Genomic DNA, 287,568 nt, shown 5'->3' with positions numbered 1-287,568 from the left:
CCCACACCTGAGTCATTCTTTTTAGGAGACAAATCTGAAGAGCTATCCCAGATGGAGGTGTCATTAGAGGAAGTTTGGAACAAACTGATAAATTAAACAGTAATAAGTCACCAGGACTAGATGGGATTCACTTAAGAATATTGAAGGAACTCAAATGAAAATTGCAGAACTACTAACTGTGTTATGTAACCTATCACTTAAATCAGCTTCTGCACCAGATGACTGGAGGATAGCTAATGTGACACCAATTTTTTAAAAAAGCTCCAGAGGCGATCCTGGCAATTACAGGCCGGTAAGCATAACTTCAGTGCCAGGCAAATAGGTTGAAACTATAGTAAAGAACAGAATTATCAGACACATAAATGAATATGATTTGTTTGGGAAGAGTCACCATAGCTTTTGTAAAAATTAAATCATGCCTCACCAATCTATTACAATTCTTTGAGGGGGTCAACAAACGTGAACAAGGGTGATCCAATGGATACAATGTACTTGAACTTTCAGAAAGCCTTTGACTAGGTCCCTCTCCAAAGGCTCTTAAGCGAAGTAAGGAGTCATGGGATAAGAGGGAAGGTCCTCTCCTGGATCAGTAGCTTGTTAAAGATAGGAAACAAAGGGTAGGAATAAATGGTCAGTTTTCAGAATGGGGAGAGGTAAACACCAGGGATCTGTCCTGGGCAGTGCTGTTCAACATATTCAGAAATGATCTGGAAAAAGGGGCAAATGGTGAAGTGGCAAAATTTGCAGACAATACAATTACTCAAGATGGTTAAATCCAAAGCAGACTGCAAAGAGTTACAAAGGAATCTCACAAAACTGGGTGACTGGGCAACAAAATGGCAGATGAAACTCTCTGTTCATATATGCAAAGTACTGCACGTTGGAAAACATAATCTCAACTATACACAGAAAATGATGGGGTCTAAATTAGCTGTTACTGCTCAAGAAAGAGATTTTGGAGTCATTGTGGATAGTTCTCTGAAAGTATCTGCTCAGTGTGCAGCAGCAGTCAAAACAGCTAAGAGAGTGTTAGGAACCATAAAGAAAGGGACAGAAAATATCATAATGCCACTGTATAAAGCTATGGTACATGTGAACTTTGAATAGTGTGTGCAATTCTGGTCACTCCATCTCAAAAAAGATATATTAGAATTGGAAAAGGTACAGAGAAGAATAACGAAAATGATTAGGGGTCTGGAACAGCTTCCATATGAGGAGAGTTAAAAAGAGTGGTACTTTTCAGCTTGGAAAAGAGATGACTAAGGATGTGATAGAAGTCAATAAAATCATGAATGGTGTGAAAGTGAATAAGAACGTGTTATTTACTCCTTCACATAACACACGAACCACTGGTCACCCAATGAAATTAACTGGCAGCAGGTTTAAAACAACCAAAAGGAAGTAGTACTACACACAATGCACAGTCAACCTGTGTAACTCCTTTCCAGGGGATGTTGTGCAGGCCAAAAGTATAACTGGGTTCAAAAAAGAATTGGACAAGTTCATGGAGGATAGGCCTATCAATGGCTATTAGTCACGATGATCAGGGATGCAAAGCCATGCTTTGGGTGTCCTAAGTTTCTAACTGCTAGAAACTGGAATTTGATGACACGGGATGGCTCACTCAATAACTGTTTTGTTCCCTCAGAGGCACCTGGCACTGGCCACCGTCGGAAGACAGGATGCTGGGCTGGATGGACCATTGGTCTGACCCAATATGGCCGTTCTTCGTTCTTATCAGTGGGGAACAGAAAGGGTTAAATTCTGCTCTCTCACCATGACAAATGGGCCTTCACTGAACTCCATAGTTGCAGTGGAGAATGTGACCCAGTTGTTGTTGTTGTTGTTGTTGATTTGTATTATGGTACAAATAATACTTGAGGGCCCCACTTGGGGACCAGGCCCCACTACACTGAGTGGTCTACAGATACATAGTAAAAACATAGCCCCTGCCCCCGTAAGAGCCTGCAGTCTTAGTTTGAGAGAAGATATGATAGATGAAACAAGTGATGATGAGGGCAGGATGGGTAGCCATATTACATACTTACAGGCCACATTTACTGGCTGGGGGACTCTATCCTGGGAAGCAGTGACTCTGAAAAAGATTTGGGGGTCGTGGTGGACAATCAACTGAACATGAGCTCCCAGTGCAACGCTCTGGCCAAAACGGCTAATGTGATCCTGGGATGCATATGTGACCCGTTCGTGCCCAGGGCAGCCACCTGAGAATGCCGAGATCAGGGCAGGCTGCAAAAGGAGAGCAGGTTCTCCCAGCGCTGGGGGTGACACTAAAGCCTGGCTTCCCAACCAGCCATGAACTGCTTCTGATTCCCCCCACTGGTTATCAAGAAGCCAGTTCACAAATGCCCACAGCCCCCTTTACTGCATTCCAGTTCCTGGCTCCCAAATCAGCACTAGGTCCAGTAAAGAGACCAGTTGTTTAAACTCAAAGCTCTTTACTATAAAGGTTCCCTCTGACCCCAAGGGGGTCAGCCACAGCACCAGATCAATATAAGTTTGGATCTTACCTAAAATACCATGCTGCCAGCCAATCCTTCAGTAACTAAAACTAAAGGTTTATTGTAAAAAGAAAGAAATAAACCATGAGAGAAATGTTAAAGGATTAGAGCAATCACATACATACAAGTGATTGAAAGTCCATATACATCAGGTTTCTGGAAGAAATGTGAAGTTGCAGGCTTGTACAGTTCCTCTGATTCACATCCAGTACCTGGATAGGTCTAAGTCCTTCGGTTCAGTTGCAAAATGGATTGATCCAGAGGTAGGTGTGTGTCTGCAGCTGGACAGGAACATAGACAAAATGGATTCTGTGGTTTGATCTTATATACACTTTGTCCTGGGCCATGTGGCCTGTGGAAAGTCACAAGAATTAAAATGGAGTCCAGAGTCACATGGGCCAATCCTGGTAACTCTTCAGGTATGCCTGGGGTTTCTTCCTGGGCCCCTTGCCTCTGTGAGTGTCTTAATGGGCCATTAAGCAGGCTATTGTCTTGCCACCTCTCTGTCTGAGATGCCACTCAGACAGCACACTTTGAAATACAGATATATCAAATATATCTATAACTTCTATTTCACACCTCACACATGAACAGAAGTATTATCATCTTAGCACATTATAACCTTCCTGGCAGTACCTGACATGGCATATCTCACATGAATTAATATGATTTTGACACACTGATGTCAAACAATCTCACATATATCTCACATATCTCACATATCACATGAATTAATATGATTTTGACACATTGAAACAATATAACCGATGCTCTCCCCCCCTCTACCCAGCATGACAGCATACATGGGAATCTCGAGTAGGAACAGAGAGGTGATTTTACCTCTGTGCGTGGCACTGGTGCGACTGCGGCGGGAATGCTGGGTCCAGTTCTGGTGGCCACAGTTCAAGAAGTATACTGATAAACTGGAGAGTGTATGGGAACAGCCCCAAGCATGATGAAAGGATGCGAAAACCCACCTTAGAGTGATAGACTCGAGGAACTCCATCTATTTAGCTTAGCAAAGGGAAGGTTAAGGCTTGACTTGATCACAGGCTGTGAGTACCTACATGGCGAACACATATTTGCTAATGGGCTCTTCAGTCTAGCAGAGAAGGTCTAAGACCATCCAATGGCTAGACGCTGAAGCGAGACAAATTCAGACTGTGCAAGCCAGGCATCCCTGTTTAACTGGGAGGGTAACTACGCACTGGACCAACTGACCAAGGGTCCTGGCGGAGTCTCCATCACTGACAATTTGTCAATCAAGATTCGATGTTTTTCTAAAAGAGCTGTTCTAGGAATATGTTGGGGCAGGTCTCTGGCCTGCGTTCTATAGGAAGTCAGACGAGAGGATGACAATGCTCCCGTTGGACCTTGCAGCCTATGAATGATGAGCGTGTTATTCCATCGACGGGCTCAGTTTGCCCCTTGCTGGGCGTTACTAGCTGGCAGAGCTATGCAGGTGGCCTGGCAGAGGCAGGGATTTGAAGAACAGGTTTTGTGGATCTGTTGGGAGAGGCCATTCTATGCGTTAGGTGAGGTATGGAAGAAACTTGGAAGGTGCCAGAGGCCTCCTCCTAAATCTGTCTCCCCTGCAAATGGCATCAGGTTTAACTGTGGGGATTTTGTTTGTGTTATGAAGAAGATAATAATGATACAACACATTATTCCAGTTCAGGCTCAGCTTGCTGAATCCTTGTCTTCTTCCTGGCCGCCAGACATGCCTCTTCCCATTAGAGTTGCTGGGTGGTAAATGAGAACGGACAACATTTCTTGGTCAACATCATCTTTAAAACGATCCCTTTGCTGGAAGCCAGTTTTCACTGCTAACCCTAAGGCTACAATTGTGGCATGGGAATTTTTAGTAAATTTCAGGGCTGGGGTGGGGAGGGGGACGACAAATGCGATAAGTCAGGGAAAGGGGGAGGGATGAGAGAGCACGCCCACCCTGTGGCAGTGGCTCCGCTTCTCCGGGGCTGGGCCCAGCTCCCTGCTCTGGGTGTTGCAACCTGGTACACAGGTCGCAGCGCCGCTCAGGTGTGGTCTGTCCATCCCTGTATCGATGCAGACAGAGCGGCAGACAGGCCAAACCTGAGTGGTGTTGACACGGGCGATACGTCAAAATGCCACTAGGTTCGGGGGCCTAGTCACGTGTGTTTTTTGCAGCCATTGCAAAGTTTTTACAGACTTTATTCAAGTTCATGATTTTTGTGACTTCTGTGACAAAATCTTAGCCTCAACCCTAACCAAAAATAGCTGCCAGGTCCTAAAGCTCTGTCCTTCTGCTCTGGATAGCCTACCCTGTGTAGTGAGGCAGAGATTCATGGAGCTTAAAGCCAGATGGGACCACAGTGATGATCTGGTTTGACCTCCTCCATAGCACAGGCAGGAGAACGTCACCCAGCGAGTCCTGCACTGAGCCCAGTAACCTATGACTGAGCGAGGGTGCAGCTCCAGAAAGGTATCCCACCCAGTGCTAGCTACCTGCACTCTGCACCTCAGCCCTATAGCTGGCCACGTTCCTGTCCCATGGGCATGGCCATAGCGACGATTAGCCCCATGTGTGCCACCCTCCCATCATAATCAGCTGTATCCCACCGCACAGCCAAGCACAGCTTCTGTTCCCAGGCTGGTGGGTCTGAAGGAGCCCCCCCACTGCACACACCAGGTCACTGCACAGCCTGCCAGCAGACAGGCTATTCACCCCTTGCACACCATGGTGGTAATCTTTCTACCGGGTGTGATACCTTGCGAGGTATCATTTGAAAACTCGTCGGTTGCTGGTCATTGTTGTCCTGGTAAAATATGTGTGGTAAGACTGCGGATCAAGTGATCAGATTCCACCTTCTGAAACATGTTCCAAGTCTGTGGAGTGACCAAACCATTTCCTCAGAGACAAAGGGCAACGTGATGCCTCAGCCAGGTGTAAATAAGGTCAACGGGCCATTTCCTGCTCAGTGGCCATTCTTTGGCAGGAAAAGAGGCATGGGCAAAAAACCAGCATGGGGTTCCCACCCACACAGTCTGCCTGTCACCTCACTCCCAGCTGGAAATGCTTCTCAAAGGGAGGCCAGGACTATAAAAAGAAGTGTACCCCTCTCCTCCCTCCGCCCTCGCTCTCTGTCCATCGATTCACTGCCTGAGAAGGAACAAAGGAAGAAGCTTTACACAGAAGAAGGGGTCCTGACCTAAGCAGTTTGGCCAGTAAGACTGTTGAAAGCATGTGGTGAGAAAAACTTGACTTTGAGTTTAACTTGGTTTGCTAAGTTAGGCACTAGTTGTGTTTTAGCTTTATTTTTCTTGAAACCATTTCTGTCTTTTATGCCTTCCCACGTAGGCTGTAAGTGAATGCGTCTCGCCGTAGTCACTTCTACTAAATTCAACGATGGATGGTTGTATCTGAGCTCCTGTTGTCCAGGCGAGGGCTGGGCAGTGCAAGACGTACATCGCTGGGGAAAAACTGGGCTGGGTGTGTGTTGGGTCACCTGGCTGGATCGTTCAGGCTGGCAGGAGCTAAGGGGCGGCTGGCTGGCTGCAGCACACACACAGTCACAGCTGGGCCTGATCTACGTGCTGGAGATGGTTTGTGAGACAGCAGAAGGGCGGGGTAAAGGGCACCCCAGGTCAGAGGGCCGGGGTGACACAGCTAGTCACTAGTCTGGATCGTGCCCTGGGCATGTCACAGCCATCCTCACTCCTTGGAGTGCAGCGAGTGTGCTACGGGGGACCATAGCTGTGGCACAAGCATGCTACCTAAGCCTGTTAAGTCAAAGCCAGGCGAGCTTACGTATGCGCAGCAGGCCTGCCGTTCTCGTCCTGAAGGAGCATTTTATTCCTCCCCATCCTCAGACATCGTATGAAGAAAACAAACTGTCACCATGCAGCATCTGCAGCCGCCCCACTAAAATCCCGCACTCAATGGAGTCATTAATCAGGGGAGGCCTGAAGGGTCGCTGCTCCTCCGTGTGTGTATGTGGCAAAGGGACTGCAATAGGCCGGCAGATTTCCATTCCATCACGGGCAGGAAAGGCGAGCTGCTGCCTCTGCCAAGTGGCAGGGCTGCCTTCGCAGGGGAAAGCGATAATTCATAAAGCTCTGGAAAGAACAGTGCTAGCCCATAACCGTGTGTTCCAGCCAAGGGCTACAGGCTCATCAGCGCGCGCCATTAACACAGCTCCCCTCTCAGGCACTTGTGCCCGTGCAGGTTGCTTCAAGCTTTAACAGAAAATGAGAAGGTTAGAACATCTTCCAGAAGGAGAAGGAAATTTACTGGTGCCCTGGCCCTGCAGCAAAGCAGAGCTCAAATAACCCAGGTGCTCGGAGAGCGATAAATCCCCCCCTAGCAATCAAGCCGGAAAGAGGACAACACTCACAACTGCAAACTTGGGCCAGTTACTATTTCTCACATCTTGGTGAGAAAGGAACAACATTAAAAATGAAAATGCTGCTGAACAATGCAGCAAAACAAGGCTGACCAGGGGTTTCACACACTCAACACGGCATCTTGAATATTGTGCTTCCCAGCACGGGTAGACAGACATGCCCGATCTCTGCGTGAACTGGCAGGGGAGCTGGGAGTAGCAGCGGAGTACAAACCTGCCTGCACCTCCTGCGTACACACACTCAGAGACACTCGCTCCATCGCTTCGATTAATTCTCTGCCACAAAAGAAGAGAGACCGTACGGAGATCGCCCCAGATTCCCTTCCGGGTCATCAAAGCCTGCCAGTGGTCACCACTCGGGGTCCCTTGGGGTTCCCTGACATTACACATCTCTTGTGACAGGGGATTGTCATAGCCCTGCATGGCATGGAGGGAAGGGGGGTATCTGCAGCGTAGCCTCGGGGCTCTAGTCCCTCAGACCCGTCTCTTTTCCTTCCTTTAAAGACAATTTAAGTAGGGAAGATTTTTTTTAAAGTTTTATTTCTTTTGCCCCCTTTTGACATCATCAAAGATCCTTCGTGGATGCTTGACAACCATCCCATTAGGAGCCGTATAGGTAGTGTACACATTGCCAGGATGGATCCTCCTTCATTCTGTGACTTCGGTAAAAATTCATCGCTTTCCGCCATCTACTGGCCACTGGAAGTGCTTGAGCTCTGGGAGGGACATGCTGCAGCTGACTTCGATCGCAGAATGGGCTGTAACGTCGGATGAAGAATCCCAGGCCATTTAAATATGAGCGGTTAAAAAGATGACATTCCAGGGGCAGAAAACAAGCCGCTGAGGATATGCAAGGAAAGGGAGTTGGGCTCTTTCTGAGCTGACATCTAAAATAACTAACTGTTAACCTTAGAAATGATGGCAGGTCAGGGTGTCAAAGATGGCTCACGGGGCCCTACTACCCTTGGCATCGCTGCCCATCCTTCTGATCAAAGGAGAATTCAGAGAGCGCTATAGACCGCTGTGTCATTAGCCAGCTATCCGATACGCCTGTCCAATCTAATGCCATGATAAAGATTTATGGTCATATGGACCAATTTCATTATCCCAGGGGGAAAATCAAGACCTTGCCACAGAATAATCTGACCATAAATAAAATGGCCATTACTATTACCGTTTTACCACTCCGTGGCACTCAGACAAATGCTATTAATGTCATCGTCATCCTGTCCAGGGCTAGTGGTTCATGGAAATCAAATATACTCAGAGCCCAGAGAAACCATTCACAATAGCAGGGTGTAGCCCACTGAAGCAACTGCCGGATAAATGAATGGACTTTTGAAAAAGAGTTCAAAGTGCGTTAATCAAACCCATTTTGCACTGGTAATGGCTCCCAGTGCACTGAGCTCCCAGTCCATGGCCTGCGCCAGCATGTGGAATTGTTTGTTCGAGACACAGGAAGTCCCACACCTGAAATATTGCCACAGAGCTGGATTTTTCACCAGCTTTGTGCCAGGACAGCCCCGCTGATCCCAACACTAGGGTAAAACGGGTGTAGCAGCGCTAAGAATCCGTTCTGCAGCAGCCAGTCGTGTGTCGCTGCAGGTGACTCTGCCTTCCAGAGCTGGACGTGAAGCAGTTTGGAGCCTGGCAATAACAGCTGCCAGGCCCGTTTTGTAGAAAGAAACGTTTTATTCTGCTTCTCCACATGAGCCTGTTTAAGAAACAGGGTCCGTTCGTGCTCTCATTCTTACAACGTGTGTTGATCTCAACAGACTGAGGCGCTAGGATTTTTCCATTTAAAATATAGATACAATTTTCTTTTCCTCTAACTCAGCCCCCTTCAAGCCAGTTGTATCAGGTATTACTGCATATTGATCAAAATCCCCATTTATCTGAAGTACAAGACGCAGTCCTACAAGCTAAGTGGGCAGTAGGAGCACAGTATGTGGGATATCTTTGGAACTTCATGCAGCAGTTAATTATCTCATAAAATCTATTTAAAACATTAGCTGATTCTAGATTCAAAGCTACCCAACAGTGCAGGAGGTGAAAGTGAAAATAAACAGCAATGTATTGACGCCATTTTATCCAGCTTTTTCATTAATGACGGGAAGGAGCCAACATCACGTGACCCAGTCAGCTCTCTGGCAACCACTGGCGAGTGCTCTGCAGGCCAGTTTGTTGACCTCTGCTGTCATGAGTCAGCAACATTCCACCTGCAAATGGCTGAGGAGACTTACAAAAGACCCAGCTGCCAGGCCCGTCAGAAGGTGTTCGTGTCCCGGAGATGCCTACTTGTCCGTTGCACAAGAACGAAAGGGTGCTGTGCCTCCTGGACGGAGCTGGGTGTGTGCGCTGGACTGCATTCCACCGAGCCAGAGCTTTTCACAAGGGAAGATGTGGAAGCCCATTGCTTGAGACGACTAGAGAAAGAACTTGCTGGGTATGAGCTGACCACGACAACAGCAAATGATTGCCCCACCATGCCTTTCCAGAGGGGAGTCTCACAGACCTATGGACTTGGCCTCTAACAGTGTGGGTGTAAAGGTTCCGAACAATGGACTGCTAAGGAAATCTGCCCAGGCACAGCGCTGTGACTGCCCTAAACGGTTGCCACTTTTTCAAAGTGCATATCCAGAAATGCATGAAGAATCAACAAGATGTTCCATTGCTGGAATTCCTCAGGGTAACCAGCCAGAGGGGTCAGTGTGAGGTGCTGAAATAGAATGAGAGCCACCGCTAAAATCCCCTGTGAATAAAATGCTTCACGCATCCCACAGGAGGGAGGAATATAGGGAAGTTATTTCAGGTTTACTGCTCCAAAAATGTCAAAACATTCAGTCAAATAGAACAGCTGGTCTGAAAAACTGGCTCAGCGGAAACAGTCAGACTTCAGGCAGTGGCTCCACTCACAGCCAGCAAAGGAACAGGACTTTGCCCAGTGGGACTACATTTGCCTGTCAGGAGAATAGGAGTTGTAGGCCAGGGTCCAAAGAGCCGCTCCTGGGACCAGAGCAAAGCTCCTGGTTAAATCGCCCTGTGACGGAGAGGGCAGGCATTCGATACGTTTGCAGAGATGCTCTCCCTTTCCTCTGACACGTCCTCTGGTGCAGCTGGGCTGGTTAGTGTCTCCTTACTGGTGTTTGCCCCCCTCCTTCAGGTCTCCTTCCCCAGTTAGTTCAAGATTAATTTAAGAGATTTCCCAGGGTGAATCTGAACTGTTTTGAACCTGGACCTCAGCAGGGATCACCTTTCGATTCCATCTCCCACCCCTTGGGGTGCAGTGCTGCGGAGCCAGGCAGCCCAACACTGAGAGAGAAAAGATCACAGCGACTGATTAACAAATTGCCCCTGTCTGGACAGCCCTTTTCTTCTGAGATTTCTTTTCACAGAGGCCAGGGAAACGTTAACCTAACCTGGCTGCTTCCTTTCCAGGTGCAAGGGTAGCTAGCGAAGCATATTTTTTAAGATGAACATTAGAGAGCAGAGATGAGACAGCACCACGCTTTCCTCTGGTTGCCTTTGCTTTGTAGACAGCCCCTGGGGATTACCGGCTTTCACACTAACAAGTAGCTCTGTTAGGAAGCAATTTGGTTTTTGATGCATTTTAATCCTTCTCACCCTGAATGAATTCATAGACTATTGCAGAATTATACAAGCGTGATTCCTGCCTCGTTAAGAGGCAAGGTGCTGGGCTGCTCCTTTTAACACAGTCCTTGGGAGCCTGGCCTCCTGAATATTCTACAGTAGTGCTGTTACCACCCAGATAATCATCACTGGAGTTGGAAGCCATGCTCCAATGCGCTCAGAGCTGAGGAACGGCTCTCCTGAGGATCACTAGCATAGGGCCGAGGCTGTGTTACAGAAATGAAAGGGAAACCAGGCCAGCTGCTAACTCTGGGAGCCTCAGGTCTGCCCAGAGTGAGCTCTGTGGTGATACACAGGAGCTGGGATGCACAACTCTCCGTCAGAACTGGGTGGCACTGGCTAGGGTCCTGGTGGGAACAGCAAAGTCACAGGCGAGAACGCCGTGCAGTAAGTATAACAGGTAAGCAGGCTGAGATAACATTGCATGTGATTACTTCCCCTTTCCTACTCTTCTGCTGAATGACAGGCCAGATGTCAGTCCCTCCAGGAGAACGATTTAGTGCTGTACAGACTTATACGTCTGAGACAGATGGAAAGAGCGTTTTTAAGAAGTTAAACAATATAACGGATAAACAATCTACAAGCGATATTGGACTTGGTTTTGACTATTTCCCATAAACTGCTATTTGGTGTTTGGGGTTCCTCACCCACCGTTCGCGTGTCGCTATTACGGAATAGCAAAGAGCTGACTGCCTTGTCTAGAGAGTATCCAGTGTCTGTCATTGGCCCAACTTCTGTTGGCGAGAGAGACAAGCTTTTGAGCCACACAGAGCTCTTCTTCAGGTCTGGGAAAGGAAGGAACTCAGAGCCTCACAGCTGACTACCAGGTCAGACAGCAAGGTTAGCATCAGTAGTCAGACGCAGGATTTATGGCTTATTACAGCAATCTGTGACCCACTAACCCCTCTTTTTGTCCTGTGACTGCAGCGGTATTAATGAGCCACTCTGTCTGGAACGGGCCCTTACAACATGTGCTAACTACTTATGCTGACCAATCTGCCACGATGCTGGGAGTACCACCTCTCCCAGCCCAGAGGAAGAGCTCTGTGTGGCTCCGGGGTTGGCTGTGTCACCAGCAGAAGTTGTCCAATACAAGAGATTCCCTCGCCCACCTTGTCTCTCTAATATCCTGTGATGACACAGCTACAACTACCCTGAACACCTTGTACCAACATGTACATCATCTCCCTCCAGTTCTCTCCTGGGATGAGTCCTCAGCCCTTCTTGTAAGGGGTGCAGTTCAAAGCAGATAGATGTCACAGCTAGAGCGATATCCTCCTAGCTCCTCTGCATTTCTTCAGCAACAACAGTCTTAAACTCTCACCACCAGCAGAAATTTCCCATCTTCTTCTCTGGCTCCAGTGAGATAGGGAATGCATCATCTGATCCACATGGAGGGACACAGTCCCTGAGTCACAGACCTCACACCCGACACCTCTTATCCCTGCGCATTCAGCTGCTGAGTTCCCTCAGGCTGTCTCCAACTTCCCTTATTTATAGCCTCCTCCGCACTGAGCTCCCGTTTGCTCAGCCTTCAGACAGTGACTATGGTGCACGCTGGCAGGTGGTTTGCCAAGAGTGAAAGCTTCCTGCCTAGCTTCTAAACGGCTGCTGGGCGTGTACAGTGATAGCCAGACCCCATAGCAATGGTTCTCAACCCACAGCCCGCGGGCTGCTTGAGGCCCAGTCAGCACACCACTGTGACCCATGTGACATCCTCAGAGCCATACAGGCAGTGTAGATGTTGTGTGGACGCGGCCCACACAACACACGGAGAGCTGCATATGCAGCCCACAGTGGTAAATGGGTTGAGAATCTGGATGTATCTGGCTCCTCCAGCAGTCACGCCACTGTGTTCCGGCTAGTCTGCAGGTACGCCAGTCCCCGAAACCAATCCTATGTAGCCTCTCTCCTGTGTCTTCCCTTATTTACACACTAAACACTGCAGGGCATGCACATGGGTTATGCAGGCCCATAGCTCATCCCTAGGTCCAGCAGCTGTTCGTTTTCCCAGTACAGATTGATAGCCACCTGCAGGGCTGGCCCGGGATCCCGGGGGATCCCAGTCAGCACTGCGGGACCGGTACAATAACTGCTGCAGTACTGGGCAGTACTGGAACTTGAAGATCACAGTGTTTTTCTGGTTATTGGTCCAGGCCGATGCTGAGCAGATTTTGCATTGGAAAGTCCCAACACAGCAGGTCATAGCAGCTGGGCCGACTACGTTATTGTTTTGAGTTCATGCCATGATGTCAATCGTCAGTGGATTTGCCAGAGTTAAAGGGAGCACTCCCCCACCCCCGGAGGTTTGCAGGTGCTTGTGTACTCTCCTGGGGTCTCAGTCTCACCTCCTTCCTCTCGTTGTGTTTTCTCTCATGTTTCCTGTTTGCATCAGTAAAACTGGTGTGAGACAAATACAGGGTAATAAACTCATTTCACCCAGAGCCTGCCATAGAAAAGCAATTTTATCTGGGAAACCGGAAAGGAGCTTTTCCACTTGGCACTCGGGGCAGACTCCTGTGATTCACGAGATTGAATCCTTAAGCCCCAATCTACAATTTAAAATGTGCTCAACCCAGGTTGCCTTTGTAAATGCACTTAGCTTGCATGCACTTGGCTTTGCAGATGGGGAATTTGCAGGGCACGATATTACACAGAGCTTTTGAAATCTTGCTGTAATTTCTGCCTGGCTACGTGAGCCAGTGTGACAAGCAGAGTGCAAGTGCTGGGAGAGTGACTCCCCCAACACCAGTGCTGGCCGTGACGGGAACTAACTCCTAGCTAAACCCAGGCCAGCGAAGCGGCAGCCTGCCGCCCACAGAAGGCAACTCCCAGGCTGGCAGAGCAGCTGCTGGCTCATCCCGGGGGACAGTGGCTCACGGCTCAGCTGGGACAGCCTGCTGGTGAAGGAGGAGGGTCAGAGCTGTCCAAAACGCTGCTGCTGGCAGCTCTGGGCCCACCAGCTTGTGAAGCTGCACGTCTGTGCGGAGCCAATGTACCCGCCAAAGTGCAGCTCAGGCTGCGTGAGAGGCAGTGAGGTCACCGGTGGGTGGCCTCAGAGGGACGGACTGAAGTGAGTTCCCATCCCGGCTCTGAGACAGACTCCTTCCGCGGCCGTGGGGCAGGCAGGGACCGTTCTGCCCTGGGTAGGACAGGCCAGGCGAGGGACCCTGCCTAGCAGCAGGCTCTGCCTACAGGGCTCAGTCCCAGAAGATGCCCGGCAGCCCTGTGCCCTGGGAACGGGCCCAGCACAAACCCACTGGGCTCAGTTCCCCTGACAGTGGAAGGGGACCCAGTGCTGGGTTAATGCCACCCAGGCCCCGTGTGGCTTTGCCAGGCCTCTGAAGCCCCTCCCTGCTGCAGAGGTCCCGCTCCTGAATTTAGCCTTGTCCCCACTCCCATCCCAGAGAGGCAGAGGCACCATCCTGGGGTCCCCTTTGCTCCCTGGAGAAGTAGCAGGGCCCCCTCCACTGCATCCTTCCCTTCTGCGGTACATGCAGCTCCCATGGGGGTGTTGGAGTTGATCCACCAGTGAGAGACTTGGGTCAGTTTCCTCTCTCAGACCTATTGTTTCTGGCTCTCTGCAGACTCAGGCAGGCATTACCACAGCAGTCACACTCAGGGTTGCATTTTCAGGCCCTTCTTTGCAACTAGAAGGCTAGAAACTTACATTTTTATCGGTGAAAGCAGAGAGTCTGACTGTGACCTTAGGCACCCTGTATTCACACCTTCCACACCACTGTAATAATCTGCACAAAATATGCCTTGGGAGGTATCCTTTGAAAATGAATAACTCACTGGACACTAACATTCTTGTGTGCTGTATGTACACGGTCTGTATGAAGAGTTGTGGATATGTGCTAGAATTAGAACGAAAGTGTGTTTAAACCAGGCACTTCGGGGGGGAGCTGGTAAACGTCTGCCTTAGACAAAGGAACGTGTGTTTGATTCTCTGACCAGCTCCACCTTCAGGCATAGACAATGAAGGTCCATTTTTACATATTAGATAAACGACGCCATTAAGCTAACGAGTGGGGCAGGAGACAACCTGATGTCTACACCCTGCTGGAGAGAGACGCTTGGTCTGGGGTTGACTTTTCAAACAAACACATTGAAAGGTTTTCTGGTCTAGATAGACTGGGGGGTGGTACTGAACCTCCAGTGATAAGCAATTGAATCGACTGACTGGATGCAGTGTTACTGCATTCTGAAAGCGTATCGAGTGAGGTCTTTTCTGAACGCTATGACACACCGGTGAGTAATAGAATTGTGAATGATCTGTATTAACACTACACAAGGAATGATGAATACTCAATATTGTGTTTAAAGTCTGTGACTCAAACAAAGGCAGAAACAGGTCTCTCCCAGACAGGAGGGAAGATCACGGCTATCTAATCTATCTATCTATCTAATCTCCAAAGAAATGAAGCTGTGGACAGAAACAATGGAAGCCCTATTCACATAGAAATCAGCAGGGGATGGAGATGCACAGGAAGGGAAGAACACATGAGGTCATTGAACTTTGGCCCTTGGACTTGGTGCTACTTAAACCTGTGACTTTTTCTTTAATAAGATTGTTTGACTTTTTATCTAAACCATTTCAGTGCTTTAATAAAATAGAGTGTGTGTGTTAGCCACAGTGAAGGTGCTACGCTGCTGGGAACTGTCTCTTTCAGTTAGCAGTGAATGTAATAACTTCTGTCAGTGCTCAGCGAGAGGGCTGAATACTCCAGGACAGGCGGTTTTGGGGGATATTCAGGACGAGGAGCGTATCGGGGTCATGCTGCAATAAGCAAGAGTGCAGTGGAAGTCAGGGTGTGAGCTGCATGCTGAGAGGTGAGCCATAGCAGCAGAGCATTGCAGGGCAGGCAGCGACACAACCCCTGCCTGATCTGGGTTGAATCCCAAAGCCTCCCAGACAGGGACAATACACAGGCCTTTTAATGGAAATTCAACTGCAGCCAGAACTGTTGAGTCACGCTGCCCCCCCATGACCACTGACCACTCACTGCAGGCCTGCCCACACCTGGTGCACACACTGCACGCCCACCCACAGCCCCTGCACACCTGCCTGCAACTGCTGCACACCCGCCCACAGCCCCTGCACACTCACTGCCTGCCCACGCACAGCCCCTGCACAGTCAGGATTTCTGAGCCCCACGGGCTGCCTTGCACACGCAGCAGCACTCCCATTGACTGCAACGGGGCAGCTGCAGAGCAGGGCCCAAGCTGTGGCAATGGTTGCTCCAGGGGACTCAGCTGTGAGTGTGAGGTGCAGACAATTCGTTCGTCCGTCCGCAAGAGAGCCGGGCCAGAATTAAAACACATAAGCCATTTGACGTGTGAATGCAAGTAGTTCCAGTCTTACTGAATTACGTGTGGCATGACTTTTACTAACCTGCTTTTTCTTTAATAAGAAGGAAGCAGGCAAGGAACTGTCCTTCATAAATGCATTTGGAGAATGAGAGAACAATATAAATCAATGCTCCAGCACATTTCAGTGTCACGTTAGTTTACGTGTTCAGTGACCGGCTGATGTTAAAGTGCATTATGCTAAGTGATTCATAACAAACACTAGTAATCTGGCTGATATACGCAAACAGGGAGATCCCTTATGTGCTAACTTATATTCCATTTTGGTTCATGAATTTTAAGAGAAAAAACTCATTTTCTAGCAGAGACTTTCACAGGGTTTTTCCTTCTCTGAAAGCACATGCCGAGTAGCCAGCCCCTCTCTGGCCTGACTGCCTACCAGGGAAATCTGTTCACAGACCTCTTAATAGATTAAATATTTTATGAAGTCCACTGCTGTGTTTGATTTCTTACCTAGCCACAGCCCAGCAGGGTTTCCTCCTGCCCAGACCCGGTGCTATAATTGCTTTAACTGAAATACACCCGACTGCGAAAGGGCTGGGCTCAGCATGGCTGGTGGCCCTATTTGGAATGGATGGAATCCCTGAGGGCCTCTGCCCACCGAGAAGTCCCCAAATGCAGGAGTCACACCAGTATCTGCCTCCGCACAGAGTGCTCTGCCCTCATCTCCTGGCCTCCAGAGGAGGAACATCCCCGTGATGGCTCCCTAAGACACATTCGGCAGGTATCTTTTATGTGGTAAACGCACCCTGGTAATTGCCCTAGAAGCACTGCTTCCTGTCAGACACATTAACAGTGGTACAGCACACAGCAGGGATTCTCATGGGAAATGTGTTGCTAATTACACATGAAGCAGAGCAATGATAGATCTGAATCACAGATTTGTGCTCACCCCAAATTGCATTCCCTGTGCTCATCCTAAACCGCTCGCTCACCCAGACCTCACAATGACAGACTGAAGGGATTCAGTCTATTTAACTCATCAAAAGAAGGTGAAGAAGTGACTTGATTCCACTCACTTGTATCTAAACAGGGAGAGGAGCTCTCAGACCAAAAGACAAAGGCACAGCAAGATCCAATGGCTCTGGAAGTTGAAGTTAGCAAAGTTCCAATTGGAAATAAGGTGCATACTTCTAACAGCGAAGGTACCCAGTGACTGGAACCACTTCCCAAGGGCTGTGGTGAATTCTCCATCACATGGGGCTTGTTCACACTTACCCGGAAATTCGGCTCAGGCGTCAGGAGTTACGCAAACCACGCAGAGTAGTTTGTGTAACTCCCGTCGACTGCTTCTGCGCGCTGTTCACATTGTGCTGAGCCGACGGGAACAGCGCTACGCTACTTGAGGGGGTGGACTTATTCCCTGTTTCCCTTGAGGTTCCACTCCCCGGATACAAAGGCCTCACAGCTGTCTCAGTTGCAGTCACCCTGCTCATTTATTTACAGTGCGCAATCCGTTCCCAGCTCCTGCCCCAGGCACTCGAGGGGCCCGGAGGCTCAGGGCTGTGCATCCCTCCGGGCCAGCCGGCAATCTTCCCGTTCCCTGCTTGGCCATGCCTCCCTCTCCTGGTTTCCTGCACTGGTCCTTATGCTCTCCCTGGCCAGGTGACCAGCTGTTCCCCCTTCGACTCCTTAGTCAGGGCTCTGGCTTAGCCGCATCAGTGCAGCCAGCTGCTACCTGCTCCCCTTGTAATTCCTGGCTCTGCTGGCCTGCCTGGCATCAGCCCAGCCCCTGGGTTAGGGGAGACACAGGCAGCTGAGGGGTTTACCACCCTCTGCTCTGCCACAGGCCCGGATCCACCAAACATGAATCGTCCCTACCTTCCCATCCCCCCCACTTTACCACAACCCACTCCAGCCCATCACCCACCTTCCCGTTTCCCCCTCACATGCGCAAGGTGAGTCCTATCTTCAGCCTTGCTGGGGATTTGCCGCCTCTCTGAGTCCCCCCCACCCACGGCTCCCAACCTCCAGGGTTACCGATCAAGGCTTCACAGCCCCTCTGCCTTTGCGAGCCTGCTCCGATAGCACTGTCTGCACGCCCAGAGGGTGCAGAGCTTTGGCCTTTTGCCGTTTCCTCCAATCATTACGTTTTACACACGTGAACTTTTAAGGCCCGTGCCTTGCGTAAGGGCTGGATGCCCAGAGTCCCACAGGAGTTGCCAGTCAGTGTCAGAGTTGTAGTAAACTGCGTTCCTTTTCGTGAAACTTTTCTTAAAAACCTGGTTCCCACAAAGCCCAGGGTGGAGATTCTCAGCCAGGGGAGCCGCTGCACCTGCCCTGGGTCTCTGCTGGGTCCTACACGCTCTGCTTTGTTTAGCAGGGAAACATTTCACTCACCCAGAGCCAGGCGAAAGGTAACTAGCTCCAAGGAGGACAGTGTGTACATTTCAGCAGGATTTCGCCAGGCCTGCTCTGCACTGAGCTGAATTCCAATGCTCCTCTGTCTGACTAGACTATGTGCCAGGGAGGCTCTTCTCTAGAATATGCTTTGTCTCCTTCATGCAAACTCTCAGTAAAGTTAATGGGGCACCAGAATCATCTCCATGGTTAATTGTGACACTAGCTTTCCTGATAAGAGAAGAAGAACAATAGGCTCAGAAGCCAGAATGCCCTGTGTGCAGAAGCAGGGCTGCACAGTCTCATTTACTTGCTTCCCGCAGCACGATCAGAATGTGCAGGCTCAGGCACCTGCTGATTGCTGTCTGGAGACATCTTTTCACAGTGGGATGTTGGCAGCTTGCAGACCTAAAGCCTCAGGCTTGCTAGCTACTGCAGCTCCTGCCAGCTCCTGTGGAAGAAGGTGGATCCAGGCGTTTCCCCCACCAGTGCACAGAGGAGGGTCCAGTTGGGTCACAGAAAAATGTGTGGTAACTGGTCAAAACTAGTTTAAAGACGTTTGTTCTGCCAGACAAGAACATTAGATACAGCTAAGGAGGCAGCAGGATGCAAGTGCTGGCAGGACGCCTGCGTGCTGCTTCCTCTACAGCACACGTGCCTGGGCTCTCCTTGGAATTCAGAACATTCGGATTGTTCCAACTGCAGTAAACCTCCTTTGTTTCCAATGTCCGAGAGAAAGTTTCAAAGCAGGACTGAATTGGAGCTATAAAGTGGTTCAGAACCTGCCTGCCAAAGAGCTGACAGAGAGCGCTGTGTAGCTCCAAAGCTGGTTTTTCTGCCCAACAGAAGTTCTTCCAATAAAGGATATTACCTCCCTGACGTGTCTCTCACAGATAAACCCTGCAAAGAGAGTGTGGAGGGCAGCAGTTCTCCAGTCACTCTGCAATCTGGTCAGGGATTCACCTCTGTGTGAGCTCTGTGCCTTTGTACAGCTATCTCTGGGGGAGTTTCACAGCATGAAACCCAGAGCTGTGTGACCAGAGGAAGTCTCTGGGAATTAGTGTTACCTCCTAACATCAATATCTGTGTTGGACTGCCCCAGACAGGGCCCAGGCCTGATTCGATGTGACTAGAATAAGCTGCACAAATACTCTATTCTCAGTTGTCACAGTTCTTTCCTTCATAGGGTAGGCTTAGGATCCTCGCGTTTCCCAAAGCTTTAAGCGCTCGGGTTGTAGAATGAAGCTCATGCCGATGTCTCAGGGGACTCCGGCAGCTGGTTAGGTCAGAGATGCAAAAGCATAAAACATGCCCTTTGAATAAGCTGCTTGAAGGGAGAAGAGAGTGTATCCTGCTGCAGCCGGTGAGCATCCCCAGCACTGCCCCTGTCTCTGTGGCTAATGAGAACACTAGGGAGGGGCGATGTGCTGCAGCACTACCTTACCCAAACAAGGAATCCCAGCTAAGGAGGCGGGGGCTGGACTCAGAAGTACCTAGGAAAAGACAGCCTTCGGGAAGGCACAGACTCTAGAGAAGGCCATTGCAGGCTCCTTTCCAAGGTGCTCTTGGACCAGGGAAGCCATCTGCATGCTTTAAAACAGCTAGCGGGCACAGCTGTGCACCTCCCTCGCCCACACACAACCCAGAGCCCCTGAGAAACAGAGCTGGGCCTACACTGAGGACAGGGAGGGGGCGCAGCCAGGCTGGGGTTGGGTGGCCTCCCCTAACGCTTCTCATTGGATACTCACAGTTGAGGGCCAGGAAACAAGAGCCTAAAAACAGATTAGGCAAGAACAGAACGGGAACTATTTCCTCTGCTCCTTCCAAGGAGTATCCAAAACCTCGCTCTTCAGTGCTGGGACAGTAGCACTTCACAAGTATGAAGGACCCTGCCCCAGAGACCCCTAGTCTTAAAAAGCCAAGGCAAGAGGCACAACAGGGCTGGTTCGTGCCTCGATCATACAGGGTTTGTAGAAGATGTGCAGGCGGAGATTGTTCAAACCTGGATGCTCAATGCAGCCACTGAACCTCCGGAGCAAATTAATTTCATAATCCTCTCTCCTAGCTGGTTAAGGCAGAGGGCTAAATCCTTCACTGGGATAAATTTCTGTAGCTCTATCTACTTCCAGATGAGGATCCTGGCCCAACAGGTGCCAGTTACAGCTATCCATGTCTAAATCAGCTCTGCCTAGATTGGGCCTGTTGCATCTGCATCATACACACATAGGAACTGCCAGACTGGATCAGAACCAAGATCCATCTCATCCAGTGGTCAGCACCAGATAGTGCAGGGGAAGTGTAAGAGTGGGATAGTCTGCCCCCGGACAATCCTAGTCTCTACTAACACTAGAAGATCCTGATCTCTATTAATTATGATCGTTCTGAATATTCTCGCAGTCCATACAAGTGTCTGATCCTTTTAGAATTTTGCTAAGTTCTAGGCTTCACTGACTTCCTGTGGCAGTGAGTTCCAGGGTCTAATCACACATTTCCTTTGACTGGCTTTTCATTTCCCACCTTTTCATTTCATTGAATGTCCCCTTTTGCTTGAGCTATGGGGGGAGGAGGGGACAGACGCTCCCTGTCAACTTTCTCTAGACCACCCGATATTTTATAGTCTTCTGTTACGTCTCCTCTTCTTCATCTCCCTTGTAAGGTAACAATCCCAACCTTTTAAATCTCTCGCCATACGAAAGTTTTTCCAGGCCCTTGATCATTCTCATTGTCCCTCTCAGAACCCCCCTGCTCCTGTGCACAGGATCAGAGCAGGTGCACTGTTGATTTACAGAAAGGGGTTATCATAGTTTCTGGGTTATTCTCCAGCCCATTGCTTGTGCATCTGAATACCTTCTGTGTTTTTGGACTGCAGCTGCATATGGAGTTGAGGTCTCCATTGAGCTGTCTACAGAGATGGCCAGGACCCTTTCCTGAGTTCACACAGTTACTTCAGAGCCCCACAAGACCCTTCCAATGCGCATCACTTTGCATTTATCGACATTGAACTTCCAGCTGCCATCATGTTGCCCATTGCCCAGCTGGGTCTGTCTCTCAAGTGCCTCACCACCCCCTGGTCTGGACTAATCTACAAAACTTTGTGTCCTCTGCAGATTTTGCTACTTCGCTGCTCCCCGGGTCACTAGTAGATACAGTCTGTTAAACACCGCGAGGGCCGCTGCGGAGCCTGGAGGTTCCTGCTGCTCACTTTGCCCATGGTAAAAATTGACTCCTTGCTTTCTTTCTCCGAGCCAGGTCCCCAGTGAACTCGCAGCAGCAAGCAGGCTCCTCTCACTGACCCTAGGTTGAGGGTGGGGCCCGCCGGGGCTGGATTGAGGTCACTGGCCATTCTCTACCTCAGAGCCACCTCAAACCTGCAGAATGAAGCACTGCACAAGCTACAGACTGACCCTGTCTCATGGCCCTCAGAGCCAGGGCCAGAGCATCTCTCTGCACCTTAACGGCACAGCTAGGGAAACAGAACGCACCTGGCCATCTCCAGGCAGGAAGGGAGCTGGGCAGCAATGCACAGGTGCTGAGACATGCGTGCAAGAGCACAGTGTGAGCACCTACCGGAGCTGGGGAGAAAGGAGGTGGGCACTGCCCTGCCAGCACAGCTTCTGCGGCAGCCATGCTCTCTAGCGGCCCTAGGAAACGGGGGGAGCTGGATGACGATGCAGAGGCCCTGGGTACCTGCATGCAGGCCCTTGCATCTGGCATCCCCAGGGCTCTCAGCAGAGGTGTGGGGCAGAGGAGATGAGCCCCTGGTCTTATCCATGGGGTGAGGGAGGGGAACAACCCCTTGGTAGTGTAAATCCTGGGAAACCCTTTGAGCTGGACCTCTGCACAAACAGCTCCTGTCGGGAATTCCCGGAGCAGGGCCCGGCCCTGTGCGTCTGTACGGAGCAATGGGCTCCCATGGCAGGGCCTGTCCTGTGTGTCTGTACAGTGCTATGGAGTCCTGGGGCAGGGCCTGGCCTGTGTGTCTGTACAGAGCAATGGGCTCCCATGGCAGGGCCTGGCCTGTGTGTCTGTACAGTGCTATGGAGTCCCGGGGCAGGGCCTGTCCTTTTACATCTGTACAGTGCTATGGGCTCCCGTGGCAGGGCCTGACCCAGTGCATCCCTACGGAGCTGGGGGATCCCAGGGCACCCTGTAAATAACCACCGTACCCTGGAGATGTGTGAGCCACACCTGAGACAAGTATCCAGGCATGCACCAAGAACTTGCAACTTGAGTCCCTGGTTCCTTCCGCCAGCTCTGCTCTCACCCCCCCCCCCCCCCCCCCGGACAGCTTGGAGCGCTTTCTGGGCCTCACAGACTCCGTGAGGCAGACCAATGTCGTCCCACTCGAGATGGGGTAAACTGAGGCATGAAGCAAATTGTGGAAAGTCAGGCAGTGCGGCAGTGCTGGGGTGGGAGCAGCTGGCAGATCTCCTGAGTCCTCACTGTGTGGTTTCATCACTCGACCCGCGTCCTTTTAGCAAAGGCTTGTCAGGCCGTGTTGTGACTAGAGGCCCAGGACTGGGCTAGCAAGGGGACTGCAGAGCTGGGCTGAGTGAGGGGCCAGGGGTGGGTGGAGGGGATGCAGGACTGGAACGGCAGGGGGAGGGTTAGCAACAGGTCAGGGTTGAAAGGCCTCAGCACCATGCTGGGGTGGCGGGGGGAGAGGGGGGAGCTGAAGCCCAGCTCTGGAAGGGCCGGGGGAGAAAACCCAGGATTGGGATTTGTTTTTTTCTTTTCTTGGCCTTTTTAATGCATCTGGAAGCCACTGATGGGGCCCAAACGACAGCCGATGAGGCATTTGTAGGCTGTTCCAGCAGGAAGGAGCTGACGCACCATGAGCAGACAGGCGCACACAACACTGGAGCCTCTAACTGACTCCCTGAATCACTAAAATACCCCCCCCACCACAGGAAAAATCTCCCAGTAAGTCCCTGAGACCCAGCTCCTGTCCCTGCCACAGCTCTGGGCACTAGCCTCGCTGGGGATGCTGCTGTGCTCCCCACCACCTCATCAGTGGGGGGGCGTTTACCTGGAAAGCCTTTCACAGCCCGGGGCATTGAGGAAGGGTTTTCTGAAGGGCTGGGGCCTTGTCTGTGCTGAGGAGGGCTCTGCTGTCCTGATTGGGAGAGGAGCGAAGCCTGCTGCTAATTAGGCTAATTGGGAACCAGCCTGGGCTCTGCAGGGTTGCTTTGTCTTGGGATCCTCAGTTTATAAAAGGGGGTGAGACAGCTGCCTGTAGGCAGACCTCAGGGGCTCTTAGGAGAGGTTGTTCTGGGCACAAGAGCTGGGCAAGTTAGGTGTGCACAGGAGCACACGGCAGGTGTGCTGTAGAGAACCAGGGGCTCCTGGATCACAGACAGAGGGTGGCTAGACAGCCATTCCCCTGCTCCAGGGATGGCATTAATCTGTAACCAAGGGCTGGGTTAAGGGCTTCTTACTGAAATCCTGACCCTGCCTTTGGAAGGACTGAGAAGGTCCCTGAAGCTTGGGGAAGGGGGCAGCAGCTCCCCAGGGGAGCAGCCCTGGAGGGGCCACTCTGGTGAAGGCCTGTCTTGGAGGGAGGAGTCGAATGTGAACAGGAGACCCAGCCCTGGGGGCTGGTGAGATGCAGGGAGGGCTGGGGCTGGGGGAGCGGAGCGGAGCTGAGCTGAGCTGGTGAGGGGCTGATCCCAGTTCTCCTTCCTGCGAGGTGGCACTTTCATCTGCAGGAAATACTCCTGAGAACAGTCCGAACCACCAAAACCCGCTGAGTGGAGCCCAGCTGCCCCCAGCCCCGCTGCATTTTCTTTCCATGACTTAGAGGCCGGATTCTCTTGTCTTCTCTCCTCTCCAAGACTGTAGCACTGGGGGTGCAGAGCTACTGTGCTGAGGATGGTCCGGCTGTGCGATCTCGCCCCGTAGCACTGCCTTCTTCCAGGCCAGGTGCACTTCGTACAGAGGCAGAGGGGCGCTGTCCCAGGCACCAGCACAATGAGGCTTGTGCTGCTCGCTTACCTCACAAGTAAAACAAAAATCAATTGCACTTGACGAGCTGCAGGCGTCACTAAGTCACGCATTCCAACCCCCAAATTCAAAATCCATCAGAGAGTAAATGGTGCTGGTGCCGCTTCTGCCCAGGGGTGATGCTGGGAGACTTCCCTTAGGCCAGCCTAGCACCTCACTCTCACGCCTCTGACAGCAGAGGGGTCCATTACCGCTTGGTGAAGCTTTTAATTGCTTTTACCGTTGCACATAAATACTGCGGCTCGGGAGGTCAGAGGCAGGGTTTTAAAATCTTATCCACATTTAGTGGGGCTATTCAATAACACGTGTGTCGCCAGAAGTTAATGGGTTACAATATTTAATAAATCTTACCCCCCCCCCCCCCAATATAGGAAATGGAACCCCAAAAGGTGCAATGACCCTTCCACAAAGGCCCAAACACGTTAGGGAATGTGTAACGCTCCCTCTGTGTTTTCTAATGCAGTTGCTAATGGCATTGGCGTTCTCTCTACACCAATTGCCCTGCAAGATCCGACAGACGCCTCTGGAAATACTGATAGTGACAGGAAAACCTGGAGTTCCCAAGAATCGGCAGCTCTGTTTTTGATGCTTCCCTGCAGCACTTTCTGCCAGACGCGCCGTGTTTAGTCTGGCTTTGCCTAGTATAAAACCCCAGCCGCTAGCGGAGCTAGTCTGGGGAAGCTCCCGCCGGCCCTCGTCGGGGATCTGAGGTGAACACATTCCGTGGTCCCGCGATAACCCTCCAGAAGCTGTGGCTCAGGAATGTGAGTCAGTGGCAGCAGGGCCTGGTTTATGGAGTTCACAATGAGCGGGAATAGCCGCTATCAGGGGCTGGCATCCCCTTCCTGTCTTCCCCTCCTCCACAGGCAGTGTGGCGTGGCGGGGGCAGCACGGGGGGAGGGAATGAAGGTGGACTTTTACCAGGGGTTGCAGAGAAAGCTCTTCATGCAGCTCTCCAAACACAGAGATGCAAACAAAGATGCAGATCCTAAATGGGATAAAGTTGTCATATTTCAGAGCCTCTTTGTGTGAGCCAGCAGCTGTTTATGGCTATGAAGCTGCTCTGGTGATTGACAGCCTGAACTAGGGGAGAAGATGTCTGATAAAGGCACCCAAGCAAACTCTTAGAATTAGCAAAGGGGACCTACATTCTGCGATTTTGTAAATTTCCCAGTGACCAGCTGAGTTGGAAAAACAGCCCTGAGCTGCAGTTTATATTCTGCCAGAGATATTAACTGCAGAAAATGTGAGGTCAAGGAAGAGTCATATAATTTCATGGTTGAAGACTCTAGGCCCTAGTGAAAACCTCGCCGATAAGGTGTTCCGTGCTGTAGGGGAAATGCCAGCAGAGGAATTCTGAATGCAGTGGGGACAAAGATGCAAAGCTCCTAAGACTCCTATTCGTGGTCCTGAGACTTGGATTGTGGAGGGGCCTGATAGCAGTTGGGGTTGAACCTCCAGATGTTCCAGAGACTAATTATGGACAAATACAAATGTGTCTCCAAACTGTCTGTCCCTGCCGGTCTGGGATCCTGGCGAGGGAAGGTTTTCATGCTAGATGCTTGGGGGGAATGTGTCAGTAAGAAAGAGGGCCCATTTTATGAACTTGCTGAGTGACAGTTAGATTTTAATGCTGAAATCCAACTAACTAGATTTGCCAGGTTGATAAGTGCTGCAGCCAATATTGTGATGGAATTTAATTAGGATATCCCCTTTTAAATGAGACCAGGGCGTGTTGCCTCAATAATTTAACACTAGGTTCTTCTGAGGTCAGCCTTTCTTTGGATGGTATTTCTGAAATTGGGACACTTGGATATTCTGAGCAATCAAAAAGTTTATTAATTGACCCAGAATGACATAAGTAAACAACCAGCAGTTCATCAGTCAAGTGGAGATACAACCAATGTTCTCAGCATGTACTGAACATAAAATACACATGCAGTCTTGTAAGCAGTTAACCATGGCCAGTGTCAGGATCCTGCAGTATACCAAGAAACAGAACAAACCACCAAGACGTTTTCTTGCTGCATTTACTGATAATCATCAAGAGTGTGGTCCCTGCGACTGGAATTATTTTGTGCAAAAAGGACAAGTTTTAAAATATCAAAAGCAATTGCTTCAAGTTAAGTCTCTCTCGGGCCGCTTTGGTTGGGCTTACAAAGAACACACACATAGCATTAGTTAAATTCCAAAATACCGTTACTTAAAGTCTCATTAGAAAGTGTAGGCGCAACAAGATGAATTTGTTGTTTTTATTAAAGAACAGAAAAAGAAATAAATCCCACCGCGTCTTAGTCCTGTAACCCTGGGGAGGGCTGTACACTGGGCCAGGCCCAGGGTCTGATAGCACTTCTGGATTCTGCAGCTTATTTGTGGGTTCAGCAACTCCTCTTCTTAGTCCTGTAACCCTGGGGAGGGGAAAGTCTGTCCTCGCTGCAGAGCGTCACAAACTCTGGTCTCCACACTGTGGCCTCAGGTTTACGGACTCTGTTTCTGGGTCCGTTGGAGGAAGGAATCCTCTTATTTTCTATGGGCACCGGCCAGTCTGGACACTCAGGTTTCAGCTGAGTTGTCTTTGCTGCTTCTGTGACTATCCAGTAGGTGGTGTGGGCGTATAACACATTTCTTCAATCCTTTTCTTATCGGAGGCTTTTTATGTTTGGTTCATTCTAAGGACTGTACTTCTGCGTTAGCCAGACTGCTCACTGGAACTGCGAGATGTTCCCGTCTAAGGGTTTAACAATCATTTGAAAGCTTCACGCATCAGAGCTTTCCTTTCCTGGGAATGGTGTAATTCAACCCTAGCTTATCTGAACCTCCCCAGACAAGATGTCCCCTGTTGATGCCCTGGGATGGGCATGTTGAGTCCCATGTACTTTAGCTCCAAGAGGAGGCTGAATGTGATGGAATGTGATGAGAGTGACAGGCGGCAGTCTTGGTTATTATGGAGAGGAGAATCATAGAATCATAGAATATTAGAGTTGGAAGGGACCTCAGGAGGTCATCTAGTCTTCCAGGATCTGCTATATCATCCCAACCAGGGCTTTGTCAAGCTGGCCTCTGCTATATCATCCCAACCAGATTTGACATCAAGAGATTCCACCACCTCCCTGATGGAATCTGATAGAACAGCCTATTCCCCATCCTCCCTAGAACCCCCTTTCAGGTAGTTAAAGGTATCATTCACTGGACTAAACAAGCCCAGTTCCCTCAGATAAGTCCTGTGCTCCAAATCATTTTTGTTGCCCTCCGTGGACACAATATTCTAAATGTGGCCTCACCAATGCCGGATAATCACTTCCCGGACCTGCTAAGCAGCAGCCCAATATGCCATTGTTCTTGCCAGGTGGCTCATATCCAGCTTTTTATCCACTGTTACCCCCAGGTCCTTTTCTGCAGAGCCTATTCCCTGCACTTTTCTTTGTTGAATATACTCTGTATCCTATCCCTACCTTCCAGGGTATCTATCCCCCCAGCTTAGTGTCGTCCGCAAACTGGGCATACCCAACATGTAGACATCAAAGCTCAGATTCTGCCACTGGCTGATCCCCTAAGACTGGTTCATAAGCTTGTGTGGAGGGGCCAGTGGAAGGACGGACACACTGTATTAAGAAATCCAAATCAATAACAAAGTGGTGTAATGGATGAGTGGCCCTGGCTACAAACTGTATTTGTTTGTAAATCCAGTGTTGCCACCTCTCAGGATTTTGTCAGGAGTCTCATGATAATTATTGTTTTCCTTAAAGCCCCAGCTCCTGGAGTCAAGTGGATATGTGATGATTTCAGCCTTAATTCTTAAAGAAAAAGTAAGATCCCAGCTCTCCTGGCTGTGGAGAAAGCTTCAAACCGTGACCCTGGTGCACCCTACAGGCTCAACAAGCAGAAGACAAATAAAAACAACTCCCCATCTATTATTTTTACATAATCTGATGATTTTAAAGCCAATTTCATGATTTTTGTGAGCCTGACTCATCATTTTTGAACATTTGGGGTTGGCACTATCCTTTAAAAGGGTAATTAACATTTGTAAGGGATTTCAGACCCTCTTCTCTCGGGCTGAAGAGGAGAGAGAGAGACATTTGTGTAGTTTGAATAGATTGATAGGTAAAGGCAGAAGGGACATTCGATTATCCAGTCCAGTGTTTCTCAATGACCAGTCCATGGAGATCTCCCTGACACAGTTTAGGAAGGCAGCAAGCTGGTCCCTGGTATCAAAAAGGTTGAGAAACACTGGTTTAGTCTGACTTCCTGCATCGCCCGGGCCATTAAATGTCACCCAGATACCCCCATGTTGAGCCCGGTAACTGCTGTTTAGCTAAAGGATCTCATCCAGAAAGGCCTCCAGTTTGGATTTGGAGATTCCCAAAGATGGAGAATCCACCGCTTTCCTTTGGAGTTCATTGCTCTGGTTAGTCACCCACACTTGAAAAATGTGGCCTAATTTGTCATTTGAATTTGTCTGACTTCAGCTTCCAGCCACTGGTGCTGCTTCTGCCTTTCTGCCTTTCTCTGCTAGATTAAAGAGACCTTTAGTGCTTGGTGTTTTCTCTCCGTGAAGGAATTTATACCCTGTAATCAAGTCACCTCTGTCTTCTTTTTGACAAACTAAACAGACTGAACCTCTCGCTGTCGGGCATTTTCTCCAGCCCTTGAATCATTTTTGTGGCTCTTCTCTGACCCCACTCCAATTTTTCAACATGCCTTTTAAAACGTGGACACCAGAATTGTAGACGGTATCCGGTATCAGCCTCACCTCTCCACTTCTACCCACGACTCCCCTGTTTATACATCCCAGGATCACATTAGCCCTTTGGCACAACATCACGCTGGGAGATCGTTTTGTTGCTTGTCCGCTGTGACCCTTAGATCCCTTTCAGAGTTGCTGCTCCCCAGGATGCAGTCCCTGGATCTGTAGGTACAGCCTGCATTCCTTGCTCCTCAGTGAGTAACATTGCATGCGGCTCTGTTGAATGCAGTAAAGCTCTGTATAACTGTTGCCCTTTGCTTCCAGAGCGCTACCGAAAACGTTGAATTGTATCAGGCCTACCACTGATCTCTGGGAAACCCCATTAAAACACCCCCAGTAGTTGATGATTTCCCGCTGAGAACGAATAGTTGATCTGTCATTTAGCCAGTTCTTCATCTGTGTAACCTATGCTCTCCTGATACTGGATAATGTTAATTGTTTAATAGAAAGTTGTGTGGTGTGGAATGTTGTAAGCCGAATGCCTCACAAAAGTCTATTCTATCTTTACAGTGAACTTTTATCAATGAGACTTGTACTCGCATCAAAGAATGAGATCACATTTATTTGACAAGATCTAGTTTTCATAAAACCATGCTGACGGGCATTAACTTGTATTCCTAACTATCAGTTCTTTATTAATTGAATCTCATATCAGCTTTTTGATCACTTTGCCTAGGATTGATGTCAGGCTAAGTGCGCTATCGTTATTTGGGTCATCCCGCATGTTCTTTTGGGATATTGGCACAACATTCGCACTCCTCCAGTCTTCTGGATTTTCCTGGTATTTCAAGATTTATTAAAAATGAAAATCAGTGGGCCAGAGATCTCCTTGGCCACCCCATTTAGCACTCAGGTGTGCAAGTCACTGGGGCCTGCTGATTTAAAAATGTTTATCCCTAGTAGAAGTTGTTTAACATCCTCCTTGGTTACTAATGGACTGGAAAATACTTCATCATCCTCATGTGAAACAGGCACATCCTCCTGCTTCTTTCCAACTACAGAATAGAAATGTTTATTGAACACTCCTTCCTTGTCTACATCGTTATTCACCATTTCCATCTAAGAATGGCCTATCCCATTGCTAGGATTTCATTTGTTTCTAGTACACTTAAAAACCCTTCCACCTTATCATCCTTAGCCCTGCCATCATGGATTCTTTCCCTGATGTCTCTTCAGAGAATCATAGAAATGTTGGGCTGGCAGGGACCTTGAGAGGTCATCTAGTACAGCGCCCTGTGCTGAGGCAAGACCAAGTATATCTAGACTATCACAGACAGCGTTTATCCAGCGATGGGATCCCACAACCTGCCCGGAAGCCTGCTCCAGAGATGAACTAGCCTTAGCGCAAGTTTTCCTAGTTTGTAACCTACACGTCCCTTGTTGCACATCACGCGAATTATTTCTTGTCCTACCTTCACTAGAGATGAGAACAACTGATCATTCTCCTCTCTGTAACAGCCCCTATCAGCTTTCCCTCCCCATCTCTGGCCTTCTTTTCTCAAGGCTAAACATGTCCAGTTTTTTTTAACCTTTCCTTTATTGGGCAGGTTTTCTAAACCTTTTGCACTGTTTTTTGTTGCTCTCCTCTGAACTGTCTCCAGATTGTCCACATCCTTCTTAAAGTGTGACACCCAGAACAGGACACAGTACTCCAGCTGAGACCTGAGAATAGCAGGACAATTACCTCCTGTGTCTAATATACAACTCTGCTGTTAATACACCCCAGAACGATATTAACCTTTTTCACAACTGCATCACCGTGCTGACTATATTCAGTTTGTGATCCACTGTAACCCCCACATCCCTTCAGCCTACCTCCTAGCCAGTTATCCTCATTTTCTAGATGTACATTTGATTTGTACCTTCCTAGGTGTAGTACTTTGCCCTTGTTTTTACTGAATTTCATCTTGTTGATTTCAGACCAATTCTCCAATTTGTCAAGGTCATCTTGAATTCTAATCCTGTCCTCCAAAGTGCTGGCAGCCCCTCCCAGGTTGGTGTCACCCACAAATTTTATAAGGCTACTCTGCACTCCATTGTCCAAGTTATTAATGAAAATACTGAATAGTGCCAGTCCCAGGACAGATATGGACCCCACTAGATATGTCCCCCAGTCTGTGTATGGTCTTTAACCAGTTATGCCTGATAGTAATTTATATACCTTGTATAGTAATTTCATCTAGACCACATTTCCCTGGTTTGCTTCTGAGAATGTCTGTCACATGGGACTGTGTCAAAAGCCTTGCTAAAATCGAGATTAACATTTCCACAGCTTCTCCCCTATGCACTAGGCTCGGAGCCCTGTCAAAGAAGGAAATCAGGTTGGTTTGGCATGCTTTGTTGTTGACAAATCCATGTTGGCTATTAACTTCTAGGTGCTTATAAAAGTGATTGTTTAATAATTTGTTCCAGTATCTTTCCAGGTACCAAAGTTACCAGGTACCAGGCCAGTCTGTAATGCCTTGTGTCCTCTCTCTTCCCCACCTTTAAAGATAGACACTGTTTGACCTTCTCCAGTCCTCTGGACTTCACGCATCCTCCATATGTTCTCAAAGATAATTGTTAATGGCTCCAAGACTGTTTCTGCTCGTTCCTATTTTTCCTTCAGTATTTTTCTTTAAGGACCAAAGAAAGGGAGTGATGGGGGAACTGCCCATCCCCTGGTCGTTTTCTCCTCCAACTAAGCCTAGTATAAGAACCTGGAGAGAGGTGCCTAGTCAGATTGCAGGGTTTGTCCTCAGGCTGAAACAGGCCAGGTCTTGAAGGCGGCAGTGGGGATCTCCGTTGGAGATCTCCCCCTCTTCTATCTAACGTGGGGCCTGTGTCTCCTCTGTGCTCTGAGCAGGGCTCCACAGAGCTTGCGCTGGAGGGTGTTCGTGGGAAATTTCCAGCACAGCTAAAATCACTGACTCATCTCTGGTTTTGATTTTGTGGTAACTTGTTTCGGTGGCTCTGTAGATAAATTTCTACTACCCCACCTCAGCGCAGCCTGAACAAACCACCGGGCCCTGGGTGGCCTGCTAGCCACGGTGTGCAGGGCTTCCTCAGCACCGACCCACTAACGCCCCACACCTAGTGGCAGCTTCCCAGGGATGGCAGGAGCCATATCCTGGGAGTGAGAGAACAGGCCCCGGCCCAAATGAAAGTGCTTTTCATTCGTCTGCACGCGTCCTTTAGTGAGAAAGGTGAGGGCCACGCCGCTGGCCTCCGTCGTGCGGGAAGTGGGCAGAGGCGGATGAGACACGGGGCAGTCTGGAGGCTGAGCTATCGGAGACTTTGGGGAACAAGGCCGCTCGTGTGTGTAGTGCATTGATGCTAAGCAATGCTCCCGGCTGGCCTGAGAAGGAATTCCTGCTCCCCACTGCGTCTGTCACTAACACTGCTCCCAGCCTGACATCCCTGCAGCACGGCAATATCTTGCCTGTTGCCAGCACCCTGGTGAGCAAGTAGCAGCCTTGCTAACCTGCTGAATGGTGTGAGCAGGCCCAGAGGAGTCTGGAAAATAAACTGATGCCACTTTCGTTTGGGGTTAATATCAAATCTTTGGCAACAGTCTTCCTCCTGCACTGTCTCCAGCATCCCATCAAATAAAGCAAAGCCCTGTTAGCCATGCTCCGGGAGGAGAAATAACCCTTCTCAGAGAGCTATAAACTACTGGCAGTTTGTCAATTGTGAGCTGCGAGGCGGCTCTCTGCTATCATTTCCCACTCCTGCGCCGGTGGGACAGAGGTGGGCAAGCCGCCAAGTGGCCGAGTCCAGGACAGGCTGCAAAGGGAAGCAGTCAGAAGTCTGGCCCTCCAGTTAATACAGAGGTCTGAGCGAGAGCGAGCAGTGGCAGTCCCAGACATGGCTGCGGGCGTGGATAAGTGTTTGCTCACCAACTGCCCTGTGAACAGCAGACCATGGTGCAAAGACACTCTCCTCCGGGGACTAGCTGACGGCAGTGCGTGAGCGTGAGAGCATTCATCTTGCGCGGCAGTACTCTGAACCCTAATGACGACCGTGTAAATGTCAACGCTGTAACTATTTCAGTGCTGGTCAATCAGCAGAAGCTTGTGGCGTCTCTGAGACTGTGGGTAGAGCCTGGGATTGTGGACGGGGCTCGGGCAAAAAAACACTGGCAGAGCGTTCACTCAAAATATTTTTTGACAAAAGTGAATATCAGATAAAATTCTAGTTTTGTTCAAATTTTCCCAGTTTTTTGACAATCTGGACATTTTTTTTTTTAAAACAAAAATGGTTTTCAAAAACGATTCCAACCCCGCCCCAGCTTTTACGGCTTAGTTTTTCATTGCACAATTTCACACACCTTGCAGGAGAGTGAAACAAACACACAAATATTTTTTAAATTTCCCAAAAAACTGAACATTTTTTTACCATCTCAACAATTTTTCTCACCCCGTGCCCGGTGATGGGATACGCGGCTGAGAGCAGGACAGGCAGGTTTGCTCCCGGCTCTCGGGATGAACTCTTCTATTTGGAGCCTGTCTATTGGCCTTAGCTCTGGCATTACTGTGCATCTGCACTTTGGGAAAGCGTTGCTGTTTCTCTGGCTTCCTGATCCGCCCTTCCCCCCCGAGCTCAGTCCGGCTGGCACCGTTCACCGGCCGGGGCTCTGAGCGTGGAAGTGCAGGACTTGAGGCTTCGATTCCTCCTTGCATCAGGATGGGGAGCCCACCCCGTCCCCAACCCACCTTGATTCCACCACTAATGGTTGGCATTTCTGATTCCATCCTATGCCAGACTCTTGCGTCTGGGGGAATGTTCAGAGACGGCTGGAGTCCATTAAGGAGTCTCCCTGTATCACGCAGGGATGGATATTTTGAAAAACAAGGGATCGATGTGAACGTTGAGTCGCTTTATTGGCTCATTCACTTATTAGCGAGCGTGGCTCCCCTCTCACTGTTTGTGCTGAGAATGGATTTTTATTGCTTAATTCTCTGTGAGCGAAGTGCTAGCGAATTGTAAAACCCTATTGCTGCACATGGAGCATTAAGTACTGAACTAGCAAAAGAATCAATTACAGGTTCAATCACTGATTAGCTTGACTTTTTATGGAATTTAAAGTAAAGTCTCATTATTGGTCTGCTTTTTGATTCACCAAGTGTGGTGTGTGGGGGAGGGTTTACCAGCTGAGCTGGGCTGCTAGCGCTTATTTCCCGTTCACTCACTTCCTCGGGCGATGCCAGGCAGACGGATGCTTGGCACTTCTCTTAGATTCGGCTTTTTAAAGACGTGACGTGCTGGTGAAAGGTGCCAGATTGACAGGGCTGGGGCTGGGGCGCTTCCGTTTGCCACGTGCACAGGACTCGCCCAGCCCTGTGGGCAGCAGTGAAAGCTGCCCCGTGTCCCTCTGCCAACGTGTCCCATCCCTGGAGGGGTGGAAGCAGAGACTTCACACGCCCACACAGGGCTTGGCTTCTGTTGGGGCCGCCAGCAAGGGAGCCGGTCAGTGACACTGGGGACTGTACACACCCACGAGGGACTGGACTGAGACCCCCACTCTGCTGCCAGCGCATCGTACGATACAACTGCTGGGTGAGCGTGAATTCCAGCTGCGGCTACCAAAGCCGGGCTGAGTTTGCACTGGTGACTCACTGAGCGATGTTCCTTTCCAGTCCACTGGGCCAGCCACCCCCAAAGCATCCATGACAACCACACTCCAGTCTGTGCTTGGCTGCAGTCACTATTTAGTGTTTGATCATAGAACCACAGACGATGAGGGTTGGCAGGGACCGCAGGAGGTATCTAGTCCAACCCCCTGCTCAAAGCAGGACCAACCCCAACTAATCATCCCAGCTACGGCTTCACCACCCTCCTAGTGAAAACGTTTTTCCTAATGTCCAACTTAGACCCCCCTCCCCCCTGCAACTTGAGACCATTGCTCCTTGTTCTGTCATCTGCCACCACTGAGAACAGCCTAGCTCCATCCTCCCTGGAACCCCCTTTCAGGTAGTTAAAGGTTGCTATCGAATCCCCCCTCACTCTTCTCTTCTGCAAACTAAACAAGCCTAGTTCCCTCAGCCTCTCCTCATAAGTCTTGTGCTCCAGCCCCCTCATCATTTTTGTTGCTCTCCGCTGGACTCTCTCCAACTTGTCCACATCCTTGTTGTAGTGGGGGGGCCAAAACTGGACACAGTACTCCAGATGTGACCTCACCAATGCCGAATAGAGGGGAATAATCACTTCCCGCGATCTGCTGGCAATGTTCCTACTAATGCAGCCCAATATGCTATTAGCCTTCTTGGCAACCAGGGCACACTGCTGACTCAGATCCAGCTTCTTGTCCACTGTTACGCCCAGGTCCTTTTCTGCAGCACTGCTGCCTAGCCTGTCGGTCCCCAGTCTGTAGCGTTATATTATAAGCGAAGGCTGGACCCAAAAGAACTTATACTTGGCTTTCGAAATGCTGGTGGGTGCTGCGAGCCTGCTGCCTTGTGGGCTGCGTGGGAGCTGATGGCTTAAAGTGGATTCTAGGCATCAGCAAAGGGCTGGGCTGGCGTCAGTTTGGCAAGAGATATCAGCTGCCGTGCGTTCACTGAAGGGTCTGTCGGGGCCTTAAACAATCTGTCTGGCGCTGGTAAGATATCCGTGCAACAATTCAGAGCAGGGGCAGTCGGAGGCGGTATCCGACGCGGAGGTAAACTCCTCGCAGACACATTTAAACCATTTGTAATCAGCGTGGGGTCCCTGCTGGAAGAGTCCAAGGAGAGAGCTCGAGGCAGGAGGTAACAAGCAGGAACGAGCAGTTGTTTCCTCCGGGGGACAGGTCTGAGCATATCCACTCAGGGGTCCCGCGCTGGGAAAGCCCCAGGCTTGGGGATCAGCTAACGCAGTCATTAGCAGACCGGCTGCAGGGATTACGCTTGCCCCAGCTGTGGCATGTCTATTGTCTTCCCTCCCACAGCTGGAACCAAGGGAGAGTGCTTCCTCTTCCCCTGGGGCTGCCAGGAGCAGCTCCAGAATCAGCAGCTGCACTTCGGCCTCATTCTCCAGCACCAGGCATTTCTTAGCCCAGCAAAAAGCATCACTCGACACTGCTGGTGTGTGTATAGAAATGCAAAGCCCCATTTGCGAGCAGCGCGGCTGGCACCAGCTTGGGACCCTGCTGGTCGTTAAAGCTTCCCTCCTTTCTCCCCCCAGTATATTGCCCAGAGCAACTGCTCTCTGGCTGGCTGACTTATGGCCATTGACTCCTCCTGTTTCCCTCTCCCTGGGGAAGACACATGGTTCCTTGTCTCAGGTGCATGGCAAAGACCGTCTCCACTGCAGGCCACAGGGCCAATTCTAGTTCATTCAAAGAAAGCCCGTTCGTCTGGCCTGAGGATGGAAATAGAGAGGGAACCACAAACAGAGCCAAGGCAAAGTGCTGTGAGTGTGGGGAGCTGGGCCCTGAGCTGCGATGCAGGGGTGATAGCTGGGCAGATGGGCCTGGCTTACAGCTGGGAGTCCTTGCCTTCGCCACTAGACTGCCCAGCACCCCAGCAAGGTGCTTGCATCCCGACCCATTTCTGCCCTTCTAACAGGGTGCAGTCCTGGAGAGGGCCGGGCCCTCTCTGCTCCTCATGAACACACAAAGGGAGCTGTGGGTCTGTGCGTCCCAGCGCTGAGTCTAAATTAGCCCCTTCTCAATTGCCCCATCCTTTGGTGCAGATGTTAATGGACAAGCACCACTGGATTTTACATTACAGCAGTTCTGGCTAGAGTCAATATTCCTTGTCTCCTGCTAGATGCTGGGGGGCGTCCATGCGTTTCAGGGGCATTTCACCCCTTCTGAGGGGCAGCGTCACACCTGTTGAAGAGTCTGCTGCTGTAAGCTGGGAACACAACCATCGTGTGCACAGACAGGCATGGAGTCCAGAAGATTTTACCTTTTTGCAGTGAGGACTCTCCTGGGGACCTAGACTGTGTCAGAATGAGTCCCCCTTCCCGAAGCATTCTCTGCTAGCTTTTGGAAACATACCACGCCCTGGCGGTTCTCTCTGCATCCTGGGTGGGTACACGTTGGGAAAAATAGTTCATAGGAAATATATTGAAATCCAATGTCCCAAAACAAGCCATTGGCTGTGACAGCCACCAAAAGGGAACGTCTGAAACCCCACTAGCGAGGGAGATAGACAGCTGCCATGCGTTGGCTCCCAAATGAAAGGTGCTGCGAAATGCATGCATTGCAGTCAAAAGGGGACGTTGGTTTGTCTTAGCACCCAAGGCATATGCTGTGCTCCATCAGAATAGAAGCTGTGCAAAGACCTCCGTCCCTTAGAAGCAAGAGAATGTTGTGCACAACAGACAATGCTTAGCAGATCACAGAACTGGCTGACGTGGCCAATGCGTAAAACTGAGAGAAACTTCACACCGAGGATTCTGGAAAATGCATCTGAGCAGCAGAGACCATGCAAATCTCAGGCGTATGTTCCATTCTCTGCCTGCAGAGCGCAGAGCACATTGCTGTGATTATGAACGCATCGTGCAATTATCCCTAAGGTTTTGCACAAGAATTTTACATCAGAATCCAACCTGGAACACTTTCCCTTTTGTCTAATTCATAAAAAAGTCCACAGAAACTATCACTTATTTTCACCAGGGCAATTCCCTAAGTATTTAAACAAAGATTGACAGGACCCATCTAAATCCAGTCTTAGGACAAAGTGTGAGACCCTGCAAACTTTCCTGCTGTGAATTTCCTAGGACTTTGCAAAATTTTAGAAATTTTTTTTATATTTGCATATTCTTCTAACAAAAAATAATTAACTGAGATAACATTCACTGCACAGGATTGTTCAGTTATCCCTCCTACCCCCCTGATCTTCCAGCTGGGTCTCCTAACAAATTTACTTCCTTTCTTCACTGGTGCTGGCTCACCTCCTGGTCTGATTTGTAGCAAAGAAGTTGAGAGCAAGCTTCTGTCTTCCTTCCTTCCTTCAAGTTTGACTTTCATATCATGGCGTTTCAACATGTTTAAATCTGTGAGGAGTTTAAAATTCAGCTACGTTTGTAGGAATTCAATTACCCCTGAAGATTACACAAAGATTATCAAAGTTGTAAACATCAGAATATGCTCAGAAATCAATGAAGCACAACAAAGACCATGTTTAACAGGAGAAATAAAAGTAAGAGCACGCTGGCAAACTCTGACAGTGGAGTATAATGTCACATCATCGTGCCAGCTGAAGGTTAGAAAGTAATTGAAATCTGTTACTGCACATTATATCCTAGCACACAGGTTTGCAGATTGGGAGCACCATTTAATAACTCAGCAATTGGTGTGGTTTAAGCAGGCACAACAACGGAGGTGTGTTCCCATTACATGTGCTGTACGGAGAGGTTCAGATTGGGGTACCCAGTGGCAACCAGTTCTGTTTTCAGTAAACAAGAATGTGATGAATTGCCCCGAAGACAAATTCACCCTCAGAGATGATACAGCTGGAAAACTGCAGCTGCCTCCATCGGTGGAATGGGCAATGGAGAAACTGGTCTGGATCCCGCCGCAAACCTTTGCCTGCGGGCAGAACCAAACCCGAACCAAACTCCATTTGCAGTTCTCTTTGGAAACCTCCTTCCACCACACCACTTTCCAGCAGGCATCTGCAGTCTGGGAAATTTTGTAATGAGCCAAGTCTCCCCAGCCCAAAGCTGTGCCTCCGGAGCCCTGGACTGCTCAGAAAAGCACCGGAATTTATTCCCAGCAACACCCGAACTCCAAGGCGTGGGAGGCTCCCGTCCCGTTACGTGTGACTGACGGGAGAGTTTGCACCCTCGCTGCACTGCCTCCAGTTATAAACAAAGGACTGAGGGGCCCACGGAGGAGTTGCAGGACTGGTGATTGGATCCCATCTTCCCACTCCAAGGAAGGGCTGCTAAAGGAAGAGCTACTCCCCATGTCTTCCAGTCCAGCCCTTCCCCCTCCCTCCCGCCCCAGGGGCCAGGAAATTCCAGGGTTCCCATCAGAATTTCCTATACACTCTTTCATGGGGGCCTGGGAGTTCTGCATGTGAGTGCTGGGTCTCATGGGGGCAAAGCCACACGATATCATCCCTGGCAGCGCTCGCTCTGCTCCCCACTGTGTGCTCCCCTCTGCTGCCAGGTGGAAGGATGAAAACGCCCAGGCTGGGGAGCCAGAGCTTTCCGGAGGAGCAAGGAGATGCAAAAGCCCGGCCTCCTTGGTCTAAGTGGCGCTTTCCTCCCACGCAGCGTGCGAGCTGCGCCTGACCCACCTGGCCACGTTTTGAATTTTGTTGTGCATGGTTGATAGTTAGACTGGGAAGAATAATGGATATAAATAACTTGGATCAAAAACTCTTGCTGAAGGCAGCGGCTGCTGCTGCTGTCTGGGTGGGACTTGGCATTGCCAGCCCAGAGGAAAAGCCAGTCCATGCTCCAAAGCACCGACAGCCTGAGATCGCAGAGAGCCGTCGCTGTGTTCCAGGCTGACGCACAAGGTGCCTCTCGCCTCCCTGCCCGGGGAGCTGTGGCTGGATGTGGCAAAGAAGCACAGCTGGGCACCCGTGACAGTGTCTGGCCACCCTTCTCCCAAAACTGCCTGCCGTGATTCCCACCAGCCCTCCGCTGGCCGTGCCCAGTTCTCCACCTCAGCAAGGAGGTGGGTAGCACCTTGGCAGATGATAACCTGCTCCAGGCTCCCGTTGGTTCTATGGCCCGTGTGGCGTTGGCTTCTTCCTGAACTGTTGGGAAAGGTGACGCAGACATATGGGTATGTCCACCCGATGGGCCTCCCCTGGCCTCCCAGCCCCCCGTGCAATGTCCTGTCATTTACAGAAGGGCTTGTATTTGATGGAGCGCTTCGACTGGCTGGTAAATACCAGGAGGAGACTAATCTGTTGGATCCAGCAAGTCGGCTGCATTAGACTGCCAGCTTTCCTCTTCCAGGGGCACTCCTCTTCTCCCCCCTCCCCCCCCACACACTGTGCAGAACAGCCCCCAGTCCGGTCTGCTGCGGGTGAGCGATTCCCCATGTGAGGGACTCCTGCCATGGGAAGAACCCCTCTTGTCTATGCCTATAACCCCTCTGGGTGAAACTTCCCCCAGCTAACCTCCCCCTGCACCGTGCTTTGTGCTCATTCTGCACGTGATTCACCAGCTGGTTTCTCTTCCCCTAATACACTGCTGCCTTACTACCACGTTCAGCAGAACAGGGAACTTCAAAGGATGGCAATGCCTACCTCCTGGTTTGCAAATTAAGCAGAATTTTTAGTTGCACTCAGATTTGTGGCTCCTGCAGCTGGTGAACCGCAGGGAGAGGGGGCTCTGCGCACGGCGAGCATGCCGTACCTCTGTCCAGGGGTCAAGGCCCAGCCAGTTGTGATCCTGCTGCTCCCCAAGTGGCATGTGGCCGCTCTGTCTCTCTCTGAGCACGTTCTCCACTCAGCATTGACATTCAAAGGAGGAGTTCCCTCTTTGTCAAAGACCACAGGGTTTTCAGCAGAAACCCTTCAAACCAGATTAATTACTGTTATCTGTAGCCACTGGGGTCCCGTCCACCTGTCTGCCTCTCACTGGCTGCAGCCAAAACAGTGTAAAATTCTCCTTCCGTTTTTGCTTTTTCTTTCTTCTTCTTTTTCTTTCTTTGCTATTTACTTCTGCTTTAATCTGCATATCATCATCAGTGTAGAGACCTCTGAAATAACATCTGACAAATGATGCCTGTTAAAAAAAACTCTGCACTCTCCTCTTTCACCGCCTTCTAATTTGGACTAGCATTATAACTATGCATCAATAGACAGGCAATATTATGCTAAGAACATGATAAAATACCAGCAGCTTCATAATGGCAGCAGCCAAATGGTAATTTCTGCTTCAGAAATTGGTCATTTATTTTGCTGGTCTGTTCTTACGTTCAAATTAGATGAAGTTTAATATACTGTAAAATTGAATGTATTCTATCCTTTTCAACAAACATGGCATGTATGAAATGATTTATGGGTCTTACAAACCTTAAAATGTTAAATAATCTCCTTTTTCCTGTGCCTTAAGTCAGTGATGCCACAGAGTTTAAGTACAGAGAAGCAAAACTTTATTAGCTCCTATCCCAATCACCACTTTATTTCACTGCTTTTATAGAGGCAGAACAGTATTTAACATATTAGACTGAGTTTTAAAAGCAGCCATATTAATTGGTACATTAATTTTCTTCTATTAACTGTAATTGGTAGGAAAGCAACTCTTCCCTGGTGAATGCTGTAATTTGTGATTTAAATTTTTAATAAAGTCATGATGAGACTGCAGATGCTGAAACCAGAGTGCTCCTGTTGACATTAACCCCCATCTACACATCGGGTCCTCTCCCATCTAGAGCCTGGCAACTCGTCACTCCAAGGAAGGAAAACCATCCCCCAAGGGAATCTTGCATCTGTAGCAGATGGCATGAATCGGCTGATGAGTCTGTTGCAAGCGAGTGAGAGTGAATGCATGTTTGCTCCCCTGAGCTGAGCTGTGGAAGAGTGTTTCCGTTATTTCTGGCCTCCCCACTCGGGCATTGCTCTGGGAGGGTGACATTCCCCTCCACGCGGAAGGCCAGCCCAAGTCTTTTGTGCCACTTAAATCCCAGGATGCATGGGCCTTGCGCTGCCTCTTGGTAACAAGCTGAATTTCCCCCAGGGCACCTAGACTATCCTGGCTAGTGGCTGTGTGGTAAACTCTCCAGCCAGGAGAACGCCCCTCTGCTCCTGGACAACAGCTTGTGTGGTTTGGTTTTGTCTTGGCCAAATCCAGCTGTGTCTGCCTTTGCACTGACCTGTCACGAGTCATGTCACTCTTTCTGGGCGACGAGCACGTGTGGGGGGGGGAAATAAACCTCCTGTGGTGCTGTCCTTTGAAGTTCCAGTTTGGCGTAAGCATAGAGGCCTGGTGGCTGCCTCCTGACAGGCATCGCTCCCGAGCAGTGGTGATGTATCTCCAGGGTTACTGGCTAAAATTCAAACACTGATCCCTAACAGGCATGGTGGGTTTCCAGCGTCTCGTCCCATCGCCATCATTCCTGTGCTGACTCTGGCTTGGGGGCGGTGTGTGCGTGCGTGTGTGTGTGTGTGTGTGTGTGTGTGTAGTAAATCGTGCATGTCCCGGGGCTAGAGCAATTGTAAACATCTGTTGCTACATTCCATTTTCCTGTGTAGTGTTTTGTATAACATCTCCGTCTCAGACCGTGTTGTGAGAGACGAACTGAGGAATGAGGTGAATGGGTCACAGCAACCTTCTAAAAGGCAGCAAAATCATCCCCATCACTTCTTAGCTGCATTGTATTTAAAGTGTAAACGGCTTCCATTGTGGCAGATGATGACGCCACAAGAAAGACACATGAAAAACGTCCTGATTAACCAGCTGCCCCTCCCTGCCCCACTGCCACCTGTGACTGCCCCCGGCTGAGCCTGACTGCTCTGCTGTGCCCTGGGCACCTCTGGACTGCAGCTGGCCCTGGGCCTGTATGGCAAAGCCAGCGCATGCTCTGCACTGTGTAAGGCAGGGCCAGCTGAGCCATGACAGCAGGGCTGGCGAGGCGCTAACGCCCTCCTGGTACAGCCGGGTGAGCTGCGTTGCACCTCTGCTGCAAAGTGAGGCTGTGCAAAGCAAACCGTTCACTGGGCATTGCTGGCGTGGTGTCAGTCTCACCTTGGTTCAAAGGTCGTGGCGTATTTCTGCTCCATTCAACGGTTTAAAATCCGTGCTGTGTTCCACATGTGTATGGCAGCAGCAATTCAAACGCTCGGTTTGGGCCCCTTCTCGCTTCTGAGTCTGTCTGGTCCGGGCCATCTGTCCAGGCGTGTGGTGCGGATGCTGAAGCCCAGCTCAGCTACAGAGCAGGGGAGACTCGCTCTTCTGGCTCGTAGCTTGCGCTGCAGGGAGCGTGGGGTTGCTGTAAAGCCCCATTGAAATCAGTCGCAGGGCTGCAGGGAGTGCTGCACCTGGCCGACAATGCAGAAGCAGCCAAGCGGTAGAATGAGCGAAGCGAGGGCCCCCTCCTGGTCTCGCCATTACCATAACCCTAGTGTCTTTGCCTTAGTTACATCTGTTCCTCCTGGCCAGGGGAGCGTTCTGGTACCCGGCTCTGTGCAGGCAATCTCACCTGCGCCTGTGCAGACAGGCCCTGCAGCAGGAGAATCGGGGAGCTCTTTATTCTGCTGATTCACGTGATATAATTGTGCCTGTTCCCTTTCTGGCCCTGCTGGGAAGCTTCCCTCCTTCAGTCTCTCTGCTGGGGGCCAGAATTGCCAAGGTGAGGCGGCATTTGCATTTCCTGCCCAAGTTCAACCAACACCATCAAGGTTAGAAGATGTTGTTGAATTGGGAAACGCTAGAAGAGAGGCACATCCCGCAGCACTCACCTGCGGAACTGGGGAGGCGCCGGAACCGGACTGTCGCTTTCCCTGGTTTTGGGAGGTCTTGACCAAAAGGCATTTTGTGCAAAGCCAGTGGGAACCCGGGCTCCTGTTCTCCTTTGTGCTCTCAGGGAACGTCTAACACAAGGATACAAAAACCTGTGGCTGGCCATGCTCAGTTGACTCAGGCTTGCAGGGCTTGGGCTCGGAGCTGAAAAACTGCTGTGTGGACTTTGGGGCTCTGGGACCCTCCCACCTGCCAGGATCCTAGAGCCTGGGCTCTAGCCAGCGCCCAAATGTCTACACATTAGCTACATGCCTGATGCACACCCACAGAAGCAAGGCAATGCAGAGCTAGCCCCTTACCAGTATGCACCGTCTATTCCTTCAGCCATGAGCCTGCAGCTGGCCATGATTCGTGTACGCACCAATCTTAACTCTGCCCCGGATTCTTCTTTGTAGCACACTCCCTACCCTCCCCTCCCACCAGTTGTGCTGGGGGAAGCTAGCTTGCTAAAGGGCTGGGTACAGCAGTGTGATTAAAGGGGGTGATGGAGAGCTGCCACCCTAGGGGCCAAGTGAAGGCTGAGTGCCAGGTTTGGTGTATGTGAAGAAACCATAACTCTTTCACAATGGCTTTTTCTTGTGCATTTCTCCCCTAGGGCTTTTAGTGCTAAACTGAAGGTAGGGACTGGATGAAGGGGACGGAAGGAGAGCACGGGGGGGTCAAAGGGCAGCAGGAGGCTACTTGCCATCAGCTGCTGCACATGGTCCCTTCTCTGCTGTAGGCGAGACACTGTCAGACCAGTGTAGCACCAGACAGGGCAGCATGTGCCCTTGCCCCCACATCAAGCAGTCAGGCTTTGCGTGCGCCCTCTCCCCTTCCCTGCATCATTCAATCAAGCTGGAACGTGCTCTCCTCTCCCCCAGGGCTTTCCCTTATAATGTGAGTCACAGCTGAAGCCAGCCCTCCCTGCTGCACCAGTTCTCCTAAGGGGACATCTCTGCCATGCTTTGTGTAGAGCGGCGCTACTTTTAAGAGCTATCAGTCGGCAATAAGAGACGGCCAGGGAAAAACGGCAGCCAGAGGCCAAATTTAAAAACTGATGAAAAGAGACCAGCGAAAAACGACATAGAAAATCCAGTGGGCATAAAAACGAGCCCTGTGCGAAATTTCACACCAACGGGCACCTGCTTTTAGGGGAAAAAACCTCGAGCGGAAGCCCCGTTTTAGAATGCAATCTGAACAATGGAGACGCCAGCCGGCACCTGTGTTCTGTGCACACGCTGCACAGAGCGGAGAGCTAGAACACTGTCTAATAATTGTGCACACCGCTCCTAATAAGGGACATTGGGAACATTACTTGTCAGTCTTCTCCTGGGGAAGTAGTTGGGTTTCTGACGTTCAGAGCCAATCCTGCTCAACCCTGAAAGCGTCTTTAGAATGAGCTCCAGACGCTGCACAATGGAGACATTGGAGAGAGACTTAATGCTGGTCACATTCTCTCTTCCCTGCCGGTAAGTCAAGGCTGTCTCTCTGCTATTGTATCTTGGTGACTCGGCTTTCATGTAATCGTCTCTGGGAAGATTTTGTGCCAAGAAGAAAAGACGCCAAGTCACAGAACGTATGTGTGGCTTTCACCTGGCACCGCCTGGGGCAGCTGTGCCCTGCTCCTGGGTGTGTATTTGAGCAGGGGTGGGGACAGGAGGACACGAGATGTTCTCACCGGAGGCCTGGTACCGTTCTGCCCTGCGCTGGCAGGGAAGGTGCATGGGGTGTGGCGGGCAGACGGCAGAGAACCACTGTCCACCCAAACAGCGCTCTGACTTCACAGCTCACCGCTGTCCTGAGCATGCAGTAGCGGCCACCAGGGGCTCTGGAGAAGGAGGTGAGGCTTCTCCCCAAGCCCCTCACCTGTGCCAAGCCTGGTGCAGCAGGAGATGAGCCCTCTGAGAGTCGTCCCACGACAGCCTGACTTGTGGCGTGGCCAGGGGGATGGAGCAGTGTGCGCTCGCCTGCCTCAGGACTGGAGTCAGGCCTGCAGCCCATCTCCTAGCAGAAACTTAAGGAAACTTCCCCCGTCAGGGAAGTAAACTATGCAGATGAGCTGAGTAATTGAAGTGCTGTCTGCTAATTAATTCCACAGCTCCACTGGTCCACAGCATAAAACCTCCACCGGGGGATGTGCCCAGATGAGCTCATGCTGGAAAACATTTCCTCTCTGCTCAGGGAAAAGTTGTACAAACCTGACCCGGCGTACAAGAGTCGAACATTTTCCTTTGGCTCACATCAGAGAACCCGTGGCTGTTGTGGGCGCCAGCGCTAGGACGAGCTACGCTCAGTGTTTCTGGGTGAGGCTCTGAAGGGGCTGGCGGCAGGCGTGTGGCTGAGGATGCTGAAATGCTGCGCTTGCAAGTTACGTGTAACCCAGAAGAAACCTACTTCCTCCCTGGTCGGGAAAACAAAACAAACAAGCCGGGTGCCAAAGGTACAAAGGCCCACCCTGGCTGGCTCTGCACACGCTGATCGTGTTCCTGCCTGAGGTGGTGGTTAGCCATGAATGTGCCCTCAGCAGGCTCAGACAAGAAAGACAGACCTGATGCCTGCACGCAGGAACACGCAGTTCAAAATCGAATGGCCAGCCGGTCCCTCGCAACCACCTGCCTGCTCCCCAGATTAGACCATCCTCTGGTGCGGTCCCGCTTCGGGCTGTTCTGGGTGAGCCCAGCCGAGGGGGCCACACACCATCTGGGTGGCTCTGTTTGGGAAGGTGACCGCAGCCAATGCAAGTGGAGTCACACCAGGCAAAGGGTGGCTCACTCCAGCCCTTCCTGCTCTGAAGCTGGCCCCACCCCTCAGGCCGGGAGCCTGGGAGCCCTGTGCAGAGAGCTCAGGCTGCACCTCAGGGGAGAAGGTGATGCCAGCAGCCAGGGCGGAGCGTGCATCCCTCCTTTCCACTCGCCGCCCAGAACGAACTGCTCCGAGCCCTGCTCTGCTTGCAGGAGTAAACTGCCCTTGGCCCCCCACCAGTCCCAGCACCTGCTGGGGGAATGCGAAGGAAATGCCACACGTCACCAGCCGGGTACACTACAGACACCAAGCAGTGCCCCGGGCTGCCTCGGGAACACATGAAAGCAAGTCGCTGCCTTGAGAGCTTCCTTCCAACCATGAGCAAAGCCTGGGCGCCGCAGAGAGCAGCTGACTGCAGGAGGCGCTGAAAGCAGCCTGCACCGGAGTGGAAGAAAGGGAGCAAGTAGGGACCCCCGCACTTACCTGCAGTGGGGACGCCGTGGGGCTCACCAGACTCAGATACACGAATGTAAATGGCTGCAGTGGGCTCAGGAGATGCAGCCGTGTTGTACAGAAAGCAAAGGGCTGAACACAAGCCTTGCTGAACAACCCAGGCTGAGAAGCAGCTCCGGAAATGCACCAGCCCGTCTCTGCAGGAAGGGCAGCCGATGTCACCAACACGTTTACCATCCTGGGCGTCAGCAGAACCCTGACATGTTTGGTCTCCTTCACCAGGCTCACACGGGGAATGTGGCTGAGGAGTAGCTTGCTGGCCTGGCAGCCTTCCTAGCCATGGACCGACGGCCGCAGGCCGAGTCCTTCCCACGTCTGGCCTGGGACGGGAGTCAGCGTGGACCACACTGTTGAGGGAGGATCCCACAGCTGAGCAGCTGACCCTGTTGCCAGATGCACCATGAGAATGGAGGGACCCTTAGCTAAGGAGAGTCCCAGGGCAGGCGTGTTGCCCAGCACTGGACCCACAGATACTGGGAACGGGCTCACAATGCTGCTGGTGCCCGGAGAGGCTCCCACCAGCCCTCTCCGCGGGGTGAAGAAGGCACTTGTAGCTGACGCCTGTTGGCTGGACGGGGAAGAGGCTGGAACTGGGGTGATCTCTGGGACAGATCCTCAGCGTGGTCCTAGCAGCGCTGTCGTGGCAAGGGCCTTTCCTGGGCCTCTTCAGCGCCCACGTGCTCAGACCTCACCACAGCTGTCAGCACAGGCCAGCACCTGGGAATTTGTGGTGTAAACGTGACTGAGCTGAGCCCCTGGCACGGAGCTCAGTTCTGGGGGCTTGGCTGGCTGTTGACAGCAGGGGGTTGAGAGAATGAAGGGACCAGGGCAGGCTGGGCCAAACCCTCCCCGCGGTAGAGGAAAAGCCTGGAAGGGGCATTTGCCTGATGTGCATGGGGCAGATATGGAGGGCGCTGGGGGGGCCGTGCATGATGAATGCAGTCGAGTTTCAGTCTGGTTTGCGGAAGGAAGAAGAATGTAGCAGAGTGCCATCTAGTGCCAGGCCTGCCCCGTGGTACCAGAGAGCTCAGCTCCGCTGTGAGGGAATGAACGTGCTCCCAAGGACTCACTCGCCAGCTAGAGCGGAGGCTCCAGATGGCAGGGACAGGATGCGTGTGGGTTTGTGAGGCCGAGAGCTGCACAAGCTGGAGCAGCGAGTTACTGAAGAAGAGATGCCCTGGGAATCCTGTAACACATGAGGTTGTGTTGGCAGCTCCCCTGGCTCCAAAGTGTAACAGGAACACCGTGTGCTCCTGCGCCACCGTCAGGAAGGGTAACGAGAGCTGGCGGCCTGACCTCAGCAGAGGAGATGGGTATGGGGCCGGGCTAGTCCCCTGCTCAGAGCTGCTGTCTGTGGCACAACAGGGAGTGCAGCAGGGACGATTGCAACCTGCCGAGAGGGGGACAAGCACACCTCAGCCCAGGCGTGTGCGGATGACCTAGGTGCGCGATGGGTCACGTGCAGTGGCCTGGAACAAGCATGGTGCCAATGCTGCCCTAGTCACACTCCCCTGTTTGACTGTTATCTGACGCGCCCCATTTCTCAGCACAGGAAATGCCAGGAGGATGAATTCCTTCTAGTGCCTAATTTACTAATTCCTCTTAGCAGCTAAACAGTTGGATCTGAGTGAATAATGCACCATTCTTCTACCCGTGTTCATCCCGTCTTTGCCATGACACTGCTTTGGCCACCAGCACCTCCCCTTCGAGCTCTCAGGCTGTGAACTCGTCAGCCATTGACTTTCGCTGGCAGGAATGTTCACACACCGTGAATTTCAGAGCCACACGCACAAGAATTCAAGAATCACATGCCCAGGAGCGTGGGAAAGAAGTGCTTGTGCACTGGTCAGGAGAGGGAGGAGATGATACTGTGACTTCTCTGGCCAATCACAACTAAGCACATGGAGCAAAATTTGAATATTCATGAACATAAAGCAAAAAAACGGAAAATATTCATCAGTGAGATTAAATAGCAGGAACTTGTAACGTGAACGGAGATTCCATGGAGAGCAAGCGCGGTTACATTTGTCAAATGAATTATTTACTCTGAATCATTTATTCTGTCGAGTGAAATTCTCCAAGGGCGAAGTGTAGTCACCCAAGGTGACCCATGTGTTCCTCATTCCTTTCATTAACTGCACTTGATTCTCTGGTTATTTCTAAGGGCAAAGTAAAAATCATTCCATTCGCTTTTTCTCATTAAACTGCGGCTGAACCCCTGCTGCATGGGGTGCCTGGGGGAGTTCATCGGGCGCCGTAAGATAAAGGGCTGAGGCCTGGTCCCTGTGAGCAGCTGGAGCAGCTGGTGCAGAGGGATGGGAGGAGCTGCCAGTCCACAGGGAAAAAAACCAGCAGCAGCAAGTGTTGGCGCCTGCAGTCTATTTATGGGTTCTGAAGTTGTGAGCCACAGCACGGCACTGCTGTGAAAAAACAGGCCCTCAGCGTCATTTCGGAGGCACTCCCGCGTGTACGTGCAGTTGTGTAACCCCCCACTTGTTACTGGCAGGTGTGGGTATGCCGACTGTCAGCTGGCTCAGTCGTTTATCGTAGGAGAGTGTGAGCACACATTATCTCCTGAACGGGAACCCAGCCTTTGCGCCGGGACAGCTCTCCGCCACGCCTGGAGAGTTACACAATTCACGGGGGACGTTTCTCCCTGTCAGTTGGGTGGCAAATTGCCAGATGGGTCAGTTGCCTTCATTACCCAGAAGTCTCAGTGCCGTGCGGGGTAGCATGGGCCGCTGGAGGAGTGATAGTGCATTTTGCTGCAGGCAGCAGAGGGCCCCGGGAAAGCTATTTTTAAATAGCAGCTTTTGCCTTAGACGGAAAGCGACAAGGCGAGAAACCGGCTTAATGCAGGAGCCTTCCGGTGGGATGAAGCACTGCACGCTGCTGCTCAGGTGTACGCGGGGACAGCAGCACCCCAGACCCGTTTCCCTGGGGCGCCTCCTCGTTAATACAAACAACTTCCTGTTCTCAGCGGCGCCAGATCCACTGGTGATGCTGATGCTCATTCAAGGCTGCGCATCTTCTTGCTCAGGTACCTGTAGGCCTAGAGCCGCCTTGTGCTAGGGGCTGGAGCAAGCACATAGCAAAGGGATCAACAGTTCCTGCCCTAAAGAACCTACGGTCTGTGAGGGAGGGGTGGCAGCTCCTCTTTGCTGGGTTGGCATGATGAGTGTGCTACAGCTCCGGGCAGTGCAGCTGAGCCATGCGGTTCCTCCATCCGATCCCCAAGCAACAGATTCCCCCCACCCACCCTAGGAGACAGCACAGAGTACAGAGCTGGGCACAGGGAGCTGGGAAAGCCTGAATTCGAATCTTGATAACTTGTGTGGCCTGGGGCAAGAACCGTCCCTTTGTGCTGCAGTGTCCCCATGGGTGTCATGGGGATAGAGAGACTTGCCCAACAAGGACAAACCGCTCAGTGCGTCCAGCACAGCTCAGAATAACCCCTGCGCTTCTGCTGCTTTCCTGGGTCGCCCATCCCACTGGCTGCTATAGGATCGTACACAACTGCCAATGGAGCAATGGGGAGCTGAGACCTGGGCGGGGGCGGGGGGGTCTGTGCAATGGTGAATGAGAGAGGAGGTGTCCGCAAGAGAACAGGGAGACTTTCAAAGGCACAAATGAAGATAGGAGCCAATGCCCGTTGCCTTCAAATGGCTAATTGCTACCAGGTGTGCCTTGGACATCCGCCCCCAGGAACGGCTAACACTCGAGTCCCCCGCACTGTAGAACACACATGAAAATAAACCTGTGAGCCACGTGCCCTGCGGGCTCAGGGGCAGACTGACCCCCCGAGTCACGTTCAGAAATTCCAGCTGCTCTGAATTTTCCTTGCACGGTTCCAAAGTGACCCCGGCTGAGCAGCCCGTTGCCCTGAGTGGCCCGTGGAGCTGCGCAGCGTGCGTGTCGTGTCACCTGCGAAGCAGTGTGTAAACAGCAACCTGTCTCCTTCTAAAGCAGTGTGTGCGCTGTATCAGGCCATGATGGGAGCATCTTCCAGAGCAGCAGACGGGAGAGCCAATGGCTGGATTACTCGTTCCCAGTGTTTCTAAACACGGTGACTACGTACTTTAAATGTGAGTGATTAGTGCTAGGACTAATTATCCTGCTTGGTGCTTTGGGAACATGGCTCTGATGATAACATTTCTACAGGCCCTTCATACCAAAGGATCCCAGAGCAGCTTGTAAATGCTACCAAGACTTGTAAGCTGCTGTGTTAGTCTGCACAAAAGCAACCCAGCACATCACCCTAGTGACAGCTCTGAAAGGAAGCCCATCTGTACAGACGTAATGCATGGTATAGTCTGTGTATTTGTCTTCTAGCAATGTACTGACTGATTAGGATAAAACCCTCTTTGCGACAGACAACCCACAGCGAGGTCACAGGCAGAGGATTATGGCTACAGGTGCAGGAGTGTCGACAAAAAGGCCCTGTTTTTGTGCAAATGTCCTAAAGAATGAGGGAGAAAGCCAGGCAGAGAATGGATTAAATAGCAGGGAATTGTCTCCAGACAGAATGTGTTCATGCTTTCCCATGAGGCATCAGAATGTCTTTACGGACAAATAGTCAGAGCAGAGTCCATTATGCTCAGCGCTTTTTGCCTTGAAACATAAATAGCTGCATATCATAGAAGTGTTTGTTATGAGGAAATGTGTACGCTGGAACAAGTTAGACATTAAATCATTATTTCATGCAGAAAGATATTGCTAAAGGGAGAGGATTACTTACTATATTAATTCTGTCCCTCAGCAACCCGCACATCTTTCTGCACATAATGACTTTAGTCACAAAATGTAGTGTTGAAACAATTTGGGTACATTTCAATTCTATTTTCTCTGAGATTGCATGTCCCGGTGCTCGCCCTGCCCTCCCTGGTCCTCGGGCTCAGGCAGAGCGGGGAGGGAGCAAGGACCAGTCGTGTCACATTTGCCGAAAAATGGCTCCATTGGCAAGTCCTCCAGAGTCCTAAATGCACGGACTAGTTTTCATCCCACCCTGCTCCCCTGTGCAGCCAACAGCTACCTTCAGGGATGGCCATTAACCATTCCCCACGTCACTGAGCCCTGAGATCTGAGATACCGCTTGTCTAGAAAGAGAGCGGGGCTCCCGCGCTCGCTCGGCGGAAGGAAAACCCGGCAGACTCAGCCTCTGGGGCAAAGAGACGGCACGCCCTGCCAGGAGCTGGGACCTGCGGTGGCAGCAGAACAGCGGCGCCCTTGGAACTGCCACGTCTGGGCACCGGGGATGGCATCCGACTTGGTTTTTTTATTCCTCCTTGCTGACTGGTTGGTGGTTCTAGCCTTTTCCCTCACCTACCGTTCCCCCCGCCCCGCCTCTCCCCATGTGCCTTCCCCCCCTCGCACTAACCAGTGTAACAATGAAAAGCAGCCAGACAGGATAACCCCCCATCCTGGCAGATCCAGACTGACCTGGCCAGCACCCATCGCTCTGCTCGTGTCCTTGCCCCCGTGTTTGCCGGCTTTCCTTCGACTGGCAGCTCTTCGGGGCAGGGCCCGTCTCTGTGTCGGCAGCACCCAGCACCACGGGGTGCTGATCCTGAGCGTGGGGTCCTCAGGCGGGCTGTAACACACACAACAACAACAGGGTCTCTGGCACCGCCGTGCTGCAACTCTTGGTAAACCCTGGATTCTCAAAGGCAGCCGCAATAGCAGGGGGGAAACTAGTGGTTAGCTGCTGCCAACCTACAGCCGGATCCAGCTCCTTCACGAGGGGTCTCCGAGCTCCTCATCGGGCTCTGTTCTCTCCTACACCATGTGCTGGCAATGCCTTGACGCGTGCCCCTGAGCCTGGCAGGGGTGTGCTCCTAACACGCAGCCCCTTGGCCTTGGTCCCAGCGGCTGGGCATGCTGCGGGCAGCGCTGCAGGGGCTGTCCCCTTTGCCAGTTCCCCATCCTGTCCCCCAGCACGGGGGTGCCAGCAGGAGACCAGTTCAGGCCTAAATAATGCTGGGTGGAAGTTCTCCCTTCCTGGAGGAAGCGGCCAGCTGTCAGAGGCACCGATTGCCACCCAGGCAGCAGCAGAACACGGGGGCCCTTCACCAGACCCAGGCCACTGAACCCTGGAACAGCCTCCCTCTACATAGCCCTGCAGGAAGGGATGGCAAAGACACGGGGCCTGGCCGGCTCTCGGCAGAGTCGGACCTGGTGTCTGGGAACGCCCCCGGCAGAACGTCAGCCCTGGAATGAGACGAAACATTTTCATCAGGGGTTCTGTGGAAAAAATGGCTTTTCGGGAGGATCCGACTTTTCTCCCCCCGTCAGAATTTTCCAGTTTTCTGTTCAGCTCGAGGGAAATTTTTCATTGTGATGAAAATGTGAAAAATGAAAATGGGACTTTCTCCCAGCAAGCCCTGGCCGTTTCCTGGCTGGGAGCAATGTGTCTGGCTTAGGAGAGCCATCTGTTCCGGGGTGGTTCTCTGCACCAGGGCTCAGCAGGCCCCCCTCCATTCATGGCCTGGACTGAGGCGTGAATGTGTCTCTGCTAGGAGATGGGAACCGGGAAAGCGCCAGCATCCCGCAGTGCTTGTGGCCGTTGCGGTGTGCATCGCTGAGGCTGAGCTCTCCTGCATCAAGCAGCGTGTCAGGCCGGTGAGGTGATGGGGGAGCTGGATGAGAGATTCCCAGGAATTAACTCCTTCGCTGCAGTCCACCCTTTGTCTGCATGCCGACTACCTGAAAGCAAGCTGCGATAGGTCTTGGCTTGGGTTGTGTCTGTGATCTGTCATCTGTGGGTAGGGACCGGCCATCGAAGGCACATGGCATTGTTTCTGCTCCCAGATTGGATGACTGAAACGTGTATGGCTAAGAGAAGGAAAATCAAAGGGCTCCCTGGATGGGTGTGTTCATCCATCCGAAGGAGCCTGCCCTGGCTGTGAGCAAAGTAATCATTGCTGCAGTGTGTGTGCAAGCCCCTGGATGGAGTGATAAATCCCCCATGAAGTGAATTTGTGGGTTTCTTTGATGGTGTAATGACAGCAACACAGAACCCTGCTTGACTGAGCCCTTTTGATTTGAGAACACGCGCCTTCCAGTTATTCAGCCAGACGTGGCCAGCAGGACGCCTTTTCAGTCCTGGCACATGGTTTCCGTCTTTGCACTGCCCTGAGAAGTTATGCCAAATGGTACCCCAATGGTGCTGCGAACAGAAAAAAATCAACTTTCCCACGGTGAAATATGGTGACCCTCAAAATCATTGCTTCTGAATGTCAGGTCTTTACACTGAAACTGCAAAAGCCTCTTAAAAGCTGCAGGAAGTTTCTAAGCAAACACATTTTTTTCCCCAGAGAATGGCTCACAGAGGGAATAATTTCTGAGGTCAGCAGAAAAGTAAGCAAAAAGCAACATACAAGCAGGACAAGTAAGAGCAACTGTTTGTTTTGACATTTTCCTCCTGAACAACATGTAAGTCTTAGCCTGTTATCGCTTTGCTTAGCAATGCATTACATTTCCTAGTTCCACTGTAGCCACAGACACCCAGCTGCCCTGCCGAGGTGGGAGCTGATTTATTCCTGCTTCTGAAGGCATTACAGGCCATGCAGAATGGACTCATTTAGCCATGATGGGTCTGCAACCTGCTCATCTTGGTAATCACCATGCGGGATTTACACCTCTGTGCGGACAAGTGTATACAGTATGTTCTCTCACAAGACGTGCACTTGGTGCTACTGGCAGGGCCTCTCACCTAACACTTGCCTGCATTTCCTGTGGTGGGTAATAGACTCCTGGATGCTGGGCACAGGGCAGGGCACAGTAAGCAACAGGCCCTTATATAATAATCTCTGCTACGTTACCCTTATTCAAAGGGCTCTGCTTGAAACCTGGCACTAGCGCATGCAGAACGTGCTGTGTCTGCTGGACCCCCTCAGTCTGGTTTGCAAAACATCCTGAAGGATGTGACCTTGGAGGGCAGGGATATCGAACCTGTGAGGGCAGCATGTTTGATCCATGTCAGTTAATGACTAATGAGAATGTCACCGATAACGGCAAGAACGTGGGAGAGGGGTAACAACCTGACAGCCAATGTCCCATTAGAGAGCACGACCCCATGCTCCACGAGACGCGGCCGGGCTAGAGCGAGCATTTGAGATGTTACCCTGGTCACTAGAGTGGGGCAGTGCATCTAGACCCATCATCCAGAGCTGCGCTTAGCTGCACAACCGTAAAGAGGAAACCAGGGCGTGGAGCCGCTGAACACGGTGCAGACATAGTCAGGGAATAATCGGTCCGATTAGCATCACAAAGATTTTTAAATAAAACGTTGAGTGGATAATTCTGTTCTTTTCCCAGGTTTTGCTCTCAGTTGCAAACGCATATTTGCCAATAAATGTTGCTCTTTCCACCCGGTTCTGTCAGGAAGCTTCTCGCTGGAGGAACTGAAAACTAGCAGGAGAAGTGCACTGTGCTTAGCCCTTAGTGAACCATCCTGCCTGACAAGTGGACGGGGCTGCAGGAACCATCCAGCCCAGGCCAAAGGATGGACTAGGTGGCTAATGGTCCTTTCCATGCCTACTCCCTAGACAGGAGAAGTTGGTAATCGCACAAGGGAAAGGAGGCCCAACAAGCCAAGGTGCTAGTGCTCAGTGAGCCCTGCAGCCTGTCCAGGCAGGTTTTGGAGCACAGCTGGGTTTGCTGTTGCCATCTGCAGGGGAGTCTGTGTAGAATCTGGTGCATTTTTTCCATTCTCCCAGAACTGGAAATTGGGTGGAATGATTTCACTCACGCTCTCCCAAACAGGCTTCCTTTTGGGAAGAAAGTCAGCCAGGAAAAACCTCAGTCCCAGCCTGCACGCACCTGCTCAGAGCAGGGGACGGAGGTCTAAGGTGCTCTCAACAGCTGCAAGGAACAACTGCTAAGCAGTGTTTTGGCAAGAATGAGCTCTGGGGCTGCTGTGTGCTTCTCCGGTGGCACAAAGGCTGGCAGCTCAAAGCCACTCTTCCACATCCTTGGGTGGCTCCCACACCACCATCTGCCTGCGGCATTCCCCGGGGACAGGACACCTCTATAACGCCCTGTGCCCAGCTGCCGGCATGGGGCCAGAGGGAGCCCCTTGTGGGAGGACGGTCCTAGCTGCCCCAACCACCAGTGATGACAAGTTATCGTTCCTTGTTTAATTAATCTAGTATTTCCCTTTCCTTCCTTCAGGCTGGTTTTCTTGTACCCAGTGCAGGAGTGGGCCCCTGCTCACGATAATACAATGACTGGGCCTGTCTGTGCTCACTCTGGGAGAGCAGGCTTGTGGCAGGAGGGGGCTGCACTGGACGGTGCGCTCTGCTCTGCTCATGGAGTGCGTGTGGCCAATAAAGCGAAACTTTACGTTTGCATATTTCCGGCTGTTTCAAAAGCTTTTAATGACACCAGGAGGTGAAATGACACGTCGTTAAAGACAGTTTGTCTGATTGTCTAACAACATGGCACTTGGTTCTTAAAGGTCATCAAGAGAAGAGCACATTTCTCCTTGGTCTTCATACTCAGATTTCTGTGCTACATCAGTGGGCTGTGGCGAGGCCCCCAGTTAACGCTTAGTGAAACAAACGTTCATTGCCGGAGGCTGGTGACATGATGTGTAATTCTAGCATTCAACTGCTAAAAATCTGACTTATGTTGTGATTTCGTTGATCTTTTGATGACTTTTTAAATGTCTGGCAAGAGAGGAGATGCTTCTCAAACAGTAGAATCTACACACCCAAATGATCTTGATTTGAATAAGTATTCAGTCCCTGTTTGGTAAATACACCCGGTGTTGATGGTGCTTAATGGTGCCTGTAATTGGTGTCTAAAGTTATTTAAAAGTAAATTTACTAGAAAATAATTAGCAATTTTATAGTTCACTACGTCCTAATTTTGTTGATAAAAATTTTCAGTGGTTTTATCAGATGACACAATAACAATGGTGTGAAATAGCTTTTTCCAAATTGCTAGGAAAGTATGCACACACACTAAAATAAAACACTTTCTCCCCTAACTTCTTCTCCTGGAAGCCAGCCCTGCTACCCCTTTTCTCAGGCAGTAAATTAGCCTTAATCAGCAGCGGGTGAAACTTCCCAAGCACAGTTCAGGGATCTGGTTTTTGTGACCCTGGGAGTTCTGAACCTTAGCTGTGGGAGTGGAGAAGGAAAACTGGTTCCTTACTAGGACTAAAGCATCTTTTCTTAATGAGCTGGTGGAAATGCTCAGAGCACGAGCCCCCTTCTCTGCCCTGCAGCTCCACAGACCGAGTGAGCACTAAGAAACTGAGAATACATGTAGCGAAAGCACTTTCCCACCAGTTTTGTTTTAAGCACCCTGTGGAGCTCAGCTGGTTCACACATCTCTTGGCTGCCTGCACAGCTGAAAAGCCAGGTAAAAAGCCTCTCGGGAGGCTTCTTGCCTGCACTGAACTCCTGATTCCCTGGGTGATTGAATCCAGAATCAATGACGGGAAGCTGGGCACAGCTGGCCCTGAGCGTGCTGCAGGCTGGGCCTGATGGTGGCTGTGGGTGGAAAGTGGTACCGTGTGACATCCCACCTGTGTCTGACTCTGGTTCCAAATGCTCCCAAACCACAATTGCCAGGGGCAAGAGGAAGCTAGAAAAAAGGGCCCAGTGAAAGATCTATGAACCACCATCGACCTGGTGCGGGAGGAGCGGGCCCACTCGTCTGGTGTGAATCCGGACCGTCCCTTTTGGAGGGGTTTGTTCCCCGTCTGGAACTGGGACAAAACCGGACGTGGATGGGGGATGCTGCTCCACCCCCTCCAGCTGTAATGATCTTGAGGGTTCAGTAAAGACCGAATTATTGAATGAGGAAGGAACCGAACTGTAATCACACAGACCGGAGCGACTCCCAGGTGTGCAGCTGGGAGCAGCCGTGTTAGATCTGATGGAGGGCACATCTCCCAACTCACACAACACTGGCCGTGCTAGGGAGCGTCTCTAAATCACAGTCTTCTACAAGCATCTCTCTACACCAGCAGCATGACCTCACAGGCACCCTCACGCCTGCAGGGGCAGGCCCCCACCATTTCTGGAGGTACCAGGATGTCCAGTATTCCAGGAATGTGTGAGTGACCCTTATCCGGGCTGTGCGTGCAGCCCAGAGTGCCCCCCCCCCCAATCAGTGAAATCCTGCCCTGGCCCCCGGGGTCCGAAGGGCCCGTCTCCTGCCGTCCGGGGGCTATGCAAAATGTGGCCTGTAGCCGTTTCCTGTCTGACCTGTGGCCACCAGCTGTAAGAGACCAGCGGGCTGAGCTCCAGCTTCACCTTGACACCACTGTGTTCAGACGGCTCAGAGCCCCCGCCTGCCCCCTCTCTTGGCTGGGCAGGGTCTGTGAGCTGGACCGCTCTCACCATGGGCCCCTCCTTCCACGGCTGTTGTGTCAGGTTCGGAGCTGGCCAAAGACCGCACCCCAGGCCCTGTGATGCCCCCACACCCCTGCGAGCTGATAGGATGGGGCAGTGGGGAGAAAAGAGCAGGCCGCTGACCTGCTCATTCCATGCTACCTGTACTGTGTCCGTGGCTAGAGTATGACAACCCCTGTCCACGCTGCTGCCGCTTGCTGGGCTCTCTCCTGCTGGCTTCACTCACTGGCTACATCTTGCCTCCAGACTGGATGTTCTGTGAGGCAAGGACAGTCTTTACCACACGGCTGTGCAGCCCTCAGGAGGCGGGACCCTGCCCTACTCGGAGCATTGAGGTGCTATTGTAAATAGGCGATGGTTTTGTGTCCAGGCTACCAAACAGAAGCTGCCGGGCTGCATTGATTCCCATGCCAGAAGGGACCATTGTGAGCATCTCGTCTGATCTGCTGGATGACACAGCTCAGAGACCTGCCCCAAAATGATTCCTAGAGCAGATCTTTTCAGCTGTGTCTACACAACAAACAGAACCCGCGGCGGAGGATCTAGGAGGTCTGACTCAGCTGGCATGGGCCAGCCAGTGGTTTTTCTTTGCTGTGTAGAAACACACTTAGAAAAACATCTGTTCTTGACTGAAAAATTCTGTGCTGGAAAATCCACCCTGACCCTTGGCAAAGTGTTCCCGTGGTTAATTACTCAGTCTTAATTACTCTCACTGTAAAAGATTTCCAGTCTGCATTTGCCTAGCTTCAACTTCCAGCCACTGGATCGTGTTAGACCTTCTCTGCTAGGTTGAAGAGCCCATCATTAAATATTTGTTCCCCAAGTAGATAGTTACAGACTGTGACCAAGTCACCCCTTCACTGTCTCTCTGTGAAGCTAAATAGCTGGAGCGCCTTGAGTCTATCACCATAAGGCATGTTTTTTAATCCTTTAATCATTCTTGTGGCTCTCTCTGAGCCATCTCCAATTTATCAACATCCGTCCTGAATTGTGGACCTCAGAACAGGATACATATCCCAGCAGCAGTCGTACCAGTCTCAAATTCAGAGGTAAAATAACCTCTCTGCTCCTACTCCAAATTCCCCCATTTATGCATCCCATGATCACATTAGCGCTTTTGGCCACAGTGTCACACTGGGAGTTCATGTTCAGCTGATTTTCCACCACAACCCCAAAATCTTTTTCAGAGTCACTGCTTCCCAGGATTGAGCCTCCCATCCGGAAGTGTGGCCTGCGTTCTTTGTTCCTCCACGTTCACATTTACATTTAGCCATATTAAAATGTTTGTTTATTTGTACTCTGCTTACCAAACAACCAGATTGCTCTGTACCGATGATCTGTTCCCTTCATTGTTTACCACTCCCCCAATTATTGTGTCATCTGCAAAATTTATCAGTGATGATTTTAAACTTTCGTCCAGATCATTGATAATATTGTTCAATAGCCTAGGGTCAAGGACACGATCCCTACGGGACCCCACTAGAAACACATCCCTTTGATGCTGATTCCCTGTTTACAATTCCATTTGATGTGGGCTGTGTTCAATTGATATTGTTCTAGCTTTTTAACCAACATGTTGTGTGGTACCAAGTCAAATTCCTTACAGCAGTCTAAGTCTGTTACATCAACACTATGACCTTTATCAACCAAACTTGTAATCTCATAAAAAAAATTAAATTATATTGACAGGATCTATTCCCATAAACCAATGTTGATCCGCATTAATTATATTACCCTCTTTTTAGTCCTTTATTATTCAAGGGCCATATCAGCTGCTCCATTATCTTGCCCAGGATTGATGTTAGACTGACATGCCTAGAACAGCCCAGATCATCCCATTTATCCTCTTGTCAAATATTGTCACATTCGCTTTCTTCCAGCCCCCTGGAACGTCTCCAGTGCGCCAAGTCCTATTGAAAATCAACATGAACATTCCAGGGAGTTCCTCAGCCAGCTCTTTTAAAACTATTGGATGCAAGTTATCGGGTCCTGCTGACTTACAAATATCTGATTTTAGTAGCTACGGTTTAACAGCCTCCTGAGATGCTAATGAACCGGAAAGAATGTGATCACCATATGATTTGACTAGATCATGTTTGTCCCCAAATGCAGAACAGAAATATTTACTGAACACGTCCGCCTTTTCCTGCATTATTACTGATAATTCTATCTAGGAATGGACCAATGCTAGTGTCAGGACTCGGTTTGTTTCTAATATACTTTAAAAAACTCCCTCGTGTTGTCGTTAACTCTGCTGGCCATAGATTTCCCCTGTGTCCCTTTCCTTCCCTTAGCAAGTTTTGACAATTTCTAGCTTCTGATTTATAGAAATGGCTGGTGTTTGCAACTCCATGCATTGTCTGCAAAGCCAGACTTTGTTGGCAGGCGTGTTCCCCAGCCCACTGGGCGTTCACACACAGCTCGACAGCTGCCTGGGATCATTCTCCCTCCTCCTGGTGCTAGAAGATTCTGTTGCCTGGTTGTGGACTGTGTGGTTTGGGGGAGCTGTCTCCCATCACTGAGCTAATCAGAGACCTGGAGGGGCGGGGGATGGTTTGCGTGTGGCCCATGGGCTGAAATGTCCTCGCAGGGCAGTTTAGAAGAAGACACACGTGCGTGACAATCCCAGGCGCTCTGTGGATAATTCACAAGCAGAGAAACAGGAATGCCAGTTGTTGGCTGATCCCCAGGCTCTAAATGGCTGGCCCAGCCTGGCTGCATGAGGCTCCCGTGGCCCTGAGAAACAGCCCCGGGTGCTAGTTCCCAGCAGGCTCATGGTGGGGCCTGCAAAGGAAAATGCGTCCCTGCATGGCTGCCTGACCATTGACAATTGGCCGGTCCAGATCTGTGAAAGACAGGCAGCGCGAGGTGACTCAGCCACCAGCCATGGACATATTTAGAGTGAGAGTAATTGTCTTAGTGCAATTAGCCAAACACCCTTTCAAAGTGCCATTAACGAGATCACACCAGGAAAGGTGTGGGCGTTGTGCAAACAAATCTGGCAGCATTCAAATGCTGCTGGTTCTGTCCTTCCGGGAGAGTGACACCCTCCTCTCAGCCTTTGCAGAGCAGCTGCATGCTAGGGCACCCAAGCAAAGCAAAGCACAGCACCCCCCACTAGTGAACTGAATTTTCTGCCCCAGTAGCTGCTGTGTGGTTTGTTCTTTTCCTGGTCCCAGGTCCTTTTGGATCTGATTTGTGCTCACAGTCATGGAAAGCTAAGGAAGGAACATCTCCCACTGTCTCTCTGCATGCCAAGTAATGGACTAGGCACGGGCTCCTGCACTGCGCTGACCTGTCTCTATTGCATGAGGTTGATTACTGGGTTCGTGCAGAGAATTCTCCTCATCCCTGACACTCCTGCTGCTTTGGAATACACCCGTGCAACTGCAGAGACCAAGGAGAAATGGCGCAGAGAAATACAGCTGCTACAATGTTTTATTGTTTAGCTGTTATGTTCAAGTTTTAAATCCAAGATTCAGATGTGCACGTCATTCAGGTACAGAATGATACACGACAGATGTGTTTGGGAGGAGATGACAAGCACAGCAGTTTGGCTTCAAAAGGACGAATTCTCCATTTTCATTTCTGAACCATTAAGTACCAGCTTTTCCATAACAATGAATCATCCAGCCTCTGTGTATAAAATTAAATATAATTTATGCTTTGCTAATGGAAATCAAATACAAAATTCAATCTCCTGTGTGTCGTAATGCTGACATTTAAATAGTAAAAAAAAAAAAAAAAAAATTATTAACCCAACTCACTCCTAGCAGGTCACTCTCTCGCTGGATAGCAAATACCTCCTCTGTCACATTAGCACAGTACGAAGGCAGACGCTCGTCACTGACCACGCGGCTGTGCAGGGATATAGTTAAAGTTACCATCTCAGAAAACAGAATAAAAAATGTACAGTCAGGTGCTCTTCCCTGCGAGGGGACCCACGCTGACAAAGCGATGTTGTCGCCTCTTGAAAGTCAGCTGGGCAGGCCTCCCCTTCCCAAGAGAATGGTGGGCATGGCGGACAGCAAACAGCTTCACATGTAGTGCTAGCGGACAGCCACCCACAGTCATTTGAGTCTTTCCTGGCTCCTTGCCTTGTTAGCAGGCCAATGATGTTCACCAGAGGCCAGCCCCGAAATAGAACTGCAGACGAGCAATAAAGTCAGAAAAGTGCAGAGCGACACATCCCCTTTGCTCGAGTCAATAAGCGCCACCGCCCGAGAGCAGGGAAGCAACCCATACAAAAATAAACCTCTTAAAATATGGCAGAAAGAAGACTGGGCAAGAACCCTCTGGGGGACAGCATCACCTGGGTGCAGATAGGTCAGGTGCTATTGTAGCAATCAAATGGGAGCCGTCTCCAGAACGTCCCACTGCAAGAACATGCAGCCTTTGTAAATGTTTCCATTGCTGTCATCTCGGTGGGCAACCTGGCCATGGTGAAGCAAGCTTCCTTCCAGAGGGCGGGAAAGGGATGCAGAGTTGAGCACATGCAGCCCGCCATGGTCATGCTCCGGTGTCTGAATCCTGGATCAGCATTTTGTTGCTGCTCTTGGAATACAGCAAAACTGTTGGGGCGATTGTGCAAAATGGAAACTACTTCTCCTGCCCAGCTGTGGGCCAAAAGATTTCACCAACTGGCGGAACCATGAGATCACCCCACACAGGCTGGGTCTTTTCTCAAGTCTCTTTTCCTTCCATGAATGGCCCTGTGAAAAGAACAGGGGTGGCTTGATGCCAGCCGACGAGCACAACCAATTCCAGGGATGCCCAAGCCACTGACTTTGTTGATCTCCCTGACGATCTCAGATGGCCGCTGCCTTGGTAGCAACGCAGCACTCTGGCTTTTCGAGGGTTTTTTAAATATGCCAAGAACATTTTTGGTCTGATATAGGGGTTTCCTAGGGGGCATCTAAGCTCAGTAGGGTCTTGTCTGGGAAAACAAAGTTCCTCCTTGATCAGGCTGTGGATATGGATTGGACACACAGCCCCAGCAGCAGCTGTGGGGCACGCGGCATTGTTCTGGTGCCTAATGAAACTATTGTCAGGAAAATGAACTTTTTAATCCTCTTGAGCAAACATTAGTTGAAAGGGCTTGATCCTGCCAGGTGCTGAGTGCCCTCAGCTCCACCATCATGCCTGGGTTGAAGGACATGCTCTCATTTCCAGGAGCGGCTCAGCTTCAAGCAGCCCAAAATGAGTCCAGGGGACTGAGACAGGAAAAGGCTTGAGGTGTCGTGTCATCAGGAGCCTAGATATTGGGAAGATTTGTACACGTACCCTCCCTCTGCAGCCATTCATCATTCTGCATTACAGTGCGTCACAGCCAGGTTTCATTCAGCAGAAGAAACGACATTTTAATAACATCCGCAACCATTGAAAGCCCCAGTTCCACCTTTTGTACAATACATGTCTGAGTTCGCAGGCTGGCAGGGAAGTGTTTTATGGCAGACGCTGGTTTACAATCTAATCAGGCTAATATGAACTGACATTTACTTTAGCAGGAACTAATGTGATGGTCCCTGAACCTGGCGCACAGTCTAAACCTGACAAATGAATTTAGCTCCTGTGATACACTCCACAGCACTAGCCCTGCTTTATTGTGTAACGAACCACATGACAGGCCATGGGACCCGAAGCAGGTGTTACCCAGCTTGTTACCAAGCTCAGCGGGGTTTCCGTGACATTTCCTGTGGTTAGCTGGACCAACAAGGATTTCTTGCCACCTTAATCAGAACCGAGCCGTGGTCTTGTTCAGGAAAACATCAACTGTGTTTTCTTGCTGCTTTCAAACAGCAGCAAATGCAAAATCTCAAAGGAGCACTGAGGCTTGATAAAAATAAAACACCCCTTCCCTCCGCAAGAGGAGGCCCCACTGCTGCTCTTTCTAAACAGTAAATGAAAGGAAAAGAAAAGAAAAGAAACCCCCGACACCAAGGTTCTGTTTGGAAGGAAATGTTCCCTCACAGGTAACGCTGTGTTTTCCTTTTGCTCCCACGGTTACTGAGTCTTTCTCAATAACAGCCATGGAACACAGTGCAGCTGTGTCAGACCGCTGCTACCTTGCTCTTTGCTGGTCCAAGCATGCAGCTCGCCTCAGGTTTGCTGGAGGTTCTAGAAGTGATATGTGCTTATCTTATATTTTCCATCAGGATTTGCAAATTTGCTTGATCGTGAACTTTTGTAGTTTCCAGCAGTAAACGAAGCTTTCCCCAGGGTAGGGAGTGCCAGCTCTGTGGAAACGACCTTTTCTTCTCATTGCAGATTTTGAAGCAAAGATGAAGAATGTTTCACGGTTTTGCAAACCCTGCTACTTACTTTAAGCAGCTGAGTCCTGATTTTCAAAGGTGCTGGGCACCCACAGTCCCAGGGACTTCAGTGGCATTTGGGGCTTCCCAGCACTTTTGAAAATCAGGCCTGTGCCTGGATTTTGCACACCACTCTAGATACTGTGATGAGGTTTTACTCAGTAGAGGATCTCCTTCTGGGCTAAGGGCTACCTAGCAAGTCCCAAAAAGCCACCTGTAATTAACCTCAACTGCTACCTGTTTCAGCACCTGTTTCGGATTCAGACAGGCCTCCTGCCAGCTGGGTGGGGAAGCAGGTTGGATTTCCAGAATTACTGAGAAATACCATTTCACAGGCAGAGCTGTGAGTGGGACACCGTACCTTCTACTAAGAAACTGGGCCGTGCATCCTGGCCGACCTCTCCGGGATGGATCCCATGAGACCACTCTCAGGTCGGCTCCCTTAGGTGCCAGTGTATGACAATGGTTTTTAGTGCACCATCATCTAAAGGAGCGTCTGAGAGCTTAGAGGGAAAGCCCTGATCCTGGTCTCACTGCAGCTCAGAGTAAATCAGAAGCAGCTCCATTCAGTCCATAGAGTTACACTTGAAAGTGAGAAAAGAAAAGAATCAGGCTCAGGATATTTGTGGCACTTGGTAAATGGCAGCCAGTGCCAGGTATAACTAGTGTGCAAGTGAAGTGTCGGTAACCGGTTCCTTTGCAGCTCTGCTGTGTGTGTGTGCGTGAGGGAGAGCTCTGCTACCTGATTGCTAGAAAGGCAAAACTAAAGCAGTGCAGAAGAAATTAAATCTGTTGGCATGGCTTGTCGCTCTTGGGAGTCTGTACGTGTCCCTCATGCTGTGTTGGCCGTGGGCAGGACTTGCGAAACCCGGACTGACTGGAGCTGATGGGAAGCACCAGGAACAAAGTGCTAAACACAGGTACCCTCCCCTGTCCCACTTGGGCCTCCCCCACCCATTCTTGCAGTACAATACAGTGGGAGAGCTTGGAACAGACCCAAATGCAACCTATACACGATGTGACATTAAGGTTCAGAGCTGGAAATGCTATTCAGCTTGACTTAACCTTGACAATGCAAGAGTCTCTTTGTTACAAGACTGAGACTTTAGCCCTGTGCGAGTTTCGTGTCTCTGACAACGATTCACCTCTAGACAGCAGATAGCTTTTCCCTGCCTTCTTGCCTTTACTTATCACTTTCTTCCTGTTCCCACTGGAAATCTTGACCTGTCATTTGGTAAAACATGACATTGAATGGTTTGTAAAACTTGCGCAGTCTGTGGATGACATCTGGGTCTATTTTGGGATGAGTTCGACCCTTGGACTTGCCCAGGCACCTGGGGGCACTGCTGTCCTCTGGCTTCTTCAAACAAGGAAACCCCTTGGTTTTATTGAAATAAAAATGCTTCTCTGTCACAATCCTTTTGAGGCCTAAGAAATCCTGGACCTTGGCCATTTCCCCAGCTGGGTCAGTAATCAACCTCTCGCCGCTGACAAAGAGGATCTGGGAAAGTGGGAAATATTGCAGCCAGTTCTCCAGGTGCAGTGCATAGATCCCGATGCGGATGGCGCTCCAGGAGGCATCGATCAGCCCTAGGGTCCGGTTCTTGAAGGCCAGCACTTCGAAGGTGGGGATCTCAGGCTTCTTGGAAAGCGTCTGCGTGTAGTCCGAGATGGCCCTGGTGACCGGGTTCCGCACCACCACGATCAGCTTGGTGTCCTTGGCCATGGAGTGGATGCGCTTCGGGGCCTCGTTGGTCACAAAATAGCTCGGTGTCTTCTCCATCGTTATTTGTCCCTCCAGAGTCTTGGGCATCACATTCCTGTAGAGAAAGGAACGGGAGGGAGGGAAGAGACGTTAGTTCTGGCTCTCAAGGACACTCAGCCACATGCCGTGAATTGGAAGCCCCCGTGGGATGGAGGGCACTCCTCATGGGGAATGGCACTAGCTCATCAGCAAAGCTCTGGAGATCTAACGCCTCTGAGTGTCCTTTGTCTTCAGAGCCCGGGGAAGGCAAACATGTCACATGTCAAAGCCGGTCTCAGTAGCATATTCTACAGTCAGTTTGCCGTAGGCATGTGTAGACAAAAGTTAATTGGCACTAAACCTGTACAGTACCTGTCTGTACAGCCAGCCATCTGCTACCATTTGCTCAATTAAGTCTATTCACTTCAGAGCCTGGTACCAAAGTGGTGCATTTAGTCTTACACACGCCCTTTTTGTTATGATGACATGCTTTTAAATGTCTCTGCTAATAAAAGTTAATACAGAATAAGATCCCTTGCTTCTAGTACAATAATTAAATTTATTTACTATCTTGCGTGTGAGGAAGAATGACTTTTCTTTTATCTCTAATTCACATGCTCTGTCAATAATTAATTGCTGCTGGGGTTTGAGCTTCCTGTGCAAGTACTTTTATTAGCCAAAAGGAATTGGCCTACTGGATAAATTAACATGTAGCAAGACTTTCCTGGATAGCATATTATCATATTGTAAAATGCAGCTGCAGGCCAGACAGCTTTTATATCTAAGAAAATGGAGAAGTAAATGCCTGGCCCATATGCTCCAAGTCAAAGATTAATGTAGCAAGCCAGCAGGTTTTAAATTATGGACCAAGTAAGTGCATTAGAGCATCTTTTAAACCTTAACTGTGGGTCCCAGGGTGGCTGAAGGACTTTGCCATAAGTCAAGCACACAGCACCTCCACTTCACACGCTCGCTGTGCGGGCAGGGCCAGCAGGACAGTCTGCTCCTAGGAACAGGAACAGGAACTCGGGCGCCTCCTCGCACTGCCTATGTGCTCTGCTGTTCTCTTGTGGCTTCAGGCTCGAGAACCATTATTTAGCAGCTGGAAAATGTAGCCCCCGCTAGAAAAAGAGCAGCCTCCTGAATGCTGAGCAACACCTGCCTCGCCCAATATGCCAGAGGCCTGCCTGCTCCTAGCCTCGTGCTTGACAGACTAGAGTTGCACCTGTGTAGCGCATGAAACACCTCCCGCCAGAACGGCGCCATTTAGCACCCACTTTGTGCAGGATTAAATGCGGTAAGTAAGGTGCAAGGCAGTAAGGAGACAGGTCCCCAGTGTCTGGCCGTAATGCCAAGCGTCAGAGCAAATGCCCATTGGGCAGTTGTTTCAGTGTTTGCAACTGGCACAAACAAATCTAAATATTATGGGCTTCACATAAAAGAAAAATGTTCATTTTATTTTCAATTCAGCGGTTTGATTTGAGCTATGCTCTTGCTCACACACACACACACACTGGTGTTTAGTTGCCCCAAATGTTTCATGACTATTGTATTGCTCGAATGGGTAATTTGCTGGGGAGGAGTCGGGCGGGGGGGGCTCTCTGCAGTGGGTTCACACTCCTAACATAGTACCGGGGCACGCATACGCAAGGTGCTGAGCTCATGCATTGCCCACATCTCCCGCAAGGTGAGAGCGCCCAACAGCTTGCAGGATCAGGCCCTTCACATGGGAAACGACATTTTCAGTGCAAGCGTAAGGTGGGAAAAGAACAGGTCTAGGCTTGAAACTGTTCTTTCACAGCACGTTGGGCACCAGCAACCACAGCCACACTGATGTGTAACCGCAGCGCACAAGCAAACAATCATTTTGTGGAATTACACCCTGATGTCTGCAAGCAGAAATGTGCATTCGACAAGGCCCAGCTACATTCACCTGCCACTGCCGTCTATCTGAGTCTATTAAATGCAGTCTGTTGCTTCACAGCACGCATGCCATGTGTGTTCACGTCTAGCAGTGACGTGCATTTTGCCACAGCCTTATGCCAGGGCGTGGAGACTGTTCTACAGCCCAGCTCTGAGCTGAACTGACAGGCGGACGCTGGCGTTCGGTTGGCTGGAGTTGTCCATATTGCCAAAAGGGCCCCTGGCTGCTTTAGCTCACTGAAAGGCAGGAGTTTCTTTTGCCTAGCAATTTGCTGAGCTACTGTGGCTCCCTTCCCCCCTGCCCATCCCGGCCTACAGTAAGTGGGATTGCTGTCAAACAATCTCTTTTGCTGAGTTGTAGGATCTGGAGTCCCAGATTTCCAGTCACTTCCAGCAGACTTCCACCATGTATCTCAGTGTGCAGTGAGAAAAGTCCCAGAACGCATTGAGCCTGTGGGAGACTGACCCAGAATGCTGCATGCCCAGGAGGCAGCAGGCCCCTGACATGTAGACACACGGATTTGCACTGAAGCAGAAAACAGCTGATCGTGTGCGTGCAGTCACTGCAGACTGCCCAATGTGCACCAGTTTTAAAGGGCATGTGCAACAATTCAATGGCCATTAAAGTTTGTCAACATGTTTACACAGATGCCCAGGGTTTGCCGGCCAGGTGCTGCCAGCTGACTTCCTCCTGTGAAGAATGCTAGCCTGTTATCTGCTCCTTGCCATCTTGGGGCACTCACCCTTCTTAGAGCCTGACTTGTTTCTATTCCCCATCCCTACCCAGCTCCCCCAGCACTGCTTTCCTGCCTGATCTTCATTCCCAGTCTCTAGACATCAGGGAGCCAGGCTGGTCCCATTCCATCCCCACACTCCATCACCGGCAGCACCTTCTTGTGCTGCTCCAAAGCCAACTCAGACTCAGCCGCCTAGTTCTTGGAGCTCTCCATGGACTCACGCCATCCAGGGCCCCATCCCCAACCTGTGTGTGTCTCCTGTCACGCTGGCTGGATGGAGGAAGGGGGGCATTTATTATATTGTTTAACATCAGCGTGAGATATGCCATGTCAGGTACGGTTAGAAAGGCTGTAATGTGCTGAGTAAGATGATGATGTTTATGTCCATGTGTGTAATAGAAGTTATGGGTACGGTTGATATCTCAGCATTTCAAATTGTGCTGTGCCTGGGTCACGCCCCAGACAGGATGGCTGCAGAACAATAGCCGGCTTAATGGCCCATTAAGACATTCACAGGTGCAATGGGCCCAGGGGGAGAAGCCAGGGATACACCTGATGGGTCACCAGGACTTGCTCATGTGGACTCTGGACTCCATTTTGGTTCCTGTGAAATTCCACAAGCAGCATGGCCAGGGCCAGAGGACATAAAAGGCAGGTGCCTGGGATCCATTTTGTCTTCAGTCCTGTTCATCTTCAGCCACCTACATACCTCTGGATCAACTCATCTATAACTGAAGCTGTGAAACAAAGGACTGAGACCCATCCAGGTACTGGATGTGCACCAGAGGGACTGTACAAGCTGCAAACTCCACAATTCTACTGGAAACCTGATCTATACGGACTTTCAAATCATTTGTATGTGTCTGATTGCTTTAATACTTTAACATTTCTCTTATAGTTTCTTTCTTTCTTTTTATAATCAACCTTTAGTTTAGTTACTGAAGGATTGGCTGGCAGCGTGGTATTTTGGGTAGGATCCAAACTTATATTGATCTGGTGCTGTGGCTGACCCTTTGGGGTCAGAGAGAGCCTTTTTAGTAAAGAGCAAAGAGTTTAAATAACTGGTCTCTTTACTGGACCTAGTGGCTGATTGGGAGCCGGAGACTGAAATGCAGTAAAGGGGGCTGTGTGTATTAGTGAACTGGCTTCTTGATAACCGGTGTGGGGAATCAGAAGCACAGTTTGTGGCTGGTTGGGAAGTCTGACTTCAGTGTCACCCACCAGTGCTGGGAGAATCTGCTCTCCTTTTGCAGCCTGCCCTGACCTTGGCATTTTCAGGTGGCTGCCCTGGGCACGGACGGGTCACATCTCCTTTGGGCAATTCCTACAACCCAGCCATCTCTGTCTGACCCTCACCACTCCCCACTCTTTCATTTATTCTCACTCAGAATAACGGGTCGGGAAGGAATTTTCCCCTAGTCAGATTGGGGTTTTTTCACCTTCCTCCGCAGCAGGCGCATAGGTCACTCGCAGGCCTAAATGAGTGTAAATGGGGGATTCTCTGTCACTTAGTCTTTAAACCATGAATTGAGGACTTCAGTTACTCAGCCAGAGGTTATGGGTCTATTACAGGAGTGGGTGGGTGCGGTTCTGTGGCCTGCAATGTGCAGGAGGTCAGACTAGATGGTCACGATGGTCTCTTCTGACCTTAAAGTCTCTGAGTCTATGAGAATCTAACCAGTCCTCTTTCCCCACCATCCTCTGAGCCGTTGACTCATTCCTTTTCTGTACTGTGCATATTGGTAGTGAATGAATAGAACCAGAGAAATCTCATTAGCTTCTGCTATAGAAAAGACCTGTAGATGTTAACAGGGATAAAACAATAGGGTTCTATACAAATTACTTCAAACATGTACAGAATGTAACAGTGATTTGTACAGCTGTGTCGATTCTCTATTAAAGTCTATCGGTCTCTCTGCAAAGAGCTCGGATTTGTAATGGTGTCTGACTGTTTCCCATGCCAGAATGGGCTCTCCATGTAAATAACTGGAGGGGTGGGGGGGCCTGAAGGAGAAAAGCAGCTCAATGCAGGAAGAAATGATGCAGGCGAGTCAAGCTACACCCCACTATGCTCAGAGCAAGACTGGCAGCGTTGGCTCTCCAGAGGGGAGTAGCTGGGGCTCTGTCAGTAAGCACTATGGTGCTTGTGTTTCTCTGATACGCTGCACATCAGCCAGCTGGGCAAAAGACACTATGAACTGCAGCAACAGCTGCTGCCAATCTACGCTGCAAATTCATCCAATCAAAGTTGTGGAGCTGCACCTGGGCACATGCAACTTTCCAATTTGTCTGAGCGGTTCAGCCTGGTGTTCACACTCCCAGGGAAATCACTTTCACTCAACACGTATCTTTGAAAATGACCAGCCAAAAATAACTCCTCATTACAATATGCGACCAGCTGCAAATACCTCCCGGGCTTAGTGTCCTCTCCTTTCGGTGCACACTGTGACACCGTGCATTGTCCCCGCCTGCACGGTCCAGACAATGCAAGCGTGGCTGGATCAATTTTCTTGTTCGATTGCTAATAACAGTGTTGAGAAAGTCTGGAACTGAGATGCTCAAATTTCGGCCTGGAAATGAGGCTGGGCTGATGCAACCAAGCAGAACAGATTAAAGTGACAGAAGAGAGCTGATGGATTTCATCAGCTGAGCGAATGATTGACAGCACTTGCCAGCTGGCATGGGGAGAATCCATGGCTGTGTGTGCTGCCCCAAATGCTAGTCCTCCTATCACAGAGAATGAGAAATGATCTGCCCCTTCAAATAAAAGGCCAGCATTTACCGAGTGCATAACCTAAGTGACTTCACCCAGCGTGCTGAGCTCAGTGGCCCTAACACGATTCACGAGGGTGGCGTCAGCGGCGCGTGTAGCCCTGCGTTTCATGCACAGCATGCAGCGAGCACGGCAATCTAAGTGGTTTGGTAAATTTGTTAAAATATGATATTGAAGATCAGGTTAGCAAGAAGTTCTGAAGAGTAATACTCCATTTTCTTGTTATCAGATCTCCCTGCAGATCAGCAGTGATGCTGTAAATGCAGTCAGCTGCAGGGGCTTAATTGCATTCCATAGTTATTGATTTTTGGAGAGCTGATTTAGTTTTATTGAATGATAACAGAAAGAAACAGCAGTTTACAAACAGTGAAAGTGATTTTGCTGGCTGTGGCTTCCCCCTCTAAATTCAGATACATCTCCAGGCTCACTGGAGGAGGCTTAAGGATACACATTATACTCAGCAATACAGAGTTACAGGCCCTCGCCCCTGGAATGGAGAAAACTCAGTATTGCTCAGCCAAACACAGATCTCTTTACCATGTATCTTACAGAAATCTTGCAACAAGCCTGTTCACCGAGGCCGCTGAAGTGACCGTTCTTTATTATGCTGCCCCTCCAAACCTTGCATCAGTCCCAGACACCAGGGATGCCCCTCACAAATGAGGATGCTTGTGAATAAGCAGAAGTATGCCAGTTGAGTAGATAATGCCATAAATGTTTACTGTACTTTCCTCCTCCTACAGAGTTCTGTTGGACTATTAGGAAAGGCACGTGTTTGCACTGGCCAGTAAAATATTGGAACAGCTAGTGCTGAAAACCCAAATGCCGAGAATTCAGGACTCTCACACGAAATGTCAGCAGGATTTAATGTTTTCTGAAGCAATCCAAGGCAATCATGCAGCCAAAACAGAAACCTTTTCATGCATTCCTCCCCCCGCGTAACCGCATTTCCCAGGAAGGGCTCAATTAGCTGTAAACATGTAACACCCTGTCATTTGCTTGAGGAAAACACTTCATTTTGCTAGCGAGAGTGGAGAACAAAGAAGCACCTTTCCCTAGCTCACTGTAGGGCATGTTTGTCCAGTGTTTTGTGTATGCTCTATGCTTAATTCACCCAGCAACAGGTCTGTGCTTTTCAACAAGTGAGCCATACATACCGGCTTGCTAGTGGTAGATGGTGGTTGAGGTTATAGGACTGGACTCATTACGAAGTGTCTCTGTTAAGGACCCTGAGCACTGTCAGAACAATGCATCAATCCAGTCTGGCCAAGCCCAAGCATACAGAAACCATGAGCCAGGCCCATCAGAATCAGGAAGCTGGCTTAAAAATCATGGGTTTAGGGAAACGAACTCCAGCCCTTCTGAGGTTCTTTTGATGCCGTCTGTATCTTGAGGCTTTAGGGGCACTTGGGTCAAATTTTCAAGTTTTTCTCCTGACCCATGAGGGCTAGAAATGTGATTTTTTTGGAAGGAAAGCTGAGATTCTTGAGTAATCCCTTGGCCCCAAGAGCTAGGGCTTTAAGGACAACACCAAATATTGTAAGCCTTGCGATAAAATAATGAAAGTAAAAGAAGCAGTTAGAGGCAAAAAGGCATCCTTAAAAAGTGGAAGTTAAATCCTATCAAGGACACTAGAAAGGAGAATAAACTCTGGCAAGTGAAATGTAAAAATATAAATAGGCAGGCCAAAAAAGAATGTGAAGAACAGCTACTCAAAGACTCAAAAAGTAACTGCAAAAATTTTTTTTAAGTACATCAGAAAAAGGAAGCTGCTAAACAACCAGTGGGGCCACTGGACGATGGAGATGCTATAGGAGCACTCAGGGAAGATGAGACCATTGTGGAGAAACTAAATGAATCCTTGCATCGGTCTTCATGGCTGAAGGAAGTGAGGGAGGGAGATTCCCAAACTGGAGCCATTCTTTTTAGGTGACAAATCTGAGGAACCGTCCCAGATTGAGGTGTCATTAGATGAGGTTTTGGAATAAATTGATAAATTAAACAGTAATAAGTTATATACCACAGTTAGTAGTTCTGCAATATCACATTTGAGTTCCTTCAGAACTCTTGGGTGGATACCATCTGGTCCTGGTGCCTTATCATTTAAATCAGCTTCTCTACCAGATGACTGGAGGACAGCTAATGTGACACCAATTTATAAAAAAGGCTCCAGAGGCGATCCTGACAGTTACAGGCCAGTAAGCCTAACCTCAGTACCAGACAAATTGGGTGAAACTATAGTAAAGATCAGAATTATCAGACACAGATGAATACGATTTGTTGGGGAAGAGTCAACATGGTTTTTGTAAAGGGAAAACATGCCTCATCAGTCTATTCGAATGTTTTGAGGGGGTCAGCAAGCATGTGGACAAGGGTGACCCAGTGGATATAGTGTACTTAGATTTTCATAAAGCCTTTGACAAGGTCCCTCACCAAAGGCTTTTAAGCAAAGTAAGCTGTCATGGGATAAGAGGGAAGATCCTCTCCTGGATCAGTAACTGGTTCAAAGATAGGAAACAAAGGGTAAGAATAAATAGTCAGTTTTCAGAATGGAGAGATATAAATAGTGGTGTGCCCCAGGGGTCAGTACTGGGACCAGTGCTGTGCAACATATTCATAAATGATCTGGTAAAAGGGCTAAACAGTGAGGTGGCAAAAATTCCAGATGACACAAAACTACTCAAGATAGTTAAGTCCAAAGCAGACTGTGAAGAGTTATAAAGGGATCTCAAAACTCGGTGGCTGGGCAACAAAATGCTAGCTGTAATTCAATGTTGTTAAATGAAAAGTACTGCATATTGGAAAACATAATCCCAACCAGACATATGAAATGATGGGGTCTAAATTAGCTGTTACCACTCAAGAAAGAGATCTTGGAGTCACTGTGGCTAGTTCTCTGCAAACAGCCACTCAATGTGCAGAGGCCGTCAAAACAGCTACCAGAGTGTTGGGAATCATTAGGAAAGGGATAGAAAATAAGACAGAAAATATCGTATTGCCTCTTTATAAATCCATGGTATGCCCACTGTGGTAATCGGTGTGTGTTGGTCGGTCACCGGTGTTTATCAGTGTAGGCTGCGTGCGTGTGTCCCTGTGTAGATGCTGTCCCAGCACTGCGCAGGAAACTGAGACGACTCTCACGATCAAATGAGTTGACACGACCATGGATTAGCTGAGCAACGAAGGCACCCAGGCCAGGTTTATTGCGTGCAGCACAATGAGAAGTGACTTACAGAGTATTTCTGGGTCAGTTTCACATTGGCAGCATTACAATGGTCTCAGCCCAACGGCGGTATTTTCCGTTATCCCCTAGACCGGACGCCGGTATTCCCTCTGACACCCTCTTTTATACACTGTTACATACACTTTCGGTCTGCCCCCTTTGACGTAGGTAGTTGCCACCCTCTTGACGTAGTCTAATACCACCTTTTTCCGTTGATTGGCTGATTTGGGCACCGCCACTCCATGTATCATTGCTATCCATCAAAGTGTCATTTCAGAGAGTTAGTATCTTGGTACCTCTTATACCTGTTACATATTTTAGTAATATTTTGGCAGTCTTACAACCTTGCAGTATCAGCACTTTCCTGCACCAGTTTCAGTTAACTTGAGTGACCCCTTATATTTCTGTTCACTTGGCTTTTTCCATTTAGGCCTTAGCCTGTTTTACAGGCCTTAAGTTCTCACTTCTTACTACACCCACATCTTGAATACTGCCTGCAGATCTGGTTGCCTCATCTCAAAAAAGATATACTGGAATTAGAAAAGGTACAGAAAAGGGCAACTAAAATGATTAAAGGCATGGAACAGCTTCCATATGAGGAGAGATTAGTAAGACTGGGACTTTTCAGCTTGGCCAAGAGATGACTAAGAGGGGACATGATAGATATCTATAAAATCATGAGTGGTGTGGAGAAAGTAAATAAGGAAGTGTTATTTACTCCTTCTCATAACACAAGAACTAGGGTCAACAAATTAAATTAATGGGCAGCAGGTTTAAAATGAACAAAAGGAAGTATTTCTTCACACAACGCACAATCTGTGGAACTCCTTGCCAGAGGATGTTGTGAAGGCCAAGACTATGACAGGGTTAAAAAAAGAACGAGATCAGTTCATGGAGGACAGGTCCATCCGTGGCTATTAGCCAGGAGAGGCAGGGATTGCTGTTTGCCAGAGGCTGGGAATGGCCGACGGGATGGATCACTTGATGATTATCTGGTCTGTTCATTCCCTCTGGAGCACCTGGCACTGGCCACTGTTGGCAGACAGGGACACTGGGCTGGATGGACCCTGGGTCTGACCCATTGTGGCCATTCTTGTGTTCTTATGAGTTGAAAGTGCACCGTCAGAGCCAGTGCAGCAGTATAATTCTCAGCCCGTTTGAAGAGCTGGTGGAGGACAAAGACAAAGGGATGCAGGCAGGCGAGGCAGGGCCAGTCCGGTCGAGCTGTTTTTCCTGAAGAACTCCTAGGACAGCTTTCTACTGACCCCTTACCTACAGCAGTCGATGCATTACCTTTCTGTTGCCCATGCCACAGAACAGTCATTTTATTGTCATTTGTAGCAGCCCATTTCTGTGCACTGCCTCTGTAACTGACTCCAGTACAAATTCCTGAGCGTGCTCCTTCTCGTGCTTCGTGTAAGGTGCAGACTGCCCCAGCTGGAGCATCCGCTAGGAAGAGAAGCCCCCGTCTTTCTCTGGTGGCCCTGCATGCACTGGTGTCCCCTCAGCCATGGAGCCGCATCAGGCAAGGCAGGAAGTGTAGGAGGCAGGGAAATGACTCTGCCAGCACGGGGGAGGGTGCTGGCACACAAGGCTTCCCTTCCACAATGTTTTGTTCCTGTTTGCATGCGACTGTGGAGGCCGTGGGCGATTGTACGGCACAGATTTGGGCTGCAGGCAGCCTGTTTACTGGAGCTGGGATATTTATTCTCTAGCATGCTGGTCTAGTGGATTAGAACCGGTTATCACTGCGCTTCATTAAGGAGGCATTGAGCATTGGCACCTGTGGATAATAACACTGTTCAGCCCTTTCTCCCCATCAGGAGAACATGAAATGCTTTTAGCACCTGGCCCTGCAGCTGTCAGGCATGCTCAGGTTGGGTCCGTACATTTCCTGCTCTCCTTTGGGGCCTGCCGGTTTCCAGCCTTTATCTCCTCAGACAACACCCTGTTCAGCACACACCTGAACACCCTCCCGTCTGCTGTTGTACAGCATCTGTAGGATGGGGCCTTCCTCATTCCTAGTTCTGCCTGTCCTGTTGTGTCACTGGTCTGACTGCAGGCAGCAGCGCACTGCCTGCCGCGGGAAGGTTTATCACAACTGGAAGAAACTCACAGTCTAACTCATGAGGTTGGTCCTGTTTTGAGCAGCGGACTGGACTCTGCCCTCCTGAGGTCCCTTCCAGCTCGAATCTTCTACGATCCTATGCTGAGAAGGCAAAAGACCCAGTGTAGCAGCACTGTGCTCCGCTTACCTATTACATCGACCCATGGGTTCCTTGGCGATCATGACAACGGAGCCACTAACCACCACCTCATCTCCACCTGGAGGCCTTTCCCGCTGGTCGTGTTCTGGCTTTCATCTGGGCTCCAGCCCACAGCTGGCGACTTTCTCTAACAGGACAAGCCAAACTAAGTTTGCTTCCTTCAGGGTCAAGTCATCATTCCCCTGTCAGACCCTACGAGCTCCGCCAGCACCTGACTTCTGCACATCCCGCCAGGCTGAATGCAAGAGCCAAGGGCAGAAATTGTGTAGGCGGCTCAAGTTGCATGAGGAAACTCACTCTGTGGGAAGCACTTCATTCATGCTGTCATTCTGGGGGAGTTCTGCACGGTGTGGTGGGGGCTGCGTACTCCTGCCAGGGTTAAGGGTTGCAATTCATAAATGGCTGTTACAGCAGTGAACTCCTTACAGCAACCCCCGCCCTTGCTGTGCGACCCCTCCGTGGCTGCGCAGAGGGTCACGGGGCGCATGTGGTGCAGGGGAGAGGTGACTCACTAATCTCTTCCACCCAGAATTGCATCTTGTCACTTTCTCACACTCAGAAGCTAATCAGATGCTGTGTGATTCTCGTGGGAAACCTGGGAATAGCAGACACACAGGATGGGGCATGATGGAAGCTTTGAGCAACTGAACAGATCCTACAGGTCAGAGAGTCAAAAACATGAACCAGATTCTGCCAGCCCTGCTCCCGTGGCCCGTGAAGCGGTGTTCAAAGGGATAAGCAGGGAGGAAAGGACTGCTCCGTGTGAACGCCTGTGCCAGAGGTGGCCCTCAGAGCTGAGCGGGCACGTCTGCTGCCGCAGGACCTCAGCCTGCTCCCGTTGCTCTGAACTGACTAGAGCAGACTGGAAGTCTGGTCATCTTTTCCTGAGAGAAACTTCAAACAAGAAAAGCTCTGTGAAAAATGTTGTTTTTCCCAGAGGATATATTTTTAAACAAAAGTGTCATTTCAAATCTTCATTCAAAGGTGGTTTCTTTTCGTTTTCATTTTCATTGGCAAAACAATTGGGGTTTTTGACAAAACTACTTCTTGATGAGGAACCTGTCTGCACAAAACCCCTGCCCGACTCCAGTCCTGGCCCTTCCCACGCCACTGCCCGGTGCCGGAGCAGACAGAGTACAGGCCTGGGAGTCAGGCATTCTGCATTTTCATCCACGACCTGGCCCAGTCTCCCCCCATGGCCTAACACAGGCCACTGAAGCCAAAATTTTAAAAAGGGGCCCCTCGTTCTGGACGTTCACCAACCCCTGATGGGCTGTTTTCTTATACAACTGTCTGAGCAATGGAAGGCGCAGGGTGGCTGAAACTGACGGACTGATGCCAATCTGAGTCAGAAACCGTGACACCCGGAGCTGGGTGATCTGGGCCAGGAGCCAGGCTGGCAAATGTCAGAATGCGGCTGCTTATGAAACGCCACAAACTTCCTTGAACCACAGTGCTCCGAGTGCGAGTGACCCTGACTGGAGGGGCCTTGCCTTGCGATGCCTGTGAACACGAAGACTGGGCACAAGGAAGGAGCTGAGCTAGGACAAGCGCAGCGGGCTGCCTTGTAACACGTGCTGTCCAGCACCTCTGAACCCGTCACTGCACCGCCCTGGAACTGGAGCCATCGTCCAGTCACCGCCAGTGGGCCGGGCACCACAGGCAGCCTGCGGGAGAGCTGCTCCCCGGCCTCTCTGAGCTGCAGTCACGGGGAGCTGTCTGAGAATGCAGCCCTGGGGGAAGGTCCTGACTGGCAGAACTGACAGACCTGCCAGCCGCAGCCTGGGTCTCCAAGCCCACTGCACCCTGCGTCTCTACGCGCTCATTTCACTCAGGCTCCCAAACTGGCTTCCAGCCACGGCCAGTCAAGGCAGGATTTGTGAGGCAGGAGGGAGACTCGAGCCCGCCAGCCCTTTCTCCATGGTGCAGCTGTCCACAGCAGCATGCACGACGAGCCATCTGCAGTCCAGGAAGGGGTGGTGAAGGGAGGTCCCAGCAGCTGATTTCCATGCATAAGTAACACGCCCATTCGACTGGCGGTCTAATTCCCAGGAGACACCGCGCAGGCTGCAGGTTCCCCAGGCAATGAGTCACTCCCAGGGCAGGCCAGGCTGTGGGGAGCCTCTGTCCTGGAGCCCGGCCGCTGTAAAAAGCTGGGACTCCCCTGGACTCCTGCTCATGGGGGACTGCCCAGGAAGGCCCTGAATCAGTACCTCTGCCGCGCACCGTGGCTGGCCATACCCCTCCTTGGCCAGCTGCGCCCACTGCTACAGATGTGCTCCTGGATGCTGACTGCTGGCGGCCCTGCACCATTTCATCCCACCAGGCCCAAAGCAGCACTCCTGCCCTCTGCACGGAGGCTCTTGGGACAGACTCTGACAGCGTATTATTCATATGTCCATGTCCGCGGTGCCCAGGAGCCCTAGCCATGGGCAAGCACACCACTACGCTAGGTGCAGAACAAAGAAAGCTGCCCCAGTCATCACCCTGATCCTGGAGCATCTGGCAGGGGCTGGGGTGAGGAACACAGGGGTGTGCTGCTGTGACTGTGGAGTGTGCGTCTGCCTCTTATTTCTTGTGATGCCCCTAAGGCTGGTGAGACGAAAAGGAACCCGAAATCAGCGGGAAATACTGCCCTTCCTGCCACGGGGCTCCGCCAGCCGCAGGGTTTGAAAAGGGCTGGATGCTGTGTCCTCTGCCCGGCTCTGTGATGACCAGGGCCCAGCGAGCACTGGCTGGATCCCTCCTGCTCCTCCTGCTCTCTGCCCCGCCGTTTCCGCAGTTGCTCAGCACGGCTCTGCCACAGCGGTGGAGATGACCCGTTGTGTGCATGACTGTCGCAGTATGAACGGGGACGTCGCTCTGAGGGCAGATACAGAACAAACAGCTGAGGGGTTGCTGGAAGAGCCACGGACGAGCTCTGGGGCTGCGACTGGCCGACGGGAGATCACTCGATAACTGCCCTGTTCTGTTCATTCCCTCCGAAGCACCTGGCGCTGGCTGTGGTCGGCAGACAGGACGCTGGGCTAGACGGACCATTGGGCTGACCCGGTGTGGCCGTTCTTACGTTCTCTTACTTACAGGAGCCTGTCCCGTGATATGATTGCAATAGATAGGAGCCAACAAATTCAGATCAAGAGCTAATCACCTGGGAGCCCCACGGCATGAAAAGGCTGTGTTTAATTCTGCGAGCCATGCAGACCAGGGCGAGGAAGATGGGCATGTAGCACTGACAACAGGGCAGAGGGGAAGGGACCTGCTAAGAGATGAGCCCTCACTTTATCGCCCAGCTCCTGAACACAGGGCTGGAAGATTTGCCCAATGTGTGGGGCCAGGCTTCCGGGCAGGATGTAAACTTTTGACTCTGAAGGGCACTGTCAGCGAGAAATGGCTCAGCCATCCCATGGGAAGGCCTGGGGCCTGTATAAGCTCCAGCAATGGAGTGGGGGATCTGCTCCAGGATTTACACCCCTCTCCAAGCCCAGGTGGGTTACTGAGCTCTGCCTAGAGATGCAGGGAAAAGAAAGTGTCATTCAGTCTAAAGCCAGGCCTGGCACAGTAATCCCCTAGGGATACTAATCCAGGGCTTAGACACAGGATGGGAGGGAGATGCTGGGAAGACAGGCAAATGAGTTTTCTGAGACAGGGCAGGGATAAAAGCAAAGAGCAGAGCGGATAGAAGCTTGCCGTGTGCTGTGAGAGCTGTGTATGCAAGCGTCCAGTCCCTGTCCAGAGCACTAACCATAGGGAAGGCAAAGTAGATGCAAGCGTAGGGCTGCACGTACAGCAGTATCACCTCCCGGACAAAGACATCTGATGTGCTGGCCTGTCGGGGCATCACTGCGCAGCACATTGCTTCTCGCTCCGTCATTAGTCTGACGGGGTGCCCCGGGGTGAGAAGCCAGGTTTAACCAGCGTTTGAGCACCTTGCGATGTAATGGCCAGCACATTCTGCTCACACCTTGCTGACATGGTCTATGTCGGGCTGTGTCCAATGGCCGTGCAGGTGCCGAGTGCACAGGAGAGAAAAACACCTGCCACTTTTCCACCTGTGGTGCTGAAAATAACCAGAGTCTGAAATGTCAAGCAGCCAGAGAGGCAGCACAAAAGGAACGCTCCTTCGAGCAGCTAAACCTGTGCGGCTCTGTCTGCCAGGCTCTCTGCTCTAAGTGCACATGCGTAACCAACGCCAGTGCTGCTGACCAGGGCAGTGACACCGAGGCTGGGTCTCGTCTGATGGCTGCTGTGCGGGTGGTTGTGACACTGGTCTCGTGCTGCACAGCAGAAAAGACAGCTTAGCAACTCACATGCGTCACGCAGGGTTTTCTTCACACCGCTCCTTTGCGTTCTCCACAGTGAGTTTGGGAAAAGGCTCCATCCATGGAGTGTTCAAGGCACACGGTGTTGTCTGCATGCTTGTTTGTAGTGGTATATCTGCGCTGCACCCTGTCAAACTGACAGCCCTGGGCTGGGACCCCGGAATTGCCTGGCCCACCGAACTAACTAATAAGCTGTGTATTAGTTGGGTCCTTCTTTGGGCTTTTGATAGTTCCCTCCCGTCATATCATTCCGCAGACAAGCAGCACTGATGCGCAAAGCAGCTCCAGACTTCTTTGCAGCCCACCCTGACCCCTCGCTTCTGCTGCTCCAGGGTCAGAAAGGGAGACTCCTTGTACTCAGTTCTCTCCTGCTGGAACATTAAACTAATCAGCTCTGCAAGTGCCACCGTCCTTCCTCTGCTGTGCAGCGAGTGGCGGCGACTGTGTCTCCCCTTCTCTCACTCCAGTTTGCAGCAAGGCCGGCTCTAAATCCTTACTGGAGAAATGTGTTTGAATAATTGTTCTTAGCTGCTGGTTTCAGACAAGCTCTTCACTTTCAAAGGGTACATTTTATAAATTTGCAAGTTTACATGTTGCCAAAACCCCCTTGTGGCTTATTTAAATCCCGATTATCCTGTTTATTGCTTCAGTCACAGCTGTCATGTATATCTGTGTAGGCAGCTTGTTCATTATGTTGTAGGGTTTCTGCAGTTCCACTCAAAAGGAGCCTTTGTTAGCTATATTTTTATGCCTCCACCGTAAAGGAAAAAGTTTGTATAGCAACTCCCACGGCTCAGTATCACAGAGAGGCAGGACCTTAATATGCACAGGACAAACGCTGCCCAAAATTCAGTGCCTTGATTGTGTCTCCTGTGAAGAGAGCCAGTCACCATGGCGCTTTCAAATGTGGCACAAACAGCTGTTTTCGGCTTTAGACCAGACAAACACAGAGTCATTTTCCTCTTTTATTATTAACACATTCTGGTATAATTGCTTGGGTTCTTGGTAATTCAGCCAGTCGTGGAATTTTCAGTGGGAATACAGCACTGCAGTTAAAGATTGCAATATGCATTTAAAACAAAATCTATTTGCTATAAGCCCCCGAGTCAAATCTCTTCTTGAATTTGTTCAAACATAAATTTATAGCTGAATTTACATAGATTTAATGTTTTATAATCTTTCTGGTCCACGAATATATATTCAAGACTGAGCGCGTTAGCTTAGAAATATTGTGCTTAATGCTCAAAATAATTTTAATCTCTCCAAAGTCCCCAATCCTTTGCACATCACTAAACCACAGAATCCAATCCGTCCTAATAAGAGACACAAACCCTGCAGACGTTGCTCCCTAATAGCTGCATATTACTCTAATTCCGATGGCTCACACATATGTTTTAAAAAACGTTAAACACAACCGATAAAGAGCTTTGGAAGGAAACTTTGCAGTTACTCATGTTTTCCCTTGAAAGGGCTGCTGTGGCTTGGATTAGGGCTAAAACCAAACATACGGCCCTCAGGGAGATTCGCTTAGAAACAGTGCATCATGTTTGGAACCACTGCGAACATTGGTCGTGCTGGTGAAAGTGGACAGGAGAAATCAGTCCCCCAGGACTCACAGCTCCACTCCCGCAGGGCTGAATCTATAGCCTGGAAGTGGCTGGCAACGTTTGCCCTCCCCCTCCTAGGAAAGCTGCTGCTAGGGATGTCAGCAGAACCCTTGCACTGTGGGCCGTGGCCAGACCCGCTGCCTGAGATAAATGGAGATCCAGGTGCTGTCTCCCACCCACAAGCTGTGTGTAGTGATCACGGCTAGCACAGGCCTGCCACTGCAGAACCAACCTTCCTCGTGTAAGTGTGGCAGCCATGAGTCATGCCTTATTTGCTGGCCTTATGCAGTCACAGACTAAGCAGCACTGCAGATGGAAGACGCAGGGAGCTAGAACGTACGAACGGCCAAGCTGGGTCAGACCAATGGTCCATCCAGCCCAGCATCCTCTCTTCCGACAGTGGCCAGTGCCAGGTGCTTCAAAAGGAATCACTAGAACAGGGCATCATCAAGTGATCCATCCCCAGCCTCTCCAAACAGCCATCCCTGCCTCTCCTGGCTAAAAGCCATGGATGGACCTACCCTCCATGAACTGATCTCCTTTTTTTAACCCCGTCATAGTCTTGGCCTTCACAACATCCTCTGGCAAGGAGTTCCAGAGGTTGACTGTGCGTTGTGTGAAGAAATACTTCCCTTCATTCATTTAAAACCTGCTGCCATTAATTTCATTTGGTGACCCCTAGCTCTTGTGTTATGACTTCCTTGTTTACTTTCTCCGCACCAGTCATGATTTTATAGACCTTTGTCATCACCCCCTTAGTCGTCTCTTTTCCAAGCTGAAAAGTCCTAGTTTTACTAATCTCTCCTCATATGGAAGGTGTCCCATACCCCGCATCATTTTTGTTCCCTTTTCTGTACCTTCTCCAACTCCAATATATCTTTTCTGAGATGGGGCGACCAGATCTGCAGGGACTGAGTCCGAGGCCATTGCAGTTCCGGTGCCACGGAACAGCTACTGCGGGAGAGGGGTCAGGGACCGAGAGGTTTCCCAGGAGACCGTGCATGTCAGGATCGTGGCCTACCACATGTGCCACTGGGACTGGAGCTGAGAGTCCCACGTGGAGCTGGCAGTAGCAGAACTCAGCTGAGGTTTGTGCAAGTTTATTCGAGGTGCAGCAATTTCTGTGGGCCCGAGTCAGAAAGCAAGGGCAGCAAAGTGTCTTGTACGCTGAATCCCTCGACCGGCGCCGTTTCCCACCCTGTCAGCATCCAGCTTTCATCCGAGTTTCCCAGGCTGCCATTGTGCCAGGCACCTCAAAGACGGGCTGCGTCTCCTGCCCATGCTGCAGGGCCGAGGACGGGAACGAGCACCGAGCAGAGCACACGCGCCATTTTGTTGGGGTAGGAATTGCTGCCCCAAGCACAGGATCCCCCAGGATGCTACCAGGAGCTGGCTGCTGCTCCCCTGAAACAGGAGAGTCTCCCAGCGTGGGGCGTCTAAGACCGCTGCAGCAGCGCTTCTAACCGGATTCATCTATTTACTCGGCCCCACAGTAGTAAGAGAGGGGCTCCGCCTGGAAGCTGTGGGTGCCCCAGCACGGTTACAAATGCAGAAATGGCGTTAGAGCTCGGCTAACCCCAGGAGTCAGCAGACCTCTCCCGGCCCTGAAAGCGTGGTGTGCAGGGCGGCACACGCCGTCCCTCCGCACGTCTTTCTGCAGAGCACACGCCGGAGCGGCCCCGCCAGAACAGTGTGTCGAGCAGGCCTAGGTGCTCAGACCCTCTTCGCTCCCCGTTAGCTGAGATCACGGGAGAAGCATCGAGTTGCTATGGCAACTGAAATGCTGCATGTGAAATGGTGTCAGTCGAGACGTTAGGAGGGAAGGAGTAAATGTAAACAGCAGTTGGGGGCAAACATTTCCTGCTGCTTTGAGCTTCTTCTGCAGCCGAGGCCGGCATTTTGTTTGCTCTAGGCAAACTTCACTTCTGTTCCACCCTCACTTGGTAGTGGATGAACCAATTCAGAGGCCTTCAGGAAACCCGTCTGCAGCACGGCTCCTGGCTGGAGCTTGTGGTGTGACACGGGCTCCCGGAGCCTTCTGCTCGGAAAGCAACATGCTGGGAGTTCCTCCACCATGTTCCAGCGCTCAGGGTCTCTCCTACCCAGCCAAAGGCCCACGCCCACCCAGACATCCTGTGCTCATCCTACACCTGCCACGCAGAGACGTGCGCTGGAGACGTTAGTTACCAGACTGAAATGGCGAGGCTCCCTCCGAGGGGTGGATCTGGAGTTTGGCCCTGCTCATGTACCTCTGGTTGTTAATTCTGGATGCTTCATTAATGGGATACAAGGGGAACTCAGGCCTGCCCCCTGCCCTGCTGGGTTACGGCCCTTGCTCTGCTCCCGCCCCCGGACTGCCCCACTGGGTGTGGGTCTCAGCTGCCCTGTGTGAAGCTGGTGGAGTCCAGTGGGGTCCACACCTCACACTCTCATAGACAGGATCTCCCCCGAGGGCTCGTTCCCACCGGCGTCTCCCCTGTGAGCGCTCAGCAGGCAGGTGATGGGATAAAATGGGGCCGAGAATGTGCAATGCTCCGCATGTTCTCAACGCTCTGACCAGCTGCTCCAGGTCAGACCAGCCACGGCCTAGGCGGAGGGTGCTGAGGGAAGGGCTCTGCTTTTGGGGCCCCGCTATAAATACCTTGATGTAGTTGGGGTTGGTCCTGCGTTGAGCAGGGCGCTGGACTAGATACCTGCTGGGGTCCCTTCCAACCCTCCTCTGCTAGGACTCTGCGATTCTACGCTCCTGGGAGAAGGCTGATGGAGAGCAGCAAGAGGGGTTTGCTGGCTGGTCTCCCCAGCACAGAGCTCAGGCTGGAGGAGCAGCACAGGGAGATGCCCGCTGGCTCACAGCTGGAGAGGGCTGCAGGCAGGGGACAAGCAGAGACTTCTCCAGGGCTGGAGAGCAGGACTGGGAGGGCCAGGGGAAGTGAGGGATGCTCCCCTGCCAGCAAGATGTTGGGTGTTCCTGCTGGGAAGTGCAGGAAGAGAGCCCCAGGGTGACTGCCCTGGCACAAGGACAGGAGAGGGCAGCACTGGAGAGCCAGGGCATGGTAATGGCCACTGGGGCTGCGCTGAAGAGCTGGAGCATGGCGAGAGATCCTGGGGCTCTACGTTGCATGAACCGTTGGGACTGTGCTGTGGGAATTCTGCCTCTGGTGCAGGGTCTTGTTTGGTTCTGATTTATGTGCATGGGACTTTTGTAGGAAACGAACCCCACAAGGGCCGTACTTATACATGAAAGATGCTTTGGATTATTTCTGGAGAGGCTGCGGGAGGGAAACTGAGGCAGGCGCAGATGTCATGCCATGGCATGCAACAGGAGGGCTCTCAAGGCAGGGCTGCCCTATGACGCACCCCTTACAGCCTCGGCAGTGCCCAGCCGTCCTCATTCACCAGGCTCTTGTGTGGCGAGCCTGGACAACGAATTGTTTCAGCGTTTACAGTTTGGGAAGATACAGACCCCGTCTCCTACATACACCAACAACCCCATCTCCTGCTTGACTGAGGCATGTAGGGAACTCAGGCTTTGCAGGCGTTGTTAAGATCTCTGTGGTGTCCAGGCCTTCCTAATGATTCTCGTGGCCAAGAAAACATTGCATAATAAACCTACTGCAGACTGGGAGCCTCTGGGTCCGTCCCAGGTGATGGGCGCGGCCTCTCTCCTTGGAAGATGGCATGGCAGTCCTCTGGACTCAGCCATATGAGGCCTCACCATGGTACAGTTTTCAATTCCTAGCCAGCTGAGAAGAAGGCAAACCTTAAACGTTCTTCGGATGTGGGTGAAGGGACAATGTGAGACAGGGACAATGGGTGAACTGTGCCCAGCAAGTTGGTCACTCTTCCTGCGAGCGCGGCAGAGAATCACTGGGCAGCTGGCTGAGTATCAGTGACCAATATAAATACACTGTGATTTCCCTGGACCATCTGGCTGATAGGGGGGTAAGAATGCTATAATCGTGGAGCAAAACATTAAGCTGCTCCATTATGGTCTTTTAGCAGACACAGCTATGGAGCCCATATTAATCCCACAGTGTTTTGTTAACAGACATCACAAGGTTAAATCCAGTCAGTTGCAATTAAAAATAGCCCTCCCTGTTCAGGCTGGTTTGAAGAGCTATTATATGAGTGCCCTCCCCAAAGACCCACTGTTGTGTAGGATGGTGAGACTAGCACAATGCAATCTGAAAGTCTGATCTTAATGTGAATCTTGCTCCTGGAGCGGATCCCCCCAGGGAAGGATTATCACACTGTACCGAAACCCCTCACCCCAGGTCTAAGAACACTCGGGAAGGCCCATGCTATGTAACACTGTCACGGTTTCACTGCCTCCCTAACGGATCATGCACAAAATCACTCGCTCCTTCAACAGCATTCATGGCTGTCAGCTGGAGAATGAAAATTCTGTGCACCACCTCGTCCTTTACCAGAAGTTACCGCAAAAATAACCCAGCGCTTCGCCTGGTGGGGAGTGGTTGGCACATTAGCACTCACACACACGCTGTGGTTTTCTCTGGTGTCTCTAGGGAATTGACTGTCAGAGACTGACTTACCTTCCGTTGTGCACCGCCCATGCCTGCACGCACAGCAATCTCGGCTCTGTTCGAGGTGGACCTTTAATGCATGTTTGGTGTAACTCCATTGATGCTGGCGATGCGCTTGGCTTGCACTGCCGGATTGTTACTGTGTAATTAACGTATCTGTTGTTTGTCAGTAGTTAGGAGCTGAGCTGCGAGGGCCAGATGAGCAGAGATGCATCTTTCCAACCTCACTAGCAAGCAGTGTCCCTCGAATCCAAATCCCATGTCCCATGTCATTCTCAGGGAGGTGAACACTGATTGCCCTGAGGCTGTTTATTGCGAGTAGCTTAATTCAGTCTAATACATTTAATGCAGTCAACAGGAAACCAGTAGCTGATATGGGATAACCTGGGGCCTAGACAGTGTGTGTATCCTAGATACGGCAACTGTTGCTGAAGGGAGCAGAGATTGTTTCTGCAGGTTTCTACTGCGAATCTCACTGTGCTCCATCAGGTCCCAGACAGTCCTCTAGGAATAAGTTCTGCACATTCTTAGTCATGGGTTCAATACAGCGGGGTCCAGACTTCCCTCCCAGTGCACAGCGTGGACGCACAGGAACGCCAAGAGCTCCTGTCACAGCTGTGGCTTTAAAAGGGAGCATGCGCTTTCTGTAAGTTCAGCGCAGTGCAGTGAGGTTATTTTCAAACTCCAGCTACAGACGCTCTGACTCCACAGTCAGCATTTCTCTCTACTCTTTTCTTCAGCCTGGCAAGCGCAGTGCAGCTGGTCTGGACGTCTGTGTATGGGGGAAGATCCCAGCTGAGTGAGGAAGGAGGGCTAGAATGAGTGGCAGGTGTGAACATGCCCTGAACCGCTCCCTGGACATTCAGCCACTGCACCTTACGCACTGCCACGCACCCTGCCCAGCGAGGGAGCAAAGTTCACAGCGACTTGTCGGTTGGCCAGGGAGATCGCACATGGCGTGAGAGATCAAAGAGAGGCAGATGGGGGGGGAGACAGGAGAGCTCTGTCAGCAGGGAAATGCATGTCTTGTCTCATGGTTTACAAGGCAGCACGGGGAGGGGCAAAGACTTGTTTCCTGCAGGGGGCAGGAAAATCAATGTGGCAAACTGCAGCAATATAACAGAGGATAAAGAAATCTGACCCTGCGCGGGCAGCACAGGGCTGAGATCCAAATGCAGATGGAGAAGGGAAAAGGGAAGGTAGGAATGCAGCATCCCCATTCCAGGGAGGCACTGGGGGGTGGAGAAGCTGCTATCATAAGCGGTGACCTCCAAGCAGTGTCCCTGGGGAGATGCAGGGATCCCCAGGACTGTCATGGCGACCCCCCTGACAACACGTGGCAGAGCAGGCCTGGACGGCAGCTGGCAGGCTAAGGCACGTCAGGAGCACAGAGTTACCAGAGGGCCCAGCACCTCCAGCAGCTTTCTCCTGCTAGATACATCGGGAACCAAGGGGGTGACGCTGTGCCGTGCATGTGCATGGCCTGGCTGGGATACGACCTAGCCACCCTGGGCCGGGGCAGGAGGACGAGCAGAAAAGGCAAGCCGGGGAAGAAGGGTGAGTAGCTGGATTCAGAGGTGGACCCAGAGGAGGGTGAATAGCCTGGGCTTGAATGCTGAGCCTGGGATCCTCATAGGGCCTGGGGTCTGGCAGCCCTAACCCCCCCCCCCCCCCCCCGTTCAGTGCAGCTGGGCAGTGACCTCCCCTGTGCATCCCAGCATCCTGAGGGCGGCCAGGGAGCTGGAGGGGAGCCGTGCTGGTGGGCGCATGAGAGGAGGTGTTTGAAGGAAACCTGCAACAGGGCCTCCTCAAGGGATGTCACAAGAGTCCTGCAGGGTCAGGCACCAGGTGGAAACAGCAGCATGCACGATCCCAGTCAGCCAGCTCCCTGCAGGGGACAGTCGGCACAGGGCAGGTACAGGGCCTTGATGGGCACAGGTGTGGCTGCAGTGCATGGGGTGGTCCTGAGTCTGCCAGAGGTGCTGAGGACACTGCGTCGAGCATCCTTTTAAATGGGAGCTCTTGGCTCCAGCTCCCAGAGCTGGTGGTGTCAAGGGAGAGGCACTTGTCATTATTTGTCAAAACTGCCCTCAAAGCCCAACCCGCCAAGAAATCCACATCTCACCCGTGTTACCTGGCTCTCCGCCACAAGCCCAGCACGCTGTTTCCAGCCCTCCCCACGCGGGCTAGTTTGCACAGCCCTGGTCGCTCACGACACAAGGGCTCGTCTCAGCATGGAAAAGGTGCACGGGCAGCAGGCAGGCCGCCTGTGCAGCAGGATGGTGGTGCAGTGATTCGAGTCGCTTAGCAGAGCTGGCTGTGAGCTCCTGGGGGAAAAGGAGATGGCTGGAGTGCGGAAAATGGAAAGCGGAAAGGCTACGAGGCTATTTGCGAAAGTGTCAGATACAAAAGCGAGGGGGAAGGCGCAGCGGCTGCCGTGCGGAAAGCACTAAGGTATGGGCTGCTCTCTGCAAAAGCAGCAGCTCACATGGGGAAGTCAGAGGCGCAGGGAGCGGAAAGGAGTCATTCATTGTATTTCAAGAGGGAAAACATAGCGGCTGGAAATTGTTCCCTCAGGAGAGAAGGGGTTCAGTGTCAATCGGATTTACTGGCCTAATGCACCTGACAGCTGGTCTCCTGGGGACAGCGTGCAGGACACAGACATTTTGTTCACACCCACAGGGAGGCTGCTGGACAAAATACGGTGAACCCCAAGAACAGAGACTCAATCACTGACCCCCTACGGGTCTGCAAGGAGCGTGTCTGGTTTGTGACCCTTGGGAGACAGGCCTGCTGCTGCATGTGTCAGTCACACCTTGTGTCCATGCACATGTGTTTTCTGTGTACACAATGTTCGTTACGTCTCAGCGTGTAAGCGGTTGGTGAGAAACGTACAGTGGTTCTCCTGGCACCAGGCGTGTGGGAACCGTGCCTTTAATGTGTCTAAACTGAAAAATGAGTACATACACTTTTGCCTCTGTGGTGGGGTGAAAACCTGCAAGTGGAGGGGAAAATGCTCTATGAATGTCCAGCCTTAGAAATGAATCATAATCTAGCATGCACTGCAGCCAGTTACCCTAAACTGGCTCTGAAATCTACTCCCATCTAGCCTCCTTGCCCCCAAACAGTACAATATTCCTTAACGAACCGGCTTGCAATCATGCTCCAGGAACGCCTCTAGCGGGAGATCCCCTGCACGGGTGTGTGCATGTGCCTCGGCATGGGCAATCGAAGACCGCCTCGCCACGCTACTGCCACACCTGTAAGCCCATTGTGGGCCACCGGGAGGGGCTAGGAACATGCCTGGGGTGCTGAGGAACTGAAATCAATGCCGGGGAGGCACATGAACAGTCAGCCTGATGCCCTGGAGCCTGCGGGAGGGAGAAGGTAAGATTTGTGCTCACAGGGTTGGGAGTTTTTAAAGCTGGTTTTCTTCTTTTGTTAAAACGGTAAGAAGCTTAGTAAACTCCCCCTCCAGCCCCCCAGCGCTTACGCATCTTGGCTGCTCAGCGATAGCTTGCATCAGCATGGCGGTTTAGCATGTTCTTCTCTTTCATTTCGGCCTTTGTGTTTATAGCCATCCTGGTAAAAGCCAGTTAAGCCGATAAATACACCCATCATTTAGCTGCTTTATGCTCTCCGGCAGCCATGGGAGTGGGAACCTTGCACCGCAGGCTGCAGTCACAGGTTTGTCCGGGCACCTCCACTGCCTGCTGCACTGGGGGCCAGGGAACCCACCATGGACGCTCCTACGTCCAGAGCCGTGTCACTGCCAAACCGTCAAACACATTGGCCAGAATGTCCCACCCAGGCAGGCTAAAATCAGGCTCTTCAATGCACACGTAAGCAAACAGGAGACAGTGCCGAAAGCGTTAACGCTGCCGGACTCAAGCGTTTGGGAAGAGCTGCATGACGGGGGTTCCATCAGGGAAGGATGTCACGTCACCTCAAACCTGGCTAGCATCCCGCAGTGCCCTCTCTTGTCTTCTGAGAGACAAGGACGTACGTACAGTGACGTGCTGAAATATTTCTGCACACCTTTTTAAGGCAGAGCCATATTCTCTGCCACTCGGGTATTTGCCTCATGGATAGCGAAGTAAAATCTGTAGGTGCTTCAAGATGAACAATATTCCCTGTTCGTGTTGCAGGTTACTGGAAACCTGGAAAAACCGGTTATTGTGTAAAATGACACTGCTGAAGAAGAGCGAGAGAGATGCCCGGTCTACACCTCTCTAACCATCGACTGGGCTCAGTTGTGCAATTCAGACTACTCCTATTTCTCCAGCGAGGAGCTAGTCCCAAGGAGGAAGGCTGTGAAAATGGAGTGTTAAAAATGTAATAATGCAGATCTACATTGCAAGGAGTTCAGTTTCATCTTCTGGGAAATTTACTCCCAGCAAAATAGATCTGAAAATAATGGCTCTCGAAATGAAACCACCCCTGCTGTATCGTGCTAAAAGCTTTTAGGAGAAAACTAGTAAATAAATCCCACTGCTCAGACGTCGCTGGATGTTACCCTAACACACAGCATGAGGAACGGGAGAGCCATCAACAGCTAAAGGGCTGGAACTGTTCTGGAAGGATGATGAGAGGAGTGTGGCTACAGAAGAGGCTGATTAACAGAAATGATGGCACACAGCCCTCCACAGAGCTGCGGTGATGATGAGGAGCCATGCTGCATGGCGAGACTCTGCTTTACAAGCACTGAGCTGCTCGGGGGGGAGCAGTTAGTGCTGCCAGTCAGAGTTTCTGGTGTTCATGTGAGGTAGCAGCACACTGACCCCGCACTCTTGAAACCACACAGGGATGGGGGGCGGGGCTGAAGATACAGGAAAGTGGAAAAGCCGGCAGCTCCGAAGCGTACCCGTGCAGTGGAAAGCCACGGGTGCCTGGTTCTCAGCATGCACCGAGAACAAGCAGTACACTGGGAACCCCCAGACTGTAGCTAGCCCCTTTGGACCCGTGCTAGGGCATTGGTTCGCTGCTAGCGCGATGAACTCACTTGTGTGTGCATATTATTGCCCTCCGCTGTTTGGAAGGGACAATAAACCAGATCATGGCTATGTGGCTTCATGTACCTGCATGGGCAACAATGGATACTGCCTCCGGCTGCCCACCCCACTCAGTCAGACAGTGCCAGGCTCAGCCACAGGCAGGCGGCTGTGCTGAGAGGTGTCTCTGGCTCTCTCCCACGTCTACTGTCCTCACCACAGGCAGGACATGGCTCGAGGACGCCCACGGGGGAGTATCTCGTGCGCTCCCATCCTCCTGACACTGGGCCATGCCAGGCAGGCCAGAGATGAGCCGTTCGCAGCTGGCAGGGGTCTGGCCGTGCAGCAGGCTTCCAAGGGAGATGAGACCAATGCAGAGTCCGAGCATCTCCAGGCAGCGCTGAGAGACCTGCCTGTTTGCTATAGTCGTCCCAGGGCAGCCAGTGAGACAGCCCCGCCACCTGATGCTTCAGTAAATGGCCTCTACTAGAGTCACACCCGTATGCCCAGTGTAGCCACACTCTGGGCCCTCATCCACATCACACCCTTATGCACAAGCGCCCCCCCACCTCCCCGCCATACACACACAGCCATGGATTCAGCACCCTACTCGCTTCTTCCATCCTCCCATCTGGACACCCAAAACTGAGTCACGATGTAACTCCAGGGACTTTGGTCACTTTGCCCCAGGGATGTATTGGGCCAGGAGCATTCCTGGGTCGCCCAGGAGCTGAGGCTCTGTGCCTGCTGCCCGGACCAGTGCTGTCAGTGGCCTGGGAATGGAAGAGGTAGACAATCCAGGGTGCAGGGCTCAGCTGGGAAGCCTCCCGTTCCAATCCTGAAAATGCGGCTGAGGCGACAGACATGCAGCAAAATGGCCACTTCACGTCCTGCCCGTCCTGGCTGAGGCATGGAGCTTGCCTGGCTTTGTTCAGAAGTGCTGCGTCTGGCCAGGCCCGTGCTTGTGACCCAGGAGAAAGCAAAGCCAGCCGGGCTGTCGCAAAGGGCACACCTAGTTATTATTTGCCTGTGCTGATTATTTTGGGGTTTAAGCTCATTCATTATGGATGCAAAAATGGTAATATGCCAACATTTGAATGTCTTTTAGGCGTACAATATTCTTATTATTCAAAATGTTGTTTTTCCTCCATAACTGAATGGTTTACCTTATTATTACTTTATGCTAATGCCCCAGCATTTCCATTTGTCTATAGGATGCTTAATTGTAAGCGAGGCGCAATCAGAACCAGAGATGTCGTCTGTAATTGACTGCATCATAATAACAGCTAACATTACGGGAACAAAGTACCAGAATAAATGGAACCAGGGAGAAAACAACCTCAGAAAATATCCAACACGCTGCTTTGTATCAGGACCGAAAGCACTGTGCTCACAGTAACCTCCCTGCCTGAGCAGTGACAGTTTGGGCATTAACATAGACAGAGTGCTATTTATATCAGTTTGTACACTTAATCAGGTTTTTTGCAGTTTTCAGCGAGATGTGAACTATATCCCTGTCCACGGCGTTTGGTTCAAATCAGCTGAGACAGAGAATAATCAAGATTTATGATGCTCATTCTGACTCGGATCACACAGTCAGTGCAATTGGTACAACTCCGCTTCCTCGTGCCCAGCCTGAGTGACATGCACGTCACTTTCGCTCGCACAAGTGATTTAATGTCCATCTTGAAAACTGCCAGAATGCTTCTGCAGCCCCAGATAACCGTGTCCCTGGGCCTTCTCCCTCCTGCAATTGCTGCCTCCGGCTGTGTACTGGAGCGCACTGGTGACAGACATGAGAGGGACATGGCAGAAAAGTTAAATAATGTTTGGAGGAAATCAGTGAGCTTGCACTTGGAAAATGAAAGAGGTTTCCTCTGGTTCCACCTCCCAGTGCAGCTCAAAGTAACCAAGAGAATGAAAAGATCTCTGCCGCTTCTGACCTTTCCTCTAAAACGTATCTTTGCTGGGGCGACAACCGCAGCAGGTTCTGCCCATGTCACTGTTCTCTATAAATACTTGCTCTGCTCCCAGGAAAAAGGTGAAAATCAGTCTGCAGCTAGCAAGGCCCCTGTGGAGAGTCCAGAAGTCAGTAGCACTGGACTGTACGTAGAGCTCCCAGCATTTCCATTAGGCAGCTCTTTCCCGAAGCCCACAGCTGGCCTACAGTGGTGGAGCTGTACGTGCAAGGGCTCAGCTGGGAAGCAAATGTATGGATGATAATTAAATGGCCCCCAAATGACGTTAAACAGTGATGGGAACAAAACGGGGTGAGAGGTCTGGTTTCCAAACCGTTTACGAACTCAGGAAGCCCCCTTGGGAACAGGGGTGCCTGGGCTGTGTTTGGAGCCCCTTAGCTCTTCTTCTAGTTCTTCTGCTCCCGTGGGCTCTGGGTCAGTTGCTTCCCCTTGACATCTGCCCGCATCAGTGTTATGCTGCTCAGAGGCGGGGGGGGAGCCCAGGCCAACAAGCTGCCTGAGTGGTAATTTCGGGGAGGAGGTTTCTGGCCCACAACAGCACACCCAGAAGCCTTGGCCTTACAGAGACCCATCAGGCCCTCCTCCACAGCTGGAACCCATCCAAAATGCGGAGCAAGAGGTGGAGCCCAGCTGGGGTCTCTCCTGTGTCTGACCGACACCATTTGGCGTGCTGGGACTCATATTGATCCCGCCCCTCATCTTTCCTCTCCTTCAGACTGAATGGGTCCCTCCTGAAGCAAGCAGCCAATGAGAGATAGGGGTGGCCAGGTTAGAGTCTCTCTCCAGAACCAGAAATGAGCCAGAGACAGTTTAAGGGCCAAAGGGAAAAGTTGCTGATTCCTCCAGCACAGGCCGTCGTGGCAAAACGCAGCTTCAAAATCCATCTAGAACATGCCCCCAAGCAAGGGCCCCTTCTTCTGCAGCGTGCAGGTCGATGAGGAGAGTCTGGTAAGCCAGCGAGGATTCGCTCAGCCTAGCCCTCCAGGTTACAGAATAATCCACAGCCAGCCTCCAGCCCAGACAGAGACAAGGGGCGTGCGACACGTGGCCCAGGCAGAGGACCGTAGGCACATTAAGGTTGGTATGGGCCTCATGATGCCCAGCTCCCAAGTGCAGACGCTCTGCCTGGGGCGAGGTCACTGCGTGGGAAGCTGCTATGATGGGGTGAGCTCTGTCTGTCACTGGTTGGGTAACAAGAAATACCTTCAATACAAAAGCAGATTGGGCCTCGCATCTTGCCTCGGCTGCCTGCGTTAGCTGCAGGGCGGTTCCAGATAATCCCCTGCTGACTCCCAGCCCACATGGCTTTAAAGAAACAGGCGTGGACCAGAATGTCCGTTGTCTTTGGCCCCGGGCCGCTCTGGCACAATGGATGAGCTGGGAAGAGTTCTTCCAGCCCATCTCCCATGTAGCCAAAGGGGCTGCAGAGCAGACCCGGTCCCCAGGTGGCATCGGTTTATGAAGCAGAGCTGTAACAGGAGAGGCACGAGGGAGATGACAGCCCATGGCATGGCATGGTGCAGAAACACTGGAGTTCTGTCCTTGGCAGGGCGTCCAAAGGCCCATCTCTTTGATTTCATCTGATAAACTCCATTCTCCATCTACAGTTCATGAAAAGAAAGCATTGTGACTCTGGCAAGAGACCTTGGCAGAATCTCTTGGATCCATCAGATAAATGACTATCTTGATTGTAATCCAGGGGACACAGAACGGGGCAAATGGGCTGGTATTTGCCCTCCATGTGTCCTCCAAAATGTGCCAACGATGAAGGGAAAAGAGATGCTGTTTGCTCACATTATTTGAAATCTTTGTGTCTGGGCTTAGTCGCTGCACGTGCCTGGCAACGCTTTCCATTCTCCTGGGCTTGTTTAGCAGCCCTCCCCGGCCGGCGCGCAGCGTGTGCGGTGCTGCTCAGCATTCGTGCTAAGCTCACAACCTCAGCATCACAGTCAAGTGTGTGAGAAACCAGAGGGATTCCACTCCAGTCAATAAAGCAAACAGGGCCTGGTTTCGATGCACAGAATTACTAGAGCTGACGCGTCCCCGGCAGCACTGCACACTCTGATTAGCGTAAATGCTAAACACAAACCAATTAACACTCGCTAAGTCTGCTTATCTCGTGTCACTTAGTGCTAAAATAAAGCCTAATACTAAATACACATATTGATTTAACCATTAAATCCAGCATCACTCAAAATAAAACTCATTATATTATTGAGCAAAAATAGTCACCGTCATTTTCAGAACTGAGCATGGTTTGAATGATCATGTAATTTCTTCACCTAATGGTCACATATCCCCACTGATATTCAGCGCTAAGAGGCTAATCCTACTAAGCCTTAACATTAAGATGAAACTGATGAGATGCACGTAGTACCTAGGCAACAGCTCCTTGTTCTGTGCAACCTGGTCTAGTACGGTGTTAATGGGCTCTGTGCCCACCCGCTGTCGTTACAGATCCTGTCACACTTCCCATGCACTGGACCAATCCCAGTGAGTCACAACCCCTGAGGGGCCAACGGGCCCATTGTCCCTGGGATCATGCTCTCAGTGTCCCGGCTAGGCTAGGAAGCAGCCTGGGCTTGGGATGGTTCCAAGCCCCCGTGGCTGTTTTAAAGTATAAGAGCGGGTAACGCCACCCTCCCAGGATATAAGTGGAAGTGTCAGGCCATGGGGGAGGCTGATCCTGGCTTTCTGAGGAACAAGAGCCAGGATTTTCTCTAACATTTGTTAGTTCACAAGACACTGGAACCTAGGAGCATAGGCGTTGCCATCAGCCCAGCGGTCCCTGTAGCCTGGTGCCCAGTCTCTGACTCTGGCTGGCTCCAACTGCACAAGAAACCCCACAGCCAGCCACAATGGGACAGCCTGCCCACAGGGGATGTGTCCTCGGGAGCCCAACATCCCCGAGCTCCAGTTGCCATCTGGCCTCCCCTCCCCTCCAGTCCTGACCCGCGTTCAGTGGCAGGCGGTCCTGCGGGTGAGAGATGGGCTGCCAACCTCAGCTAGGGACTGATGGGGAACGGAGAGAGAGAGATGGTCCTGGACCTGCCTGACTGGGAAGCTCGGGGGTCCCCTTACTGATTGCTGTTTCTGCAGTGTCTGTCCTGTCCCTGAGCGCTAGGGAGGTAAGATCTCTCAGCAGCCACGAGAAGCTGGAGCATGGTGAGATCTGTGCCTAGGCTGGCTCCCTGGCCCACAGAGCCCGGCACTCCTCTGAGCCCAGCCCTGTCGCTGATGTCACAAGCAGCTCCCACTGCCGCGTGCAGCAGGAACGCTGGCATTTGGGGGGGAGAGGTGTCTGACATTTGCTTTCCCTGACTTCAGTGAACTGCTGCACACTTCCTGAACATGGAGATGGGAACTGCCCTGACTGGCAGCAGCACGGGAGTGAAATGGCCTCTAAGATTTTCAGAGGCAGCCCAGGGCGAATCACAGACTTGGCTTTGCATTGGTGAAACGACACATTTCCTATGATTCATATTCTGTTATAAACTAGGCAGTAGGTTCAGGGAAGCTGAGGCTGCAGGGCCTCATGTTCCTGGACTTGCCTGGGGAGAAAGGACACTTTTAGTAAACGCTATGACTGCTCCCAGACACGCAAACCTGCCAAAGACTCGGCCCTTTCTCCGTGACCAACAGGGAAGAGAAATGGAGCCCTGTGTCCAGGCGCCACTCCCAGTGCCATCACCCACTGCAAGGTGCTCTACTGCACAAGACCACACACTAGTCCCTGCCCCACTGAGACGGGTCCCTGCCGGTGCTGGGAAGACAGCAGGGCATGGCTGTGAAGCATGTGATAGCGGCTGTAGCACTTTTTGACAAACATAGTGGGAACCGCCCTTTGTTTGATTCTGAATGGGTGCCTGCTCAGGGTTAACTCGGTCCTATGGGGCTCTGTGAGGCTGTAGAAAGGCAGGCTATATAGGGGGAGTCTCTGATTCTTGGCACCCAACGCAGGTGTCAGATCCCTTGCAGGTTCATCCCTGCCAAGCCCCGATCAGCGGGTGGTTCCTGACTCCAAAGGGAGGGGTGGAGAGCCCAGCTGAGAACTTTTAAACATGGGCACTTGGTAATGGATAAAAGGCAGCTGGGAACCTGAGCAGCACACACGGACCAATGGTCAGACTGCCTGAGAGGCAGCAGTTGCAGTGGGCAGCCTGTCTCACCCAGCCCCAAAGCGTGGGGGTAGAGATGGTGGGGCCTGGCTTAAGCAGAGCTGACCTAACCTGGCAAGGAGGGGCCATGTTTAGGTGACACAGTGTGTTTAGGCAACGTTCCAATGGATCGATAAATCACGCTCTGCTCGGTCCCAGCTCCTGGGGAGGCTTTCCTAGCAGGGGACAAATCTGCTCAGACCTGCTGGAGGTAAACATGGCTGGTTAAAAGGCAATGTTGTAGCCTGGTGATTCTCTCGAAAGGCGAGTTAGCCTTGGGAGGCCGCTCTGAGAAGAATGCGGATACGGACCTGTCACCTGGAAAAGGTGCCCATGGAGAGACAGGTGCAGTTCACCCTCAGCCGTAACAAGGGTCAATGTCTAGCTGCACTGGGGAAGAGGTATGTCTATCGTGACCTTCTCTGGAGCGGAGCAGCCTACTCACTGACATTGGAGCCTGGTTCCAGCCAGTCTGTTCCATCTTCTCTCCAGCTACAGTTCCCTACAAGCCCCAGTGGCATGTGTTCCTTATTACCTGCCATTACTGAATGCACAGTGTTCCTAACAGTTGGACACCAGAGACGGCTGCATTTCAGTAGTGAGTGAAGTGATCCATGGTGTATACATCAGTGGTATGTTTGGGAGGCCCATACGGTGCTTTGGGAATGGTGCTCCGTAACTATCGGTCATTATCCCAGCAGCTTCGGACTGGTTATTGACTCAGTGTAACTGAGAGACTGACATCTCCTTTGGGACCCCTCCCCTCCCCCATCAATCACAGTAATTAATGACACTGGTGTCCCTCACTGGAGACATGGGACATTTATGGGTTGACTCTATTTAAATCAGCCTCTCAATAATGATTCCTCCATATTTGCCTTTTGAAGCTGTTTTAACCACAAATGAGCCACAGATGTCAACCCAGAACTAAACTGATTGTGAGTGTTACCCATCAAATACAATGAATGGGACCAATATGCAAGTTAATGTCCCTACTGTTTCCATTTGAGTTGCTACCTTCTGCATTAATTGCAGCAAGAAGTGCTCCACTTATTTAAAACATCGACTTAGTACTCTGCTCATAAACACACCTGCAGATCAAGTTCACGGGCTTTAAATGAGTTGGTATCAATGTTATTGATGGCATTGTGGCATCAGGAGAGCATACTGATGCTTTACTGAGGCAGGGAAAGCACTGGCTCTTTGCTAACTCCAACTGTTCCTAGGTCAATGATTCATTAGGCCACAGAGAGGATGCTATCACTGCCTTTATGGCTGAAGCCTAAAGTGGCAACACATTGGCTCCATGGAGAACAGCACAGGTGCTAATCTGCAGCAGATCAGAAAGGGGACATAGATGTCAGGAAGGAATCCACAGACCTGCTGCACTCATTCTGAAGCAGGGATTCTGTCCTTTCCTTGAGATGCAACAGTGTCTGGCAATGCCATACTCATTGATAAGTCTGGACAGGAAATCATTTTCCTGTCCTGTGATAATTGTGAAGAGTTAAAAAACAATTCCCGTCTCAAACTGGGATGAGAAGTCAAAATCTTAAACATTTTTACAAACCAAAAATCCACCAAAAAAAAGAAAGAAATGGGATTGGGTCTTGTGACTTGTTTTTGAAATGTTTCATTTTAATGTTGATCATTTATGACACTGGCAGACCAGTCTTTTACACCAGTCTTTTACATCACTGCCACCAGCTGGGATTACAAACTGTGACTCGCCTGAGCACATATTTTACCTGCTTTAACCTCTCAATAACGTCACATCCGTTTCTTAGCTAATAAACCTTTAGCTCGTTTACTAGAGGGATTGGCTGCCAGCATTCTCTTTGGTGTAAAATTCAGAGCACCAATTAATCCAGGGTAAGTGACTGGGCTCTTGAGACTGGGAGGAACCTGATTTTTGCTTTAAGTGACTGAGTTCGGTTTGTCTGGGTGGCAAGATAGACTGGAGAGTGTAAGAGGGCTGTCTGTGACTCCATGGTCAGACTGGGACAGTGATCCAGGAGTTCACACTGGTTACTGGCGTGGTGAAATCTAATTAGAGATCACACCACCAGCGTGGGGTGTCTGCCCTGTTTTCTGCCCTGGGGCAGAGGTTCACAGCTGCAAGCCACTCCAGACAGCGTGACAGGTTACCTTCTTTTTTTACAGGTTTTAATCTATAAATTAACAAATTCTGAAACAAAAATCATTTCGAACCAAAACATGGAAAAAGTCTCAAATTGGGCCATTGCAACAATATGAAAATTTTCCCATATTTTTTTGAAATGGGAAATTCATGAAAACCTTCCCTTCCCCACTGATGGTTTCTGGGCCAACTAATCAACATTTCCCGGTGAAAAAAGTCTCAAAAACTTCCTGCCCCACTCCAATCACTGCCTTGCAATGGTAGGACCCTGACTGGGGCTCCCGCCTGTCTGCATGTCTCAAAGCCCGCTGGGTGTGTGGCGAGACCGTGAGGGTGGGGTGCAAAGTGCATGCATGCTAGTGAGGAGAATGTGCTGCTTACATTCCTAATTACAAGAACTAATTCTTCACCTTGGCCAGGTGTCCCTTCTCCGGCCACGGTTAATAGAATGTGAAAAGGCGCAGCTGGCGCTGCAACATGGGGGAAGGACAGTCTAGGAGCAGCAATCGTAATCAGCTCGCAGCAATGCAAAACCGGTTATCTGGAGCTGTTTGGAGGCACAGCTGAAAAATAAATCACCCTGCGCTGAATATTCTGCCAGTCAGCTCCTTTTTGTAGGCGGAATCTATGGAAAATTGTCTTTCTGATAAAACGCTAACGTATTTTTGACATTTAGCAGCCTGCTTCAAGCAAAAAAAAGTACAATAAATGCATAGGTGAGCTAATTGGCTCCAGCACACCCAACATACGGGCTTCCATGAATAAGTAATGTAGTGCCAACTTACTGATGACTCAGGCAGACCTATTAAAGCCCCTTTCTGATCATGAGTTGTATAGGCACCGATTTTTCATGTTAATGAAATGTAATTATGGAGTTCCAATCACAATCTGGCAGCACAACCAAAACCAGCTGCAAATTGAATCTCTCGGCCAGCGAGTAATAAAGAGAAAGCGAGGCACTGTTATCTCCTCTTACTGAAGTATATACTTCGAGGTACTTAGTTTGCTGTGAGATGGAGATGGAACTGCTTGGCAATGTACTCTCAATAAAAATTAATGCTTTAACAAGAAGCCAAATAGCTACAGCTAATGTACTTTTGAATGAGGTCTAAATTTTATTCATAAGCATCAGTGTCAGGTCTAAAATAACATTTTTATGGACATTGTGAGCATAAACAGCTCTGCTGACTCAAAAACAGAAAGTGCACCTCTGAGTGAATCGACTCATTCAGATGGAACAAAAGGATCGTTTTAAATACATGCCTCAAACAAAAGAGAAAGCCAGGGACAATGTTCTTGTTGTGAGGCTGCCTTTAAGAAACCACTTGTGCAGGAGAAAGGAGACTAGCAGTGGGGAGAGAGATGTAAAGGTGAATGTGTCTGGGGAGAAGGGCATAAAGCACTCAGAGGATGTCTGGGAGAGTCTCTGCCTTTGCTTTGTGAAATGGCTGTGAGGGTGTGTGTGTTATAGTGACGGTGCCATCTCATGAACAGTCGAGGTGTGAAAAAGCAGCTCAGGTGGGAATGCCACGTAATCCCAGACGGCATGTACTATTCTAATGAAATATTGCTGTCGCTCTCACATCAGGGTGGGCTGGGGTGGGGGCTGCTGACTCGGAAATGCTTTAAAGGAGCGAGTGGCAGGGCTAGATATTTTCTAGTGGAGTTCTAGGATGTTTTCTGGGCACCTCCATGCTGGATGTTGAGGAATTGGAAAGAATTGAGAGAGAAACATTGACATTCACGATGGAACGGTAGGCATCGAATTACTGGATAAGGAAAGATGCAAAGAGTTAGACATAGCCACGAATCTGTGACGTCTGACACTGCATGGGGATCCACTTAGCATGGATAGCAAATGTTAACAGTCCATCTTAAAATGCCCGGGGTGACAGCAACCAACTTCAACCTGGTCTCTGTTGGAAGCTAATACGAAAAGACTAATGAGCCTTTTCTTTATGTAGAGTCAATCAAAGATCTCAGAGTGAAGAGCGGCGCTGAGAATAGCCACTCCATTATGTTGCAGCAATCAGGAAAAGACCAAAGAAAGACCAGGTCATTTTATGCAGAAAGAAGGAAAACTAATGTTTAAAGGCTCTGGGTGAAAGTCTGGCCCCACAGAGGTCAGTGGCAAAGCTCCCACTGACTTCGGTGGAGCCAGGATTTCACCCTCAGCACCCTAGCTGCAGAGGGATCTGGTAGGTAAAACTAAACCGAAGGCTGGACTTTGCATTTCCAAAGTATCTCAGGCCTTGGAGTAAGAGGAGCTCCCTGGAGGGAGAAGGAAGTCCCCAGGCTGCGGAGGGGACTTTTACCAATTTGCATTATTTTAGGGTTGTTAAGTTTATTCAGAGGTGGGAGATGAGCTTATTAAAGCCAAGAACTGCTCACCTTTGGCTCCTCATGCTCCGCAAGGAGATGCAGCAAGCTCTGGGTGATTTACAAACCGTATCCTTGGTGCATGGGAGGCCTCTGCTGCGTTACAAGCTTTGGTTTTGTTTCTTATCACTCTGAAGCCTTCTTTTTCATTACTCCTTTCTTTCTCCTTCCTACTCTACATCTTGAGTTGCATCATGATCCCCAGCCATATTAACTTGGCCAGGTCGAGTCTGGTTTTATTTCTTTCCCATATTTCTTACCAGACTAGGTCCCTTTGCTTTGCACTATCTTTGTCTGCATTGGTGTTTACATCTCCTCTCAATTTAATACCACTTGTGAATCTAATTCATCTGTGCTTTCTCTCCTCTTCCATCTCCTTAACCAAGACGTTAGATACACGGATCCCTGCAGGACCCTACTAGACACACACCTCACCCTAATTATCATCCCCTGGGGTCACAGTTGTTCAGGTGAGATTTTGTGACTAAATGCTTTACTAACCCCTGACATATTTCAGACAACCGCATTCCCTTCATCCGTTCACTTTGCCATTCAATGAAAAAGTGATTAACTTCATGATTGGCTCTTTATAACTCCAAGCTGCATTTCCTTGCTGCCACTTACCCTTCACTGCTCTGCAGTGACTGCTGGTCACATCCCAGGGCAGAGCTGTACAGTGGCCTCAACAAGCCTAGAGAAACCTGCTCCATCTGAGCATGGTGACCAGCTCCCAGCTTGTATTCCCAGCCAAAGCAAAGGGGTGCGTCTGGCAGCTAGAACTGGACCTTTACACTTACAGCTTTCAGTGGCACTTGCCCTCGGAGATGGAATTCCCTCCCTTTGCGGACCTGCACCGCAGGCACATTTTCAGGTTTGAAATCCCCGGGTGTTAGGCTTGTCTCACCTGTAATTTCCTAGCTGCCACTTTGACTTGTCTTGCTCTGAGGCGTGTCGTGTGAAGGACTCTGTAGAAGCTTAGTTTGGATTTTGATAAGGATTTTGATAGTGCAGAGCTAGCCACTGCTATACCAACAGAGCAGCCTCAAATGCTTTGAAGAGACAAGTTAAAAATAGTCATAACATTGGAAAATGTGGAATGCTTTGCAGCTTCACGGGAAAACTGGTTGCAAATAAAATACTAACAAGTAACTGATAAAAGGTTTTCAGATAAATACATCACAGAGAGAGCACTTGCGCTAGAAAAAAACTCAGATGGATTTTGGAAAACACTCTGGAGTGGAGGGAACATGTACTGCTGTGTTCTGTGAGACAGGAAATGAAAGTGTCCTAGGCTGCTAGCAATTTTGTGCTTTAAGCCCTGACATGATGAACTGCCAACACAATCAGATAGTCAAGACTTCGGCAGGAGAGCACTTGCCCCATTAGACCCAAAAGATAGCATGGCCACTCCCATTCAGAAAGTGACAGCTAAGGCGGTTTGACAGCGTACAGGAAACAGAACAACAGTGAAAGTGGAGGAAATAAGACGTGGGACTCGCTTACAGAGCCCAAATGGTCCTTGGGACTCAAAATCGGGAAATCCGGAATCTAGTTTTCACCCTGCTTTATGCCAGTTCTAATGCATATCTTTCCAGAGATAAGGCTTCCCTGACTCCCATTAATGGTCTAATCCAGCTCGCATTCAATCCGTGGAAAGACAACCATTGACTTACATGGGATTTGGATCAAGTCCCAGATGTACTGCTCCAAATGCCTTTTGTGGCCGATGCTGAATGTATTTGCTGTCTCAGTACGCGCGGTACTCTGTACATGTACTGGGCCTTGGAATGTAAATAACCTGTTGCCTCTTTATAAATCCATCTTGAATACTATGTGCAGATCTGGTCGCCCCATCTCCAAAAAGATATATTGGAATTGGAAAAGGTACAGAAAAGGGAACCAAAATGATTAAGGATGTGGAACAGTTTCCGTATGAGGAGAGATTAATAAGACTGGGACTTTTCAGCCTGGAAAAGCGACACCACCTAGAAAGGCTCCAAAGGTGCTTGCCTGGAAACGAAGCATTTGAAAAAATGCATCGAGGGACACTCTTAGGTCCCAGCTTGAGATTCAACTGAGCCGTGTCCAGAATGGCCTGCATGGAGAAGAGTAAAAGAAGGCCCTGCTAGTGAAGACACAGCTAAGCCTTTGTCTTTTACTCATGCCAGTGTTTTAAACCAAGTCATTGCCACAAAGACACTGCCTCTTCAAAGGGGACCCTGTGAGAGATGCAGCGGTGCTGTTGGACAGGCGGCATTTTGGCTTGTTTAATTATATTTGGGGGACTCCTCCTAAACCAGGCAAAATCCTTCACTCCTTTTTAGCAAGGCTAAGCCATGGGGTCATCGATCCTCCTTCAACAGGTGGCCAGAGGGAGACTACACTAATAATCAAGGCTTCTGGGTTCTTTAACAAACAAGAACACAAAGCATGGTCTCACAGCTATGGAAAATCGCCCCAAATAGACCATCGCTGGTGCAGATACCCCTGGTGCTGGTGTGTGTCACCTGCTATCCATACATATGCAGAGTCCCAGTCCCCTGCACTGCATGATGCTGCACACTCCCAGGGACAAAGGAACGAGCCGATAGCAACCCTGCCTTTTCTGTCCGAAGGAATTCTTGGAATATTTTTAAATGTTAAAGTTTTACATTAAAAAAAGGGAGCTCCCATTGCATCCCCCTCCCTCTCCGATCAGGGGAGGAAGGAGATAGCCTGTGAACCCCCCTGCCATCCCGCTGGAAGGGCCATCATCCCAGTGAAACCACTGCGTCTGTTCATCACTCTGTAAAGACCAGCCATGAAGGACTGGATTATTTACTTAGGGCAGACCTTTGCTCTGGCTTTCCCCTCCACGACCAGAAGGACATTTACAACAACAACCCTCTCTCCCTTGCCCCCAGTAACTCCGAGCCCAAGCAGACTCTTGTCTACCCAGAATGGCTCCGTGAAGTCAGGCATCTCACTTGGGCAGTCTTACGTGGAAGGCGGTGATGGGCAGAGGCACAAGCCTTGAGACGGACACAGACGCTGGGCTACCTACGCTGATTATGACATTAACTCACCACCCACACACGCTTCCTTCCCACTCAGCGCTCTGCCTCCCACTGCGGGTCTTGTAACCATCTCAGCCAGCTGACTGCAGGAATAACCCTGAGCTCCCCACAGCCACCTCACCCCAGCCTGGCCAAGATCAGCGGTTCCCAACCGGTGTGCCCTCAGGCCCAACAGGCGTGCGGCGGAACTTCGTGAATAAGTACACGTGAGAAGAACAGGGGAGGAGGAGCCACCTTCTGATTGGCCGTCTGCCTTACTGCGGCACCGCCTCCAGGGGTGGAGCAACCAATCAGAGTTCAATCTCCCTTTCTTCCCTCCTCTGTGATCAATGGGTTGGCTCCTCTGCAGCCAAGGTCCCTGCAGCTTGAGGTGCGCCGCGGCAGAGAAAGGGTTGGGAACCACTGGCCTAGATCAACCCAACTTCTGTCACTCTCGCCTGTTCCATTTAGCTTTGCACACCCACCGTTGCACACCCACTGTTGCACGCTCTCTTTCTGCAAGCAGGATTGCCCTGGCTAGACACACGACTGCCGGCAGGTGAGAAGCGTGAGCAGTATGTTTTTAACATGTGCCTGAGAGTGTCAGAATATCCCCAGCCAGAGCGCTGTGCACAGGGCATCAGCCGGCATTGCTTCCAGAACGAAAGAGCTCCTCTATGTACACTGAGAAGACACCTTCAATGCCTCTTAATAGCCTTGGACAGGGCAGCGTGATACGCTTCCCCAGGGGGTCCCTTCGAACACCAGACACCCCTTCCCACGAAGCGTGTCACGCCTCTGGATCCCTGTGATTCACGCCGGGTAGCAGGGCACGGCTTGTACAGTTCAGGACGGAATTGATCCCTGCTGCTCAGGTTCTCTGGGCATTGGTGAGCCACGTCTATCCGAAAACACTGGGCCACCGCCTCCCGTCCTAAGCGAGCTAAATCCTCTCTACTGTTACGCAGGAACAGCCTGGCGAGCCGCTGGCCAAGCCCACCTTTCCACTGGTTGGGCTTTTACTGGAATCCCAGGCTCAGCCCCTCTCAAACCACTGCCTGATTTGTTAAATGGTGCGACCAGAACTTTCACAGACTCGGGGCAGTTCTTTACTGTATAAGGCCAATTAAAGAAGAAAGCAGCCAGATCCCCAGGCTCAGGCCCGTTCTGCACCCGCCTGTTCCCCAGAAGCTGTTGTGGGTGGAAATGGACTGAACAATCAGTTAATATTTACATTACAAGTGATTCTAATCTACTTCCAAACAGAGAGCACGTGCCGGACGTAGGAGGAGCTGGGACAGCGAGCTCTGTCTGTAGCCTGGGAATCCCAAGCCTTTTCTGACAAACTGAATTAACTTTGCGGCGGTCCAGGCGAGCACCTCCCCTGAGCGGGGTGGCTGGGAGCAGAGGCCGAGCGCTGCTCCTGGCGGTGAATTTCCTGTCACCAGGGTAATATATCTATGGCCACAAATGAAAGATCAATATTTATTTAATACACATGCTAGCCTTTACAGGGCCTTAATTGTAAATTAATCATCATTAACTGACAGTAATTGAACATGCTGGATGCTAGAGTCGCCATTTTTCTCTGAAGCAAAAATAAACAACGAATCCCCGCGTTTCCCAGGCTCTGCTGGAGGCGGGAGAGGCGTGATCCATTGCTCCAGTGCAGACAGCAAGGAAGGCTCCCACGGCCTCTCCCGCGCATCGGTCCCGTCTCGGGGGTGCAGGAGCAGCTCCTGAGAGAGCAGTGCCAGATTCAGCCTCTGCGTTCCACCAGCCGCCGCCTGATTCGACGGGCCGCGCTCCCTGTGCCGCCCTTCATCGCCTCGGCGAAGACGAGTTCAAAGCTGCAGGGCCCTTATTGGGCATTTCAACGGGAAACGTTCATATCACAAGCAAGTGCCAGGCACCAGCTTACCGAGTCAGCCCTGCTCTGCCAGAGGGCCCCCAGCCAGGCTCGGGCTTTCCTCTCAGCGCTCCTGTCATGCCTGCTCACAAAGTAACGTAGGAGTCTTGCTGCTGCAGCAGTGACATGGGCCACCTGCTGCTGCCTTTTAAATCAGCTCCTCAGGCACTCCGAGGGCTGCTTCAGAAACGTGCTCCAGTAGCTATGACTTGCATCAAGCCCTGACCCTGACACACTGCTGAGCTCAGGGATCTCACAAAGCTGGGTGACTGGACCACAGAATGGCAGAGGAAATTCAGGGTTGAGAAATGCAAAGTACTGCACACTGGGAAACATCGTCCCAGCTAGACATACAAAGTGATGGGCTCTAAACGAGCCGCTGCCACTCCGGAAAGAGATCTTGGAGTCACTGTGGCTAGTTCTCTGCAAACAGCCACTCAACGTGCAGCGGCCGTCAAAACAGCTACCAGAGTGCTGGGAATCATTAGGAAAGGGACAGATAACATACTGCCTCTCTATAAATCCATGCTACGTCCAGATCTTGAATACTGCCTGCAGATCTGGTCGCCCATCTCAAAAAAAGATAGATGGAAGCTTTCCCATACCCCTAAAAATTTTTGTTGCCCTTTTTTCTGCCTTTCCCAATTCCAATATGAGGAGAGATGAATAAGACTGGGATTTTCAGCTTGGAAAAGAGATGACTAAGGGGGGATATAATCGAGGTCTATAAAATCATGACTGGTGCAGAGAAAGTGAATAGGGAAGTGTTATTTACCCCTTCACATAACACAAGAACCAAGGGTCACCCAATGAAATGAATGGGCAGCAGGTTACATAGGAAGTACTTCACACAACGCACAGTCAACCTGTGGAACCCCTTGCCAGAGGATGCTGTGAAGGCCAAGACTATGACAGAGTTCAAAAACGAACTAGATAGCCATGGATGGACTTATCCTTCAGGAACTTATTAGCAGGAATGCAAAACCATCCTCGGAGGTGTCCCTAGCCTCTGTTTGCCAGAAGCTGGGAACGGGCGATGGGATGGGTCACTCGATAATTGCCCTGGCCTGTTAATTTGCTCTGAAGCTCCTGGCAGTGGCCACTGTCGGCAGATAGGATACTGGGCCAGATGGACCATTGGTCTGACCCAGTGTGGCCATTCCTATGTTCTTCTGTCCATGAGCCAGGGCACGGTGCTTGTCTGCACATGTCTGAGCAGGCTTTGCAGAAAACAGAAAGACACAGACCCTGCCCTGCACAGCTTCTGCTTTTAGACAAATGCAGATGGTGACAAGAAAGAGGCAGGGAAGTGAAGGGAAGCAAAGGTTGCGACAGGTGAAAAATGTGCAGAACATACACAAAGAATGCTGCTCCGCTGGGTCCTTCCTTGCCTCACTTTGTAGCTTCAGTTAAGGCCCCAGGAAGGTCGGGTACGAAAGGCCCTGCCTGTCTGTGTTGGGTCAGGCAGATGCCAGCCCTTTGGCTTGCCCTTCTGTAGAGTGAAGCTATGCAGCAGAGACCTGCCAGGAGGTGCCGACACTGTGTCTGCACACAGGGATGGTGCTTCCAGGCTGCGAAAGAGCCATTGTTAATGTCCAGTGGAGGCTACCCTAAAGGAGAGTCACAGGATGAAGGAAAAGAACTCTGTGGAGAAAAGTGACGGTTCTTTAGAATCTGGGTCAGTGTTAGATTTAAAAATAACTGCAGCGGCCTTTTCTGAGCCAGCTGCGGCAGCAGCGTCCCGGAGAAGGGCACTGGGCTGGGGGTCAGGAGAGCTGGGCTCTGTGCCCAGCTCTGCCACTGATCTGCTGTGTGACCATGGGCAGGTCACGTCCCCTCCCTGAGCCTCTGTTCCCCTCCCATGCTTTGTCTGGCTTAGCCCATGGGCGCTTTGTGCCGCGACCGTCGCTCACTGCGGGGCGGGAGGGGCTGGGCCCAGCATGCTGGGTCCTGGCCTTGGCTGACTCCTAGGTGCTCCTGTAATAAATACAAATAATTAATAGGAGAGTGAAGCCTTCCTGCAGCTCTTGGGTGCAGTACAGGTGGCACAGCACACGCTCCCCCATGCCACCCTGCCAATGTGACCCACTCGGCCCCGCAGAGACAGGCTCCAGCATGAGGGATCAGGCTTATTTGGCAGCCATCACTGAACAGCAGGCTGATAACAAAACCTACCGCTGACTCTGGCTCAGACAGACACGGGGGCTTGGCTCCAAGAGGCTTTTTGGCCCTGAGCGAATGCCCTAGCAAAGGAGTTTGCTAGCAGGACTGATCGTGTGAAGAGTGACATGTAAACAAATGTGAGCGAATACTCATGGCAAGTGTATGTCAAGCTGCAGGATACACTGGAGTCAGAGTGACATGCATCCAATCAGGGTCCAAGAATACCATGAGACCAAAACACCAACACCTCAGAGAGAACTACTGATGCAGGAGCTACTGGCCACGCCCTCGTCACAGGCAACGTGATTTCAAATAACAAACGCTACAGAAAATCACCTTCTGCTGTTCAGACACGTCTCTACCAGAGCACGAGGTGGCGTTTGCTGGCGGAATCACTTAGGACCCATCATTTACCCAGCTCTAAGAAGGGCTTTTGCTCCCCACCAGCCTGGATGCCATTCTTGATCCCCGGATCAGCCAGTCTCCTCGGTTAGATGCTTCCATTCTGCTCTTTTTTCACGGAACATTTACAACTTTGCTCAGTTAGCCCACGAAGTGCCAAAACCGAAAGCATCAAATGCCCAGGAGATAAGCCAGGACGCGAAGTGATGTACAACTCTGTACAGAAATGGAACCTCTGCAGCATGGCAGTGAATTCTGACTCCTTGTGTAACGAGGGGCCAGCGTGTCAGGGGTGTGTCCCTGTGTCTTGTTGTTGTAAGCTGAGGAGAGCTCAGTGCGTCTGCGATAACACAGGATTCCTGCTTCTCTCTGTTCACTAGGGCCTGACAATGTTATCCAGCACAGAACGGCCTCTGTTTACAGATGAGGCTTTTTCATGCCACCTTCTGTAAAGAAACATCTATTTTCTGGGGCCAAGGAAAGGTTTGGGAGCTGCAATGCAGGCTCCACACTGCAGGGGACAAAGGTGACACATTCACCCACAGCAGAAAACAGCCAGACCACAAATGGCTTCCTCCCTTCTGTAAAGACAGCAGAACAGACAGTCATTCTCCTTACATGTGCATGGAGAGCTCTCCCCCTCCTCGGAATAGCTAGGCGGCCTGGTGGTGTCATGGAAAACCTCCCAAGAGCAGACTGCTGCTGCCTGCGCAGCACTAGGGTGGGAATCTGACAGCAGCCCTATTTCTACAACAGCAGCAAGGAGGACAGCGTAGAGGGGCTGGTCAAAGAAACCTGCAGGCTCTGGTTTTAGTTTGTGGGAGAAAAAACCTGCCACATGGAGTCTCAGAGAGCAGGCCAGCTGACTCGGGGTCACGGGGCTCTGGCTGTGGGGCTATAAAACTGCACCATAGACGTTTGGGCTCAGCTGAAGCGAGCCAGCCACAGCCTTACCGTGGGTCTTTTATTGCAACATAGACACGCACTGCGCGACGGAGCCCTCAACAAGGAGCTGTCCATGGTGCTAGCACCTGCCAGGCTCCTCTCGAATGGGCCAGTTTACAACCAGGGATTCCCACTGGGGGACACGCTCAAACTGTCTGCTTTCCGAGGGCGTCTACAGCGCACGACTGTTTAGGAGCCATCATGTGCAGTAGCAGGCAATGCTTGTGATTTGTTGAAAGAGCTTGGCAAAGGGAAGTCAAGGTGCAATGCGGCCAGAGACGTAGAGTCCTGGTCGCCAGCCTCGTCTCTCCAGTTTCAAGGCAGTTCTACAGAGGGGTCCCCTGGCTTGCTGCCCAAATGCTACATACATGCCAGATAGGATGAGACCAGGCTCCATCTAACCCAGTGTCCTGTCTCTGACAGTGGCCAGCACTGGGTACTTCAGAGGAAGGTGGAACAGAATAACTTACCCGGGGTATATGGGATGAACCAGGTATTTAGAGGCCTGTCAGCCTGACATCAATCCCAGGCAAGTCAATATCGGACTCAATTAATATAGAACTAAAGAAGAGTAAAATAATTAATGCAAATCAGCATGAGTTCATGGAAAACAGATCCTTGGTAACTCTTTTGGTGAGATTACAAGTTTGGCTGATAAAGATACCAGTGTTGATGTAATAGACTTAGACTTCTGTAAAGCATCTGCCCTGGGACCACACAACCTTCGATTAAAAACCTAGACCAACATAAAGTTATCATGGGACATATTAAATGGATTAAAAGCTGCCTAACTGATAAGAACATAAGAACAGCCATACTGAGTCAGACCAATGGTTCATCTAGCCCAGTATCCTGTCTTCCAACAGTGGCCAATGCCAGGTGCTTCAGAGGGAATGAACAGAACAGGTGATCATCAAGTGATCCATCCCGTCGCCCATTCCCAGCTTCTGGCAAACAGCAATACCTGCCTCTCCTGGCTAATAGCCATGGATAGACCTATCCTCCATGAATGTAACTAGTTCTTTTTTAACCCTGTTATAGTCTTGGCCTTCACAACATCCTCTGGCAAGGAGTTCCACAGGTTGACTGCATTGTGTGAAGAAATACTTTCTTTTGTTAGTTTTAAACCTGCTGCCTATTAATTTTATTTGGTGACCCCTAGTTCTCGTGTTATGAGAAGGAGTAAATAACACTTCCTTATTTACTTTCTCCACACCAGTCATGATTTTATAGACCTCTATCATATCCCCCTTAGTCTTCTCTTTTCCAAGCTGAAAAGTCCCAGTTTTATTAATCTCTGTCATATGAAATGTCTCAGTCTTATTAATCTCTCCTCGTATGGAAGCTTTTCCATACCCCTAATCATTTTTGTTGTCCTTTTCTGTACTTTTCCCAATTCCAATATATCTTTTTAGAAATGGGGCAACCAGATCTGCACGCACTATTCAAGATGTGGGCATGTCACAGGTTTATAAAGAGGCGATATGACATTTTGTCTTATTATTTATCCCTTTCCTAATGATTCCTAACATGCAATTAGCGTTTTTGATCTGCTGCTGCACATTGAGTGGATCTTTTCAGAGAACGATCCACGATGACTCCAAGATCTCTTTCTTGAGTGGTAACAGCTAATTTAGATCTCTCATTATATATGTATTGGTGGGATTACGTTTTCCAAAGTGCATTACTTTGCATTTATCAACGTTGAATTTCATCTGCCATTTTGTTTCCCAGTCACTCACTTTTGTGAGATCCCTTTTTAATGCTTCACTGTCTGCTTTGGACTTAATGTAGTTTTGCATCATCTGCAGATTTTGCCATCTCACTGTTTACTTCTTTTTCAACATGTAGTTCATTATGTGGTGTGTGTGTTTCTAGTGGGGTCCTCTAGGGATCAATTCTTGGCACTATATTCTTTAACAGTTTTATCAATGACCTGGAATGCAACATAAAATCATCACTAATAAAGCTTGCAGATGACACAATAATTGGGGAAGCGTTAAATAATTAAGAGGACAGGTCACTGATACACCGTGATTTGTATAGTGTGGTAAACTAGACACAAGCAAAGAATAAGCATTTTAATACAGCTAAATGCAAAAGTATACATCTAGAAACAAAGAATGTAGGCCATACTTCCATGGTGAGGGAATCTATCCTGCGAAGCAGAGACTCTGAAAAACGTTTGGAGGGTGGAAGTGGACAATCAGCTGAATGTGAGCTCCCAGTGCAATGCTGTGGCGAAAAGAGCTAATGTGACCTTGGGATGCACAAGCAGCAGTATTTCGAGTAGGAGCAGAGAGGCTATTTTACCTTTGGATTTGGCACTGGTGCAAGCACAGCTGGAATACTGTGTCCAGTTCCGGTGCCCACAATTCAAGAAGGATGTTGATAAACAGGAGAGGGATCAGAGAAGAGCCACGAAAATGATTAAATGAGTAGAAAACATGCCTTATAGTGATAGACACAAGGAGCTCAATCTATTTAGCATAACAAAGAGAAGGTAAAAGGGTGAGGGTAATTAACCATTGCAACAATTTACGGAGGGGCGTAGTGGAGTGTCCTTCACTGCCAATGTTTAAATCAGGATTGGATGTTTTTCTAAAGGATCTGCTCCAGGAATTATTTTGAGGAAGTTTTTTGGCCTGTGTTATACAGGAGGTCCAACTAGATGATCACAATGGTCCCAGCTGACCTTGAAATCTATGAATCCATGAATCTACTGTTCTAACTCTGAATTTCCCACGATCCATGTAAATGCCCAATCCTTTTTAAAATCTTGCTAAACTCTTGGTCTCAGTGATATCATGTGGCAGTGAGTTCCACAGGCCAACCATGGTTGTGTCAGAAACTATTTCTGTTTTATATGTTGTATTTTCTACCTTTCAATATCATCGTACATCCCCTTGTTTTTGTGTTACAAGAAAGGGTGAAGAGCAGTCCTTGATCTACGGTCCTGGGCCATCCAGGATTTTCATGTACCATTATCACATTCCCTCTCATTCATCCCCTTTGCTAGGCAAAGTTGCAAGCAAGGAGAATATCTAGAATGAAGATACCCAGACGGCCTGACCCAGTCAGTGGACTGATGTCCATCACCATCATCGCTGTCATCAGCAGGTGACTAGGCTCCAGGGAGGTCCCTTGGACAACACCTGCACTGGGGCATGTGGCAAACATACAGCTGAAGAACTGTCACATTAGACCCCTGCTGAGTTCTTGCGCGGCCTCTGCCTGCCCTGTGGTCACACAGATGCCGTGTGTGAAGGGACTGGCTGGGTGTGTGCTGGGCACGTGTGCATGTGACTTAGCCCCAGGGGTAGGTTGGAAGCAGCGAGCAGGAGACATTCCTGTGGCTTTGCTGGGAATCCAAGGACAGCCAACCCCAAGGATCTGCAGCCTAGTTATGATGAAGTTTTAGTCGTTATTAAAAGGCAAAGAGCAGGGGCAGGGATTACGGACACATAATGCACTCTACCCGCTGGCTGCTTAAGACCTGGGCAGTGTCCCATGGCAGGGGAAGCAGATCATTGCTAAGCTGTAAGAGGTTTATTGTGTGTTCTTGTAGCGCAATGCTCCAGAGGATTACTGTCCCCTGGGGGCTGGGGTGCTGCCTGTTACAAAGACACTAGGAGCTGAAAGCCCAGCTGGCGCACAGGTGAAATGTGTAGCCATGGATGTCAGAAGGCCCTGAATGAGGGCTCTCGCTTCCATGCTGGGCTGCACTGAGCAGTGCTGCTGCTTATACATGTTCCCCAACGTCTGTGCACACACAGAGCTGCCCCGGCTCAGTTACCCCGTCCCTCTCTGATCAGCTGTCACACTCTCACCACCACAGAGCCTTGGTCATCAACACCCCGTCTGTTTCTTCCGCGGCTCAGCGACGGCTGACCCCAGGGCCATCCTGGACAAAAAGAGCTCCCAGCCACTCTCTCGCTGTCAGTTCATGCAGACTCAAAGCCATTCTAGGCTGTAGAGTGACACACGCAGAGTGACACGCTGGGAAACCTGTCATATAGATAAAGACCTACAAGAACCTTTCTGCCTCCCTTGGCTACTGATGGGGAAAGCAACCGGCAGGAGAGTGGTGGTGGGGGTGACATCCCTCAGTGTGCTGGAATAGTGCTTGAAAGACACTAGGGTGACAGTGGGATTTACTGGGGAGGAGACCCAAAATAGTGGAGGTGCCAGGAGAAGTGATGGCCGCTGGCCACATTTACCCAGCCAAGGGATATTCTGGTGCTAGTCAGATTTGCTGATTAACCTACAGAGCGGCAGTAGCTCCTCAGTGCAGTTATACAGGTGTTATTACGGTGACTTAGCAGTAAAATGTGACTGACTTCGTCATGGGGAGCAGGGAGTGCATCTGACCTTCAATCACAGCCAGGCCAGCAGAACGAGCCTGCAGAAGGAAATGCAAATTCCCCTTTTATAAGGACAACAGTGTGGTGAAAAGTGACCTTGTTGTTGTAATTCACAGTGACTCCAACTCTTGTCCAGCTCCGAGTCGGGAGGTAATGTATGCGCACGGAGGGAGCGGAGCAGGCAGTGCTGAGCTCCCCGTCCGGACGCTCTGCAGCTCTGGGGAGGATGGGTGCTCTGCAGCTTTCCTCCCCGCCCGGCTCTGCCTGTGTCCTTGGGTGAGACTGCACTGAAGAGGTTCGTTACATGCTGGGTTTTCAAATGGGCCAGTCCCTGGCAAGTGGAGGGCGTCCCGGCTCTGCACCCCTCCAGGCTTGTGTTTCCAACTCGGTGACGGGCCAGGCTGCCCCTCGCCCTGCAGTGCATAGTACAGCACCCGTTTGCGGTTAGCGCACTGACCCCCCTAGGCAGAGATGCTGCTTTTGAACGCTGGTCCATGGCATCCCCTTGCTCCAGCTCACTCTGAGCCCCATGGGGCAAATAAGCAAGGAGCAGGCCCTGCCCCTGCCTGGCCCTGAGCCAAGTGTACATGGGGTGCTCTATGGGCGGGGCAGTGAGAAGGGAGGGCAGCACCAAGCTCTGGCTAGAAAAGCCGCTGTCCGGATGGTGGAAGTTCAAGACTGGGGGGGCGTGAGAGATTCCTTTCCCTTCCTCCACCTTCTTAGCTCCTCTTTTCTTCTGTCCTGTTGGTTTGCAAATCACAGCTGCTCTGCACAGCCCCCGAGGGCAAAATCGGTGCCACTTCCAGCCATCGGACTTGACCTTGCTGTTGGATTTGGTCCATGAGCTGTGCAGGGCATTAGAGAATCCAGACCTGTGATATCGGGTAACTAACGGCTGGAGGCAAACAACGGCCCCACCAGTCTGCTGGCAGGGAGCTTTGCTGACATGAAATCCTTCCATCAGGCTCTCTGTGCTCCTGTTTTGAGGAGTTTAAAATGTGTCAAAAATCATATTAAACTAAATCCCTGACTGCCTCTGCCATCCAGAGAGTCTAATCTTGACTAATTTGCATTTTCATCTGCATATTAATGCTGGGTTTATAATCAGCAGGAGAACATTTCCGGCCCATTGTTCCAAAGATAAAAAACTTCCTCGGTGAAATGTAAGCATGGAAAAAGGTTTCCTAATTCGGTCGTGTCTCCCAACACAAGCTTCCCTGTACCCACACTTCTGGGATTTGCAGTATCCTAAGTGACACAGCATGAGGGGCTTGGCTACTTAGATCTGAGATCTTTACACTTTGGCATTCAGATGTACCGTGTTGGGGTTGTGTTTCCAGAATATTACAGTGCATCTGACACAAGGCTTAGCTTCCCCACGCTAGGTTTAGAATCAGTGCTAACACACACAGCTGCTGTGGTCCAGCAGGAGAAATCAGGCAGAGTAGAGGGCCCTGCTTCCTGCTAAGAGAGATCAGGAGAATAAATCTGGGACTTCTGCTTCTGCATTGGTGGGTTGCAGCTTTAGAGTCCTGCACTTCTAGTCACTGCACACACGCTGCTACTCAGGATCTCATTTGGAGGTAAAATGCTGCAGATGAGTGTGTGTTTGTGTGAGAGAGAGAGAGAGAGAAAGACAGAGCTGGGAACAACATAAAGACGGGAAATCAAGGTGCTGAAAACACCAATCACCCACTCCAGAGAGAGAGAGAGTTCTTAGGTGAGTATCGTGGATGGGATCCAGCTAAGCTGCCTTTTAACATTTCAATTCTTCTCCCCATTGTGGTAAGATGATAAAATCCTTTGCTTATGGTGCCGTGGGAGTGAGGACTTCCGGCCGCCACAGCATGAGGCGGACATCGAATGGCATGTTGAATTAGTGCCATCCATCAGAGCCACGAGAGAAATGTTCAGAGCGGTGCTCCTTGACAATGCTGCCTGTTACAGTCAGCACAGGAACGTTCTCCTCCGGCAGGAAAGCGGTGGGTCAGTTCTGGAGCCTGTATCACACAGCCAGGTGCTGGCTGAGCAAAGGAACCACACACTTAAGGCGGTTAAATAAATACATAGTTTGACCTTGCCTGAGACACTGAAACTTCCACAAACTCGCTGCTTTGCCGAAACCCTTTCCTCTTACTCTTTCTGCATTTCCTTTTTCCAGGGCTGCTAACTAGTAAGCTAAGCAATCAAGTTCACTTCCAGTTCCATTAGCAAACAGAGCCACCAGCGTTTGCCAGGCGGAGAAAGGCACTAGCAGGAGAGAGAATGTGCATTTCCAAGCTTCTAAAAGGGTTTCGCAGACAACACCAAATGAGCAAAACGATAAAGGAATAGAAATAGCCTTGAAGCTGGATGCAAGGAAAATTGTTCTGGCCCTTCATCCCCCCCAAAAGGGATTAGCAGAATTGAATTCTGAAAAATGAACTGGCTCCATTCAGTCTCTGACAGAGGTTCCCAGCTCGCAACGTGGCTGAACACCTGACAGTGATCACATGCCACTTACCTGGCTCCTGTCCCGAGTCCGTAGTGACAGACAAAGGCAAGAGAGGCCTGGAACCCCACCTCGGCCTGTCTCTCTCGCACTGCCATTTCGGAACAGTCCCTGAAGTGCCCCCCGATCCCAGCGTGACACCCGGCAACACTACAACATGATGTATAACAAGAGCAGGGGGGCTCTGAAACCCCCAGGGTCTCAGCTGCACCAAAATTAACACTTTGATAAAAGAAACACTTTCCTCTTTATGTTAAAAATTGGGCTTGTGATGAAATATCATCTCTGGGGATGCCTGTGGGCAGCTAGTCGAGTTAACACGTAACACGTTACAAGGAAATAAACCGTATTAGCCCAGCCCCCCTCCCACCACGGCATTAGAGCTGTGAAACCCTAACCAGGCTTGTTACATGGAGTGGGCCATCTGGGCCTCTGACACTTACGGGCAGCACAAGAAATCCCATGGGGGCCTCTCTCTTATCAGGTGGGGTGCTGACACCGCGTTGTAATGAATTACAGGTAAGAGAGATGGGCATTCTTTGCTGGCTTCAGCTGCTGAGATTGCTGAGGACCTGGCTTCTAATCACACCTCTGCCTTTCTCCTCTACATTCACTGTTTAGACACAAGAACTCCGCTTCCTTGGCAGATCTGTCACTGCTCCGCTAACGAGATCCATGGAAAATGAGGGCATCCATGGCTCACTGGCAGTGCGCAGGGGACATACGTGTTTACTGGTTTGAAATGGGTGAAAGACGTGTTTGCAGACAGTGCAACGGTCACAGACATACGGGAGAACAATTGTCTCGGAAGCTGGCAGTTCTCCTATGCGCGTCATACGGGGGTGGGCTGTCCCCATGTCGCTGGGATGTATCGTACGAGGACGCGCGTGTTGTAAACTAAAGGCAAAAGTGACCATGGGTTTTGGGTGCCCAACTGGAGACACCTCAAAGAGGCCTGAGCTACAGAAGATGCCCAGCACCAGCCCTTGCAGGATCTCTGTTCACTGCTGACAGTTTTGGCTACCTGTCCACAGGCACAGGAGTGGTGAGGAGTCAGGCGAGCAGCCAAACCTCTCCTCACTAATTCACTGCAGTAAATGAACTCCAGGTCAGCAGCCCTGAGTTGTGGTTGTGATGGCTTTTCAGTGGGTTGTATGCCCGGGGTTGGTGTTTCTGTCTGGGTCCTAGGGAGCAGGCATCCATATACAGGAATGAGAGAGCAGGTCGTGCTGGGTGGGGCATGGCACTATAGGTGAGAGGAATCATTGAGTCAAATATAGTAAAAATCTGAAATGAATCAAACTGTGCCACAGAATCACTATGAAGAGAAACTCCATGCTTGAAAAATAAAAGTACAGCAGTAGGATTTACTACCGACAGCCAGACCAGTATGGTGGTGATGACTGTGAAATGCTCAGGGAGATTCGAAAGGCTGCAAAAACCCAATAATAGTAGGGGATTTCAACTATCGCATCTTCACTGGGAACATGGCACCTCAGCACAGGATGCAGAGATCAAATGTTTAGACGTTATAACTGACTGCTACTTGGAGCAGCTAGGAAACAGGGAAAGGAAATTCTTCAATTTGTCCTAAATGGAGCACAGAATCTGGGCCAAGGAGTGAATATAGCTGAACCGCTCAGTAATAGCGACCGTAATGTAATTAAATTTAACATCACTGTAAGAAGGAAAATACCAAAGAAATCCAGCACAGGAACATTTAACTTCAAATAGGGGAACTACCCCAAACTGAAGATGATAGTTAAAGGAACAGTTATAAGAGTGAAATGGCTGCAGCCTGCACAGAAACTTTAAAAAACCACCAGAATAGAGCTGCAAATTAAATGTATTATCCCCTCCCCAAAAATAACCAGGAAGAAGACTAAACCAATGCCACCGAGGCTAAAAAACAGAATAAAAGAGGCGGTGAGAGACAAAAAAGACATCTTTTAAAAATTGGAAGTCAAATCCTACTGTAGAAAATAGAAAGAAGCATAAATTCTGGCAAGTCAAGTGTAAAAGTGTAACTAGGCAGGCCAAAAATACAATTCAAAGAGCAACTAGCAAAAGAAACAAAAATTAATAGCAAAACAATGTTTAAGTACATGAGAAGCAGAAGCCTGCCAAAAAAACACTGGAGCACTGAGCAATTGAGATACTAAAGGAGCACTCAAGGAAGACTAGGTTGTTGTGGAGAAGCTAAATGAATTCTTTGCATCGATCTTTGCTACAGAGAGTGTGAAGGAAATTCCCAAACCGGAGCCATTCTTTTTAGGAGACAAATCTGAGGAGCTGTCCCAGATTGAGGTGTCATTAGAGGAGGTTTTGGAACAAATTGATAAATTAACAGTAATAAGTCACCAGGCCCAAATGGCATTCACCCAAAAATTCTAAAGGATCTCAAATATGAAATTGCAGGACTACAAACTGTGTCTTGTAACCTACCATTCAAATCAGCCTCTGTACCAGATGACGGGAGGACAGCTGATGCGACGTCAATTTTTTAAAAAGGCTCCAGAGGTGATCCCGGCAACTACAGGCTGGTAAACCTAACCTCAGTACAGGCAAATTGGTTGAAACTATAGTAGAAAACAGAATGATCAGACACACAGATGAACATGTTGTGCTCGGGAAGAGTCAACATAAGTTTTGTAAAGGGAAATCATGCCTCACCAATCTACTACAATTCTTTGATTGAGTCAACACACATGGAAAAGGGTCATCCAGTGGATACAGTGTACTTGGACTTTAAGAATGCACAAGGTCCCTCACCAAAAACTCTTAAGTAAAGCAAGCAGATATTGGATGAAAGGGAAGGTCCTCTCCTGGACTGGTTAAAAGGTAGGAAAAGAAGAGTAGGAATAAATGGTCAGTTTTCAGAATGAAGAAAGGTAAACAGCGGTGTGCCCCAGGTACCTGTACTGAAACCGGCACTGTTCAGCATATTCATAAATGATCCAGAAAAGGTGGTAGACAGTGAGGTGGCAAAGATTGCAGCTGATACTAAATTACTCAAGATAGTTAGGTCCAAAGCAGACTGGGAAGAGTTACAAAGGGATCTCACAACATTGGGTGACTGGGCAACAAAATGGCAGATGAAATTCCATGTTGATAAATGCAAAGTACTGCACATTGGAAAACATAATCCCAACTATACTTACAAAATGATGGGGTCTATAGTAGCTGCTACTGCTCAAGAGCGAGATCTTGGAGTCATTGCAGATAGTTCCCTGCAAACATCTGCTCAGTGTACAGCAGCCGTCAAAACAGCTAATGCAATGTTAGGACCCATTGGGAAAGGGATCGATAATAAGACAGCAAATCTCAAAGTGCCACCAATCCATGGTATGTGTGCACATTGATACTGACTGCAGCTCTGGTCACCCCATCTCAACAAAGATAATTACAATTGGGAAAAAATAGAGGTCAACAAAAATTATTAGGAGTATGGAAAAGCTTCCATATGACAAGAGAGTTTTAAAAACTGTTGAGCTTGGAAAGGAGACGACTAAGGAGGGATTTGATAGATGTCTATAAAATCATGACTGCTGCAGAGAACGTGCCAAGTGCAGAGGACAGGGTCAATGGCACACAGCACAGGATCTGAAGGGAGCAAGGGCTCGGCTGGTTACCAGCAAAGAAAACCAGCTGCGTGCTCCCGGTGCAAGGGTTATTTACTAGACACGTGCCCACAGAAGGTGCAGGGTAGACTTCCCCGTTAGCATAATCTCTCTCTGCTGCACAGCGGTGCTATAGTGGGCACCTAAGTGGGGGCGCTCAAAAGTGGCCCCTGGACATGTCATGCTTGTTAACAAGGTCCTCTTTTGGTACCCCCTAATCCTGGGTTCACACGGTTCCTTCCTCTGCTCTGCACAGTGTGAATCATGCACGTTAGAGACAGACAAGCCCTGACGGGTAACATAGACTTCATGGCCTTGCACCACTCCCTGGGTCAGCGCAGGAATGTCACGCTGTCATCTAGGTTGTCCCTAGTGGTCCTGCGAACAAGGCCCTGTTTGCAGGCTCTATACATTATCAAGGAGCAAGAGCGCTCTGCTAAACCTACTCTGACTGGTTGAGGACGTTGGCCATGCAAGGCTCACATGAAGTTGGATATACGCTCTCTCTTTACTGAGCTCCGGTGTCCCACCAGCAGAACAGGGCTGTACGATTCACATCTCTTTAGTCACATCCCTAATTCATTCCCCACTGCCTCTCTCACACACGCCCCGTCTGACTGACAACCCGTTCAAGAGAAATGACATGGTGCTATCTTGTTTGTCTTCAGGGTTCTGTATAAGACTGTCAAGCTGTCTGCAGTTGCGCATGTGCATGAGCACCAGATTCAAGGCAGGCAGTTGGGAAGCAGGGCACAAACCCCACCAGTGGCTGTGAGTTTTAGACTTAAACGCCACAAACCAAGAATCAAGTACGAACTCCCCGGTCACTGTACAGCCTTACCATGGAGTCACAGACAGCCTCCTTGGGCACCTCCATCTATTTTGCTCCCTAGGTGAGCCTACCTTTGTGACAGCTGGTCCCTTACACCAAAAATCACAGCAATATTCGGGTTACTCCAGTCCCAGAGGACCACTCAGCTACTCCAGGTCAATTGCACTCTAAATCTGACACCAAAGACAACAGCCAATCCTATCATAAACTAGCTAAAGATTTATTAACTAAAAAAAAAAATGAGTTATTTACAAGGTTAAGGCAGGTGAACGTACACACCCAAATGAGTTGCTCTTCACTTCCAAAAGATGGTAGAAGCTACTATAATAAGCAAGCTCTGTATGTCCTTTAAGGCTACCCAGCCCAAGCACTGGGGATCTTTATCTTAGGCTTAATAACCCTTACCCCTCCAAGTCCAAACAGCATAAAGATCCAGTTTCTTTAGTCCCTTCCCCCAGACTTCAAACTGATGGGACCACGTGCGTCCCCTCTTCACGGGTGTGTGTGGGGAGCAATTCACAAAGTCTTTGTTCTCTGATGTTTCACAATGGTTGGTTTGGTTTCAATGGGCCTCATGGCAGGCAAGATGTAACACATTCAGTAGCAAGCCAGCACTGAACATTAATGAACGCTTCTTTCCTGTTTGGTGAGTTACACAGTGACCGAGGTTTACCACGCACACTCTCAATATAACCTTGTGACGTGGGGTACAGATATTACACGTGAGACTAATACATGCAACCACTCACAAGCATTTCGTAAAGTCTAAACACTAACCACTATTTTATCAACGCTAACCCACAGTGCGCAAGACTCGTTTTCACCTGCCGAACGGAGGAACCGGCGCGGATGAGACCTGCTCAGAGAATGTCTTAAATAATCCAGTGTTTTATTCCTGGAGCTTCAGAATGCTTTTGAATAAATTATTCTATGTATAGTTTTAAAGGATGGTAGAGCTGGGCTCCTCATTCCCAGAGGTAGCTGTGACTAAGGGGTATGATCACCCGCCTCGTAGTGACACCAGCCGCGAACAAGCGTGATGGAGGAAAACCAGCCTGCGGGTAAGGCACTGAACTGGGTCTTCAGAGCTGGACTCAGTTCCCTGGCTCTGCCACAGACTCCCACTACAGCCTTGACCTTCTCCGTGCTTCCCCTGCTCCTTTGTAAAGTAGGGGTGATACCTCCTTCCTCCCACCCGGGTTGTGTCTTGTTTCCATTCAGCCTGCCAGCTGTTTGTCTCTTCCTGTGGGTTTGTGCAGCCCTAGGCATTAGGGGCTGTCTTGGCTGGGTTCCCTCACCAGCACAGATCATTACTCAGAACAGTCAGAGGGTGGGGATCAGGCCCAGCCCAGTCAATACACATTGCAATCTGGTCTGCTTTCGTTATTTGGCAGGTATTGGTTTAGATCATTGTCACAGCCTCGGTATACGCAACACACTACTTTAGAGATCCTGAGACATATCAGGGTTGTGTCCGTTAAAGTTTAGAAATCAAGATTAGGAACAAGAAAGTGTGGCACTGAATGGCAGAGACAACCTAGTGACAGGTGATGTGGAGAAAGCTGAGGTACTCGATGCTTTTTTTTGCCTCTGTCTTTACAGTCAAGGTCAGCTCCCAGACTACTGCACTGGGCAGCACAGAATGGGGGGGAGGTGAGCAGCCCTCAGTGCTGAAGAACAGGTTCAGGACTATTCAGAAAGGCTGGACATGCACAAGTCCATGGGGCCAGACGCAATGCACCCGAGGGTGCTGAGGGAGTTGGCTGACGTGATTGCAGAGCCATTGGCTATTATCTTTGAAAGCTCGTGGCAATTGGGGGAGATCTCTGATGATTGGAAAAAGGCAAACATAGTGCCCATCTTCAAGAAAGGTAAAAAGGAGGATCCAGGGAACTACAGACCGGTCAGCCTCACCTCAGTCCCTGGAAAAATCATGGAGCAGGTCCTCAAGGAATCCATTTTGAGGCCCTTGCAAGACAAGAAGGTGATCAGGAACATTTAGTGTGGATTCACCAAGGGCAAGTCATGTCTGACCAACCTGATTGCCTTCTGTGATGTGATGATTGGCTCTGTGGATGTGGGGAAAGCGGTGGATGTGATATACCTTGACTTTAGCAAAGCTTTCGATACAGTCTCCCACAGTATTCTTATCAGCAAGTTACAGAAGTATGGGTTGGATGAATGGACTATACGGTGAATAAAGAGCTGGCTAGATCATCGGGCTCAACGCTTAGTGATCAATGGCTCCATGTCTAGTTGGCAGCGGGTATCAAGTGGAGTGCCTCAGGGGTCAGTGCTGGGGCCGGTTTTGTTTTTTTCATTAATTAATAATTAATTGATTCTTCAACATCTTCATTAATGATCTAGAGGATGGGGTAGATTGCACCCGCAGCAAGTTTGCAGATGACACTAAGCTAGGGGGAATGATAGATATGCTGGAGGGTAGATATAGGATACAGAAGGACCTAGACAAACTGGAGGATTGGGCCAAAAGAAATCTGCTGAGGTTCAACAAAGACAAGTGCAGAATCCTGCATTTAGGACGGAATAATCCCATGCACTGCTACAGACTGGGGACTGACGGGGTAGGCAGCAGTTCTGCAGAAAAGGACCTGGGGGTTACAGTGGATAAGAAGCTGGATATGAGTCAGCAGTGTGCCCTGGTTGCCAACAAGGCTAATGGTATATTGGGCTGCATTAGTAGGAGCATTGCCAGCAGATCGAGGGAAGTGATTATTCCCCTCTATTAGGCATTGGTGAGGCCGCATTTGGAGTATTGTGTCCAGTTTTGGGCCCCCCACTACAAAAAGGATGTGAACAAGTTGGAGAGAGTCCAGCGGAGGGCAACAAAAATGATGAGGGGGCTGGAGCACAAGACTTATGAGGAGAGGCTGAGGGAACTAGGCTTGTTTAGTCTGCAGAAGAGAAGAATGAGGGGGGATTTGATAGCAGCCTTCAACTAGCTGAAAGGGGGTTTCAGGGAGGATGGAGCTAGGCTGTTCTCAGTGGTGGCAGGTGACAGAACAAGGAGCAATGGTCTCAAGTTGCAGTGAGGGAGGTTTAGGTTGGATTTGAGGAAAAGCTTTTTCACTAGGAGGCTGGTGAAGCACTGGAATGGGTTACCTAGGGAGGGGTGGAATCTCCATCCTTAGAGGTTTTTAAGGCCTGGCTTGACAAAGCCCTGGCTGGGATGGTTTAGTTGGGGTTGGTCCTGCTTTGAGCAGGGGGTTGGACTAGGTGCCTCCTGAGGTCCCTTCCAACCCTCATCTTCTGTGATTCTATGATTTAAATTCTCATTTTGCAAGGCAGGAGAAATGTCCATGTGTTCGGTTTTATCCAATTCCTCTGAAGAAAAATCAAGCTTAATCAGACAATCTGCAGTTTTTGAAAGAGGTAAATGTTGACAGTGTTTGCAAAGTACATATTTAGCCCTCAGTGATGGCCTCCCTTCACCCCTCCCCTCCTCCCCCTTATTATGCTTTATCTGATATTCAGCTAGCAGGCAACTCCACTATGAACTTTGGCTTTATCCTTAAACAATGCTGGAGATGTAGCACCAAGTCCTGAATCAGCAAAGCACCTACACATATGCTCACCTTTAGTATCTGAGTACTCCCGCTGACTTCAGCGTCCATCTAGACACACAGGACATCCCCAGTGACTCCAGCGGGGTGATTTGTGTGCTTAGCGTTAAGTACACGCTTCAGTGCACTGCTGGTGTGGGTCTTAAAAGGGGTGAGGGTGACAGGCAACCAAATAACCTAAGCTCTGGCTCCGTGTGCTAGGATCCTCATCAGTCAAGTTTCCGCAACGTTTCCAAAACCACGAGGCAATGACCGGTGCATGGCAGGCAGGACCCGTGAGAAGCGAACCCTCCGTTCAGCTGAAGGACAAAGGACCCAAACTCTTTACAGCCCAATTTACCAATTATGCCGCCTGCACATCACTCGTCTATTTACTGACATAAATTCTCAGCCTTTCACAAGAAAACATCCGGCTTTGCCAATGTGATTTGTAAAGTGCTTTACAGAAGCCCACAACTTTGATATATATATGTTTTACTGTGGTGCCATTTGTGCTACTAAAGTTAAGGCTGAGTCAGCATTTCCAGTGTGAATCCCGTGTTTCAGGGCTTTATCACTCACACATAAACCCTTCCGTTGATGCTCTAGGAATAATGAAATTGATGCTGCTGCCAAGCAAGGGCACGGACTGAATGACTGACCTACCAGGTCCCATCCAGCTGCGTGGCTCTCTGCATTCGGGAACCGTTTGCCCCAAGTTTCAGAAAGCTGAGAAGGGTCCAGCCGGAGCACAGAAGCACCAGCTGAGAGGTGCCGTGTCTGACTGAGCTCGGGAGGGATATGATTTCAAAGTGACAGTGCTAGCGGGGCCTCCAGCTCGCAGCTGGCACCTTACACAAATGAAGTGACAGAGGCAGCTGCCTGGTGGGAGTTTAAAAGGCCTCTGGGAGAGCAGGCCCGGAGCTGTACGCCGACCTTTGCATGGTGGCGTGGCCGCTCCAGCCCAGACTCCTTGTTCGAATCCCTGAGCACTGCCGCACATGACGTGGATGCAGGAGGTGGACCCCAAAGGCTCCCTCCTGCTCTCTAGAGCCTCTGTCCCACCCAGGGCCCATCGGGTTGATTCTCCAGCATCGGCTTCTGCGGGACTTTGCTTGGGGGCAGGGAGCAAGCAAACTGAGCTGAGCCCCAGAGGGTGACTGGAACAAGTGGGTCCCTCAGGAGTCCAGGCGGCAGAGAGCAGGCAAGATTGAGAGTAACAATAATGAATCTAACGATCCTGCTGGTTCTCCATCCTGAACAACAGTCTGCAGACAAGAGGAGCTGCTCCTACGGTGCCCGTCTCCCTCCTGGCTTGAGACGGGCTGTCAGGGTTCTTGAGACACGCTGGATGTCTGGGGATGTTAGTGGAGGGTCAGGAAGGGGCAAAGCGTGAGGAGGCCGGAAAAGCGGCTAGCAGGAAGGAACAAGGTAAAGCAAGGCACAGACCTTACACAAAAGGGAAACGGCACTTCTGCTCCCCGCCTGGAAAGGCTTTTGCGCAGGCACACGCCTCGGACTGCAAATGCCACGTCTCCTGTCGCCCTCTGGCCTGACTCAGGATACAGCGGGGGACTCTCCTATTCCCAGCATGTGCCACTGCTGCACGCTGAGATGCGGGCGGCACAGCCATTGCTGCCTCGTTAACGCCAAGCTCGCTCATTTCACACAGGCTTGGCTGCTTCCCTTCAACACGCTGCGGTTTCAGACCCTCTAGGGTGTCTGTGTAAACCTTGTTTCTGCAGGGTGAGCCCTCGGTCTCCCCACAGAGCCGGGAGCCCAGACAATGTGTTTGCACGTTCTCCGCAGCGTCGCCGCCACGCCAGCTCACACTCTCCCATGTTCCTGGGGCCAGGCTCTGGTTTTCCTGACGCAAGCCCACCCCCCTCTGGATGTGTGCAGGATGCCGATTTACACCCATTTAAGGCTGAGCACATCCTCCCCGCATTCACTTTACCCTGCATTTAGCCCTTTGGGCCAAACCAGTTGCAGGCGTAACTCCACTCAGAACAGAGGTGTTACCTCGGGGCTGGTTCTGGACCCTGTGAGGCATGTTCTGCTCCAAAACCAGGTTCTTATCTTCCTTGGCACTAAGCTGAAGAAAGAAACCAGTATTAACCCAGACCTGGCCCTGCTGGAAAACTCGTTCGTTCAGAAAGAGGTGGGGGCAGGGTAGCTTTACTTTCTTCCTCCCACTTTTTCTATCTTCATTTAAAGGCTATTGACAGAAAACAGATGCTTTGTTCAGCTCTAAAATCAAACTGGAACAGCCCAATGCCAGCCCTGATCTCTGCCATCTACTCCAAGAGACGGTCAAGTTGGTTCAGCGGGCACAAGAACCACCGTGCTGAAGTGAGGGATCTCTCTGCAACGCGTCTGTTTAAAAAGCCCCGTTAAACTCTGGCAGCTTAATTACGCTGAAGAGAGACAATTATCCACTCGCAGCGCAGCGCTCTTCCATTCCAGCACCAGGCAAACACCCTCCTTCCTGCTATAGGACACGGACATGCCCTGTATTAAACATGCAGCCTCAGCAACACAGCTAGCACAGACTTCATTATTTCAGGCGCCCCAGAGCCCCTGGTCAGGATCCAACCCACGTGGTGCTGAGCACTGCAAAAGCACAGCTGAAGCCTCCATCCCTGCCCCACAGACTCACAAGCCAAGAAGTCACATATAACAGTGGGCCAAAAGAGCAGAAAATATAGCCCTGCTCCATTCCTTATCAGCCCACCCTGCTATGTAGCAGCTGGCTCCAAACCAGTGCGAAGTGCACGCTAGAGGGAGCCAGAAGTGCCCGAGGGGCAAAATGTCAGTGTGAGGTGGGGGCATTTGGGGAAAGGGGAATTGTAAATGGGGATGGATCTTGGGTAGGGGCCCCTCCCTCCCAAACTGGACCTGGCTATCTGGCCAGCTGTATTTTTCACCCGCCTTTCCACTGTGTAAAATGCCCGCAATCCCTCCAGAGAAAATGTGCATCCCACTTGAATGCTAAGCCTTAAACAAGGGTGACTGAAGGCAAAACCCCATGCGCTTTAGGACATCTGGGGAAATGAACATGTATCTCAGGTCACAGCTGGGTACAATGCATTTTCCTGGGGCTGGAACGTGTTGCTGCTGTTCTACAAACTCCCTTCTCCCTGGAATGACAGAGCGCCGGACCCTCTCTTTCCTGTTCACAGACACCGCTGGCACAAATGCCCAGGTCCCTGTGCTCCTTCTCTGGAACAGCACAGGTGAGCTGTGTGGGAAAGCAGGTGGGCAAAAGTGTATCACAACCATGCCAGCACAGAGACGCATCCATAAAAAAACCCCGATTCAATTGTAATCCCACTAATGCATCTCCAGGAGGGCTGGTATCTCCTGAAGAACACTTCCCATTAAAGAAATCAATTTAGCATTCGACTTCTCTTCCTGTGGTGCATATTGAAGTGGGATTTGACAATGATGGAAAACAGATTGGTGTTAAATACTGCCAATAATGCCTCGTAGCACAAGGTTACCGCGTCTCGAGTGCTGCAGCCGTTTGGTAATCCACTGCTTTGAAAACACCGTGCTCCCCGTCAATTATCTGGGGTTCGGAGGTTTTGAAATAAACTTCCCAGCCAGGCTCCCAGCAAGACGTGGACGTTTTCCTTGTGACTGCTTTGCTTTGCTCCAGGGTTCTTGGGTTTGGCTCCCATTCTTGGGTTGGTGTCTGTGAGCGTCTGTAAAGTGCAGGGCTGCTACACACCATGATAAGGCCCTTCTCCAACCAGAGATAAGCACGGTGTGTCGTTGCCCACTTTGAAAAGGCCATTCCTGTGCTTGTGCGACATGCTCTGTAGCAGATTTCCCATGCTCCATGCCCACATATTTCACATATGAACTGAACACCAGACTTCAGAGAGAATTATGGCAGACAGGTAATTCATTTATTTCTGTTCAGCTACACACAAATTGCAGGTTCTGGATTCACCAGTTTAGTCAGGAATTTCAAACAATTGTTTTTCCTCCTCTGGTTCTCAGAAGTCCACAGCAAAGCAGCTCGCTTTGTGTGCTAAACCCCAGCTTTGAAGATTGACAAAAGCTTCCTTTTCTTGAGTGAACAAGGATGAAGCTAAACATTAATGGATGCCTTTTATCCTCACTTAAGAAGGCAGGATTGGAGGGAAGGCCGGAGACCTTTCTGAGCAGCTCTTCCTTTTAAGGCTGCTGAAATACCAGCTAATCCAGCTGTTTCCACTGTGATATTCCTCTGTTGGGGAGTGCCCAGACAGATACCAAATGATACAGGTCGTGCGCTGTGAGGTGCATTATCAGGGATTCAGAAGGGAGCTGATCTGAATGATGGGGCAATGGAAAGGTGGGACTTGCTAGGTAACAGAAGAGAAACACCCCAAGCGCGGGATCCTGGCCTCTAAGTGGTGATGCATGACATTAGGGAGCTCTAAAAATCCCCCGGTGCACAGACAGACTCGAACCCGGGTCGCAGAGCTCTCAAGGGCAGACTTGCCATGGCTCCCACCGTCACTCAGCACACACACACAGATCCGCTGCTGCGGATGGGGGATGAGTAAGACTCTGTTCTCGAGCACAGACAGTGCTACTTCAGTTAAAGTGGGTGCCCTGCGCCAGATGGCTGGAACGCAATCTGCTCTTCAAGTGCTCGCACTGGGTTCAGAAACAAAGCCCGGGAGATGCAGAAGATCCAATCTGTGGATTGGGGAAGTGTTGCAAATATCAGAGAGGACCAAAAAACCATCAACAGGTGGGATCCAGACAGCTCAGACACATAGGCAGGAAACAAATGAGATTTCACGTGACAAGTGAAAACTTAATGGAAACGGGGTCAAAAAATACAAAAGACTTGTGCCCCAGGGCGAGAGAGACCCAGCAACTGGACGTGGCTGAAAGGGATCTAGGGCTGAGAGGGGATAAGGACGCAGACATGAGTTTGTACTTTGATACAACTGAAAGATACTCCAGTGTCTCTTTTGTACGGCAGATGCCAGGGCAGGCAGAGCTGGCTGCGGTTTGACCACTCTGGTGTGCTGAATTCAGACCCAGGCTCATCAGCAAAACAAAACAAAATAGCGGCAGATTGGGCTGGGCGCAGAGGAGAGCCGCAGAAACGACCGAGGGATGGCGGGGCTGATTCAAGAGCCACTTGCAATGTCAACGCACATCGAGAAGTTTCATTGGCCCTACCACACCCGGGTACACGCTCTATATTCCAGAGTGCCCCATGGCTCTTTCTCTAGTGACTAGTCACGTACACAGGGACAGCACTCCTGTCACAGTGGTGACCGTAGGCAGACTCATGCAGTGGAGTGGCACATGGCACCGCACCCAGAAGAAACGGGCTGAAATGAACACAAGGCAAATGTAGATTGCGTAGCACAGAGCGCTTCCTGGCAGCAGAATGTGTTAGACTGAGGGGAACAGTGGAAGTTCCACTGCCTGTGACTTTAAACAACACTGGGTGAAAATGTCCCGAAAGGATCAATCCTCTGCTGGCTCATGAGAGATGGATGGGGTGGGCTAATAGGGGCTTTCCCTTTCTACTGTCTGGGGTTGCCTTGTTTCTGAGGATGATGCATGTCTCTCTGCTAAAGCTGCTCCTTGCATGGCCTGAAGGGCTAGGCAATGACACACTCCTGAGACGTCACCCCTGTAGAGAGTAAACTCAAGCACAAGTAAGTGACTACTTGTGTCTTTGGCCTGGTGCAGGAATTACTCTGAGCTGGATTCATTCTCCATGCCCCCATGCTCCCCACCGGAGACACTGACAAGGGACAGTGCAGCCCATCACAGTCTGTCCTTGACTTGCCTAATTTTAACCCTGTTGTAAAGGGCCTGCAGGTCACTCTCTCTGTGAGCTGGAGAAGAGCCAGGTCTGCCCAGGCTGGGCCCTCCCCTCATGGGCCGTTTGCACGGGGAGTGCACACCAGGGAGCATATGCAGCGAAAGAACTCCAGGGCAGCTGTGTCCGTACTCTCCCCTGCCCGGGAGGCTAGTGGCTGGCAGCCGGCGGTGCTACTGCGGGTGGCCAGGCCAGAGTTTCCTTAGCTAGAACATGATGTTTCCCAGCTCTCCCCCTAAACCGTGTCCATTCCCCACCTTGATGCACTTGCAGCTACGGCTGGTTGCACTGGCAATCGCGAGCCTCCTGGGAGAGGAGCAATAAATGAGGGACCGGCAGTTACAGCTCATCTTCACTGCCCCCTGAAAACCTGCCTCGTGCTCCAGCCCCGGCCCAGCGTGCCCCAGACTGAGTGAGGGATAACAGCGCGCTTGGTGCGCGCTCGCCGGGTGGCTGGCAGCAGAAGCATGTTGTCTAGTGCTGGGCTTGTTTTGTGATTACAGAATAATTGGCCCGACGGAAGAGAAGTTGGTGCTCGCACTCCCCAGGGGACTGCCATGGAAAGACACAGCTCTGCTCAGGAGGAGCCAGGCAACACAGGCACTGAAGCAGAACGAAGCAGAGCAGCTCCCAGAACCAGCCTGTGCAGGCCAGGCGGGAGCAGACGACGTGTACGTGACGCAGCTTGCTGCGGGTCAGCGATCTGCTCCAGGAAGGCAGGCAGGCCTGGGGCAGGCAATGGAAGGGGCTGTGATGTGATCGGGCTACCTCAGGGAGCGTGGTCGCTTGGCGCAGAGCAGCAAGCACAGAGCGTTCGGGAAAAGCCACTCCAGCGGCTGTCACTGCACGAGACACACCGGGCAGGTGGATGGATATGCGGGGGTAGGGATCTGAGAAGGGGCAAGCTATTGAGATGGGATATAGAACATCCTTATCTGCCCCCCTCCCTCCACACACCCAGCACAGAGAGGACAAGAGCACCATCATTTCTGACTCTGCAGCCCCTCATTGCATGGGGGGAACCTCCTCCTCTGAGCGATCCGCGTGCCAGCACAGGACAGGCAGAGCAGCCTCCGACAGGCAGCAGAGAAGTGGGGACATGCCAAGTCTGCCCATGCCTTAAGACGTCGCTATGGATCATGTGAATTTTGGTTGTGTCTGAAGTTAACTGAACAGGGGACCCCACTGAGGAAGGAAGCTCCAGCTCCCGTGATCCTGCAGCAGCACTGACGCAGCATGGGAACGGTTCCTTGCTAAATGGATGTCATTCGGGATCTTTGCAAGCTGTTGAAACACATCCATGGTTATTGCCGGCCTCTTCTTAGTAATGTACAAAGCGAGATGCCTTCCAGTGCAGCGCTGGGGCAGAGGAAATTACCATAGGCTAGTGCATCGGGGTGCGCACTGCAGTGGTGGGATATCAGGCAGCCCCCACGACGGTGTGCCTTTCTTTACACCTGTCTCAAAGAAATGATCCAACGTGCTCGGGTTTTCTTTGGCTGCTGTTCCCTGCAGAAAGCCAGGGCTCACCCCCACTGATCGTCTAGGTCAAAAGCAGAGGAGCCAGAGTCTAGTTTTGTGGTCAACGCTCAGAGCTCTGCACAAATGACTGCCATGAAAGCAGCCTTGGAGGGCAGCCCGTGCAGGCGATTGGAATGCACGGCAAGGTTACCTCCACCGGCCAGCCCAGGCACAGGCCGCTGCGCATCGGATGCAGCGCCTGAAATGCCCAGAGATCACCTGCCCTGCACCTCCTCCCACAAACCGCTGCATTTGTTCCACGAAGGTCACCTGGTCCCACGCAGATGCTGCATTTGTTCCACGAAGGTCACCTGGTCCCAGCGCGAGCAAGGCTGGGGGGGGGAGGGGTCCGTGTGTGCCCAGCTCTGCGTGCCGTGCGCCAGCTGCGTGGCCGGGTGTCGTCTGCAGGTGGCAGTGGCTGCTCCTGCACAGCTGCAGGTGGGGATGCAGCCTCAATGGGCTGAGCCAAGAGCCACGGGGGCCGTGCCAAGGAACCGTGGGCTGTGCTCGAGTGGTGTGGAACAGCGACACCCGGTGGTGGGGAAGGCTCATTACGGACGGGAATCATAGGGTGAACATTCCCAGGGTACTCTCCCAGCGCAGTCATGGGGTCTCCATCTGAACATTAGCTCCTTGCTGGTGCAGACTGATCTATGCGCAAGAGACTCTTGTGAGACCCCCCCTCTGAGCCTGGCTCAGTGGCACAGCACACCAGCAGCTGTGGCACTGCCAGGTGCTACAGTGGGGAAGAGCCGGATTTAGGACAATCTCCAGGACTTTTGCCTTGCAAGTTGGCAGAGTCACGGAGACGGCTCCAGCGGTTCATGACGCAGTCTGAAGGGAGGGGCACAGGCAGATTTGTTCCCAAGCACTCAGGAGCATCCAGTTTGCAGAGTACTGGCACCTTCCTGGCCTGAATTTCAGATGCACTCAACACCCATGACTTCTGTTAAAGTAACTGTGAGCTGAGGCAGCTCAACGCCTTTGAAAAGCAAGTCGTGGCTGCCTTCCCCAGAAGTGCTGCCTCCTTCACAGAACCCCGCAAATCAACAGGCAAACATCAGCCTGCAAGGAGTGAGCCAGTGGGGAAAAGTCCTGGGGCTGCCTTGGAATAGGGGCCTCTGGGTCGTGGCCCAGGACCAGGCTGCCAGATGAAGTCCTGGAGTCTGTCACCACCCCAAGCTTACGGCCGTGACCAAGGAGGTCTGTCACATACTCCCCGGCGTTTCCCAGAATGCAGAGGGTTAGTTTTGTCTACGGCCACATGAAAAGCCTCGGGGAAGTTGTCTCCCTGCCTCTGCACAGAGCGGTGCGGTGTAGAGGGCGCCGCAGCAGTACAGATTCCCGGGGGCAGAGGAGAGGTGTTTCGCCAGTGAGAAGGCAGATTACTGACTGCGCGGCTGGAGTGATTTGTGCTGGGCAGTTCTCATGGTGTCAGCATCTCACAATGCAGCCACTCCTGATCAGCCTGGCAGGGATCTGTCTCTTGGCCCCAGAGGAGGTGTGGTAGGTGTGCCGTCTAGCGTAAGCCCCTGCATCAGCCATGCTGCGTGCCCTTTAGACAGACACCGTGCTCTGCACCTCCTGGGGAGCTCAGTGTTCACAGGGGCAGGTGTTGGTCGTTTATTCCTGCACTTTGTCAGCCACTGGCTGAAGTTGATGATTTACAGAAGCTTCCAAAGACCTCGCTACACACACACACGTCACTGGCCCAGGCCTGTCTCTCTAGGGTCTGCTCTGCATGCTCGCGGGATCTGGTGTATGCCAACGGCAGGAGGCACATGGTGCTGGCACAGGAGCCGCTGAGATCTGAATATTTAGTTGAAATCCAGCAGCCAGTGTATCCCTGTGAGCAGGGTGCTCAAAGCCAAGGAGCTACAGAGCCATTTCATTTGCATTTGGTAAATAGCACGCTGCTGGACTGTGTCGCTGGTGGGCACGGTGTGTCTTTCTGGGGACCGTATGGCATATTGTGCTCCCACAGTGACAGCTTGAGAAACAGGTGCTTTCCAACAGCTGTTGAAAGTTGTCTGCTGGACCCTTGCAGGATCCCCAGAGCATTTCACCTGCGTCTCTTAACTTGGAGCCAAGTCCCACTGTTCAGCCCCATCTGACTGGGCAGGCTGGTCTGCCTTTATTCTGCTCTCCAGAGCTGGAAGTGCAAGTGACACTGTTTTCCCCACAAAACATCCTGATAATGGCTGGTGTCTTGCAGAGGAGGTGTGTGTCCGAGGCAGGGCATCTGCAGCAAGCAGCCCGGCCATTATTTCTGCAGATGCCATTCTCTGAGTTCCAAAACATGCACGCTTCAGGAAAACATCAGAGGTCAAAACGAAAAACCCTCCCACCTTCCGAATGGCATTTCCATATTCACGAGTCTTATCACTCCCCTCACAAACTGCTCTGTGAATAGAAGCAATTCAAAGACGCGGCACCAAACAAAGGCAGATTTTGAAACCACCAGGGAGTCAGTAATGTAGTTTCTAAAAGGCTCAGTCACCCTGGGCACCCTCTGAAATGATTCCAACCTGCATTCCACCAGAGTGCTTGGAACACGGATAGAAGCGTGTGGTGATAGTGCAGTCAACACAATACCAGTGTGGGACCCACGCACCCCACGTGACACTGGTGTGTGGGTTCAGCACAGGAACTTCTCCTGAGGAGCATTTTGACTCTTCTTGCACAGAATAACCATAGGGGCTCAGGGAGGGCAGGAGAAGACAGGAGGCTGGCGAGGACATAGGCACCGAGGATGGCTGCCAGTGGGACCGTGATGCCATGGACTGGTGTGTGCAAGCCAGGGTCAGGGTGGAATTGCCGACTCATTCACAGACTGGTGGAGATAAAGGTGTTGACCAGCTGAAGGAGCCCTCGAGCAGCAGAGGTGCTTATGACTGGCCTTTGCCATCTGCCTGCACTTCAGCTGGGGCCATGGAGCAAACCCTCTGTGTCACGTCTGACTTTCCCCGTGTTTAGAATTTAGCATTGTATTAAAAAGACCCATTATCAATTGACAAACATCCAGCCTTCGTCTTATCCTTATCCTGGTCTGACTCCACAAAGCTGGCTCGTGCATTTATCTCCTACAGACTAGATTACTGTAATGCCATGCAGCTTGCTGGCTTGCCAGGAGGACTGATTACCAGCCCTCCGTCGTTGTAAGGTGGTGCACACCAGCACAGAGCACACAGACACGTGACTGCATTTCACCAAGCCAGGCTTTGCTGCAGGGACTGATTTCAAGGTGGTGGTCGACCTCAAAGCTCTCAAATGACATGGGTCTCACAATCATCCCACTTTTCATTTTAAAGTACATACCTTGATATTCATTTTGCACCCATCAGCATGGCATGAAGCCACCAGCCCTCTCTACTCAGCACAGGTCCTGTTCAAACCAGTGCTGGCCTCCGTGGAGGTAATTCTGCCCCATTCAATACCTCTGCTCACCATAGGTTGCTATTTGTAAAAGCTTCTTAGGTTTTATTTCGCTCCATGCTGCAGGCTTCTCTCTTGTACCATCTCTCTCCCCTGTGAAATACTGACACTATGCCACAAAAGCCAGGTTGACAAATAACACAGACGAGCTGGAAACGCTTGGGTAATAACCAGGACTTTGTGCTCAAATGCAGATATTCTAACACTCGGGATGAAGATCATGTCTGCTGATCCGAGCTGTGCAGAGAAATGAACATGCCTGCAGCACAGACCTTCTCCCGTAAGGCAGATTTCAGAAACAGGCAGTTTACTCTTTCAAATACTGGTTATAATTGGGTGCAGGTGAACCCCAGTATTTTTCTCCCCTACGCTTCCCTTCATATGTCACCTATCACCACACTGGCCCCTTTGCCCATTTCCTGACTTCTTGGAGCGCAATCTCTTTGGGCCTGACGCTGTCTCGTACTCTGTGTGCCTGATCTTGGCTGGAGACTTGGAGCACTGACACAGTATCAAAGCAATAATAAAGTCAGTCAAACTGCAGGAATGGCGGGTTTCAAATCCACGGATGCCTGTGCCCTCAGAGGCCAGAGTTCTCACAGTCCCTGCTGCCCGAGGGCTGCCCGGCTGAAAATCAGCCTTTGCCTTTTAACGAGGCTTCCGGAAGCAGCTACTCCAAGCACAGCCTTCCATGTGTTCCTTCCCTGCATGAACAACATGTTCTCCTCGCCACAGCACTTCGGGGATCCATGTGCTCAGAGGCATCAGGCTGCCCAGGCTGCCTGATTCTCTGGCACGCTGAATTAATTATTCTGAAAAAGCCGAGCTCTAAACCACAGAACCCGCCAGGGTCAGCTCATTGTAGGCGTCTGTTCCCTAGGTCAGCCATACAACAGTCAGCTGCAAACCAAGAGGCTGACAACACACAAACTTAACTCCTTAGTTGTCGGTGTCAAGTGGGTGCCCTTTTAACTTGTTACTTCTCTCACATCAGCCAGCGTGTTCTCACTCTGGACAGCCTCAGCGCTAGCACTGTGCAAGTTTTAGGTCTGCTCTTCACCTGAGCAGTGAAGGAGCCCGACGGAGCACAGCTCCGTTAACAAAGTGTACCTCCACCACTGGCGGTGGGGGGCCTGTCAAATAATCCCCTTTCCTCCAGACCCTTGCTAAAGGAAGCAGAAGGATCTCTGCTGTCTGAGGTGACAGTGCAGCTAGACAGCTGTCAATGCAGGGATCGAAGGGCCTGCAGCTTCCATGCAATGATAACAAACACTAAGCTACAGATGTGAATTTTTAGCCAGGGCTGCTTAGTGAGCAGGTGTTTCCGAACCAAACGGCAGCACAAATCTGCAGACTCCAGCCAACACTTTGCAGAGCCGGCGCTGCTTTTCAGTGACACCTGGTGAGACGTGGCCACAAACAATGTCACTGCTGGACTGGATGAAGCTGCTCAGATGAGAAGGATTTAACACTCCCCAGCCCTGGTGGATCTCAGGTTTATGAATGTGAATCCTAGTAAGCAAAGCAGAAACATTAACAGCCACTAGGTTCATCCTGGCAGATTGTCGCCAGTTTATCTAGGCTTCTCTGGCTTCCCACCACTTATCTGAACTGCTCCCAGATGGATTTTAGCTTTAAACTACTGCTCGGTGCTACAAAAAGACAACAATAATTTAAGATCCTCTGACTCCAGGCTAACACCAACCCACCTTCTTTGCCAGGGGAAGATACTTTCCCTTCTTTATACAGGCCTGTGATTTGTCAGAGTATGCAGATAATCTCATGTCCCTCATAAATGCTGCAATAAACTCTCCTCCCTCGGCGCCCCATAAAGTGTAGAAAGCAGCCGCCAAAGCGGCGACAGTCCCTGGAGACCTCAGCAGGACTGCAGCTGACACAGGCTGCTAGGAAACGTGCGGCGCACGACGGCCGGGGAGCCCCCCAGGAATGGCTAGTCATTTCCAGCCCTTCACATCGGGAATCTCCACGGGACCAGCGAGCAGGAAGGGCCTGGGCCAGGGCCAGCCTCATTTCCAGCAATGCTTAGCACCCGTGTCTCCCGGGAGGATTTGTGGAGACTCGGCACCCCTGAAAATGTCCACCCAGCCCCCTCCCCATTCAGGGCTTCCCCATGGAGCTGCAGGGGCAGCCGCAGAGTCCTGGTGGTGCAGCTGTGAACGACTGTGGTCTGTTCTGAATCCCTGGTGAATCTCTGGGCAGACACGTGACCGCGTAGCTCAGCATCCTGCTGCTGAAAACAGCCTCCCCCACCCGACCCCCGGCTCCTGGGAGGGTCCATTCCTCCGCGGCGACCTTCTCCTGTAGGACAGGATAACTGCCGTCCGAAGTTAAACCAACTGAGGAGGAGGAGATGATGCTGGATCCTGGGCCCCAGCCCCAGTGCAGGGTGATGGAAGCAGAGGGTTTTATGTGCCCTCCGGAGGTGGGGAGGATAATGATAGTTGCCCCCTCCCTCTGACTGCCCTCCTCGATGCCCACGCCCCTGGTGTTGTCGGGGAAGCGTTTCATTGGGACACGGTGTCATGCTGCACACTTTCAGCACGGCTGTCTCTATTGGTTGTGGCAGCCTTTCCAGACACCTCCGCACCAGCCAGTCACGCCCCCACCCCTCTCCATGTCAGACGCTCTGGGGGTGGGCAGCAGGCGAGCTGGCAGCCCTAGAGCACATCTCAGACATGGGGAAGAACTCAAACACGCCACTGAGTGAGAATGAAATCTCAGGAAGTGTCGGGGCACCTGGATCTGTGCAGTTAGCCCACGGCGGCACTTTCTCCAGGCTGCCTGGCTCTTTCAGAATTAATACTGCTTTTACCTCATTGACTCGACACGAACACGCAGCGCACTGAGCGAATGATAAAACGGAGACGAGTTTTAGGAACTGGAGCAATTTAAAAAAGAAACAAGGTGTCACAAATATAATGTATGCACAGAAAAGACGTATCTTGACGAGTCAAGGGCTAATAGCTTGTGTCAACAAATAACTCACTACGATCAGCCACCAGCATTCCACACGATGCACTTACAAAACTGGGATATCAGGGAAATACTCAGTTACCCCGGCAGGAAAACAGACCCATTTCTGGTCTGGATCCTCGCCATGCAAGATGTTCTCATCTCATACTTTGTCTCGGGTGTCAGATACACCTCCCACCAAACGCGAGTGTTGAGAACGCGGCTTCAGCTCTCAATGTTCAGAGACATTTCCTCCAGTGAGGGGCACAGATTTCAAGGCCATTATAGTCATCTCGCCTGACCTCCTGAATAGCACGGGACACTGAATCTCACCCACCGATTCCTGCAGTGGAAGGAATGATTGTTTCCTGTTATGCGACCCTGTTCGGTTCAGGATGGTTTCTTATTAATTAATGCCTGTGGGGTTACCACACATCCTGGATTACCTGAGCCGACTGCAGAAGGATGCACTGGGGTGCAAGGCACCACTGCCGAGGTCTCGGTTACAGGTGCACTACAGAAAATCTCATGGACTTTAGCAGGGGGTGCTCACATTGGGAGCTCACCTTCAAATTTCAAAGGGGCCTTCTCCAAAACATAGCATCCTCTCAAAAGAGAGAGCACCCCAGCAAGCTCTCAGTGCTGTCCCCCTGTTGCACCCTTCACCCCTCCTTACCACAGCTAGAGATTTGCACAGCAGAAAACGCTTCCTTGGCACCGGAATGTTTCTACCTGGAATGAAGCTCTTAAGATTTAACACAGTTTCTAAATGCAGATAAGCCAGCGCTTCCCTGCATGTTCTCACTTTCACACCACAACGGGAAAGGCTCTGGCAGCAGGATGGCACAAAGGGTAAAGTGCTACGTCTCCAGTGCAAGGAGAAAGTTTTCACAATGTATAAAACATTGCCCTGGAAAAATCACTTTGCTGTTTGATTCTGGAATCTGGCACTGACCCAGAAGAGCTCTGGGTTAGCTTAAGCTTCCTAAGTGCAGAGCGAGAGCATTACCAGGGGAACTGCCCCTAAATCCAGGGTAGGGACCCATGGCAGAAGAGGGTCGCTCTCCCATTAGCTCTGCTAGGATAAGTGCATGTAAACACACACACACTGGGGAAAATGGACTCGTTAGTCTTAAACCACAGCATTTACAGAATGCAGCATGGCAAATTGTTTGATCCAAGCTCTTAAATATATTAAAAGAATCAAAAGTGTGATTTACTTTAAAATATTAATTAGACTGATGGAGAGGAACGAATATCTTCCAACATTCCCTTTGTGCCAATGTAAAGGCCTTTCCGACTGCAAGGATCTAAGATGTTCAGAACAAAAGGCTACCCTTGATTGTTCGAGGAAGCAGAGAGACTGTGGTGTTTGACTGGGAAGGGAGAGGTGAATTAAGTGGATCTATGTCCACATTAACCAACTGCTAAATCAGTCCTACTTGGATGCCCATCCCGGGCAGTCATCGTGTCATGAGATGGTGAAGAAATGAATGGAGCAGGGAAGAGCAAAAAACCACCAGGTGGGTGGGTTGGAAATAATCATGAAGACAAGAAGCAGAGGCAGCTGCTCAAAGGTTTGTGCAGTCTTGGGAACGCAACCCTGGAGTCCCACCCAGTTTTAGGCTGAGAGAGGATGCGGCAGCACGTCACGGTGTTTAAAGAAGGCGAAGGGCAATGGAAGCAGGATGTAGAGACCAGCAGTGAGAACGCTCTGCCACAGACGTAGGGCACGGCGGGAGATTTGCCGTCTATAAATATGAGCAATGCTGAGTTAAAAGGCTAATTAGAGCAGCACAAAAACACAATGCAGCGACTTTCAGAGACTATTTCAACTAACAAAGAGGTTTTCAAATCTGTTTGCAAGAGCAAATATGAAAGAGAAAATTGGATCACTATGAAGTGATTGTGGGGAGCTGCAGAGGGAGAAGGCAATAGCAGATTTGTTAAACAGCTAGTCAAGCTCCCTGTCATCTTCTCCCTCTGCGGAGGCTGATGCAAAAGAAGACAGGAATCAGATTTCATCTGTTTTGAGAGGGAACGAGCCGGTAACAACGCATTGGCTTGTGGAAAGATGGGGCACGAAGCAACTGGGTAGAGATCCTCCATCCAGGTGAGCTAAGAGCGCAGTGCAGTGCAGTTTGTTCAGTCCTAGTCTACAAGGGTCCCAAGTGGCCAAATTTGGATACAGCTTTTACATCCCTGACGCCTCAAGGCATCCAGAGCTGGGATTCTGGGAAGGCCGGATGGGCGGGGGGGTGCATGGGTGAGTTGGTGCATTGCAAATGGGGTTCTGCAGCCTGCTGCAGCAGCCCTACTGCTGTCCCTGGGAAGAGGCGAGGCCCCCCTGGACCATGGAGAGGCATGGATCTTTGGGTCTTAAATCCCAGCAGAGATTTCCAGAGTCTAGGGTGGTGCAGCCTTGAGAGCAGTCGGGGCAGCAGAGACCCAGCTGCAGCGTTAGTGGCACAGACAAATTCTGGAGACCTAGGCCTGAAGAAGAGCTCAGTGCAAGCTCTCTCACAACAGACGCTGGTCCAATGACAGATATAATCCCCCCCGGCGTCGCTAGAGAAAGTCGATCAGACACCCCGATTTACCTTGCCAGAACTCACAAACCCGGGGACCCCAGCTGGCACGGAAAGACAACGTGCTGAGCACCGACACCACAAAATACTTCCTTTTAATAAATGGCGTAACTGAACTTTAGACCTGACGACCAGCAGGGATCACTGATGCGGCTTGGCATTCAGCAGAAGATTAGACAGCTGTACGGACCGCAAGACGTTGACACTGCATAGGACAAACCCCATCTCTAGGGCCTCTCCCCCTCCTGCTTCTGGCCTAAGCCAGCTGCTCACTGGCAGGTCGCCCTGCAGGCCAGTAAGTCTGTAACTGTCTGCTCCTTGGGCCTTCCTCCTGACGCATTTGACGCTGGCTGCTGCTGGAGTCAGGACACGGGGCTGAATGGATCTGAGCTCTGATCCCGTCTGGCAGTTCCGATGTCGTAAGCCCGGTGCCTCAGTTTCCCCATCTGTACATGGAGGGTAAGCCCAAAGGAACCAAGGGAGACAGCGACAAGTGGGTATAAAATGCTGGCGTTTGACTTCCTGGCCGGTGCTCTGACCTCGAGGCCATGGTGCCTCTCTCTGGCTGCTGTACACATTGCAAGCACCATACCTTACAGCCAGGGAGTGGAGAGTGCAGGAGCCGGGAGCTGGGTCTGGACGAGAACGTGAACAGGACAGGGGACGGGAGGGACACTTGTGTCCAAGGATATCCTCATACACCAGTGTGACGGAGTCCCCCTTGAACCCCTCGGGCGCAGCCAGTCAGGGATATAGTGCTCGGGGTCTCCACACACCCCTGCCGCCGCCTCCTGACTCTGGCCCCGCAGCGTTCAGCCCCCCTGCTCCGCCTGGAACTCCCCCTGTGGGACCCCCCAGGAATGGATCCCGGGGAGTTCCTCCCCGCCCAAAGGGCCACGCACCCGCCTGGCCACCAGACGCGACTCACAGCCAGCGTGAAAGTCAGCGGGGTTTATCAGCTCTCAGGTTCCCAGCGCAGAAAGGCTTTGCTCGCTATCACCCTCAAGTAGGAGTTACAGCAGCAACCACCTGGAGAGCCCCATTCTCGGGGCTCCATCCCCGCCGGACCCCCACAGGGGACTGGCCTCTTCCCCCCAGCCACCCCCAGACCCGTCCCCTAGACCCTCCCAGTCCTTTGTCTCTTTCCCAGGCAAGGTGGCGGCTCCTCCTGGTTTTCGCCTGCCACAACCTGTCCCAGCTGGGCTGACTCAGGAGGACAAAGGGGTCTGGCCGGCGGACGTGTGGCTGGAAAAGGCCCTTCCGCCCTCCGGTGGCTTCTGCAATGATCACACACCCAGGTCCCATCACCGAAAAACAAGAAACACATGGGGGGGGGGAAACTGAGGCACACACACACCGCACTCAGAGAAACCCCCCCAAAATACCTCCACTGCGTCCCTTCATATCGATCAGTAACACGCATCTGCGGCCCGGAGACCTGGGGACCGTGTGGCTCTGTGCAGCTGTTAGGGTCTGCACGGCTGATACTGGTGACTGTCCCACGGATCTCCCTGCACGCGACATCTATCAGACTCTCTATCCGGCTGCAGGCTCCTCTGGGCAGACAATGAGGGTAACACCCTGAAAAGCGCCTCTGCGACTAAGGCGCCAAAGTCTCAGAGACAGTCCCCAGCACTTAGGCCCTTTCAAAAAAGTCACCCAAGCCTCAGTCTGTACCTGGCGCAGAGCTGTCCTCAGCACAAACACTGCAATAACCGGGGAGCCACCGAGCATTTTCTGGGAAGAGGCTTGTGGTGGTAGCTGCTATTTTGTGCATCGCAGGTGAAGCATCAGTGGGAAACCATCTCTTCTGTTACGGTAGCCTTCCTGGAGTGTTTGGCTGCCCCACAACATGCATGTCACACTGCACCTTTCCAAAGGCCAGTACCATAAATATTTAATTCTCCTTTACCCTTTACATCTGTTCCCCGCGTCCCATCACAGAACAAGCTGCGGAAGCCACGGTGGCGGGAAGCAAAGGGAACGCCAAGCTGTGTGAACGCTGTGGAAAGCGCTTCCATCCCTCCCGCCTCCAGCGCTGACTGGTGGGAAACCCAACCACCGCTGAGAAGAGAGAGAAGAAAGGTGGGGTGGGGAAGGGAAAGAATTTGGCGAGATGCCCCGGGAGGGGAGCCCCTTCCTGTCTTTGCTTTTCATTCCAGGGCCATCTCCCCCGCTTAGCCAAGCCTATTTCTGGGGCCCTGGGTAAAGTGGTTTTGGTCCTGGGCTCAGTCCAATCACAGCAGGCAGAATACTGAATAGTTTGCTGGCCAGTCATGTCACCTGGCCTGCAGGATCCGTGTTCTCTGGCTTGCCTGCAGCTGGAGCGCAGAATGCAGGTAGCGGATTCGAACCCAGGACCAGGGAAGCAGACATTCAGGGATTTATTAGCTACAACTGCAGCATGTGTCAGAAGTTGTGCGTAGCCTCCCCAAAAGCTGGCGCAGTGGTCCTCCGGTTCCTAACCTGTTAAAAATAACACAGCCGAGAGCAACCCTAACGCCTGCAGATGTGCGTGGCTGGCTTGGGTTGCTGGAATGGCTGACGTCCCCCAGCCAGCGTAGTCTCACCACACACTCGTCTGCACAGGCTGTGACTCGGTGTCCAGGGACTACAGCTGAGCGACAAAGCTGGTCAGGTAGTGCCAGTGAGGGCACAAAGCGCCTTGCCGGCGTTGAGTGACGCTTGTGTCCCGGTGATCCCAGAGGCGCTGCGCAGAGCAGAGCGCACCTCGGCCTGCTTGCTCGCGATACGCCCTGGTCCTCCACGCCGGCTCCTGCAATGAACCACGCCTGGCCCAGGCCACAGCCAACCCACATGCAGGCTCCCCATGCCTGTGCCATGGCATGACTGTAGGAAGCAGGCGCTTACCAAAGCAAATGTTGTGTCTGAGGCTGAGCTCTCCAGGGGAAACTAATTTGCAAAGACTCCTTTAGCAGGCTCCCACGAAGCAGCAATTCTATGAATGTTTCCGTATGCCAGATTCCCTGGTGCTCCGACAAGCCAGGAATCCTGCTGCTCTCAGAGCCTGAGGGCAGGAGAGAATCATCGTCTACATCAATTAGTGACATACCCAGTGGCTGCTGAGGCTGAGATGTCACAATGACACCAGGCCATGACTGGGATCCTCACACTCCTGCCCCCACCCCCCACTTGTGGGTATCTGGGGAGCGCCTGGGTTCAGAGGAAGGGGCAGGAAGCACAGTGTCCTTGGTGAGAGCCCAGCTGTTGGCAGGGGCAAGCAAGGTCACAGCCCCCTCCCCTCCCCAAATAATCAGCAAAAGGAGTGAAAGTTACATTTCTGGATGAGCCGGCGTGTGTTTGGGGCGAGGGACTGGCCCAGCCATGGCCGTGAGATTCTGGCTCTTGTCTGGGGGCAGGGACCATGTTCTCTGTCGGGGAAACTTTCTGACATGAGATTAAATGACAGAAACATTGCTGACTGTCACACTTGGCTCTCCTCGAAGGATCTGACGTGCTTTACAAGCACTAATTAACTCATAACAAAACCCTGTGAGACAGGTATTCCTATATCCACCGAGAGGCGAAATGACTTGCCCAAGGTAACACCACGCGTCAGTGGCAGAGTCAACAGTCGAACCCGGGAGTCCTGACTCTGTGCGCTGCTCTAATGACTAGTCCCTGCTTCTTGGACAGGTGCAGTCACAGGCCTGCTGCTGCTGCTGCTTTTCAGCACAAATTTCAGGCAAAAAACAAAATAAACTCCTTTGCTAAGTGACGGCAGCCCTGGCCAGTATAACTGTCTGCACGGCTTTACCTGCCTGCAGCTTCTGGGTCCTTTCTTGGCAGCACGAACACACCCTCCCCTCTGCCCCTGCCGGGCTCATGCATCCCACGCAGAGTATTCCGGGCGCGGGACAGTCCCAGGAAGTGCTTGTCCTGAGGGCCCGGTGGACTCAGGCTGCACTCACTAAATGCGATGCCATTGCTGGGGACTGGGGTTCAGCCCTGAATGTCCTAAAACACTCTGCTCCTTACAGCCTGCCCCCCACTAACAAAAGGGAGGGAATAAACTCCTTCCACACCCGGCTCCTGTTTTCCATGCAAACATCCGCAGTGACACAGAGTGAGGGGGAGAGAAACAGGAAACCGGCCATCTCCCAGCACAGGCAGCACCTCTAAACACAATATTTTTCAGATGAGTTTTCCAGGAGGTGTCAGCAGCTCGTTAATACTGCCCTGCCTTTGCTGTCCGATCCGGCAGTAGCTCCAGCTGGCGGGGCGTGTGGCTGCCAGCTTCCTTACGGAAAGGGACGCTCAGACACGTTTCCTCTCTGCTGGCAGAGCTCCACGGGCTGCCACTCAAATGCCACTTTTGACTTTAAAGAAGAACAGCTCCTCACAAGGGGCAGCAGGATGGCAGCAAGAGGACGAGCGGCTCCTTGGTACCGCTCCAGCTCTCTGCACCGCCCCCTCCCCACCTGTACTGAGCAGGGACAAAGGGACAGGCTGCCAGGGGATTTGCTCAGAGCCGGAGAGGGGTCGGCATGCCTCGGAGGCAGAGTAAGACACCGTCTGCTGCTTTGCTCCTCGGCCCACTTCCCGCCCCTGCCAGCCGGTTCTTCTCTGCCGGCTGCTCTGTGCTCCACGCGTGGCTACCACAGCAAGAGGAGTAGCGGAGCGCAGCAGGCAGAGCAGGCCCCGGGCCAGCGTCTGCAATCCTGTGCTGGCCTCGCCGTGCAGGGTGCATGATCGCAGTGACTTAGGAAAGGTCTGGAGTACTGCAGTGCAGCATCTCTTACCCCCGCCCTCTTTCTCCTACTCTCCAGTGCTCTCTGGTGGCTTCTTTTCCCCAGCACCCCCCACCCTGGCCATTTCTTGTCCCTGCATCAACGCCCCCCGATTCCCTCTCCTGCTCCTGCCCACTTTGCCACAGGAGTCTTATGTGTCAGCAAGTTCCCTCTGGCTGCCCCTCGCCCGCTGTACGGTGGGCAGGAGCAGAACAGAGAAGACTCACATTGAGCAGATTTCCTGTTCACATCCCCCCGTGCAGGCCAGGGTGGCAGCAGATGGTGAGTGGGGGAGATGGGCTGGGCGCACGGGTCTCCTCCTCGAAGGGAAAGTCTGTGCAGCAAATGGGTACATGCTGGTGACACAGCACTTCCACAGCGCTAGCAGGGGCCCCCTCCTTGCCAAAGCCCTCCGCAGCTGGCATTGACACCTGCCCTCCTTCCAGAAAGGCTCTGCAGGGAGCCAGCAGCACGTTCCAGGCACACACAGAAAAGAGAAGATCTTTGTCTCTCTCCAATCCTGGAACCAGCGCAGCTACCAGTTCCTCTGCTGGCCGCCAGCTAAACACAGATCCCGGCTCCAGCTCGGACTAAGGGGAGCTTGCTTGCTTCACTGGGGAAAGCTGGGGAGAGCTGGCGACACACAGGGGCACTGCAGATTTCTTCGCGAGAATCCTTTAATCCTGATGATTCTGCTTCAGGGAGTCACTGGATGGAAACAACCAGATACTAGAAAACAGGTGGGAGCCTAGACAACGAAAGTGCCAGAAGCTTTGGTTTGCAGGGCCACACTCTGGGATGGGACATGGAACAATCACCATCATACGACGGTTGAAGCTGTCAGAGAAACTTCGAGGGACCCTGTTCCATCAAAACATGCACTTCTATGGAAATCAAAATGCTCTGTGAAATCTGATTTGATTTCACTGGAATGTCATTTTGGAAGAAAATGGGGGAAATAAGATGTTGAAACATTCTGTGTTGATATTTTTGGAACAAAATGTTTCCATTTTTCATTTTGAAATGACTTTTCATTTAGAATTTTTTTTATTTTGTGTAATATAATAAGGCTTGGAATATTAAGAGTTTAATTAGTATAGGTCGGTAAATGTCAATTTCACCATGCACACACAAAGGAAGAAAAATATTTCCATCCATAATAATCAAAATGTACAGAGAGGCAAAGTAAGAAAATCCTGCTTAAGAACTTGTTGGAGTTTGATTTCAGGATATTTACTTGGTACATTTTGATATGTGATGCTGACCGTTTGTGTACTAATGGTTATAAAGCTTTCACTTTCTGAATTTCAACATCTATTCTCATTAAAATCATTGTCTGACACACACACCCCTTAATATCTTGGTACTGTGAACATTTAAATCAATAAAAATAATTTTAAAATTGTTTAAACCCCATAATTTTGCACAACTGTGAATTTAAATTGATAACAATAAAAAGAAGCTTAAAAATAAACATTAATATTCTCCATTGAAATGAATTCTGCCAACCCTAAATAAAACAACAATTAAACAGTTTGGTCAACCACAACTGAAATATTTGCAGAGAATTTCATAATTATCCAGTTTTGCTCCCATTCAGAATGAAGCCAACTTTCAACGTCCATTTTAAAATGGAACTCCTCGTCTGCCACACAACGCGGTTCACTCTTACGGCTCTAGTCGCAAGCTGCAGCTTTAATGATGAGCTGAGACTCTATTGCCACATTCGCTGGTTTCTATAACAGGCTTTATACTTGCACTTAACTGGGCAATGAGCTACCGCCCTAGAGCAACGTGCAGTCACGTCGCCAACACTTTCCCACATCAAAGTCCGATCATGTGATTTGCACTGTCTCGGGGAGAGAAATAGTTATTTACTCTAATTACACGTTAAATGCCAAATAAATGCCCTACCCCTGTGTGGTAATTGAAATGTCACCAAGTGATGAATTTCTGCTTTGCAAGCAGACGACCCACACAACATTAGCAAACTGTAAAACCATGCTCCTCTGATCCGGAGGTTCTGCATGGCATTTCTGCGGCTCCCCATCTACTGGGGACTGATGAGCCCATGTTCATAGTTGTCTACAGGTTTGTCAGCGTCACATACAGAGCAAGATGTTTCAGCTTTGAGGAAGTCCGTTCCATACATGTTTTGTGGTGCTCTGAATGCCCTGGTTTGAAATTAGGCTGAAAGCTGCCCCTTTCATTCCAGTTCACTCTGTACTGGAATCTGTGCCAAACTTCTCTGGATAGCTGGTTTGGTTTGTACAATGTCTTGCCATGTGGTCCCTAAACCAACAGAAAGATACACGCGCATCTCAAGTGCTGGAATCCCTCTGCCTATAGCCTCCCAACGCCTACCCAGAAGGGTGCGCCCTGCAGCAAGAACAGCCTGTGTGGAAAGCTTCACAAGGGAGAAACTCCAGACAGAGGCTTGTGGTGTGCTCTCCTTCCTGTGAACGCTTCAAAACCACACAGAGTCAAACCACTCCAGCTCCCCAGCCCTGGCCAAGTTAGTATTCTTGGAGCGTTCAGACGCCTTGGATTCATCCCAGAACGGACGCTCTTTGAAGCTTTTTGCACTACAGGAAAGTGACCCATCACAGCTCCAATCAATACCAGGCTCAACATTAAAATTGATTCTGCAGACAATCTAACATTCTGGTAATCAGCTGCACCTTTATCCTGACAATTTCTGAAGACTTTCCGTTATTATTTGCAAACAAAAAAGTTGCACTAAGAACATGAAGGGTCAGGCTGACAACAGCAGATCCAAGGCAGCTAGTCCTGGTGGCCAGAAATCCCAGGAATCCAGGGCCTGAGTCTGGAGCCTTTGACTGCAGCTCTCGGCTGGGGCCAGCCGTTCCCAGAGAAGAAAAGGCTTGCACATTAATTGTATGTGTTTAAGAATCCCCCACTGTGACGCTCACTAATTACATTTTAGAAAATAACAGAAGGGAACTTTAAACAAAAACCCAGCATTCTCCTTTTGCTCCCAACCTCCTGCCTTTTTTTTTTTTTGGTTAAAGAAACAATCTTTTAAACATCAAAACCCACTCCAGTGCTGCTGGTACAAATATCGGATAACCTTGAGTTCTATGTAGCATGCCTGGCTTTCATTATTTATTAGCCAGATCAATTAGAATATTCTGTTTGCAGAAGAATATAATCCAAATTGTACTTCAAGCACTACCAGCTAAATATATGCTTATTTAAAAATCAATCTAAAAGTCAAGGTTTCCTTTTTAAATCCTTAATACAGATTTTTTTTAAAAGGCTTACGTGTTACCACCTGTTGAACACGATAATTTCAAGGAGTCAGTTATACATTTGAAAGCAGCTCCCATGGGAATGGATTGTAAAAGGCAAACCGTTGCTGAAACCCCACCTCACAGAAGGGCTCCCCCGGCGGGAGGTTTTTCACAAAGGCTCGGTACACACACTCCCCGCTGCCTTGCAAACATGTTAAGCACCCTGGAGCCAGGTGGAGGCGAACATCAAGCCAAGTTGCCCAGAAGACCACAGCGCTAGTGATCACATCATCGGCTGAGCCCCAGAAGGCAACATGCAATGTTCTGCTTGCTACCCAGCACACGGGGAAAGTGCCAGTCCCACTGGCTGATTCACTGCTTACCCACAAGATCCCAGCAGAGGTTTATTTTAATTTGACTTGGTTGGGTTGATATAAAGCCAATCATAAACCCTGAACACCCAACCTGGGAGATCTGCTGGGTCCTCTCCTCTATCCCCCGAATACTAAAGTTCTAAGCTTAAATTTCATGTAGTACTTATGGTCACCAGAAGCGATCACGGGCTGTACACGTCCATGGAGTTGTAGGCCCTGCCTTCAGGGAACGTTCCGTGCAATACAGGCATTCCAAGACCTGTCAGACAGAGAACACCATACCTGAACATACATCTCAGCAACCAAAGCTCAACACCTTCCTGCCTGCTTGTTCATCACTGAACTCCACTCTCCCAGTGGTCACTAACAACTCCAGAAGGGGAGCACCTCTCCATTTCTGTCCTCCCCACATTTGCTTCTCAGCCCCTCACAACCCTACAGCAGCCCTTAAAGTCTGTCAATACAATTCCTAAGTCAGCCGGTTCTCTTCAAAGGTTTCTTAAGTCGTTCTCCATAGCTAGACACTTGAGAGGACAACACAGCCTCCCTGGGGCTACGGCTGGTCCCAGGGATAAAGCACAGGACTGGGAGACTGACAAGCCCCTGTTGTACAGGCGGGGATTGCAGTCATACTAAACAACCGCCCAGAAGAGAGGCCTATAAAACAACGTCTCCGCGGTGTTGGGAGGCTAATTTCATGCACACCTGCAAAGCGGGATAAGAACCTGGGACGGAAGGTGCCAGAGAAAATGACTATAATCCAACATGCTAGTGCAATGCACCAACCTCTGGGCTGCCCAGTGTAGATTTCCAGAGTTTAATCCCGAGTGACTCTTTATGCTACTTCTCCTAAGCAAACGCCTGCCCAGATATAATTCAAAGAGGTGCCCCGCTGCGTTAGTTAACCCAGCACCAGGGAAGCCTAGTTTGATTCTGGTGCATGCTTGGGGACAGTATTCAACCCTGTGTTTTCACTGTCACGACGGCATCACAGATAATCAGGATCAAGTCACAAAGGTCTCCACTGATTCACAGAAGCATCTACCCTCCTCACAGCAGCACTGTTTCGAATACATTTGAGAGAGATTTCACATGAACTCCTTCCTAGGCATCTCATCCTGATAAAAGTCACTGCCCAGGACATTTCAATGGTGGTTTGCTCATTGCACCATTATTTCTCCAACCTTTCAGCAGTTGCGCTCATAACCTGAGAGGGAAAATGCTCAGCCACTTGTCGGTGCTGCTAGCTTCTGAGTTTTCCTTCTCTCTTCAGCTATTTCCTTTTCATCTTTCATTTTTAAACCTTATCTCCTGGTAAAGAGGATATTTGATGGATCAAAAGGTGACCTTTCAGGAGGTTATTAGAGCCTCAGATAATATCCCTGCAAGTTCATGCACACTCAACATTAAACTGTGATTCTCTGATCTCTTGTTCTTCAGTGAAAAAGTTGGTTCACACAGATCTGTACCTGGAGTCCATGTGGCAGGGTGGGAAAAAACCTTAAAACGGAAAAATTGGCACTGGCTTTACTGGAGCGTCTCAGAAAATAGTCATCAACATTAAGGTGCTACTTTCCGCCTCTGCTGGAGTTTTCTTCCCCTATTACAGGGATAAGAGATTCCTGAATATCCCACCTCATCCTCCTGTCTAAACAAAGTCATCCAAATTCATCCTAAAAGGAGCATTACTGTCCTCGAGAGGGTTCAGAGATGGACAGGAAGAGGGCTGGGAAAACTTCTCTATACTTGAGAGAGGAGACATAAAAGAGGGGGGATGATGAACGGATACAAAACAACGAGTGACACAGAAAAGGAGGATGGGGAACTGCTAATATCCGGCAATAAGTGATCATTAATATGGGGCACAAAGGGTGAAAACTGCATCGAGAGGGGGGTGGGTTACTACTTCACTCCCAGGCAAAGAGCTGTGGAAGCGAGTTCTTGGAGCAGGCAGGTTCCATCTGCTGAGCCATGAAACTGAGCTGTTTTCATCATGAAAGGAACTTCTCCCCCTTCTCTGGAGGAAGGGAAATGCAAACATTTACTGTCATCTGCTGCATGCAGCCTCCTTTAACAGCCAGTCTGCAGATAAGTTGTGACCCAGAGATGGGGGCTGCCTGGTGTAATTCTGGGCTCTGGAAGGGCCCCCAAAGCCCTTGAGAAGCAGGAGGCGCTGAGCCAGGGAGAGGAAGTGCTGTCTCAGGATGGCCAGGCAGAGGAGGTCAGGCAGGAGGTGGATTTCTAGCGGTGTCAGATTCTCCCTCCTGCCTCTGTAGCTAAGCCAGGCAGCGCCCACCCAGCTGGGCTTTGCAGAGTATTCTGCCGAGGGGCGCTAGGAAAGCGGGTTCTTCTTGCCTCATGTGTTGAGTCGTGTTCTTAACATGAGCATTTGACGGTGCGCTGCAGGCTGAGTAAGTTCACCCAGACGGCTGCAAAGAGGCCCTTGCCTCCAAGGGGAGGTGACGAAGGCTCAGGAGCTTCTGAGGCCTCACCCCCCACCCACGGTCTCAGTCAAACGGGCGCGACGGACAGAGGAGACCTTTCCCATTCAGGTGCGTCACCTGTGGTGCAGCAGGCGAGCGCAGGGGAGAAGCCGAAGGCCCAAGGAGGGGCCCACAACTGGGGGGAATGCAGATGCCAGGGGCACTGGGTGAGAACAGGGAGGCAGAGGAAGAGAGGTTTTGGAGGAGCCCAAAGCAAAACTGACTGCGATGGAACTGGGGGGCGGGGGGAGGGGAATGGATTACGTGTAGCGGGGGTGGGGCAGAGCTACAGCAAATGTGGGAGGGGGCTCTGCAGTAACCGACTGGGGGAGCAGCCCTCTCTCCTCTCCCTTTCCTCCAGTTCTATGCGGACTAGCAAACTCCTGGTTTTGGGCTGTCTGTGGAAGCGCTCCTCCTGCTCCAGGCTGCACCCCCTCTGAGAGATGGGAGGGCAGGAAAAATTCCTCAGGGGCGGGTTGTCCCATCCCTGCCTAAGGCTGGGTTCCCTGCACCTGGCCGAGGGTCACTGGCAGAGTCAGCACCCCGGACCAGAGGGACCCGGGCTCTCCCAGTCTGGTATCTGCTACATTCAGCAGCGTGTTACCAGGCCACTCCTGCAGCACCTGCCTGTCCAGTCAGTGGCTGAGCCATGGCCTGGCCTCAGGAATTCCAGCGGGCCGCAGCACCAGCAAGTGCAGCGCTGTGCTTCTCCACTGAACTCCTCAGACCACTGGAGCAAGGGCTACTCATCTCTTCTCTCCGAGCCAGCACAGAGCGACCCGCCCGGCTCAGCGCTGCAGGGGCGGTGCGGCTGGTTTGAAAGCGGCGCGCTCGCTCTTCCTTCTGAAGCGGTGTGGGACCCAGTGTCTAAGCAGGGGCATGCAGCCCACAGCTAGTGATGAGAGGCGCGTGGGCAGGTGGGTGGGGTCCTGCTTTACATCGCCAGCGTGAGTCACTGCACGGCACAGTTTGCGAGAGCGGCTCTGTGCGGCCTATCCTGTGTTGCTCACGGCGACCCCGCTGCCAAGTGTTCTAGGCAGAGCGAGGCCACCAGTGATTTTCACTGTGCAGAGCTTCATTTCGGTGAGCTGCGCTAATGCGAAGCTGCAACCAACGCCTGCACTGGCTGGGTTGTGGATTTCCTGGTGTCCAAACTCCCAGAGCTGGGGGAAGGAGATGAATGGTCCCAGTTTTTTATTACCTGTCAATAGAATGCACCAGCCATGCACCCAAGGACCCGGTGCCCATATCCCAGTAGAAGGCCCCGTCCATGATGCAGGTGCACACGGGGAGCCTTTTCTGTTCCATTAGCAGTACAGTACACAGTCTACATTGCAATGCGAATGCCACTCAGTACCTCAGAAAGTCGGCAGGAAAAGGGTTAAGATGCCTAGTTACTCTCTTTATACCTCTGCTACATTTGTTTATAGACTGAATTTCCCAGAAGCTGAGCCTTTTACTAGTGGATCTGCTGTAGAACCACGTTATTATAGATTGCAAGTTCCTTAAAGGTCAGATAACACAGCACAATTGAATCGTATTAGTGAGCACAGCATATCTCAACTTGGTATTTCACTAAGAAAAACCATAAAGCAGATTGTTTGTTGCAGGAAAACATACATTGCATTATAAACTCAGCATAATTGTCTCCAGAAACAAACAAACAATCCCTTTATAAGAAAAACTCCTTGTAATTGTGGGTCCTCAGCACAGCTGCTTTGCAGGAGAGATATTGGGAGACTATTGAGCGCAGATAGTCCAAGTATGTATTTTACAATTTAGGTACAGTACCTAAATGCATAGCGGAAGGCCTAGAAAGGAAATAAACAACTTCCAAGTGTATTGTTGCGAGACAAATATTCAATACTTCATTTAATGTATGGTTTGCAGTTAGCGGTTAATCTAAGACAATGCACAGGGAGCCATGTTTCACACAGCTATTAAGGAAATGCAGAATTGATTGTAAGAATGATTGAAGATTTCTAAAGAGCACAATTCCCAAGACAGTGATGCCCATTGCTTTTTTTTATTTGTCTGTAATCTACTCAGACAAATCCTTTTATCACATTTATTTCCCTTCCACATTACAACCCATGTGATTAATTACTTAACTTTGCCATCCCCCTTATCCTGCTGCACTCTCTCATTTTTCATCCGTTTAAAATGGGTTTTCATCTTAAATAGACATATTTTCTTTTTAAGCTTCTTTACTTTATGTGGTTATTAACAGTAAATGTCAATATGTCAAGGCAGCTGAAACCTACAGCAAAGATCTTCACCACAACCTGCAGATCTGCTGCTAGAGAACAATCCTCGCCTTGATTTCATAGTTAGTTTGGAAGATAGTGGGTTTAATTAGTCACTTCGCTTTCCGCCAGAACACAGTTCAGACCTTTACCACGTGTGACACAAGTCTTGGGGATAGGAAAAGCACAGACCTCTCTCTCCTAGAATTCCAACTCCAGTTAAATGCACTTAAATTCAAAACAGCTATACTGAGCATTCTTATCTGGAAATTCTCATCCGATTCTACATTTAATCTCATCAATGCAAAAGGAATAGGAACCAGTGCAACTGTTTAAAAATGTATTAGTCACAGAAAGAGGAGAACAAGCCATTTAAAAAAATGAATAAACAAAGACTTGTCCTCTTTCATCCACCATGAATAGAAGTGTATGCTGTTAGCAACCTGATGGAAGACAAGGATCATTCTGATAATTCCCACCCAGTGCCCAGCCTAATCTTTAGTTCCGCAGAACACCATTGTGTCCCAGCCAAAGAGCAGTGAAATACACACGAAAAAGCAATTAGATTTAAATCTAGTTTCCTTTTACTACCTTGCGTTTCCCTTTTCTTTACTTAGATTCTCTTCAGTGTTGTAACTAATATGATTTCTGTTTAACACAGTGTGAAATAAGAATGATTTATGGGTCTGTTAACATTATTCAGCTACCTAACGACATTTCAACCCCCTAAAAGTGCAGCTTGCTAACAAAATTCCGGTGTGCTGTATAATTATTTATATACTCTGCCCACGTAATCAGTGTTATTCCGGCTCTCACGAAGCTTAATTTCTTTCTTTACATTGTGCGCTCTCATGCCCTGGAAGTCAAATTACATGGCTCCTTGATACAGTCCTGGTTCCCTCGTGAATATTTCAAACAGTGGACATTTTCAAATATCATTTCAATACACCTGTGTGCTGTATTTAAACTGGCATTTCAGTACCAAGGAACCCCTGCCTCAGCGCAAATAAAGCCCAGCTCAGTGGCTCTGTGTCTCATTCCCCATGGGAACGAGGTGCTGTGTATTTAGGAGCCTCCTCAGAACTGACTCCAACAGGCCCCACTTTGACGGGTACAGGGTAAAGTTTTCAAAAGCCTCTAAGTGAGTTAGGCGCCAGACGTTACTCCCAGGCCACTGAGCCATGGCCCTTGTGAACATTTTCCCAGTAGCCTCTAAACTGGGCCCTGGGCAGGGTCCTTCTGCCTCCGCAGCAGCAATCTTTTGAGTTTGGGGCTTTCAAGACCCTTCAGTAAGTCTTAATGCAGTCCCATGGACATGGAGCATCCTCCTGTGCTCGGCTCCTCTGGGCAGCGCCTCCCCTCTGCAAATCGGGGCAGCCACGTAGCAGAGCTCCCACTCACCCTTCCCTGGCCAGTGTTTAAAATGTAGCAAGAAAACAATGAAATGCCGACTCTCATTTCCATGCCACAGAGGGAATAGTTTATTGCTAACGCAGCAAATAGAACTAATTGAATACACTGGAAAAAAAGAAAGAGGAGGAAAGTATAGGTACAGTCCACACGCAGAAAGGGCGAATCAGGATCTGAATATTCATGGGCCAGGAAACTGCAAATCCTTGAATGCAAAACCTCTTCATAGATGGTTTGACTGCCACAGACAGGGTACGCGGAGAACGCAAGCCTTGTATATTTAATACATATACGGTGTGTTTTTAAGAGTACAATTATGGGCCAGATTCTCTGGTCTATGAAGCAGCTTTTGCACCTTTCCGGTAGCACGAAGCAACCTGAAAGCCAGCGGAACTGCCAGTGGTGGCATCCCCACATACAGAGTGAGCCCCTGGTGGCCTCAGGGCTAGCAAAGCAGCTCCTGTGCCATTCATCCTCTGTCAGCTTGTCAGCAAAAGAGAACCCCAGGAATCTCCACCTCTTGGAACAGCTCCTTGGTGCCATGGGCAGCAGGATGCAATGGCTGCTCTACTTTACGCCAGGGATCAGACTGGTGGCTACTGGCCCCAGGATAAGGGGGGCTGGACGGGCAGCCTCATTGAGCCACCTTTGCCCCTCCCTTGTGGTCTGACACTGAGCACAGCTCGGCTGGAGTGGAAAATCTGGCCCTGTGAGACTGTGCAGTTAATCACCGAGCACATCCAGTTTCACCCACAGCCAATTAAATCTGCCACTTGCTTTTTTAGCTCACTGCCATTTGTGACCCTTCATTTCCAGTGGCAACACAAATAATAATTAAAATACAAGAATCCTACATTAATGTAACATTCAGGTTATTCATTAAAGCACCGAGAAGTCCAGCAATGAAATGCCAAGGGTCTCACGGTCATGTTAATGAAGAAGGATCCACGTATTCTGTCCCACACATTTAAGAACAGAGTCATGAGCGTCAGGCAGGAGGTATTTTAGATATTAACGTGCATTTTCACAAAGAGTGACGTGACTAGGGGTACCAGGGTTACTAGGGGACATGACTAGATATGTGAAGCATGGCCACTGAAGGTTAACAGGACAATCTGGGATTTTTCATTTCCCCATCTTTGGGCACCGAGATACACACCCTAATGTCTGCATAACCTGAAGTTTGGTATTTTAATTTCCTTTTTCCCCCTGAAGAAAATAAAGGAACAATTAAAAGAACATTAATAAGTCTGAGGAGCTGTCGGACTTGCAGACAAGCTCCATTTGGAATCTCCACTGTTGCTCTTGCAGAGATTAGAAGAAGAGAAGAAAGGGAGTCGGCAGAGTTGCAAAGTTCCACATGGGGAAAGCTTCTCCTTGCAGAGGTTAGAAGTTCTGCAGGAAAGAGGCTCTCTCTTCCTTCTCACCAGCATGAAGATGCACAATCCAACCCGTGTGCACTAACATCTGCCTTTGGAAACCTGTTTACCTACAGCTTTGTTGAAAGTTTTCTACCAAGGCACTAGCTGTGACAGTAATGCAGGTCCTGAACCTACACAGAGTTTATTGCAGGGTCCAAGTCAGAAAGGTGATGATCACCCCATGCAGAAGGCCATCCCCCGGCCTGTGCACCTCTCAAGCACTCAAAGTTATTGGCTTGAGTGCACAGACATGAATTTCATCCCTAGCACCAACGCCAGTGCTAAAGCTCTAAACGTTAGCCAAACCTCATATGCACATGTGCAAAACCACCTTTTTAAGCACTTTTCTGATTCTTAGGTGAAGTAGGCAAAGGACCTAGAACCCATCCAGCAAAGAACTTAGGCACATGCGTTGTCCCACTGACAAAGTTATGCACGTGCTTCAGTGTTACGGTGTGGGGGGATCCTAGTCCCAAGAAAGCAGTACTCCACCTGAAAATGCCACAGCTTTATGTGCTTTTATCCACTTTTAAGTTACAAATGAACAAATAAGCACCTTTAAAAGGCTCTTCCAATGGAAAAGATTTCTTCACCATTGCATCCCCAGAAACAGCTGAAGAAATTTTTCTCAAATTTTTGAAAACAACCACTCCTTGGCAGATGCCCAGCATGGACAATTTCAGCACACCATGAAATGTTTTCAGAGTTCTGAATATGTAGAAACAGGATGATAATGAAACACCCAGATGTAACTTTAAATATAGCAAGTGACGCTTGCCATAAGGCTTGTGACTATCTAGCAATACGTTTTCTCAGCCTCAGAAAATCCAAGCTAGCGTTGAGCATTGAATCCAACTGTTACCATTAATTGTTAGAATATTTGTATTGTACACTTTACATACCAAATAGATTCCAATTTCATGGTGGACTAGATCGCAGAAATGCCGCTTTTAATCTTTTTAATTCTAAAGTAGTAAAAAACTTTAATATTTCCTAATGGAGTGTACATTTATTCATATCTAACAATATCGCTGTAATTTAGGAGCAATAAAAGTCAAACTAGAGTCAGTATGATAAGCTTGCAGCTTTGGTTGCAAGGTTCAATCAGTTAACCTAAGACAGCAATAGCTTCCCTTCAGTGAGTAATGATGCAGAATAATATTTAGATAGAGATAAACCCTTTTTGCATAGGAAATTGCATTATGATTTGCTGGGTCTTAGCGATTCTCAGCTAGATGCGTTCGTTTACCAATGAAGTTATTGCTTCAGGCATTTTTCCATGGTGCTTTGATTTTTTTTCTTTTCAGGTTTCCAGGGGATTTGGAGCTGAGTAAGGAACCTTTATTGTTCTTGATGTAGGCATGTGTAGTGCATCCACAGGGACAGATCATCTCCCCGGCCCCCAGCCCAGCGTACTCACATGAGTGTGTAAGGGGGATAGGAAGAGAAGCACAAGCAGCAACTGCTCTGCTGAACCCAAACCTTCGATCCCACCTGCTCTTAGCTTGTGAGGGCTGGGCAGAGTTCAGGCACTGTCTGTGTGTCCCTGGGCCTCGAGGCAAACTCTCCAGGTGTGGAGCATGTGTCTGATAAACTTTTTGGCAGCGGGGACCCTGCAGTCCAGTTGCCTCGACCCTGAAATGGGTGCCAGCTCTCCCTAGCCTCCCTGACAGCTGCTGAGTGCTTCTGGAAGCTGTGGGCTTGCTGGTTTACTGTTTGCCCCTGCAGAGACCACATGACAGTGTAAGCAAGTACTGCACAGGCTCTGCAATGCATTTCCAAACACTCACATGCTTTACTCTTCGACAGCAAACGAGACACTCAGTTTGATGGAAAACCTGCATGCAAAACCCTGCCTCAGCACCCTCACCACACCAAGAGCCCTTGGGGGTTTGATCAGTGTCTTTCCAGAGGGTCCTGGATTCTTCCCACCCAGCCATGTCTGCTTCTGGCCATGGTCTGCTCACCTTTCTCTGAAATGGCCAATGAGAAAACCATCCTTTCATAAGACTCTGCCCCCACGTCCCGTCCCTTGTCAGGTGATCTGTTGCTTGGATTTCTTCTCACCTAGTCCTCGGGTGGCAGCTAATCTGTCAGTTTATGGTGTTTTTATTTGAATGGGAGACCCTCCAGATTAATGCCCTTGATTGTCCTGCATGGTCAGCCTCTGGCTAGGCACAAGAACTGCTCCTGTCACCTCCCGGGAGCTTTCCCCAGAAGAGGGGAAGGCACAAGGCAACAGTGTAGGCTCAGGAAAGTCTCACAGTCCAAATGGCATCTATAAACCAGTTTGTGATTTGGTTCAGATCCACAGACCTACACTAATCTGCCATATCCTCCTTCCCCTCACATTGCTCAGTGTCTGTGAAAACCATGGGAGTCCCATGTGGTTAAAGCTCTGGAAGGGAAGCAGAGAGAAGGGCTGGGCACTTGACACGTCCTCTTGTATCCCACCCTGACCCACTGAAGTTATTCCAGCAAACCGCAGCGGCACTAACTGCAGCGTTAACGTTTGCATTGCCCAGCTCTGCGCCTTCTGACCCAGGCTCGTTTGTGGGGGGAGGGTAGGAAGGCACGAGTGTGGCTATGAACTCAAGGGCTGCAGACCAAGGGACTCAGTTGGCTTTGTTTGCTCCATTTCTGGTACCATGCAATACAGATTTGGCCAACAAGAATGCTGCTCAGAGGCTGCACTTTATTTCTGGGCCCTGCCATATGACTTGAATCATGTTTACAAGAAGCTAATATCCCGTCATGCGGCAGGGGCTGAAAGCCATCACACCTTTAATCCTACATAACTGCATCCGTTTCTTCTGACTCCCATTTCGTTCCAGGATCATGACTTTGCACATCCAACACTGTCGAACTCCTCTCTGGCTCTCAACTCTCACTACCAACGGTTAAACCCACCAAGTTTTGTAGCCCAGATAAATAGCACAATGCCATCCCTTTCCTCAACTGTCACATACTTACAGCACCTTTGTCCCATCAGTGTGTACCTCTTACCCTCTGCGGTCCAAAATTAGAGACACAGGGAGAGCAGTGATGGCCGCTGAAGATGGTGTGGGATTAATTTTGTTGAAATTAATAGATGGGAAATTAGCTTGAAGGTTAGAGTGCTGACTTGGCATGTAAGAGGTAACAGAATCAATGCCAATATTCTCCAGAGGGAAGAACCAAATGGGGATAAACTATTGACAAATTAGAGATCTCCTCCATCAGAAACAACTACGGGATTCATGGTTTGTAATTGGAGTTTCATGAGTCAGCATATCTGGTGTTCATATTTTAAAGCCATTTTGTGTAGGATTAGAGCTGAAAGTATAATGTACAATTAATAACTTGTCCAGCTAATTTAGCCTTTTTCTGCACGTCATCCAGGCTGTGATTTCCTCCAGTGCATATGTTTGATTTTTGGATGATGGTTTTAGTTCCTTCGGGTGATGGCGAAGTGTTCCCTGTGAATATTCAAGATCCCGCGTCGCAGTGGTGTTACTTCGTTGCAGTTGGAATGCCAGGGATGTCACGTAGCTTTTGTTTCGTTCCTTGACTGGATGAGTGAAGCATGCATACTTGACTATGTGAATCTAAAATTTGGTTTCAATGAACGCTTTTGTACACGATTCTGAAAGTCACTTTCCATGAACCTCTTGCTTGTTAAGATGAATTACAGAAATGTTCCTGGAGTATGACTATAAGAAGGGGCATTAACATGGCTGAAGCAATGCTATTTACAAATATGGGAGAATACTGATGGAAAGTCTGTGGTGTTGCGTGTCCACCGCTGTGTGGGATGGAGGCATGGGTGGGTCCAAAACACTGGAGAGTTGTGAATTCTGCCTCTTGGCATGATGAACTCCAGGCCTGTATTCAGCCAGAACAGAAAGGGTCAAATTCCACTCTGGACTGGCTCCATGGATGCAACTAAAAGCAAAGTTTGGCTCAGGATATGTTCCAACAATTTCCCTAGTGAAAATAACTGCCAAGTGTTCGTGCTTTTACTGAAAGTCCTGGGATGCTTCACGGGTTCTAGAATTTAGCTTAAATCTTTTTGCTGTTTTTCTTTTCCTCAGTTTCTTTCAAGTACTGATTAAATTTGGAGCTGACCAACTCCAACTCAGGCCAGTGCACCTAGAAGGACATTTTGGGAGGAGAACTTACCTGTAAAAACCACTGTGAATTTTACATCCCCCCCTGGCATTTGGGGCTTGTTTGTGTTGTAAAATAAATTATTTTAACTTACTATACTTCACAGGAGAGTTTGTCAAGGTAAATACCATCATTTACATAAAATGTGACTAGCGATTGTAATATTAAAGCAATAAAGAGCAAGTTTATGATGCTTAGATGTACAATCTGACGGGGGGGAGAGGGGGCCGTGAATCTTGCAGCATTTACTAAACTGGTGTGGAGACTTTGGGGAAGAAAACTGGAGTTTTATAAAAACATATTTTTTCGTAAGTATGATTTTTTCCACAGCATTCAAACACTTTGCTTTTAAAATACTCTTTCGGCTTTGAAATGGCAACCAACTAAATGTAATGGCAGAGCACAGAAGTGGAGGGGAATAAAACACCCCAGGAAAGTTGTGTTCACAAGTGGCACTTGGTTTTGGAATCTCAGTTGCAGCAATTAGCACGTTTTGCTTAAGAGAGCTGCCTTCTTGCTGCCAACACAGAGCCTCACTCGTAGCAATTATCATAGAATCCTAGGGCTGGCAGGGACCTCGAGAGGTCGTCTAGTCCAGTCCCCTCCACTCATGGCAGGACTAAGTATTATCTAGACCATCCCTGGCTGGTGTTTGTCCAACCTGCTCTTAACAATCTCCAATGATGGAGATTCCACAGCCTCCTCCAGTGATTAAACACCCTGACAGTTTTTCCTAATGTCCAACCTAAACCGCCCTTGCTGCAGTTTGAGCCCATTGCTTCTTGTCCTGTCCTCAGAGGTTAAGAAGAACAATTTTTCCTCTTTGTAACAACCTTTTCTGTACTTGAAAGCTGTGATCATGTCCCCCCTCAGTCTGCTCTTCTCCAGGCTAAACAAACCCAGTTCTTTCAGTCTTGCCTCACAGCTCATGTTTTCTAGACCTTTCATCATCTGTGTTGCTCTTCTCTGGACTTTCTCCAATTTGTTCACATCTTTCCTGAAATGTGGCGCCTGGAACTGGACACAATACTCCAGCTGAGGCCTGATCAGTGCAGAGTAGAGCAGAAGAATGACTACTCGTGTCTTACAACACTCCTGCTCATACAGCCCAGAATCACGTTACCTTTTTGTGCAGCAGGGTTACACTGTTGACTCATATTTAACTTGTGGTCCATTTTGACTCCCCCCCCCCCCCCCCCGATCCCTTTCCGCAGCACTCCTTCCTAGGCAGTCATCTGATCGTTCCTTCCTACGTGGAGTACTTTGCATTTGGCCATTTGCATCTCTACGTTGCATTAGCGAGTTTCCAAACCCTGAGATACTTCAGTGGAAGTAGCACCCGAAGCTGAAACTGGCTTAGAAAAATTCAGAGATTTCATTCTCTACAGGAAAAAGTCTCTCTCTAAGCACATTAAAAGCTCTTCAATAGCCCCATAATGTTGGCATTAGGGCATGTTCTCAATATGCCAGCCAATGTACATGGTCCCAAGTGTATGTGAGGCGCTTTACAGAGAAATCACATGGCAAGGTCCCTGCCCCAAAGAGTTTACAGATTAAGACTCTGACTCTGCAAAGACCGGTGCTTAGCTTTTCACACGTGAACAATCCCACTAAACACAATAGGGAATTGAAGCATCTTTGCTGAATTGAGGTTTAAAGGCTCAGTCTGGCAAATGCTTCTCCGCGTGAACAACCCTCACTCAGATAAGCTGCCTCATAGACTTCAGTGGGACCAACTCACATGGGTCAGAATGACTCATGCGTGTGAGGACAGAGTCATAAAGGCTTGATCCTGCCACGCGCCCTCATCTCACATGGAAGTTAAAGGGCATGTCACATCTTGCAGGACTGGACCCTATATCTTCAGTCTAAACAACAATAATTTTCCCCTTTGATGAAGACATGCAGATAGTCTGGGATTTACAATAAAACTTTTAAAAGGGGCTGAAAAGCAATTTAAACAGATTCCAATGCTAAATAATACTTAAATAAGAGGGAAAAAAAGAATAGAATGGGCTGCTGACAAGTTATATGCCATACTGAAATTATAATATCCACACTTAATGCCTTGGAAAGTTTGATAGTGTATGTTCCTTACTTGAACTCTGCGCTAAATTCTCAGCTGTCCATTGACACTCTTACCCTTCTCAATTCACTGAAACCACTTCAAGCAAAAAACATTTGAAAGAAATTACCTCAGCGTATTACACCATGAGCAGTGAGAAATGTCTCACATGAGACTCACAGGCCCCAAAAGCAATAAAATTTCTGCTGAAGTGCATGATATAATAACTCAGGGAAAAGAAATCCCCATGACAACAAGAGGAAAAAGAAATCCATGAAAAGCAGAGGATTCAAACCGCTTTCAATAGAAGGTGTCACCAATCTGTGGTGGAATTTTCACTTTGAAAATCAAAAGCCTTTGCTCTTAACTTTCTTTGTAACCCTGTTGTTCCTCTCTTGCCTAGACCACACTTTTTACAAAGCAGAACATGCCTCACTAAATCAATACATGATTAGGGGTCAAACTCATCATTTAAACTCAGAAATGTAACCGATTCTTTTCCACTGTGTTTTCCAACGGGGCTATTTTTCCTCAGTCCTCTTTCTGGATTTTCGGTAGTGTAACTGCACGACGAGTGTGCTACGGCATTCACACACAGCTAAACATGCATTTAAATGACAAACAGCTAGAAGCAAAGCACTGTAGAATTTCCTCTCTGGATTACTGAGCCAAATGCTCAGAAGGTATGTTGTTCCCACATTTGTATGCGGATATTTAAAGTATTCTAGACCTCGCAGGCCATCCGCCACGACTGGAAGTCAGAACCATATCTGCTTGGGCTTCTTGGAAGTGTTTGTTCATAGACCCCTGCCTGGATAATCAGGGCGTCCGGGGGAAATGAACTGCCCCAGTGACAGCATACAGTAGCAGAGAAGGGGAAGGGTCACAGGCACGTACACCCTGTCTCCTTTAGGGGGGCGGGGTATGGACCTTGTGGCCCTGTGGTTCAATGTGTCTGGTTGCCATCAGCACTCCGGGCAGAATGGCCTAGTGGCTGGAGTTTACAGCTGCCCTCTGGCTCAGACCCAGGGGGCCCAGTGCCCAGAGCCAGTAGAGCCGCCCCTGCTTTCGGGATGGTATGGCCTAGGTGCCCAAGTCAATGGAGCTTCCCTCGCCTTTGGAGCAGTGTGGCCTAATGGCCAGAGTCACTCGAGCGACCCCGGTCTTCAGGGTAGCGTGGCCTCACGACCAGAGTGGTTGGGTGGCGGCTGGGGTAGGGGGTTCCAGTCCCTCCCTGCTCTACCGGGTCCCAGCCAAGGACGCAGTCAGTGACCCATGAATGTCGCTGTGTCAATGGGATCCAGCCGAAACATGCTGCTTCTTCACAGGCCAATAGGTAGGCCTCCCCCTAGGCCACTTCCTGTCCCGATTCCTGAAGCCTTTGCCCGGGCATCTTTGGGGTCTCTGGCTCCTTTGGCGGGTGTAGCACCCTGTGAATCCGGCTTCCGTAGAGCAGCCATTGGTTCCTCTGGCTCCCTGGGGGAGCCTCCACCACACGTCCTTCCTCTTCAGCGACCTGCCCCAGGTGATCTGGGCTGCTCTCCTGCATACTGATGCAGCAGTTGGAGCTATGCCCAGCAGGGACGAGGGTGGCGTGGCTTCGGCTGCCAGGAATATCGGGGTCATGTACACCCCGTCACAGGAAGGCATAGCCCCTGGATCAGGTTACACATTAGAAAGCAAAGGATACATGCTTCATGTGGAAATCTTTAGTTGCTCCTGTTTGTGGTGTCCTTACCGATAACCTAGAGAGGATGGCCATGGCCCTGCAAGCCCGTACAGGCACTGGCAGGGAGCGCAGGGTCCTTGTGTTGCCACAGGAGAGTCAACAGACTCTACATGTGGGAAGAAGCAGGAGGCTTCATCCTCCACTTTGAGTGCAGGGAGTCTCAAGCCATGTGCATCTGCTCCTTCCCTCGCACGAGTGCGGGTGCAAAGGGGGTGGAGCGTGGATGGGCAGTGGGTGTGGCTGAGCAGGTGGGGGCATGAGTGTGACCTCTGTCATGATAACTCCCAGCTCCACCCAGACCTGCTTCCTGCGAGGAGACAGGGAGGGTCTCTGCATCGTGTGCCCCCAAGGCCCTTTCATCAGCAAACAAATAAAAAATCTAAGAGGTGGCAAGAAGCAGCTTGGTGCCAGCGCTGGCCTTTCTGCAGGAATGGGTGTTCCCGCAACGCCTGCCCTGCGAGCACGCTCCCCTTTGCTGTGCGGGACTGAGCACGGTGTCTGCGGTGGGCTTGGGACCGCTTAGTACAAGGTGCGACTCTGGGCTCATTAGGTGATACAACACTGCAGTGAAGCCTGGTTTCTCCCTGCATCACATCCCTCTGCCTGAAACAAAACAGAAAGGCTGAGAGAACCCAGTTATCGTCCTTGAGAAATGTAGCTCTCCTCGCCTAAGACCACAGAAAGAATGTGAGTGTCTCTGCTCAGACCTGTCTGCACCAGGGTAGATTCTCCTGGTAGCTCTTGGTCTGGGAGCAGATCCAGACCCCCAGATAATGAGATTAAAGAAGCCTATGAGAGACCTTTACTCACCTCCACCCTCTCACCAGGTCAAGAACAGGGAATTCCAGGCACCTTGCCCAGGGCAGAGTCTGGCCCTCAGCATGCACAGTACAGGCCTGATCAAAAGGCCATTAAAGTCTGGTGCAGTTCTTTTGTCAGTTTTAATCAGAGCTGGACACAGACCTCATGAGGTGTACATGTATGGTGCGGCTGCATCTTTGCCTTGTATGTATGCGCAAGAAAAATATGGATCTGAAATAACAGCAGGATAATTCTTTCTGCCAGTGAGAAACAGCACTGATATCCTCCAATTATTTGCAGGTGCAAAACTGTGCCTCAACATTAGATGCTATCACTGAAAATCAGGTCCTAATGTTTGAAGAAAGGTGAGAGGCGATACAGCCTTGAAACAGCCAATATTGCAACAGGGGGTGTATATGTTAAAATTCATAGGCAGCGTAATCCCAATACATCAGATCCATGGCGAGTGGAGGGCAGCTGAGTCACTGTGTTTCAGCAAAAGCCAACTCACAGCAGGACCTGGAAAAATCAATACCCCTTCCCTACGCTGTCAGAAGTGCTGAGGGTACAGTATAGACTGTAAAGGCCTTTTACAGAGACATACAGTAGTTAAAGTATCAGCAATAGCTCACATCATTAGAAGCAAAGCCCGATCTATCCATCCATCCTCCACTGCCCATCAGTGCTGAGTGCCAGCGTTCGCGGACGTGGCTGAATTTTCTGAATATCGTGAAATTGAATAACTCTGATACAGCAGCACAACAGTGAGATTCAAGCATCGCGGGAATAATCCTGAAGTGACCAAAGGCTATTGCTATCTAATGGCTGTTCGGGGACCTATGCGAAATGAGCCCAGGGTCTCAGTCCAGTGTCTTGGCCGTGGTAGCCTCTACCCTCCTCTCACTTCCCCTGCTGGCAGTCTCAGCAGAGAGGTGCAGGAGATGCCCAGCCATGGAAATCAACTATTGGAAAAGTAACTCATGCTGTGCAGTCTGGGTGGATACCAATTGCAGGTCACAGGAGTACAAATATTGTATGAGAGTGAAGCACCTACCACAGGCCTGTCGATCGACACAGCCAGGGACGGGGAACGCAGAATGGGAGCAACCCCGGGGAGGCAAGAAAACCTGCTCAAATGATAATAGTGCATGACCGTCCCTACCCCAATATAAACTAGTTTAACGTGTGGTTCAGAGAATCAGTTTCTCCAGCCCAGGTACAATTGCTTCTTGGAACAATTGGTTCGGGAGCAGATATTTCCTGAAGCAGCTTCTTGTATTATTCAGGACAAGGAACCCCGATTTATTGGTGTTATTAATTATTTGTATGACAGTAGCAGCCTGGGGCCTTATTGTGCCGGGCACTTTACAGCCAGATTAGACCGGCACTGCCCTAAAGATTTTACAGTCTAGAAAGAGAAGGCAGACAAAGAGCATGCATTTAACTTTACCCAGGCAAGCAGTCCCACTGTTCAACAGGGCTACTCACATGCGAAAGGTTAATCCTAAAGGTTTGAGGCCTAAGAATGAATGAGCCACTAAGTAAAAGTAACACGACATAATTAGGAAGACAGGATAGCAGTTCCTTCGTTAAAGTTGCAGTGAGAGTTTCACTAAAAGGATGAAAGCTCTTCATTATAAATGAAGAATATAAATTTATCATATCCTCCCCGTACTTGCAGCCCTTACTCTTAACACTACAGAATGAATTTACCAGTAAATTGGTTCCTTATAATCATTTTTAAATGTCTCCATTTTGATTTTTTACGAGTCTAACCTTTTTTCGGATCCCTCTAGCAAATTAATTCCTGAAGTTTGAGATCTGAAAATTCACTGACTTATAGATTATTTGAAAATCTAAGGCAGAGGATGCATGTGATGGTTAGTAATGTAAAAATATTGGATTTAACACTACTAGCCATAAACACTTTATTGACCTTATGAGGCTCGGTATATTTTGTTACAAATGATACATTTGTTATCAAATGGATGCTACAGACGCTACACTTCCATTCCATAAATGTTTCTAGCCCTTAAGGATGTCAAGATAACCTTGAGAGGGTAAAGTTTCCTGAACCTGCAGACAACTGAAACAATAGCTCTGAGACCCAGGAACTCTCCTGCTCTTCTCAGAGAGTTACTGTGATACCTAAAGTTGATCATTTAGATGCCAACATGATTAACTATTTCACTGCTGGTCACATAAGCGGAACAACCTAGCTAACATGCTTATCCCGCCCAGGCAGCTTCCTTGCCTCTTTAGGTACCAACATCCACTTGCCTGCAGCCCAAGCCCCCAAACCTGCTTCCGTGGGACAACTCCTACCAGGCAGTCACAGGCTGCAGCTGCAGCGTGCTGAAAACTGACACAATCCCTCTATTTTATGCTGTTCCTACAGCAGTGTTTCTCAATTAAATTTGGCCACGGAACCCTTTTGAACTCGATAAATAATTGCGGAACCCCCAAACTCTTAACAGTATTTTTACATATGGGGCCAAAAAAAATGTCGAAATAAGCAAATTATATACAAACAACTAGGTCAGCGTTTCTCAATTAAATTTCCCCGCGGAACCCTTTAGGCTCCACGGGGAAATTACACTCATACTCGATACCTTCTGCCGAAAAATCCGGGACATCTTCCCTTTTTCGGCGGCGTGGAGAACAGCTGCTCTCGGCGGCGCGATGTCGCTTTCCTGCGGAACCCTAACAGTGTTCCCACGGAACCCGAACACCAACTGAGAAACACTGTTCTACATTAACAGCCCAGTGAACAGCACAGGGGCCGGGGCGCTAACGGCACAATTCAGCCCAGGGGCCGGGGCGCTAACTGTACAATTCAGCACAGGGGCCGGGGCGCTAACTGTACAATTCAGCACAGGGGCCGGGGCGCTAACTGCACAATTCAGCACAGGGGCCGGGGCGCTAACTGTACAATTCAGCACAGGGGCCGGGGCGCTAACTGCACAATTCAGCCCAGGGGCCGGGGCGCTAACTGCACAATTCAGCACAGGGGCCGGGGCGCTAACTGCACAATTCAGCACAGGGGCCGGGGCGTTAACTGTACAATTCAGCCCAGGGGCCGGGGCGCTAACTGTACAATTCAGCACGGGGGCCGGGGCGTTAACTGTACAATTCAGCACGGGGGCCGGGGCGCTAACTGCACAATTCAGCACAGGGGCCGGGGCGCTAACTGCACAATTCAGCCCAGGGGCCGGGGCGTTAACTGTACAATTCAGCACAGGGGCCGGGGCGCTAACTGCACAATTCAGCTAGTTTTAGTCGAATAAACACTCCCACTTTTCAGCTGAAATGAAGCTGCAACAGAGTGCCACAGATTTCAGAGACTTTGCCACAGAATCTAGGTCCAGTTTGCTCTGGAAAACGCGGGGTTTTTCCAATGGGTTTTATAGTAAATTACAAACTTTTAAATCAGTGGTTCCCAACCTGTGGCCCAGTGGCCAAAAGTGGCCCGCGAGGGCTTTCAAAGTGGCCAGCAGTTCCCCTCCCGCTGGCTGCAGAAGGGAGCCGCTGCCTAAGGACCCAGGCAGACGGGGCTAAAAGGGGCTAAAAGATCAGTGCAAGCTCCTTGCTGCAGCCACGGGGACGGGAGATCAGCGCTCCCCTTCCCCTGGCTATAGCAGGGAGCACAGCAAAAGCGCTCCGCCTGGGTCCCTAGGTGCTGGGGTCCCTGCTGGAGCCAGAGGGAAGGGAGCACTGATCTTCCATCCCCCTGGCTGCAGAAGGGAGCCACGGCCTAGGGACCCAGGGGGAGCGCACGGGGCTACAGGACGCGTGCGGTTTCCCTGCTGCAGCTAGGGAGAAGGGAGATCAAGGAGGAGGCAATCTAAAACTGCAGGATGACAAAGGCAGCCCAGCTCCAGAAATGACTGCAGGTGCATCCTCTCTGCAGAGTTAACGGGCTCTTCAGTGGTGTCGGCCCTAACCTGGCTCTCATTCAAACACAAAACTCTCTCACCTCAGCATGGTGCCGCTTTACCCCTAAACTAGCTGGCTAAAGCATGAACATGGTTCACCTTCGGGCTGGCAACCTGCCCCTTTGCAGTGAGGATTCAGGTTAAGCCACTCAAGGGCTGACAGTCTTCCGATGCCCTCTCACAATTCTCCCGTGTGCCCGGGAGGACAGACGTGTCCTCTCACAATTCACTGGGAGAGACTCATGGAGCATCACGTGATCCCGCAGTGCCATGGGCCCCAGAAGTTCCAGTGCCAACATGGATGAGCACAGCAACTGCCTGGCTGCAGTCGAGTCTGGATTTGCCGTGTGGTGACTCACGCTCAGACCCAAGTGCCGATCACACAAGTTAACGCTGCACTGGAGACATCCCCCTCTTTGATTGTGGGAGATTCTTGGATTATAAAAGCACCAAGTACTGACGAAAAATCCACGGCAATTCCTATTTAGGGATATCGGGAGCTCATGTAATCTAGAAGGGTAAGGTAGGAATGAAGAGGCATCAGATAATTTCTATTTTGATAGAAACGAAGACTTCATGACCTTTGCCAAACCTCACAACGATTCGCTATGGAGCAAATCATCTTGGCATAGTAGAAGGGATGCAGTTAATTCTCTTTATCATGAAGGTTAATATCTACGGTTAAGTACCAATGTCTGTGATAAAAGAAAGAGGTGAAACTGAGAATATGCAAAAGATATATACACCCGAAAGAAATATCACTGGATTGCTAATAAAGAGAGAGGCTAAAAATAGATAACGCTTCCCACAAAGCTTTAAATACAACTTTTAAGAGGATTCAAAATAAATTCTACGTTTAGAAAAAATAAAATCTAGGAAATTCAATACCAGTTAACTTACACTGAAGACTATAAATGCAATGTGCCACTGAACACATCCTTCAGACAACCCAACCCATGTATGGAATCTCAAATTATGAATCCAGAGCAATTTTGACACGTTACTCCTGAACAACCACCATGCAGCCTTAACTCCACCTTAAACACAGTTCATCAGCACACACAGGAGATTTCAGTTCTGGAATTTCTACATAAACTTTAAACCTGACTGTAGAACAATCACAATCAGCACAGATCACCCATTCACACAGCTTTTCCTAAACATTACCGAGAAACAGCAGAAACTATAGAGAATTGGTGTAACAGATTTCCTATATAAAGCATATTTTGCACTAACTTCAGCTTCTGGATCATCACAAGATACAGCCTCCTGTAGAGGGTATTACAGCAGTCTAATCTCAAGGAGACAAAGGCATGAACAACTGTAGCAAGGTACACAGCCAAAAGAAATAGCTGCGTATTATTATTCCCATTTTACAGATCAGGAAGCTGAGGCATAGGGAAGTTAAAAAGGGACTGGCTCCAGGCCTGTCAGCAGAGTTTGGAGTAGAAGATAAAGTTATTGTTTCCTAGGACAGTACAGTAATCGCCAGAACAAACTTTCAGTAATGAATGATACAGAGGTGGCCATGGTCCTATTTACCATCCCATGGCACAACAAAATAAATGTGATGGTAATAAAAGGTAACAGTTTTTAATTGGACAAAAGGAAGCCACATGCTACACAATGTGTAAGTAACCCATGGAACTCACTGCTGGAAGACACTAATGCAAGTAGTTCAGTCAGGCTAAAAAATTAGACACTTATATAAATATAAGAACATAAGAATGGCCACAGTGGTCCGTCTAGCCCAGTCTCCTGTCTTCCGGCAGTGGCCAATATGAATCATGTCTGCAATTACTCTCGCTGGGATACAACTGCAAAGACTCTCAATGTTCATGCTGCAGGCAGAAGCTAACCATCAGGGAGGGTCAGGCAGAAATCCCCCTCCTGTGTCACAAATGGGGATTTCTGCCTTGCTCTCAGGCACTGAGGCCAGCTAACTGTATGGGTTCCCGTCCCGTCTCCCAGCATGGCAAGTTCAGCTCAGAGCTGAGGCACCTTGGCAGAGAGGTGAATATCTGCTGACTGCCGGAGCTGTGGCTGCTGGTAGGGTAACCAGGAGATTTCAGTCCCCACAGCTCTCGAGTCCAGCACTGACCATTCGCCAGCACTAACACTTAGCTAAACCACCCCTAGGCAGAGCAACAGCATGCAGCAAGTCCAAGAATGACAACGAAATTCAGATACTGTTCTGCAAACGAATACCTGCATGTGCTTTTCATTCCAAGAGAGAGCTGCGCTCACTCCCTCACCCTTTCCTCACAGCTTTACTTTAAAGATGAAAACACAGCTGCTTGCCCTATTCAGTGCTTGATCTTCTTCTGCCTATGTTGAACAAAAGCAAGCCTCTGTACACACCTCTCTTTAGCTTCTTTCATCAAGCTCCGAAACTTATTCTTTAAGGCAAAGCTTTCCTGTGTGAAACGTCAGTAAAAAAACACAACGATGGCTGTTTGAAAGAAAGTGTGCACAAAATAAAATAACCTCAGCCAATCCTCCTCCTATTGTCCAGGTGTTGATGTGACGCACAGCCTTTGGACAGCACGTTACAAACATGCTCTCATCCAAGCACCCTTTCTGAAAGCTGGTCTCCACTTCATTGGAGTTCCTCAGAGAATCGCTGGGCAGCAAAATAAAGCCAAGCAGATGCCACAGCAAATAAGCGTTATGCACACTTTATTCACAAAATGTCTAAGGGAACCTGCCTGAAGAGGATCAGATCCAACTTACTGCTGGCATGAAAACCTCACACTTTATTTTTATTTTTAAAAACATCAGCTAATTCAACTGGTAGTTAACGTTCTGAGCCGTTCAGTCAACTATCCTAATGAGTGAAATCAAGAGTCAGGCAGGTCCTCCATGTTTTAATCATGACTATTTCCTATTTGGAAAGCAACCGGCACCCTGTGGGTGCTACCAGAAACTAAAAAATACCCACATAAATAATCTTCAGGTACAATTAATTATTTGTGTTTTCAAGTTTTGAGATAAATATTTTAAAACATTGAATGATCTCAATTAGTTCGATACCTTAAAGCAGCTAAGAAACCTATTGATGAATTCAGCCAGTCTTAATACATGTGACTAGTGTAAAATGAGTCTACATTAAAAGTTCCAAATGTGTTTCTATCAACTGGCAATATCAAGAATGATTCATAAACCGAGCTCAATCTAGTCAATTCAGGAACTTTTAGCAGATGGAACTTGTTGCATAAAAGAAATAAATCTCCATTTGGAAAGGAAGTAAAGGATGCTCTGGCTTGTACTGAAGAAGTAATCCGCGTTTATTTATTGTCGCTTTAAAACTGCAGCTAGCACCTGGGCTAGCAGGCATGTTTATTTCTGTAATTATAAACTACTGAACAATCTAGATTTGTATCTTGCAAGTGCAGCTAACTGGAGCAATCTGTTCAAATCTTCTGTGTACTGGGAGCTGCACAAAATGTGCATTTTTATCTATTTCTGGCATCTCCTTCAGAACAGGGTATTTTTAAATAGCGTAATAGCCAGCAATATTAATCGTACATTGATTTTACCTGCACTTCAATGTGTCACTGCAGGGCTTGCCTCCATGAGACCCCTGAGCAGCTAGTCCCTGGCACCTGCCTTCCTCATCTGTCACTACCAGTGTCCCTTACACAGAAAAAAACATATTGTGTGTCTCTGGCTAGGCGATGCCAAGGTCCCTGCAGTCGAAAGGGGAAGGCAGGGCTGGGATTCAGACGGACACACTGGAGACAGCACCTCGCTGAGGTTAGCCGGGCAGGCTTCAGCCCACCGCTGGCAATAAATAAATAAGCAGCAGACCCAGTGTGGGAACTTCTGCACGGAGGGAGAGAGTGAGATTGTAAATAGACCCAACCCTTGGCGGGGAGACACGACAAGTCCGGACACGACCCCACAAAAGCAAGGCAAGGGGAGCCCCTAACGAGAGCTACTCGCCCCCTCCTGCCGCCGCCCGGCATCTGTCCCTGCGGGCCGGCCCCGCTGCCTCCCGCCGCTCCGGAGCCCGTCCCCAGCACAGACGGCGGAGGCGCTGCCCGCGGGGTCCCGGGGGCACGAAGCCCGAGAGCCTTCCCGGGGGCGGGCGGGTGATGGAGGAGGGAGGGAATTGGCGGAGGCTGTGAGCTGAGCCGGTGCCGGACGCAGGCCGGGCCCTGGCACGGGGCTCCGGTGCTCGGCGCGGGAGGCTGGCGGCGGCGCCGTGTGGGGCAGCTGTGTCCGTGCCCGCGGGCTGTGTCTGCGAACACGGGGGGCCCGGGCGCCCCCGGGCGCGGGGCGAGCTCTCCGCCGGCCCCCGGCCCCTCTCCACGGCGGGGGCTGCTTCCCCCTGTCCGTGCCCCCCGCGCCCCACGGGCCCGGCTCACCTGTACCACTCCAGCCCCTTCTCGTAGTGCCGGTCGAAGAAGTGGGGCTCGACCCCCACGGCCCGCACCTCGGGGTGCGCCCGCATGGCCTCCAGCAGCGCCCGGGTGCCGCCCTTCTTCACCCCGACGATCAGCGCCTGCGGCAGCCGCTGCTCCCCGTAGTCGGGCGTGGCGCCGCCCGCCCGGCTCAGCTCCTCGTCCGTGGTGCTGGACTCCTGCGCCTCCCGCTCCGGGTCCCGATCCCGGTCCCGCTCCGGATCCCGCTCCCGGTCCCGGTCCCGCTCCAGCCCGGCGCCGCGGAGCCAGGCGGCGGCGGCGGCGGTGGCGGCGGCGGCCCCGGGCCGGGTGGGGCGGCTGCGGCCGTGGCCGTGGCTGGCGTTGTCGGCCCGGCCGGGGGGCGCGGGGCTGGCGGGGGCGGCGGGCGGGCGGGGCGGCGAGCGCAGGGCGGCGGGTCCGGCGCTGCCGGCCAGGCTGTAGCACAGGTAGGTCAGGCCGAGCGAGAGGCTGCACATGCAGAGCAGCGTGCGCCCCGCGGGCCCCTTAGCGCCGCGCCCGCCCTGCGCCCCGGCCGGGCCGGGGGGCGCCATGGCTGCTCCCCGCTCCTGGCCCCGGCCGCCGGGCGCACATGGTGTCCGCCGCCGCCCGGCCGCCCGGCTCGCCTGGGGCGCCGCCGCCCGCCCGCCCCGCAGCCGCCGGGGGGCAGCCCCGCATGGCACGGCCGGGGACCGGGACCGGGGACCCGCCGCTGCTCCGCCGCCGCCCCGCGCTCCTGCAGCCCGACTTGCCGCGGCTAAACTTTGTGCCGGGCGGGGGGAGCGGGAGGGGCGGAGCGCGCTCCCGGCGCGGGCAGAGCGCGCCCCCGGCGCCGAGCCGAGCCGAGCCGAGCCGGGCGGGGGGGCTGGAGTGGGGGGGAGCGCGCCCGGGGGCCGGGCCGGGCCGGGCCGGGCGGGCAGAGACGGGATGGGCACGGCGCCCTGGGCGGTGCGCGCAGGCTCGGCCCGGCCCCGGGGAGACGGTGGGGGGCCCCGCGCGCGCTGGCTGGGGGGCTGGGGCGGGGGGCAGAGGCGAGGAGCGCCCGGCTCCCCCCACGGCCAGACCGGCGGGGCCCCCCGACCCGCAGCGCCCCTGGCACAGCCCCTCGCCGCCTGCGCCCCGTCCAGTCCCGGCCCCAGTCCGCGGCTCCTGCCGGCCCCACAACTCATCCTGCTCAGTCTTCCGAGGAGCGGCCCTCACCCCCCACTTTGCAGACTGCTGGGGGTGCCCGGCTGCCAGCCCCCCATCTATCTCGGGGGCTCCAAGCAGGGCCGCCTGCCCCCCACTCCACAGGGCAAAGGAGGCTCCTCTGTCAGGCCAGGAGGCAGGGCCCTGCCCCCAGAGGGGTGGGCTTCCTTCTGCTGGGAAAAGCCCAAAGATGGGGACCAGGCTAGATGACCCCTCCAGCCCTACATTTCTATGGTTCTAGGGCAGGAGAGACTCTTTCCCCCAACCCAGGAGCCCCCCCTCATCATGACTAAGGGGGCACCATCTTCCCTGAGAGCACGCCCCGCTTGTACCCCATGGGACACAATGGGAGGCAGTGGCCATCTCTCGCTAGGGGCCAGCGATGTGTTTACCTGTCAGAGATATTTACAAGGGGCCCGGGGCCTGGCCTCTGCAGGGGTGGCATAGTGATCTCCAGACAGGGGCGCCTCCATCAAAGACAGAAAGTCACCCCGGCCCCCTGTCCTTCAGTATGTCAACAAGAGGCGTCTGGGCGTCGAGCCCCATCCAGTAACCTCGCTGATCTGCCGCTGGGGCGAGGGGTGCGCTGGAGTTCTCTGCCCCAGCCGCAAATGTCTGCTTGGCTGAGCGGCTCTGGCGCTGTGTGGACATGGGTTTGTTACCCTCCCAGCCTGGCCCTGGATTCTGTTTGTGGCTAGTAGGTGCTGAGCGCCTCACAGTCCGTAATGTATTTATCCTTAAAGCCCTTGTGAGGCCCGGACCCTCTCACCCCGTAGGGTCCCAGAGCCTGGGCTCCAGCCTGAGCCCGGAGGTCTACACAGCAGTGAAACAGCCCCGCAGCCTGAGCCCCACGAGCCCAAGGCAGTTGGCACAGGCCAGCCACGGGTGTCTAGTTGCCCTGTGACAGACCCACAAAGACCAATGACTTGCCACGGGCCCACAGGCTATCTGTGAAGGATGGAGCAGGGAACTGAACCTTACCACACCAACCTCTGCGCTCGCCTTCCTCTCTGCATGCTGACATGACTTGTGGAGATCGGACAGTTACTGTTTTAGACGTGTGTGCTCCAGTGCATGCACCTGATTTGGGCACCAAAATCTGCAAGGTACCTGCACACGTGGGTATGCCTCATACTGCCCCGGCTTGTGTGGGAGCCCTGGAGATTTCCACACCTTGTTTCGGGGGGGGAGGGGGCTCGTTAAGGTACACGCACTTCTGCACTGGGCACAGCCGTGATGCCCTTGTTTTCGGTGTTGAATGCTATGAACCCAGGAACCTCAGCTTCACAAAGAGAAGAAAATACACCTGACGGCAATAGCCCCGCCCTGCTCTGGTGCCTGCTCTGTGAGACCCGGGTCTGGAGCTGCTCCATCGCCTGCCAGGCAGGCGCCTCCGTCTTGCAAATGGGCTTCAGCATCAGGTTGGCTGGGGGAGTAGTTGGGCTTAGTTCCCCTTGTGCCCTTCTGCCTAGAGATGAAGGGCAATCTTTCCCAAGGTGGGGGTGCGCGTGGGTGGGGGTGCGCGTGGGTGGAGGGGGACAGTGGGGAATGGCGTCTGACTTCTTCAAATCTTGCTGTTAAACCTTCCGGCCCCCCCATCCACTCCCCCCCACCCGCCGCAGCAGCAGGGCAGCCTTTCCAGAGAGATACTATTGGCATCTCTGACTTTGTCTGATCCCATGACAAGAGCAGCATTTGAAAAAAACAACCCACTATTGAGCACAAATATTAACTAGATGCCCAGTGCCGAGAAAGAAATGAATCAAATAAGCTGAAGAGCGCTGACTTCCCCTCGGTGAACAAAAGCTCAATGCTGCTCTCAGCTGGACATGTGTTCTCTCTGTGCAGCTTCAGTTTAGATAAAGATTATTCCTTGATAATATATTTTTTATGGTACACGTGAGGCCTCTGAAAGGCAGCCTGGTGTCCTGTAAATCATTTCCTGTAACTAGTGGATTCCTTTTCAACTGCGTTACAGTTATGTTAATATTTCAGAGCGAACCCGAGCAGACGGAAGCAAACCCTGCTCTCCTCCACTCCAGCCGTGCGCCTCAGTCCACGCGGCACAGTCCAGGGCCAGTGAAACGCCTGCAAGAGCCCAGTGTGGCCGTGACTCCAGCCTAGGGACCACGCTGTGCTTCTGTCTCAGTCTGGAACAGGTGCCTTCCAGGGGGCAGTTCTTCGGGGGGGGGGGGGGGGCCGGGCCTGTTTCAGAAGCGAGGAGTGGCAGGGGTAGAAATCAGTCTGAGCTGCAGAGCTCAAATCAGGTTTCAAACCCGAAGCCAAAGGCCCTGAAAACGCATCCGGGGCTCCAGGTTAATAGCTGGAAGTGTGGAATTACAAGGGCTTGATACAGCGCCACCCTTCCCAGAAGTTCTGAGCAGAGTGCTTTAGATCGACTGTTCTGGTTCAGAAATAGCTTTCGCTACCCTACCTGTACTTCAGCTAAATCCCATGTAGTCGCTACAATATGAGTGTTAGCAAATCAATAGGGCAACTGCTCCTTCCAGAGGGAACTAGCGTTGATAGGTCAGGAGTGTGCAGAGTTCAGAATGCTGGGTCCAGCTTTTCGCCGCTCACTCGCCCTTGGGAGCTCTGAACATGTTCAGGGCGCGGAGTGCGTCAGAGCTGCCTGGGTCCTGTGTGCAGATTGTCCACCATACTGAGCTGAATGCATGCTGGCCATCTCTGGAGCTGGTCTCCAACATTAATGTGGAGATACATCCTCTCAGATCAGATTTTGGGCATCCTTGTGGCTTTTCATACCTGTTTCTGCACTCGTTTTTCCTTTATTTAAACTTGGAGAAACCCTGGGGAATCTACTGGAGTCAATACAATCGTGATGGACTGACTCTGCCAGCATCAGGTCAGAACCACTGACCCAGCAGATTCTGCATCTCTGCCATTGTACTGACTCCATGTCTGAAAAATCTCCAAGGCCATGTTGGCCAAATGCAGTTTACTTTGTGGCAGCCATTTCCACATGTGAATTGATGATTTACTTTAAAGGAGTTGGACGCTATTTTGAAGCTCCAAGATAAAAACAAGGGTCCAGAAAAACTTCAATTATTTATTGTAAAACTGAGCACATATTTAAACCACAGCATTTACCAAAGCACCCCTGTCTGAGACTCCAGGGTCTCCTCCCCCTGTTGTGCTGCATACATACCTAACAGGATTTGCACCCGTACCCTACATCAAGGAAATATAATCTCCTCTTGGGCTCCTACTTCCAGCCCAGAGGAAATCTTTACAACCAGATTGTAAAGTCCTGTAAAACAAGTGGTTTTTCCTGAAATAGCTGGCACTCAGGCTCAGAGCTTAGTATTTTATTCCTCTTAAAAGAAGCAACGTTTTGTATTTTTCTTGTATGGGTGTCAAACACATCCCTGAGTAGCTGTGGGTGTTCTCCAAGTGACTGGTGTGTTCTGTGAGTGGATGCAATAGGAACTGATGGAGTGTAACACTTTATTTGACAGTTTTTGCTCCTACATTTACATCGCCTACCTGCCCATTTCCAGTCACGTTAATTAGCCCCGAAAGTCACTCCCAGCACTCAGTGTATGTTCAGCTCAGAGTCCAGCTGGTGCTGTCGGCTATGCACAGGAATTGCCAGGACATATCAGACCCATGATCCATCTACTCAGGCTCTTCTCTCTGACAGTGGCCCAGACCAGCTGTTTTAGAGAAAGGTGCAAGAAACCCGTAATAGAAAATTATGGCGTCTCCTGCCCCAGTGGGAGTTTCTTTCAAGGCCTCCTCATTTAGTAGTTGCCCTGAAGCATGAAGGTTTATGTCACTTCTAATTTTTTGCATCCTGTGTTATATAACTGGATTCACTCACCTCCGTATAAATGTCTGCTCCTTTGTGATTCCTTGGTCTCCATGGCATCTTCTGGCAATGGGTGGCTGTAAACCCCTGGGGCCAGTCACAGGGTGGCCAGCCCAGATTTCAGGATGAGCCTCCTCTGGGTTGGACTAGGTGTTCCCAGGGCCAAAGACAGCAGGAAGCTGCAGCGCTGGGGCTCCTGCAGTGAGGGGAGGGTGGAGAGACTTGGAGGGAAAGGGGTCTCTGGCAGTGGTGCCTGTGGAAGGGGCAGGTCCCCAGGGAGGAGGGGCTGTGCCTGGGTGGAAGGCTGGTTTAGTGTGTGTTTGAGAACTATGTTAATTTAATAATCCCCAGCCCTGCGCAGGGCGGGGACTGAGAGAGAGAGACTGGAGCATTTGTTGAAGGAGTGCCAGCGAAGGGGCAAACGGGCAGGGCACAGCAGAGGCTCCGCTGGCCAGGATGGTGTGCTCATCGGGCAGCAGGTTCTGTCACAGGGACCCTTTCCTGCACCAGGCGCTAGGGCCCGATCCAAGTCTCACTGAAGTCACGAGTGTCATTTCCATGGCTTTCCTGAGAGTTGGACTGGCCCTAACGGAGAGCTATAAAGCAGGACTCTCCAGGCATGTTCCATTACTGTGGGACCACCAGTTTTCCTCCGCCACGCTAGCGACATTCTTCGCTTCAGCCCACACAGTGGGCTCCGTTTTGTTATTGTTACTCACGTGAGACTCAACATCCTGCTCACGAGGGGAAGGTGGCATTTTGCCCATATACAGACAGTGGAATTATTTGTGCCACTGTTCATATAAATTAGGTTGCCCAAGAGAAGGGTTAGATGTTACTTGATCATGGCCTACATGGGGAGAAGCTCTCTGACAGTAGAGGACTCGTCAGTCTAGCCGATAAAGGCCCAATGAGATCCAATGGCTGGAAACTGAAGTTAGACAAACTCAGGCTAGAAATAAGATGCACATTGGGGGGGGGAGGAGGCATTCATCATTGGAACAACTAATCCAGGGTTGTGGTTGGCTCTCCATCTCCTGAAGTCTTTAAGTCAAAATTGGATATCTTTCTAAAAGATGTGCTCTAGCTCAAACGTAAGATATGGGCTGATGCAGGAATACCTTGGTCAGATTCCCTGGCCTGTGTTATACAGGAAGTCAGGGTAAATGATCACAACGATCCTTTCTGTCCTGATTACATCTATGAATCTACATGTGTCAGTAACTTGTATTCCTTCGTTGCTACTGGCATCTGGAAGCAAGTTTCCAACCAGAAGGCATGGACTGTGATCTTCATCTCCTGACTGTTACAGCGTTTTAAAATATAATCCTATAGTCCTAGAAATATATTTCCAGAACCTCCCCATGCAAACTTTCTCTCCTGCTTCCGTTTCATTGTTTATTTTTAATCACAAACAATGAAGCGCCTCTAGGAGGTAAGTATTACTCCAGGTTGTGTCCTAGCCACTTGAATGAGAGAATGAGATTGTAAATACAGGGCGATTAGATAGTAAACTGCAAATGAAGGAACCATTTAAAATCTGGCAAAAGCTACAGAGCCGCACGTAGAATGTTCTGTGATGGCATTCTGCAGTCTCAAAGAGCTTTTTATATGGCGGAAACAGCTCCTAGTTTAGGATCAGAGTGTGCAGTGAGGACTTTTGTCAGTGGTCTGTGTGAAATAAGTTGGTAGGTGTCAGGAATACATACCACCTAAAACTCCACTTCCATTAGCACCAGGAGACCTCTGTACTGGAAGAAGTCACAGCAGAGAGGCTAAGGGATGATGAGCAGAGCTGGAAAGTCCTAAATTGCCCCTTCACTCTCTTGTTGAGGCACATTGCTGGCCAGCTCGCATTGCCTTGGCACTCCTTCTGTGGGTACAGAGATAACCTCAGCCTCCAGGGATGTCTAGGCAGCATCTTTCACCAACACTAAGTTCACACATCAAGAGAAATGACCTTTAATCTTTCCATGGAGCTCTGTATAACCTGCGTGACTGCACTGAGTGAGGGCAGGGCCTTTCATGACACCCACTGTCACCCAAAGCTCCCGTTTGTGGTGGCAGGATATGGTTTAATAGGGGCCTATGGAATTTGCCCAGGCCCACTCTGCTGTGGTCCAGAATGGGCCAGGAACGGGACCCTTACTCCTGTGTTTCCATGTGACGAGTGTGCAGAGAACACTCTAGGAACATGCCATTATTTGTGAGCCTGATCTCCCAAATTAGAACCCACCTTTCTGTGAGAGGCATTCACCTATGAAACGAGCTCTTCCTGGCACCCGGCTCTTGGCTGATCCTGACTCAGGAGTCCATCTAGCCTGCTCTGCTGTCTCTGAGAGCTGCCCGTGCCAACGCAGGGTGCCCGAAATGCGGAGAGACCAGTTAAGGAATAATTTGTCCACCAGGGAAGAGTCTTGAAAATCTAAAGCTGCTAGTCATTGGCTTAAGCACTGGAGCAAGTGGATTTCTATTGCTGATACAACTGCATCCTCCCTAATGTAACCATGGCTGTTCTCATTATCCGTATTGCTGCCCCTTCTCTTGCCCCCATCGTGCTCTTCTGTCACCAGTTTCACCACTCTGCCCAATGGTAATAGATATCCAGGACAGCTTCCCAGTGGAGGAGAAATCAGTGACGTGGTATCTGGGTCTATGCGAAGTGTAACGTGTTTTATGTACACATATATCTCCACTCCTGGAGCAGAGGTTGTCAAACAGCACACAGAGCAATCCCTTCTCCAAGAAATCAGCCCAGCACCAATTCAGCCCCAAGAATTAACTCTAATCAGAGCCCAAGACAGAAACTTTCCTGCTGCTTTCACAGCTCTCTCTTCCTCCAAAGCTGCACTAAACCTTACGTAAAGGAAACTAACAGCATGTCTCTCCAAGACTGAACATTTGCTCACATGCTGAGAAAAAAGAACTTGGAAAACTATATAACAGTGCCACCTGGTGAGGCCTGCCCTAACAATATTTATCTGTTTTTGAATTCTGCTGAGTTTGTGGCCTCAGTAATGACCCACTTTTCTGTTCCTCCCTGGCCGTTGGACTAGCTATCCGGTGACCGTGCTATGAAATGGCTTTAACTATACAATGTGGAGTTTGCTGATTTTTCTAGCTAAGGCACCGCGGCAAGGCAAAGGTGGTGCAGCTTGTAAAGGGTTAACAGGTCCTGGCTGGTCACATGACTGCTCAGGGCAGAGTATAAAAGGAAGGGGAAGTGGGGTCAAAGGGGCCTTGGGAGGAGGGGCAGTTTGTTGCTGGCTAGTTACATGGGGGGAGAGGGAGCATGCCCCCAGTATTTCTCAGTTGATTTGTTTTTTGTTGAGATGGTTTGGTGGATAATAAAATCATCCTTGAGGAAAGGGCCATAAAGTGGCTGAGGCTTGGAGCTTTATTTCCATTCCTGGGCTGGTGCAGAGCTCCCAGCTCACTGTAATCTTTTTGGAGTGTGCTGGGGAGGGGCCATCCTTGCAGGTGCACCAGCACAGCTCAGATTCGTAGCAGAAGGGGGGAGGCAGGGGCTCTGCGGTAGGAGTTACCCTTATTTACACGGCTAGGATATTGGGGAATCATTCAGGGAAGTGGCTACAGGCCTGGGGCAAGGGAGAGAGACGCAGCCGCTACTGAGATCAACCCAGCCCACTGAGAGCAGCAACTTCCTGGGGCATTATCAAATGGAGGCACCGTCCTCGCCTGCACCGCAGGCCTCAACCTTTGCCCTCTACCGAACCATCTGCACTCGCCATGGAGCATTCGTGCATTGGCCTGGGCCAGACCACGCCCTCTGCTTCCAAATGCAGGGCAGGGAAAGAGCAGCAACGCCACTGGCATGGCCCAGTATCCGCCGGGGGCAGCTGGGCTGAGCTCCACCACATCCTCATGCCTTCCCTTGGGCTCCTCGAACCTCCTGCACGCCAGGCCCCCTGCACCACGACACTCAGCGGGTTGGCCGGGTTGGGTAGGGAGAGGCTGGAACTGGGGGAGACGTGCTCTGCACAGCACCATCCCCACCAGGAAAGCGGTGTAAAATGGCATGCGGGAGATAGCAACTGAGTCACACTCAATCTGCTGAGCGGCTGCTCGGGGGTCACTGCCCCCCTGAAATCCAGCTGCCTGGAGAGCAGGGACCTTAGCTCCTGCCCAGCGCCCGCCTCCCCAGCAGCAGATCAATGGGACTGTTCTGAGCCTCTACTGGTTCCAGTGGGTCTTCGCTGTCCCTTCCACCCGCTGTGGGCCTGCTAACCCCTCTGCTGTCCTGGGGCCCACACAGTGCATGGGGAATACAGCAGCTGACGCTTTCCTGCTCCTCTGGCATTGTGTCCTGTGGCAGTGTGACTTGCTTCCTTCTTCTCCAGGCGAAGAGGAGGGTTTACACTTTCTGAGTGTCAGTGGCACTGGGCAGAAGGAGTGGTGGCTAGTAAGTGGCTATATGAAATAGTGATGAATCTAGTTCATGGGCTGCCCCATATAGCAAAGAGCCCAGCGACCCCTTGCTGTATTTCAGAGCGACCCACTCCCATCAGGCAAAGCCACAGCGAGCGGCACCCACCTGCCCTCCACCTGCCTGTGAAATGCATGTTCAGACATATCTGCTCCTTCAGAAAGGGAGTTAATGGAGCTTTTCCGGTCTGTCGTGTACCAACACACAGTGGTGTGTGGGTGAGTGGCATTATCTGCACATTGTCAGGAGATAATCTAACCAAGTTCTTGCAGGCTGAGTGCCAGGGTTTGCAAATGAAGAACAGCCTCTGGCTGATTGCAGGCCAGGTTGACGCGGCATAGCAGCAGCACATTACGCTCAGTGCAGGAGCAAACCGGGTGTCCCCACTGAGAGTGTTAATACAACAATAACGGCAGCTAAATAGCATTATCCCTAGAGGGGAAACTGAGGCATGGAGAGAGGAAGAGCCTTGCCCAAGGGCACCCAGAGAGCTAGTTGCAGAGGGACCCAGCACACGAGCTGGCAGTGGGATGGGCAGCCTGTTACCTTGAGACCCCGGGCTGAGGGCGAGTGGGACTGTACGTTACCCCATCCGGGGCTTGTGCTCTGAGACAAGGGCCAGTCCCAGAAACCACAGTCTCAGTGATGGGCAGTAGCTAGCGCCCTTGGGAGGACAGGTCAGTGCTTGGATGGCCCACAGGATGGAGACGCTTTTCTCTGAGCCGTCTTGCCCAGGGAGATCTGCCCATCCTGTCTGCAGGACTATCGGCCCAGCCCCTTCCACCCGCACTAAATCCACCTGAAAGGAGATAACTCGCAGCCCCTCGTGCTCCTGCCAGGCCAGGCCATTTCCACCCAGTCACCTCCAGCCCCCGTGCCACCTTGAGGGAGAAGAAACGGCGAGGGTTCTGCTGTGGGAGCAGCCCCGGCTCACAGCTTCATCCTCTCGTGTACGGATACACACAGGGGGTGCGCACAACATGGCCAGCCTGCGGGCTGGAGGCAGAGAGCCATTCTGCAGCCGTGCAGGGCAAGGTCTCCCCTGCCCTGCTCCCAGCAGCACCCTGCGGGCCCTGGGAGTGGATGCTGCGCAGTGAGTCGAGCTGCAGAATGCCACTTACCTGGGGTGTGTTTGTTTCTTCAGGACAGGCTGTAAATGGAAAGAGCTCTGATCTGTACCAACGCCGGGTTTGCCCTGGGAAACCCACCCCGGGCTGAGAATGATGTAACTGCTAGTGTAGATGGGTCCTGATCCCACCAGAGCCCCACACCTCCTGGAATGGTGCTGGAAATGGCTTTGTCCCACCAGTTTAACACCTTTCAGCCGGGGTTGGGGATTCATTTGCTGACCACCATTCCCGGGAAAGGGTTAATTCTCCAGGGTAGGTGGGCCAAAGAGGGAAGGCCCTGCTCCTCTGGCTGATGGAATTACTCTAATTCCAAGCGTGTTTCCATATGCCAAGCTGCAGCTCTGCAGGTGTGCTGGGAGAGCCCGTTCCCAGCCCTCTGAGCCCCACACCGGGACCTGCCCCAACAGCTCCTTTCCCATTGGAGCCCTGAGTGGAGACTTGGCCCCTGAGTCCTGCCCCCGTGGCCTCCTCCCCCTCTGAGCCCCATTGCTCTGATCCAGCCCCTGTGACCTCCCGTTGCCCCTGCTGCGGCCCAGCTGCCCCTTCTGCGCACTGTGCTATGGCTTGGCTCCCACCAGCTCAGACTCCTGCCCGTCGCACTGGGACTGGGCCCCTGCCCCCTTCCCAGCATGGGTCCCTATCTTGGCTCTGGGCAGCCCTGTGTAAAGCTGCAGGTAGGGCAGACAGTGCCGTCCCAGAATAACACACCTGTGGGGGGGTCCCTCAGCTGCCTAAATACTGGGGTGCATCATGACTTGGAAGGGGGCGGGATGAGCGTGAGGGGCAGGTACACAGGTGATCATAGGGGTTTGAATGCACATACCCGTCTCTGCACCGGTGCTGCCAGCGCTGTGCTGGACGGCTGAACTCTAATTGAGGTGCCAACAGAGTCTGTGCATATTAAAAAGCCCATCCTCAACTGCTGCCCACTAGTGAGCAGCTCCACCTCAGCGAATGAAACCCCCCCTGTGCCGTGTGCTGGGCTTCTGCAGCAGGCTGCATCTCAGAGCTCCGCACCTCGCGCTCCGAGGCCCTTCCCAGGGGAGTTCTCTTGCACCCCTTCCCTAGCCTGCAGGCCAAGAATGGCTGCCAGTGGCAGGATGCCACAGAATCAGTCTTGGTGCCAACCTCACACGCTGTTTTAGGCAGCCCGGCACAAATGCCTCTCTCTGAGCTGCTCATCCTGGGATCCTGTTACCATAGCGATCGGACAGGTGGCCTGGAGGTGAAATGGCCAGTCTAGCCTCTCTGCTGTGGTACCTCAAGGGGGACGCATCTCTCTGATAGTCACTGACAGAAGTGCTCAGGGAGCAGGAATTCTCCGTGTCTCTCTCATTTCCCACGGGGCTCTGAGATCCACAGTGCAGATACTGTCCTCTTCTTCACTGGAGAACGCTTGGGCTAGCTCTGTGGATCCTCGCTGACGCTGAGAAAGCGTTCTCGCCTGCCTCCCTCCTCTGCACTGCTAGTGCCAGTGTTTTACCTGGTTCGGTCAGAGCTCACCCAGCCAGATTTACATCAGAGGAAATGAGCCGGCTCCTCTCCTCGTTCTGTGGAGTACAGGAACATCTAGTCATGGCTCCGGGTCCCCGTGTGCTCGGTGCTGCATGGACATGGAGTTAGACAAGGCAGCCCTGGCCCCCGAGTGCTGCGTCTAGCTTCTGATGGCACAGGTGGATGAAGCAGACAGATGGGGACAATGGTGAAAGAAATGTGTTTTTGCAAACAGGCAGAACTCTCCGCTTACCACCTGCCTCGCCATTCTCAGTCTGCGTCTGGGGCACCTGCCTGTTAGGAGCTGCATTCGAAGCCAGGACAGGCTGCAATTCTTGTAGATGGTGGGAACCGAATATTGCAGAAGGTTTTGCTCAGTTTGCCAGCAGACAGGCAGGAGAAACTTTGGCAACTATTACACACCAGAAAGAAAAGACTGAACCATGAGCCAAAAATCTCTGCCTCCTTTCACATTTTTGAAAGTCGTAAGAATGCATTAATCTCTACAGAACAGGCCAAAGACAACCCGTATGCTGGAAATGCAGTTCTAAACCTAGAACGTTATCCCCTGTGTACCAAGATGAGAGCTGGAGCTCCTGTAGTCTGTTTGTTGTTCTGCCTCTCGTCTTTGTTCTCTTTCACTTTCTTATCTTACTGTTGCACCCAATCAAAGAGCAGGCTCCATTGTGCTAGGTGCTGTACAGAAAAGTAGCAACCAGAACAGTCCCTGCCCCAGGGAACTCACAGTATTGGCTTTGGGGGACACGACACGGGGGATGAAACCAACAGGCAGGGCTGGGCTGGAAGAAAGGTAACGATAAACTGAGCATATCTGAGCAGGAAAGGAGAAGTCTCTGCTCAGCCCGTGCCTGTCGGTCTGTTGAGCTCCTCTCTCCCGGTTTCATGCCATCCCCCGGTGTCTGAGAGCCCAGAGGCAAGTCAATATTTTCCACAGTGTCCACACAGTCTGGGTGCCTCCCTTTTCGGGTGGCCAAAGCCGTGCACTTGGAGTCTGGTTTGTGGGGTGCTGCAGCCCCACAGTCCCTCTGGCTCTCAGAGGCGGTGCGGGTGGCTTGCACCATGTTGTCAGCGATGGGCACTGCGGTAACTCTTGGAGTAGCTCATTAAGGGGTTCACGAATGTCTGTGCCCCCTCGCCCCCCCGCACTGCTTTTCCACTCTAATGCGCTGAGGCAGGCGCTGTTGGCCAAAAGGTCAAATGCATGTGCCAGGCTGCCTTTTACTCTAGGCCACGTTCGTCTGCTGTACAGCCAAATGTTCTGGCTAAGTCCTGGCAGTGCGCCCCTGCCGTGAGCCAGTGCACCAGGGACCTCTGGGTGGAACACGTCTGCTGTGGCTTAAGTGTCCCCAGAGCCCACTGCTCTCCGAGGAATGTTGCTGGCTGTTGCCTGGAAGGATGAGCAGGCAGTTAAATGGTTAAGGACAGATTTCAGTGTTTGCCCATCTGTGGAAAGAATCTCTTCTAAGAGCCATTGCTTCTGAACCAGAGTGGGGGTCTGAGCAGGGTCTGGCATGCAGACATCTGTCACTCACACAGTCACACCCCATAAACCGCCCCAAATAACTTCATTTCCAAATGCCTAACACCTTTCTCTCAGGCACATCTGTCACCCAAACAGATCATAAAGCCGCGTGTGATCATAAGCCACGTAGCCAGCTCATAAACCTGCCCAACCAACTACTCCTTCCACAGCAAAATGGGCTGCTTTGGAGAGCGGCGTCTCTTTGAGTGATGGACAGCTGAACCAGGGGATATTATCCAGCCTTGGATTTTGCTTTGCTGAGGGTTGCTGCTCTGTCCTGCTCAGAGATCATTCGTTCTGGTGAAAGGTCTGGAGACTGAAGTCCTCAGGGTATTCCCAGAATAGGAACAGAGCATGCAAGTTTTTAGCAAACACACTGAATGCCCCACTGATGAACCTCCAGCAGCAGTAGGGAATTCCCTTCTCTATGGTGTATCCAGGCACTGGCCTCTCTCTTCCAGATACTAAGGAGGTAGCCAATCTGGTGCAGTTCCACCATGGCTTTCATCGCAACATGACTAGAGCTGTTCAGAAAACGCGGGGGAAATAGTGAAAAACTTAGTTGAAAATGTTTTTATGGTTTCATCAAAAATCTTTTTCAACCTAAATTCCCCACCTCGCTCTCCATATCTCCAGTCATGTCGATTGTCCTCGCTGTGCTGGTGTCTGTTATCTGCAACGTGCATGGCACACGATCTGCATCGTTCTCCACTCCCGTGTTTTACCTTTCAGCTTTCTGTCACAACTGAACAATGTAACCAGCCCTGGCTGGCTTCTATTTTTCTTCCATGATGTGATAAGTGACAGCTCATAAACTGGAAAGAGTATCTAAAATATTTAGGGGGGGAGAGAGAAGCATAATGCAAATGAAAAGGAATTGGGTTTTGCTATCTGGCATTTTGTGATTCAAAAATCCACCATGCAGTGAATTGAAAATGAAGTGACCTCCTAACGAGCTACTTGAGTAAACTTCAGATTAATCTATTCTGCAGTGAATTTCTAAGGCCTCAGATGAAAAGGTCAAATCGTCCTTGCCAGTCCATAAGCCATTTTTAGAGGAAAAAGAATCATCTCTGGTCCTCTTCATGAAGCACAGTCAAAATAGAAAAGCGAAGCTGCCTCTAAGAGAAAATAGATAGTGCGAGTTATTCCATCTTCCCTTTCAGAGATATCAGTTTAGAAGAAGCCAAGCTATTTACAGGGAGTATTTTGCTTCCAGTGGTACATCAAGTAAGTGAATTTTGAAATAGTTGAAATGCAGGATAAATCAGTGGAATAGGAAGATCTTTACACTCCAATGAGATGCTATTACTCATAAGCATATTGCTCTGTAGCTCTTGGACTAGAACTGTCAGTGCATGCGAGGACGTTGAGGGCATGAACCACAGGGGATCCATGAAAATTAGCAAAGCGTCATTTCTATGGAGTGGCAGTCTGGGATATTGAGTGGTGACGGTCTCAGATCCAGCCGCAGTAGAATCTGACTCGACCCCATGATCCCAAACAGCCCAGACAGCCTTGAAGACTCTGGGAGAAAGTCTATAGTGCATCTGGCGGGGGCAGGAAAGGTGGGCCTGAGAGTGCGAGCGCCAGTTCAAGACACAGCATCAGAGCAAATTCCACACAGCCATTTGTAGCATGCCAGCACAAGCCTTTCTGGCATGAGTCTGTCAACCTGGGCCAGGTGAGACCCCATGCAGCAGCCCTCCTGCAGGTACAGAGGCCAGTCCAGACAGATGCTGCTAGACCCCAGCACATGCAGCTCCCTGCGTGACGCTGGAACTGGCTACTGGGATGGCTGCCAAGCATTCACTGTCAGGCCAAGGGAGGAAATGCAGCTCAGGGGTAGGCACCTGCAGCACCATCGCACACAGAGCTCCCCTCTGGGCTGAAATGGGCCCTAGGGCTGTCCAGTGAAATAGACGGAAGCCCCAGCTGGTCAGTAAATATTGCAAAAGCCGCATGTCAGCACAGTAACTACACAGCCTTTGGCCTCCCCCATTCCTACTGCAGGACCTGGCTTCCCCTGCTCTCCCAGTAGATGAATGTAAGTATTTTCCAGCTCAGCAGTAAAGTCTTTGCTAGTTTTGCATTTGCATTTGATTAATGGCATAGCCAGTGATTTAAAGATCTCCTGAGGTCTCTGTCTTTCCTGGGGAATTCTGAAGTTATCACTGCTTACATAGAAGAGAATTGTATTGCCCCACACAGCATATTACTGTGCTGATCAGAGTGGAGACTGACCATCCAGGCATGGTTACGCCAGTGTTTCCGAGGAGTTTCACTGAATGCTCAGATCCCTAACGGAGGAAAATGCCTCCCATTACTGTGGGTTTGACAGCTGACTGTCCAGGATTGCTGTCTGGTTTGTCTCAGACTCAGAGCCATCTGCGACGCTGGCAGGCCAGGTGCCTGCTCTTGCCAAGGCTTTAGGCCTCAGCCGAGCACTGACAAATTCATTGCTGGAAACCAGTCTGTTTCCCCTGTGTGTTAGACTGGTTCAGGCGCGTACTGGACTTGTTTAGTGCTCAGACTTTATGAAATGCTTGTCAGTAGCTACATGTATTAATCCTACTTATCCTGTCTGTGTCCCACGCTATCAGGTAATGCTTAAGTGTTTGCGCCACAGCTGTAAAATGTTAGTTCTGAACTATGTAACTCAGCAAACAAGAAAACATTTACTTAGTGCAAAGTGCTAAATCCCTCTGAAAGGAATCCCCTCTTGCCCATCAGGAAGGACTATCAACACTAAATGGGCCATTGCAGGGCATCACAAAACAATGACTTTGCTAATTGCCCCTACACAAGCTCTGTGCAAAAGGGCTCCTCCCATCAGTTTGAATTCTGGAAGAAGGAAATAAAGATCCTGACCAAGAACATTTTTCCTCTCTCTTTGCTGTTTGGACTCTCACACACTGGAGCTAGGAAACAGAAGCAGAAATCCCCAGGGTCAACCTTGGTTAGTCCTAAACGCCATTCAGAGCTGACAGATTACTACAACTCTCTGAGCTTTGAAAACCACAGATTGTAACTCATTCGTGTATATACATTTGCTTGCTTTAATCTTGTAATAACTCATTTCTTTTCTCAATTAACAAATCCTTAGTTAGTTTACTATAGGATTGGTTACAGGTGCTCTCTTTGGTGTGAGATCTGAGGTACAAATTGACCTGGGGTAAGTGACTGGTCTCAGGAATGGAATCAACCTGAATATTTTGTGATTTTTGAAGTAAAGCAACCATTTATCACAGAGTCAAGTTTGCCTGGGTGGCAAGAAGAGGTGGATGAGGCTTTTTTTAAACAACTAACAAAACCATCCAAAGCACATGACTTGGTGGCGATGGTTCAACCACCCAGACATCTGTCAGGAAAATAACACAGCAGGGCACAGATTATCCAACAAGTTCTTGGAATATATTGGATACAATTTTTTATTTCAGAAGGTGGAGAAAGCTACTAGAGGAGAGGCTATTCTGGATTTCATTGTGACAAATAAGGAGGAACTGGTTGACAATTTGAAAGTGGAAGGCAGCTTGGGTGAAAGTGATCATGAAATGTTCTCGTTAACCTCTGAGGACAGGCTCAGAGGCAATGGGCTTAAATTGCAGCAAGAGCAGTTTAGGTTGGACATTAAGAAAAACTTCCTAAGTGCCAGTGTAGTTAGCACTGGAATAAATTGCCGAGGGAGGTTGTGGACTCTCCATCATTGTAGATTGTTAAGAGCAGATTGGACAAACACCTGTCAGGGATGGTCTAGATAACGCTTGGTCCTGCCTTGAGAGCAGGGAACTGGGCTAGATGACCTCACGAGGTGCCTGTCAGTCCTAGGATTCCATGTTTCTAGGATAGGCTGGGATTCACAAGGGCACTGTCTGTGACTCCAGGGTAAGACTCTTCTAGTGCTTCAAGAGTTCACACTTGTTCCTGGGTTGGTGAAATCTAATGATGGCACACAACTCCAGTTCGGGGTCTCTGCCCTGCTTCTTGACAGCCTGCACTGGGTTGGCACTCCCAGCTGCGAAGCACTGCACCCAGCATGGCTCTGCCGTTGTTCCCTGGCTCTGCAGTGTGCCGGGCGGAGCAGGAGGGTCCGATGAAGGAACCCGTCGCTCCCTGCGGATGAGATGGTGGGGCGGTGCTGGCCGGTCTGGACGCGGGGAGGTTTCCAAGGCAGGTGCCCCGACAGGAGTGCTCTCACCAGTTCCGTAACAGGAACCTTCTGTTTGAATATTTTATATCTTAGCCTTTCAGACTCACCTCGCCGGGGCCTGGCCAGGTGCGTCGCAGCACGTCAGCTCGGGTTTAGTTAAGTTTGCGAAGAGGCCCACACGTGACGCTATTAATGGCTAGGGACATTGTGGGAAGGCAGTGGGCACTAGCCTTTTCGAGCTGCCGCTGAAATACCTTGGCCCGGTTCTTTTCTCAGCCCAGTGGCAATCTGGACTAGCACCATTCAGCTGATGGAGGTTCCCTGCTGTACATCGAAAATCAGTGGGGTGGAGAGCCAAGCCCTTTGGGCTCAGTTCCCCTTCGGGATGGAGGGAATAAAAGGCGATAACTTGGTGGGTGTTTGTGCAAAACCAACAGCTGGGCCTTGTGGGCAGGATGAATGCTGGTGGCTGGGTCGTTTAGAGGGGGTTGGGTGTCTCCTTCGGGGGGCCTTCTCTTTCAGAGGAAAGAGCTGCAGCAGACAAGTCTGGGCTGCCTGGGATCACAAATAAACGTGGAAGCAGGTCAGACTCCGAGGCAGTTTAGCAGGGCTGCAGTCGAGATTCACGTGGGCCCCCGAGCCAGAGGGCCGTGTTCAGAGCAACAGCCGGTCCCGTGGGCTGTGTTCATCGTTTGTGGACACACCTGGGGCAGGAACATTCAACGGCAACTTCTTCCACTCACTTCTAGGCCATCAGGGCGGCTACCCCGCCCCCAGGGACTCACCCCGCCCTGTGGGTGACCACGCTGGGGCTCTGCTGGAGCGGAGCTGGGGTTAGATGTGGTTAATACAAACAGTCTCGGGGGCTAGCTGCTGCTGGCGCAGCAGGCACGGGGCGGCCAGGCTGGGCAGCTCGGGGATTCTGCCTCCCGGACTCAAAGGAGGCGACATTTCCTAGCAACTCCCGTTCTTTGGGACTCTGGGGAAAACTCTCGAAGAACAACAGGAAAGGAGCTTTTAAGGGTTGGAGCTAAATCAAGAAATGCGAGAGGGGTCAGAGTTGGGGCCCAGGTGCTCTCTGCAGCCTTAGCTCACTCTGTTGTACCGGTGTCGCCAAACTATCCCACAGCCCTGTGGTGCCTGTCAGCCCAAAAGATCCCCAGATGCTTTACAAACTACCGGGCACAGGGGTGATTTGCTTAACGAAGGGCAGCAGGGTTTGGCTCTGTCTATGCAGGAGTCCCTTCGCGCAGTGCTGAAACACAGCCACCTCTGCAGTGGAGCGCACCAGCTGGTCAACCATGCACAGCATCGCTGCCCCATGTTGGGACCGACGGCGAAGAAGAATCCCATAGCCACACGAGTAGACAGGCAGGCAGTAATTACCCAGATTGCAGGAGTCTCCAGAGAGCATCAGTCCGCCAGCTGAATGTGCCCGCCTCCCTTCTAAGGATGGAGAACTGAGCAGGAGGTGAGTCTCTCACCTTTGTGGGTTTGCGTTCGAGCTGCGCTAATACGTGTCTGCTCTCGGGAAGAGCCTTTCTCGGGCACTCCTGTGGCCCTGGGTGAAATCATTTCAACTGAATGAGCTCAGTTCGTGCAGATTCATCGAAAACAATTCAGCGCAGGGTCGTCCTTCATTGTAAAAACATTCTGGTCTGGTCTTCCCATCCCTCAGGCTGTCTCTCTGGTCCTCGTCGTCCTCTCTCCCCCTCTCCCATCACACTGGCTAAACAAATTACCCACACCCTACGTGTGTTGTCCCCAGGAACAAAAGCCTCCAACTCTCCTACATTCCCCTTGGCCGGCTGTGCTCAGTGCTTCTCCCTGGAGCAGGGTTCTGTGCATATGGTGTGGTCTCAGGAGAGACGTGCTTGAAGTTCATTATATTCTAGCCAAGTGGAGTTTGCTAGAATACAGCAGCAAGTACCCTGTGTGCAAAAGCCAAGTGTAGGTTTACTCCCTGTGGTCGGGACACAAACTGGCCACAGCCATGGCACCAAAGTCGAGGCCATTGGGCAGCGCTGACGGTATCTGCCTTGTGCAAGTGTGAGAAGGAAAGGCTCAGTGAGAGAGAGGCATGGAACAAAGCAGGGCTCCTGCCCCCTTCACCGCTGCGCCACGGGCAGTTACACAGGGAGGCTTGGACCTGGAGAGGGGTTTTATGTCTCTCCATGGTAGTTTTCCCTACGCCCAGTTGTGCTGATCTCTCTGTCCCCACACAGTGCCATTACTCTCTGCCCTTCTCTTCCAGGTGCATGCAATTAAGCAGGGCTGCAGACATCTCCAGCCCCCTTGCACCAGGCACCCGGACATCTCTGCTCCAGCCCTCTGCAGTGGATGCTGAGCATCTCCCAGCAGGAGACAATCGTTCCATAGCACCCCACTTTCCTCATGCAGCTTCAGCCCAGTAGCAGGGGAGGGAGGGTGGTCTCGTGTCTCTGCCACTGTACAGGGAGTTGGGGACTGGGTTCTAGACCTAGCCCTGGCACTAACCTACCCTGTGCAAGTCACGCCCCTTCTTTTTTTCCCTGCAGGGAGGGACCCCAATTTCCTCTGAGGCCAGTAGGCACTGCTGTGATACCCATACCCGAGACTCACAATGAATGGCCTGGGGAAAAGGACCCACCACCTTTCTGTACCTATGGTTTTTAAGTCAGTATTTGTAATATCTGAACTGAAGATGTCTGGGTGAGATGGAGAGTTTCAGATGCCTGTTGGGAGAAAACAAGGCATCCTCAGACGGGTTAGTACCAGGAAGCTATCGGAATGGAAGTGGCTCCTGTCACTCCTACTTGACTGTTCCTGGGTCCTCTGAAGACAGATGCTGGATATCGAATTGACTCAGCCACGAGGGTAAACATTACTGTCAAAAGGCAGCAGTCCCAGGGGATGGGGCAGAGAGCTAATCAGAAACGGGTCACGTGAGTCCTCCAGAATGCCCTGCCCTACGTTCCCAGAGCCAGGACTGGGCAGCGATTTCACTTGGGGACTTCTCCTGCCATCAGCCAGCACAGACTAGAAAACAATTCTCCTCAGTGGATATTCCAGAGGTGAGCAGCAGCTATGAAAAGCTGCTCTCAAGGGAGTCACCAGAGGGGCATAGTCTGTGGGTTGTTCCTCCCTGGCTCTGCGCCTTGTGCCTCATTCACATATGTGCAAAGCGGGTGCGCCAGGCTACCAGATCCGGCACAAAGCAGGCGATTCAGGCCCATGCTGGCATGCAGCCTGCCATGCAGTGTAGCCAGGAGGTCAGAGAGAGACTGTGTCATCAGGAACTAGGGAGGATGTTAAACAGCAGCTGTTAAAGTTAAAGATTTGTAAACCTGCAGAAGCCAATAACTTGCATCCAAGAGTTTTAAAAGAACTGGCTGAGGAGATCAATGCACCATCAATTCTGAATAGTAACAAATCTTGGAATAATGGGAAGTGACAGAGGACTGGAAAAAAGCTAATGTTGTTACAATATTTACACAGGGTAAACAGGATGACTTGGATTATTATATGTGAGTTAGCCTGGCATCGATTCTGGGCAGAATCATGGAATGGCTGATATGGGACCCGACTGGTAAATTATTTAAGAATGGCAGCATATCTGACGGCAATTGATCTGGGGTTGATGGACAATAGGTCTTCTCGGACACATTTGACAATGCTTTTTGATGAGGCCATAGGTTTAGTTGACAAAGGTAGCTGTGTGGACAGACTTCTGCATGCCATGCTGATAAAAAAAAAATCACCATCATGTAAAATCAGTGTAGCCCATATTAAATGGAGTCAAAACTGGGTAATTGGTAGATCAGAAAACGTCATTGTAAATGGGGAATTGGTACCCAGTGGGGTGTGTTCCTAGAGGGATTTCTGAGGAATCTGTTCCCTGTCCAGTGCTATTCAATATCTTTATCAACGATCTGGAACAACATATAATTGCTGGCAAAATTTGCAGATGACCTGAAAACTGGTGGAGTGGTAAATAATGATGGGGACTCGTCAATCATACAGAATGGTCTGGTGTAAGGTGTTTGTAATATAGCCAAACACAAGGTCAGATACGTTGCAACACAGAACGTAGGCCATGGAGCCTTGCATCCCGGGCAGAGGTGACACTGGAAGGGACGAAGTGCTCGTGATGGAAACCAACTGAGCAGAAGCTTCCAGGGTGATGCTGCGGCTAAGAGGCTGAACAGGCAGGGCCCCCACATGGGAGGGGGAAGGGTACACTTTACGGGGGCCCAGAGGCCCTGGGGGGCCCGGACCAGGCTGCAACCCCTATTACCATGAGGAGAATATTTTTCATGGCTCATGAGATGGTATGTCTGGGCTGAGGGATTGTGGCGTGTGTGTGGGAGGGGCCCGTGTTACTAGTTTGTACTGGCCCCAAAAATTATGCTTGGGCCCTGTGAACAGGACCCTCAGATGCATGAGCTGAGGACGTCAAGTAGCAGCAGGGAGCTGGCATCACCTCTACGCTCAGCATTAGTGAGGCCGTTGCTGGAGTCTGCGTCCAGGTCGGAGGCCCACAGTTTTAAAAGGGTGTTGGAAAATTGGAGCCGGTGCAGAGAGGAGCTACAAGAACGATTCAAAGTCTGGAAAACCTGCTTCATTGTGAGAAACTAAGGAGTTGAATCTCTTTAGTTTACCCAGGAGAAAGTTCAGAGGTGACTTGCTCACCATCTACAAGCACCGGCATGGAGCAGAGGTTTCTGAAAGAGGCCTCAGGAAATCCAGTGGCTGGAAGCCGAAGTCACACAAAGTCAGACTAGCAAGAAGGTGCTAGTGACACCATCCAGGTTTATTCATCTCAGTGTCCTAACGCGTCTGTGCAGCTGCCATCTAACCTGGGCTGGGGTTCTGTTATAAGCCAGAAATTATATTTCTAACTGATGATGCCACAATTTTCCGCTGGGATCCAAAACGGAGCCTCCTACCCCATCACCAGTTCCAAGGAGTTCGCAGTGGAACTTAGCGGAGAAAGCCACTGCTGATTCTTGCAGACCAAGCATTCCTTGTGCCTGCATCCCCGGAGACGTTGCTGCTCAAACTGCAATTAGCTTTATCGCGGAACAGTTCCTATCCCACAGCCAAGCCCATCAATCCCGCTAATCAGAGGTGAATCATTTCCCCCAGAATTACTTCCATTACCCTGCAGCACACAAACGCCTTTCTGAATTACCAACCTCAAATTAACTTTCCCCAGGCTTCGGCAATTGATTCCTCTGTGTTCTGAGTCAGGCCTTCACCTACTCCCAGGGCTCGGAGACTCGGTGCCTCCTCTGTTTAGTGGGGATTTGAATAGTACATATTTTATTATGTTCATTGTTGTTTTCCCGGGTTAGTTTTGCACCACATCCCCAAGGGTGGGGAGACAAGAACAGAAGGTGGCAGAGAGCACTGATCACTGGAGAGCACAGTGGTTTCTGCAGGGGGCAGATCCCAGACTGACTTTGTTTTACTTCTTTCTTGCGTGGCGTTATAATTCTCAGTGCAGTTAATGTCTGGTTTTTGGTGGATTGTGGCTGGAAGGTTTTGTCCCAGGTGAAGAATTGGACTGGAAGGAGGGTGAGGGGCTAGCACAGGAGACCCTGATTGGACTGACTACGCAATGAGAACTTTTCCCTTCCTTTGGGAGCTAGCAGAGAGTTTATCCTGGTGATTGAATTCTACCAGATGGTGCAAAACACCTAGGAAAGGTTTCCTGTCCCATCTCATTCTATGTTATTAGAGTCTTTTCTAGAGACCCCCACTGGTTTTATCCCCGTGCGGTTCTCTAGGACTTTCCCATAAGGGAACAGACACCTGTCTCAGACATAAGGAAAGATGAGCAGTGCAGGGGTCTGGGGCCATCCGTCCCCATCAATCTCAGAGGAAAGCCACGTCCGCATTTACAAATAGTCATTCTCATCTTCTGTGGGAACTGACTGGTGCTTAATCGAAACAGCCCTGAGCCCGAGGGCGGTAAAAGAGGCTAGTGGACCAATGGAAAGAGAACGGGGCTCGTAGCCCATTTCAGTTGGTCCTGTGGTGGGAGAAGAGGTTACTGCCAGGTTAATGTCTCGGGGACCACTCCCCCATCCAGCCCCATTCCAGGAAGGATTCCCAAGCAAACGCTTATTTACGGACATTGCCCTTGGGAACGGAGAGGTCAAATCTGGCATGCTCAGGAAAAGCAGGCAGGGTTCATCAAGTGGCTGGGGCACTGGCCCAGGTCTTGGGAGACCTAGGTTCTACTCTCAGCTCTGCCACTGACCTGTGGGACTTTGGGCAAGTCACTTCCCCTCCCTGTGCCTCAGTTTCCTCGCTGACACTTTGCCCACTTGTCTGTAAGCTCTTCGGGGCAAGGAACTCTCAGTGTCTGTTTGCTCAGCACCCAGCGCAACGGAACCCTGAGCTCAGCTGGGGTCTCTGGGCACCACTTCATAAAACAACAGTCATTAAGTAGCTAGTACATGTGCTGTGCAGTTAGACAGGAAGGAAGGTGCTGCCGCTTAGACGGGGGTGAGCCCCACGAGGGAGGGAGAACATGGCTAAAGACTGTATCTGATTGTCAGGCTCCTCGTGCCACCCGAAGGGTCCGATCCTGCACAGCACTCTGCTGAAAGCCCCAGTCCCACTGAGGGAGCTGAGCACCTCGCAGGGTCAGGCCCCTGGTTGGCACACATCCTGTAGGGCCAAGACTGGGGCTGCTTTTAAATGGGAAAGAGCAATTTTCTCAGATTAACAAATCTCTTACTGAGCCACCCGCTCCCGAGCGACCCACGGAACCCGCAGCGCTTGGCTGGAGTATCGTCTCTCAGCCCTATCGCCCCATGCGGCTGGAATCTGATTTACTATTATTGGCAGACAAGCAAAGCTTCCCATTTATATTCAGAGCCAAACTTCAATTTACAGTACACTTTCTGCTTCAACTCACCCCAGCCTCTATCTCCACCGTACACATTAATGCAGCATATGCATGGAATTCATCCTGGAATTTATTACAAAAATATCAACCACGTTCGCTCTAATATGTTCCTTCATCACAGCAGCACAAAGCGCCATTGAAATGAAAACTAGCAAATGAGGGGGCAGTTATCTTAGCCAGCACCAGGATTCATTTCTCAGGCCCTGAGTTCTCGGGAGCTAGCCCGAAAAGAAATCAGCATCAATTGGACAATTCCAAGATGGTGTCTCGTTGCATTATTGGGTACCTGCCCAAAAGAAACGAGGAGATTAATTATAACCTTGCCGCTAAATATAACCCTCTGGGTTACACAAGCTAGATGGTAAATGGCTTTGTGAGAGGGCCATCCCTTCCCTTGATCTATTAATGCAGCAGGAGAGTGACGGGCTGCTTGCCGGATGGCTCCCAAACTCATCTTGAGCAGGAAGATACTGACTGTATGATTCGTCACATCCTCCGAGGATGGAGATAACATTGTTTCTGTCTCCGCCAAGCCAGCTACAAGCTGCACTGCTCCCTGACGGGAATCTCCGGTGTCGGCTTTGTACAGCTCCATTTGGCAGCTATCGCTTTATCCTTGTAGCGTGGGAGAGAGTGAAAGATGGGACTGGAGCTGCGGGGACAACACGAAGATTCAGAGGCGAGCGAGAAGGAGCCCTACGCGCTCTGAGGGCCTGGGCGGGCAGACTCAGCTCGGTGTCCAGGCTGCAGGCAGCCAAGAAGCAACACATTTAAAATCTTTAACAGCTATTAAAAGATTGAACTCTGCGGAAGCGCCGTCTCCCCGAGAAGAGCATCCCGGCTTTGTGTGGCATGCACAGCCCCGCAGGCAGGGCTAGAGACCGCGCGCGCTAGCAGCATTTACTTCAGACTCAGACTGAAGGTTAGCAGCCGGGCATGGTGGGAGAAAATAATTCATAAGCGGTTGAAGAGAGGAAAAGCCCCCTAACCCCTTTGCAGATCGCAGGCTCCCGATCCATCCCCAGCCAGGCACGTGTGCTCCCCTCCTGCATGCATTTCCTGGGGGGACAGGACAGGTTCAGCAGATCCTCTCGCACAGGCGCTCGGGGGCCCCATTATTCCATGCGTTTGCTCCCCTACACACTGCAGTGAGGTGTGGGGGAAGGGCTTGCAGCTTTTCAGACAACAACCTCCATTTTTGTGGGTCCAAATAATGGCAAGCACAGAGCTGCACCCACAAGGATTTGCACCCCTGAGTTGAGGGCCAGGCTGAAAATTTGGTGTTGAATGCAGGAAAATATGGGGGTGAGAAAAGACACCATCGGAGTCAGTTTTCTGTCCATAGCTTGCAGAGCCTGGGAGCTGTATCCAAAGTAGCTGTTCTTTTACCTGGTTTCTGGGAGATTCTTCACTGTCTAAACCAGCAAGTATCAGAGATTCCCACAGTGCTTCCCTGGCTCTTTGGGGCACCCGCTGTAAACGGGAGAGTTGCCCCTGACTTCACCCTGAATGCAGTTGCCCCTCAGGTCACCGATTGCACCATACAAGGACAGAACATTCATCCCCTGAAAGTGGTTATTCCGAATACAGTACCAACCACCTGTTCTTTAGCAGCACATAGAACCCCACTAAAACAGACAGAGCTCAACGCCTAGGAATGTAAACTCTGCTGTAAAAACCCATCAGCATAAATAAAGAATTGAGAAGTGATTTCAGAGCTGTGCTAACTCAAAACCATCACAACAGAGAGCGGCAGAACTGCTGCTTGCCAACACGTCCCCTTGCAGGATGGGGACAGGCGGGGTGCAGTCACGGGGTGCAGTCCTAGCAGAGGAAGCACGGGTGAACTGGGGGAGAGGGAGCAGACTCTGTCAGGCTCACCCCTTCCTTAAGCTAACCTCAGGCGGCAGCTGGGGCACACGTCTCACTGGTCCGATTTGGGGGTGCCAAAGGGAAGGAAGTTGAGGTGAATAGACGGGGGAACCAGGAGAGCTCTGCCAGGCAACTGAGAGGCAGCTCCCAAATGTAGCTGTCCAGTCACGCCTGATCTCGGGCAGTTTCTGGACTGGAGAAGGAGGCTGAGTTGGAGGCTCACCCCCATGGACCTGGTAGAGCTTGTCGCGTGTGCCATGGCTGCTGTGCTGGCTACAGGGCTGGGGAATGTCCCAGAGCTGCTTCCAGTCACTGAGATGAATCTCAAACGATACAGGCAGGTGGATCCTTCATAATGAACTTCGGCAGCTATTGAGAGATTGCTGTGGGCCATGCATGTTCAACTGCTCCCTCCCAATGGACTTCCTAGGAGACCCCCTGCCCTGCTAGGACAAACATGTCCCCCGCAGAATGAGAGAAATGAACTACTGCTATCAGGACAGGGACGTGCTACTTTCTACGTTCTGTAGCAATTAATATTCTTTTTGGAGTGCCTACCATTGCTCCTTTGAGAAAGGGACAAAAGAAATAGCGCTGACAAGTTTTCCAGCCTGATTACAATATTCTGTACATCACATGTGCCCAGCGTACCAGAAAATACAGATGTTGTTGCTGTCATTTGGGATAACCTGATTATCCTTTTATTTCTAGCTTTGTTCAGAATAAATTAGCTGTGGTCGTCTGTTCCGACAGGTAATTGTAGTCCAGATAAACACAGAATGCAAGAAATCCTCACTAGGTCCCAGACTGACCTGTGTCAGTCCAGGGTTAGGGCCCGCTCCTACCGTGAGGTAGCTCATACCAGACGGGGCTGCGTTCCTTCTTCTTCCACCCAAGTAGGGGAGCCGGGAGGCGCACAGCACTTCACAGGGCGGGCACGTGGCGAAGAATTGCAGATTGTCCAGCCCAGCCTGAGCCCTCCTGGCCTAAAGGTTTAGAGAAGAACCGAGACCAGTTCCTCAGACTCTGAAGATGCTACAGCTGCTGGGTAGCACACGCTGCTGCTATTGTGAGCTGGGGCAGTGCCTGGAGGGCAGGCCTCTTCTGCTAGGCACCGTACAAACACGCAGCAAAAAGAGGCCCCGGCCCTGAGGAGCTCACGCCCGAGGCAGCAGGTGGCTGCAGCTGTGAGACAGAGAGCAGGACCTGGTCAGGGTGAGAAGCAGTGTCACAGCACGCCAGCTGGCCAGGCACTGCCGGAGGAGATTTTAGGTGCCACAGCAGGGGAGATTTGCAGGACAGGGCAGCTCTTTACAGGAGCTCTTCCAGAGCAGAAGAGGAGAGATGGGAGTGAGCACGATGTGCCATGACATCCGGTAGCCTGGTTCTAGGGGGCTTCATATAAGCCTGGCCTCCGGTGGCAATCCCAGAGCCCGAGTACAAGCATGCGTGTGTGCCAATGGGTACAAGGGAGTGTGTGTGCCAATGAGCCTGGGACGCTCGCTTGATCATGCAGGAAACCTGTTCCAGGCCTGCACAGATGCTTCCCCAACCTAAGTTCAAGACACAGCTGCCAAGATAAAGACCCTGAACCTGCCCGCCCTTGCTGGGGTTAAGCAGGAACAGCTCCACTGAAAGCAAATGAATTACACGGGAGGAAAAGGTGTCTGCACAAAACCGGACTCCAGCCCGTGCCTGGTCTATGTTGGCCGCACAGGTGTGCTTTGGGGAAAATCTTAGCAACGCTTCCCTCTTACTCGAGTCTCTTATGGAGGCGAGAGGGGGGAGGGAAGGGTTTGGGGTGCTGAAGTGGGAGGCAGTGTTATTTGTAGAGTGCGATGCCCAAACCCACGTAAATTCCAGCCTGTCTCAGCCTGGTCGGCAGACCCAGGTACAGCAGGAGCCATGTAGCCGCTCTGGGTGCGTGCTCCTTGCATAGCATTCCTGGTGCAGAGCAGCAGAACCCCCAGTGGGCCACCGGCGGAGGGACAAGTCCAGTCCAGGCCGCTGGGAAGAGCATAGATGCTGCTTCAGTCCAGGGAGAAAGATCCTCAGGGCTGGGATCATTTCATCTTCTACAACGTGTTTCACCATCTCATTAATACAGAGATAGACGTGCTCTGCTTGGCTACACGCAGGCATCCTGCTTATGGGTTGTATTCATTTTTTATAGAAATAAAAGCATGAAGACTGTTTTTTGAGTTCTGGCATTATTGCTGCAGCAGTTGAATGGACCTTGTCTCACCAGACTAGGCAATAGTAAAATATCCAGGTTCAAACTCTGATTATTTAAAAGCTGAATAATGAGATAATCTGGAATCAGAATAAGTAGAGCCTAAAGGAAAGGCAAAACAAACCTGCCCGCTTCCCCAGCGAGGTCCCATTCCATATGTTCTGACACAAAAATAATGCAAATAAATGCAAATGTAACTGTATGCCAAGAGAATATTATGTAACCTTATGGCAGTTGTTTCAAAATGTTGTTTTGCCTTTGCTCATTAAATTACTTTTAAAAAATGCTTAAACTCATCCCCTTTGAAAGGCATTTCTTTCCCTGCTGCAGACACTTTCACCACTTGAGCTGATTACAATACAAGCCAGAATGTGGCAAACTCAGTGAAATTGCATTAAACGAGATGTCATTAATTAGCCTCTCCCCTCAGCATTGGGGCCCCCTGCTGCATGTTATTACCATGACTGGTGGCCTCAGGCCTTTTCTTTATCTCCCTGCCCTCCATCAATTTAGCCTCCTTGATGAAAGATCCATCCCCCCCAAACCCAGCTCTCTGCCGAGGACAGGCTGCGTATCGCAGCCGGGTCATGGGGAGAAGCTACTGGCTCATGCTTAATGAAATGGCAGTTCATAAGATCTGCTATGGTACAAATCAATGCTAACGACATGGGGAGACTTGCTAAGGCAAATGGACAATCCTTGCTGAGACTGGGAGACAAGAGCGCACTTCCCGTGTCTCCTGCCGGCAGCAAGCCCTCTTCTCCTGTGGTTGCACAGTGACTTAGCGAGGCCTGTTGGCTCTAAGGACTCACCTGGGGACAGCTGGTGCTAGGAACTTCTGAGAAATACCAGGGTGGCGCCCCAGTAACGGTGCAGCGTTCAGGACAGCACGTACGGAGGGACGTCAGCAGCGTAACTACAGCCAGTGCTGCAGAACCATGCTGGGCAGAGACGGCTACTTGGAGCAGAGCAGCTGATGAGGTTACAGGGCTTGAGCGGGAATTAGAGGGTGCACAGACATTGCACTTGTCTTCTCCTTGGGGGGAGGTTCACCTCATTGAAGAACTGAACTCCCCTCAATCCTAGATCTCAGTGGAGCAGAGTATCTGCCATGGGACTGCTGGGCTGGCCTCGTTTAAAAGATCCAAAGCAGAGCACTGCACCTTGTCTGACCCTCCTGTCAGCACCCTGTGGAGCTGACAGGGAGCATGGCAGCAGGGGTCTCCTGCAGGAAGGAGACGTTTGAATGATGGCCAAGCAATAGGAATTAAACCATTGTTAAAGTAGCGTTCGTGGCTTTGCCAGGAAGTTGGTTTTCATCAGTTAACACATCTCCAGGAATGCATTCTCATCCCATCCCCCTGCAACAAAGATGTATCGCCGACTAAGAGGCTTGGGAAATGAGCCATGGAGAAAGGAGGGGACCACTCAGGGAAAGAGTGAGTCTTAAACACCTCTCAGCAAAGAGAAGTGCTGAAGAATTACATCCATGCTGCAAAGTCTCCCTCTGCCTCAAAGAGTTGGAAGAGAAATGTCTGTTTCTCCATCTGTCCATTCATCTGTCTGTCTGTCTGTGGGTTTCCTACAGCGCCCATCACCGCAGTATCTGAGCAATCGCCAGGTAAACTGGAATGGCAAAGCTGAGTACACAGGGGGCTTCACGGCGTTTTTTCCTCTTCTCCTTTCCCTGGTTGTAGAAGGTTTTATCAAGCCCAACCTGCAGTTCCTGGCGTGTGTCGGCTGCAGCAGCCTCTGGCTGTCCTGACTGAGCTCTCGCCAACTGGAAGTCAGTGCAAAATTTGTCTTTTTAAAATTACGTTTTAAATGTTTCTCCATCTGTGAGTGAGAAATGACAGATACCGGGGGGGAAGAGTTTTAACCAAAGACCATGTCTGCTTTCTCTCCCTGTATGAAAAGCCCTTTTCAGAGTAACACAGATGGAAACCAACACACACACTGGAGACAAAAGCACAGTGGCTAAGCTCCAAGCACCCTCCTGGAGGATGAATGCCCACTTCTCCCTGTTCTCTGCCTTGCTTTCAAACTCCCAGCTGTGCCTAGATTGTCCAGGAGCAGGGATTGCACCTCTTAGGAAAAGCATCACCACAAGCCAGGGTTTCATTACCCAGGCTTCTGTGCGCGTTCTGAAAATGCTCCAAGCACACCACTTCAGATGTAGTAGGGAATTGCGTGCAAAAGGCTACGTGGCTGCTTTTGCGAGGGTTGTGATGTAAGATGCTCAAAGCCAGGCCAGGCCAGGCTCTGTTTGTCACTGCAACTATAACTTGGCTGCTAAAGAACAAATGCCAGCGCCATGCATAGTGATAGGAAACAACCCAGGTTTGCGAGGAGGCTTCCTGTTGTGTTTTCAAAATGTCCCTGCTTTGTAAAAGCAAAGAAAGGAGGGAATTGTGACTGATCTTGGACTCAGAAGAACTGCCGAGAAGCACTTTTATAACAGTGAATGCGAACGTGGTCTCCGGAGATCGCTCCAAAATAGGGACCCAGCAACATTGTCTACCAGTAGAGTGAGTGACCAGATAGCAAGGGTGAAAAATTGGGATGGGGGGGAGAAAAAATAGGCGCCTATATGAGAAAAAGCCCCGAATATTGGGACTGTCCCTATCTACCTGTCCCTCGGGAGATGCGCTGCCAGAACTGTGGCACTGCATCCTGCACTCCAACTGCATTACAGCAACCACAGAAAGTGAACAGTATTTAGCGGAGGCAAAGTCACAGAAACTGACAGGCAGCCGGAGATGTGGGGCTTGGTTTCCATAGCAACGAAGTTGCTGGTTCCCAGTGGTTTTGTGGTAACTTCTCTGGCAGAGTTGGCCTGTCCAGGCAATGCCACGCACGGCTGGGGCTGGGTTTGCCGTGTGTTCACTGTGCAGACCAGGTGAGGGAGGGCAGCCTGGGCTGGCTGGGCTCTGGCGGCTGGGGAATGAAGCAGCACCTTTATCATTTGGAGTCTGCGAGAGAGGCTTTCCTGAATCTAAATCCTGCGGTAGAAAAATCATTTATCAAAACAACCCCCCTGTTCTGCTGATACACTAAACAGCAGTTCCCAGACCTAGCTGACGACAGGCTGGCGGTAATATGATAGATACAGGGGTAATAATCAATCAATACTTTTGTTTAGGCCTCTGTCTGTCAGTCTGGCATTGTGTGAACTAATTAGATGATAAAATGTGATGAATGTGTATTAAAGGCAGCTTCTCCCTGTTAGCACTCCAGGGACCTTTTCCATTTTCTGGCTGACCTTTTAGATCTCAGCTTTATTGTACGTGAGTGCAATTAAATCAATTTGTCAGATATTTGCATTGCTCCAGCTTGTTCAGAATTCAATTAGTCAGTGTCACTTTACCGTCCTTGTGAGCCTCTGCAGTAGCAGCTCATTGCAAAAAAAAAAAAAAAAGAAAAGCCATTGTAAAAACAGGACAAATCCAGCCAAAATCCAGCTCTTCCCTGCACTCAAACTACTGGGGAGGGAGATTCCGCTGGGCAGTTACGAGCAATGCACATCTTTGGCTCATCTCTTTCCTTCCTTCCATCGCTTTAGTCAGTTGCAATAGCTGCCAGAGAACTGCCCCCAGCATTTCCCCAGTCCCCTTGTTGAGTCTGGAAAACGCTTTCTGGCACCAGGGATCACATCCCGACACTTAGCTGGTAGCATGGAGACACACAGAACTTCTCTCCTTGCACTGGAGCAGGACGGAGAACGGTTCTTCCCGTGTGTGATTCAATCACTGCAAGCCGTTGGTGGGGGCAGTTAGACCGCCCCCGCCCCCATTCCCCCCAGTCTAGCTGTGCTGATTGGGAATCTTGTGCAGCAGAGTTATTCACACAAAGAGAACACAACTGCAACTCCACAGCCTCCTCCTCGCCACACAGATTTCAAACAATATTCAAATACGAGCCAACCCTGGCAATTATTTTTCTTCCTGCTGTTATAAAGTGATGGTTCCTTTATTCATATTTTATCAGCCAGCAAGAAACTCAAATAGTGCAGGGTCTGTGCTAACTTTAGATCTATGAAGGCACATTCGGAAAGTCTGTTAGCAATTAACATATAGGCAATTGGTCTAGTGAGTCAGGGCCCCATTTCTTAGCCTCTGCTTTGGAATTTAGAATGATTGCCTCACAACAAAGCACTCCTGTGTGTGGGTGTGTGTGGGTGTGGGTGTGGGTGTGGGTGGGCGTTGATCTACAGCCAGTGCAGTACTGGGTGTGCTGAACAGAGCCTCTCCCCTCTGACGGGCTGGGGATTGCGCCTGCTACCTGTGTCCTCATTAGCACCGGCTGCAGCAGCAGAACAGACTAGAAATGAGCTCTGGTTGTTTGCACAAACTTCAGGCCCAGGAGATTGAAGGCGAGAGTAATGAGTCAGAGTGGCTGCCTGTTCGTCTGGACACACGTATTCCACCGCATTGGATGAAAGCATCGATTTCTTATGCTAAACCGTGAGCTTGGGCAGCTGCTCCTTCCAGGTAGAAAGCCAAGGGGAAGAAGTGCTCTTAGCGCCGTGGAGTGTCCAGGCCGGGCCCAGGCAGAGACAGGACAATCCCCGCAGGCTGCGTTCAGCTTGACAATCGGCTGCTGTGGCAGCAGGAGCTTCTTCCGCTTCAGGAATTAAAACAAAGTTCTGCTCAAGCCGTTCAGTGCATCTAGGCAGCGTAGGGTTAATTGGCAGCATGTGGCTGAGGGCAGCGAATGGCAGGCGAGGGAGAAGGTGACACCTTCAGAGCTTTCCCGCCGGCCAAAAATGCCTCCGACCGGTATAGCCATGGCCCCTCGGTGCCGCCTGCCCATGCACACCTCACGCGCTGGGGACCGCTGAGCGGCGCAGGCGGCCGTGCTCCATGTCCGGTCACGCGCCAGGCGAGGATGGGGACTGGAGCCAGTCCAAGCCCTTAGCCAGGCACTTGACATGGCACCGTGGGAGGGGCTGGGACCAGGAGCAGCAGCAGGGTCCCTTCTCGGGCAGCGTGTGCATGGGGCCGCAGCTCCCTCGGGGGCAGGGCGATGAGTTCGATTTGGGGGGTGGATTTGTGGGTTTTAGAGCAGTCAGACGCGAGAACCAACACCAGGGGGCTGCACCGACTAGCAGGGCCCTCTGGGACTCCTGGGCAGTAGGGCTGGAATCCAGCCCCCGCCAGCTCCGCGGGGATGTGGGAGCAGACAGGGGTGGGGCAAGGGGTGAGTTGGGCTCAGTAGCCTCTGGGGGCCATTATTATTATTTATTAGGGATGAGATGCTCTCATGCCTTGTGTCACACGAAGCAACGCACTCCTTCCACCTCCGTCTGGCCACTGCCACGCTCCCAGCTCTGCTGCAGTCTGTTTCCCTGGCACTGACATCTTGCTCAATAGCTTTCTTAGCGGTCACAGGGTCTCCTCCTCTTCTCATAGATTCATAGAGTCCCAGGCCAGAAGGGACCATTGATCTCCTGCATAGCACAGGCCAGAGACCTGCCCAAAACAATTCCTAGAGCAGCTCTTTTACAGAAACATCAGCCTTGATTTAAAACTTGCCAGGGATGGAGAATCCACCACAAGACGTTGTTCCAGTGGTTACTTATCTTACCATTAAACATTTACACCTTCTTTCCAGCCTGAATTCTTCTAGCTTCAACTTCCAGCCACTGGATGGTGTTAGACCTTCTCTGCTCGGCTGAAGAGCCTGTTATTAAATATTTGTTCCCCAAGTAGATAGTTACAGACTGTGACCAAGTCACCCCTTCACTGTCTCTCTGTGAAGCTAAATAGCTGGAGCGCCTTGAGTCTATCACCATAAGGCAGGTTTTTTTAATCCTTTAATCATTCTTGTGACTCTTCTCTGAGCCAGCTCCAATTTATCAACATCCGTCCTGAACTGTGGACCTCAGAACAGGAGACATATCCCAGCAGCAGTCGCACCAGTGTCAAATTCAGAAGTAAAATAACCTGTCTGCTCATACTCCAGATTCACCCCTTTATGCATCCCAGGATTGCATTAGCACTTTTGGCCACAGTGTTACACTGGAGCTCATGTTCGCTGATTTTCCACCACAACCCCCAAATCTTTTTTGGAGTCACTGCTTCCCAGGATAGAGTCTCCCATCCTGGAAGTCTGGCCTGCATTCTTTGTTCCTCCACGTAGACATTTACATTTAGCTGTATTAAAAGGACATTGTTGCCTTGCACTCTGTTTACCAACTGATATAGATTGCTCTGTATCGGTGACCTGTCCACTTCATCGTCTGCCACTCCCCCAATTTTTGTGTCATCTGCAAACGTGATCAGTGATGATTTTATGTTTTCTTCCAGGTCATTTATCAACCAAACTTGTGATCTCATCCAAAAAGGATACCACGTTCGTTTGACAGGATCTATTTTCCATAAACCTCTGCTGTTTTGCATTAACATTACCCTCCTTTCGTTGGTTAGTAAGTCTCTGCTGATGGTTATACTGAACTGCTGGAACTGGTCAGTGGACAGTTCGCCATCTTCCCCAGCTTGGTGCTGGCTTCAGAACATATTTTCTGGCTCATTCTGAGTAACATGGGGAAATGAAGCAAGGAGAAGCAGAGAATACAACCATCCCCCTTTAGCCAAGTGCCTTGTGCGTCCAGCCCCTGGCTGCATTGGACTGTGTCTCTAATCAAAGCACACTTGGACCATCCCTGGCCCAGCTCCAGCAGGTCAGGGCATGGCGCACTAGCAGGGCCGGGGTGGGGTGGGAGCCACCGCTGTGCCCAGCCCACGCATGATGGAGCACTGGAGAATCCACGGCCCTCTTTACCTCCCTGCTGAGACTGCCAGTCAGTGCCAGTCCTGATGTCAGCACCTGGGAAACTGGCTCCGACCCGCCCACCCGCCGTCTGTCCCACGCAGAGCACCAGAAGTCTGCCACATGGTGACCATGCTCAGTAATGGTGGGCCTGTCTGATGTTTGGTCCAGGGATTAATTTGTAATGAAAGAGGGGCTGGGGCTCAAGCAATTTCCATTCATCACTGATGCAGCAAGCCCAGGGGTGCTGGGGCTCAGCCCTGCCAAGCCCTGGCACAAATGAAGCACTGGCAGTGTCCCACCCTAATTCCTCCCCTCACCCCAGCCCTCGCATCCCTGCACCCTGTCCCATTCACACGCGTGTCGCTGTTGCTCTGCGTGCTCATCCTGTGAGTGAAGGAGAGACCACGGGTGCTGACTAGCTTTGCGTTATTTCTCAGATTCATTTTGCTCCATGACTACAACATGCAAACTCTCTTCACATGCTTTACACGCAATTATGTAAATAGACCGAAAGCAAAACATTTAAAACTATTATGAAATAGGCCCCTAAGTGATATTTGTTACTATACTGTTAGAATACTAAAAGGCTGAAATGACATGTTATTCCTTTGCAGTGAAGATTAAGACGAGCCAGAATCTCCTAAGGAATACTCAAAAGATTACATCAATCTGCGCCGGCATCTCTCTTGTTTTCACGCTAATGCTGAAACCGAGCAGTGGAAAGTTACTAACTTTCCAGACACACTGCAGGCCTGGCGCAGCGTCTGATGGGGAAGCCCTGCACCCCCCAGAGCTCACCCAGCACATCCGAGTCCAAACCTCGTTCTTTGGTTTCCAAATCAAGCAGCTGCAGTTAGCTTGTTATCTCTGGCCCACCCCCAGGCCCCATTCCTGCCCTCTGATGACTGGAGACTGCGCCCAGGAGTCCCAGAGCAGTCAAGGGAGAGAGAGGAAGAGGACTTCCCAGGCAGACAGGCTCCCCTCCCAAAGCCCAGCTCTGCCCGGGGTGGCCTGGTCCTTTGTGCAGCAACTGCCAAGAAGTGAAGAGCAGGTCAGCAATTGCTTTGCCTGCCCATGAGCCTCCAGGCAGGCCACGTGAAGAGTTCGCCCACACGGAGCCTGGAGGACTTGCAGGCCCTGCAGCTTGCTTAACCACGTTAGCGGCAAGGGGCACATGGCATCATTATGCCACCGCTCGCCCTGTTTCACACCGGCCCAGAGCCACGTCCAGATGTTGGAAGGGCTCCTTACACAAACTGCCTCTTCCTTAGTTGTCTTGGCAGCTATTCCCTGGACTGACATTTCCGAGGGTCTGTCGGGGGGTCTGGACCCTGGAATTGCCATAGAGATCCCATGTCTGTGGATGGTCAGGGTGAGCTCACCCTGCCCGGAGCAGGATGGAATGTCACGCAGGCTGGGACTTGTTCCGTTGTAGAACCAGGGAGTCACACACGGCTTTCCAACGATCACTGACCCTGAATATTCCCCCATGGTTACATTGCTGTTAATTGTTATTATTAGCATCACCGTCGAGCCAAGAGCACCGGCCCTGGCTGTCCCGGGCTCCATCGTAAGGAACAGTCCCTGGCCTGAACAGCGGATAATCCGAGTAGACAGTGGGAGAGGGGAAGCGTAATTCTCACTGCACAGACTGGACCGAGGCACGGAGAGATTCAGCCCACAGTCTCACAGGAGTCTGGGTTCCCATCTACAGACCGACCATCCTCCCTGGCGGTGGTAGGGGGCGTAGGCCTTGTTCTGGTCCATTGAGCAGGGTGAATTTGTGTGGTGTGAGCCCCAGCTGTTCAGACAGCACAGTGGGCTGGATCGTCTTTCCCGGTGGGGTTCACCTTTGGGAACAGTGATGGTAACATTTAGCTGGACATAGTCAGTCAAACACCTGCACATGCATTTTAGGTACCAAACACTAGGTCTATATCCAATCAGCTGCTGCTGATAACCAGCCTGGGGAGAGACCGGGGCAGCGATCCGTGAGCAAGGCATTGCTGGATGGGGACCTACGTGAGCCAGCTCCATGGCGGGGATATTCCTCTCAGGCTCAGCACCCATCGGTCAGGTTTGGGGTATTGCCAAAAGCCCTTCTACTGTGCGGGGCAACATACTGGTTGACCCCCTCGGGTTCCTGTCCCTTCTGAGGAGCCTATGGCTTTGCCCCATTTCTAGCAGAAAATGAGCTGGAGCCTCCTGGAAATCCCTGTTAATCTCTCGTCACTGCAGTGGTCACAAGAGGAGAGGCTCTCGCTGCTGTTTGCTGCCAGCGGAGTCTGCCTGCTGTCCCCAGGGTGCAGCTGCCCCCGGAAGGGCCAGATCAGGCTGAGGGACAGTGCTGTCCTCCCCCACCTCCAGCGACCGTGCTCTCCTCTTCGGGCAAGCTCCCCACTGACCCTTTGCTTCACAGCTTGACGCCTGAGCTGCCACAGCCCAGAGGGTGCGTTTCATTATTTAACGGGTGTGCGTGGTGACCTGTAATCTGGATGGACCCCGCAGGAGACAGCGCAGGAGGTCGGGGCCTTTAGAACAAGAAAATCCCGTTGTCATGTGAAAATGACTATTGAAAAAAAGCTGCTTTCCTCTAACACTGAACAAGGGACTCTGTTACAGTAATGTACCAGGCTCGTCCCTACAGCCTCTCTGCCCCTCTCTGCTTCTGCTAAGAAGCTTCCTCAGCCCCCTGCCCTTCCCCCCACCTCCCTCTGGCTCCCTGCTACGGATTTAAAGAACCGTCAGGTCCCATGTGCTCCCAAAGTCTGAGTCAGCCTCTCAGTGCAGGCATTGGAAGTAGCACAGAAAGTCTGTTCTTGGACCTTCTGGCCTGGCCTGAACCAGGAGCACGGGAAGGGTTCTTTTGCGGGAACCTGCTGCCATGAGACTTGCATCCCAAAGTGTTTCTGATCAGCACCTGTCCCTGGAGATTCCCCAGGCTGGTACAATGCCACTGGGCAAGGATTAGGCAGAGGATAGACAACAGTGATGATGAATCAAAGGGCGGATGTCCCGCTTAGTGGGGGCGTTCTCGTGCCCTGCACCATCACATGGCACATGGTCCACCCGGCAAACAGCTGGTAAAGAGAAGAGAGGCTACCTGAATCTAAACATTGACTGCTCCCTAATCAGCTCACTTTCCCACAGTGAGATCTGGCTAGGGTGTGAATATCTGAACCAAGGCAGGTATAATTAACAGATGGAACTAGCTAATTATGTCCTTTGCATGTGAGCAGAGGATGCGACTGTTAATTGCTCTTTGCACATTTATTATTCCAAGCACTGGGGCGGTTGGCATTTACTGCGACGTGTGCTCTGTTTAAAAACAAACAAGCGATGCCCTGGTACAATTTAGAGCCTAATAAATATGTGCTGGTGAACTGCCCTGTTGTCTGTCTGTCTCACAGCAACAAACATCCAGAGACCCCATCAGTCACAGCAGTTCAGAATCTGGAAGCATAATTATAAGACAAGTCAGCAGCTTTGCGAGTTCAGTGCTGTGCATGAGGAATGAGGTGGCTGCCCCCATTAGCAATAATGGAAGTTCTACATTCCCAGTGAGCTTCACTGAACCTTTGCCCAGGTGGGTCTCTAAAAGTACCGATTAAAACATTGACTGTTTGGCAAAGAGCAAGTCCTGGACTTCTGCAGGAGTGGCCTTATTCACAGCCACGGTCTCATCAGAGACTGCTGGGAATGTGTGGAGGAACACGGCTTCAGGCGTTTCTTCCAAAAATCCCCTCGCTCCCCTATGAACATCCTCTGCATTGAAACCCCCAAAATGACATGAGCCCTGTTCTGTTGGGGTGAACGGCACGTCCCTGAGCTCAGCAGAGGAAACACCACTTCTTACAGAGGAAAGTTTGCCCTCGGAGCAGCTTCCAGGCTCTAGAACAGCAAACACATACAAGGGGAGGAGGGTGTCTTCAGAGGCAAAATGGGGGCCTGGTCTGAAGCCAATAGAGAGACTCCTCATTGTTCAGCTCGGCTCATCCACACCACGCAAGCCAGTCTGATTCAGAGGGGCTGAGTCCCTCCCCCAGGAGCTCCCTGCGGAGGGAATGTTACACAAAGGGCTGTGACGGGTGTCTGGGCCCAGGAGACCAGCTGTTCCCTACAGACACACCATTAGCCAGGACTCTCTCTGTGGAGGATAAACCAGCCGGGGAACAGAGCATCTCTCTGTTTAAGAGCAAGGATTAAGTCTCAGCCTGGACGAAGTATTTGCTGGAGCTCAGCGCTCAGCCTGCGGCTTGGAGCACTGCAGCTAGCTATAGCAATACCGGGGACGAACAGCGCACCGACGGATTGCAGTGCTGCTAGCGCACCAGGGGCTGAGCTAATGTTCTCTAGGTGAAGGCTTTGCTTTGTGATTGGAGAGATCAGGGTCTGAAGTGCTGCTGTTCCTTGGTGAAGCTGGAGATATTGCACCACGCTCGGCTCTGCTGTTAGCGAAAGGTTAGAGTGCATCGCGTCAGCTGGAGTTCACAGCAACACCCACGGGACTTCATCCTCTCTCCTCAGCCAGTAATGGGAGCCGTGCAAGCCGCCCGGCACCTCTGCCCCACGCCCGGGCTGAACTGGAAACCCAAACTCGGGGAGTTCAGAGGGGCCCAGGCTGGACCCCAGAGCTGTGGACTCCCTCCCTGCCCTGCCCTGCCCTGCAGGATGCTCCCAGAAGGGCCAGCTGACCCGCCATAGCGTCACTGCCTCCGCGGTAGCAGCACGGCCATGCCCAGCTGACACTACACTCGGGGCACGGCCGGGAGGCTCCGGGGTTCCCATCGCCGCCCGCCGCACATCAGCAGGAGGGGTTTGGCACTTGTTCTGCGTTGTCTGTGAGACAACTTGGTCTCACAGCCTCTGCTCCTGGATCCCAGAGATGCAGAAGCTGGCCTCCCTTCCCTGCCACGGCTTGTGCTGCTGGTTCTTACCTTCTCTTTGTCCGCTGTGACTGCGCAATGTGCAGAGAGGAAAGAAAATGCCTCCACCAGAACAGGGGGAGGCCAAAACCTCGGCACGTTTCTTGGCTGCTTCAGGGACGGCTCGTAGCAGGTGATCTCATCTTCGAGATCATTAGCAGGAGAACTCAGCTGGCCTGGAGAAAGCACTAGAAAACATACTGGGGGATGTGCCCAGCACTGGCGAAAGGCGAATTCCCCCATCTACCCGCTCCCGCCTGTACAGGTCACACTGGGAATCAGGCAGCGCTTCCGACATGGTGAATGAGCTGGGGGCAAAGGTGGCCGAGTCTGCAGGAATTCCCCTGGAAAGGCAGGACTGGGGCGTTCTCTTGGTTCGTTTCACACTGCGAGCTTGCCCAGGAGATCTCCCTGCAAAAGCCTAGAGACAGTGTCTGCTGCAAGGCGGCCCGGGAGGGAGGGCAGCACTAGCCTCTGCCCAGGGCTGGCTTTGTCTATTGCACTGTGGTAGAACGCCAGCCCTGGGTCTCCTCTTATGTCTTACACTGGGGCAGACATAGCCGGCGGGCAGTGAAAACATACCTGGTTCTCAGCTGAGACATAGGCGCTGTCTGGCCCTGCAGTGTGGGCGGCTGCCAGGGCTGTGGAGGGGGTGGGGGAGTGCTGCCGGGGACCACGTGCTACACGTCTGAGAAGGAGTATGTAGAAGGAAACACGTCTGCTGGAGAGAAGAGCAGGTAAAGGCTGCTGGGATGTTACTTGTGCTGGGCAGGCACAGCTCGAGAGATTGGCCCCAGCCATGCACTTAAGAGCCTTACAGGAACTCCCCCGTGTTTCAAGGGGTTCAGGCCTTTCATTACCTTACCATGGTCTCTTGTGTTCTCCCTGTTAATGCACCAACTTACATATCAGCGCTAAGTTCCCAGGGAGGGGGGGCCGGGCCTTTTCCTTGCACCTTCCATACGTCCCCAACCTCCAGGCGCTCGTTTTAATCAGAGCCAAACTTACAGTCAGAGATTCCAGACCCTGCTCTCAGAACAGACACGGCAAATGATTGCCGCCGGGTTCGCCGGTCCCGGGGTTTCCTGAGCCCCAAAGCCTGGCGCTGCTGCTTAGGATGTTTGTGCTGGTGATTGAAGTAGCTGGGAAAGGGCAAAGGGCTGAGCACACCAATGCACATCTCCAAGCACTGAGGAACCAGAAACCACCCCTGACTGGAGGGGTGAAAATCAAAATAGCAATCCACTCTTTGCCAGGGAATGTCCTCCAGGTGTGTGTGTGCACACCTCTGCCTGTGCGTGGTCGGATACACACATGCAGCTCTACCTACGTGTTGCAACAGAGTGTTCTGCCTGTGAAACACTTGCAGCACATTGCACAAATTATCCTGAGATTTCTGATTAATAAAGCAGCTGCCACGTACAAATCCCAGAGATGAAATGCAAAGTGCAGCTGGTATTTCAGGTTAATAGAGAAATACAGCTGCAGAATACAGTCCAAAGCCCCAGGCAAGATGCATCACATAGAATGAATTCCATCTGCTCTGGTTCAGCTTACCAGAGAGATGCTTGCCCTGTTTTGCCCTGTTGCTGCCCTCCTCTGCCCTGATGCTGATAGTGGGAATTATGAGGAACACTGGTTTGAAATCTCTCTCTCTCTCTAAGTGACAGGCTGTAGAATTAAGTGCTTCTGCATCATGCATATTGCAGGCAGCATATTCCCGGATGGAACTGGGGGGAAGTATTCTTATGGAAATTCTTATAGCACATCTACAATTACACTTCTAGAAGTCTGGAGAATATTAATGATCAGTTGTAGCAGACGTGCATGTATATATCTCATCCTCCCAAGCACTGGCTAGGCTGGCATTGGCAAAATTGATGGGTTAACAAGGTTGTGGCATGTTGTATTGTTTTGCATTGGGTACCTGAACAGAGAGTGATGGGATGTTCCGGCTGGGGTGAGAAAGCTGGGTACCCCTTTCAATTACCCATCTGTAATTTGATACGCTTGCTGGCCTTATTGAACTAACCATCTGCCTACCTGCCAAAATCCATCACGCATAAATAAAACACAAGGGGAAAGATAAGGAGCTTTTCCAAACCTCACCATTCTGACTACAAACAGCATTTCAAACTAGGTGCGCGCACACACACACACTGCATACAAAACCACAAGTTCTCTAGTTTTTCTTGGTGTCTTGTTGAAGGCTGAGGGTCCTCACCTCTATTCAGACTCGGAGCGCTCTGGGGAGGGGACTGCCTCTTGCAACGCTAAGCAGCCCTGATGGGATCTTCGGACACTACCCAATAATACTGCCCGTTGAGGGATGCGGGAGAGGCGCAGTTACAACGAGAAAATGTCAAGTTGTTTTGAGCTTTTCCCTCCCCTTTTTTAAAAAAAATCTTAACTTTATCCCAGTGTTTCCTGCCCTGGGCCCAGGACCTGAATTCCCATCATTTACATTCCAAGTCACCATCCTCTGGCAGAGACCCAGGATGTGAAATCCTGTAGGGCAACTGCTACCAGGTGGGAAAAACCTCCGGATGCCCGAGGGCTGATTTTCTTGAAAAACAAGCCCCGATTGCCACCCCCACAGCTCTGCCTTGTGGAGGGTTGTGCTTACCGAGCCCGCAGGCAGAACTGCAAGTAACAAAGAGCCTTGTTCCCAGGGCCCAGCGGACGACATCCTGAGCCCAGACTGGAAAGTGGGAAGTAGACCAGCGATGGTCACAGTGGGTCCTTTGGGTGGGAAACTAGTAACCAGGGGCTGTTGAAGAGAAAGGAACAGAATCAGTGTTGCCCAGGTTTGAGAGGGTGGAAATGGGGCATGAAAACCTCTTGCAAGGCCCTGGGCGCTAGGTATGGCTGAAGGGTCAGGGTCAGGGTTGGTATAGACGATGGGCTGCGTTCCCCAGCATGCTCTGGCTGCCAGGTGCCACTGCCACTGCAGTGCAGCAGGAAACGTGGTGTCAGCCACGTGTGCGGGCCCCTGGGTGAATCTGGCTTAACATGGCCCAGGTATCAATCAACGGGCTCAGGAACCACCCTGTGCCCACGGGGAGCAGCCGCAGAATGGGGGGGACGGCCACGGCGGCCGAGGAAGGAAGAAGTAAAACAACAAACAAGTTTAACACTATTTTGCTTTGGAAACAGGCTGTGAGAGAAGGGGCAGCTAAAATATTTATAAGGCTGTAAGAGGTTCTTATATTATACACAAATCAACAGGCTACATAGCCGCAGAGCAAGTCTCTTGAGCGTGACTCTTTGAAGTGAACTATGAGGGGAAAGTGTGTATACACCGAATCGTTAATGCAGGATTCCTCTAGAATGAACCCACGCGCTGCCTCGCATGGTACATATTTGTCCTGGGTGTTCGCAGCGGAGCTCTTTCTTCAGAGCTGCGAAAGAAATGTAATTTCAAATATGTTCTGAAGTTATCTCATTCTAACCGAGTCAGGACAGAGAGAAAGATACATTCTTCTCTGCACGTCCCTTGTGCCTACGCAACCCCCCAGGCAAGTTATCATGCAGGAAGGCAGAAGGGTAGCACCAGGCAAACTACTTTGCTCTGTCAGTGCTGCTTCAGAACGGCTGTGAGAAGAATGCTTTCTGCAGGGAATGCTTAATAACCCTCCAGTCCACAAGGGTGACAGCTAAGATTATAAACTCATAAAGCACTCAAGGAATAATATTCTGCCCCAGACCGAGGTTATTCCATAAGCATTAATAGCACTAAGAACACCTTTGGAGAAGGGGTGTTTGATTCATCAGAAGTACATCATCCGGTGATGGGAGAGTTTATCTGGTGAATGAAGCTAGAGGAACAGAAAGAAGTGATCCTTCATATTAAGGTTCCTGGGTTTGGGGTCAGATTCTTCTGCCAGAGTCTGTACCAAAGAAATTCCTGCTGCTGTCATGCTGGCCCCTTGGAGTGTGCCATGCCATGATCTGCCAAGCAGACTCGAGAGCAGGATTTTGCCTTTAATCTAGGTATTTTTGTGTGTTAATGACATATCTGATGTTAATCACTTGGTGTTTGCTCTACAGACCCTGTTCTGTATATCTGACATATGCTCTATATGAGATACCAGTTGGTAGTAAGGTATTTTGGGGCGCTAGACATGGATGTAAAGAGTTATATCTATTTTATGAAAAGTATGCAAAGTACACACATGAAACCGGAGAAGTTTGAGTATGTTAAATATCAGCCCCCATAACTTCATGCTGCACTAAAGTCACATAGTAAAAATCACAAAGTCAGAAAATGCAAAGGTTAAATTTCCAGTAGTGAACTCAGCTAACTCAGGCATGATGCTCACTCTGTATTCATTCAGGTATCCATTTAGCATAAGATATTAGATACATGTCAATCGGAAAAACAGGAGTAGTAAATACTAAATAGGTGCAACGTTGACCATTTTAATGTTGCTTTGGGAAACTGAACTTTTGTGTTTTCTGATGTACGACGTCTAGTGTGTAACCTTGTTATTGTAGGTTTCTGCATTAAATTTCCTTGATTGTTTTACAGCAGAAAAAATGGGAGGAAATTAAAGGAAATAACTTAATTCCTTTAGCATTGCAAAGGCCCTAATCATGTTTTCATAGTCACATCTCAAGGAGGGAGAGGAGATTTCCCGTTCTGGTAGAAGTTTGTTTATTTCCAATTTGGGTGGTTGGCAACACTACTGCAAAAAAATCAGTGGGTCTGCTGGATCACCTGGGGCTAAGATGAGGAAGATGAGGGCATTGCTGGGAAGCTAAATGATATCTTTGCACCACTCTTCACTGCAGAGAGATTCCTACATTGCACTTCCTCCTTCCTGGTAACAAAGATGAGTGCATGTAGAGACTAAGGTGGTGGAAGAAGAGATCTGGGACAAACTGATAATTTCAAAAGCAATTAACTATCCAGTGCGGGTTTTGCGAAGGAAAATTGTGTCTGGATAATCTCTTAGAATTCTTTGAGTGTGTCAGTAACGTCGTGGATAAAGAAGAACCAGCTGACATAATTTATTTAGATTCCAACCAGTCTTCGACAAGGTCTCACACAAGAGGTTAAGCAGTCTCTAGGGTGGAAAACAAGATCTTGTCATGGATCAGAAAGTGGTTAGGAGCCAGAAACCAAAGAGTACGAACAAATGGTCAGTTTATATCACGGCAAAAGGTTAGCAGTGGGGGACTGCAAGGTTCTGTACTAGCTCCCATAAGAACAGCCATACTGGGTCAGACCAATGGTCCATTCAGCCTGGTATCCCAGCCCAGTGCCAGGTGCTTCCGAGGGAATGAACAGAAGAGGGCAGTTCTGAGTGCTCCACCCCATCTTGTCCAGTCCCAGCTTCTGGCCGCCGGAGTTTTCGGGACACCTGGACCATGGGTGAGCAGTGAGGGGCAACATTTGGGAAGCACACAAAATTAATGAGGGCTCGGGAGGCCTGTGGCCGGTGCTGCGTCTGTGGTGTAGTTCTGCCTGCGTGAGATGTCTCCAGGATGCTGCAGATCTTTGCTGGAGAGCTCGGACCGTGCCCAGGCCTGGCTCTTGCTACTTGAAGCCTGGGCCATGTGGGTCCATAGCCCAACGGATTTGAAAACTGCTCCTGTTGGCTTATGGCTGCTGTGGGCAAGTGAGAGGCCCTTTAGCCTGTGTCCCAGTAAGGGCATGCCTGCCAGGGCTGTGCAGAAAAGGCTCAGATCCTTGGAGCCATCCATGCTGTGATAACCAAATCCCAGGCATTAAGGTGCCAGACGACTGAGTGCTACAGAGGACAGGAAGAGGTATGCCAGCCACGCCCAGTGCGCTGCAGATCTGGGCACGTGCATTGTGCTGTTTGCTTGTGCTGTCCTCTGAGACAAGTTGTCGGTGCCGTTGGCAGAGGCAGGATTCCAGATGTGGCAAAGAATTGGTGTGATCTGATCAGCCCAAACTCCCATCAGCTGCCAGTTCTGCAGCCCCATTAAACAGAAGGTAAAGCCCCGGGGCTGCGATGCTGGGGGCGGCGGAGAGGGACTGAAGTGCCCTTCTCATGCCCACGTCTCAGGCAGACCAGTGTGTCCCAGGCCGGGCTTGAGTTAGACACGCTGATCCAAACAGCCAGAAGAGCAAACAGCTCCCTGTGGTACGAGGGAGGAGGAAGGCACCTTGCCTGAAGTTCATGGAATGACGTTCCTCTAGATCAAATAACAGCTAGAGATGAATAATTTAATGCATTGAACGTGGCTTTCTGCACCAGCAGCTGATCCAGCAGGCCAGGCTGTCTGATGCACACACTGGAGGCCAAGCTGAGTGTCCTGCCCCCTGAGCAGAGACTGAATTAACACCCCCACCTGCCAGCTCCGTCCAGACTCCCGCCTGGCAGTCGATCCGCTTGTCCATGTGGCACCGTAGCAAGAACACAGCGCTGCGCCTTTGGTGCTAACATCCGTCACACCGCAGGGCTCAGCGCTGTAACACTCCCCTCCCGCCCATTGCCAGGAGAGGCCGTCACGTTTCCTTTCAGACCGTCAGCCGGAACCGGAGCTACTTAGAGATGGAAGTGACCCGGCAGATCACGCAGCCCATCCTCATCACCCCACACGCAGGGGTGTCCAGACCGCTTTATGCAGATTATCTCTGCATTTCTCCCGTGACGGAGCCTCTGCACCTGCGCTTGGAAGGCTGTTCTGTGTCCCAGCGGCTCTTGGAGTGATAAACAAATGTTTTCCGGAGGTCAGGTCTTACTTTCCCTTTGCACAATCCTGCCCCATTACTCCTCCTGCACCATTCTGAGCAGCTCTTCCTGGCTCTGTGAAGAATTACAATTCTGCACCACCGAAGTGGGAACCACAGCTATTAATTTCCCTGCCAGTCCGCAGGCTGCTTGCGGAATGGATGCTGCCTTAACTAACGTTTACCCATTTCAGGGCAGAAAGCATGATGCATCATGCAGGGCCAGAGCCTCAGAGCCCTCCCATCCACAGAGAGCCAAGCTGAAGGTGCTAGGACAAGGGTATCTCAGCGATCAATTTAGCTCAGCCACCTAGAGGGAAATCCTTGTCTTAACAAAGGGCCTGAACTCTGAATGAATTGCACATGAAAAACTAGACATGGGGAAAGGCAGAAAGCAGAATAGGTAGAATTGTCTAAACACCCCAATGCTTATAACTGAAGCAATTGCACATCGTTTGAAATGCCAGAAGCTTGACAAGAGAAGTTAAATTGGAGTACGTGAATTCAGTGACACATCTGTGTGCTGCTCGGCGAAAGCTGCCGCAGCCTAGAAGCTGCTTCTGGCAGCAGCGGAATATGCGGCGAGGGAAATGCATTTTCATGCAAGGCTTCTTGCCAGGCCCCTCTCTGGAGGGGAGTCTCCCAGGGTGGACCCTGCAGGGGACTGAGGCAGGGGTGCTGCCAAGCGTCTTCTCTTCCTGCCGAGGCGGTGACAAGGGCTCGCTCGGAACGGCACGAGGCCAGTGACCCCCAGGGGCCAAGGTGATGCCTTAGAGCCAGCAACGCCTGCGTGATCCAGCAGCTGGAATGCACAGGACTGTGCCATGGGAGAAGGGAATTTAGATTAACTTTGCTCTGTCCCTTCCCCCTTCTCTCTCCCTGCAAGGCTGGGGGACCTTTCTGTTGCCTTCGAGGGGCTTTGGGTCAACCCCCAGCTGCACTCCCTGAAATCTGCAGGGGTTCCTACTCACTGGGCACCTCTTAGCCCAGCCTGGGGCTTTTCAACAGCTTCCCAGCCTGGCTCCTGGACAGCAGATACATGGAGGGGGCTCCTGTCTGACACAGGGCTCTGTCTGCTAGAGAAGAGGGCAGGCAGGCGGGGCTGGGTCACTGTCTAAGGACGATTCTCTTTGTCTCACGGTTCGATGGGGTAACAAGTCACCTGTCTCCTGACAGTCAATTATACACAACCGGGCGAGCTAGAAAACGAGGCGACGAGCTGCAGGAGAAAGTGAGAGAATGGGGAAGCCCAGCCAACCGACAGCCGACAGTCTGCATAGGGTTAACTTTGCTTCTGCCCTGATGTTGAGAACTCCCCGACACACACACACACAGCTCAGGGGCCAGGAACGTGTCGGAAAGAGATCAGCACGCGGGCTGGGCATTTTCCTCCAGCCACGGACTCACGGCAGGACGGTGGACAAGTCCGTTAACCTGGCTGTGCTTCCCTGGCAGTGCTGAATGAGGGGGTGTTGAGTGAGCCCCGCTGGGAAAAGGGCTTCGAGACCCTGTGTGCTGCCTAGGAGCAGGAGGCCACGTTGTTGTTGCTGCTGTTATTATTTACAGCCATGTGCTGTGCGGCCAGGGCGAGCAGCAGCCTGGGCCAGGAAGCAGGCTACACCTCAGCTCTCTCTCTCTCTCTCTCAGCAAACCTTTCTGAGTGGGGTTTGCAGAACCTCGCGGCCCGCTGGGGAAGGAGCACGCAGGACGGGGCAGCAGCTTTGTAACACCATTAGGACACTTTTCATTGCAGGAGCCCAGGGAATGACTCTGACTAGAACCTGCACTGCCTGTCCTTGCAGGACCTCGCTGAGCAGGTGTCCCGTGTGGAACAGCTGCAGCACAGGATACATCAGAGCGCAGAAAGGAGAGTGTGCTATCTCGGAGCGCATCTCCAGCAGGAGAGCAGAGTCCCCTGTACGCAGTGCCCTGTGCACACTGACCTCCCGTGCTGGGCAGCGTCTTCTTGTAAGGGGACAGGCCCGCACAGTGTGTCACTGAATTGCCCGGCACACGTAACCCGGAAGAGCTGCCTGCAGGCCAAAGACTGGACAGGAAAGCACATCCCTGGTGCTCCTGTCCTGACTGTCAGCTTCTCGGTAGGGACGTAGAGCAGGAGCATGAGCCACAGCCATTCCCCAGAAGAACGATTTGCTGATGGGGCCTCGCTACCTGCCTGTGAGCGCCCTCCTTCCTGGAGATGCATCTGTGTCCTCGGTGCTCAGAGCAGATGGAGCCGGGAGCGGGAGCTCTCCCTAGACCAGCAGAGCACGGAGAGCTCTCCCTAGATAAGCAGCGGGATCCTCCCACCTGCACCTTTCTTTAACCCCGCTCAGGTCACTGCTATGGGGCAGATTATTGTTAAAGGCTCCAGTTACAGTTTAGTGCCTAACTCACATGGGTCTGTTAGCCACAGTAGCCAGCACATGGTCAGTGGAAGACACTTTCCATGTATGTGGCCATGAGAGCAGGGAGGGACTGTCCATAGACACGAGCGGACGCACAGACACACAGACTTTAAGACCAGAAGGGACCAACATGGGCATCTAGTCTGACCTCCTGCACATCGCAGGCCACAGAACCGCACCCACCCACTCCTGTAAGAGACCCCGAACCTCTGGCTGAGTTACTCAAGTCTCAAATCATGATTTAAAGACCCCAAGTTACAGAGAATCCATCGTTACCTCTAGTTTAAACCGGCACGTGATCCAGGCCCAATGCTGCAGAGGAAGTTGAAAACCCCCAGGTCTCTGCCATTCCTTCCCAACCCCAAATACGGCAGTCAATCAGTTAGACCCTGCGCATGTGGGCAATATCCACCAGCCAGACACCTGGAAAAGAATTCTCTGCAGTAACTCAGAGCCCTCCCCTGCTGGTGTCCTATCTCTGGCCACTGGAGAAAGCCCACAGTGTTAGTGCTGTTGGCTCAGCATCTCTGAACATTGGACACACAGATCTGGATTAGCCACTGCAACAAGTCAGAAGAGGCGTTGAGATAAATGGCAGGGTCTGGGGAGAGAGCCCAGAGTGAGTGAAGACAACACCCTGGGTGTTCAATCCCTTTTTCCACTCTCAGATCAAGAAGTGTAAGAACAACCCAACCCCTGCAGCAGGAAGCCGGTTGCGGTGTGTTCACACAGCTTAAAACTCAAGCCGTCAACGCTGGGACGTGGGAGATTGTGGCACTGGGTTCAGTAACTTGTCACTGAGGATTAATAACATCTCGAGGAAGGAGTGTAGCAACATTTCCTTGGAGCTGTTGTAGGAAATGGTCCATAAACAGGATGGAACGGCAGCAAGGAGACTTTGGTTAGCTGCTTTGGTTAGTGAAATTCCAAACCTGCCCCAACCGCTGCCTGGGTGTGCACAATACACACAAAGCTTCTGTTTACCTTTGCAAAGGGCGCTCCTTCCGAACAGGTGCAGTGGGAATGTTTTGCTGAGCAAGCCTCAGTGCTTAGGACACAGTCTGCTGATCACTATAGCTATAGGTAGCGCCAGTCATGCTTTTCAAAAGCAGGGTTCTGCTGTCTTTGGAAGGCCAGCTTTGTTGCTTGCTGTTACATTTTGCCATTAACAATGAGCTCTGTACACGTCAAGCACTCAGCGAAGCGTGGGTACAGGTGAATCTTCCAATTCTCTATAATAAACATTCCACTTTTGTATAATCAGGCGCGACTCTGTCTGCCAAACAAGTCGATATGAATCAATCAATGCGTGTGCCCCTTCAATAACTCTATTAAATCCTCAAGGACAGATCTAAAACACCCAGACTGAAAGAGATGCTTTGCTGCTAAGCTAGGAAGAGCTCCGGAGATTGTAAATCATGCAACATTAATATTGTCACTGACAATAGAAGTCTGTGTCTCTCTGTATCTATCTGTCTATGATTGGTGGCCTTCAGATTGTTCTTAACAAGCATTCAACCCCCTGTTTCTGCACTGGAGACTGGGTAACAAAGCAGGCTGGGGCTGGTTAATGTCTTGTGAATTCCAGCCTTGTATCATATTGAAAGGTTAGCTGATCAATTGATATAATGCACATGTTCCACTCAGGGAAGAATAACCGTAGCCGTATAAACAATGCTCAGATAACAGCAGCATGAACCTGCCTTTGCAAGGGACTTCGGCCCCTTCGCCAGACCCTGTAGTGGCTGGATATTGAAACACACACAGCACGCGATGCAGCTGGGCATTTTGGGTGCTATGTTAAGGAGACAGATACAAGATTAGGCCCCTGCTGATGGGGATGAAATTTACCCCTGCAGAAGGGCCAGCGCAAGGTCTAGGCACCCTTTCAGTCCTCCCAACAGGGCTTATTGGGAATTCAGTGGGGCTGGCCTCGGTACAGGGGTGCGTATAGTCCAGACCACAGTCATGGTCACCCAGGATTCCCAGCACTTGGTGGCTGAACTGAGACCCATGTAGTTACCTGGACACCAGCGTCACTGGGGTATTTTCCATATTGTTTTTTCACAGTAACACTGAAGGTAGCCACGGAGCCAACCACATGGTGTGGGATACAAGCTCTTCGGTGGCATCTCCTGCCAGCTGCTCTGTGACGATTCCACCCGAGGGTGGGCATCGGTCACCCGCCACACTTCCTGGGCCAGGGAGCACGGCTATAGTCCAAGGGCAGCCACCTCTCCAGTCCGTGCAGCACTCAGCACGCTGGTGCGACGGGCTCCTCGGGACAGCGACAAACTGCAGAGCACTGAAGGGCAGAGCGGAGACTCCCAGGCAGGATCTCTCCACCGAGATGAAAAGGACTCGGGTGTGTCTGTGACCTCAGGAGAAGCAGAGCGGTGGGATCCGATTGCCATCACACTAGAGGACGAGCTAACACAGGGGAAGAGTTATTTGAGTGCTTATGCGGCTACTGTAAAGAGGGAGGGCCTGACCTGTGTGCAGGGCAGTTTACTGTCAATTCGAGAGAAGTGTCTCCCTGGGAGGGTGATGCGGCAATGCAGTGACTTACCCGGGCGGTCAGTCACCCAGACCCCAGTGGGTCCAGCGGGGATTAGAGACTGGCAAGCGGCAGTCAGAGGCGCCAGCCTGCCGTGAGGGGACGAGGCAGAGCAGCTGGGCTTTCCCAGGCCTGCAGCAGTCAGCTCTGCTGGGACACTCCTGCTGGGCACCACGGCGGCGGGTAGATCGAGGAGAGCAGTTTGTTTCATGCCACCCGGTGGCTCTTTGAGATCCCTGCTTCCATCACGATTCAGCCAGGAGACGCTGGGCGGAAATGGAGAGCGTTCTGCATTCTTTGCACAGGCTGGAAGCTGCTAGAGCAACAGTTCAAAACCTGGCCCGGCAGGGATGTAAAGGTCAGAAGACACGCTGCCTCGTGTAAATAAACGACACGAAATGGCCGTGTCTGACCGTGCTCGTGAACGCCGCTGCGGCTAGGAACAGCAAGGTGGATTGGTGCAGGGCGTGGGCACGGCACCCGGTAGTGCCTCAGGGAGGGGGTGGCTTTTCTTTACCCCCCATGCCCTGCAGTGGGGCTAAGGACAGAAGTCTGGCCCATGGCGTGGATCAGACCTTCCGAGCACAGAGCTGGGTTCCCAGCTTTTACGCTATCAGCATGGCCTGTGGCGGCTGCCAGACGCTGGCCGGGACCCGATCCGTCCAGGCAGTGGAGTGCTTGGCCGAGAGATGAGACTTGGCTCCCAGGGTCTGTCCGCTCTGCAGTTAGACGCCCGCCCGTGGCTGGCCCGTGCCGGCTGACTCGGGCTAAGGGGCTGTTTAATTGCAATGTCCACGTTCAGGCTTGGGCTGCAGCCCCGGCTCTGGGACCCTCCCTCCTCGCAGGGTCCTGAAGCCCAGGCTCCCACCTGAGCCGGGACATGCACCCAGCAGTTAAACAGCCCCATGGCTCCGAGGCAACTGGCCTGGGCCAGCCGCGGGCTTTGAACGGCAGTGTAGACAGAGCCCCAGTCACTGAACCCCTCCCTGGATCTCCCTGCCAAGGCAGAAGAGGCCAGGTGCTTCCTCTGCGTTACCCAGCAGTGCATTGCCGCTGACTCTGCCTGGCTGCGTGCCCAGAAGCAGGAGGCAGAAGACAGAGCGTGTCTAAGGGCAGGGTGACCGTGTTCCCCAGACGGAAAATGGGACACTGCGTGGGGCGAGCCGAGCCTCTGGCCTGAGCACTCCCCCCTCCCCTCCGCACCACATGGGGCTGGGGTCGCTGCTCGCCCACGCCCTGCCTCCCCTTGCGCTCAGTGATCCCCTCTGCCCCCACACCTTCCTCTGCACCCCCGGGACCAGTTGGCAAGAGCCAATGGGACCAGTGCCCACTGGTGCCAAAAACGTCAGGCCGGCCGGGACAGGGCTGAAAAAGGGACTGTCCTGCCCACGCAGGATGTAGGGTCACCCTAGCTACCAGAGCGGGGACCTGCCACTCCTCCCGCCAGGAACCACAGCGCTCGTGGGGAGCAGGGAGGAAGGACAGAGAGGGTCTGAGTGGGCCAGGAGCTCTGGGGGACAGAGAGGAGGTGACTCTGACGATCAGTGTGTTCACAGGTCTCACAGTCTTTCCCCTCCTGTGTTCTCCTCTCTTCCTACTGGGGCTATTCTTAGTCAGACATTCGGGGCCTACTCTGCTGCCAGCCTGCACTGGAAATATAGGAAGTGGAAAACAACAGCGCTGCTCTCCTAGCACTGAGCCATGCTGGGGAGCTCCGGGCAGGTCTAGCGCCCGGCGTCTATCCCTGCAACTCGCCGGCGGGCCCTACGCCGCAGCACACACTCTGAACGACTCCACATTCCCAACATGGTAAAAGGAAAACATGGCATGAATGGAGATGCAGGCGAATTGAAATCAGCTCCCAGCAGCCGGCTGCAGTGGTACTTTCCTATGAGTTTCAAAACAAGCTAAAATTAGGTCTCTTTTCCTAGCCTATAAAATGCCTCAGCCCCGGAAGCTGCTTCATTCATCGTGTCTGTCTGGTTGGGGTCTATCTGAGCATTCATATGGAAAAATCTGTTCCTTTGAGTCATTTTTCATTAGTTGCAATACTACTGAGGAAAGCATAGCTGGTTTTGTAAATTAAAATGGGTTGCAGTTCAATACAGGATACTTCATTTGCAGCCGAGTTAACTAAGAGAATTGACATAAATATAATGCAATTACATTCCTGGTTCTTTCAGAATTGCTTTATGAGGAAGATAACAGTCCCCCCGAATGTATTCTCACAAAGTGTCCCTATATCATTCTTGGATTTAACTCTTTGAGTAGCATCAGAAGACTAGATACATTTAATTATCTTATTTGTTGAAGTCAATGGGGGGAGGATCTTAGTGATCAGGAAGCAGCATCTTTAATTTGCAAAGATCGAAGGGGCTTTTTTTATAATCTCCAACCGATTGTAGATTTAAGGATGTGGTGCTTTGGAAATCATGTGTGTTTTACTGGACTTTGTAGAACCCTCTGATATCCTAGCACAGGGAAATGGCTCTGTGGGACTCCTTGTCACTGCAGGCTGCATCTGCACTTCTCAGCCCTGGCGTCAGCTCTGCAGAGGAAGCGATTCGCAGACCCCACAGTGCTGACAGGTTTGTGTTTTTGGATGGGCAAAGACTAGACTTAGGTTCTTCACTGTGAACCATTCACTTCTCTGTTTAATTTTGTCTCTTTCTTCCTGTTTGTGAATTGCCTGCGAAGAGACTGGGAAATTCTCGTAACTCAAACTGAGCCCAGATGTCTGCAGTGAATCATTCTCCTGCGCTGGCTGTTTGCAATGACAGTGGATGTCCTTAGAAAGGTTCTGTTCCCTTAGTGGCAGTCGGGACAGGATTGCAGGCCCAGGCAGGCGTTCCCTGTAATTACAACCAGGTACATGAGTTCCTGGTTAGCACCTTCCCTAATGGAGTCACCCCTGAGCAGAGGGGCCAGCCCAGAGCCGGTGCAGCACACAAGCTCCCAAATGGGGCGGAGATGGGACATAAGCGTTGATTGGGCCTTGTGCGGTTGCCCCATCACCCTCTTAGCACAGCCTTGTGGGTGCACCTGCCAGGTGGTGCAACTGCTCAGTTCCAGAGTCAACAAATCAGCCTGGGGGGGAGAGTCACCCCAAGGCAGGGGTGTCAGCCCAGCTTTCCCATCAGTGTGGGGGTGCAATGTCAATGGGATATGCCCAGGAGCCTCCCGCAGCACCCCTGCCGGGATGGGGCCGGTTGGAGACCTGCACAGCTTCAAACGGAGAGGCTTGACTGCGATCCGCCAAGTCAGCCGCGCTCCTCAGGCCTGCTCTCACTCAGGTTAAGCTTTATGGGCCGGCCTCGTCCCAGCCCATTTGCTGCGTCAGTGCACATCCAGGAGCCTCGCTGGGATGCGAGGAGGGGAAAGTCAAGTATAAGCAGCCGGTCGTTTTCTCTGTGCTTTACGGACACATTAAGTGACTGTCAGGTTTTACTTTTCTGCTGCTTTGGCAGTGAATTCTGGTGCGTTCCAGTGCCGTGATTACCTGCCCCTCCCCAGCCCACCTCCACTGGAACCGTTCATCAGCTGGCCACTTCTAATCAGAACAGAGCTACCCTCAGGTTCGTTAGGAGCGAGAACTATCAAGTGTGTTTCTAAAGGGACCAGTGCATTTCTATCGCTCTCAGTGGGCTGTGATGCAGGGATCCAGGAGAGGCAGCCAAGGAAGAGCAAGATGCAAAGAATAAAACACAGCAAGACAAAGAACAAGAATGAAAATAGCACCGAGAAAATGTGCTGCGCAAACCCATTTAAAAATATTCACCCCTCCATTTCCTCAAGGGCCCATGTGCAGGGCAAGAAGCGGTTATACTCCCAGGTAGTTAGCGGGACAGTATCCCCTCACACCAAGTGTTTCTGCCTCTCTTGGGCCTGCCGGCTCCCACGTGACCACAGGCTACCATGACATTTTTTATCTAACGTCACTGTGAAAACCCTGAAACTTGCCTTCATCAAAAGGGAAGCAAAGGTAACGTCGTGAAGAATTCCCACAGGCTGGAAGCCCCCAGCTTTCCCAGGGATTTTCTGTCAGCTACAGGTATCAACACCCCAGGCTAGGTGGAAAGGTGGGTTTCCAGCAGATTGAGTACCATGCACTGTATCACTTCCATAGCGACAGGAATGCCTGGTCTCCCTCGTGTGCCCTCTGCTTCCCCCATCATGCAGCTCACTGTCCCCTGTGTCTCCCCAACCCTCCCGTCTCTGTGCATTTTCCAGCTGCCCCCTATATGAGACACCTCTGCTCCATGCCAGCTCCCTGAGCGCCAGCCTCTTCAGCCCACTCCCTCCTAAAAGCCCCTTCCTGGGGCCAGAGAAGCGAATTTCCAGCTGCTCAGGAAACGCACTTGCCTCCCCCAGTAAGGAATTGGAGATTGGCTTCAGAAAACCAAAACCTCGAAAACCAAAAGGTTAGTTTTAGATCAGAAACTTTCTGATTCTGAATTTTTCAAGGCATGCTATGTTTACAGACAACAATATATTTTTACAAAAACATGATTTCTGTAACTAAACCTTATTTGTCACAAAAACCAAAAGGAAACAACAAAGAAACCCTTTCCATCAAACAAACAACAGCAACAAAAAGCGTTGGCCAGCTCTGCTCACTGGTAAAAAGCACCCAGCTCATCCCCCACAAGGTTCTCTCCCAGGGCAGACCGCCTCCTCTCCGTTGGGCTGTAAGATCTCCAGCGCAGGGAGTCACTGTACGTCTAGGTCCTGTACCACACTGAGTGCGCTGTGGGTGCTAACCCTATACAGAACAATAACTATAGTCAGAAAACCAAGGATCCCACCACGTCCGGTGGGCATGGTGACTGAGTGCGGACAGAGGAGGAGTGCAGAATTTGGCACCATGAGCTGAACAGATGCCAGCTGCAAAGCTCCCAACTTCCGCGATCGGGGGGATTATTGACCTTGAGAGAAAATATAACTTGCATGTTACCTGCTCTTTGTCCATTTATGGATGAGCTGGTTCCTGACTGGCTAATGTTTTATCTGTTACCTTTTCTCGGTGAATAATGACCGGACAGGCACAGATCTGATGAGCTGGCACAAATTCCATTTGGTGGGAAGGATCCTTCAGAGCTGATAAAATCGTACAGAATTATTTAAAAGCGAACACCTCCCGTTCTGTAGAGTTCAGGAGTATTACCATGTATTCTGCAGCAGAGTGGGGCTCTCCACCCACCCCGTTCATCTGGCTAATGCTGAGCACATTGGTTCTCCCTCAGAGTAAAATGTACTTCAACATCAAATGCATGCACACACACACACACACGCACTATCTCCTGAGCTGCGTCAGACACGCCAGAGTTCCTTTTCTAAGCTGTGTTTCCTGCCCTTTGCAAATGACACGAATTAATATTTAGGCTACCATTGTTCAGCTAGAAGTATTTTCCCATTATAAGTCTGGATTTTTCCCTTTCAGGATCAGAAAAAGCCCAAAAGCTTCCATACCTCTCACCTCGTAGCTAAAAACCAAGTCTGTTTTCGAAGCCTTGGATCTCACTGGTACTTAATCCCCAGCAGGGTTGGGCCTCCTGTGTTTTAGCCACAACATTCATCCCCGCGCCATGAGACGAGCACAGTCTCCTGCTAACCACAGAGAGGGGGAGCGGTGGCCATACTGGAATGCACATGTGCCCATTGGACAACGCCCCCTTTCCAACCACGCACGAGAGCGGGCGAGCACTTCGTTGCTCACGCGCTGTTACACCACAAACGATTCATGAAGACAATCACTAGTAAACACTTGGCACCTGGAAACTTTTCACCTCTCAAGCACTTAGCCAAGTATCAGGCCTCAAATTTCAAAAGGGACCAGGCAGGTCGGGTGTCTCGTTTTTCGGTGCTCCACTGAGACACCTGAAGGGGGCTGGACCCTCAGAATGTGCTGAGCACCCACTTCTCTCTTCGAACGTGACTCAAGTTCAGGGCACAACCCCTTTATCTATCTGGGAGCGTTATGCTGCTGCCCATCGCTGTGCTATGTGGGCACTTGCCATGGAAGAGCAAGAGAACTAGCAAGAGCCTGGTGCACTAGTATCAAAGCTCAGCTAAGAGTCATGTATGCAGGACAAGCCGGAAGTCTCTGCTCTCCAAAACATCCCAGGCCAGACAATGGCTAAGAATAGATTTCACCTGTTTTGTTTCCTAGCCGCTTCTGCAAACGTAGGGTTCAGCTTCTGCAACCTACTCTTCAGCGCAGGGTCCGTGTCCCCAGGCAGCGGCTGGTCACTGAGTGCGTGGAGCTATCGCTGGCGGAGTGATGCTGTAGTTCAGGTATGAGAGGCTCAGCTCTCAGCACTGGCAGTCCCGCAGTCCACGAGGGGAGCCATTATTCTGCCACAGAGGGACTGCAGGATTCCTTGGGTGACGGGAAGGGTGGAATTTCCTCCCTACTTGCTGCCTACACTGCATTGCAGGATCAGGCCACATTCGGCGCCAAAGAGTGCTGTGGCTGATCAGACTGTTGTATTTTTCTGTGTAAAAATAGGCACCACACACCTTTTATGCCACTCATCTGACATTTTCCCTTTCTTAAGAATATAACTGAACAACCTTGTAAGGTACTTGATGCCTCCTTTCCCAGTGACTTCACGGCATCCACTTGTACTTCACTGGCCCAGGTGCTGTCTCCTTTTTCATTTTCCTAAGTGCCTCTGCAACCTCTTCCTCCTGTATGCAATCTATCACGCCCTGGTTTGGCTTACAATATGTTCTTAATTCCTCCCTTGGGTTCTCCTCGCTCATCATGCTTTCAAAAGAATCACTCCAAACTTTGTTGGTTGATTCACCATTCAGTTGCAACATACCACATTCATTTCTAAAGTCAGGAAACTCAGTCACACCCTTCATTTTCTCTCTTGTCGTTGTGACTCTACAGAGGGCCTTTGCTCTCTCAGAGCCTCTGAATCGGTTACATAGCTCAGGACAGGCCACACTTTTAGCTGTCACAACATTTCTTTTGGCCTCCTTTTTTGCCTCCACGTACGCGACGTCATCACTGCTCAAGCCACTGGCCTGCCGTTTTTCTGAAGGTTACTTTTTTTTTCTCAACAATCTTTCCTTACCTTGAGGATCCCACCCCCGAGCCTCCCTTGTTATCCTCGTCGATACTGGTTTCATCACTCCTAGAACTTCAGGGCCATTTCCAGCAAAGTTTACGTTAGTTTGACCCAGCTGTTCTCCACACAACCCTGTGGGCAGTTAGGAAGCCTGCACATTACGCCTTGGCTGAAGAGTGGGTTTTGTGCCCATATTGAAGTTCCCGCCACTTCGGCCTCTCAGCTAACCAGGGTTCAGATGCTTCAAGAAGCAAGCGAGTGAGCTGAGATGTGAATATTGCCAGCTCACCTCTGGACTCCTCACCCCGTCATGCCCAAACACGTGTTGGGGAGGAGGGGAGGGGAGGTGTCACGTGCTGTTTGGTGTCGGGGGTTGGGCAGCACTGCTGCAGGGTGCCAGCTCTGGCATTATCAGGCCTGGCTCAGCCCTGATCATCCATTGAGACTGCCCACACTGCAGCTGTGCCACTCTGACTGCCCCAGGACAGCAGGGCCTATGTTCTGCCTATGCTTCAGGGCGCCCGTGGCCCCCAGAGCTCTGCCCACGGCGGTCCCCAGTGCTAATGGAGAATGAGCGGCTGGCTGGATGCAGAGCTCTCCCGGGGACTCGGTGTGTGCAGGAGGTGCTGTGACGGCAGAGCATAGCAGGGGTCAATGCACGGAATTTGCTGCTATTTGTGCTCCACGTGCTGTTTAATTTCCCAGCCAAAGGTTCTTCAGCCTCCCCATCCTTATCCAGTGACTGCACCAGCCTGTGGAAGGCCATTTGCTCATTGCTGGAACCTGACCCCATCGCCAGTGGAGTTTTCCTTGTTCTGCAGCTGCCCCTACATTAAGTTTCTTTCCTGGAGATTTCTAGGTGGAGGCACCAGGCAGTAAATTAGATCAAACCTGGGCTCTTTTACACCAAGTCCCCAACTTTAACCGTAGTCCATATTGGACGGGGGGAAGGGTCGCTGCCAGCTGGGATTTTTACATGTATTTAAATGTGGTTGCTATTTTATATACCACAGTTAAAAGCAAAAAAATCTGACTGCCAAAAGCTATAACGGTATGGGTCTGACCTCAGTGCAAACGGAGCTCTGGCCAACACAGCATCTACCTCACAGCAGGAGGGCTAGCGATGGAAGTGCGGCCCACCTAGTCCTCCTGCACCAGACCGTAGGCCTGCACTGACTTGCGTTCGCTGCGCTCTGCCTCCAGGCAGCTCCTCAATCGTATTTTAATGCTGTACCTTTCCAGCTGAAAATGCTGCAGCTCTGGTTTTAAATATAGAATATTAAGTTTTTTATGACAAAATCAAACAACACTTGCTGAAGAATTGATTCCACACCCTGGTTTTCTTGCTAGCTGGTGCCATGGTACGACTCCTAAGTGAGCAATCTATCAGCACAGTGGCAATGCAAGGTTTGGTTTTTGGGATGCTGTTATGACTGGCTTTGCATTGCGAGAAACAGCATCCCTGCAGTAACATTTCTCCCTGGATCCATACTCCATTTCTTGGGGTGAGAAAACACGCACACAATTGATCGGCTCTTAAGTCCAGATTTGTGTGTGTCAGAAAGTTGTCAGCCCCCAAGTTGCTTTAATTCCCCCTGCATGTCCCAGGGGTGCACTCAGGCTCCTCAGCAAGTTGAAATACACAAGACAGGTCCCCTGTCGACCCCCCTCCGCCCACCCCCGACGCACGCTCCACAAGCACATGCCCATAAACTATTCAAGTCTCTGTGTGCTCATGTAAACCAGTTGGAGGATGGATCCCTGGGAAGTGATGGGGCAGCTTGTCTGCACTGAGTTATGTCAGCACAGATAAAGAATCCCAATCCTCCCCATAGCACCCGGCCCTGCATTTTCTTTGATTGCTCAGTACAAAAGCTTAGAGCCATCTTTAAACTAAATTGCTTCACAAATGACAAATAGCATGAAAATAGGGTTCATAACCGGGAATAATGAAAGGAATCATTCACTCTGATATCAGGAGAGGGCCTGTGTTAAAGAAGCCCTTCAGCCTGAGTAGCAGAAAAGCACATTGCAATTTTCATGTACTTACTTATATAAACCATGAGATGCCACGGATGCTGCAGCTGTCGTTTTGTGAGGGCCTTTGCACTCTAAATTGCACAGGTTAGCATGACACTTGCTGACAAATTTTAAATCACCTCATCAGCAAGGGGGGGCAGGTATTTGAGCAGGAACTTTAATGACATTTTAAAATCTTAGCCAGAAAGTCAGATTAGCTCTAGAGACACTCTTCAGAGATGTGTGCCCATCACGGGCTCTGATGCCAGGAGGAGACGCCACGTGTCCTGTACCTGTGAAAGAACAGCAATAAATCGCAGGGCAAGGAAAGCACCGTGCAGCTTCCAGCGTCCCTGTTACTAATAAGTACAGGTCCTGGAATTCGCTTCCCATGCAGAGCAGAATGTGGTGAATCTTCATCTACACCAGTAATAACACCCAATATCGCTGCAGGAATCATCCCCCGACCCAGCAGAGGCAGTCGCGTTCAGCAGCTGAAAACCTCTGCTCTCAGCCAGGCATGTGTGATGGGACTCGTAATGGCACCAAGCGCACGGCACTGTCAGCCCCTCGGCTGCACGGGAGGTGGAGATTTCTCAGCGACTGGCCCACGACTCACCAACTGGCTCCTGTGGGAAACCGGAGTGAGCAGGGACCTCAGGATCCGGAGAAAATGCCCCCACAGCTGCCTCCCCCCAGCAACTGGCCCCCCCGAGCCACCTCTCCAGAGCAAACGGCGCCGGGTGACAGCCCGGTGATGCACTTATGGCTACATCCCTGGGTCCCCGGCTCAGCTACCCAGAGGCAACCGCAGGGAGAGTCGACCTCCCCTCTCCCCCCAGAGCTCGTGACTCCCAATGTCCAGGGCTCAGTGAGCTAACGATGGCTGTCCTGGCGCTGACGGCGCGCCGTCTGAGGAGCCCTCGGGGCCAGCTGACTGGCCACTGGCGGCCTTGCCGGTGTGGTTCGTTCTCTGGGTTTGGCTCCTACGTGGGCTGAACTCTGCTGCTCTGGCTATCGGAGGGCGCTCCCTAACTGTGCCAATCTACCAAGAGTCTCACGTCACCCACACCCCCCTGGTACCTGAGCACCTCACAATCATCGACACCCCTCTGCGGGAGGGGAGGGTTTATCCCTGGCCCAGAGGGGAACTGAGGCAGAACATAGATTAAGTGACTTGTCCCAGCTCACACAGGGAGGCTGTGCTGAGCTGGGAATGGATCCAGACCAGGGCATTATCCTCTCAACCATCTTTTCTGACCAGGATAAAGCCAAATGTATGAGACTTCAGCACTGGGCGCTCTGCAGCGCAAAGAGACTTAAGACGTTTCTTCCTTCTCATTCCCTGAAAACCAGCCCCTCCGCTGAGCTACTTCTCATTTGACCAAAGGGATGATCCTGGTTTAATTCAGCAACTAGCGGAATGAAAACTATTAATTTCTCCAGGCTTTTATCTTGGCAACGATGAAGATAGTTGCTAAAAATAGGCACCCCCACGCTGCGCTGCAATTAAAACATCGGCATTTTGATTCCATCACCTTATGCTACCCAGTGCGCTCTGCTAGGAGTAAGATTTGCTTGATGTCTGTGACAAATTTACTCAACCAAATCCATGTAATAAATCCTGGAAATCATAAAAACTCGGAAAAAAAAAACCCTTTGAAGAGACCTTTTCAAATGTCTGAGAATCTCAGCATCCAAGTCCCCGTTTTCAGGGGGTGGCACTTGCATTAAGTGTCTAATGTTGTGTTTCCATAATGCTGGCGCATGTAAGATGCAGATAACTGGATTAATGCTCACTTCAAAACCACTCTGCCACCACTGCTCCCTTTGAGTGACAAGCAACGTCTGAACGTAAAGTGGCAGAAGTGCGCACAGTGCGGGACGAGTCTAAACACCCTACAGACAGTCCTGATCCAGCGTGGGACTGACGCGGATGCAGAACATTGCAATGATCAAGCACTAGATTTTCACCATGGCTTGTACATCTCTCTCAAGCTGTTTATGCCAAGATGTGGGATGAGAGGCAGGAAACATGTGGACATATAGATATCGAGCTCGCTAGCTACTGCTCCCACCAGTGGTAGCAGGGTGCTGCCACGGTTCACTGACTTACCGTGTTCCCAGTTGTCGCTCAGGTATTGATAGGTCCCTGGATGAGTTCATGATAATACTGCACTATGCACGTCACCCTTTCCATCGCTAGATGTCAGCACACCTTGCAGAGGAGCAGAGGAGTTATTCTCCTGACAATACAGGTGGGGGAACTGAGGCTCTGCATGGTTAACTAACCTGCTGCAGCTGCTTTTCCCCTTTTACTACCCCTTTTACTATGCCTCTGGCCTGAGCAACTTCTGCAACAGCTTAGAAAACAGAGACGGCAGCATCACTCAGCGAACGCTGCTTTACCTTCTCCACCGAGGGGCAGATTTTCAAAGTCCCTATGTAACTTAGGAGCACAGGTCCCATGGACGTGACCTGAACACCTGAATCACTTAGGTGCCTTTGAAAATTTCACTCCACCTTTACTCTTGCTGATGAATCCCAAAGTCTGAATGTGGCATGTCTGCCTGTTCACTGCTGAGAATGCAGGAGATCCCTTCATAGCCTGTGCTGGTCCCCCCCACTGCCCATGCTCATTCTGATAGCTACAGGGGGGCAGGACCCACATATACACTAGCCACTGAGCAGCTTCCGTGGCTAGTGATAAGATTATAAATGTTCCCAGCTGGCTTAGGGCCATTTGCACCAGTGTAAATCCAGACCAAGTCCATTGTCCTCAGTGGAGTGCCAGACGTACGCTAGAGCCCACCCTGGACCCTAATCAAATGCCTTTCAGAGACAGACCCGCCGCAGCAGCAGTGTCCGTGTCAATGGAATGGCTTCGCTATCTTGCTTCATTCCTAGGAGGCTGCTGACCATTCATAAGAGTCTCTCTAGGCCCCGCCTCCTACACCAGTGGTGTTTCTGCGCAGCAGATGGCACTACATTACTTTGAGGGTGGTGTGTAAGCTGGGTACCAGCCCACCGTCAGGCCAGGGTTCGGGCATTCTGGTTTCTCCTCCAGAAGGGGGAGTGGCTTTGGAGTAGGTTTTGAAGCAGCAAGGAACGCTTTTCAGGGGTGGGTAATTGTAGCGTAGCTAAATGATTTCTAGACAAACCCCGCTATCCTGTGGATTTGGGACACTTCTGGCAAAGCCACAGAAACGTTAATTGGTTGGTGTTGCAACGTGCCCTGGGCAAGGGTATTTCACAGTCCCCTCCGCCGCCCGCCCTCTCTGGCTGCCATCTGAGCTCGGGCACAGGCGGCGATCTCAGCAGCCTGGGCATAATCCATCCCAGAACGTCTAGCAGGCCCCACCCAAAGGCACGAAGGGTGTCTTGGCACCACTGGGAGAGGCCAGGCAGGGGATGCAGGTTTGATCTAGACCAGGAGTAGCTGCGGATGGATGATACATAAGCTGCAAAAATCAGGCCATGCCGAGCCCGACAGTGCCACAGGCTGTGCTGTGCTGTGGTCCACCCAGGCATGAGTCCCAGGGAGCTGAGTTCTAGTCCCATGGCAGCTATTGGCTGTGTTGTGAAGGCGGCCCATCAGTGGCAGAGTGCGGGAGGTGCTGTGACATAGCCTCCCCCAAAGTCTAGGTCACCAGATCTGATGTGTATTTTACTGTTGATTCTCAGTAGGTTCAAACTCTCTTTCTTTCCCAGCATATGTCTCACCTGCCCCTCCCAGCCGTGGACCCAACTTCTCCTCCCCACCGCCCTGGGGCTCAGCTCAGTTAGCTACAGACAGAACTCCGAGTTGGGAAATGGGGGCGGTGGAGAATCCTGTCTCTGCTGCAGACACAAGCCCCAAATCCTGCTCCCCAGAGACTTTGGATGTCACAGACTGGAGCAGAGAAGGGAGCTGTCGGGTCCAGGCCTGCTTCGGATGGTGACCTGGTGCCAGGGGCAGAAGACTCCACTGGGACAAGTATGGGGTAACCTACCGAAGGGGGAGGTTCACTCCAGGCCCCCCATCATTAGGGCTCGGAGTATGGCCTGGAGTAGGAGGGATTAGATCCTGTCTAATTGTAAAATGTTCTTGCTGTTGTCACTGTAGACGTCCCCATTTCAGTGTCGAATCCTGCTCTTGACTCCTGCTAACCTCTTGGTCTCAGTGAGGCGCTGTGGCAGGGAGTTCCGTGGGCTAACTGTGCTGCGTGTGACAAAGGATTTCCTGTCATCAGCTGTGCCACACTGCCTGTCAGTGCCCTTGAGCGTCCCCTTGCTCGTGCGTTACGCCAGGGTGAATGGAAGCACCTTGACATGGTCTCGCTTGTTCATTTCCTCTCTGTGCTAAAGCGTCTCAGCCGCTCCAGCCTCTCCTCACCCCAAAATCTCGCCAGCCCCCGAATCGCCCTGGCTGCCTCTCCGAGCCCCATTGCATAGCCTGGATTGAGATGTGCTGGCCTGTGTCTGTGCCTTGTCTGTGCCTTGTCTGCGTCCAAAGACGGCTGCGTCTGCCCCTGTGACGTGGGAGTCGCTGTTTCCTTGTAGTCCGGGTGGGAAAGCTCCCATCCAGGCCTCCTCACCTCCCGCCTTTGTACTCCTCTTCCCTGGCCTCTCCAGCAACACCTCCAGGCCATAAACCCAGCTGCTGAGACCTGGCCCGCGGCTCTGAACCCCTTGGAATCTCTCCACTGCTCCACCACATCCACATCAAGCTTTCTGTCCTTCACCCATGGCCCAGCACAGCTCTGCTCCCACCTGAAGGCCTCTCTCCCGGCGTCACATCACCCCCGTCCCCTCCACCAGCCCGGGTGCCTCAGTGGTCAGCTTCCCGCTGCCCCCTCCTCTTCCACATCCTTCCTCCAGAGCCACCTCTGCCCTGCCACTACGCGGGTCCGCGGGTCCTGAGGACCAGGCCAAGGTTCAGCTGGGGACACTGGCACTTGTGTCATCCAACACCCACCCACCCACACAAATGAACTGGAAAGGAGACCCCAGGACTAGACGGGGATCTGGAGGCTGGATCAGTGGAAGTTTGCAGAGCCTCTGGACTGCAGACAGGCAGGAGGAGGTGGGCCGAGGAGGGAGAGCTCTCCACCCAGGCCTTATCAAAGGCTCCAGCCAGCTAGGGAAACCAGAGACCGAGAACAGCTTCGGTTTTGATCCGTCTCCCCTCCCGAGTGTGGCTGGGCTGTTCCCCCCCAAACTCCAGCTGAAACACGGCAACGCGCTCTGCCTGTCCTGGGCTTTCCGCAGAGTAAACGTGGGGTGGTGCTCACCCTGCCAACTTGTTGCCTGGCCGTTGCTGCCAAGTAACGCTGGGGCCAGTTCCTTCCTGTCTGTTCCCTGATTTATGGCACAACTCCAGGGTCAGTGCGGTGTGTGCCCCGAATAAGTTCAAGTGTTCGGCGCAATCTGCAGCAGAGACAGATTAATTAATGTAATCAGATGCATCTGGCCGGGGGAATGGGATTTATACTTTTTGGATAAGGATTCCATTAAGCTGATAAGATAACTTACAAGCACAATGAGATGCTGATTTATGGCAAAGAGAGGACTGAGCAAATCTCTCAGCAGGGCTCATGATCGCGATTCCTTGGGGCCAGCAGAACAGTTCTAAGCAAATAAAACAACCATATGTTGAAAAGTTTCCTTTGACTTGGGGAGAAAAGACTCACAACGGCCATCCTCTAGCCAGGAAACACATCTGTGCCTGTGGCGATGGCGGGGACACCATATCTGTGTCTCCACCTACCCCAGCTGCGCTCATAAAGGTTGTTCCAGAGCAGCTGAAATGTCCTGTCCTTTCCCCACATTAAATCCTGGACCTAGATCCCGGTTGGTTGAACACTCAAAGCCCCTCCCCTGCTCCATGCTGAGCAACCCAGGAGCTGGGGAGCGGTGTCTGTCTGGGGTGTGGGACTGGGGTGGCTGGAGATTTCTCTAGCAGAGTGACTGATGGAGGCCATGGCCTTATCTGGCTGTACTGCTCAGTCAGGGGTGTAGGAGAGTCAGACAGACGGGAAGGGGGTCAAGTGGCCACCGTGCAGCCTGAGAGACTTGGAGAGGTGAAGTAGGGGCTCCCCCAGCATTTCGGTGTTTGAAAGGTGTGGCAAAGGACTGGGCCAAAGTCATCCCCGACATACAACTCCACTGCAATCAGTGCGGCTGCACGAGAGATGAATGTGGCCCCAGGTGGACCTGTACCGTGGGTTTTAGCACGAGGAGCGACCCACAGAGGACTCCGCTGCTCAGGAAAGGCCTGGAGATGTTAAGGCAATTCCACCTGCAGACCCCGCATTCAGACAGCACGTGCCGTGCAGTTGTGCTATAAACTGGAGCTGCATCGTCCACAGATAGCTTCAGAAACACTGCACATCCAGCGAGCTCCACCAGCACCTCTGGACACTTCAGATCAAAAGCCAACACGATGTTCCCGGTGATGTACTTAGATGCTGTCAGCCCCACTTTGCAAATGGGGAAACTGAGGCCTATGAGTGGTGACACAAGAAATCTGTGGCCGAGACAGGACTAGACCCAGGAGCCCTGCCTCCCTGTTAGAGCTCATTGTAAAATGCAGACAAGCTTTTGCCAAGCACAGTTTGAAATTTGTTGCAAAAAATGTTGATAGACATTTTGAATTCTTGGAAAATTTCCACCACTCTGAGCTGGCTGAAAAGCAGCAAACGTCCTCCCTTAAAAATGCTGAAACATTTTTTGCAAAAGATTTTTTTGCTGAAAAATTGGTAATTTGCACCCAGCTCCCCTGGCAGTGCTAGAACACCTTCTTCCTCACGCATGTTCCCACGGCCCAGACGTGGGTTGGCTCTTGTCTTGTACTGCACGTCTAGGAGTGTAAATAGTTACAGCGCATCTCAGCATCCCTCCTCACTGCGAGAAGCCAAAGTCCCTAAGAGATACTTAATCAACACAGCACTTTACAGGCTAGCCATTAAGTGTCTGCAAGGGAAGATTTTTCACTGGTTCCCAATGCCATGGGACACCTGGCATCCTCTATTTAATTAAGAATAATGGAGAAGGATTATCTCCACACAGCATGTTTTGAAACGTCCCAGCTCAGCACAGACCCTGGCTGTCCACTGGGGCATCGATGTTCCCCTCACATGGATCCCCCGCTGGTAGACGTGGCCCTGTGCTAGGCCATGGGTCCCTGCTTTATTGTTAACTCTGCTGTTTCCGCATTCTCAGCTTCCACCTGTTTTTGTTGTTGTTGTTGTTGAACTTCCCTGGGGCTGCTTGCAGAGGGGGGCTGCAAGCTGGACGGTGAGCAGCCCCCCGCTAATGCCAGGAATAACTTGGGAATCAGGGGAACCCACTCCTGGGGCTTTCTTGGGTTGCTGGCCAAGAATTTATTGATGATGCGTGTTCAGCCTTTTGTAGAAGAGGAAGGAAGCTATCCTAGAATTTCAACACCCCAGAATAAGGGAACCCCCGGCCTTATCTGTGAATGATCTCAGCCGATCGCATGCCATTTTAACAGCTCCCCTCCGGCCACAGAGAGGAGTCCAGGCTGGAAGCTGTGGAGCTGTTGGGGTCCCCTCTAAGAGTGGTGCCTCTTTGCTCCCTTGGAATCACTCCAGTCTGGCCAAGGAAACTCAGCGGCCTGTTTCTGGGCCACCCCCAGACCGCACACAGCGCCAGCAGGAGAACCAGTGATTGGTGTCAGTGACAGCCTTTCACTGGAGAATGTGGCCCGTTAGGGGTTCTCTCCACGTGCTCTCTGACAGGCTTTCCCAAGGAGGGTGTCACTCAGCAGCTAGCGTGTGTGACCTTGTCTGCATGGGCTTGTCAGCACCTGCCCACCCCAGAACTGTCAGGAAAGGGGTTTCCAGGAGGCACCGCCCCCCTGAACCACACGAGCAGGTGCAGAGCAAGGCAGGTGGGAGAGTAATTGTCCGAGCAAGCTGCAGAAGTACCCCCCGGGAGGGGTAGATATGCAGAGTGCTTGTGGCACCTCCGCGAGCCGCACCACCAACAGGAAGGATTGTTTGAGCGTTCTCCTTAAATTGCAATGACCTTTTCTGCCCCTGAGCCGTTGCTGTCTGACTGTGGTTTCCTTGGTGTCATTTCAGGAACGTAGGTTACAATTCTGTGCACTCTGACCCACCCCCCAGCCTTTGTGGGGTGCCAGCCCAGCAGAAAACCTCTGGAAATCACAGAGCAGGGGCAGCTGGGGAAGTGTGATCAGTCATCGTTATATGGCACGTCGCGGCGTGGAATGGGCTGGGTGCTGCCCGGATTTCCACCTTGTACAGTGGACGGGCAGCGAATGCTAATCCGTCGCCTGTCCTGCCATGCTGTCTGCCTGGGGGCGGTTCTGAACACGGGGGGAGCCTCCACCGCGCTCTGGTGAGGACGTAGCTCTCAAGGCCAGCGGGAAAATAGCAAATAGCTGCAAGGAGATGGTTGTGCTGGACATGTGGCCCCCCAGGCAGCCTAGCGTTCTCCCTCCGTCTCTTGTCTTCCTGGAGGTGGAGTCCACTTGCCATCCTTCAGTGGGGTGTCCTCCCCTCTAGCTGGAGTTCTCCCTCACGGGGTTGAAAAGGCTCTTTTGCCAGGATATGTTTCTCCAAAAGTCTGTGGAGGCTGGTTTGTCACAGCAAAGTTCCCAGGCCTGGCGTGAGGGCTCCACAGCATGGCGTTGAGAGACGGGGCGCCCACCTTCTAACCCTGCACTGACACTGGCTCTCTCTCTGGCCTCACGCCGGCCAGTAAACCTCCCTGTGCTACAGCTTCCACACCTGGCCCTGGGTGTGACAGCACTCACCTGCCTCACGGGTGGGGAAAGCAGGGCCCAAGCATAATTGTTTTGGGCCCCATACAAACTTGTAACACGGCCCCTCCCATACACATGCCACAATCCCTCAGCCCAGACATACAATCTCATGAGCCATGAACAATCTTTTCCTCATGGTAATGGGGGTTGTAGCCTGGGCCGGGTCCCCCAGGGCCTCCAGGCCCCGGTAAAGTGTACCCCTGGGGCCCTGGGGGAAGGGGACCTGCCCCCGTAGTGACTGAGTGCTATGAAGGCACATGCTGCATCTGCCTGGATCTGAGAGCGGGATGGAAGTTGTGATGTTGTCACAGCAGGTGAAATACAACAGGAGAGCAGGTGAAAGTCAGATACAAAGAGACGCGCATGTCAGGTAATTTGAACCTCTGACGCACCTTCCTGGGTCTCAATGAACCATATTAACTCAGGAAAGCGTCCCGGGCAGGCATCACTCTGTGCAGCTCATTGCAAACCTCGGCTCAGTGCGCAGCAGTGGCCAAAAGAGCAATGAACATACGAGGATTCATAAGGAATGGGATGGAGACGAATATGGTAAATGCTATAACAAAGCCATGCTGTAAATTAGTGGTACATCTATAAAATAATGACTGGCCTAGAGAAGGGTGCTCAGGATTTTCTATTCTGGCTATCTCATAACACAAGAAAATGGGGGTTGTCATTGAAATTGAAAGGGAGTAAACTTAAAACCAGTGAAAGAAAATTGCACACTTAGTCTCTGGAACTCACTGCCACAGGACTAGAACCAGTAAAAACAGTAAAAGGAATTATAGGATTTAAAAAATTGTTTGTTTTCTCTCCAGAATGTTGGAGGGGAAAGCCAAAATGTCATCAGACTTCCTTTACCGTTGAAAGTTTTTGCCCTGCTAAAGAGCTGGGTGAAAACCTCAAAATCTTTTTGACAAAGAATGACTACATTTTTTTATGATTTGTTTGGGGTTTTTTGGTGGGTCAGATTTTTTTTGTTTGAAAATTGCATTGTTGAGATAACATTTCAGTGCAGACTTGAACTTTGGAAGATGTCCCCCCACTCCACACAAGAGCTCCCTGATGTCAAGCACAGGGCAGGGTTCAGCAAAGATGTCAACATTTCTGTAGCTAATAAGAACAAGCAGAGTTTCTGTATAATAGTAAATAGAGAGACAACACAAAACCCACAAGACTCTGGGAAGGGCTGTAAACCCCAACCACTGCCGTGGGAGTGAATGAGAACCTCACCCTGAGGGCAGGTTAATCCATTACTGCTACTGCTGGGTTTGCTGCCCTCTCTGGAGAACCAGCACAGGAGACAGAAAACCAGCCTGGAGCTCAGGGGTGATCTTCCTGCCTGGCTGTACCAGGCTCAGCGTTGTTTTACTATCCCCAGAGCCCCGCTGCCGGGACATTTGGCCATTAGAAGCAGAAATCCAGGAGTGCTGAGTCCTGGCGTTACACAGGTGATTGGGTGATGAGTCAAACCTGCTGGCAATTAGGCTGAGCCTCACCAGGGGGATGTAACAATGTTCCCAGATGAGCCACATGAAAGCGTCTGATTGGAGGGGGTTGCACCTGCTGTGTGGCTCTGGCTATAGGCGGGAGCTGCAGGAGGAAGCAGGCTGGGACAGTCTGAATAAGGGGCTGGGGCAGGTGCAGGTGCAGGTGCAGGGAGATGGGAAGGGGCCAGTCAGGTTTTTCCTTCTCTCAGCTCAGGGCTTATCTGGAGCAGCGGCAATTGTAACAGAGAGGGATAATGTGTGGGGTGCAAGTTGCTTTGCAGTCTCCTTCTGTGGGCCTTTCCCAGCCTGAGCAAAGAGGAGCTGTATTTTCACTGAGGTGTGTGTCTTCCCTGGGGTGGGGAGGCTGAGGGCACCCCCACCTCTTTCCTTTTCCTCTTCCTCTCCTACAAGCCTGACCAGTGATATGGCTCTGGCTTGTTCTTGTGGGAATGTTCCCCTCTCCCTCAGGCTGGCTGTCAGCTTGGGCACCTCCAGAGTAAGGGGAGATCAATGGGGAGTGTTATAACAAAGTAAGCCTCCCGTCTAGTCAAGGCACACAACTGCTGTCTCTCTACTCTGTGTGCTCCTGTCTCTCTTCAGTCTACCCTGCATGGGCGGTGGCTCACCTCTTATGGCTGTCTGTGTACAGAGAGGAGCTGTGTGTGCTGCCTGGAGGGCTTTGCTTTTAGCAGAAGCTGATACGAATAGCTCTAAAAGGACAAAGCCGTTTCGAGGGGTGAGAGCACAGTGTGTGCGACTCGGAGAACAGCACGGCAGATTTCTTAGGACTGTTCCAATGCAGTATGCTGCAAATGGAGGCGTAGCAGCTACACCGCAATGGAGGCCACAGACCTTGCTGCTGGAGCCACGTCTGACCGTTTGACTGGGTCCTGCCCAACACTTTGACTAAGAAGCTAGAATGATACAAAATTAACATGGCCCACATGAAATGGATTAAAAACTGGCTAACGGAGAAGTGTCAAAATAGATGGGGACTCATCATCCAGTGGGTGTGTTTCGAGTGGGGGCCTGCAAGGAGCAGTTCTGTTATTTCACATTTTACCAATTACCTGACAGCAAACATAAAATCACGGCTGGTAAAGTCTGCAGATGGTGCAAAGCTGTGGGGAGTAAACGGGTAAACAGGCAGCAGGACAGAGGGGTCTGGATTGCTTTGTAGATTAGCACAAGTAAACACCACGCTTTAACATGGCTAAATGTCAAGTAGTGCATTTAGGAACAAAGAGTTCAGGCTATAGTTACAGGATGGGAGACGCAACCTGAGGAAGTGGTGACCCTGAAAACGACTTGGGGGTCATGGTTGATAATCAGCTCAATGTGAGCTCCCAGTGTGATGCTCTGGGCAGAAAGATTAATGTAATCCTTGGCTATGTAATCAGGGGAATCTCGCCTAGGAGAAGGAAGATTACATTACCTCTGTATTTGGCATGGGTGTCCCTGCGGCTGGAATAATGTCCAGTTCTGGTGCGCACAGTTCAAGAAGGACATTGATAAACTGGAGAGGGATCAGAGAAGAGCCACAAGAACGACTAAAGGATTAGAAAACCTGCCTTAGAGTGATAGACTGATGGAGCGCCAGCTGTTTAGTTTAACAAAGAGAAGATTAAGGGGTGACTTGATGCCAGTCTGTCAGTACCTACAGGGCCAACAGACTTTTGGCAGAGCAAGGTAGCAAGATCCAATGGCTAGAAACTAAAGCTAGACAAATTCAGACCGTTTTTAAAGCCTGAGGGTAATTAACCATAGCAACAACTGCCCAACGGGTGTGGTGGGTTCTCCATCGCTGGGAATCCTTAAATCAAGACTGGATGGTTTTCTAAAAACTCTGGGGCAGTTCAAACAGGAATTAATTCGGGGCAGCCCTAGGGCCTGCGATAAGCAGGTCAGACTAAATGAGCCCCCTGCCGCCTTCAACATCTCTGATTCTTTGACAAAGCCGGCAAACGTTATTAAACACATTCTTTCAGTGATCAATGGCTCTTAGCTCGTGCCTGGCGCTTTTCACCAGCAGCTGTCACAGCACTTCACAAAGGTGGGCAGTATCATGATCCCCATTTTAAAGAGGGGGGAACTGAGGCACAGACAGGGAAGTGACTTTCCTGCTCACCCAGCAGGCCAGAGGCAGAGCTGGGAACAGAACCCAGTCTGCTGAGTCCCAGGCCTGTGCTCTGTCCAGAAGGCCACACTGCAGTGGAACTAAGACCTGTGCAGTGTCCAGATGTGCCACAGTGTGGATTGCTCCTAGTCTGACACCACAGACCCTCTGCGGGGATCACCCAGTAGATTTGTCCTTCCCCAGCTAACGGGCTCACTGGCTGGCACAGGGGCTGAAGCTTTTGGCTATGAATTTCCCGGGGTCCCTATTGTCGGGCGATCGCAGGCTCCTAGCTCCTGGCAGCTTGCTTTATCCAGACCGAAGAGCAAATGGGCTGGGAAGTCCCCCTCCTAGCGACAGGAGATGCTGTCTAGCGTGTGCAGAGAGCGCTCTCTGCTGGGTCCCGGCCAGACGAGCCAGCCAAGCAGCGTCCAGTGCAGGGAACTTACCAGGCACCGAATGGCTCATCTGCACAACTCGGGAACAACAGGCCGCCTGGCTCTCGCACTGCGACCAGGAATGTCCTGCCCGGACTCTGCCCCTCCCTGCCCGCTGCCTGCTGGCAGGAGCCTCCTCATGGCCCAGCAGCTCCTGCTCTGCTAGCTGGTGTGAATCCATGCCACTCTGACTCCAGAGGAGCCACCCGGGATTAGTGCCCATGTAAACGGGGCTGGACATTGCTGGGCGGGGCTGGGTGATGGGGGAAAGACGCTGTCCCACAGCCGGGGGAGGGGAGCACAGTCAGGACCTGCTGCTACTTCCCCTCGCCCCTTTTACGATGAGGGAATCCCTGACTTGCTTTGGTCTCTGGCAGTCCCTGGAGAGCCGTGGGGGCGTAACCAAGCACCAGCCTGCTGGGAACATGGGGTGGCCAGCCTAGGTCAGGGCCGGTCCAGGGAGTCCAGTATCCATCTCAGCCAGCGCCCGGCCCCGGCTTCTTCAGAGGAAGGAGTGAAGACCCAATGAGAGCAGGCCTGGCAGCCTCCCCTGATCTCTAACGCGGGGGCAGATTGCCCCACATCTGAGTCACATGGCTCGAGCTTTCCTGTCATTGTTTGGCAGCTGCACTGCACCAGCCCTCGCGGCCGCTGGGGACCCGGGTCCCACGGCACGGGGTGCACAGCACAGCACAGCGCTTGTCCCAGGAGCTCGCCACCAGCTCTGGCAGGTGGGTCTGGATGGGACGGGCAGGGGCGATGGGGGAATGAGACTAGCAGGGTGTGCCCAGCTCAGGACACTCAGGGCAGGCAGAGTCCAGCCCTCCTCAGACCCCGGTGCCCCATGGGAGCGCCTTGCTGTGGAGCCCAGGGACCGGCTCAGCTGGGGACCTGGCCGCAGGCTGGGGTGAGCAGGGCGGGGTTCACCTCGGAGCCTGTGTAATGCCGCGCTCTGGATCCAGCGCGCAGGGAGCTGCCTGGGCGGCTCTGGCCGGTCCCGGGCCATGACTCTGGCCCTGCTGCCGGCCTGCTTCTCCTTGCACTTGCCAGCCTGTTTCTGGCTCTGTAGCCAGCCCAAGCAGGGACCAGCAGAGGGGATCGGAGCTGAGCACGGCGCTGCAAAGACGGAGCTGGCCAAGCCGTGTGTCTCGGGCTCCACCCTTCCCTGCCCGCTCTAGCCCGCTGCTGGGCCGCTGCTTCCTACCTCCCGGCCTCCCCAGCCTCCCTGGAAGCTGCTGCTGCGCCCTGGAGCACTGCCACCCCTTGTGCCCCAGCTCTCGTCTCCTCCAGCCCCTCTGCACCCCCTTCGTCTCCTCCGTCCCCTCCGAGACGTCCTGCCTCTCCTCGTGCTGCGCCCCACAGCGGGGCCACTCTCTGCCCCGGGGCTTGCGCTGCCGCTGGCCCCTCCTGCCCATGAGAACAGGACTCAGCGTTCTCCAGCCTGGCTGGCCGCAGCAGGGCTGGGCCCATGGCTGCCGAATCGGCGGCTGGTTTCTGGGGGTGAAGCCCGTGAGCCTGCTCTCCAGACGCTGCCTCCTCCCACCCGCCCTTTGGAGCAGCCCCTGGCTTCTCAGGCAGGCTTGTCTGCGGCTCCCCAGTGCTCCAGCCACGCGGAGTGGGACTCGCAGGAGGGCTGTTGCAGTGGGGCTGGGAGAGCGAAATCTTGGGGTTGTAGCGTGACCCGGGCCTTGGCGCGGTGCATCTCTCTGGTCCGTCTCTCTCCGGCCAGCGTTTGTCTTTGACACACTCGTCACCACAAGGCAGCAGCCCCAAACACACCCATGAGAGCACCTCGGCTCGGACCTATCCCCGGCACCGGGGAGTCGCCCCTTGAATGACACTGGCGTGGCTCCTGTTCCCGGCCAGGCGCTCCTCGCTTGCTGTGACCAGGGGATGGCAGCTCTAAAGGAGGGTTCAGAATCCGGACCTCGGAGAGTCCGAAGCAAGCGCAGAGGGTGAGCAGAGTCGGGCTGAGCTGCAGGGAGGGGCTGGATGGCCCTGACCGAGGGAGTGGTCAGATCCCTGCCGAGCAGTGACTCCAGATCAGGCTGCTGAAAGCAGAAGGCAATGGGGGGGGTCACCGACAGATCTCCCCCGGCCAGAGAGCCATGGCTGGAGAGGGCTGAAGGCTGGGGAATGATGGAGGAGTGAGCCGCTGATGTCTCCAGCTACCAAGGTGTGACACTCTCAATAGTGACACATGAGCAGGAGCCCCCACCCCAGGGCAGGCTGTTAAAAACCAGGGCACAAACCCTGTGTTGGTGAGTCTACACCCAGCTTTCACCAGCCACCTGCACCAAGTGCAAACTCCCCAAGCACTGTCACAGCCCGACATGGGGTCACAGACTGTCCCCTGGGCACTCCGGTCTGCCTTGCCACCCGGCAGAATGTCTCGGCAGTAGCTGGTCCCTTCCTACACCAAGAATCACCCCGATACCCCAGTGAGCCCTGATCCCAAAGGACCAGTCACTCAGCCAGGTCAACTGCACTTTCGGTCTCACACCAAGGCTTGTAGCCGAACTCTGGGAAGATTTAGTCCATAGGAAAAGGAAACGAGGGAGTTATTTCCAAGGTTAAAGCAGGTAAAGACACATGAACGAGTTACAGTCGGAGGTTTCAAAAGGTAACGGAGGCTTCTATCATTAGCAACCTCTATTTGACCCTCAGAGCTAACCCAGGCTAAGCAGCTGGCCATCTCTTGCTTTGCCTAGAAACTCCTTTTCTACCCTCACTTTCCCCCCGAGTCAAAGTGGCACAGCGATAACCAGTTCTCTTTGTTTGGGTTTTATCCCCCTCCTAGCATGTGCTCGGCCCTGCACACTCCGCTGATGGGAGGGGTCTATTTGCAGGACTCCTCTTCAGGGGAGGATTGCAGAACAACAAGCCGGGTCTGGAGTCCTTTTGTTGGGAGTTTCTCAGTCCAGATGTGGGAAATTTCCGGTTGTAAGATCCAACCGGATCCCGTCTGGTATCGCTAGGTCTCCTCTCTTGGGGGAGAAGAGCAGCGGGTCACACTAAGGCCTTGTCTACACTAGCACTTCTACCGGCAACGTGTGTCACTCAGGGCTGTGAAAAACACACCCCTGAGCAATATATGCCGGCGTTTGTGTGCAGGTCGCTGTGCTGGGGGGAGAGCGTCTCCCACACCCCTAGCTAACGCCGCTCGGTTAGCTGCTTTTATCCTGTCGGCGGGAGAGCTCTCTCCTCTTGACATACCATGGCTACACAAGCGCTCTGCCAGCGGCACAGCTGCGCTACTGCACGTTTTACGTGGAGCCCAGACCTAATGCATGTCCCTCTCCTGTCTGGAGACTCCTCCAGTGGCAGAGGTTCACAACAGCGCCGCTCAAATGTCTCCCGACAGTACGGTGCACAGCTACTGCAGGGAAGATTAACACAGAGGCCAACCACTGAACACTGGCTGGTCCTTCTAAGAGCTATTTTATCACTGTTAGCCCGTGAGCCAGGCCGACTCCAGCGCCAGATCTGCCGGGGCCAGCTCAGACATGGGGACCTGGGCATGAGCTGGCACCTGGCCTGCCAGCGTCACACAGGGTGCAGAAATGCCCCAGCTAGAGGAGTGGGGTGGGGTGTGCTGAGAGATGCCGGAGCCTTGCACTGCTGGGATGAATGTGCTGTCTGGATGGCGCTAGGGAGATTCCGCTTTATCGTAGCGGGACTTTTGGTAATAAATTAGCCCTGCACAAAAGACTAGTTATATACTCCAAAGGCTGTACTGGGTCTATTGGGGACTCAGGAGGGAAGCTGAGGAAAGGGCTGCCCTGAGGCCATGAGGAGGCCATACGCTCACATCCCCTCACTAACGTGAGGTGGTTCTGGCCGTTTCCGTGGCAGCTCTGACAGCCTGTGGCTGAGGGGCCGGATCTCTGGCTTGACTCTGCTGGGATGCGCTCAGCTGAGGGTCTGGGCCCCCCCACGCAGCAGCAGGGAATGTGGCTATTTGTACAGCCCGAGGGCAGCCCAGTTACCAGATTTCTTTCTGCAGCAGCATCCTGAACGGCGGCAGATACATCAGCCACGCCACCACGCTGGCAGGGGGCAGGCTGCTTCCCACCAGATGGTTCATTACAGCAGCTTACCTGCCCCTGAGCTCCCGCTTACCTCCTTTCCAGCCCGAGCAGGCAGCTCCAGTTGTGCTTCCCAGATAACGCTGAGGATGCTAATTGTCACCTGCTGATTTACTGTAAACACTGCAATTACACCTGTGATGAGTGGGGGAGCCAAGCCGTTCCAGAGCGCTACTCTGCTCCCTGCTGCCACACACGCTGCTGAGAACCAATATTTTATCACAAAACTACGTTTGCGAAAGGGCTGGAAACTAAAAAAATACGCCCTGTCAAGCCATGCAAGTGACTAGAACAGCAAACCCGTGTCGCTAACAATGGCTCCAGCTCACCAGTGATGGCTCAGTTACTGCTGGAGAGGCTCCACCCCCAAAACGGTTTGCACAAGAAATCCAGGTGAAAGTGTGACACTGGCAGGCCAGGTGCCAGCTCACACCGAAGCCCCAGGCCAGTTCACTTGTGTCTGAGCATAGATCAAAGTGAGTGGGAAATGCGTAAGAGCGTAGCTGGTGTTTAAACTTCATGGAAAGTTACTGGCATTGTTCTCACTTCTCTGTATCCCCGTATAATGGCGCAGCCCATGTTTACATCGTGTGTACCCCTGCAACTAAATAACCCATCAAAGGGGAAAGACACCTTGTGGAATGCAAATGAAGAACTGTAACAGAAAAGTGCTAGTTTCAAAGCAAGTAGTTATTGTGTGATGATTGAGGTCAAAAACTCTCAAAGCATCCCTCATTCTCCAGGCAGAGTCCACGAGGGTAGTGACACTGACAGCTTGTTTTCTGTGACAAGAAAGAATTCTGTAAGAATGGGTTCAAGGAAAAATCCTGCATCTCTGGACCGTTTGGACTCTAACAGGGAAGCGTACCAGATGCAAAGCAGCGATCCCCAGAGACAATCTGGGAACCCTGAAAAGACTTTTGGGAAATTGGCAGTCTGTTACATCACTGCCACCACCTGGGATTACAGGATGTGACTCACCTGTGCACATATTTTACCTGCTTTAACCTCTCAATAACTCTCACATCCGTTTCTTAGCTAATAAACCTTTAGAATTGGCTGCCAGCATTCTCTTTGGTGTAAGATCCAGAGCACCAATTAATCCAGGGTGAGTGACTGGGCTCTTGAGATTGGGAGGAACCTGATGTGGTGTGATTTTGTGACTATTATGACTGAGTTCAGTTTGTCTGGGTGGCAAGATAGACTGGAGAGTGCAAGAGGGCTGTCTGTGACTCCATGGTCAGGCTGGGACAGTGATCCAGGAGTTCACACTGGTTACTGGCTTGGTGAAATCTAATTAGAGAACACACCACCAGCGTGGAGTGTCTGCCCTGTTTTCTGCAGTCTGCCCTGAGCTAGGCAGTGATCCAGTCTAGACAGCGTGACAGAAAGTACCGCTGGCCTTCCATGGGATGGACAGGTGACATGGGGAAGGCAGGCGAAGGCAGGTCTGTTCTCTGAGAGTCTGCCACGATTTCCAGGAAACACTTGAGTGACAAAACTTGATTCTTTCCCCAACCTCCTCAAAACCAAACCACCTCCTGCTTTGTCATCTCACAATCCCTCCTTGCAAGGCCATAGGCAGAAACGTCCCAAACGCTGGTCACTTCCCTGGCTTGCTGGAAATGGAACCTGTTAATAGCATTGGTTCACTACAGTGGGGTCTGCGCCGAAATTGCACATCCACAGCTCTGCCTCCTGACCTCACAGCCGGGGCCTTTCTCCAAAACCGGCCCCAGCACAGTCACACGTGGGATCTGGAGTCAGGCACGAGCGTGAACTTTACCACTGGGCCCCTTGTGCACAGCTCCCCAGAGCAGTTGGTTTGCATCCGTGGTCAAGCCCCGAAACGCTGCAGGCGGAGGAGGGCACAGACTCGACGTGCCCCTGGAGTCTTTCCTTCGATGTCTCTCCCCCGGCACGCAGTGAAGAGGGGCTTGCACCTGTATGGCTAGCCAAGGCCTTCTGCTGGGCTCCTGCCTCACAGCCCTCCAGCCTCGTGTCTACGGATCGGGTAGAAGCCATTGCCCTGCAAGGGACCCGTGCAAGCCCATCTAGTCCGGCAGCGCACGGCTGCAGTGGACAGTGGACGCTAGATGGTGCTGTTGATCCACCTCACTGCAAGTGTGGGGCCAGCGCCTGATTGCCGGATGCTGCACAGAGCCCTGCAAAGCAGACAGGTGGGGCTATATGCCCAGAGTTTCCTAGGGACCAGAGGGGAGAAGCTGAGGCCCAAGGGCAGTGAGGAGACTTCAAGGCATTGCTGAGCCCTTGGAAATGCCCTGCACCAAGGCTGCGATTGCAGCCACGTGCTGAAATGGGAACATAACCCATCAGCATCTCGCTGCGCCTGGCAGAGACTCCAGGGCGCTGCGCAGGACACGCCTGTCCCTGGGCACTAGCCTGGCATTGCATCGAAGCCTGGCTGTCTCCGACGTACCTGCCTCCGGACCTGGCAGCAGCACGCAGACAGAGACACGCAGTCGGTGATGTGCAGAGGGCTGAAGGGATAACACAGCACTGTGCAAGCTCATTTACCAGCTGCAAGAGGAAGCAATTACTTCATCAAGCACTGAGAAGCAGCCTGTTCTGGGGAGGGACACACTACGGTTGTTTAAGGGTGCAGAAGGCCGGGCGTGAGGAACGCCAGGCCCAATTGCAAAGGCACAGGGAACCAAACGGCAGCCAGGACCCTGGAGGCACAGCCCTGACTGATACAGAAAGAGCCTTTGCCCCTGGGATTGCCAGGGTGCCGAGAGGAGCGCGTGGGGCCGGCGTGGTACGCCCAGCTCACTGCTGTGAGCCCTGGGCTCACCACCTGGCATCTTGCGAGCTCCGTATGTACCGAGTGATCCCAGAGCAGCCCAGGCAGGCCCTCAGCTTGCTCCCTCCTCCGAAGGCAGAGAGTCACTGCAGAGAAAGGGGCCACCAGCCCCACATGCCCCAAAATGGCAGCGCAGAGGCGCAGGAGCCCGGTGGTGACAGCCTGTCCTGGGGAGCCAATGGCCGTCTTCGGGCTGTGTCAGTGCCCTGGCTTCTTTGGGGCTTTCCCAGGCCAAGCACGGCTCTGCCCGGCAGGCAGATTGTTTGGCCCGGTGTTGGGCTGACACAGGGAACATGCAGCTCCGTGCTTTCCTCCTCACAAGCACTGAGTGGGGAGAGGCAGCATGCTCTCCCCCCTTCGCCCCCAGCCGCACAGACGCTGAGCGAGGTATCTAAAGCCACTGGCCTCCATGTGCTAGACACCGCGGGTGACCGGCTCCCACGCCGGTGCGTTTGACTGAGCCATGCAGGGGAGGGGCTGTCGCCTGCGCGCTCTGGGACCCCGGGTCGTGTGCAGCCTGGAATCCGCGAGCCGCTCACCCTGCGCCTCGCCAGGGCTTTGGCTGGTCACTCTCCCCTGCAGAGAGGTCGTCCGGAATCCAGGTCCCTTTGGGCTCCGTCCTGCCCCGGTGACGTCTCTTGGTCTCCTCTCCCCCCACACTGGGGTTTTCACTTCTCCCTGGTGCTGCATCTCCTGCCACGTTCAGTCACAAGCTGTTTGCCCCCTCCTCAGGGCTCCCTCCTCCCAGCAAGCACAGAAATTCCTTCCCAGCTCCAGGCTTGGCCCACAGCGATTTTACAGACACACTTCTGGCCCTGGCAACCCACTGGGCTTTGTGCGAAAGTTCCTGCCTTGTCCTGGGCTCCCCCGCATGGGGCTGTGACAAACCTTAGCAGGAAAGGGGGGGACCCCGGCACCTAGCCGCCGCTCTGGTGGCAGGTGGGCAGCCTCCGATGGGAGCAGCGGTCCGGACGTAGGCTCCTTCTCCTGGCACCTGCTTGGACGCGTGGCTGGTGAGAGGGCGAAGACTGGCCACGGGTCACCTGTGGGGCTGGTTTGCTCACGTTCATCCCTGGTCGCTGCTCGGAGAGTGGTTGCTCCGGAGGAGAGTTCAGTGCCGGCCGCCCCAGCCCACGTTTGGGACGCTGCCTCGCGCCAGGACGTGGCGACGGGGGAGTTTTAGATAGAAGGGCAGGACGGGACACGCTCTGCCGCGCATGCTGGCTGGCTCCTACCAGAGACCGTAACTATGAGCTGCCAAGTAAGATTGATGCTCGCGCTGGGACCAGAGTGGCTGTGGGGGGGGAGCTGCCAATAGAGAGCCACCGCCGAGTTCTTCATGTGTATTAATCAATGATCCATCAGCGGGTGCGTGGCAGCAGGCAGTCAGGATGGATCATTCATTTCACCTTCATTACGGCTGCCAATACTCAGAGTTCCTGCTGCTCATTGGACTGGAAGGTGACGTGCAAATGCCCTTCCTTTGTTCCAGGCTCTGACTGCAAGGGCCGGCTGAGATAAACTGAGATAAACTGATGAAAGTTCACAGGGCTGCTCCCTGAGCCAGGAGTCAGGCAGTAACATGCCAGGCTGGCTTGGTAGGGCCCCACGAGGTGCCAGTTCTCAAATCCCAGATTTCATAGAATCCTAGAAGATGAGGGTTGGAGGGGACCTCAGGAGGTGTCTAGTCCAACCCCTGCTCAAAGCAGGACTAACCTCAGCTAAATCATCTCAGCCAGGGCTATGTCAAGCCGCAGCTTAAAAACCTCTAAGGATGGAGATTCCACCACCTCCCTAGGTAACCCATTCCAGTTCTTCACCACCCTCCTAGTGAAAAACGTTTTCCTAATGTCCAACCTAGACCTCCCCCACTGCAACTTGAGACCATTGCTCCTTGTTCTGTCATCTGCCACCACTGAGAACAGCCTAGCTCCATCCTCCCTGGAACCCCCTTTCAGGTAGTTGAAGGCTGCTATCAAATCCCCCCTCACTCTTCTCTTTTGCAGACTGAACAAGCCCAGTTCCCTCAGCGTCTCCTCATAAGTCATGTGCTCCAACCCCCTAATCATTTTGGTTGCTCTCCGCTGGACTCTCTCCAACTTGTCCACATCTTTCCTGTAGTGGGGGGCCCAAAACTGGACACAATACTCCAGATGTGGCCTCACCAATGCCGAATAGAGGGGAATAATCACTTCCCACGTCCTGCTGGCAATGCTCCTACTAATGCAGCCCAATATGCTGTTAGCCTTCTTGGCAACCAGGGCACACTGCTGACTCATATCCAGCTTCCTATCCACTGTTACCCCCAGGTCCTTTTCTGCAGAACTGCTGCCTAGCCCATCGATCCCCAGTCTGTAGCTGTGCATGGGATTCTTCCTTCCTAAGTGCAGGACTCTCCACTTGTCCTTGTTGACCCGCATCCGATTTCTTTTGGCCCAATCCTCCAATTTGTCTAGGTCACTCTGTATCCTATCCCTACCTTGCAGGGTATCTACCACTCCCCCTAGCTTAGTGTCATCTGCAAACTTGCTGAAGGTGCAATCCACCCCATCCTCCAGATCATTAATGAAGATGTTGAACAAAATCGGCACCAGGACCGACCCGTGGGGCACTGCGCTTGTGACCAGCTGCCAGCTAAACATGGAGCCATTGATCATTATCCGTTGAGCCTGATAAACTAGCCAGCTTTCTATCCATCTTATAGTCCATTCATCCAACCCATAAGTCTTTAACTTGCTGATAAGAATACTGTGGGAGACTATATCAAAAGCTTTGCTAAAGTCAAGGTATATCACGTCCACCGCTTTCCCTACATCCACAGAGCCAGTCACCTCTTCATAGAAAGCAATCAGGTTGGTCAGGCATGACTTTCCCTTGGTGAATCCATGCTGACTGTTCCTGATCATCTCCCTCTCCTCCAAGTGCCTCAAAATGGATTCCTTGAGGACCTGCTCCATGATTTTTCCAGGGATTGAGATAAGGCTGATGGGTCTCTAGTTCCCTGGATCCTCTTTCTTCCCTTTTTTGAAGATGGGCACTAGATTTGCCTTTTTCCAGTCATCAGGGACCTCCCCCAATTGCCATGAGCTTTCAAAGATAATAGCCAGTGGCTCTGAAATCACATCAGCCAACTCCCTCAGCACCCTCGGGTGCATTGCATCCGGCCCCATGGACTTGTGTATGTCCAATATTTCTAAATAGTCTTGAACCTGTTCCTTCAGCACTGTGGGATGTTTGCCTCCTTCCCATTCTGTGCCACCCAGTGCAGCAGTCTGGGAGCTGATCTTGTCTGTGAAGACAGAGGCAAAAAAGGCATTGAGTACCTCAGCTTTCTCCACATCCTCCGTCACTAGGTCGCCTCCCTCATTCTCTAAGGGGCCCACACTTTCTCTAATCTTCCTCTTGTTGGCAACATGCCTGTAGAAACCCTTCTTGTTCCCCTTCACGTCCCTTGCTAACTGCAACTCCAGTTGTGCTTTGGCCTTCCTGATTTCATTCCTGCATGTTCGAGCAGTATTTTTATAATCCTCCCTAGTCATCTGACCAAGCTTCCACTTCTTGTAAGCTTCTTTTTTGCGTTTAAGTTCACCGAAGACTTCTTTGTTAAGCCAAGCTGGATGCCTACCATATTTGGTATTCTTTCTGCACATCGGGATGGTTTGTTCCTGTGCCCTCAATAAAGTTTCTTTAAAATACAGCCAGCTCCCTTGGGTTCCTTTCCCCCTTATATTAGCCTCCCAGGGAATCCTGCCCATCAGTTCCCTGAGGGAGTCAAAGTCTGCTTTTCTGAAGTCCATGGTCCATATCCTGCTGCTCTCCTTTCTTCCTTTCATCAGGATCCTGAATGCGACCATCTCATGGTCACTGCTGCCTAGGTTACCACCCACTTCTACTTCCCCTACCAAATCTTCCCTGTTTGTGAGCAGCAGGTCAAGAAAAGCACGGCCCCTAGTTGGTTGCTCCAGCACTTGCACCAGGAAGCTGTCCACAACACTCTCCAAAAACTTCCTGGATTGTCTGTGCTCTGCTGTGTTGCTCTTCCAGCAGATATCAGGGTGATTGAAGTCCCCCATGAGAACCAGGTCCTGTGAACTGGAAACTTTCCCTAGCTGAAGAAAGCCTCATCCTCATGGTCTGGATGGTCGTCTACCTCATCCTCCTGGTCTGGTCTATAACAGACACCCACCACAACATCACCCGTATTGTTGTTTATTTTTCCTTGCCTCTGATAACCTCCTGGCATTAGAACACATCCTCTGCTGATCTGCACCTGCAATTAACATACCCCAGATACTGCTGCTGTCTCAGATGAAGAGTAATATTGGTCCATCTCCCGGTCAGTGTGTTCTAAAGCACCCATCACTGCCATGTTGGAGGGATTTGAAGGTCTGCTCCGAGGTGCCTCCATAGCAGAGGACTCTGTCCTGCATGCCCAGGCCTGGGAGGCAGGGCCAGCCCTAGACCAAATGGCGCCCCAGGCGAGAAGCGTCTTTGATGCCCCCCTCCATCTGTTAAACTTTTGAATACTTCATTTTTTATTGCCTTTGTAGCCCATTTCATTACTTTGATGCACAATTTGCATGCATATAAGATGATACATTTGCATGCTAGGATCTGTAAATCCGTATTTATTCATGCCATATAGAAGCAAATAAAAACATTTGTTTCCACTAAGCTTACAGAAACTTTTTAATTTTAAGAATAACTGAAGTGTCCTGACATCAGGAAATGGAACTGTGCCCCAACCCTGGGTGGGCCAGTATTAAATAATGTTACAGCAGGTGACAGCCTTAATGTCAACCCTAGTCCTTGAGTTCAAAGGTCACTTTTCTCGCCTTTGCCCTCACAAATTGAAGCCCAGCAGCAGAGAGATCCAAAGACTGGCCCATGGCATTTTCAAGCGATAAAATAGCAGGCAATGTCAGTCTCTCGTCGGCGTTGGACGATATGTTTTAATGAGCCTGACCTTCGAAAAGCTGTGCTCACCCCTGGCGACTGTGACCGGCCGCGTGAGCAGAATCCTCAAAGCCATGCACACGTTAGGAAAAGTGCCCTTCTGCTCTGCATCATGAATGAACTGGAGAACCTGGAGTGGAGCGTGCTCCCGTGTGCCAAAACGTGACGGAGGTTGCCCAATTCGACAGAGATCTTTATCATTGACGGCCGAACATTCCCCGTGTGCCAGCGTCTGGTGAAGGGCCGTACCATTGTCCAAGAGTGTTTCCCTGTCCGCCGGCAGCCTACTAAGGTCAAACAACCCCCCCCGGTCTTTTCAAAGTGCTTCATTTGTCCGAACCGTTCTGCGATGGACACTCGAGCAGTGTCAGCGAGCAAGCAAAAAACCTCCCTCTTGCATTTTTCTTTCCAGCTTCCCATCAGGTCATCTCTGCCCTCGTAACCAGCCTGTCTCTTCTTCCGATGAATACGCGTTTCCATGAAGACAGGCGCAACTCCTCGGTTTGCTGCCGTTTTTGGCAGCAGTGCTGGCATCAACAAAAACAGCCCCCGAGCCCGGCAGCCCAGGCAGTTGCCTGGGTCACCTGCCCCTAAATCCGGGCGATCTAGTAGGGCAAATTCCCTCCCTGATTACTGTGATCCTGTTTCCTTTTCCTCGCTAGCATCACTGCCGTGCTACAAAGTCACTGGGCCTAGAAACGGGTGAGCCAGTGTCTCCGGTTATTCCTCCAGGCTCCCTGAGCAGTGTTGAGAATCTGAGTGGTGTTGGTTAGTTTTGATAGGACACACACAGATGACCTGGTATGTTTCTATCCCAGGAATGTCTGAGCCCTGTGCTGGAATTAGGTTTCAGGTATGGATGCTCTAATTTTAAATTGGAAAGTAACTTTCCGCTAATATTAGTCAACACCCTTTCTAGAAGACTTGGCTGGATACAATATTATAGAACAGATTCTTCCCTTTGTTGTGTTTGTCATGTGTGTGTAAAATCAAAGTCCCATTAGCTATAGCACGAATCGCTGAGATATCCCTGGGAACCAACACAGCAAGCGTCAACTATCGACAGCACAAATCTAGGGTTTCTCTTGCAATAAATACAGGTGCCCGTGTTGTCGGGGCATTCTCTCTTCTTTGATTGAATAGCGTGTCCATCCTACAGGTTCATATTTTATATCATCATCAAAACAAAACAAAAAATCCTAGTCTCTCAGGAAGTGGGAATCTCATAGACTTTAAGGCCAGAAGGGACCATCATGATCATCTAGTCTGACCTTCTGCACATTGCAGGCCACAGAACCGCACCCACCCACTCCTGTAATAAACCCATAACCTCTGGCTGAGTTACTGATGTCCTGAAATCATGATTTAAAGACTTCACGTTACAGAGAATCCACCATTTACTCTACTTCAAACCAGCAAGTGATCCACACTGCAGGGGAAGGCAAAAAATCCAGGTCTCTGCTAGTCTGACCTGGGGGAAAATTCCTTCCTGACCCCAAATACAGCTATCAATTAGACCAGGAGCATGTGGGCAAGACTTGCCAGTCAGACAGCTGGGAGAGAATTCCCTGTAGTAACTCAGAGCCCCCCCCAACGAGTGTCTCCTCTCTGGCTGCTGGAGATATTTGTAATAGCAGTCACAGATGGGCTATATGCCATTGTAGACAACTTCATTATACCATCCCCTCCACAAACTTTTCAGTCTTGAAACAAGCTAGGTTTTTTGCCTGCACTGCTCCCCTGGGAGGCTGTTCCAGAACGTCACTCCTCCGGTGGTTAGCAACCTTCATCTAATTTCAAGCCTAAACTTACTGATGGCCAGTTTATATCCATTTGCTTTTGTATCAACATTGGCCCTTAACATTGGCTCATAGTCACCCTGTGATCAACCAATACGCCCAGGTCTTTCTCCTCCTCTGTCGCTTACGGCAAACATCCTGGTTGTTAGTCCCTATGTGCATGACCTTGCACTTTACACTGTTACATTTCTTCCCATTTCTAGTATTCCAGTTTTCAAGGTCATCCGAATCTTCTCGTATCATATCCCAGTTTTCAGTGGGACATGCAGGTGCAGGTGATAAAGGAGTTAGGTGTCTGTACTGAAAATCCTGTTCTGGAGGCAGTTCGGCAGTGATGTGTCTCGGACAGGCTCCATTCTAGCGGGAGGTACCAGCCGCTGCCCTGTCTGTGTGCACTGGGCATTGTGTGTCTCCCCGGGGAGGCTAGTTCGCACACTGAGCCAAATGCTAATCAAGAGACGCTGAAATATTCAGGAGAGGAAATTTACAGGGAGAAAGAAAGAGCAGGAGGGGATCGTGTTACGAGCATGACCAGTGGAGTACTGGGGTGTGTCTGGGCGCTGAGGTACACACTGGCTCTTTCACCAAGGTGGCAAGCTGAACCGTCTCATGGACAGAGATGACAGCCCAGCCTGGCTGTAAATGTGGGCAGGATGTCGGGGGAGCGCGGCTCTACAAGGAATGAGCGTATCTAGTTCAGTGAGTCAAGGTTCTAGGATGCACGTCATGATTTTATTTGCTATGTAACCAGTTGTTTCCAGTGCTCCCCTGTGCTCTCATGCACGTCTCAGCGCTGTGTGTTGAGCAGAGGGGTGGGCTGAGGTGGGACTGATGCGCTGGGTGTCCTGCTTCTGTGGGAGCAGCGAATCTGTGAACACTGTCTGTGGCCAGCGGACCAGGGGCCGGACGCTCCGAGGGGGTGCTCGCAAGGCCCTGGGGTTTGCTTCTGCCAGTCACTCACCTGCAGAGGGACACAGGGCCTGCACGGCTTGGCAGGCAGAGCTGGTATTGCCCATGGCCGGTGGAGTTGGGAGCTGACCCCCGGAGGGCACAGACGAGGCTTCCCCATGCTAAGGGCAGGTGGTAGCGAGGGTCTCTCAGCCCCGGGAATCCCCAGGAGGCGTCACAAAAAGGCAGCTCTGTGCTGATAGCCCTGGCGCGTGCCCAGCGAGTGAGCAATGGACTGAAATGGGGGCTGCTGGGGAGTTCGAGGGCACTGGGCAGCACGTTCCGGTACTAAGCCAGGCCCGCAGGGATCTGCATCCAGATGGTCACACCTGGAGCGCCCGGCCCTCCCTCACACCCCTTGCCCAGCCGCAGGGGCAGACTCCTGGAGAAAGCTATTCCTTGGCATGTACTCGATACATCGAGCTGTTAATATTTAAGAAGTAGCTTGTATTCTTCTCCCAAAGATTTCTGTGGGCCTCGGTGACAGAGACTTATTTTCTAATCAATAGCTGTTAGCTCGTGTGAGGCCTATAATTCATGCTAAATATTTTGCCCATCAATCATCACGTTAGACCCGCTGGCAGCCCAAGCCGCTGAAATGTGACGTGCTGCCTTGGCACCCAGAGCAATAGAGCATTCCCTGAAATCCCCTTCTCCAGAATGGCTGCCACCTCACCCCCCCAGACCAGCGGGCAGGGAGGGCAAAGCCTGGCACGCCCAGCTGCTGTGCGCTGGGGCTACCTACCCAGAGCTGGCTACCGTGTGTGGGGTCAGCCTTCTTCCCCCTGCGAATGGAATATCTGCCAACAGGTGCCACGTTCCTCTGCTGCACTTACTCTGGATCGATCTGGATTGTTCAGAGTTCCAGCTGCGTTGGCTCTGGTAAGCCACATGGCGCTTTGGCTGTTCCCTGATTGGAGGAGAGGGCAGGCATTTCCGGCACGAACGGATTAATTAGCATCTCATGAATACTCCCCTGGTGAGTGAAAATCACTCTAGTCTCTGTGAGGACTCGTGCTCAGAAACCTCAGTCATGTGAAGGTTCACAGAGAGCAGCACTCCGTGGGAGCGATCATCTTTTTGTTCTGTGTTTGTACAGCACCTAGCACAATGGGCTCATGCTCCATGTCTGGGGCCCCTAGGTGGTACAGATAATAATAAGGGCCAGAGCCTACCACTGTGCTGCCTTTTAGATCACAATCCCCCATCCAAGTATGGACCAGACCTAATCCTTTTTAGAATCAGAGGAGCCCGATGTATTGCGGTGTATTGCTTTCCCAGCCTCAGCCTTTTATAGCACATTTGCAATGTTACCTCAGAGCAAGTTCCAGAAAACTACCATTTTCCCAAGCTCACCCAGCTTCGATAGCCTGTGTCAAAGTGTATTGGAGACGGGAGGTGGGTGAGGTAATATCTTTTATTGGATCCGCTTCTGTGGGTGGAAGAAACAAACTTGAGCTCCATGAAGCTCTTCTGCAGATCTGGAAAAGGTAACCGGAGTGTCACAGCTAAAAACACAGATTGTAAAGCATACGGGGTTGACACATGTTGCAAGAAACTACTTACATTAACGTGGGCAGTTAACACCTCTCCAGTTTAGGTTAGTTTAGTGGGTTACAAATTGTTGTAATGAGCCATAAAACACTATTGTGTCCAGTAGGGTTATGAATTGAAGTCCCCAAGTTCACCCTTTGAAGGTGGTGTGCAGGTGTCCTTTGCAGATGAGGACAGTGAGGTCAGATACAGAGCGATTACTTTGTGAGAAGTGTGCGCCCAGGGTGATGGGGCGTTTTTGTCTTTTATCATTTTTCTGTGCGAGTTATTCCAGAGTGGAGTGATTGTCTAGTTTCACCCACACAGTGGTTGTTGGGGCATTTAGTGCACTGGTTGAGGTACAGCACACGTTGTGAGAGGCACATGTAGGACCCCAAGATCTTGGAATGTGTGTTGTGAAGGGTGTTGAACATTACAGCCGTGGAGATATGGCTGCATGTTTTGCAGCTGTTGCTGTGCCAAGATCTGGTGACGCCTTGAGTTGATGTGTCCTGGTCTGTGGGAAGCTTGTTTCTGGTGATGAGCTTGGGGGGTAGTTTGAAGCCAAAAGAGGGGTTCAGGAAGGATTTCTTTCAGGACAGGGTCTCCATGGAGCGTGGGTTGTAGTTGTCTGATGATCCCCTGTAGAAGTTCCAGTGTGTAACTTCCAGGCCTGCCAAAGATGGTAATGCCCCTCCAGCTGCTCTGCCTTAGCCCTGGGGAGGGGATAGCCATGCGGGGCACACTCAGGAGGGCCCGAGGAGTTCAGCTTGTTTTCTGTGTTAGCTCTGGACATGTGTCGAGACATTCAGTAATGGAAGCAAAGCTGCAGCACTAAATAAATTGAAAAATGCAATCAACGGGCCCAGCCTGTGATGAAGAGCTGTCTGCTCCTCTCTGGGGGAACAGCCGAACGGCTCACTGCGTTTCCAGTAGAGCTGTGTGCAGGGCACTAGCTGCTTTGGTTTTATTCTTCATCGGCACAGATTTGGCCCTGAATTTATATTCCTAATTTCCACATAATATGAGAGCGCCTTACGCAGGCAGTTTCCTGAAGAAATCACTTTCCCAGAGCCTGTCCCTTGCCCAACTGCTCCATCTCTTTCTTCCGGCTTCAGAGCTCTTAGCTGCTGCAATTTGCACTCACCTGGGTGTCAAGGCCTTTCAGTTTTGTGGCTATGAAATATCATTGTATGGAGAGGCTATTTCATTGTATAGAAGAGACACCAAAGTGCCCCCGGAGAATCTGTTCCAGGTCATCCGGCTCTTTGCTAGTCTCTCCAGGTACAAGAGAAGGAACTGAAATAACTCCGAACTTTTCCACGCTTATTTCCTTCTCTGCCCATTGTAATGGCACACAGCTTCTGCTCTGGTAAGAACAAAGAATGCCCCCACACACTAACACTGACAGCTCCACACGTATTCTGAACCACGTTAGAGTCAGAGCCTCAAGTCATACTAAGGCAGCATCTCAGAATGGTGTCTGCTGAACACATGTGAGATGGGGTGGGAAACGACTCCGTAGCAATGCAGATGTGCATCCTGGAATACGCTCTGTCCTGGACATCTTGCCTTTACAATTGCCTCCTCTATTCTACAGAATCAGTCAAACACGTAGTTCTTTTCCTTGGCCTGGTAAATGCTGTGGGAGCCACAGACTTAAACGCCAAAAACATACGGCCCACAGGGGTTAATGTCTCCAATTAGCTGAATCAAAATATGGGAAGCTTTGTTACGGTCATCAAGTATCGACCTCTCTCCTTCTCGCTCCTGCATATCACCTAGCAAAGGGAGTCGGCGATTTCTTTATCTCCTCCTTCCTTTGTATCCCTAGCTTATGCCTGGAAAAGCCTCTCAACCCTATAATACTTACAGCTCTCGGATCACGCATTCCTGGGGCTGCGGTCTCGGAGGATTCCACATCTCGGCACCTTTATTCAGAATATAAACCCTTTAAAAACGTATGACAGACTAGCCGCCCGTCCTTCTGGGCCCATGCTCCTTTTTGTTGCTTTGTGATTCCTTGGCTATCGATTATATATTTTAACCAGCAGACATCTTAGGTGCATGCAGAACCACACCCTGCAACTACCAAAAACTCAGTGAAAACTAAATGTGTTTTGTTTTTGTCAAAAATGTCTTCAGCAGTTGTGTGGGTTTTCCTGAAAAAAACCAAACCAAACCCACAAACCCGAACGTTTTTCTATTGAAAACGTTTAGCTTTCAGCTTTAGTTTTCATAGATTCATAGAAGAATCATAGAAGATCAGGGTTGGATGGGACCTCAGGAGGTCATCTAGGACCAACCCCCTGCTCAAGGATTGGAGCGCGCTGTATACGTGGATGATCCCTGGGAGAAGATGTTTCTGTAGTAACGCCACACTGGGCGGAGAAAGCTGGAGTTCTGTGCCTAACACAGGTTCCAAATTGGCCATCATGTCGCTGGAACCCAGCAGAGCTGGGAGGAAACAATGAAATCCGGAGGGTGCCTGGTGAACAGGATTGTGGGTTTCTGCTCCTGGAGCCCCGTTGCTCCGTCCTAATAAAACGCTACTTGCTCTGCATGTTGGAGATTAGCATTTCTTGCAGGCGCTGAAATTGCTGAGCAGCCTCCCTAACATCCCAAGACACGACCCGGCCCAGCCAGCAATGGGAGCGCCGTGCAGGCTGCGGTTTTACCCCCTCTTTGTGTTCAGCCAAAGGGAACCTGCTGGCACATTTGAGGGGGGGTTTCAGTGGCTAGGAAAGAGACACAGAGTGTTTCACGCCTAGGTCCCAGGTTCCCACCCAGCCCTGCTGGAGATTGGGGGCTGGGGGGAGCTCAGTGAGTTTGGTGGCCTTTCATCTCTGTTACACCTCCCCAGCGGTGACCGAACGCCGTTCTCCTCCTTGGACTAGCCTCCATGTCTGAGCCAGGTCTGCCAGTGTCACTCCAGGGGCACCGCCCTCTGGTTATTAAACTAGTTCAGTCTTTGTCCCTGCCAGATTCTCGCCAGGTGACTCGGCACATGGGCACAGAGAGCGTGAGCATCCGGCCTGCGACGCTCCTGTACGCTTTTAGATTTCCAAAGCCATCTTTCTCCAGGTTCGGCTTCTCCGACGTCTGTTGTTTTGTCCTCAGCGTGGTGCTGCATCTCAGAAGGAAACCAGCCCAGCCGGCCCCCACGCCTCTCCCCAGAGGGGAGAAAAATGCTGCCATGGGGAGGCAGAGAGGAGGGCGTGTGCCCAGAGAACACATGGCAAAGACATTCAGCGCCAGGGCAGCCATAAATGACAGGAGCGAGGGCCTCAGGGCAGGGGTGTCCAAGGCAGGGCTGGGCAGCTGCACGGCGACCCCCAGAAGTTGAAACGGACGCAGCGCCTGGGGGGAAGGATCATAAAGGCAACGAGCCCCTGAGTGTCATGCTGGGCAAGGGGCCTTGGAGCGAGGGCTGCACCAATGGCAGGGATCCCCTTGTCTGGGCTAAGAGGGCCCCCCCCTCCAGGAACTCTTCAGTCCTTGGCTTCTCTGCCTGGGCTGCCAGCAAGAGAGCCGCCGAGACCTGTGGTGAGCCACCCGCTCCCGCAGCCCAGCCCTTAGTCACGGTCTGCAGCCGCGGCTGAGCCAGGCTGGGTGTGGCCCGTGATCGGGGCCCCTCAGCCCTGCACCCCTCCGCCCGGCCCCCATCCCGGTAGCAGCCTCGCTGCCCCTTGGGGGGGCGGGCGGTGGTGGAACGGCCGGAAAGGGCCCCTCACTCGCTGATTAGAGGTAACTGGAGAGCGGGGGGCTTGTCAGTCTTTCCCCCCCCCAGGTCCTCGTCAGTCACAGGCGGATTTTGCAGAGGCCTCGGCTGCCGCTGCTTCTCTCTCAGCTCTCCACGGGGCACTTGGCGCCTCACCGCTCGCCGCCGCTGCCTGTACGGCAGTGGGATTCACTCCCCGGGGGGGACACGTGGCTCCTGGGCTGGCGCCGGCTGCCCAGCCTTCGAGCTGTTGCTGGCAGGCGGGGAGGCTGGCATCTGGCCTGTCTGCCTGCCCCCGCCTCCTCCCAGTTCTGTAGTCAATTATTCACATCTAGGTCTATAAATGGCTGCTTGCTCTCGCTGTGTGAGATCCCTGCCCGGACATACACAATCATACCTCCCCCGCAGCACCTTCTAATCTGCATAAAATCCCCCTGGGAGAGGTGCAGGAGCTCAGCACTGTGGGGAGATCCCCGGGCCCCCGCCCTTCGCATGTGTTTGCATCACAGATTCTCCATCCGCACGGGCGCTGGAGTGGGGGCCCCAGCGAGGTGTCCCCGCCCCGCTCGGCAGGGCATGCAGAGTTGCATGTGCACAGCTGCACAGAGGCACTCGTAGCTACGTGTGTCTGGCACGGGTCTGAGTGGCGGTGTGGGCTCCTTTCCCGCACACACATTCACCTGCACCGGTTCTCCTCCTGCCCCACACTGCATTGCCGCAGAGCATTGAACCCTGCCCGGACGGCCCCCCAGACTGACTTGGCTTGATCTCCTGTCGCTGCTGTGGAACTGACTGCCCCAGGAGATGGCAGGCGCCTTAGTGCTGGGAGCATTTAAATCTAGACAAGAGAAAACGCCAGAGCATTTCTCATTGGGAACAATCCTGGCCTGAGCCGGGGAAGAGCTGGGCCCTGGACTTGTCTCATTCCTAATGCCTGTGAGTCAGTGGGAGATTTTGTCTTTTTCTTCTCATATTTGTATAACACGCTAATAAATTATTCATTCCTTCATGCCCCGAGTCCTCTGGGCACCTACCAAAACACGACTAACAACGTAACTTAGCACAACAAACCCCCGTGATCAAGAACGTTTCCAGCTTTCGCTGCGTTACCTTCTATTTACTGGATTAGTGATAACAATGCTCAGAGGAGCCGACTGCTTTACACAAGAAAACCACTGTACACGGCTCTTACACTGAGCTGCTCTTTCAGCGCATACCAGCCTGCCGGATGGGCATTTCATGAGATGAGTCAGCTATGGGAAAATGAGCTGTCTAAGCTTACCTGAATTGCTCTGGATATTTAATGAGAACAGGAACTTCTGATTCCAGGGGTCAACAGGGCATCTGTGTGGCACACTTAGCAGCACAGACGTCGGCTAACCAGGTTGTTACTGAATAGACATGAACTGTCTTTAACAGAATTAAAAGCTGGTGCCATTGCAAGCCCATGTTAGGGTCTCTCTCATCACTCTTGATTTTCCAGGCAATTTTCATGCAAAATGAGATGAAATCTTTCTCCTCCCTCCCTGTCCAATAATGGCTTTTAAATGAAGGCCCCATGCACAATAGGATGAGAAGTGATGGGTAATGAGGAAAGCTGCTTATTAAGCCTAAATAAGGGAACGTGTGACTGACAATTTCATTAAGAGAAATTGATTAACTCTAACCAATTGTGTTTATTACTCTTCCTGGATGTTTTCTTGCTAAGTATTTCAAGAATTCTCTCCACTGGAGTGAGCAGGTCCTTTCTGATTGATTAAAAAGGGAGAGTCCGAGACCCGAAAAAATGAATCATGCCCTTCAAACTGTTAGGCTGTCTTCTTCACATCACACCGATTTTGTGGAAGAAACAAAATTCAGTCCCCAACAGGACATTAGCCATCCTAGGGCAGACATACACATGTGCATGGCAGAGCAGGGCAGCTGTACCAGGGCACAGGAGACCAGGGGCTGAAAGGAAGGGCAACCCCTTGGGCTGCTTCCAGGAAAAGGAGAATCTCTTTGGAGGGCTAATTAAAGCAATTGGCAACTCATTTCATGTCCAGCAATCTTCATTTCATAGGGGGCTCTGCAAAAGTGCCTACCCTTAAAAACTTAATGTCCTGTGAAACATTTATAATTACTAGGAACCAGGCCAAGACGTCTGCAAGACCTCACAGGACGCAAACAGAGATAATCAAGGACATGATTTCCATTTATATCATGCTGCCATTGCACAAACAACTTGAGAAGAGGACTGGGAGAGCCTGTTCAGCAGAATGAAGGGCATTCCCACAGTCCCGCCCCCTGAACCTTTATTGGCTTGTAGGAATAACTGGCTAGGCCGCAGTACTGCAGGCGGGGAGCTGGGGGTGACTGAGGATCACCCATTGAATATGAGGCTGCAGTGTGATACAGTTGCAAAAGAGGCTAGTAGCCAGGGGTGCATTAACAGGAGCATCGTATGTAAGACACAGGAGGTAACTGTCCCGCTCTACTCGGCGCTGGGGAGGCCTCAGCCGGAGTACGGTGTCCTGGTGTGGGCACCACACTTTAGGAAAGATGTGGACAAATTGGAGAGAGTCCAGAGGAGAGCAACTAAAACGATGACAGGTTTGCAAACCCTGCCTGCGAGAAAAGGTTAAACCCGGGCTTCTTTGTCTTGCACCCTCCCTGCACAAACAGTGTCCCAATGTGAAGGCCAGAACCCCTGAATGGTCACACGCTTGGCACTCGAAAACGTGGCCAGCGGTGCACCCTGCCCAGGAGAGAGGAAAGTCTGTGGGACACCTGAGCAGTTCTACAGCTAGACATCAGATTGTTTTGCTTCCAATTCCTGGTCCTTGCGCTGCCCGGGTTTCTATGATTCATGGATTCGTCCAGGAGCGAGTAGCATTAGCTGCTAGGAAAAGCAATTTGTGAAATAGCTGTTCTTGCCTCTGAAGTTACCTCTGCAATGTGGTTGTTTGGCCTCTCTGAAGTTCGGCATTGTCTGACCCCAGAGTTCCAGTTCTGTCCGATACACGCAGCATCTGCGACCCACCATCAATGAGAAAAGATTCACGACGACCTTTTGGAATGAAATCTTTGAGCGAGTGGAAAAAATGAGAGGTCGTAAGCAGAAACTTTTATTATGTGGTGGAGTCAAGTGTCATCCCCAGTCAGTGAGCAGACACCTGGGCTTGCAGCACAGCACAGCTCAGCCAGGCTCCAGTTCCCCCAAACAACACAGGGCGCAGTGTCACACACAAGGCCCGTCCGCATCCCCCAGTTCATGTGCAGGCATTCCCTCCACAGCCACCCTAACGAGAGCAAACAGCAATGCCAGCAGGAGCCTGTGGCCTCCCATGACACCTCACTAGGAACAGCTGGGGAAAAAACGACTGGATATTTGCTTTGATCCTCCTCAAGAAGAGCTCTGCGTGGCTCGAAAGCTGGTCTCCGTCACCAACAGACCTTGGTCCAATAAAAGATCTTACCTCCCACGCCTTGTCTCTCTGATGTCCTGGGGCCGACATGGCCACAGTGACCCTGCAAACAGGAGGCAAAAAGGCATGTAGGGAGTATAGATCAGTGCGGCTGCAGCACAGCTGAGATAAAGAAAAGCCAGGTGTGGGCAAAGTGGATCAGGAAAAATGGGCACTGCCCTGAATGTTTGCCTTGCCCTAGCATGAACCCAAAACAGACATTTGTCTCTCTCTCACATTTCTGGGCTGTGTGGAGAAATAATTGAAATCTCAGTCTTGGTCCGAAAGATATGGAGCGGTGAGGTGCAGTGTGTCACCATGCAATTTGCTCTGAGGATGTATTAATTGGATGAATTATCAGAGAGATGCTGCCCTGATGCTCTGGTGATGGATCTGTGCAATATGTCCCAGAAAATTGCTTGGATGACAAAGCACCCAGCAAGCCAGGAGAGATTAGACTTGTGAGTTTCATCAGTGCATACTTTAAAAAAATTGAAGAGTTGGAAAATAAAAACATTTTGTAGAAGATGATGTGAAAGAGCACAGGAAGCCCTGAAAAATGTCTGAGGCAGGTAACAGATGGTAGCCAGAATGTGCCAGGTACCCAAATTCACAACAATGAACTGTTGGCGTTCAGCATGTCACTGTAAATTAGTGTAGCTGGTTATATGTGACAGTGTGTGTATGTACATGCAAGAGAGAGAGAACATGAGTATGAAGATATATCTGTGGAGATAGTGCTACTCTCTTTGCACACTGATTACACTCTGCAGGACCAGTAAGGATGGATATTATTATAACAACACTTAAAAACACAACTTTAATGTTCAATGCAATGTGGCAAACTGCTTCAGTATTATGAAAAACAAAATGTAGACAAAGCATTTTAGTTGCAGATACTCATTAATTGCAGCTGCGAGCCAAGATGCCTGTGACAGGAATTCTTAGCAAGCGCTCCATCTTGCTGTTTTCCTCTGGCTGAATTTCACAAACGCTTCTAAGAATTTGAGTTTACTTTGTGTGAATATTTTAAGGAGAAGTGTAATTGAAATTCTCTCCCCATGCTGGGGGAAGATGACTCATACATCACTCTGTTATTTTTCTGTATAATAAACAAGATGGAAAGCTAGGATTGGCGGAGCCGGACTTAACAAATAGCTGAAGCCCTTTGCATGCAAACAGAAATGACATCAACATTTAAATCCCAAACAACCCAGCTGAGATTTCATTTCCAGACAGCCTAAAAGTCTCAGACAGCTGGGAGCAATGGTGCAAATACTTGTTTGCCTTTATCCCTTGCAATAAATATTTCTAGTTGTGCACATGAAAAATTAGGTAATTTTCTAGGGTTGGACGTTTTTGGTCTTGCAGTGTGTACGTCAGCAACCCAGCAAGCGCTAGCCTTTGCATAATGGACAGAGAACCTACGTGCCCTTCGCGGCCGGAGACCTCCTGGCGGAGCCTGAACATTGCCATGGCCCAGCTGAGCCACACACTACGAAACAGGGTGATGGTGACAAAAAAGGGCGAATGAGGGCAGGCTCCTCATTCTGGCCCGCACTGCAGGTTTGTGAGCCGGTTGTGTGGACTCCTGTGGCGTATTCACCCTGGGCCCTGCCATTCCAGAAGTGTCCCCTCCCCCAATGCTCTGCCCGTGCATTTCTCTCCTGGTCGGCGCTCCTGTAGTTCGGGTCTTGCACCCCACACAGCTCTGCCCGTGTGCCTTGGACCCAGCCTAGCACAGCCACCCCTTGCTCCTTCACTATGGGCCCCACACCGCTCTGTCCTGAGCTGCAGAAATGCTGCTAGAGCCAGTCCAGAGAGCCGTGCCCACGGGCAAGCCTGCGGCTCTGATGGGGTGGATGAATCGGAACGTGTCGAAGCCAAGAGCAAGCTCCCATCCCGTGTCTCCTGAGCTACTGTGGCAACGCAAGGCTGGGGGTTGAGCCTGCGGAGACTGCAAGTCCCATTCTGCTCTGCTCTGCTCTGCCACACCTGTGGTTTTAATTCTTTCCCCTCTGAGCCGCGCATGGGGCATGGGTGTTAATTTCAGGGCCTGGTGGGAGCCTCCCCTCAATAAGCAAGAGTGTTTGGACAAGCTTCTTGCTGAGTGAATAGCCCAGGGAATGGAGCTGTTTGCCCACATGCCAGCCTGCGTGCAGAGCACAGCCAAGGTGCCAACTTGTGCCACTTGGCAAAGCTTCCCCGGGAAGAAAACCATCCCCCCACTGGGCTCACCATGCAGTTCTAGGGCCCATTCCCAGCCCAGGCTCAGGTTTGCAACCAAGACTCTCTCTTCAGCAGCCAGCTAAGTGTGAGCTTGGCCAGGCCTCACTCTAAGAAGTGGGAAATGGTCCAACAGCCACGAGCCCTAGGGTGGTAATAAACCTCGTTTCAAGCCCCTGCTGCTCTGCAAGCCGTGTGGAGTAGCCCGACTGAGCTGTACTCCTGGGGAAACTCCGCAGCGCATGCCTCAGCTGGTGAGTTCCAGGAGACGGCATTCCCGTGGCTGTTTGATCCTTGGCTGGATCTGTCAGAGCCCCTAGCTGTGTGCAGGAGGAGGAAATGAGGCTGATAACATAGAGAGAGAGGTGTCTGAGCAATATTCTTCCTCTCTTTTGCTGCGTGTCCTCTGAAGCATGCGAGAGCCCGATAAAGCAAATTGCTCAGTAGTGTGGGATGTTCCCACGTGGGTGAGAAAAGAGCCCCAGAGCTTTCCGTGATAGTGCAAGCTGCAGGCGCAGAGGAACTGGTACACAACAGCAATTATCACGCCCGCGTGGAATAGGAAACAAAGCCTGGGCCTGTTCCTGAGACTGACCCAAGCCCTGCCCAAGGGAGACACTGACTAGTGTGTAAACTGGAGTGCACGTGTGGGTGGGGAACAGCTGCTCAGGGCTGATGAAGTTTTCCCAGATCCTTTGCTGCAGTGGATATGGTGGGGACTCCTAGTCTGCCCCAGCGTCATTGCAAAGAGCAATCAGTGGGAGGACGGCATAAATCCAAGATGTCTAACAGAAGCTCTGCCTCCATCCATCACAAGCAGCCCAGATAGCCCCTCCACCCTGGCTCCTCAGCCCAGGATTAAGGCACCTCCTTCCCTGTTGGATATGGCCAGTTCTTTCGTGCACTGCATGCTTGTGCCCGAATGCACCCTGTACTCACACCCTACACACCACAGCAATCATCTTTGTACAAAACATGCCCTGGGAGGTATCCTGTGAAAACTAATAACTCACTGGTCAATCATATCAAGGTGAAATGTGTGTAGCAACATTATATGCAAAGTTAGGAATTCCCCCATAGGTTAGTGCATAGAATCATAGAGTTGGAAGGGACCTCAGGAGTTATCTAGTCCAACCCCCTGCTCAAAGCAGGACTAACCTCAGCTAAATAATCCCAGCCAGGGCTTTGTCAAGCCGCAGCTTAAAAACCTCTAAAGATGGAGATTCCACCACCTCCCTAGGTAACCCAGCCCAGTGCTTCACCACCCTCCTAGGGAAAAACTTGTCCACATCCTTTTTGTAGTGGGGGGCCCAAAACTGGACACAACTGGACACATGTTCAAACCCACATAGTCCCGACTAAGCAGAAGTAGTTAAACGGGTCTATCCTAAACAACAAAATGTGTAAGTAAACAGCGTTCTTGGGACAGTAAACGGGATAAACTGGTTTCTCAAAGACAAAGGACAAGCTGACACCTCTAGCGAGATGTCATCAAAGTTGATTGGCATTCACCGGTCTGGTGGCGGTTTTTTGGCAATGAAGGGGGGCAGGAACAAAAACGATCTGCTCTTTAGCAACAACAACAACATGGAACTTCTTTCACCGCGAGACTCCATGTCTCCATTCTCACAGCTGGAAGGAACCTTATCTAGGGGTAACCCTCAGGAAAATGCATTTCAAAGGGTGACTGGACTGTAAAAGTGACGGGCAAAACACCCCAGGGATCTCTCTCTCACACACACACACATCTAAGAAGACAAAGGAACCAGCCCTTTGACTTTGGGAGGGATCCTGATTTGCGAATGAGGACAGCCCTGTTTTTGGGAGCCTGTGGAAAGGATTTTACCTTGAACCGAGTCTAGTTAGTTAAGTTTTAGCTACTGGGTAATGTTTTATCTTTATTTCTCTGGTAACCATTTCTGACTTTAACGCCTTGTACTTATACTCCCTTAAAGTCTCTCTTTGCAGTTAAATACACTTGTTTTATTTATTCTTTAATCAAAACTAATCCCGTGTTGTGTTTAACCTGAACTGTTTGGGTAACTCCAGTTAAAGAAACAAACTGCTGGATATTGTTCTCTTACCGGGCAATGGACCTCTAATATGTGAATTGTCCCGGAGAGGGCTGGACAGTGCAGAACACACACTCTGGTGAAATTCGGGGTGGGGAGTGTGTTGTTGTCACCCTGCAGTTGGTAACCACGGCTAGTCGAAGCCAGACTGTGGCTGGTGTGTTGCTGACAGGCTGCTGGGCCAGGGATGCAGGTACACAGAGACTCTGGGCGTGCCCTGCATGCTGCCAGGCTGTTTGTGAGCAGCCCAGGTTAGAAGCTACAGCAGCACAGCATAGTGAGGTGCCCAGAGTTACCGGGCAGAAGGTGGCACAGCCCCCCCACTGCTCCGGATTGCACCCCGGAATGTGACAATGAGCCGAGAGGCCAGGGAGCCAGGCTGCTCCCCAGCTCAGACTCTCAGCCTGCCATGTCCCTGCAGCACACCCAGTCCTTTCCTGAATAGCATTGCCATCCTCCAGGACACGGGAGCTCACAGCAGGGTGGGATTTCCTGCCAGCTCTCTAGCCATTCTGGGCTATGGAGAGAGCAGCTTCTCCTTCATGCCCGTCCCCAGCCTGGCAGGTAACCACTTGCTGCTGTCATGGAGCAAGGCTCCACATGGAGCTCTACATGAGCTGTGCCGTAGTGGGTCAGCCTACATCTGATTTCTTAGCATCTCCTTGTGCCAGCTTCTTACCATGCTGGCACAATGGGTGCTTCCCCACCCCCTAGGCTTTGCCAGCCAAGCACCGGATAGTTTAAGCTCACACTAACCAGCGAAGCCATTACCAGCTGAGAACGCCCCCTCCACTGGTTTAAATATTTTGTTGCGCTCCCACCTACTTGTCACGCTCTGTTCCCAGACCTGTTCTCAGCCCAGACCTGGGCTGCTAAGCTGCAGTTTGCTGCGTAGCTGGGTAATTCTGTGGATTCAGCCCCAATTCTGTGATCCCCCAGTCCAGTTCTGTGTTAAGAAAAAATTCCCCAGAGACTCCGCTTGTTAGGTGAACTCTCTCTGACATGGGTATTCCCCTCATTACAGAATAGGGTTCTTTGAAAACTCTTACCCTGAGATATACAGAAACTCACACAAAGCTGGCCTGCCTGCCTCTTGCAGAGGCTAACAGAGCAGGCTGACTGTTGGATGAAATGATTCATTGAATAATATATTTTTTTGGTGGTCTAGCTTGCCCCAAACTGAGTGGCATGCAGCACCAGACACAGCAGTGATGGGCTCCTGCCCACGTCAACACACAAGTGCTGCTGCTGTGTTTTGAGCCTGAGCACTTCCTCTGACTGGCAAACCAGGAATTGCTAATTATTCAGCTACTTTATGGTGCTAGTAAAAGGAGAAAATATGGAGGTTTTTCAGCAAACCCAACTTTCAAATAAATAATTACTGGAGTTCCAATTATTTATTAAACAAAGTAATTCTTTAGCAGCCATATTTTAGACTCCGAGTCACTTGCTGCTAATGTTGCATAATCAAGCATTATGGGATCAGTAATGAATGTTCCCTCCTGTCAGTAACGGCAAGTAAATAAATGACTGAGTTTCCTCCTCTTGTTTTATTCCCAGCTGGCTGCAGGCTCTTGGCCATCCCTCCTGGAGTCAATAAGGGAGCACACACAAGGGCAGGACAGATTGCACAAATGCAGAGAAGGTGCATGAGGACGAGGCGAGCACCGAGATGCCATGTAACAATGGAAGGATGGAACTGGGGAGGGCTAGAGTGGTGCCGGGGAATGGTGATGTGAAACCAGGAGCCTCACTGTAGCCAGCCGCAACAGCAGCAGGCCCCAGGCATTCAACATGTGGGAAATAGAGATGTGACTATAGGGGGTAGGGTGCAGAGAATCCACATGACCCCACACTGCAGCTCTTCCAAAGAGTCACTTCCACAGCGGGGCAGGGATTCCCGCAGGTTTCCAACATGCACCAGGTAAACGTCTACACCTTCCCAGCAAGGAGATGGGAGCAGGAGCAGGGACTGCGGGGGGAGGAGCCCAAGGTTGCACAGGTGAGATGCAAAGGGACCATTATAACCATCTAGTCCAGCCTCCTGTGTATCACCGGCCAGAGAACTCTCCCAGTCATTCCAGCAGTGAGCCCAGCACTTCTGGTTGAGACATGACCTGTCCACTAGAGAGAGTGAATTCCAGTGTCAAGGTTTCAATTGTTGAACCCATCGGATCTCTAGCTGAGCTGCTCCAATGTTTAGTTTCTCTCACCGTTAAAATGTGTGCCTTACTTCTAGTCTGAATTTGTCTAGCATCAGCTTCCAGCCACTGGATCTCATTACGTCTTTGTCTGCTGGATTGAAGAGCCTCCGCTATCAGAAATCGTCCTGTCCCTATGGAGGTGCTTGGAGACTGTGACAAAGTCACCTTTCAGCCTGCTCTTGGATAAACAGATCAGTCCTTCAGGCTCTCGCTTACGAGGCAGGTTTTCCAGACTTCGAATTGTTCTTGTAGTGCTTTTCTGAGCCCCTGCCAATTCGTCAACATCCTATTTGCAGTGCAGACCCCAGAACTGGACCTGGTGCCTAGCGTGGTCTCTCTCGTGCTGTGCAGACAGGCACTCCCACTTCCTTCTCCTGTTAGAGACCAGTTTGTACATCCCAGGATCACGTTCGCCCTCTTGACCACAGCCCCTCCAAGCTGCCGAGTCCTTTGCGTTATAGCTGGGCTTGAGACCTCCCCGTTGGGTTTAGTTTATTAAACTCTCTCCAGCACTTGCTGCTTTTATCGTGCTCTCCGTGGGGAAGCTGAGTTTTCTGCAGGCAGTCTGGACCCCCACTCCTCCCACGCCCCCCTGCTGCATGTATTAGACCAGGCACGGAGGCTGCACATCTGCAGAAAGCTCCAGCTGACACAAAGCACAGTAGCCTGTCTGCTTGGTTTTGCCCAGAACAGAGGGCACGGTCCATGCCCTGATGTATACAGCCCTCCATTGGACTGGCCCTGGCTGCCTGAGAGCCAACCTGTCCCTCCACAGTCACGTTCCCCTGGAGCCACGCAACTGTTGACTGATGGGGGAGACGCGTGACGGCAGGAGATAGAAACTTCCACAGGAGCCAGATTACAGAACTCTCCTGCCAGCCAGAGACAGGAGACCCACAGGCCGCGCTGTGCTCAGATCTCGGTGCAAAACTCATCCCTCTGACTCAGCTTGCCTTACATGCAACACGCACGGACGCCCAACACCCCACAGACCCTTCAAGCGAATTCCTGGCAGGCTGGGAAAGAAGAAAGAAGTAGAGCAAGTGTTTTTCTTCCTTGTGCTTTTGAATGGCCAGACCTGACCGGGAAGGGTTTATACAACCAGAGACACAAAGCCGCGTGCCAGGAAGGTGCATGATTACATCAAGGCAGCATTGGCGTGGACAATGAAGAGGATGCAGTATTAATATAACTCTTGGCCAATAAATCAGTGTAATAGCTGGCGGTTTACGAGGCCATGCCTGGGCTGGACAGGGAATTTGTGATTATCCAAACAGAAGCAGCACTCTGGGGCCAGGGGAAGGAAAGCAAATCTCCCCATTCTCCCCGTGCGTGTATAAAACGAATGGCCAGGCTTGTCCCCTGCATGTAATGAAGAAATGAACTGGGGAGAGACAGCGGCATCAATAATAGATTCTGCAGGAATGGGGGCAGTTTATCAAGTGTCCATCTGCGATTATGGCTCTAAAAAATGATTTCCCGGAGTCTTGTGATTTTTCTTTCTCCAGTTAGTTGGTGGCTGTCTGTGCGGCTGGGGTGGGCGGCAGCGTCATCGTGAGTTGGCGGCACATGGTGCTGGGGAGGGCTGGGGCAAGGCAGGGTAGCTGCCAGCTTTGCACACGGGACTTTTCATTTCAGTCTTGTTCTGAAAATCAAATTTTACCTTGCCCGGAGTCATAATAAAAGTGTGATGAATTATAGATGGGCAGCCCATGGAAAGAATGCCATTTGTATATGCCTGAACAGAGGTGTGCTCTGTCTCCTGGCATGCACTTTGAGTACCGCTAAGCCAGGCAGAGCTGGCTCCACCTGCAATAATCTCTGCCTCCAAACTGCTATAAATATGCAATTTAAAAACATATGCAAAGTACAGCAAGCTTCCCCGAGTCTGCAGCTTTCTGCCAGGCTCAGATTCGGGACTGTGCTATCACTCAGAGAGCCTGTCCCCCTACTCTGGCCTAAAACTCGCCTCTGCGGCAAGGGGCTGGAACAGCCCCGTGTGGGAAAGTGCCCCGAAGAGCGGCTGCCTGGAAGGGAGGGCGGGTTCAGTGCCAGAAAGCAGAGACTGCTGCTAAAGCAGGATATTGGTGCTCATGGCTCCTCTGTGGAAAAGCATCTCCAGCAGCTGGGCAGGTGCAGAGACCTGGAGGCATGCTGGGTTGATGGAGCCCAGCCCCACCAGGCCAGGAGGAGCGGCAGACCCACAGAAACCAGGCTCGTGTTTGCCCGAGCAGAGGTAGGGATTGTCCATCAGTCAGCCCCCACAAACGTGGAGCTGTCCGCAGACGGCGCACGGTGTGACTCCGAGGGTGCTGCTCACACACGTCTGGTGGGCACACGTTCGTTCGGCGCTGGCTGATGGCACCGAGTGCACGGAGCTGTGAACTCCTTTCATGTCACTGCAGCGGCCCCAGGGATGAATGTGACCTGGTCAGATTTTATCAGGGACAAAAAGTAACGCAGGAAATAAACGTGCCCAGGGTCCTGGAGCAACTCCACACTGGGTTGTTGATGCTGGGTTTGCCCTTGGAGGTTTTCACAAGCAGTTCAGGCCCCTGGACTGCTGGTGCCAATATTTCCAGTTCAAACACGACATTGTCCCCAGCCTGGCACTACAACCTCTCCATCTCTGAGCTCCAATGAAGCCTCTAACTCCCCTGTGGCACTCACACTGTTGCAGCACTAGTATGGACAGGCACCAGAGCATGGGCAGTAGCAAGCTGAAGGGAGTCATCCTAGCTCAGTCCCAAAACGCTCTTCTCCACCCTTCAGCAGCTGTCCTGGGCCACGGTGCCGCAGTACTTTTCTCCCACGGGACAAGGGGCTTCAGATGCCTGTATCCACCTCACCTGCTCCCCAGCACCTGTCGCTGGGCGTCCCTGTGTCACAGGCACTTACAGCTCAGCATGGCTGCACCTGGGGCTGGCCGGCCCTGTACTGCAGAGCAGGTCCAAGTGTCCTCTGCTCCAACAGGCCAAGGACAGGGCAGTACGGACTGGGGATGGCTCCCAAGGAGTTAACCTAGGTATGTCAAACATGAACATTTTACAGCCACGCGACTGAGGGGTTTGTGGGGTAGGGGGGTTTAAAATCCCCACATTCCACCCAAGAGTGAGTCAGGGCTATTTCTGGGATGCTGGAAATCAAGGTGTTGCCAATGTCTTTGATTTTATCGCTCGTGGTGCTTTTCTGAAAGACCCGGCTCCTGGAGTCCTGGGACCACATGAGACTCAGCTTGTTTTTTAAGTAGGTTTCTCGCTTGCAGAGAAAAGCTCAAAAACATGACCCCAAAGGCTCAAACACCAGAAGAGTCCAAAGTTTATGATTTTTGAAAATCTCATCATTGTTAAGCCAGTGTCATGATCTCTTGGGGGCTGACTCAGGGTTCTGATCACCTGGCATTGGTGGCACTGAAACCCTTTCATCTCCAGGGCTTCAGAGAATGGAAGAGACTCAGCACATGCAGAGGCTGTTACCACGGCCAGCCCGAGACCCCATGGCGCCCCCCCTCCATTTGTTACACCTCTGAACACCTTATTTGTATTGCAGCTGTAGCCCATTTCATGACTTTGATGCACCATTCGCATGCACGATTTATCCCCATCATAGAGACGATAAATTTGCAGGCTAGGATGTGTAAATCATTTATGTTGTTGCGTAGATAGGGGTTTGATAGAGAGCTCTGGCGTCTCGTTAACTATGTCCTTTATTAGTCACTGCTTACACTCTGTAAGTCTTAAAACACAAGTACCCTTTCACAGTTACACAATAAACCCAGGCCCACAATATCGCAGCTGGGTTCTCACTTCACTTCACTTCACTTTGTTCTGATATCTCACTGACTGACCGGGGACGCCGCACCCAGTATGTACCCGCGTGGGCCTGGCTGACAACATTCTAGGAGGTTAGAGGAAAATGTCATTCTCGGAAAGTCTGGAAGGTTCCACGAGATTCTACAAAGGCCCAGAACTTTCTAGGAGGTTAATGACAAACGAACCCACATCCGGAATACCTGAACCAGGTTACTTCAGACGTTCTATTTTCCCTTTTCTCGCTAACAAGAAAAACAGCCCCCTAAGCCCTGCTCACCCCAAGCCTGGCCCCAGCCAGTCACCTGGGCCGCCTGCCCCTAAATCCAGCCCTGGCTCTTACAACACATTCATGGTGCTATCACATGGAAGGTTTATGTGGCAGTGTTGTAGGCATGTTGGTCCCGGGATATTAGAGAGACAGGGCGGGTGAGGTCATATCTGATATTGGCATCGTCCATTGGTGAGAAAGACAAGCTTTTGAGCTACACAGAACTCATTCAGGTCTGGGAAAGATACTCAGGCTGTGTCTACACTAGAGACCTTACCGCGGCATACAAGTACCGCTACCGCTGTCAGGGCTCCCGCATAGCTGCTCTGTGCTGACAGGAGAGAACTCGCCCACCAGCATCCTTAAACCACCCCAACGAGCGGCTGTAGCTATGGTGGTGGCAGAGCGTCTCCTGCCAACATAGTGCTGTCCACACTGGCGATTTTGTTGGTGAAATTCTGTCAGTTCAGAGGAGTGTTTTTCACACCCCTGACCTACAGAAATACAAAGCCGCAGAATATGTGCTGAACTATCTCTTTGAACGTGTTTTTAGCGGTGCCTCTCTAAGGGACCTTTCAGGGTGAAGTGGCCTGTTAACACCCCACTAGTCACAGGACAAAGAGGGGGGCTAGTGGGTTACAGATTGTTGTAATAAGCCACAAATCCAGGGTCTTTATTAAAACCATGATTTTTAGTGTCTACCCGAGTTATGAGTTTAAGCTCCCAGGCTCTTCCTTTGAAGGTGTTGTGCGGGATTCCTGTGAGGATGAGGACTGCGAGGTCAGACACAGCGTGATCGCTTTATGAAAAGTGCTCAGCCACAGGTAATGCGGGAATGTGTTGATTGTTTGCTGTGCGAGTTCATTCGCTAGTGCAGCGACTGTCTGGCTTGTTGCTGCTGGGGCAGCTAGTGCACTGGGGGAGATGCACCACGTGTGAGCGGCACGTGTAGGACCCATGGATCTTGAAAGGTGCCTTGTGAAGGGTGTTGAGCATTGCAGCAGTGGCGAGATGCCTGCATGTTTTGCAGCTGTTGTTCTGGCAGGGGCTGGTGCTACACTGAGTCGGTGTGTCCTGGTCTGTGGGGAGCTTGCTTCGAGAGGTTGGGGGGTTGTTTGAAGGCCAGAAGAGGGGGGTCAGGAAAGATTTCTTTCACCATGGGGTCCCCATGGAGTCTGGATTATTGTCGTTTGATGATACCCCACATGGGCTCCAGTGTAGGGTGGTAGGTGACAGCCAGGGTGTGTGGTTTTATTTCTGTATTGAAGCAGGTTCCCTCAGGGTATTTGGGTGATCTACGTCTCTGGTGGAGTGTCCTTGTTTGGCGAAGGCGGTTTTGAGTGTGCTAAGGTGCATATCCCAGACTTTCCTCTCGGGCATATTCTGCGGTATCCGAGTGCCTGGCTGTCGATTACTGATTTCTGGGTGTGGGTGGGGCGGTGAATGGAGCGGTGAAGGCAGGGGCGGTGATCCGTGGGTTTCTTGTATATAGTTGCCTGGAGGGTTCCATTGCTGAAACTGAATGTGATGTCCAGAAAGTTGATGCTAGTGGGGGTGGGTGCTCTAGAGAGAGTTTAATGGATGGGGGGTGAAAATCTATGAGGGAGGTTAAGTTGTCTCTCCAGGGGATGAAAAATATCCTCAGTGTATCTCTGAGCTACATCGTTGGTTTCACGGGGCATTTGTCCAGAAATTCTTCTTCAGGGTGGCCCAGGAAGAGGTTGGCATATCGAGGAGCCATCCTAGTACCCATGGCTGGTGCCCGGGTTTGGACAAAGTGTTTGCTGGTGAATGTCAGCCTGTGATGGGTGAGGATGAACTGGTCGAGGTTGGCGATGTTTTGGGGTGGATCTCTGAGGGCTGTCCGTTGCCTGGTAGACATTGGAGGCAGGCAGCGATGCCGTCATTGTGAGGCGTGTTGGCGTATAGGAACATGACCTGCATGGTGGCACAGTTGGGGTTCTGAGGGAGGTTTTAGGACCACAGCTCTCCCGTCCTTGCCGTGAAAGGAGCTGTTTCGGTGCCATCGGGACCTTTAGACACATGATGCTGACAAGTATCAGTGGGGTGGATTTCACCTCTCAGCTGGCAGACGGAGGCTTTGCCACTGGCAGTGAGTTGGTGCCACAAAGCAGAGGGTATTCCAGTATCCTCGGGGGTGGGATCGTTTGACAGGACAGTGGGACAGGCATGACCTGGAGGATGCTGTGTTGCCAACCCTCCAGCTGGCATAATGATAACCCTCCTGCTTCTCTGGGAACGAACAAATTGCTTTTCCTTTTGCCACACTGGAGCATTTCTTAATCATGCTTCTAACCCTGTGCAGAATCGCACACAGCACTGATTGCACGAGACTGATGTCCGGAGTTTGGTTGGACACAATCTACCTTGCGCAGAGCAGCCTATGGGTAGGAGAAACCTGGGCAATAAGGACTAAGCCTGTCAACAGACAACGTGTTACAACACCGCTCATGTGTGCACTTCGGGCAAGGCTTCCAAGCCCACTGCAAAGCTTATCATAGAATCACAGAAGACGAGGGTTGGAAGGGACCTCAGGAGGTATCTAGTCCAGCCCCCTGCTCACAGCAGGACCAGCCCCAACTAAACCATCCCCCTGGTTCCACGGTGGGCAGACCAAGGCAGGCCCTGACAAAGGAAACCGCCTCCACATCTCAGCCCAGGAAAACCCGGCAAGATTGATGCAGAATTCTCTAAAGGTCACAGCTGTGCTGGTGCAATGCAAGCCCAGCCTGCGGCTGGCGTGAATTGCTTGTGCAGGCTCACTCAGAGGCTGCATGCTGCCCGGGGGGGCCGAGAGGTGCAAGCGTCGGCTTTGCTGTGCAATTCCAGGCCGGGCTTTGCCAGCACTGGGGAGGGAAAAGGTGCTCGGATCAGAGCGTGAGAGGGGATTGCCAAAGAGTCCAAAGATGGCAACCTAGAAAAGCCCAGTCTGAGAATGTTTCCCTGCAGGGAGTGACGCTAGATGCCAGGAGGAGCGTTTACCTCCTTGCCGGGGTGGGGAAGGGCGCCGCGCCCATCCTCCCAGCGGCTGGAGCATGCTACTTCAGCAGGTACAATCTCCATTGCTTCCCCTGAAACGGACTCTGCTCCGAGAGCCCAGGGAGGTGGAAAGGGTCAGAACCCAGTCTGCAATTCATCCTTTTATCTGCTCCGGAGTCGCTCTGGAAGCCAGGCCTCAGTGATCTTCCCCTCTGGATTCCATGGAGCGCCCATCCCGCTGCCTTCCTGCCTGCCTGGTTCATGGGCTGTAAGCTCCATGGGGCAGGGGCTGTGTCTGTAGTCTGTGTGTACCGTGCAGCACCCAGCAGCTTGTCGTCTCTCTGTGGGTGTGTGTATACAGCACCCGGTGCGGCGGATGGAGGGGGAGAGTTGCTGGCTGGGAGCTCCTCCGGGCTCTGGTCCAATAGAAAATACTAATGCTGTGATCAATAATAGCCCTGAGAAGGATCCCCGTGAGATCCGCCTCCCCTCGGAGTGCACCCTGGCATATTCCTAGAGGTGCAATTTGCCCAACGCTGAAGTGCTGCCTTCAAGGTATAAAACTCGGTGAGGGCCCCAGCTCCTTCCTGTGCTCAGGGGAAGGGCTGGGGGGATACTGCACATGCTTGTGTCTTTGTGAATGCCTGTTGTGATGGCCTGTTGGTGGCAAACTACAAGGTCCTGCTCCCCAGCTCCCGTGAACAGTCTTCAGCCTGGGTGTGCTTAGCACACGGCGGGGCCACTGCCGTCAGTCGTCACATGG

At 51.3% G+C, this 287,568-nt stretch overlaps 1 protein-coding gene and 1 long non-coding RNA gene across 2 annotated transcripts; one reads left to right on the top strand and one right to left on the bottom strand.

The window, feature by feature from the left end:
• Positions 1-23,542: 23,542 nt before the first annotated feature.
• On the top strand, positions 23,543-25,188 carry LOC137144092 (uncharacterized). The gene is made up of 2 exons (XR_010917323.1): positions 23,543-24,187; positions 24,732-25,188. It is a non-coding gene; the product is annotated as an uncharacterized lncRNA (long non-coding RNA).
• A 40,260-nt stretch (positions 25,189-65,448) lies between these two features.
• On the bottom strand, positions 65,449-176,370 carry HS3ST4 (heparan sulfate-glucosamine 3-sulfotransferase 4). The gene is made up of 2 exons (XM_067534200.1): positions 175,784-176,370; positions 65,449-66,146 (listed from the first exon to the last, which is right to left on the bottom strand). Exons 1-2 carry the CDS (start codon positions 176,368-176,370, stop codon positions 65,510-65,512), a joined length of 1,224 nt encoding a protein of 407 aa, XP_067390301.1. The 3' UTR covers positions 65,449-65,509.
• Between the last annotated feature and the right edge of the window lie 111,198 nt (positions 176,371-287,568).

The sequence above is a fragment of the Emydura macquarii genome, unplaced genomic scaffold (genome assembly GCF_026122565.2).
Source record: "Emydura macquarii macquarii isolate MOO-44397 ecotype Brisbane River unplaced genomic scaffold, CSIRO-AGI_Emac_v2 contig_3390, whole genome shotgun sequence".
Taxonomy (NCBI): Eukaryota; Metazoa; Chordata; order Testudines; family Chelidae; genus Emydura; species Emydura macquarii.
Note: the sequence above shows the minus strand (reverse complement) of the source record. Positions and strands in the feature narration are given on the sequence as shown.

Coding starts and splice junctions, on each gene's coding strand:
- HS3ST4 (XM_067534200.1), bottom strand. CDS start 176,370: ATGGCGCCCCCCGGCCCGGCCGGGGCGCAGGGCGGGCGCGGCGCTAAG. Junction 66,147..175,783: donor AAGGGGCTGGAGTGGTACAG/GTGAGCCGGGCC, acceptor CTTTCTCTACAG/GAATGTGATGCCCAAGACTC.